The sequence below is a fragment of the Ooceraea biroi genome, chromosome 3 (assembly GCF_003672135.1).
Source record: "Ooceraea biroi isolate clonal line C1 chromosome 3, Obir_v5.4, whole genome shotgun sequence".
Classification (NCBI taxonomy): Eukaryota; Metazoa; Arthropoda; class Insecta; order Hymenoptera; family Formicidae; genus Ooceraea; species Ooceraea biroi.
The window spans coordinates 12241056-12453562 of NC_039508.1; the positions used below are offsets into that span (position 1 = coordinate 12241056).

Sequence of the window (212507 nt, forward strand, 5' to 3'; positions counted from 1 at the left end):
TATCTTTATTTCACGTTACCTCACAAACATCAAATAATTTATCACAGACTAGCTGGCGCTTGTTCCTCGCGCGCTTCGCGTGCTCGGTATATTTGGAAAATATAAAGCATAAAGAACGTATTTTTTTACGACGCACACATTTTTAGAAGTTGCAAGACGATTGCACATAGCCTCTGTTACTCAGGAAGATCTAAGCTATCCACCAGTGAAAGATTTTTTCAAATCGGTTTAGTAGTTTCTGAGATTACCCCGGACAATGGAACAAACTTTACCTCTTTATATATTAAGTGTAGATTACTGAAAAGCTGCAAGCTGATTATGGAAGAAAAATAATAAGTAAATTAATTATGCAACTGATTTTATTTTATGTGGCATTTACTACATTTACTACACGTCGAAAGAATCTGTAAATGTCTAATGCGGGGTTGTTGTCCGGAAGACTGATAAAAATAATCGATATTAGACACGCGTAAAAGAGAGAGATAGAAAGAGGGGCGACAACATAACAATGTCATTACTAGCGCTAGGCAATATGTTCATTATGTTATCGTTGATTACGTGACGTTAATCATGTAGGGAATAAATAATTCGTAGTTGTCAAGGGATCCATTTACTAGTCGATCAAAATTTCGCAGCACGTGGACGCGTACATCGATGCGATAGTCATGTGAAGCGTACACGTCACGCAATGCGATTATGGCTGATAATTATTCGATTTAATGAACCGCTAGAGATGCCAAAATGGTATTACACTGCATTCTCGATTCTGTTGTTATCGGGAGAAAAATAAATCTCTTTAAAAAATAAAGTCGTTTTTCCAAGCAAACAGAATATTTCCATGATGCTAAGCGAATTATATAAATGAATAACGGTTTATGAACTTCTGGATTAATAGTCTTTCTTTTATCCTATATCTCATCTAAGTGACACTATTATTATGTTTTCAGTAGTTGTAAAGAATAAGATGAATCTCAAATTTATGTGCAAAATGAGGTAAGTGTGCAATTAAGACCGTCGTCCTGATCATGCAATGTTCATAATAAATGATATCTGCAATAGTGACAGCACGAAATATTTTATGCCGCATTAATGGCAAATTTGAACGCAAATTGGAACTAGCATTTCATAGTATTATATATTTGACAATGTATACGAGTAATATCTCGTTAGCGGAAAAGTATAATAAATTTATACAGAATTATTAATGTATATATTTGTAGAACATGTCCTAGACGCTTGTAGCATCAAGAGTGAAAGATGCAATATGCAAAATTCTCGTTCTATTACTCGTAACATCATAATTAAATTACGATGTTGCATACATGACATTATTGATTACGAGGATGACTGCTTCTTGATTGTAGTATGCACAACCGTGTGTAGTAGAACTTTTAATTGTACAAACAATTTATGTCATAGAGATGCTAATATCAGCAGGATACGCATACTAACGCACGTCCGGCATATTCAATTGCGATCGGGATTACAATTTCGAATATGACTCTCGTAATTGCGAAGGCTAATTAATGTCTATTATGAGAATTAATTGGAACGTGACTCTGTGTCGCATATTTTAATGCGGACGATTACGCTCGTGTATCGCGGAATTTTCATACCTCTTTCATACGTATATGTCAAATAGCAAGAAACATTCGCACCAACTATGCAAATGATAAAAAAGATAATAATTTTGCAATATTCATATTATTGAGTTGCTGTGTGGATTTTTTTTAGTAGCAAAAACAAAACAGACTTTTCGCTCGACCTAGTTTATTATAATTGCATATTATAATTTGTATTATATTTTTTAAATTCCACTTTATCGTGCATCTAAACATTAACGATCTTAATAAATTTAATTTTAATTCACTATCAAAAAACTTATCAAGCGCATTACAAATCAATGTCTAAAACGGACAAAAATGAAACAGCGATACAAGAAGTCGCAATATAGAGGATATAAATAATCAAGAAATTCTCTTCTCTCATTCTCTTGATACCGGATTAAGAGTTAATGTAGTTCAAAATGAGGAGCACTAACGTAATGCGAAGCGAGCGACAGATAGTTCGCTCGTTACATCCGAGCGAGCTTTGCAGCTTAACGCGCAATGACCAAGTAAATTGCAGGTGCAGCGTACCTGCGGGCCCCCGATGATTATTCAATTTAATGAGCTATTGTAGACGCCCTCTGGAACGTGACGTTTACACCGCAACCGGTTTCCGCGCCGCGGACGATCGACCGTTCATGCTCAACGAGTTCGCGGACCGAGCTGTTCTCCACCTTCCTGTCCTCTGCTCTGCCCTTCGATGCTTCCACGAACATGCAAGATCCGCGCGCGTGTACATACGCGCGAGTACACGCGGATTTGCGACACGGCACCTCCAGCAGCTGGAATTTCGATGCCGCGACGAGCGCGCAACGCGAACCCATTGATAATTAGTAGACACTTCGAGGCGAATTAATCCGCGACGAAACGACAAGCCTCGCGCGGCCGGTCATTAATTAAGGACTCGCTCCACGGAAACGGTAAATCTAGTCGACATTCATTACCGCGGCGATGCGTGCGCGAGCGCGCGTATGCAAGATACCGGTACACTCTCTTCCATCTCCGCTGGTAAAAATGTGCGCGGAAACCTCCAATTTGTCGGAACTTTTTAGTTTGCAACTACAAGTATCCTCGATAACCAGGTCCCGAGATAAGTTACTGTTTAAGCGGGGTCCACTTCGCTTTAATTGAACAACAAAGTTTCGTTACGTACCCATGTTCACGAAGCTTAAGTCCGTGAAATCTTTTACGCTTTGATATTAAATAGCTCGCCAATTAAGTAACCCTGCGAATTCCTGCGAAGAAAATCTTTTGCCGTCATTTCGTCAGAAAATATTTTCTCGCTGCCGAGACCTCCCTCGTATCTTCAGAACATCCCTCGCGTGTTGAAGCACGTTGAGGATATTCGTCGCGAATAAACGTGCGAGTGGCTGAAAGAAAGCGCGATACCTCAAAAGCGATCTACACGGGCCATCGCTGGCGCACGTGGTCAGACATGAGCCCGACGAGCAATGAACGGAGCTGTTTTCCTCCTTCGAGGAATCCGATTGGATTCGCTGAGGATCGAGATCGCCTAGACACACAGATGCGGCCGAGGGTGAGCAAGAGCGAGCGTAGGATCTGTCTCACCCCATGTACGTGCATCCCGATCTCGTTCCAAGGCAAGTCACGCACGGGCCGGATGGGCCGTAGCCCGGGCTCCTCTCCGAGTGGTCGACAGAAAAAGGGTTGCCTCGTTAATCCAGATCAGGGCGAGAGAATGCCAGCGAGGATGACCGTGACTGCGCAAAGGGGAGCGAGAAGGTTGAGAATAGTAAGGCGAAGAAAGGAGGCGAGGAAGGGATGAGGGCTTTTCCGAACGTCGATGACGGCGAACGGGCAACGGATGAGAGGCACTAAGAGGAACGGAAGAAGGAAAGAGAGAGAGAGGAAGAAAGGCAGAGAGGAACGGAGGCGGTGGGTTCGGCAGATTAGAGAGGGTGGATGCCGTGGGAGAGTGAAGTGGCAGGCAAAGGGCGGTGGCGGCGGCGGGCTGATATTGTAAGTGGCTGCGAATCCTTTATAACCGAGAGAGAACTCTCGCGGGCTGAGCGGGGCGAGCTTGGAATTTTTGATGTAGTAGCGGGCAGATATGAATATCGGAAAGTTTCCAAAGGAATCCGGCACAGAGTCTCGGCTGGAGCGAGCGGAGAGGTTACGACGGGGTCGGGACGCGCGGGCGAGGAGAGACAGGGGCTGCGACGGAGGGATGATGCTGCACACGCTGCCGCGACCGGAACACGGGCGGCAACTTTGAGAAATTGCTGAGAAACCGATAAACTTCGCGGACAAACAACGATTCCAGCGGATACATGGATTCCGATACCAAAGCGATACTGCGCGTCCCCCTCGGACCGTCAAGGGACAGAGAGTTCTACGATTGTGAATGCGAATAAATCTTGAGAACATTCTTCCTGCAGAAAAGTATAACTATTATATTAAACATTATAATGTTAATGATTTATAAACATTCTTGTACAAGAATTTTTTTAATTCTTGAAAAAATGAGTTGCTCTATATAGAGTTAATAATTGCATGAAACGCGTAAACGTGCATGAAACAGATTGATCAACAATTATGTAAATTAGTAAGAACTTTTTAAAAAGTAATCTTTTCTGTCTTATTGTTAGTTTCATATTTATAATAATTATGTTCACATGTGCAAGTATCGTTATAAGGCAAATAAATCATGAATGACTGTCAGCGAAACTGACAGTTACTTTTATAATAATTAATATACATCCAATTTCTCTCTCGCATTTACAATATAATAAATTAAATTTACATAACGCAAATTAGCTTCGTACAAATGATACAAATGTAATCATTATCATTAGCTTTATCGGTTTCCAGGAGAAAATCATATTATTTAATCACATTATTTATATGTTTATATGTATTCGTCTACTTATGTCAGTATTTAGATTAAATTTTTCTAATAATCTTTCTATTAAAAGTATTTCATCGTTATTTTGCAAATAATTCTACGCAAAATATATTATCGTTCTCGTGCGGATGCTTTTGAAATATTGTACTTTGTTGGTATATCGAGGAAGTTTGCCCCAAGGATGTAATCAATTCTTATCGATTCTACTCATCTGTGTGCACATGAACGGAATAAAGGAAAACTTTGACGCCGTCAATTATGTGTGTAAACCGATATCGTTTCAGCAATATCTTTTCGAGTGTACGCGAAACACAATCCTTGTCAATTACTCTTAGATTTGACATTTATAGCCAGCAACAAAACTACACAAAATAAAAATATAAACAAATATCTTGTTTATTATTTTGTCGCTTCCTCAAATAAATGATTCAGTACCCCAAAGTTGAATTCCAGATCACCAGACAGGAATAATTTCAACAAAGTAGAAAAATAAAGGATATGATATGATTTATTTTTCAGGAAATACATAAATGCGATTAATATATATTAATATACAGGGTAAGGCACCTAAAACAGGCCATCTGAATATCTCGGCTGTTATTGGTGATAGAAAAAAATGTGTCAGACCAAACTTGTATGGTTTCGAGGGACACATTTGTTCTAAATAGTTGTTTATTAGATGGACGCCATATAGATATATAGGTAGAGGTCATATGAAGGTTAACTTCGTTTTTTTAATGGTATGATATGTTTTTTTACGTACCATCTAATAGAGCGTTTGAAGATGCGCACATTGATCTACGGGTCAAAATCATTCAAGGTCACTGAAGGCCAACTGCAAGGGAAAATAATTTACTTTATATTGCCTAGAGTTCTCTGCTATTAAAAATACTGTAAACTCAGAAATGAAAAAGTTCTAGCACTTAGAAATTTTAGCCTTCAGTGACCTTGAATGATTTTGACCCGTAGATCAATGTGCGCATCTTTAAACGCTCTACTAGATGGTACGTAAAAAAACATATCATACCATTTAAAACAACGAAGTTGACCTTCATATGACCTCTACGCGTCCATCTAATAAAAAACTATTTAGAACAAATTATGTGTCCCTCGAAACCATGCAAGTTTGGTCTGACACATTTTTTTCTATCACCAATAACAGCCGAGATATTCAGGTGGCCTGTTTTAGGTGCCTCACCTTGTATAATATATAATTTGTTACTATATAATGTAAACGATACGAAAAGTGGACGCATCCAAATCAATAAATTCCTCGTTCGGTAAACTATGTTGTGTAAGAAGAACCACCAATATATTCGCAAACATAGTACAATGTCCTGTATGCTTCAGGACCTAAGCAAGAGGCTATGTCCATCGATATCATTGTAAACGGATATCCATAGAGACGATCGCATCAAAGATGACCCAGGCATGAAGTAATTTTCTGGAATTCAAGCTGATGTACAGACGCGAAAAGTCAGACCGAGCCTGAACTCTTTAAACGTGTACGACCGTTTCGTGAACGCTTTGTGAATGACGTTTTTAGAACGTAACATTTATTTGCGCGTTATTTGATTGACGTTAAAGCCCATGAGAAAAAGTACACGTTATTTCTTATTGACAGTTTAAATTTTTCTACGTATGATAAGAATAGCTGTATTGAATTTATCACCGCAGATATATATACCTGGACGTCGAGAAGCGAAACTTTGATAGACGCTTCATCCATCTGCTTATCTATTTATCCGATCAGATTTTTAATTTTTATGCTCTCCATGGATACGTTCTCTATTTTGATCGAACCATATATCACCTTGTCTCGGCGTGTTGAGAAAGAAAGAGAAGTCGTCTTAAAACTAGAAGAGCAAGATACGTAATGATTTTAAGTTCGTATCTATCTTTAATTTACAATATCAGAGGCACTTGGGAAAGGAAATTCGAGATACGCGACGAACATAATCCGATCAAAAAATATCTGCATGTTTGTTTATCTTTACATAGCAGATACAACTTCTCATAGATTGTAAATTAGAATGTGCATCGAGAATTGAATAACAAATTGAATAACAAATTTTGTCACACTTTTAATATTTACGATTCTATCGTTTTGCGCTATGAAATAGACTCGCATTGCTCGTTGTTATAAACTCAGGTATCGGATATCGCACGAACTCCGATGACATGACTACGCGCATACATAATTGAATATGTGTGACGTCAATGCTTAAAACAATACAACTCTGAATCATATTTCGTGTTTCCGCTCTCCCTTTCTCTCTCTCTCTCTCTCTCTCTTACATATTTTACAGTGTAACGTTGATGAAACTTTTTCATCTAACAACCCGCAATAAGGGAAAACGTGAGATACTATAATGTATTTAACTGTACGCAGATAAAAATATCATCGCGCGCGCCATTCAGTATATTTTCCGCTTTTTAGCGACATTAAATTTATATCGAATAAATTTATTTTATAATTATTTATATATGCAACCACACACACTCACCTCACGATCGCGCTGACGTTACCCGATGCCCCCTGAGCCTTCTCCTCTCAGTGATCCATCGATGACTGCTCTTTTATAGCACTCACTCACGAATATATGTATCATTAATTCGCGCAACAAGATATGACACATGATATTTGATCACGAAGAACACGTTAATTACGATCACGCGTAATGATCACAATGATCAACAGGATACGACAATCACGAGCGGAATACGACGTTTCATTGCGTATTTGTTTCCATCGAGCCGAAGACTGCCAGCCGCGATCGCTGAAAACATGATATTAAAGAGACATAATTTTATTTGTTATTATTTTAGTTTGTATTACATAAATAAATCAGTTTCAGTTAAAATAATTTATTTTTGTTATTTATTCTGTCCTCTTGTAATCCGCAATTTGTTCTGTATGCTAAACATACGTGTCGGTATTTATCGATACCGTGTAAGATTGTTGCAGGTATTACGTGCACGGTGCACGTACTACCTAAAGACGAGCCCGGGTAAGGTAAAGAGGAGCGGAGTGAGCTTCGCGCCCTATCGCGAATCTTACCGCGCGTGTAAACTCATAAAGCGTGAAACACGGTAACCAGACCGACGTCGTGAGGTACCTTAAGACCTTAAGCGGAGCGAAGGATAATAATATTCTGTGCGGCTGGGTTTTTACACTCGGCTGTGCTTTGTATTGTCAAGCTTAAAGATATATATGTTTGTATAATACGCACGTATATTGTAAATTGCTTTCAACTCAATATTAATTCGACAATATTAATTCTTCAAGCCATGTTTGTTAAATATTTTTCACTCAGCTTCTGGCGCGAGCATCATCTATCTTGTAAGTATCCTTAATTCTTTTTTTATAATACATAGGAAGTCTCTCTCTCTCTTTCTCTTTATATATTTTCTTATTTTAATTTTAATTTACAAGAATTCGACAGTCATACTTGGATGATCATAATTTCAATCAAACGAATGATACGTACTTGCGGAACATAGGCATTGCTAAAACCAATTGAGAGCTCGATTAACTTCGCAAAAGTCTACAGTCTGACGCATGTATCCTCCCGCAGATAGCGATAATTTTCAATCAGCTAATTTCATGCTAAACGCGTCGCGTGCGTTGCGATACATCATCGATGCAGCGACGACCGATACGAAAGGCGGTGCTCGCTGATTACAGCCGCGTTTCGAATTCAGTTTGAAACGGTGACAGAAGAGGAGGAGGATGCGCAGGATGAGCAGGAGGAGGACGAGGAGGAAGCGGTTGTGCGTTAGTAGAATATATATTATGCAAATATGTTTGCACTGCCTCACATCGTAAAATAATGTCGGCGACCGCTGAACGGTGGTCAGCCCAGTGGCCGAGTGCCGATAGCGTTATTATATTATTTCGCTAATGTTATTGCTGTGTGTTATATGCGGAGCCCAATTAATATAATGCGGACGGGCGGACCGCGCTGTTTGATCGGATTTACGTGGGCCTTTGATGCGGCATCCGGCCTGAAATCGGCCACTCGACGATAAAATTGATTAACGTCGCTTGTTCCGGAGTGATGCGTTCTCCTAGGCATCATAGGCGAAGAACGCGTTATCACGATCAAACTGCGATACGTGCATTATATTACAAGCTAAAAAAATCCAATTACGGGGCTGTCATAGCTTGCTGAAAGAATAAAGCTGTAGCAGTAAAGCTCGATGTTGAATCTCGTAATAGTATTGTACTAATTTTCAATTCGTGCACGCAGCGGAACGACAAATTACAGGTCCATTAATATCCCAGGAAAACGTTAACACTCGGCTGCGGAAAATGCGAAATCGAGAAGGAGGAAATGGTTTTCGATAGTTAGCCCGGGCCGCTTGCGAACTCCAGGAACGATTCTGCAAGTAGGACGTCGTAAAACGACGTAAAAATCCGGCCCAGAAGTTCGTCTGTTTCCAAAGTGGAGCGCGGAAATGCGCCACGAGTGCGCGAGACTTCCACGACGGCGCGTTACATCGCGCGGACTTCGGAGATCGAACGCGTCGAACTTTGAATAATGAGGCCGCCGCTAATGAGCGCTCCTCATTGTGTTCGGAATGCGCTACTCGCTCTCGCGCAGATTCCCGGGTGATATTATATTTGATCGATATCCGATCGCGGCGCATTGGCCGCACCGCTTCGCCCGCGATCGGTTATCCGATTACTTTCCAATCGGTTTTATCCGCAAATGGAATCGAAGATCGCCGCGACAAGTCGACGATTAAAAGCTCGCTCGCTCGTGCGCGCGAGCGTATTAAAGCTCGCAAACCGATAAGCATGCCTCGCTCCGCCGGTTGTCTTTTAATTAACGAATTGGTGTTTTACTCGTGGAAAACCGCCAGCCGTGAGTGCGTCCCTTTTTTTGCCGACATTATGTTTGCTTTTGTTACGTTTTAATTGTTCCGCAAGCTGTTTGAAATGCAAATCGGATTAATCGTGATTCCTTAACTAACTCTAATTTCAGTTTTCCGTTTTAATTCTAAATCTTGTGCTTTCACTTCTGCCTGTAATTAAATCGTGCCTTGCCGCGGGCAGACATAGAATCTGCCTAAATCATTCCAAAGATAAAACTTAGCAATTCATAGGCTATTCGTTGGCATGCGGTATGCATCGAAAGTATGTTTGAAAACGTAAGAGTTGAAATAATCGTTTAAATATTAATAATCACTCATAACTTATGGAACGAAACTTAAGTCCCAGACGATTGTTAACACAAATCTCATCTGATCCACGTACGTGCTCCTAACGATCATAATTCAAACACATCCGCCGTGCGCGGAGACGCACCAAACGACTTTCCAACGAAAAAGAGAGAAGGAGAAAAAGGGCCCACGTTCTTTGATGATTTTAAAACAGCGCTCGTGCACGTATTCAGAGGGATAATTACAAGACGGCGTCGCGCGCCATGGAATTTCGTAGTGGAACCCTTTTGCCGTCCTCAATTTCCCCGCAGCGGTTCAGACTCGCCGCGCGACTTGCGATTAGCATTCGAGCATTCGCGGTGTCCGCTCCTGCTTTGCTTGTCGCTTATAATCCTCCTCTCTCTCATTCATGGCGAACGATGCACGTCGAGGACAACGACGGCGATTGTGACGTCGACGTTCAAAACCGGGAGCGCGACAGGTAGCCGGAAGAGAGCGAGGCGGGTATAGACGGAGACGACGCACGACGGGCGAGGAGGGTGCGGGTTTTAATTATTTCCACGAGATGAGATTTCGCCACGGCGACTAGTATTGAGCGTTAGTCCGGTGTAAATTCCGGGATCCCCGGCTAATCGGCATAATTCCACGGAATCCGTAATGGACTTTGGGAATGGGCGCTAGGTAGGACGCCGGACCGGCCAACGTCCACCCCTGCCACCGCGACCAACCCTCTCTCTGGATCGTTTTATCCATCGGGTATCTATGCATATAGTGACCAAGTAGCGGCCGAGCTTCGCATGAATTTTGAAAATCATATGCACGTAGCAGAAAGTACTGTCTTCGAATCGAATCATTCAGAAAGCAAGGATGAATCGCAAGGGAGACAGTATTAGCTGACATTTATTTAAATATGATAATACGGTTCATGTTAATTCTATCTCATTTGATTCTCTTAAATTCTTGCAAACTGCTTAATATTTTTATCAAATTTTGCAAAGTTTTAAATATAATTAGAATAAAGAGATTATGTTAGTAAGAAATGAAACGCGAGACGTGGCAAAGAAATTTTCTAAAGAAATAGGATTATCAAAGATTGACGAAAGTTTGAAAATCTAGTCTTTTGTCGTCCATGTAATATACATATGTCTGCGCGCGCGTTATACGCTATCCTCCTTTCTCTTCGCTCTGTACGGTAAATTAAATCATCCCGCTATCCGCTGACCAACTGTAAAGAGCTTAATGCAATAGATCCACCAACTGTCCAGAAAATCTGACCAAGCGCGATCTAGTCGTCCTATTATATCTTGCCGCAAACGTGCACTTCTTCGTCGTAAACCTCCAGCTGCATATTAGCGAAATGTATCGAACATTTATATTATGATATATCACGATATTATGATATGAATGTACAAAAGTATTTTAAAGAAAGTTCAAAAGATTAATCTTGCCAAGGAAATCACAATTGACACTAAATAATCTTCGATATCCTGTACGATCGAAATAATTAACAAATATAGCTATATAAAATAAATCTGTTGTATCATCTTGACTCTTTCATTGTACGACAATAATTAAAATTTGATATTTATCGAAAGAGACTGATATCATTTTGCTGAATTTATTCTTAACAAGTACATTTTGTTACATGAGCCTTCGAAAGTTTTCTATTAACAGAATAAACTGTACTTATTATACTATAGGAGTTGATCATATTCCACGAACAACTGACAAATCATTTATGCTAACCTCGTTGCCATTGATCAGTGAACACGGTGCATTATTCCGATTATAGCGCAAACGGTTAATCTGTTTATCCGCTAAGCCCATCAAATCGCTCAATCGACAATCTATCTCAACTCATTTTTTAAATCGTTACAACTCTTTATCATTCAATGTAGAACTAGAAGACACAACATTGTTCGAATCTCTTTTATCATATTTTTTTCCGTTTTTAAAAAATATATACGGTTAATTTGCACTAAAATATATTAATTTTATTCTTATCAAAACATTATTATTTCATGATCTCTGCTATTCATTCAATCATCAACGGATAAATCGTTCTCGTGAAACGGAAATTTATTTTTGTAGGGATTTTACTTCATTTATCCGCGTGCGAGCAAATGGATTTCCAAAAGATAGCAGTATTTAATCAGAAATCCTCCCGCGACAGGCCGTTAAAATTGAAATGTGAATTACGAAACTGACCGAAGTGATCAAGAACGATCTGGTAGTCCGATAGCTATATCTCGAACGTCCCATTAACTATATGTACGATTACAGGGGATTACATGTGCGATGCATAGAGAGGGAGAGGGCGATATCCCGCGAATAATTCGATGTCGCATTACTACCATTCCACCTGCGCGTCGCTCGTGGCCGGATTGTTGCAGACAGGTAACAGATGGCTCTGCCCCTAAAGTTATTAAAATTAAAAAGTATTTTTCGTACACATGTATTATATAACCATTCGCGTAACATCACCGAAAAAAATACAAATGTAATTTTAATTAAAAAATGTGTTCTGAATATGGATCTAAAATATTAAACGTAGTTTTAAATATTGTTGAAACTCCGTATTTTTCTGACAGTATCTGAATAACTAATTAAACTTTAAAGGGAATTTTTTACAAAAACCTAGTTATTACCATCGAAATTCGTGCGCATTTTTACAGGCTCGTCGTAATAAACGTGCTCTTGTATTTCAAACAAACGTGAGTCGTTTGCGAACGGATAGGCGGGCGCACCGCAGAGAAGAAGTACCGAGTATGAGAGAGACAGAGAAGGAGAGGGAAAGAGAGAGAGAGAGAAAGTCGGAGACTTGGACAAGCAGCCGACTTGGACAGTTCGACCGGTGGCGTTCGATGCTAATGAAATTCCGCCGGTCGCTTTCATAGATTGTGCAGTCGGCCGGAGTGACTGCTGGTTTGGCGTGAGCGCAGACGCCAATGAATGGCCGCACCGGGACTACCACCGGAATAAACTGTAAAACTGCCTCGAGGAAGGCACGTGCGCGAAGAAGCAGAAATTAATAGCGGGTATTTAATTTTCTCATTTAGCTTCTGCAACGTAGAAAACGTTTTCTGTACGAGCAAATATCAACACGGTTGCACATCTATTATGTCATCAGATTTTTCAATTATCTTCAACAACGACTAATCATTCATCTGTTCCTAATTTTTCTACAAGAGGGTGAAAATTGTCAAGGAAAAGGAAACAAGGGATGATGAACGGCAGCCGAACAGCGACAGAAATAGCGCGACATGATTGCCTGACCGACGTGACAAAATATGAAAAATTTCACGAGACGCCGGAAAGGATATTTCTGTAAAGTGCAGAGTGATGTAGATCCCACGGCGTTCCCAGCGGAAATACAGCTCTGATAACTCAAGTTTGCGAGAGTGTCGGGAGCTAATGAAAGCGATCGATGATATATATATATATATATATATATATATATATATGTATAATCTATATGTATAATATATATGCACGCGGAGTCAACGGAGAGAGCGACGAGAGTGCAACCGGATCGACAACCGAGCCAAACTTTTAACCGGAAGAATGAAAGGAACTGACGGAAAGAATCGTAGGATTTAATAAACATTCCCGGATGGTAATCGGCCGCCGGCAGTAGCCTGGGTCTCTCCGTCCCGCGAACGGTTTCCCCGGCAAACTCAGATTCCAGGGTAGATTAAACCCGCCGGAGATATGCCGCCGTCGTCGTCGATAAGTGGCTTTAACTTTCAGAAGCTGTTCATAGTTCAGTGCGTACGTAATGAAGATTCGCAAGAAAGTCGAGGAAGGAACGAAATCACGGAGGGCGAAGTCACGGTCGAGACGCGTCCGGGGATAATAAAAGTTCTCTCCCTCGCGACCGGTTCGATCAATTATATTATACGATCTTATTAGTTCGCGGCGCTCCCTGCCTCTCCGCTCCTCTTCCACGTGCGATCGCGCTTAGAAAAAGAATTATCTTTGATCCTTCGGTCGTCAAGCGAATGCAAGCGGATTACTCGCGAATTCGCTCGCGACGATCGTTTTTGCAGACGTAGGGAACTCCCCGTGATTTGCTGAGAATGCCCTAAATAATTTCTGACATGTTTACGTTGATCAGTTTATTGCATTTTCCCTGAACCACAGCAACTGGACATAATCAAGCCCGTAGCTGCGGGATTGATTTTATATTTGCATAATGGTGCCGCGGGAGAATGAAAGGTTTTGACGCGCATAATTATTCATGTCTCCAGATAAATTTCCACGCGGTCTTGAATTCTATTCATTACATTGCCCGCGCTGTCTGACACTCTCTCGCAGTCAAAGTGAAATGTTAACGTTCATTTTTTATGACAAATGAAATGTCACGTGGAGAGAAAATACGGTGTTGCCGCTATCTCTTGTTAATAGCATTACGCAATAAATAATTTGATGTATAAACTACAGCTGAAAATATCCGGATAATAAATTATCCGGATTATCCGAGATATATTTTATCCGACTACTGAAGTTCGGATCCTTGAACTATCCGGATAATTCGGATCCGGATCCGGACCTTAGTATCCGAATATTCGAACCTATCCGAATCTGCAAATAAATCCGGATCCAGACTATCTACAATAAATTAAACAGAAAAATAATCGTTAAAAGCGTTCTATCTTTCTTCGATATGTAATAAGCAACAATGATATAATGACGTTTTCAGCGTGTCAGCGCCCATAGCTCTATACATGGTGGACCAAAAATCTGGATACAGTCGATTATCTCGTAAACAATGCAATTTTGAAAAAAAAGTTTTAGATAAAAATTGTAGTGCTTGAAGGGGGCTAAAATTAATTTTTGGAAAAATTGAATTTTTAAGGTCATATGGTCATAACTTCATATCATCATCGCCATTTTTTTTAACGGAGTAACTAACGTTATAAACAATATATATGATTCCTTTAATTATTCTGCACATAAAAGTATTAATGTGGAACTTTTGAAAATGGTTTACGAGATATTTTACACTTTATTCTGGCATATTTCGACATAAAATATAAAATATCTGATAAACTATTTAGTTTTTCACAATTGTACCTTAATACTTTTGTGCTTAGAATAATGAAATTAATCTATTAGTGCAAAAATAATATATATGTAGTTGCTTTAAAAAGAAATATGTAATTGCATATTACATATTGCAAGTAGTTCGGATCCGGATTTATTTGCAGATTCGGATAGATTCGAATAGATTCGAATATTCGGAAACTAAGATCCGGATCTGGATCCGAATTATCCGGATAATTCAAGGATTCGAACTTCAGTAGTCGGATATTTTGATAAACGAATTATTCGGATATCCGGATATTCGAAAATCCGGATCGTATTTACAGCCCTAGTATAAACGTCAGCGTTCTGCGATTCAAAATTCGGAGAGATAATGCAAGTGCGGACACTTAAACGATTACCTGTTGCCACTCGAAATTGACGCAATGCGTCTCCTATCCATTAAATCAACCACCAGAGCGATCACGATAGGTGTTACAGCCGCTCTCGCTTTCTCTCTCTCTCTCTCTCTCTCTCTCTCTCTCTCTCTATCAAGCCACTTGACATTGCCACAGAGAGCCATTAGCCACGACATCGCGCACGATTTCGATAGTCTTGGTCCCGTCTGTCTTGCTCTCGGAAAGGCCTTTGTAGGCCAATCGCGTATCCTATGACGGGAAACTACAGGCGAGTACAGGGTGAACAAGAGAGGGAGAGAGAACGAGCGATGCGGACACGCATGTTCGTCGTGTACGCATGTGTGTACGCAGTCAAGTCAGACGTTTACACGGTCACACAGTCGGAGTGACAGCACGCGACATGTCTTTGACGTGTTCTCTGTTACAGTAAAATGTCCCCTTTGTGCGTGCGCGGATATGACCGGTGCGTACACGATCAGCGAAACGGTAATAGACCGATTGGCGGCTTTGCAAAACGAATCGATCACCGAAAGACGCGATTGTAAGCGTCACCCATTTGACACACGACAATGCTCGACCGGTCAACGCGGTGCACGTCGCTTTGATCGGCGAACTCCGAAATGGTAATTACATACCTTGATTGCCCTCCTCCCGGTGTCAGCTCTCTAATTAAACGGCATTTGTATTAAAAAGAAGAGCCGGTATCAGTTTAATTACAAAAGGCGGTCGTGAAATCATAAACGTGGAACCTAACGGGCCTGCCTACGATGCGGACTCTGCAGAAATCAGGAATACCTAAAATAATTTAACGTATGCGCGCGCGGAGCATGACGTGCAAGCTATTCGACGTATCAGTTACGGAAGTTAGGGAATGTAAAACTATTTGTTTACGCGGAGATATATTTCGCGGAGCGCATCGCCGGTAACTTCCTCGAATTCGGTTTCGTATTTGAAATTCAAATTGCACGCGTTACCGAATTTGCGTGCCGTATCTGTGCGTGCAGTTGTACGCGCGCACTTGGTGGACCTCAATTATAAAAATATTTCACCATAAATCTACGGCATAATGGCGCGGGGAGAATTTCCGTTTTATTGCGATATCTCTGAAATATCGTTCGACAAATTTTTCGAGACCGAGCAACAGCAACGAGGTACACAAATCGCACATTCCATATCGGATAAACTGAAAGCAATTTTTATCAGCCGCGTAATCGATGGTCATCCTCGCTTTGCCCGCGTTGATTACTTAATTCCTCACAAAGCGATAACGATGAGAGATAAATTTTCGCGCTCAAAGCCGAATTAACATAAAATTAAACACTCTTGTTCAACATTTAGTTTAGTATTTAACCCATATATCTCGGAACGCAATCTCTAGTAATTATTAACGCCGTTAAATATCGTTGATCGCCTTATTCAAATTCCATGTTAATCATATTTATATAAAATAATGTAATCGTATGTTTGAATAATAGGAGACTAATTACTCTCAACACATCTACTTTCTGTACAACAAATTTACCAGGAACGAATAAATTTTCTACCGTTCAAATGCCGTGGCAGATGAACGGTTCTTGATTCTCAGATATGATTTTCCTTGGTCTTTTTTTGACAACACCGAAGAGTGTAAATCACGCTTCTTACAGGCCCGAAAGTGCTACGATTTACGGAGTACATTCGCCCCATTATTCGTATACGTTATGCGCGCAATATCTATAACGCCACCAGTAGCGTAACCCAACAATCGATCAGCCCGAAATTTACTGCGATTGCAATAATCATGCGTAATTCGCCTGCCCCACGCAAAATTAACCAGTCCGTATCACAACGCCAAAAATTTCGCTCATTGTGATTATCCGATACATAGGTTTATAATTCTCGCTATGAAAGCGAGGAGCAATATCAGAGCGGTTATTATCAGCGATCAACTGTGGCATTTACCGATACTAGCAACATGTAATTAGCCGCGCGTACACTTCCGGCCCTTCGTACACGCGCTACTGCGAATTGACAGTAATTTTTCCATTACTCGCTGATGGAGATCTTTCGCAGAATCCCTCCTCGCGTCAAGAGCGATTAATCCTTTCAGTGCCATTCATACAGTCATGACGGGGCGTAATCGCATGAATGATAAACAACCGACCGGTCCGGTAATGCCGAGGCGGAATCTGCCTACGCCACTGGTACCGCGACGGTCGGTCCTCGGCGCTTTCCCACAGCACCCCATGCCTGTGTATAATTCACCACCGGCCGCGTATACCGGCGCGTCCCAGGTATATCCATATCCCATTTGTATTCGGCATTACGCGCGCATGGATCGCACGGGAAATCGCGTACCTATTTCCGGCAATATCATATCCGTCACGCGGCTGACGGCCGCGGCGGTCGGAGCGCGCGGGCGAATTCCGCGCGATCGTGCGCGCCGCCGAACGTGACGGAAAACACCTGGCCCCGGTCGCAGGGGAAACGGGAGAGGAAAAAAAAGTGACCGATAGTCGCTCCGCAGTCTTTTTGCGGTCGGAATCGATGTGTCATTTCGCGATCGACGAACTACACCCCCCCCCCCCCCGAACGTTCCCGTCAGCCCCGTAACAAACCACGTCGGTGGACGGAAGATATTTCAACTCGCTCTATGATTCTGCGTTCTGCGATTTCGAGGAAAATTCTTTGCCACAACGTGTGAAGCTTCGGCATATGAATTATGGATGAGTAGCATTAAGTATGTTAGCTTCAACAAAGTAATTCGATTGAAGTGCATTTCGGTCCAGTGTGTCAATTTGTTTTTTCAGAAATTGAATTGACTCTCTCTGGTCTGCGGGTATTTTTTAACAATTTTTATCAAATGAACTTGAGATAGGGAGACTCCTGCAGAGACAGATACGTGACATCTCTGATAAAAAACTTTGTTCATTTGATATCTCGTAGATTTGATTATTATCATATTATAAAATCTTATAGAGAAATTAGCCATTAAGGTAATTATTTAGTTTAACGGAGCAACCTCGGATGACCTTGACCTTGACATATATTATAGAGGTCACCCTCCTGAGTGACCTTCAAAAGATTTTAGCCGTCGCTCATTGTTTATTAAAAAGTTATTAACAAAAAAAGTTTAATGATTTTACACGAATTTTCACCTGTCCACGCGAAGCAAGGACTTGAGTTTGATATATATTACAAAAGTCACCTTCCCGAATAACCCGCACTAGGTTTCACCCGTCGCTCGTTGTTTGTTAAAAAGTTATTAACAAAAAAGTTTAATGAATAGAGCATAATTTTATGATATCATATACGTTTACGAAAGAGTATATTTGATGGAATTTTACCTTTAAATCAGAAATAGGTTTGGGTTAGGTTATATTTTCCGAAACTGGAGCCGCGGACACATACGCTCGTTTTCAGCCCGCTTCGCGGGAGGGCGGGGGGAGGGGCTTTGCCCTTCGCCTCGCCGGAATCGGTGTTACAGATTTCACCGTACAGATTTTGATTACCTGGTACACGGCACGGATTCTGGCGGGGGGAGGGGCGAAGCCCCTTCCCCCCGCCCTCCCGCGAAGCGGGCTGAAAAACGAGCGTATATGTGTCCGGGCTCCAGTTTCGGAAAATATAACCTAACCTAACCTAACCAGGTTAGATTAGATTAGGTTAGATTAAATCACTTTCCTTCCTTCGTTCATATTCGTCGTTTATGTCTTTCAATATTCAAAATAACTACTATATTTTCGAAACTTCTTTTGTTAATAACTTTTTAATAAACAATGAGCGACGGCTAAAACCTTTTGAAGGTCACTCAGGAGGGTGACCGTGACAACATATGTCAAGGTCAAGGTCATTCGAGGTTGCTCCGTTAATCTAAATAATTACCGCCATTAATTATTTATGATTTTCAGTCTTTACCGGAAGATGATTAAAAGCGTAGAAGAACAGGATGTTACCTATTTTTAGCGATATATTTATACCGATGGATAAGATAATACACAGAGCGTAAATTAAATTGAAGATCTGCCAATGCTAAATTAAATTTTGCATTTTGATACACATCTTTCGCCCAGAATACGCGAGCGCGGCGGATTGACTCAAACGCGACGATTTACGCAAACGAAAGACGAAATGTGGAACGATCGACGCGACACGTGGAATTTGAAACGTCAATCGTCCAAGTCGACGCAGAGAACGTTTTGGTAGACAGAACACGGTGAGTGTTTTGACTTCTATGGACCTCTAGCTACCTGGATTGTTCGCAAACGTACACGGCGTAGCTAATTTCGTCTTTCCGACTGCATAAAGCACGACATCACACGCACGTGCACGAACCTCGATCTGTCAATTGCAAAAGCATCAAAGACACGTCGATAAGTATTTGGTAGCAATCCGCGGACCATTGGATCCTGATTAGCTTTCATTAGTGTGCACGGCATTGCAGAGTGGATCGTCCGGTATCGATGTCGTCGTAATTCCATATTGTCATGCCGATCGATCTCGGATGTGGCTTAATTGCACAAGTTACGGGGATTTAGGACGGAAAAATGCCGAAAAGGTGCTCTTTTCACGGAAAGAAATAGTTGCTTATTAAATATTATCGCATGATGGAGTTAAAGGATATGGTATACGAGGGAAAAATAAGATACGGGACCCATCAAAGGGACGAAAGTTTCCCTCGTAATATCGGAATTAGCGAAAGTTGTAATTCTACGGACTTATCGAGGCAACATTATTCATGAATTATGCAGACAATCTTATAAAGATTCTAACTATGTAGCGGACGAGTAATTTTAAGTTTTAACGGGATTGCGCCACGCTACACTTAGCCCGAATAAAGAATGCATAGATTACGTTTTCAAACGGAATTTGTACTTCCGAGGACTACGATTAAATTCCCATAATGCAAAAAATAGTTGGTTAACGTTTCTTTGGTAATTTTAATTGCAACATTTTCTTTTCCCTTCCGGAAGTCGTATCCGTGTTTTAACGCATAAAACTCAACGTATGGAAATTCGTAATTTTATCTCCGTCAAATAGAGTCCGGATGTACCAACAGTTAAAGCTGTGGACTCTCGATCGTGAGGTATCGATTGCAGTTTTCTTGGACCATCTACGTACGTGGAATTTCCGCAGTAACAACTGCAATACCTTTCCCGTGTCTCGCGCAATCTTTGGACGTGCACTGCGAGGAAATAAACGCCGATAGCGAGTAACGCTGGTCGTTCGACGCTATCGAGAATTCTATCGTATGGCAGTTTCGACGGAACAACAATTTGCAGATGCAATGCCTTGACTAAGCGGATGCGCACGCACATGCACACGCGACGAAGAACGTCAGTTCCGGAGGCTGCATAACGAAGGAGTAGTCGGATATTGGTATCAATGGGCAGATATGGGGCACCTATAGGGTTTACGTGCGTGCCGCCCGCCCTCGTCCAATCTCCTTTATGTCCCCTAGGTTGCTCGAGCTGCCTCGTCTTGTCAATCGATACCAATACACGTGGACGAGCGAGCGCACGTGCACGCGTACACATCCGAGACACGTCCCGAAAGCCACGTAGCTCGTTCCCGACGTCTGATCTCTCGTGCAGAAGTTGCTTACGGCCTCGTCGACCTGACTGTTCTCAAAAGAGCGTGACATAACGTTCTCGACCCGTGCTCTGCCCCGAATCCACCATAAATACTCCAAGGGGAGACCTCTTTCTCCCCATCCTTTTATGGTGGGCTCGGAACTCTCGTTGCACTTGTCTTCGATGGTTAACCATTACGTATAAAGGTGTGTTCGTGTTGATGGACACCGCTGCGTCTTCCGGCGGTCAACGATGGTTATCTAATGCATGATACCATCATGTCTACTCATTGTTGGCACAATCGGAGAATATTTACCGAGGATATGTCTCGCAATTAAAATAATCAAGAAATCCACAAGTCATAGCAATTTTATTAATACAAAAATCTAAAATTGCAAAGGTATCACAGGATAGAAGAATCGAGCTCTGTTTGATCGTTTATCGAACATCATTTATCGCCACAACTGTGAGGAGCAGAAATAAAAGAAGCAGCAAAACGCAAAAGCAAAAATAGAAAATTTATCTGCCCCGTCGATTGTGGAATGTCTTGAACAGCTGAGCAAAATAGCTTCTTCAGAAAGCAGAGTGACAATATTTACCATTTCCTCTTGACCGCTTTCTCCGTTAACATCAACGTAATCATTTTACGTTTGGCAGCTATTTGACCGCAGTGACAATCAAATCATGCGATCAAGCCGCGATGATGGCGTATCCTGATGATGATGCGTGGGTAAAGCTTTCAGCGAACGCGGTGTAAACAAGCCTCGAACGGCTCCCCTGAAGAGCTTCACGACGGCGTAAAACCGCGACGGGCATCTCGACGCCGCCGCTGCTGCCGGAAACTCTCTTAGCCTGATCAGAAACGCGCGGTGAGCGAGCACCCCGAAGAAAAGCCCTGAGCTTCGAGCGTGACCCTGGTCTGGTCGTCTGTGAACCCTGGTGCGGTTCCAGGAGTATACGTCGGCGGAGGATACGGGCTATTCGTGTACCTTTTCCTTGCCCGGCCTTGCACGGAGCCGGGGATGTTAGAGGGTGGTGGATGGGCCAGATGCGCTCGTAAAACCATCGTCCCATAAAACCGGCTAGTTCACCGACTACCGAGACGCGCCCATCAACCATTCCTTACATGGTCTAATTCCGGAGTGGTCCCGTACTCGCGTAGCTTGCTCGTTTGTGCGCGTGTGTGAACACACAGGCGCATGTACATGTACCAAAGATGTGCATGTAGATGACTACGTGTGCACACACTGTTTCCTCCACACGCGAATCGTCATCTATAGAAGCAATTGTCCGTACCGCGATCCTACTTGCGTGCGAATTGTAATAACTCGGAAGAAGAAAGTTTCTTCTTATTTAGACCTCGCAAGCTGAACATTGTTTTAAGATCAACTAGATTGAAATCAGTGATCCATAAAAAAATACGAGCGCGTCCAATTTGCTCAATGTGCGACCTATTCTCGAACAAAGTAAGATGAGAGTGATCGTTTCTTGGACACGGTCCAAACTCGACTATACGATCTCATGCATTGCTCTTCGTGACCAATTGAAGCCAATCAAGAGTGGATATAACAACTTGCGGAACACTCGCGAGTGAGTTGCTTCATTTGATTATTAACCTGAACGCACGCTATTTCAATGACGCGGATTGTTCGGCGCTCGGTATCAATGATACTACACAAGTTTCTCTGAAAGTTCCCGCTGTACGGGTGCGCTAGTTCGCGCAGCTATCAGCTGGTAACTCGATAATGCGCCCCTCGCGCATTGGTAGAATCCCAGAGTAATTGTTCGGTCCACGCACGTCGATGCGGAATTCAATTGCGTGGCGGTGCCCACAGCCTACAGCGGTTTCAATCTACCTAAAGGTTGGCAACAGGTAAAGCGCACGCACAGCCGACCGTGTGGTAAGTAACGAAACTCCATAAAGCAGAGAATTGATGTTAGCGAACTACTTTCGCCGCGACCGAGTACAACGTCCAGGTTTTTACGCGACCGAACCAGATTTGCCAGTTTTACGTATCGATGTCAGCCTGCTGTTGCTTTCAGGTTGCTTCTACATGGACCATAAATTGTCGTATCGCGATTGTACAGCGATACCCAAAACGCTTTTTCTCTTTGATAAGAATTTTACTTGAGTTTACTAGAATATTAATTTTAACGTAAAAGAATATATTCAGAGTATTGTAACGTATTAACTTCACCGATTCTAATGCAATAACATGATATGATGATTCGTGATTGTTCGAAAAGAGAAATATTTTTGAAATCGTCTAAATACGATTTTCATAGCCAATTAATGGATATCTGATGTTCGAAAGTACATGGCAACCTGCGATTCTCGCGTATAAAATCGACCTAAGAACGTCAAGCGCACACATCCTGCTGACACGTGTATCATAGCTGTGCAATTGATGGAACTGGCCCCGCGAGTGCTCACGTTCGCGTACAAGTTGCATCAACTTTGAAAAATGTTACTTTCCCGAGTTAACTATATATTTCGAAGTAGACGGGACTCCCCCGAGTCAGGCAGCTTCGCGGTGAGCAAGGAGCGCGTATCACGTGCCGCAAAGCAGTGGAATAAAACCGTGGCTGGAAAAGTGATGCTGAAGAACAGCATTTTTCGAAGATGCCTGACGCGCACAAACTAGTTTTGCCGTTTATGCCTCACCCTTATGTGCACGTGCATACTTCAAATGTATGGTGCGTAGAGGGTCTCAAGTGGAAAGCAAACCAAACGCGTACAAAATACAAAAATAATTTCGAGCCACGTTAAATACGAATTTCATGAGTTTTAAAATGCTTCAGGCATTCAATTGTTACAATAATTACTCAAAATTACGATAATACGCAGTTTTCAATGACACTCGAATCATGTTTCGTGATCTTTCAATATTTTTTGTTCTGTTATACAGATTCATCTGAAGCTGTAAAATTTGGAAGACTATAAATCGCAAGCTTATGCGAAGATTGACTTCGAGCAATTTTGCGATGGACCGAGGACTTCCGGTTTAGGTCACAGGGTCATAAATAATCGTAATTCCGTGCGAACCCAGCTGCGGTTTTATCCAAGCGAGAGTGCACGACGACCTGCCAAGCAAAGTCCATCGAAGCTTAAGTGCCCAGCACCAGGTAAACGATCTCAGGGTATCCTGAAGCCTGAAACGTAGTGCCGGGACCACCTGAGATGCATGCATGCATTCCTTCTCGCCGCAGCAAATTGTATCGCACGAAGAAACGGCATTAGCTAATCACTGTCATTTTTAATCAATAATGTATTAATTAAACGTGCTGTACATTGCCGCATATACATCGCACTTAATAGCCATTAACGAAACTTCAGAAAATCGATGAAATCAAAGAGACTTGAATGTTACCATACTTTGATGAAGATTTTCTGGTCACGATGCATCCAGTTGCGCGAGACATCCATATGTTAAATTTAATTGACGATTAATTGCTATCTAATTACCTATGTAATAAGTAATTATGTGGGCGTTAATAGTCAATAGCACAGGTAATTAACAGGTGAATAATTATCACTGATATAATCAGTGGTGGGCGCGCGAAAAATACATATTTGTTCAACCGTCGCGAACTATCCAGGCGCGTACTTCTCGGTTCATTAGAGTACGCGCGGTCGGTTCCGGCAGCTCCGCCAATCTTCTTTTAAGACCGAGCTCATTCGTGTCGGACTATTCGCAGCCCCGCAAGCGGAATGTAACGGCTACTCATCGGCATGAAGTGCGATTCATCCGCCGTAGGAGGGCGAGGGATCAGCAGCACTTACTCGATCTTTCATTCCTCCTCGGTACTCCCGCATTTTCCCGCTCGTTTTCGCGCGGCCGCCCTCGTTCCCCCGCGCACTCTCGTCCCCGCGGAGCAATTCAATCTTATCCCGTTTTTCGTTTTCTTTTCCCGTCTCTTTCTTTCTCCCTTGCTATCCTGCGGTGGCTATCAATGTCTCTACCTTCTAGCGACACCGAGATGAAATCACTTCTGCTTCCAACCCGATGCCCGATGCTTTCAGATATATTATTGCCACTGCTGCGCTACCGAGTGGAGCCCGTGTACACGTCGGATGGATCAAAAGTTTAGTCTACAGGCCACACGGGAGATAAAACAAACACGGCATGCGCCGATCTGTTTACCCCCTCATAGCTTAAGGGTCTCGTTGATCTTTTACGAGAGACTATCTATTCGTCGCTGCTTTTCTTTTGGTCAGAGGAGAAATTGCTATTTCATGATATCAAGCAGAAGAACATTAAGACCGATCATACATGATTCAACTTGATTTGAGCGTCACGACTTCCGCTTCTGCATTATTAAACCTTAAATTATCCGTCAATTAGAAAATACGAGAAGAAAACAGAGTTGGTATACGTTTGGCAATAATTCAACATGATAATCACTGGCGAATCATCAAACATTTAACGTAAGGGTAGCTCGGCTTTAATTGGCAGCTCGTTATATCGTTGCTATTAACGTACGAGCACTTAAAGGGAAGGCGTCGAACACTTGCTCTTCCCCGCTTCCTATTAATTTCCAATATCGGATAATGAAGTATCAATAATGTCCTTGAACAGGGTAATGCACCCTCGGCCAATAGCCGAGGTCTGTTGAAGACGCACCCTGACGTAAACTGTCAACTAGTCTCAAACTATCGAACGATCACATCTAATCCAACTGTACATTTCTCTGTCCTTACTTCAGCCGTTCACTAAAATCCCTTTCAAGAGTTTGCAGTTGAATCGACTCGAAATTACTCGAGTAACAAAGCAAGAGTCAAGAAACGGAGGAGCTGGAAACGTACATGAAAGATACACATATATTAAAATTCTCAAGCAACCATGCTCGATGAAGGTAGCCGAAGAAGGATTGCATAATCGAGGGGGTTCCGAAAATGGCGCTCCGTATCGGCAGGCCGGCGAGTCTCTGCCAAAACACCTTTAACTCCTCGCTCGAAAATCGAATTACGTCGCGTCCTCGCGACGCGTTCCGCAGGTAAAGCAAATATAATCCACTTAATTCATACCATTAACTCGGATTAACGATGTAGGACGCGCGGGAGTACGACAGCTCGGCTCAGGCAGCGAAACAAGCGGAAGAAGAAAGAAGAAGCTGCGGGAGCGTTTTAGCCGTGCGCGACTCGTCGCGGAGCCGGCCGGGGCTGACGAATAAATCCGATGATAAGATTTGCATATTAGTAACGTTACTGTCTCCGCTTCTGGACCTGGAGCTTTGGCTCCGCCGCCCCTTTCATGTTGCACCCTACCTCCGCTATTCATTCGCATTCGCGCCACCGACTCTTCGCAGAGCTCCTCTCTCTCTCGCTCTCTCTCACTTTCGGCTGGATTCAACCCTGATTCTGACCACGAGTTTTCCAACCCTTTCCACCGACATGGTGAAGGGAGGCTGAATCGACACCAGAAAAGCACGGAGAGTTCTCAAGCGGGGTGGCTAAAAAGTCCCGAAAGCCATCGAAGTGCAGACAGCACGGGGAAAGCCCATTGGCCGTATCAGAAAACGGCTCGATAGAAGGACGCTTTTTATGCTTTTACTGGCGTGAATTACGACACGCGTGCTTCTCGAATATGATTTTACTTACAGACTGCATTTTCGAAGAAGAAAAGACGCGTGATATAACTCGCGGCAATCTAACAATTGATTGATATAGCAAATCTGGCAGAGAACTTGGAGGGAGATTTCTTTTTGTCAAATGTGACGATTTGTCGCGAATTGCAGATATTTCTTGCTAATATCTGACGTCGCGTCAAGTTGCTCGGTAACCTGCATGACGTAGGTACTAGGCTTTTCCAAGAAGGAAATGGACCGGAGGAGAGTAAGCGAGTGTGTTCTTGAGGAACAGCGTGATAAATGATCGCCAGAAGCGCTGACGTTGATTCAGTTTGTATAGGCGTCCATTTAACAAGGAGGGCGCCCATCCATAGATTCTTCAGCCCTTTAACGCTTATAAGGTTGCTGCCGAGAGGATAACGACGGAACGATACTCGTTAATCAACGTTACTTCGCTTTATCCTAAAATCCCGGCGATGCCTATCATAGCATTGCGACATGAAATTGATAGCAATCATTTACAACTCGCAACTATGTTTCCATACGTTACAATTCACTAGGAAAATCCGAAAATTTCTCTCTTTAAAGTGCAAGAAAATTCAGTCATTGAAATCGGACGATACAAATGTCGTACTCGTGAACAATCATTTAACGCTGTATTGACGCATTAAACATTAGGCACGAACGTACGATATATCGCTTCGCATGGCAATATGGCAGATGCAATATTACGTTCTAGAACTTCGGTAAATAGTAGAGGTAGAACGCTATTAGAGACAAACTGTGTTATACCCTCAAGTGCTGTTATAAGACGCAGCCCAAACTTGTATTATTACCTGCGTTTTGCATTCTATTACATATGTAAAATTATATGTAGTATTTGCACATATACTCTCGCTTTAACTTCGATAGAATAATTACTGTTTCATGGGAAAATATGGATTCATACATAATACAAAAAATATTTTAATTTCACAAATACATTATATTATAATATTAAGGGGGGAGCCTGCTTTAGAACGTTGAAAATAAGGTATAATTTTACGAATTGTTTTTGGAGAAACTATACAGCGGATCATTATAAAACTTTGATACATTTATTAGTACATGTTTAAAGATAAAAAAATTATTTTTTTATTTGAATATATCGCCTGTAGAGGTCGTCCTGGAGGCATCTTAGTGCAGCCGGCGTTGTAAATTCGTGAGCATTCTCCTGCCTCCAAATTTCATCCAAACTGAAAAATTGAAATATTTTCTTGTTATTTATGAATTCCCATCGTCGATGAACCTTTAATATTCATAAAAACATTAAGTTAAACAATTATTTTTGCATGAAAAAGTTCAAAAACTTTGCCTAAAAATCGTATTTTTGTGTTCTAAGCTCCACCATTTTGGCACTTTTCAACTTTTTTCTTCTCTCTTTGGTTCATCGACGATGGGCATTCATAAATAACGAGAACATATTTCAATTTTTCAGTTTAGACGAAATTTGGAGGCAGGAGAATGCTCACCAATTTGCAATGCCGGCGACGCGGCTGCACTAAGATTTCTCCAGGACGACCTCTACAAGCGATATATTCAAATCAAAAAATAATTTTTTTATCTTTAAACATGTACTAATAAATGCATAAAAGTTTTATAATGATCCGCTGTATAGTTTTTCCAAAACCAATTCGTAAAATATACCTTATTTTCAGCGTTCTAAAGCAGGCTCCCCCCTTAATCAAATTGAATTTTACTCAAAAAGGAGTTATCAAAAATTAATCGATTATCGATCCAATTCGGCAAAATCCTCTCTGTCTCGAAAAAGGTTCTCCGATAACCCGTATTATTGAGAATTTTTCTTTTCTCCGGAAATCTGTATACTTTATGGGGCTGATCTTGCGGGCAGCAATTGCTTCTTTTATTATGATGGCAGGTTTCACGCGGCTTATCGACGCCTTCAGGCTCTTATCAGCCGAAACACAATAAACAATCTCCAGGTTCGCGCACTCCTCTCCCTTCGCACCTGCTTTGTCCTCTTTCGTTCACCCTTATCCGCTTCCCATCACATGGACAAACAGATATACACGGTACTACTCTCGGTCGCGCGCCAAGACACTCACGCACGCGGCATACACGAGTTCGCTAATGGATATTGCTCTTACTCTTGCCCTTGCTTGCCTGGAGCCAGCCAACCAGCTCGGAGCCACGAGAGCTAGAGCGGCGTCGGCGTTTCGGATAAATTAGAAAAGCCCGCGACCCGTATCCATCTCTTTTTTTCTCTCGAATCACCATTCCGCTTTTCCGCGAGCGCGCCGGAAGATATTTGCATGACAAACGATGCGCGCATTTCCGGCGTCCAATTTGCACTCGACTCTCTTTCCTCCCTCTCTTTCTCTCTTTCATTCTCTGTTTCGCGGCTATGTTCGAGCAATCTCTCTGATATCACGCGGTTATATACTTTATTGGCCGCTCTACCAGACATATGTGTATATGTGCATACATATGCTACACGTTCACACGACTACCTGTGTTCTTCTTTGCGAGACTCATTATGAATAACTTTGGTCTAAATGATCGTGTCATCACGGAAAGAGTAGTTCCATCGATTTTCTGATTTCCATAAAATTTTGAACTTATTATTTCGCAGCAAATCATTATAATGAGAAGAAAATTGTGATTCATTAAATCCTAATTGATTGCATTAACACTCACGTAAATGTGATAGCCATCGAAGCGACAGATCGAGATATACCGTGAAACCTATTTTGTTATTATTGAGAGTATAGGTACACTTCTTATATTGATATTGGTTCATCGAATCTCTCGTCGCAGGAGGGCAATTGAAGCACGCTTCTTTCCATTAATTTACTTGTTCGGTCTGTTAATTTATATCCCAGGCATTGCTGCAGATACCGCGGTAAAGTTTTAATTATATTCCTGGGCGCAGATACGCATCGGCCCGTAACCAATGCGAAGAAGAAAGCCCCACGGTCCGGCAAGGTTGGTTCGCTCACGCCTTCTCGCCGTTGCTTATTTCCGAGATACAAAAATTAAATTTGCTCCGCCTTGCATATCGGTGCGCGCCCTCGAAGCCGTCAATATTAATCTCACGGCGTACGCCCGTGGAATTCCGAAGAGCAAGAGTATTCTGGAGATGCAAGTTTTCGCTGGACGAAGCCTTGTGAAGAATATTAATCGATCCTGGCGAGATATACTTTACCTCGGTGGCCTGATATTATTAAAAACCGATTGTATTCTTGAAAACATTAACTAATCATCTTGACACATAAGCCCATCTGAATTAAATCAAACGCAGTCTTAAAAGGTATTTTTTTCACGTACATAATATTTATGGAACGCAATATGTATATTCTCTATCAAATAAAAACATTTTCTGCGATATATATTATTGAAACAAATTTTAGTCTGTGAAAGGCAAGTTATTTATTTTATTATACAGGGTGAGGCACCTAAAACAGGCCACCTGAATATCTCGGCTGTTATTGGTGATTGAAAACAATGTGTCAGACCAAACTTGCATGATTTCGAGGGACACATAATTTGTTCTAAATAATTTTTTATTAGGTGGACGCGTAGAGGTCATATGAAGGTCAACTTCGTTTTTTTAAATGGTATGATGTTTTTTTACGTACCATCTAGTAGAGCGTTTGAAGATGCGCACATTGATCTACGGGTCAAAATCATTCAAGGTCACTGAAAACCAACTGCAAGGGAAAATAATTTACTTTATATTGCCTAAAGTTCTCTGCTATTGAAAATACCGTAAATTCAGAAATGAAAAAGTTCTAGCCCTTAGAAATTTTTTCTTTTCCGAGAAGTGCTGAGTTGATGATATCATTATTTTTTATATTGCCTAGAGTTCTCTGCTATTGAAAATACCGTAAACTCAGAAATGAAAAAGTTCTAGCACTTAGAAATTTTAGCCTTCAGTGACCTTGAATGATTTTGACCCGTAGATCAATGTGCGCATCTTTAAACGCTCTACTAGATGGTACGTAAAAAAACATATCATACCATTTAAAACGGCGAAGTTGACCTTCATATGACCTCTACGCGTCCATCTAATAAAAAACTATTTAGAACAAATTATGTGTCCCTCGAAACCATGCAAGTTTAGTCTGACACAGTTTTTTCTATCACCAATAACAGCCGAGATATTCAGGTGGCCTGTTGTAGGTGCCTCACCCTGTATATAATCGCAGTTCTCTCTCCAGATATCTAAAAGATGCATAGAAAAATACTGAATTAAATAACCGTGATTATTTTTAAATCTCCGATGAAAACCGAAATAATGCAGAACCCGACTCACATTCAGCAAATCGATAAAAGTTAAAGCAGAAGTAAGGAGTAAATAGAACGATATGGAATTTTTACGGGAACGTATTATTATCGTGAAAGAAAAGTTTTCGCTGCAACCTTTCCTCTGGAGACTCGCTGAAGCCGAGGGATTCCGTCTTCCCCTAGAGTATTGAGTCAAAAGTTTCGGAGTGTCCGCGTCAAAGATTAACACAAATAATAGCCGCTTATTGGTATCGTCGAGTGTATGCCCGAATACGAGTCCCTGTTGACCGCTACTTTTCGCGGCGATAGAACTTTAAGACTGACGGAAACGAAAAAGAAGTACAAAGTCCAATCGAGCAACTCGTTACCCAAGATCGAAGGCGAAGAGGTCGACCGATCGGAATTCCGGCTCGTATCTATATTGCTACTGGATGCGCACCGTATTGACCTAAATGTAAAAGCGTATTTAACGAGACTCTGCAGATATATTTTCGGCAGTTAATTTCAAGAGAATTACATACGTTTGCAATTTTTTACGATTTTGTCGCTCGCGTTAATTCAGTCCGCGCACAAGCAGATTCTCACTCATGAAGCAAAAGTACAAAGATCGATATAGCCGGTTTTATACTTGTCGAGTCTCGTTACAATGAATTTTGACGGGCTTTTAAATCGAGTTTATTATGTCGAAATTTCCATACCATCAAATTACACGTATCGCTACTGATCGGTGAATCAAATTTCCTTACGGCGCACATTTTATTCCTGATATTCGTTGTAATAAATAAAAGTTATTTTCGAAAAAATGGTAAACTTCATTTGTCGATTTAATTTGTTTTTACAAAAATAATATTATATTATATGTAATTTAAATATATTACTAAAATTGAACTTTTGAATTTTATTTTTTTCAAAAAGGAAAGTTTTATTTATCTATATAAAATTATTATTCGGACATGCAGACAGAATGTTATAACAAATACGAATCTGAACAATTTATTCCTACGAGATGGTAATAAAAATCGATAGAAATCGATAAATTTAAATCCAGATAGTATAATAACTCGCGCTACTTATTGTCCACACAGCAGCAACAGGTAGTGGACTCGGCCGAGGTCCCACCGCTTCCTTCATTTCACAAATTCCCGGCTGTCTATTTCTCACTGCAAAATGAATGCGCGTCCCGGCATACCGAAGAGGGAACAAGAGCTCGTGAAGAAAAACGGAAGCTTCCAGCACACGTCTCGACTTTCGCGCTGAAACATCCCCGATGGCCCCGGAAAGGCCGATCCAACCCTCAACGAGAGAAACTTTCAAATTCCCTCGGGAAGTCTCACTAACGAAACAGCCCCGCCGAAGAAATACTCAACTGTAACTTTCGAAAGAGGTCTCTGGCTCAAGAAATTGATCGGGTTGGTCAGGTTTAATCAGAAGTTCATCATTTGAAGCAGTCAATGACAGCTATTCGTTGTACGAAGAAAGATTAATCTACTTTCATCCCTTTAGGTCAATCCAATTCTATGTTAGGTATTTATGATACTTTTAAACTATTAAATAGAAGAACATTTTTCTACCAAATAAGAGCATTAAAAGTTCAGAAAAACTCTTAAAAATAAAAAAATGGTTAGACAGTATTTTGTACGTCATGTTGAACTGATGTTTAATTACGTTAGGCAATGTGAATACAGTTACTAAATTACTAATGCTACTGAATAATACTCCACGATTGAATGTTGCACATCAATTGTGTACATTATCAGTTAAATAGAATAGGATTTCCATCGTGTGCGTTGCCATAATAAAGACAAGGCTTCATATCGCGATGTCCCAATCCCAGTTTTGCAGGCTGCTTCAATGTTATTCACCAACAGTGTGATTATTCTAATGAGACTCGGATTCTCGCGTGCAAACTGGTGGCCAGGAGCGGATGAGGGTCGAGGCGTCGAAACTTTATAGCTAGGTCAGATTTCAAATATGATTAGCACTATGGTATGGAATTAGAGAGCCGCGAGCTCTATAATTAGCTAGCTGCTTTATCCATCAGCGTGTAATCGAATAAGATGTGTAGACATTTGCCAGTAACTCTAATGTTAGATTTGTTTTATACGATTGATGCTAAATTAATTCCGTGAGTCGCAATTATTACAACTATTCTACATTTCATAATCATGTCCACTGCCTGGCGATACAATTATCCATGAGTTACAATTGTCATTAGCACAATTGTTTGCGCGATAGCACATGTTAAACCGACGCTATTATTTCTCATTAATTATGTCACGAAGTTACTTGTATTCTAAGTCATTCTAGAAACATTTCAAAATTTTTTGTTTTCATAAAATATAACTATAACATAGTTATATATTATATTTATATAGCTTTTCTTCTATAATATAATTCTAAATATTTATTTCTATTGTACAATACAAAATGCTGAATATTATTTTTCTTTAGTCTACTGTTTACACAGTAACATTATTAATTTAACAAAGAGATTAGAAAATGTAGTGCTATATTAATTCGTTTTATTTGTCTCTGTGTTTTTAGAAATTTTAATCCTCGGAAATATTGAACCAGCCTCGCTTAGATCGACAGATCACGTTGAATCCTGAATACGAATGGACTGCCCGGAGGGCCAACATCAAACGCCATTCCCCCTCAGGGAGGACACGCCGTCCTTCTATAGGCTTTACTAATATTCCTAAGTGCATCATCAACCGCTCGGTGCAGCGCTGCACGAGTTCTGATACGATGCAACCTCTTCCCACCTTTGCCGACCATCTCTCATCTCTCTCGTCATTTGGCCTTCAATTTCTCTCTCGCGAGCATGATCCCTACTTCCCGTGATTACTTGCGATTTTATCCTAGACACAAAAATTGCGCCGCGATTGCAGTCGTGGTCCCTGAGTGAATGGCAATGTGGAGTAGGATGCGTTCTCTCTGTGAATTGTGAGCTGACGATGGTGGTGGAAGAAAAAAGGGGTCAAAAGACAGAGAGGCGACGAGAGGATAGACCAGGAACCGAACCATTAGGAATCCACCCTCTTAAACGCTTGCAGAGCGATCCACTTGCCTTTCCTCCTGAGTTCCATTCGTATTTCGTCTATGTCCTATCTCAAGACCCTCGCGGAAGTCCCATGACTCTGTCCCGGAAGGTGTCGATAATCGCCTACGCGTGACGTCAAATCAAAACGTCGAGTGGCTATCGCCATCAAGCTCGTAATACTTTCCTCAGAGATATTCAGTTATATATTTAAAACAATGATAAAATACGACGAGAATACCATAAGACTTGTAAATAATTTCTCAAATTTATTTTATGCTACATCGTCAATTATAATCTTTGTATTCGTATTTGTCTACCAAAGCCAAAGTATTGCTGGCGATTTATTCCAAAGACATCGTTCTTCGCATCATTTTCGCAGATTCATTTATCTTCCTGATCTCCGGGAATTTCCGTATATACTACCAATTATCATCGAGCAAGGACAATTTCATACAGGTGAGTCCATGAGCCCTGGGATGATGCAGAGGAACGAAGAGGGAAGAGAGAAGCGAGACAAGTAGGTTGCTCGCCGGGGTTATGCGAAACATTCAGACTCTATCCGTGGTAGCAGAGACTGAGGTGGCATTTAAGGATTACCGGAGTTTAGCATAATATCAGCAGGTAGAAGGAGGACAACAAGCGGGCGTCGTCGTCGAAGCGATGAGAGAACGGACGGATGACGAAGGAAGGTGCGGCCCGCGAGAAGGAATGCGCCCGAGAAGGGGTGCACGCGCATTATTCATGGATTACCTCACTTGTCTCGGTTACAATCCTCCCAAAGCCTCCATTAGAATAATTGCTTCTTCATCTTCGCGCTTACGCAGCTGCTACCGCCTACCATTTCTCGATCCTTCTTCTTTTCAGAGAGAAAGAGAGAGAAGATAGAAAGGAGCATCTACAGACTTCAGCATCCCTCGTTTTCATTTAGCACTCGCAATGTGTCGCCACGTATCGCTTTCGTACGTATGCATCAAGTTTTCTTTCATTGTCCATGAGGTTGTTTTTGCCTCGGCGAAAAGAACTGTGTATAGTTCGAAGATCGTCTTGGAAAAATAGATATCGAATATAAACGTTTTATCAGTCCTCTAAGCAAGTAACAATATAATCGAATAATATCGAGTTAATACAGTTTGGCTCAAACTAAATAAATTATTCTGAAGATAAAGAAATTTTGCATTCTGTCTCGGATTAATATTATCTGATAACATACATATTCTGCAATTTCTTATATTAAGGGGGGAGCCTGCTTTAGAACGTTGAAAATAAGGTATAATTTTATGAATTGTTTTTGGAGAAACTATACAGCGGATCATTATAAAACTTTGATGCATTTATTAGTACATGTTTAAAGATAAAAAAAATTACTTTTTTATTTGAATATATCGCCTGTAGAGGTCGTCCTGGAGGCATCTTAGTGCAGCCGGCATTGTAAATTCGTGAGCATTCTCCTGACTCCAAATTTCATCCAAACTGAAAAATTGAAATATTTTCTTGTTATTTATGAATTCCCATCATCGATGAACCTTTAATATTCATAAAAACATTAAGTTAAACAATTAGTTTTGCATGAAAAAGTTCAAAAACTTTGCCTAAAAATCGTACTTTTGTGTTCTAAGCTCCACCATTTTGGCACTTTTCAACTTTTTTCTTCTCTCTTTGGTTCATCGACGATGGGCATTCATAAATAACGAGAACATATTTCAATTTTTCAGTTTAGACGAAATTTGGAGGCAGGAGAATGCTCACCAATTTGCAATGCCGGCGACGCGGCTGCATTAAAATTTCTCCAGAACGATCTCTACAAGCGATATATTCAAATCAAAAAATAATTTTTTTTATCTTTAAACATGTACTAATAAATGCATCAAAGTTTTATAATGATCCGCTGTATAGTTTTTCTAAAAACAATTCGTAAAATATACCTTATTTTCAGCGTTCTAAAGCAGGCTCCCCCCTTAATATTACCACAAATTTATGCTATTTTAATATTTTATTTGTGTAACTGGAGCGGAAAATTATATTGATACAGCAAACACATATTTCTACTTGTTCTGTATTTTCTTGAAAATAAATCAAATTACGATCTGTTAGATTTTTGTACTTCGCGATGCTCGGTTGCATTTTGGTTTGCACGCAAATTCCGTGGCGGCATAAAGAAGAAACTGCAATATACATCTCACTTGCGGAAGCACAAGTGGCAGACCATTAGCCAGGGAGGAAGTCTTTTAAGAACAAGGAAGAGAGTGCCGAGCGATCCCTTGAAGTTCAAGAAGTGCGAGCGAGAAGTTGCCGCCCGACTAGTCTAGTGGAGAACTTCGCGTTCGTCGTCGAATAATCACGCCGACTATTCACGACACCGCCTTTTAACCCTTTCGCCACAAGCGACGACTATAGTCGGCGTCTGTCAAGTGCTCGGTCAACTACAACTGCGCGAGAAGTAATCGACGAGAGTTTGCTTTCAAACGGTATGAATGTCAGCATTTATTAATTCTTTCTTTTACCATCCGGAATTTTGAATTATTTTCATATCTTGGAGAAAATACGGAAGATAAATGAAGCAAGAAGTTAGAAAGTAAATTCTTTCTTATAAATTTGTTATTTGCGGGAAGATTAAGTTCCGTCCACTCTTTGAAGCACAATAATGAATATAAATTTTGTCGACTCAAGACAATATAAGTTCTTTACGATATAATTACATAAAAAAAGTACCTTAATTGTTCACATGTGCGTGCGTTTGTGCACAAAGTATCCGCGCAAGATACGCGACGATCTACTTTATATCGCCGTGACAAAAGTACTTCGCAATAACGCACAACCGCAAGTCGCGGCGAACATCTAACACCCGCGCCAACTGCGGCACGCAAGAAGGAACGATTAATGCCCCTCAAATTAATTACACTGCCGCGCGGAGGGGGACGGCAAGTAGACCCACGGCGACGAGGCGACTTCGTGCTCGTGGGGGATCGACGATCGGTGTGGAAACGGAGAGAGGACCCAGAGGCGAGTTCAAGGAATCGTCGCACGTACCTTGCACGATGCGAGATGGAACGGTAACGAACGCGGTCCGCCGCGGTAACTAAATATTCGCAGGCAGGCGCGTTGGGACAACGTCGCCGGCGCCGGGGAAAAAAAGGAGGACTCGTTGCCGGTTCCCGGACGCGAAACAGGTCGTCCGTCTCATCCATCCAGCACCCGCCACCCCTCGTCGCGCGTACAGCAGGATCGTCGCCGCTACTGGAGACAATTTATTCTCACGGTCTCGCGCGCAATTTGCTTCCGCCACTCCTCCGCCTCCACCGCTTCCGCCGGCACCGCCAGCACCCCACCGAGTTTGTAACGAGGGTAACAAGAATCATCGAATGAGAGCGCCCACCGTCGCGGCCTGAAATCGCATTTCACGCGACATTTGCCACGCGGCATCATACCCAGTGCGCCGATCTCCGGACTCGCGGATGCGACTCCGCCGGGGGCGGCGGTGGCACGAGGGATGAAATTTATTTAATTCTTCGTTCTCGCGCGTTATCCGGTACATTCGATCCGCGCGCGTGAGAGTCATGCCATCGCGCTCCTGCTCTCGGTAAACAGCCCCGCTGATGAAAATTGAGAATGGTAATACGTGGATACTGGAAACTCAATGGAATTCTGAAAGAACGCATTTGGAGTGCATTTGCGCGGGGACCCACGTCGAATCTTTAATGCAGCCTTGTCGAGGTGTCTAATGATATGAAATTACATGTACACGTGCACACTTGGACGCTATAAATTATTTATAATACATAAAATTGTTTATACAAAGTTCGGTGAGAATTAAGTTATGCGAGATACGGTACACGAATGATTTCGCAGCAACGCATAAATGCATATCTAGTATCAGTATAGACTTTTTGAAAATGTCACCCCGGGCGACCACCACCAGAAGCACTCGTCGCATTATTTGTCGCTAAGTGCACGAAAGCTTTTTTCGAGTGCTTAATACAAGCTCGCGGTTAATAGCGGCGCGTTATTATGCTCGCGGGGACACAAGTGTGTGTCGCAGTTTAAAGTGTCTCTACTTCGGTGGTGCACGAAAAACGCGCTAGCCTAACCCTTTATGGATTCTTTGTGGCGGGCGCGATTACACCGGGTGTCTCCGATTCACCGCACGCACATTTCCGCTTGCGAACAAATGCACGTCTGCGCTTTTTAGAATATGTCTTCTAGATAGCTTCTCCTTAAAGTCATTAAAACTCCATAATTTTTTCAAAATACTATAATGTTCTCAAATAACAAATCAGATTGTATATATCATAATAATGTTAATTTTCTTAATATTTGTTAAAGATTTTTAGATATATAGGCTTTCAAAATAAAACTTTTGAATTTCCACATTTATGAAACTTTGGATTTTATTAAATTCATAGTTTATACTTATATATTTATATATTATTATTACTTATTAAAATGTAGACATACTTATAGATATTTTTATACTTGTATGGTATTTATCGTACGTTGCTTCAATTGTCGAACCAACTTTTTAAAGAATTTCAATTATTTATTACGTGGAATTTATATATTGGAGAAAACGTTTGATCAGAGACACCGTGTATGCCAGTCGCCTCTATGGCCACGTACGCGTTCGTATTCATGCATCCCCATCCCCTTCTCCCGAAAACTCATGAAAAGGAGTATATGAGGTTCTATATGGAATATAGTATATATTCGGGCGTCTCATCTATGGCAGTAACCAACCAGAACCGACCGTAACTCTCACGGTGATGGTTGCATAAAACAAATTATTTCGCAACAATCGGAGATGCCATAAAGAAACCCTATCACAAGCAATCTAAAGATTTCAGTAAAATATTACTCACCGAGTCGCGCTCGCGCAATAATGTATACCCAAACTATCCTGCCTCGTTCCTTCGAAAATTCGCGTTGCACCTGAAAATCATTTGTGTTTAGTTAATTTTTTAAGTATAAATAACTTTATTTGTACGTATAAATATATTAAAGATACACTCAGAGCGCGCCGTTTTGCAAACGTACCTCGTTCACGAATGTAATCATTTTTTAACACAATTTTCTTCCTTCTTTCTCACGAAAAGTGGGAACGTAAACGAATATCGCGAAGATCTTTCTACACCGCACGCGATGTGTTAATTAACAAAGAAAAATATGAAAAAGAAGCAAAGTGCGTCGAACGCACTTTCAGTTTCGTACTTTGCGTTTGAGCAATATGGCGCCTGGAATTAAGGGGGGAGCCTGCTTTAGAACGTTGAAAATAAGGTATAATTTTACGAATTGTTTTTGGAGAAACTATACAGCGGATCATTATAAAACTTTGATGCATTTATTAGTACATGTTTAAAGATAAAAAAATTATTTTTTTATTTGAATATATCGCCTGTAGAGGTCGTCCTGGAGGCATCTTAGTGCAGCCGGCATTGCAAATTGGTGAGCATTCTCCTGCCTCCAAATTTCATCCAAACTGAAAAATTGAAATATTTTCTCGTTATTTATGAATTCCCATCGTCGATGAACCTTTAATATTCATAAAAACATTAAGTTAAACAATTATTTTTGCATGAAAAAGTTCAAAAACTTTGCCTAAAAATCGTACTTTTGTGTTCTAAGCTCCACCATTTTGGCACTTTTCAACTTTTTTCTTCTCTCTTTGGTTCATCGACGATGGGAATTCATAAATAACGAGAACATAGTTCAATTTTTCAGTTTAGACGAAATTTGGAGGCAGGAGAATGCTCACCAATTTGCAATGCCGGCGACGCGGCTGCACTTAGATTTCTCCAGGACGACCTCTACAAGCGATATATTCAAATCAAAAAATAATTTTTTTTATCTTTAAACATGTACTAATAAATGCATAAAAGTTTTATAATGATCCGCTGTATAGTTTCTCCAAAAACAATTCGTAAAATATACCTTATTTTCAGCGTTCTAAAGCAGGCTCCCCCCTTAACGTAGGTAGCCAACTTTAGTACGCCTGGCGACCTCTCGTAGGATTTGATAGCATTACCGATACCATATTGCATTACTATTAGATGCTTACGAATATCGAATTATCATGAATTACCGTATACGAATAACGATAAAGATCGATCCTGATATCGGAAATAATATTGCAATAATATACCCAGGCAGCACATGTTAGCCTAATATATGTTTCTTAGACGTATCTAATGTCTAAGAAACATAAAGTACCATTTAAGAAACGGTTTAAATAGAAACCGTTTTTAGACCTAAATTTTAAAAACGTATTTTTCACGTTTCCACAGAAACGAAAAATGTGTTTTATTAAATTGATTTGAAATTATATAATTAATATAGAAAAAATAGTAATTTCTACTTACTTTGCGAGTATTAATTATTTTTGCATCATACGTTTCAATGTACTCGATTATGGAACAAGAGACAAAAATCAACACAAGTGTGTGATTCCCACCTCTGATTCACCAAGCGACCGATAGATGGCCAGGCCAGACGTGACGTTCTCGCAAGTAACATTTGTGTTATCACCTTATAAATAACCATCCGGAAAACCGATCCAATACTCTTTTCTTCTTCTTTTCTTTTGAAACTTTTGAGATCACTGTTACTTGAAGTGATATTTCAAAAGAGTGAGATTCCACTACACGAAATTTAGAGAGTAATTCATAAAATATAAAAATCTAGTTTTTTACAAAAATGTGACTTAACTCCGTCTATCTTTGAGGCACTGATATATAGAATTGATAAATATTTTTCTGATGGTTTCTGAAACGTTTTTTTCCCGAAAAAGAAACGTTTCTCCTAACGTTTTTTCGTTAGACATTTTTCTCCTAAATAAACGTTTCAATAAAATGGTTATGAAACGTTACGGCAAAACGTTTATGAAACGGTTTTGAAACCAATGTGTGCTGCCTGGGATCAAAATATGCAGTAAATATCGAACTAAACGTAAATTCCATTTCGCGATTACATCGATGCAATATCATTCTACCTTGTTTATTAAATATCAAACAAAGATAAAATGGCGCTCACGTCGACGCAGTCATCAAATATAAAAACTCAAACCTAACTTTAATACGTACATACTTGATAATAATTATTTAATTGCATTTTCACTGTATTTCGATGAAGAAACAATAACGGAATCGATAAAGAGAATTTTTCGATCGACAATAACCGCACTACCGGCCCGTTACACACGTAATAACAATTATACGCGATGTTTACTGCGAGCCAAGCGTGTGGTGGATTATATAAGACCATTCGTACTTATTCCTCATACGCAAGATTCACTTTCAGACGATACTAATTGCACAAAATGCACAGCGATTCGAACGCAACTCTACAACCGTCGTGTCGCCAATTTACGACTACCAATTTCAAATTTATCGAAGCGCGATATTGAGTTTCTCGAAATATCGAGACGGTCGGAACCAATCGCAGCGCTCGGGTCATTCGGTTGCAAATGTCACTAGACTAAAGGCCGCCACACATAGAAAAACTTTACAATGGCTGCTTATGTTCTCGACTGTGATTGATCAATTTCTTACGGCTTGAGGACCTATTTGAGACCCGGCTATACTATACTGATCGTACGTTGCGTTACCACGTGCTCGTAAGAAAAGCGTCATGGTGTCTGCAGTCCGTGAAGTCAATGGAGCTAGAGAAAATTGTCGTCTGCCATAACATAACCTTCTCGAGTTCTTCGATACGGTAATAATCAAGTAAAACGAATATAACTTTGTTCAGTGACTGCTACACTCAGGTATTTAATTGATCCTTACGATGTATTTTATATAAATGAGAGAACTGAAATCTCATATAAATATGAGAGTATAGTTTGTGTTTATTTATCGTAATCGTAAATGCGACATGATTCGAATAACGAGTTGCTTTGCAAATCTAATTGCACTTTTTATTTCCATTTTATTCTTTATTTCTTCCTTTTATTTTATAAGAAAGATAACGGTAATAAAGGTAAAAAGGTAAATCAATTCCTGCTCTGTCTGCCTTACAGAGCGTTTCACGATGTCGGAGATTACAAGCGAAACAGCGCCAGCTGAAACGGAAACGAATGCTGAAGATCCGAACGCTGTTTCAGAAGAGGACAAAACATACTTAACACAGTATGTGCGGGAAACGGAGCAAAGACTTGCAACAAAGGAAGAGATCCGTGCGGCTAATCTGAATCCTACAAGACCGCCAGATACATCATTCAGTAAGCTCGATTCAAGCCTCAAGCGGAATACTACTTTTGTCAAGAAACTAAAGAATTTTAGCATGACTCAACTCGACACTGTGCTGAAAGACATGACGAACTTGAACCTGACCAAATACATAAGCGAAGTTGCTACGGCTCTGGTGGACGCCAAAATAAAGATGACCGACGTTGCACCCGCCATCAGAGTGTGCAGCTTCCTCCACCAGACGTACGCCGAGTTCTCTACTCATTTCTTCGAAAACTGGCAAAGAATACTGTCACTGAAGATCGGCGACAAAATTGCGAATCCCAGCAAGCTGAGAGTAGATCTTCGATTCTACGCGGAGCTAGTGAATGCTGGAATATTCACGCACAAGCAAGGTCTACCGCTGCTGGGCTCTGTGCTGACGGTATTGATCAATATGGACAAGGAGGATCACAATAATGTCAGCATAATATTGAGCTTCTGCCGGCACTGCGGCGAGGATTATGCTGGCCTAATTCCTAAGAAGGTACGAGAGCTGTCCGAGAAATTGAACGTCTCGATTCCTAGGAGCAAACTGCTATCGCCAGACAAGCAGCAAAATGTCAAACTGCTATTGCGAGATTACTACAACTCCCTGTGCAAGCATCTACTGAAGGAGCATAAGGAGCTGCAGGCGTTCGAGAAGCAGAATCGCAAGATACTGCAGACCAGAGGCGAATTGAGTTCGGAGAGGAAGGAGAAGCTGGAGGCTCTGCAAGTGTCTTACGATCGTTTGCTAACCAGCGTGCAAAGTTTCTCCGAGACGCTGGATGAACCGATGCCTGAGCTTCCAGTAGACAGCGAGATGAAGACGGAAGCAGAGGAGACGCTAAAAATGATCAACGAGGGTGAGGATAGCAGTATGCTGGAGGATATGTGGGGTGATGAGGAAACGAAACGCTTTTACGAGTCGCTGCCGAATTTGACGGTCTTCCTACCAGGATCATACCAGGTTCCCTCGAAGGAAACCTCAAAGGACACAGCGAAGGCAGACGCGCCGATAACCGAAGATGCTCTAGACGAGGAGATAGTGTTCGACGAGCTAGAGGAGACCGAGAAGCCCGAGGAGCCGCCGGAAATAGAGGTGGAGGAGCCACAAGTATCCAGTACGAGCAATAAAATACTACTCGACGCCTTCTTGGCGCATCTGCCGAATTGCGTGAATCGCGAATTGATCGACAACGCTGCGGTGAACTTCCTGCTGAATCTCAATACGAAGCACAACAAGAAGAAGCTGGTGAAGGCTCTCTTCGGAGTCTCCAGGATCCGCCAGGATCTACTGCCGTTTTATTCCCGCCTAGCGGCTATCCTCTATCCGGTGATGCCCGAAATCGGCAATGACTTGTGCCAGATGTTGAAACAAGATTTCAAATATCACGTGCGCAAGAAGGATCAGATCAACATCGAGTCGAAGATCAAGGTAGTCCGTTACATCGGCGAGCTCGTCAAATTCAAGCTCTACTCCAAGATAGAGGCGTTGTATTGCCTTAAGGTGCTGCTACACGACTTTACGCATCATCACATCGAGATGGCGTGCAACCTGCTAGAGATTTGCGGTCGATATCTCTTCTGCTCACCGGACTCGCATCAAAGAACTAAAGTTTATTTGGAACAGATGATGCGCAAAAAGGCGGTCACAGCACTTGATTCGCGCTACGTCACGATCATCGAGAACGCGTACTATTACGTAAACCCGCCCGAATCGACCGGTGGCATCACGAAGAAGGATAGACCACCCGTGCACGAATTCATAAGAAAATTGCTCTACCAGGACCTCTCCAAGACGAATACGGACAAGGTGCTCAAGTGGATGCGTAAACTAGATTGGGAGGATGAGAGCGTGTCGTCCTACGCGATAAAATGTCTCACTGCCGCCTACAACGTCAAGTACCCTAATATTCGTTGCGTCGGTAGCTTATTAGCCGGCCTGGTGGCCCATTACGAAACCATAGGGCCTCAAGTAGTCGACGGGGTGCTCGAAGATATACGTTTATGCATGGAGATTAATCTGCCCAAGTTCAATCAGCGACGCATCGCCATGGTCAAGTACCTGGGCGAACTGTACAACTACCGGATGGTCGAAAGTAGCGACATCTTTCGTACCTTGTACCTGCTCATCACCTTCGGCGTGAGCGTGGACCACTCCTCGCCGAGCATCCTAGATCCATCCGATCATCTCTTCCGCATTCGTCTGGTGTGCACACTGCTGGAGACCTGCGGACAGTACTTCAGCGGCGGTTCCAGTAAGAAAAAGCTCGACTACTTCCTCGTTTTCTTTCAGAATTACTTTTGGTTCAAGTACACGGATCCAGTCTGGACGGCAGAGAATCCGTTTCCCGTCGGCGTGGATTACATGTACCGTGATACGTTAACGATGCTGCGGCCGAAAATGCAGCTGTTCCAGAGCTACAAAGAGGCGCAGTGCGCCGTAGAGGAGCTGCGTAACACTCTCTACCCAACCCTGGGTAACCCTCCCGTTGACGATGCTCCTGCCGAAGGCGAGAACGATATGGGCGTAATCATGGAGGCCGATGAGGAATCAGCGATGGCTGGAAATGGTAGCGGCGACGCAAAGGGCATAGCCGAGTTACACTTCGAGGAATCGGAGGATTACTCGGAGGCACAATCCGAGGAGGAATGGACCGCCGATGCAGAACGAGACGGCACTCAGGAGAATACCCAAGGCGATCAGAGTTTGTCGGCGGAAGGCGGTACCGAGGGTGTGATCATGGACGTGACCGAGGAATTGAGCGCCGCTTTACCTGCTGGACCACGACGCGTGAATTGTCCGGAGGACGACGACTTTCTCTCAGCGCTGGACAAGATGGTATCGGACAATATACAGGACCGCATGCGGGATTCGGTGAAGCCACAGCAGGTTGACATCTCCGTACCGTTACATGTGAAGAGCACGAAAAAGACATACGAGCAGCTTCAGGAAAGACCGACCGACAACAGCACGGTGGACTTTGTGCTAATGCTGAGAAAGGGCAACAAGCAGCAATACAAGAATTTGGCAGTGCCGGTGTCGTCCGAGTTGGCCATGAATCTCAGGAATCGCGAACAGGAGCAAAAGGAAGAGAAGGAGCGCGTGAAGAGACTGACTCTGAACATCACTGAGAGGCAAGAAGAGGAGGATTACCAAGAAACCATGAACCAGAGTACCAGACCGGTTACTGTGAATCTAAACAGAGAAAGACGACAGAAGTATAATCATCCCAAAGGAGCGCCAGATGCCGATCTCATTTTCGGACCGAAAAAAATTCGATAAATTTATAATCGGACGGTGTTGTGTTATGTTTTATCGATGATGTATCTGTGAAGTGCGAACTTATATTGAATTATAATTATAATCAGTTAATCATAATTATAATTAGTTAGTTATCACCTTTTACTTTTTACTCTTTACATCTAGTATCTAGTTCGAGACCGAACAACATCGTGTTTTGAAGATACGTGTATTATATGTACAAATAACGTGTTGGTACGTTTATTAACGAATCAGAGGCCGTGTGGCTGGTATAAGTACTCTCATTAAGTTAGGATAACTAATTTCGAACGTATAAAATTTATTATTTCTCTGGTCGAAATATGAGAAAAATAATAATAAAAAAAAAGAAATTTATCAATACGGACAGCTGTTGCAACGCACTGCCGATTTTTAAATACGCATTAGCGCAGGATTTATTGTACCATGCAAATGCACTTGTAATGCAATTGCAAACATGCGTTGTATGTCATTTATCATATATTATGCTATACATAGTATATCATATATGATCAATGATAGTAAGTTCCGTGTGATGCGAGTGTTATTACCAGAAATTTTTATGGACTTGTAAGTTATAACTTTACGTTTTTCAACTAAAGTTATGTTGTGATAATATATATGATCGATATACTTCTATATGATACTTTTAACACTATTACTATTACTATTAGTTTGGAGACAAAAATATTCTTTTCTCTTCCCTTTAGAGGGAAGTTCACTTGCTCGCGATACAAGTAAAATTCGCAGACTGTACTGAACTTTTTATTGGGAAAACGAAGTGAATAAAATGATTCTACAATGATGTATACAATTATTTATTTTTATCTAAGAAATTATCGTCATGTACAAAATGAATATAAATAAACGTTTAGGTGCTTTAACGTTTGATACAGCTCCGCGTAATAAGTTTTGCAATAACGACGCCATGTATGTATATATACATATACATATACATACATATATATATATATATATATATATATCTACCGAAATACATATATATGAAATCGATAAACGTATAAATTAACACTAAATGCACGGCTGCGCTCAATCGTCATTTCTTACGGATCTTCTTCCGCGTCTTCAAACTGACCCGCTTCGATGTCCATTGCTTCGTCCGCGTCTACCGGTGTATGAGTGTTTCCCATTTGATCAGCTAATGAAAAACGAATCATTCATATTCAGCTTCAAGTCAAATTTATATACACGGTTTTATCTTTCACATTACATTTAATGTTGAATAAAATTCGAGCATGTAAAAGAGCTTAATATATAAATTACCTGTCGGCAGAATACAAGGAGCATCACCGGCGCCCACCTCTTCGTCATACTCGCCTTCATAGTCTTCTTCGGCATCCTCATAGATATCCTCTACCATGACAAGTTTTATTAATTAGAATTAATCAGATTAATCAGAAATAATCGCGTCTGATCACTCACCATCTGAAAAACTCTCCTGTGGATCAGGATGTAGTGCTTGACACGCGCTCATCGCCTGAAACATTAAATCTAAGTTATTCGTATTATCCGGAGCAAACTGCATTTCCGTGATTGGAGTGTCATCGTCGTCCTCATTCTCTGAACTGTTCTCAGATGACAATGGTAATGGCATATCTGTACAAAACAAAATATACAAATTTAATTGTGATTAGGCTTGTCACAAGTCGATACTTGCGACTTTATCATAACACAAAGATTGATATATATAAATGATGTACCTGGGAGATCCACTTTGGCGTCAACTATAACATATAAACATTGTCTGGGATGGACCTGTTCATCTCGTGCAATAGCATGCAATGAGATATGAGGATATTCAAGTGAAAATCCCTGTTGTGTGTCGCTGTCAACCCAAGAGAGCAAACTGCCAACGAAAAGAATTGCAATTTAGACTACACAAAGCATCAGGCGCTTATAGATCATTGTAGATTCGGCACTTAAATAACCTCGCTACCTTTCTGTGACGTAGAGCGTACCCTTCCCTACTTCTCTATCGTTGATATATACTGTAGTATTTGGTTCTTCATGGCGTATCCCTTCCTGTGGTGCCAGGAAACTGCTCAGCACTACCATTTTTCAATCTAAAAATGGAAAGCACTTGATCGCCGACTGTACCAACAATCCATCAATATCAGCATAGCTATCATCCTTGCTACAATTATGCCTACATCTACACACAGATACACGCATAGGCACTACAGATACATGCACTGCACTCAACCTCGATACGTCAAATAGAATTTGCACGTACAAAGCTTCTCATCAATATTTCCATATTACTTTATCTTATCGTTTCTCTAGAAATATCTCTGTTCAATGTAATCTAATACCATTCTAATTACACAAAAGGAGCCGAAGGCGGAATCGTTCGAGACCGTGCTCGACATGTACCAGGGAGCGATCGCCCCTTGCTTGCAAGTACCTCGTGCGGAGGCGCAACGCGCAACGTAAACAAGAGCGAAGATCCACGGAATCCGTAAACACACCGGTGCTGCACCGTCCAACGCTCTCTAACCAAAGAGGCGAGTCTATTCGGACCGAAATGCGAAGGCGGGAGACGGACACGAGCGCGATGGGATCCCACGCGATGACCAAACGTCGTGCGTCGTCCGGGAAGTCGCACTACCTGTCGCGAGATCGCAGCTTGTACGACCCCGCTCGCACAAGCACAACTCTCTCGGCTCCTCAGCTGTATCGCCTGAAGTTGCCTGCGTGACACGATGCGACCGCGACCGCGACGTGCGCGTTACGGTGGTATCCCCTCCCCCTTTGCAACCGCCCCTGCTCGTTACTGTGCGAAAAAGAAATATAGAATTTTTTAATTATATATGAAGAGGCAGCTCTTTCTCTTTCTCGTTCATGTGCGAACGTAGCTTTAAACGTTCTTGCGACGTTTACTGGGTAATATTACGCGTCATATAATTGCAGGTAATTGCGGCGCTGTCCTGAGCACAAATAACCGCGTGCTCTGCAAAAAGAAGCGAAAGCTATTTAAAACACCGGAATAGAAAAGAGAAAAGTGGGAGAGAATAGGAAGAGTCGTAGGTTTTGCTTGCGCATTATTTTCTCGACATGCAAGGGTGTTTTGTACGTGGAAAGAACCACCGCAAAAAATGCCCGTTTTTCCGTCCTCGATTTTTCAAATGAATTTTATGACAAATGATAGCTCATGATGAGACATTAATCACAGAAAAATTTTGCGATGAGCATATGATTGGTTTCAGAGATATTCAGAGGGTCAAAGTGGTTACCACCTACTGAGAAAGTATGGCACTATCGACACTGTATAGCATGAATTTTGGTTGACTTTTTTCGAAACGTAGTACCTATGTGTTCTCACCTATGTGTTCTCACATAGGTACTACGTTTCGAAAAAAGTCAACCAAAATTCATGCTATACAGTGTCGATAGTGCCATACTTTCTCAGTAGGTGGTAACCACTTTGACCCTCTGAATATCTCTGAAACCAATCATATGCTCATCGCAAAATTCAAGATGGCGGATATAAAACATAAAAAAATTAATTTCTCCAAAAATTGTTATCAAAGAATTGAGTTGCTGATTACGAATCTGATGTCAGATTTCAAAAATTCAAGATGGCGGATCCAATATGGCGGATATAAAATATAAAAAAATTAATTTCTCAAAAAATTGTTATCTAAGCGGGTTCAGGATCGCAGGCGAGTCGCACGGGAGGCGCGATCCTGAACACGCTTAGATAACAATTTTTGGAGAAATTAATTTTTTTATGTTTTATATCCGCCATCTTGAATTTTTGAAATCTGACATCAGATTCGTAATCAGCGACTCAAAGAACACACAGGTACTACGTTTCGAAAAAAGTCAACCAAAATTCATGCTATACAGTGTCGATAGTGTCATACTTTCTCAGTAGGTGGTAACCACTTTGACCCTCTGAATATCTCTGAAACCAATCATATGCTCATCGCAAAATTTTTCTGTGATTAATGTCTCATCACGAGCTATCATTTGTCATAAAATTCATTTGAAAAATCGAGGACGGAAAAACGGGCATTTTTTGCACTCCTTTTGCGGTGGTTCTTTATTTTGTGTGCATCCGTGTATATAATATTTGCGTATTGCGCAATATACCTGTACATACAGCAAGGCAGAATTTAATATAATCATGAAATTAATACACTGTTATGCAGTGTCACTTAATATTAATACAATACTGAATCATAATATTATACAATTAATATTTATTATTTACTATTAAACATTTATCTATATGTATACAACTCTTTTTGAAACAGAACTTATAAAAAAAATGTTTCCCCATTCGTTGTTAAATTATACTATCTAGAACGAAAACTTTTGTGCAATTTCCTTTTGAATCTTATTATTTAAAAATAATATTCCGATAATTTTATAATACTCTGATTCGTCGTTGAGTCGCACAAAATACTAGCAAACCTTTTTAAAACTAGTTTTCTAGGAAGTTTCAAGAGCGTGGTTTATTTGGCGCTACAAATGCTTCAAAGTATTTTCTATCCTTTTTCTTCTTTCAACTAAAAAGAAGGATAGAAAGAATTTCGAAGCATGTGGACTATATTCTATCACAGATTAATAGACAGATAGCCAAATTTCCGTACTTTGATTATCGACACACTTTGCCCCAGAGCGAGTCCGAACTAAATATATTCGATTTTATCGACAGACTGCTTCTTGAAGCGTGCGTGCTGTCGGTAAGGGGCAAATCACGTCGATAATCAAAGTACGGAAATGCTGATCTGTGATTCTACACATAATTAGTTCCAAAAAATTCCGCTATGAGCCTCCACTGTTTTGACTGCAAATGAGCACATACAAATGAACATAATACGAGTTAACCTAGTAAATTCACGTGTAGTCTTGTTAATTATTATGTATAATTATATGTAACATATCATATTGATATTATCTATTTTACGTCACATATAATTTTGTATGATATACGTACAACTTATAAAAAAATGAGTTTGTTTGTTATAAATAGGTGAGTATAAAATGTTTTTTAAACACCACGAATGTTTCTGCAATATATATTTTTATATTATTAATTCTTTTTAACACGGTATACATGCACGTGTTTGTGCGTGCGTATTTTGTACAGGTATGAAGGGGAAAAATCAGAAGAAGTCGAGAATGAAACAAATCAAATTTCGGAACTGTTGAAGAGAGTAAAAAAGAATAAAAAGCAAGTAACTGCAAGTAACAATAAATCTGAATTGAAAGATGCGGATAAGGACGATTTAAAAGAACCGAAGAAAAAGAAAAGGAAACATCTGCCTGTTGTGGAAGGAACTGATTCATATATTGAGAACAAAGGCGAAAGCAATGAGAAAATCAATGAAGAAAGTACAGAAATTGTTAAATCAAAAAAAAAGAAAAAAAGGAAGAAAGATGTTGAGAGTGGAGATCATCCCGCATTAGAGGAAAATGACGAGTCAGAGAAAAAGGACGAGACGCCAACAAATAAGAAGGAATTACCTCCTCGAGATAATTTCATGGTTTTAGGAGCAAAATCTCAAAAGAAGCAACGTAAGGTTAGAAGAGTGTTGCCCGACTGGCTGGCGAATCCTGAAATTATATCCGCTGATTTGAAGAGTGGACCTTCCGTGGAAGAATTAGATTCAATGCTGGATACTAAATTGATAGAAGCCTTAAGGGCCAACAGCATCACCAAACTATTTCCAGTACAGTTTAACGTAATAAAATGGTTGCACAAATGTAATATGGATAGGAAATTAGGATCGTGGCCGAGAGACACTTGTGTATCTGCTCCTACAGGCAGTGGTAAGTAACAGCAATTGAATGATCATGCGTAATGCTTTAAATTATTGATTTAAATTATTGGTGTTAATACTGAGAAATGTTTTTATAGGCAAGACGCTGGCCTACGTATTACCAATCGTGCAAGAATTACAGTCACGATTGGTGGTCAGAATCCGCTGTCTGGTCGTTCTACCGGTGCAGGAATTAGCTGCACAGGTTTATGACGTGATGGTGACTTACACGTCTCACACAGATTTGAAGGTGGGCTTTCTCTCGGGTGCATCTTCGTTTGAACAGGAACAAAGCAGTGTAATAAGAAAAAGTATGTACTTGTTGCAATTAACATGTTAAATAGTATTCAGGTATGTAAAGATTGAACGAAATTATTTTTAAAGCTGAAAGAGGAGAGTACTTGTCTGCAGTGGATATTGTGATCGCGACACCTGGACGCTTAGTGGATCACATATTAAAGACACCTGGGTTCTCGTTGAATTCTCTGAGGTTTCTCGTCATCGACGAAGCCGACCGGGACACAGAGTGGCTGCAGTATCTGCCTGAGCCTCATTCTCGGGCTCCTCTCTTAACGCTTGGAAATGTGCGGTCAAGGTAAATTTTCTAGCAGGAAATGAAAAGAGAGAATTTTAATAAATATTGAATAAATATTTAAATATTAAGTTTTCTGATATAGATGCAATTCTCAACTTCAGAAATACAATACCGAACTCTTTTTGTTATTTCATTTATGTAAGCTACTCTTATCAATTTATTAATAATGTATTAAATTTTAAACAGCGAAATCGTACCAGCTCAAAAGCTATTGTTCAGCGCAACCTTGTCGCAAGATCCCGAGAAGCTAAGCAGACTAAATCTCTTCCAGCCAATACTGTTCACGACCGTTATGGTGACCGACAAAGACACCGATGTGAATCTGGACGCAATCGCGGGTGGGGACTTTGTTGGACGTTACACGAGCCCGGAAGAACTGACGGAACTCGCAGTGGAATGTGCCGCCGAGTACAAACCAGTCGCTCTGTATCAGCTGTTGACGAGGCACGACATCACCAAGACTCTCGTTTTCACGAATTCCGGAGATACCACGCATAGATTGGCGCTCTTGATGCAATCGCTTTTGTCGGAACAGAATGTCGTGGTCGGTGAATTATCCGCTCAACTTGTACCGAAGCAGCGCAAAAGTGTTCTCGGCAAATTTGCAAGCGGAGAGATACACGTGTAAGTTTTGCACTTTGTCACAGTAAAATAATTTTTTTCAAAGAGACATGCATTTTGCGGAAAAAAAGGAGAGAACACTTCGTTTTAATAGTTTAATTAATCTTGGTTACCTTTTACAGGCTGATAAGCTCGGACGCGTTGGCCAGGGGCCTGGACATCCCGGATGTGCGGTTGGTCATATCGTACGACGTTCCAAAGTACATTAAGGGTTACATTCACAGGGTCGGTAGGACCGCGCGTGCTGGAAAACCGGGCACCGCGGTCTCCATCCTGACCTCGAGTCAGGTCGGGATATTCAAGCGGATGTTAAGCGGCGCGCATAAAACCGTGCCGGACATCGAGCAAACGGAGCTGAATGCCACGGCGGACGCGGTCAGCTATCAAGCGCACGTCGAAAAGTTGAAGGAGATCCTCGAGAAGGAGAAGAGCGAGAGCTTGGAACGAACGAAAGCCATCAAGCGTAAACGTGTGGCAAGTACGACCAGGCAACATAAGGATAAAAAATAATTGTTTTGTAAAGAGAGAAATAAAAAGAAAGGCTGTACATACTCACCGAGATGTGAATTACTTCCTCCAAAAATTGCGATTTTAGTACTAGTTGTACGTTAAGCCGATTTATGCTGCGTAAAGAGGTGCACAAGCGTACCAAGTACAGGAAGCAGATTATAGGGTAACATCGATAATAACATTTTATTGTCTGAAGTTAATAGTATCGTACATCATACTCATTCCCTATTGTAATTTGTTCTATGAGTAGTCGCGATATATCTTGTTTCGAACTCGATACGCTAATTATTCCTCCCATTGTTGTTTTTTTATTCCGTCTCTCGAAGGCAAGGTATTCACATTTTTAATTTACAAAAGACAAACGACGTCGTGTTCATCGAGTGACGATGCAGACACAAGTTATGTACTATATTATTGCTGTGCGTAGCCTCTTTGCTCAAAATTGATCGCGCTAAACTTTTTCCTCCGTTAGATTAAGAACAATGTCGTAAAGATGGTTGATTACAGCTTTCTTCTGGCTCGTACTTTAAAGCCAAATTGAAAGATTTATACGATCTGTCAATTTTCACAGAGGTAGCCACAGCATACAATAAGAATCGCAGTAACGCGCAGTTACAGTTCGATACTGAATTACAAGTTACAACATTCTTCATACAGACTTATATTTTTTTATTTATATTTGCGTTTATATTTTATAGTTTTCGTCACGTTAACATACGATATATAAATTTCAATTTCCGTACAAACAAATTGCACAAATACATTTTCTCTCATACACGGTGCTATTTCCATATGACATTCAGTTACACGATTCGGACTGAAGTTCGGGCACTCTCAAACTTGTAATTCAAACTTTGGGTATGTTCAAAGCCGTTGGGATTGTTAGTGTAATTTCGTTTTAGCGCGACCGCAGTCGGCGAGTTGAATTAAATCATACCGACATTGAAGTAATTGTCCACGTCAATTTCCCGAAAACAAGCTCTACTTAAATCACTCTTCAACGTGTTCACAGATTTTTCTGATTAGCATATCATTAACAATCGCGAACAATCGCGTTACATTTTGCCTTGTCGAAAATTAAGAATTACGCTAATAAATTAAACTAGTTGGCCTCAAGAATTTTCAGATTCTCTCGAGCAGACATTTATGTTACTCTTACAACCGAATCCTTTATCTTTATGTAACTATGAAAAAATAAAAAAGAAAATGTATATAGGCATTATATAATGGCGTAATTAATTTCATATTTACCAAATAACAGAAACACTATTTTTGAAATGAAAGAGTCAACATTTTACTTTTCTTGATTTTGATACCGTCATAATGCGATGTCAAAACAATATAAAAATTCAAAATTATGAACTGTCTGAATCCAAAGTGCTACGATTGAAGCAACAGTACCTGCGATCGCCATTTATTTTTAGAGATAACGAATTACCTTAATGTTTTTATTTCAGATTATGTGTATTCGTAGCCTTAGGCCTTCGCGACTCTCTGTAATACGCTATCAGCTTCGTTACAGATCGGCAATCAAATTGCCGTGATGTATATCATCAGGTATATAGATCAGCAATTTTAATTAAATTTACATTACGAAATAAGGATACATATAGCAATCCATATTTTATACAACATATTTTACACTTGTAAATATTTCGAAAACGTAAAAATAATGATTCTGTAAATCTATGAAACGTACAACTGGCCTAGAATATATGAGAATTTCGAAAAACCGAATACTCTGAAAATTTATTACTAAATAAAACTGACTAGATTCGATCCAAAATTGTTGATCTCTTCCCTGCGATGAAATAAGAGCTGCTGATGTTCACCGAAAGCTCCACAGCTTGACAAAAGCAGCTGCTTTCGTTGTTGAGTGCTAACGAACGAGCAAGAGTCACACTTACATGTAATATATGCATATGTAACTGTACGTGGATACATGTCGTGCGAATGGGGCATGGCTTATTTTTCATACTCATTATATTACACATCGCGAAACCCGGCCGAAACCCGGCCCTTCCCTGTCACATTATTACAAAATCTAGCCTCGTTCGAGGGCACACCGTATCGAACGAATCCTAATCGCTTACCTCGAAAATCCGAACGTCCACACAGCTTGCGTTATTTACACTTACGTACGTAATTTATTAACGTATATAATACGAGCGTATGTACATTAAACGTGGTCCTATGGTGATTCATATGTCTCGTTGCCGTGTATATATGTATTCTTTTCAAACTCAATGTCGATAAATTGGCCACGCGCGCGCGTTCTTGTGTCGGCGTGCTTTACGTTAAGGGAATATCCAGGGTTTCTTGCCTTGAATGGGGCTTTTCATAAATTATGTATATGAAATGTACATTATGTATATATAGCATATATATACAGAGCGTATAAAAATTGCGCGCTTTCCCTCGATTGCGCATATTAAAGAGCGACCTAAGGAAAAGAACGTTCGTTTGTTTTAAAGCAACGTTTAGGGGATAAGAGGGGCTTTTCGCAGATTAGCAGATGTAAGAAGATTTAAAAAAAGATTCATTTTTTAACAATCACGCGCCGCTTGCTTTAAAAAACATTTTGATCTCCTTGCCGAGCGCTCTGCAATTAGAACCACTCTGTAATGAGAAGATGCGCGGTTTTTTACATACCCTGTATATATTTATTACGTGGAGTGCGCCAAGCAGCCTGTGATGCGCTTAAAAACTCGCCGGATTTTCGCGAAGTGCAACCACCCTATCGCTCAGTATACTCGTAACACATTATTTACAGTACAGGATTAATTTTCTTGATATATGTATAACGAGACATCAACGCAAACGAATGAGATAAAAAAATACATTCTGTACATCTAACGGTACGAGAGGTGTGTTCTTGGATGCGTGTATATGTGTAAGTGTGAGTGTGACGTTCTTTTTTATATTAATTTGTTTAAACCTGTATATATATATATATATATATCAAACGCGTAAATATCAGTAGTTAATCGATGAACAACCGGCTGCAATAACGTCACTTATCGATGTACATATGTATATATATATATATATACCTAAATTAATATAGAGCGAGTTTCGTGAAGAGTTTCGCAGCGGGATTTCTCGCGAAAGAAATAACGGGGGAGAGGTATTAAATTACCGGCGTTTTCTAGCGAGCTTTTAAACCGAATGGATCTTCGATCTGACGGGACTTCACTATACCGTATTTATTGTCGTGCCCTCCGCTCTCTGCATACGGACTACCGTACACCGTACAGTCGGCTCATCTAATCGTAAAAGTGCACCGACCGAATTAAGCCGCGCCAATTTGCGATAGTCGAGCGCACATTTTAGCCTGCCGGTGTCCTGCTCGCGACAGATGCTCATGGAAAGATAAAAAAGTATCGTGGAAGACGAAACGGGGCCGCGTAAACGGTTTCGCTAGCGAGAGCTGAGATTACGAGCCTGAGCGAATCTCGGATCAGTCCCACCTTACGTGACCAAATTTTTTGTACTTTATCGATCCTCTATATTTTATATCAATGTTTATTAAATATCCCACGGTAACGATAGAAAATAAAAAAATAGACGATAGATAAAAAAATATATAGTAAAAAAATAAAATTTACAGTTACTACTGTAAATCGAACAATAAATTTTTAGAGGATTTTGGATTTGTTTATGATGAGTTCTTCAACTGATTTCAACGTTAACGTTATGTCGATTCCTGATATATCCAGATGTAAATAAATTCGCCGTCTATGAAAATTGACATAAAATGTAGAATAAAAAAATGTTAAAAGTGAAATTTGTTCGATATTTGCTGAAGCATCAGGTTCGCTCAGGTTCTTTTTGTATTCGTATGATTAAATTGTCAATACGGCAAAATGGACTTCACTTCTTGGCAAAAGAACGTATACCAAATGCTATTGCAAGAGAGATTATTATATATTGTAAAAATTACTTATGACAATATTCCATAGTAAACCCTCGTCGCAACTATCGTTTTGGTATGATGGGATAAAAGGAACAATTTATATCCTGAAATATTTGTCAATTACGATCCATATATTTCAACTCTAAGCGGCAAGAATACGAACATTGATTTGCAAGAACTCTTAACGTCGAAAGTTCGTCAGGAAGTTCGTGCATCGCGTAAATCTTGCATTTCGTCCCTTCTGCGCAACGTCTCTCGTAAAATAATCGATAACTGGAAAATACAATACAACTTGTGCCATTGGAGACGATTAATTCCTCTCGCAAATGACGTTGTCGAAAAAACTTACAATTAGACATGTCATCCTTCGATCTATCGATCCGTCTATTTTTTGCATATTCCCTTTTTTAGCATCAACCAACTTTTACAGTCAACTGACAGCAGTTACAATTTAATAACAACGATCTACGCGAACTCTATGAGTGTCAGCATCGAGAACTCATCTCGTAGTTCCAACTCGATGTTGTCTCCCTTTTCCTTGTTCACGATCGAAGCGCGATGCACGAACTTGTTTGACCTGTATTTTATCTACAGTCCGATTAATCGCCGGTTACGTCTAAACGAGAGACAGAGAGAGAAAAAGAGAGCATCGCGCGTGCCTCTCTTTACCTCACATGTCGACCGAATACCGCACTGACACCATGTCGCACATATTTACAGAGACTACGATTCGAAAGTTTTGCCATTGTCCTTGGTCGCGCCGCAGTGACTACATCCGATCGGATCTAAAAGTATGTCCTCGTTATATCGAATAAGGGGAAGACCTATTTCTCTTTCTCTCTCGTTTTCTTTTTTCAGCATGCAGATTTGTAACCCTCCGCTCGGTTTGACCGACTCTGCTCCCATCACGAGGCTCGAGCCCTCAAACAGTGCTATGGAAACACACTGCTTCAAAGAGGAAAATAAGATATAACAACGTCAATTTATTGTGTAAGCAGATAGTTCGAAATGTAAGAATAATATGATTTGTTAAATGCAACAATAAAATATGAAATGTAATACAACGTAACAAAATCCTTTGTTCTCGTTTTGCATAATTATATTTTCGTGCGTAATTATTGCAATAAAAAAATTCAAAATATCACATCGAGTTGATTTCCTCGTAAAATGGTGCTTTATAAGTACTGTCGCAGGGATCATTTAAATTGTGCGATTCAAATGATTTGGAAGCAGAGCCGGCTTCTCTTCTGTACATCTCATCTCTCTCTCTCTCGGAATTTACTCATCTCTCATATTCATATTTACAATAATCGCCAGAGGGACTGACCTACCCAGATAGGATTGTCGCATACGCACAGTGCGCGTCCCTTTGCGTTACTTTTACGCGAGTAATGAAGATCCACGAGGGGTCTCTAACTAACCCCTTTGTTGGCTTTCCTAAGTTCATTCACACACATACACACACACACACACACACACACACACATTAATCTCTACCCTGAATTAATAATAGCTTCATGCGTAAAAGTGTTCACAGATATCGCGAAATGTTAATTCTCACATCTGCAAACAAGAAATTAAATTTACGTCGATCCAATATAAATCACACTGATCTGAAAATTATCGTTTCTATTTAATACAGATAATATTTTTCATGTTACTATTTTTTTATAACATCAAAATTGTAACATCTAGCGATTCGTGATCTATATTCCTACAAAGATAATAGATTTTTAAAAGAAGCTCAACACGCGAATTTAATGTTTGCCCTGAGATTGTAATTAACGGATGAAAGTCAGCAGATAGAATTTATATAAATGATAGGAGATAATGAAGATAATGACCAACCAGTCGATGTCAGATTCCGTCGGAACTGGGCTTTTCTCCCCTTAAAGAGATTGGTTTTCTACTCTTCAAAGGTATTGGATTTCGCGATCGATACTTAGAACGGAGCGCGTAATTCGAGAAAGCATTTTGACATCGCAAAAAACGTTCAGTTCATCAAATAATAATTAAAGTGGAAGGATCTGCAATATTCGGAGATTTATAATGATTGGTCTCTTTAAATACATTCTGACAAGCTGTGAGGAAAAATTTTGTCCGCGCGAATATATAACGTAGAGATAATCATCTTTTACGATGCAACTCTAACATCAAATGTCAAGAAATATACCCTTTAAAAAGAGACAGATCTCATTTTCTCGATATACACCAAATATATACAATAACCGCCAGCGTACAACTTTTAAAATTAAAAAAATTCAGCAAAAGAGCTTTGATCGATGGACCGAAAAATATTTCATTAGAAAACATTAATTCGTGATATTTCAGTTTTTCTACCTGTGTCTTTCAACATGCCGAGATCTTCTGAACTTATCACGACGTTTAAGATTCTCGACCACCTCGTGGATCTTCAACGCTGTTGCTTTCGCAGCCCTTCGTCCTCGCGATGACCATCTTACAGGGTAGTCGGCAGTAGAAGGAGAAGCAGGATTGCGGACACCGAAGGATGCCTGAAGTTCGCGGTGTTCAGGATGACCCAGGGTGGCGACAAGGAAGGCACGACGAGGGGTCTGTCCGTTCTCTGGCCTTCCTGAAGAGTGCTACCGGCCATGATCTGCGTGGTACCGAGATCGTCGTCGTTGCCAGCGGAATCGGCATCGTCGCCACCCGCGTGCCCTCGCCTACCATTGATGCTGTTCTTCTTCTTGCCCTTTGGTACCAGCTTCTTCCGTGGCCTGAGGTCCGTGTTCTTCGTGAGCGTCGTTGGTGTCGTCTTCGCGGACAGGTGCAGTTCTAAGCATAAAGACATTCGCAGGAATGAAAGTAGCGTAATCATGTAATAACATTGCAATAATTAATCCAAGTATATAAACGTAGGAAAAAGCCTTTCTAATCATCTTTAAGCTTTTCTAATGGACAGAGTTTGCTAAAAATTACTTTGGTCGATTTAATGTTAGACAAGATTGCGCGCGTGGAATAAGATATCCTGGATTTATTGCAGAGTGTGCTCATTTTATTTTAGTAACAAGATGTTGGAGAGAAGAAATGAAAGTCAAGAGAAGCGATATGTTACGTGATAATATCAGAGCTCTTCGTACCTTGCAATCGCACTGTGCTGTCCATTTTTCCGAGCGCGTTGACGGACGAGCAAACGTATTCGCCGAAGTCTCGTTTCTCCAGGGATTTGACAGTGAGATTCATTTGCCAGGAGTAATCGTTCAGCGCGTATTCCGACATCGCGTATTTGTCACTAGGCAGCAGTTTCTCGCCTAAATAGGAAGCAAACGGATATTGCCACTTTTAATTGCGTGGTTCTGCTACTTGCAGCGAAAATTTCCACCTTGTCAAGGAATTTGATTTCTGTCATAAATTCAATCGAGAATACGAATATCGTATACTGATCGCGTAATTAATATGGTTCGATAAAAACCGTCCACATAAAATATAGTTAATGTAATGAACACTTCTCAACTTAACTAAAATTAAAAAAAACTTCAATTACGATTAATTGATTCATACTGTTTACTGCATCACCGTGTGTACTTGATTTATTAAGTCCAGATTACGTTTACCAACTGTTCGTTTCTGAACGTATGAATTTTTTGATACTGGACAACTGACCATATAAAATTATCGAAAGTAAACACAGAATCAATTAAAAAAACTGATTAAAAATGAAAATTAAAAAATGTATATCCGCAGTCAAGTCATTAAATCAGATTACGCAAATACATCGATAAAAAATAATCGTATCATAATTTTCAGTCACGGCAATATTGCTGACTTAAATTTTATTGACTTATATTGATCATATTTTTCAACATTGACGTATTGTAAATTGCGCCGACATAAAGTGGCGCTTCGATCATCATTCGCGAGACATCGTTAATCAGAAATTTCCACATACATCGGATTTCACTGGAGATTTATGCTTTTTTCGGAAGAATAGCGCGTTTACGAGCAATTCGCAAATTTACATATTTGATTAACGCGAACGGCTGACAGCGGAAATATCTTCTCGCGATGCGATAAAACTGTAGTACATTCGTGCTACAGGAAATGCAGATTTTCGAACTGCCACAATCCCAACTTGCAATCAATATTATTATGGTACATTGGAGTTAACGCTTTAGAAATTGATTGCACCGATTCTATGGTTAATCAAAGGTGCAAATCCATGTGACAGGGCGTGATGCAAATTACAGATTACTCGATTAGTATCGGTACAGGTTGTGAACAAAAAATTTTTCGATGTGTTTAACTGACGAAAAGTGTTAAATAAAGTGCTCATGCTTTAAGAGCTTCCTCGAAATAAGACTTTCACCTCAAATTAAAGGAATTTGCGAAAATTTAAAGGAATTTATGAAAACCCAAAATTGAATAACTGAACGCGAGGTACATTACATAAAGTACAATTCCAAGGTTTAATTCTGTCAAATGATGGAGCTGTCATTTCTCACCTGAAGGTTTGTACCAAGTATTCATGGCTTGTGGTGACGCTTCAACGTAACACTGCAACACGACGTCGCTGTCAACCGGCGCAGCCACCAATTGATTCCTCACCTTAATAACGGGTTGAACTGAAACAATCGAGCATTAAACGCAATTAGTTAATGACTAATTAACAATTCAGCAGCACGACAGCTGACACGTATCGATCGACGTCGAACAGAGCATTTGTCCAATCATCATTTTTCAGCCTCGAATAAATTCACGCGTCCACGTGACATCACTAAAGCGTTATTTAATTATAATAAAATGTAAAATAACGAAGCATATGTTTCTTCTTAGATTTTATATCTACTTGTTAATACGTTTTTTGTATTCTGTAAATTGTTTATACTTCTATACTTTTCTTAATGCAATAGTCGACTGCTTCACTATTGAACATCCAGATATGTAATATAACATGCGGAGAGGGCATTCGTTATTTATAGACAATGCAATGCAACTTGGCAGGGGATAAAAAAGATGGAATAAGGAATAGCGTAAAAAGCGTATTTGTAGTCCCAAAGGAGAGCGCGTGCTGCTCATTCAAGAATTAACTGGTTGCGCCGCACTTTGTGCCCGGACCGCCACCGTCGCGTCGGTTGGTGGGTTAATATTACATTTCGTAAGCAGCGAATTAATGTGAAACCCTTTGTGCTTAAATATTTACACGCCTCGCGACGACGTGGATAAATCGTCGAGCTCGCCGGTTAATTTTGTAGCAGCGCGCGGCCGGAAGTTCCGCGTGCGAGAAAAACGTTTCGCGCGAGCGGACTTCGGGGGTTGATAAAGTTTTCATTTGCGAATGCCGTTAGTCAAATTGCACGGTGATTTTTTAGCCTCCCGATATCCACGGCGCATGTTCGGAATGCACGTATTCCCGGTAATTCTATTGTCTCTCCGAGAAAAACATTGACACACTTTTTGCCAGGAAATGCTATTTTCCAATAATGAAAATTTGAGCTGTTTATCACCGAAATGAATGTTCTTTTCATGTTATATTGTCATATACTGTAGTATTTGCAGAGCATAATTTATAATAATATGTGAAAACAAGAAAAAAAGTATGAAAATTTCCTATTAATTATTTATGTTGTAATATCGACAAAGTTTCAAAACAATTTAACGCTATAATGTACTGGTATTATAAATACTAGTATATAAATCTAGCATATAAATATATATACTAGAAGATAATTTTTGTTGAAGACGTTCCATGTTAACGCTACGCTGGGCATACAGTGGTTTTCAGTAGAAAGTTTTTAAATGGAAAAAATTCTGCCGTAACATAGATATCGAAAAATATTTCAAAGTTCAACTAGAGCTCAGTTTCTATTTAAAGCCTACCAGGGGTATCTTTAACCGCAGCACTCTATATAAATCGGATGATAGTTTTACCGCCAATATTGAGGAAGCATTAATAATCGACACGTGGTTTTCACTCTGGTAATTAAAGTACGATATATTGAAAGAGCGCTTAATATGATCGATATAAAAATAACATTGCTTTATAATTATGCCAATTACACACGGATTTGCACAGTAAAATAAATTCATCACAAAGAGATATCGAATTATATTCCAGATTATTAAATTAAAAGCTTTCATGTTACTATGATATCTAAAATGTCCATTTACGGACATTAAGGAAATATATTGAAGCAACTTCTGAACTAAATTCAAACACGTATTGCCGATAGCATTCTAACCATTATGCACCCTGTTTAATTAAATAATTAATTAGCGCGCTCATCTATATCCGTCCACCCTGTCACACGTAAACTTGCGAGAGGCGGTTACAGGTAAGTAATTATGCGGTAGCTCACAGAAGTGGGTCCAGACAACCTTTCAATGGTGACAATATTTTCCAATTTAACGTGTGAATTAAGAAATTAATAAAACGACTTTCGCACAACATCGCAATTTTCATAAAATATTCTCAGATTCACTTAAGACTTTAGTCTTCCAATCTCTCCCCAAAATTCACCGATTCACGGCGTTACAACCAGTATCTGGTAATTTCGTGAACGTGGGGTGATCAGGGCGATATCCAGGCGCTGCCCTGCTAATGTATACCCCCCGACAACCACGAGGCAACGTCTAATTAACGGTTGCATCGCGGCAGGATACCTACAGTGAACATCGACGGAGTAACGCTTGCTGACGCTCGGCGGCACGGTGTTGCTGGCTATGCAGAGATACGTGCCCATCTCTTGCCTCTGCACCCCTGTCAATTCCAGCGTCTCGCCGACGAAGCTTTTTATAGCTGCAAATCAAGAAGAAGATTCAATTATCATTATCATTGCGCTAATTATCATTATCATTGCGTTACAAGATAACATCACAAAACAAGTCAACATCGTTTTATAGAATAAGAACTATGCCACTTTCTCTATTTCTTTTAGGTAAAGACTTCGAACTTCCTACTGTCTCGAGGAGTTACATACGTCATAAAAAGATCTCGTTTCGTTCTGCAATATCTGTAACTACATCAGTAACTAAAGAGCACATCATTAACTTTTGCGCGTTCAGTACATTTCGAGAGGTTTCCACTTTCCATTATCCAAACGGATGCAATCAATACAAAGGAGAGTCGTCCGACCCCCGCGGGATGCACTCGGCCAGGGCAGTCGTTACCCCAATGACCGTCGAATTTCAAGCATCGTTACCGGGAGACGCGTCATAAAAATTTACGGTACATCCGGTTCCGTCCGCAATCCGGAAAACGTTCGTCTGCCATTTAATCGGCGCCGGAGGGAGGAGTCGCGTCATCGTCATGGACAGATCCGCGAAGTGACGAGATCGCGCGATTGTCAACGAATGGATGGTCCCGTTCTCTTATGCATTTCATCTCTTGAGCGCGATATGCAGGGGAGTGAGCGGCACAATGGGGGTAACTTTACGATCCCTTACTCGCGCGTTATCGTTCGTTATCCTTCGTCCTTCCCGAACCCGTCGTTCCACCGGGCGATCGCGAAGTCTCTCGCGCGTTTAACGAGTGCCATCCCGGGTGTCCTCCAGGTGTCTATTTTTACGACGCTTCGGAGATCAGAGTGACACGAGCGAGCGGACGATCCGACGATAGGGGTGGCAGGGGAGTCGGGGAGAGTACGATGGCAGCCGGAGAACGGAAACGGCACGAAGCGACGATTACGATCGGAGAATTCCTTCTTTTACGTCTACCCCCGTCCCTTCCTCGTCGTTACTCGCAGTTTTCCCGTCTCCTTTTCTTTTTTTTTCCTCGCGCGAAAGCTTCTTGGCTGATCTTCCCGGTGAGAATGACGTTAAGAGGACAGGTCGTCGGGGATTCGGGGATCCTTCCAGCAGGATCGTTGCTTGTACAGGGAATGTACTCCGCGCAGCGGATCCCCGGATTACCGGAGTGACGTGGGCGGATTGCTTGTAAGAGTGGTCAATAAGTGCACTTTAACACGCGAAGGACGACAAACGGATACTGTCCGTCCTCCTCCTCGACGTCCTCGTTCTCCTCGCGTCGTCGTCATCGTCGTCGTCGTCGCGGCGCAAAGGTCGTTAACCCTTGTAAACTTTAATCCTACGGGAGGGATTAATCGTGGGGACGCGAGTTCGCTGGAAGTTTATGGGCCAGAACGATTCTTCTGCCTTGATCCGTAACACGCTAAATAAATCTTCGCGAGATACCTCCATCAACGTGACGGTCCCGTGGCGTTTTGCCTCGCCTCGGCGGAAGGGGTATGCGAAATACGCAACGCGACGTCGCGACGATAACGAGGAGGGTGGCACGAGAGGGTGCCCGGGCGCGGTGTATATATTTATCGATTTATTTATTTCACGATTTAACTTCAAGCAGAGCGCCGTAATTTATGGTTTTAGACGTGTTACCCGGTGTGCATTGCTGGGCTAAAGGAGGGAGAGGGGGGAGGACCGAGATTATATATTTGCCGCGGGGCGTAAATTACCATTCGTGCTGTAATTAATTACCGGCGTGCCCGGTAAGCGCGAGAGACGATCGATTATTCCGCGCTGATGCGCTCCGACATTTTATCGCTCTGACACTTTTCCAGCCGCGTCGGCACGATCGTCTTAATTAAGGGATCGACGGAATCATCATTGCCGTGACTCGAGCCGCCTACTCTTTTATGTGTATGCTGATTATTCTCGAGCGTAATTCCGCCTAACGGCGTGAAAAGAGTGGCTACCATTAGTGATGTTGTCAATAATGCTCATCTCACGCAACTCGCGCATCATAAAGGCAATTTTAATTTTTACGTAAAAAAAACGTTCATTTTTAGTCATAATATCATGTATCAGTTTCGTGCTTCATATACAATTCTGATTATTTTAATGGCCGCATATACGCAAAGGGACAAAAGGAAATAATTAAATAAATTTGATGAATTTTTATTTAAAACGAAATTTCAGTTTCCTGTCACAATATTGCGAAAACAGTTTTGAAGCGGAATTGTAATTCCATACGATGTATTGTATTGACATTAAATAAAACTGAAAAAATGTAAATGACATTTAGCGGCGTATTCCTGTCTGATTTCTTCACGTTAAATAAATGATCCTCGTATTCGCCGGCTGCAATAAATCACAGCGACCAGGGATGCAATTCAATAATAAAGCAAGGATGACCAACAGCGAACTAGACTCCTGTCGACGTGTGCACGCGTCTTAACTGCGACCCTGTTTCTGCAACACGTCTGCTTCACGGTTGGAGTTTGTTCAACGTATATGATACATCAGACCAGATGTCAACGCGCTTTGAACGTGCAAACCCGAAACTGAGTCCTGTCGAACTCTAAAGCAACTCTAAACTCTGACCAATTCTTATCTTCCACTTCAAATCTTCCAGTTGTTACGTCCAAGACGGTTGGACACTCACGAAGAGGGATATCTATTTCGTTATATTCGTTAAATTTTATATAACAATGATGAATATAGTAAAAGTTACGTCTGAAATGGAAGTGAATTTATAAGAACGAACGATAATTTGAAACTGAATTCAGAGGAGGCGCATGGATCCGTCAGTGGGACGAGAGGGTCGTAATTTTCAAAAAGGGAAGAGAAAACACGGCACAAACGTGTTGTGTCACTGACAAGCACGTGAACGGAATTTAATATTTATTGACTAAAGATCCTTATATGGCAGAAGCGATGTGCTGGTATTATTTTATCAATTTATAATTTAAAAGGTAAAATGGTTTCCGTGTTTAGAAAGTCCTCCCGTGAATAGAGAGAGAGCATATCGCTGCACGATAAGTTTCCAGATAGATGTCAGTGGTTTTCGAGCGGTGTAAAATGTCATTAAACCCTAACTTGCTATTTTAATTCGAATCGCTGAAGTTATTATACTATATTATATATATTATATATATATATATATATATACAGGGTGTCCCGGGTTTTAACCGACAAACTGCGGGAGCATATTCTACTAGTGGAAATAAGAAAAAATTCTTATATCGAGTTTGCTTAGAAATGCTTTATTACAAAGTTATAAACCAATATTGAAAAGAAATATGAGATAAGTAACAACGGATTTTTTCACAAAAATAAAAATTCTGTACGCAATGATTTAGTGACGCATTTCAAAATGTTGTCCTTGCACATCGATACAAGCTAGACATCGACGTAGTACAGAATTTGTTACAGTACGACATTTCTGAAAATTTTGTTGCATCTCAGTAACTGAATTAGTAATTCGTTGCTTTAAATCTTCAAGCGAGATTACTTCTGTACTGTAAACTTTATTTTTTGAAGTTCCCCATAAATAAAAATCAAGAGGCGTTAAATCGGGCGATCTTGGAGGCCAGAAAACCGGTCCTCCTCGACCAATCCACCTATGAGCATAATGTTCATCTAACCAGTTTCTAACTTGTCTAGCATAGTGCGATGGACAACCGTCTAACTGTATCCAGCTGTTTTGGCGAAGATTTAAGATTCTTTCCGAGCGTCGTCGGTGTCTTAGAGCTGAACGAACATCATCATATTCATTCATAGGTCGAAATGAACCCAAATTACGTAATTGCAAATGGGTATTACTAAACACAGAACTATCTGGTACTCTCCTGTTAGGAAATCTACGTTGATACTCTCGTACGGCAGCTCGTGCATTTCCGTCACAGAATCCGGTAAACGAAATGAATATCAGTGTATTCCTCATTTGAAAACACTTTTGGCATTCTGATAGTAATTGCTAGTTCACACGACGATTGAAATCTAACAGCTACTGTTGTGAAAGTAACAATCATACTGAATCGTTTCAACATAGTGAACATGAATACATGTGAATACACGTAACATAAACATCTTCGACCTTCCAAATTCTACACTATGTTCCGTTGTTACTTATCTCATATTCCTTTTCAATATTGGTTTATAACTTTGTAATAAAGCATTTCTAAGCAAACTCGATATAAGAATTTTTTCTTATTTCCACTAGTAGAATATGCTCCCGCAGTTTGTCGGTTAAAACCCGGGACACCCTGTATATTCGTGGCCGAGCGGAAATCGACAAGAGAATTCCTCAAAGCAGCCAAAACGTGATAAGAATGGGGGGAACTTGTAAATTAATAATTGTAAAACTTTATACTCATCACTTTCAATCACTTTCTATTTTGAACGTGCCAACGTGGACGGAACTGTTCTCATGATTCTATATGAGTTGGACGAATTTATTTATTTCTGTTTAAAGCGGACGCTCGACGAGACGGCTGAAATTCCGACAACTATTTTAATGTGACTCTGATGGAAGTTAAACACGTTGGTGTAATAATAACCCCGTGCATTGATTAGCGCGATGAAGAACTTAATTAACGCGTAATCGCGGAGTTTGTTGCTGCTTTGTATGCAGTATCACTAAACATGCAATTAATTAGGATCCGTTGGTCCGACTGATAAACTGTTATATCAAATTCCGTTTGATTAAATCGTAAATGAAAATTTGAGTCTACCATCCTGTTCTTGTATCTCGGTGCATCGCTGCACGCGCGTGCACGTATGCATGCACGCACGTGCGCGTATTATTATTATTATTATTTTACCGAAACCAATTAGTATCGAAATCGAGAATATAGAATTACTGGCGAATAATTAAAAAGAAACTAATTAGCTAAACAATATTCGGGTTACGATGAGAAACTAGCACAAAGAAGTGCAAAGAAAGTGCAAGAAATCAACATTGATAGCTCGGTACTATTTGATAATGTAATATACAACCGTAAACTTAATTTAATTGACTTCATACAATTTGATACATTGCGCACAACGTGATACGTTACAAAAGAATTTCCGAAACGTTTGAAACTTGGAACGATGCAGGAACGTCGATTCGATACCAAAATTCGCCACATAATTTGCAAGGAAGTACGCTGCCTTTGGAATATCGAATGTACTAATAAATCCGGTTTACATTGCGCCCACTCCGTAATCTCCGTGTATCGCAAAGAGGCAATTTGCACTGTTTGACTCGGATGAATCTGTTATTATTCCGGCGAAACGTACAGTCATCTTGCTAGATGCATCTGCGAAACATGCGGTTTCAAAGGAATCTCGGATAACTCGATTTTATGAGTATGCCGAGCTCTGCGAGTAACGCGATTCAAAGCGTATTCTAAAATATCAGCAATAAATGAATATAGGTTCATCAGAGCATGGGTCGCACAGTGGTGTTGCATTTTGAGTTCGATGGAATCCAGTTGTGATTCGTTAATGTGTCTATTGCCTGCATCTATAGTGATAAATGGTAATTATCGTTTAGGGTGATACAATTAAGCGTTGGTGGCTTTGAATGCAGTTTAATTCTAAACAGATTGAATGCAATTTGACCGTAGCGTTACCATTAAACTCGCGATACAATAAAGAATGATTCACACGATTCATGATACTCGATTAATCAAAATTCGATCTGAAACAAGCTTAGATTTTATAATTAAACAGCGTATTTCTTAGTTGCTTATATTATTTAATTCAAATCATCCCGAATAGACAGAAGATTGCTACAAGATTTGGGGATACATTGCTTACATTGCTTTTGTATTTCGTCTCTGAGAATGATGTTACGTCCATCCTCTCGTTTCCAAGTGACAGTAGGCTTCGGCGAGCCGGTGGCGACGCATCGCAATCTTATATTGCCTCCTTCATGGGTGACCATACCATCTGCGGACTCGTCGTCCATTATGTCGGGTGGTATCACCACTTGCATGTATCCCATCTGGAACCAAGAAATACGAGCCCCTTGTGAGTCGCCCAAGATTACGTGTACTTTATGATTGAAATTTTATCAACTTTCTCGAAATCTTTTATGTATATTATGTTATGCATGCATGCGTGTGCGGGTACCAAAGAGTTTAAGGTGGAAATTCTTTTTTCGAGATAAATCGAGATAAGGCAAAGAAACCACACTAAGGCGACTCGACGAAGACGAGGCACCAACTACTCATTGTAGAAAAAGCGCATTGTTTTATGGCCCTGAGCACGTACACGATGAGGATATCCTTGCGTACGATATAATGTGTGAGAGCACAGAATTTACTAGACGTGGAGAACGGCGCACGTATCCTATTCAATTCAATGGGACCAACATGCGACGAAATATATATGGTTTACGAGGAAATAAGATAAACGCCAGTTTAAATTTGCTCTGAATCCTTTTAACACACATACTCGCATCTCCGAGCGTTTTATTTGTTTCATTTAATACTGGCGCTTTATTCGCCATCGCGCGCGCTCATCAGGATAAGTTCGTGTCACGTTTATCACGACGGTATTTTAATATTGCAGCGAAATGTTATATAAATTCTGCAGTTAATATTGTTAGTAATAACAATAATATAGTTCAAATGGAGCGATGGTAAAATTTGCATATTTTACTTCGTGTAAATGTGTAGATAAAGAGAGAATAAAATTCCCTCTGATGGGGGATTGACGAAATCCAAGTTTCAGTCGCGTTTAATTTGAACAAAAATGTATTATTTTAAAATATTTTATTTCTGTATATACCTTCAGTCGAGAAATAATGACGTTAAAAGCAGATATTTCGATCGTAAATGTTTCGATATTTCGATAGAAATATTATTTTTCATTGGCGGGTTATGTACATTGTCTAAATAAAGATATAATAAAAGCAAATTTAATTAATTACAGAATTGTTAATTTACAATTATGAGAATTAAAACATTTTTCAATGTTAAAATTCGCAATGATTTTTGAGATTATACCTATTTAGACAGGAAAGAATATGCATCCAATAATTACACAAAAGGCAATCAATTTAGTCGCGAAATTAAATGGAACATCATACAATAATCACATAATGCTACATTCTCAAAATGTTAATAAATATCACATTCAACATTAATTTCGTTATCGCCAAGTTGAAAATCATTGCACAAGATATCAGTCGACTTAAACCCTGCTAGAGCATGTCTGGCGGTGCAAGCTGCCGTGTAAAAAGGGCGCCGTTTACAGTCCTGGGCACGTATCGTTGGGGCAAGGGCGACGGTCGCAGGTTAACATGTGTGTAGGTGAAATTTACTGGTCTTGGTGCGGCGCACATGTCCCACGGAATTCAATGCGACCGGCAGAGCGGGAAACCTTCCGATGCAATATACGGCCTTGCCGCGAGATAAAGGGCCCGAAGTGCTCGTCCTGGCGAAGCGAGATGGACGATAGGGGTGGGTGCAATAACGCATGTGTTGCGTGTGTGTATAAGAAAAGAAAAGACGCTAGAGAAGATGGAAGACAGACGGAGAGAGATCTATAGGATTAGAACTCCTGAGAGCAATCGAACATTCTGCAAGGGGACACAATTGATCACTTAAAGTAATTTAATGTAAATTTAACTTGATACATACGTCACACATGCATCATACATTATTATACATCGAATATGTATTAGGTTATACATTACAAATGTCAAGCGTCTTTGATCGATAACCGATTCAATTAGAATTGCAATCAACTTGTCTAAAAATTGATACCCTCATTTATTTTTAATTAATTATTAGTTAGTTATTAATGATACCAACGTGTTTCATAGTAGTTTAATCTATTTTCATGTTTTCTTTTTTAATCGTCAAAACTCTTCCTTGAAAACACATCCTTTTCTTATTGCATCTTCTCGCAAGTGCTACTTTGTCAGAGAATGCCAGATGATTTACCCAAACCTGCGTCCCGAATAAAAACCGCGACGCAAGTACGAGCGATAAATAATATCGCGTCGGTCGGCCGCGAGACGCTCGACTTGGGATTTAAGGCGCGCGACAGGATAACTCGAGCGGACCGAGATCTTCAGTGTCCTCGAGGTATCCTGGAAGCTGTAGGAACATGCGCACCTGCCGCACCAACATCGGCAATAATTTTCCACGCGTTTTCCCGAACGTCTCTTCCTGAAATCTGCATAATTAATGTCGCGCCGCGACTTTGTTTGTTCCTTGATGTCTTTACTGCTGAAAGAATCATATGATTTTATCCTATGATTTTGTCCTTACTTGAATATTGCAGTACGTTTATCATCGAAATGGTTTGCAGGCTGCGGAGAATGTTGATAAGATTGGCGGAATAATATAGGTATCGTGGATGAATGTTATTCCGAAATAATACATGCACCGTTTATCTCCCTTTTCACTCCATATTCTTGCGTGAAACATGTATATATTTATGGTATATTTAAAATGCACCCGGCGTTTTTGAAAACTTGATATTTACGATAATACGCTTGCCATGGCTGGTCTCGTTCGAGGAGAGTTTTTAAAATCAATGCGTGAAAAAACTTATGCAAAACAAGATCTATAGGAGACTCCCATAAGAACAGCAGTTCGCAGTACGATTTTAACGACGATTTTTTTTTACTCGAAACAGAATAAAATAATCCCCACTTTTTGTGCGTCGACTCTGAAGTGCTGCAGCTGCAGCTGCAGCTGCAGCGGTAGGCCGATATTACAATCGATATTACACCGCGAAATAATAGTCGGGGGTGAAGAAAAAGCGCGCGTTAAAAAGTTATGGCCGAGCTCGCGTATGGAATTTTAAAAATTCGGCCGCGTACGGATCCGGCGAAATTGCGCGAAACCTCTATCTTTTTAATCGAATTACGTCGCGCGACGCGACGCCGCGCTCTGTCGATGAAAATCGATAGAGCGCCGCGTGTAACGACCGGCGTTCCGCGCGATTCCAGTGCGGAAATGCCGATGAAAAATAAAGCGTCGGATGGAAGGTAAATGGAAATTAATTTAACAGAGATACGTTGTTATTGCGGATACACGTCGCAGCGCAGTGCAGCGCAGCGGATAATACCGTTTGAAGTTGCGCGTTTTGCGGTGTTTCAAAAAATGCGGGTGCCCGTGTCATTAAAACAAAAAATAAATGGCAGAGGAGAAAAGAATTATGTACACGTGTAAATACGCACGAGATATCGCGCAATTAAAAAATGTGAGCAGCATCGTCCATGATGCTGTTTAATTACACTGAAATTCAACGTTATATCGCATAACACGTTTACAGTGTGTTTGTTAATTTTTGATAAACGAATTGCCGAGATTATCCTCTTCATTAAGTGCTCACCTGACTGCGCATCGGGTCGGTATTGACTTGGCACATGTAGGTACCAGAATCGTTCTTCTGGACATTCGACACGTGCAGCTTCCACGTGTTATGTCCGTTGTGCGTGACAGATAGCCGGTTATTGTGCGCCACCATGTGCGTGTGTATCGCCAGGATCGCTCGGGAATCCGACTTTATCCAGGCTACCTGGAACACCCGAGAGGAGGAGTGGATGTTATTTCTCGGGATAATACGAGGAAATTGCGGCTAACCAGAGACATTCCCCCTCTGCTAATCGAAATATAAATTGCTCCATGAAAACTTGGAAAGGAGAACGTATCCGGTCGTACATTAGCTCTCGCGACTTGTTACTTGCGTGGAATTAAATTTGTATTAGACGTGTTCTTGTAACGTATACGGTAAACAATGACTGTGAAGAGACGCGGAACAATTTCCTGCTTTAAGAAATCTGACAGAAATAGACAATATCTTTCTTGAGGTAAATCTGATATCCAAGATAATAAAACCGAAATTCTCGCCGCGCCGATATTTATAGTAGTCGCGAACGGATGTAGCCAGACCGGGGAACATCAGCTTACGCGAGAAAAATCAAGCATAACTCGGAAAGGTATAAATTTAGATTGTGCCGCGTTAACATAGTTTTACCATTGTGGTAAAAATACACGTAACCTCGACGGAAAAAAGTTGCGCCTTATTTATTATATATTATATGCTTCGGCATTGAAACGAGACGCGTTGCCATGTTTTTTGATATTCATGAATCTCAATGTAAGTTTCACAGCAATCTCTTCAATATTTAACGTGCTACGTGCAACGAGTAATTCTTTTTTTTAACATTTCTTACGATCAGACACGAGAGAGAATGGCTTGAGAAAGGAAATTGTACCTTGTACGATTGTAGATGATTAACGACGCAGGTGAAGAAAACGTCACGACCTTGGATCACCGTGTGATTTTCCAAAGGAGCTAAGAACTCGGGCAAGACTTCCGGAGTGATTTGGCCTGAAACATCACAATAATGTGACACGTAATTTTTTCATCTTTCCGATGCAATACAATTGTCCGAGTGAGTCGGACATCGTGTGAGAATGATAAATACCAAACAAAAAGTCATTTTTAATGCATTACGCAAAATAGAAGTTAAATCTCCCATAAACATAAAAATAAAAATAAAGCAAAAGACAAGAGCTGCGTGTTTAGAGACAGTAAATAACGAAATATATGAGAAAAAGTTTATTGCATTTGTGCGATAAATCTACGAGAGAGATTCAATCCTTCGTGTTGAGCACACGATAAACGACAAACGAAACAGCGCACTTTGCGTTACGCGGCGCGTTCCGCTCTTTTCAATTTCGCCGGATATTACGACGCGGCCGATCGCATCTCGCGCATGTCGCGCGCTTCGAAAAACGCGTGATGCATCGCGGAAAAAAGAGGGATGGAAAGTAAGGGAGGAACGAATGCGGCCCGGCGTATTCTCTGACGAGTAATGTCTCGTCGAATGCACCGCTGCGATCCGCATGCACCGTCGAGACGCATGCATGAACGAGCAGCACACTGTCGATTAGATATTCGAGGCGGAGGTCGAGGTTGGATAACCTTCCTCGTCCCCCGGGTTTTCTCCGCAACCATCCAGCATGCGCTCCTCTTGCTTGTCCGCACCCTCTCGGCGCCTCTTCCGGCGACCTGGAGGAGCGGAGAACCGCCCATATTCTCGTATCGAATTCTTGTATGCGTTCATGCAAGAAGGGCGATAAATGGAGAAATTCTTGAATCTCGCAGTCGTAATCCGGGCGCCGGGTCCCGGGTCCCGGGTCGGTTTTACGACTACCCTCTCGTCGGCCGATCGCGCCCTCGCCATGCGCCCCTTCTAGATCCCCCGATCTTTTCCCTCCGTGCTTCTGCAGACTCTCGTTCCGCTCCCTTTCCCACTCGACCCTTCCCGGGAGCTTTTTATTAACTGCTTAAATTTAATTTTCGCTTCGACGGGAGAAAGCTGTGGGAGTCGCCGGGAAAACGTCGCAGGCTCATCAGAAATAATAATCCGGCGAGGAAACGATCGCGTGCGCCAGATAAAATAGGAAAATTTATACATTTTAATGTGATTTGTCATTTCCGTCTCTTGTGCTGCCATTCTGCGTTTAAACAGGAAACCAGCTACGTTTATTTTTGTCTATTGCTCCTGTTTATAATTTCTAATTAACTTGCTTCTCATTTCCCCTGTAACATGTTCCTTTATATTTTTATTCCAAGACATTCGATAATAGAAATTCTCATTAAGAGAAGGCAATAAATTTTTCAAAAGAATCGAAATCTTAGAACGTTCGAGTGTTCACAGTCTCCGAACAATTGAATGTGCCTATTCTATTTTCCTTTCGTTCCTTTCAACAGCGTTTTCTCTCTTTTCTTTTTAATAAAAGGATTCCCTAACTATAAGTGCGCTTAATTTTTCATAAAATTTTGCGGGGAATGTAGACGGAGCCTGTTTGCGTACATTTGCGTGGACGCGTGAGTACAGGACGGAGAAATAATGAGACGGGACAGAGAGCGCGAGTGTAGTATGCTGCGCTTTTATTGCGTCGGAATTTCATTTCGGGTGTAATTGTAATCAGTGAGGCGTAATTCTAGCAATTTGTCGCAGGGATATCTAATTAATTAGGTGCTTTCGCGGCCGGATAGCACCGGCGCTACGAAGCGCGTGCGTTAGAGCGCGCGGTCCGGCCGTCTCCTTATTAATTACGCCGCGCGCAGGATGGAATTTTTCATCGAAATTATCACGCACCATCCGCCCAGGAAATTAAGATCGCCGTGATGCTCGCGGCTGCGCTACGCCGGAACCAACTCCGGTTTTTCTTCTCGTTTTACGTCGTTCCGTTTACGCCGTGAGGCGGCGTGAGGTAGAATCGCATCGCGAGTCGTTTTGTGAAAAAAAAACTTGTCCCCCGATTCGATATTGCGCGCGCGACTCTGCCAGCGGTTGCACCAGGAGTTCATCGAACCGGTCGACATTTATTTGATGCAAAAATGCGAAAATATTAATGATCAATAATATACGAGTCACCGGAAACGCATACAATGTATTCGTTTTTTCTTTCCTTGAATTAAGTATTTTTATATCACGGAGCACCGGAAGATGGGGATAAAGAAAAGTTCATAAATCCGTTTCCGTGGGTCTGACGGGCAATGGTCCAAGCCGGTGAAGTCGCCAGGCGCTTTTGTCATGCAATAAGCGCTCGCAACAAGCACTAATAAAACAATTATGCTGAATCTGAAGGCAATCTTTCCCTTTTTCCTCTTTTTGACGCGTGGCATTAAAGGCGATTATAAAAGTCACCGAGGACGTCGTTTTTCCTCTAATTTAAGGGACGGCTCGGGATCCTCGAGAGCCGTTGGACGGCTCCGACGATAGACTCGGGATGAGCAGTATCCGGTGATACCCATTTTATCCCGGGAAAACGACGGTAAGCCACCCACACAATGGCAGCCGCGGAGAGCCGTCCGCCGATTCAAAGAGTTTGGATTTCGTTGGCCTCTCTCCTCCGCAGCCCGGAAAGAAATCCTATAGCGTCGAAATCGCGAATTTAAAATGTGCACCCCGCACGATAGTGCCTCGTTTTCGCCAGATAGCGGAACGTTCTTCTGTCCGAGACGATCGTCAGTGCTGGAAATTCGCGCAATAGAAACAGAATCCACCTATTGCTTGTATCACAGGTGTAAGGGTCACTCTGTAGTGTAATAGATGCGTGCAATCTATCCGATGTCGAATCTTGGAATACGTGAAAAATGATAGCTAGAAAGATTATATTTTAAATGTCTGATCGTTTTTCTTTTTAAAAACTAATTATATTATTTAGTCGAAATTGAATTTTGACGCAATTTTCGATGATTAACCGAACAATGTCTCGCAACTCCGGGCAAACGAGTAATCAAGGCTGAGGGAAGAGCACTTTTGAAGGTCCCGTTCCACGTGAAATTCAGCGCACGAGCAGCAAGAAACGCAACACGCTCGAATGCGTATGCTAATAGGCAGACGGGCAAAAGCGACAATTAGCGTGGCTTGCGACAATGAATCGATGTCATCAAAGAAACATTTGCGCGGCAGTAGTGGAATTATTATAACACGCGCCGGCAAGAATATTTTTAATTCGGGAATTGATGAAAATGACAATAAAACATAAAATGGGATCTCGAAACTAATTAGAGAGCAAAGTTCTTTCACCGCGCGGTTAAATTCTCCATAATCCGAGTATTATATCGATGCTCGAATATTGAAACAACCCTAATTCTTCTTAATTTGATTTCGAGTGTCAAAGAGTGACTGGCAGTGAATCTAGGACGCTCCGTGTATAATGTAATTCAACAAAAGTCTCTGTTTTAATTAAAAAGAGAAGGGGTCGGATGGTTGGACCGGAAGGACAATCCGGAATAGCCGGGGAGAGCGACTGTTCGAGGTGTGCGGGATGAGGGGAGGGCGGGAGACGGCGGAATTACTCCGTATTTCCGCGAGGATTAAACGTCCGGCCTTTTTGTTTTTGCTCAAGTGTTCCGGATTTTCAGATCGCGGCAGCTCGGGGAGCTAACTCGAAAAATTCCACGGATTCTTGCACGGCAGGAAGCGCGCTCGCCCGTGCACGCCTGCTCTACCTGGGAGAATTGCATAAGACAAAGTGCACGGGCGGGGCAGAGGGAAGTTACGTCACGTACCGCGCGCCGACGACGACGACGACGGAATCTTTTCGGCAAACACGGAACGCCGAAGGGATTACTCGAAAGAGTTTCGTTAAAAAGTTCCAGTAACGAAGGATTTACGACCGCGCGACGTAAGGGTGCCGTTTTTACGCCACGCTTGCAGGTGGAGGCAGTTGAGCAAAACGTAACAAAGCCCCATGTTTAAACGGAATGAGATTGCACGTGACCGTGTGTAAACTGGGGGACGCGATGTCACGCGTAGCGCCAAGTAATTTAAAATTCGAGCTGTAAACCACCCCTCGCGGGGAATCGCGCCTCTCACGCATATTTCGATACGTATCTGTGAGCGTTTCGAGTTTTGCTTGCGCCAACTGCCATTTTTGCAAACACTCGTAACTATGAATCGTCGTAGCTAGTAAAATGTATGTTTCGGATACACGTATGAAATATTCCAAATCGTACAAAACTCGTCATGTGGGACAACGCTGATCTAGGCAAAATAAATTAACATTCATATATTCGAGTGCCGAGATCAGTTTACATCGCGCAAACAATTCAGTAGTAAAAATCTGTCGGAAATTAATGAAGGGGGAGCCCGCGCTAGAGAGTTCTAGCACATTTTCCATATACCCGCATACGTGCCACACGCACGTGCGCACACAAATGGACTTAAGACCCGGGTACGTGTGTGAGCCAAGAGGATCCTCCACTCTGCGAAGAAACGAGGTAGAGCTCTCTCTTCGGGATACTTATCAGATCGAAGCACGCGCCTATTGATTTCGGCTTAAACGCGGAATCCGCCGGTAGATAGAAGTTAGAGAGAGCTGAGACGCGATCTGTTCCCGGTGATGCCACAAGTTTCCCTCGCATCGCGCGTTACAATACATCGTCGTGCCGCCGTGAAAAAGGGAACGTGCGTAATTGCGCAATTAGGAGCGAGCGATTACCGAACGCTCTCGATGGAAATACGTCGCGGTAGGAAGGAGAAAAAGAAATGAAAGCGCCTAATGCGGAGGGTGCTTCTGCGGTAAACGAGGGTGCAGACCGACTGCTCGATTCGAGCTCGAAAGCGCACCGCGCGATCGCCGTTGCGCGGAAAAAATAAAACGCGACGATACAAATAATCTTCTGAATCAAAAAATATCGGGTGTTGCAGATATTATATGCAGAAATATACGACATATTATGTACGATAAAAACTGGTGGAAAGTAATTCCAAGAATCATACGTAATTACATCATACTTGAAGCAGCGTTTCGAGCTTCGCGAAATTAAAATCACATTTTTCATGCATTTATATCCATTTATATATGCAAGGTGTCCTCTCGAGAGAGAACTCGCTTCGTTCATAACTGCTAGGCAGCAGCCCGTTTTTATTCCGATGCTCGGCCCGTCCCGTCGTCATTTTTAAGGAATCCGCTGCTCTAAAAATCGCTCGTTACCCCCACGTCGAATGGGGCTCGCCTTCGCATCTCTCTGTACACTTCCGCGATGCTTCCAGTCTCACTTCCGGGATAGGTTTAGCCAGTTCCTTTTTTCCACGCGCGCTCGGCAATCCCCCGTCCATCAGGATACATCGGCTGCCTGCGTTTCTTCGGTCTAAGAGAACAGACGGTGGCACAGGATCTCCGGTGAACGAACGGGAAAAATAAAGGAGACCCGTCAGTCGGTTGTGCACGCCTCTTGTGTACCGTGGGGATTGTCTCGTTAGCATAATCTGTCGGAGGCGCGGCAGCGACTCTCTCTCGGATGGCTTTCCCTTCGACCTACCTTTGTACTGCATTCTTTTCCTCCGTTTACGTCCACCCTCTCGTTGAATCGCCGTTATTTTTTCCGATACATCTCCGGGAAAATGCACGTGATACCGACGCGTTACACTTCGGTGTACTGAACACGGCAACCCCGTATTTCAATTCCCACACCGTATCGTTATAGCTTTACTACAAGACTATTATGTTACTCGAATGATTTTAATACTGGTTATAATGTATGAATGTTCTTTCCGGAATTCTCTTCAGTTTCAATTTAATCAAAGATTTATCGGGAAATGTGGAGTTTCCTCCTCGGAAATTCCTCGAAGCGAGGATTTTTTGACGAAAACTGTTAAATATGGCGTTTTAATTATTAATATTTACTCTTCCATATCTCGTTAGTACTATGAATGCATTTTTTCCTATTTGATGTGAATTTATATGAGCGAGATGTGAAATACGTAATTAACGTATTCTTTAGTTTATTCATTGTATTCATTACGATATTTCAATTATTCTACAAGAATTCGTTCGTTTCAGTCAGGAATATTTGTTGCAATCTCATTCCGCATTCGCATATCCGCCAATATATGGTTGCCGAATTATTTTTTACCTGCCTCGATAAATTCTACTTCACTCCACGCTTCTCCATTAGAGACATCCATTAACTGTTTTACGTCCCTTCGGCGTTAATTTCACACAAATGTTTTTCATTTCGTATCTTCCATCTCGTACGCATCGTGCATCGTATATCCTGCATTATTCCGCCGTAAAATTCGCTGTCGCGATACCGCGAGCAATCTTACATACAATTTCGCGGTCTCGCAAAAAAGATCCCGAGATGGAGAGCCAGCTAACTTCGTCATTCTCGTCGCGAAAGAGACTCGGCGAGAGATTCGCGACGTCGTCGAGGCGACGAAAAGAGTAAACTTCTCGCGTTACGACGGCGGGGAAACCCATTTGCTTAAATGTATTCGGACACTGGTTTATTTGGCCACGCGTTCGCCAGCCTTTGGCGGCCATCTCCGACGTTTCTTCGTCCTGAATGCCAAATGAATTCCCCGTGTACCGCCTTCGGGCGTCGCGAAGATGCAAGTTCCATCGCGGCGTCGTGCCGCCAGCAGCACCCCGGAAGGAAGAAAACTTTTCCGTTGCCTATACTATAGTATACCGCCACGATCGTGCGATGCACCCGTCCAACGCTGCGCTCTGCGCTTCGTTTAAAGTCGTAAAAGCGATATAAAGCCTCCTCCTCTCGAGTGGCTAACTTCCTCATCTCGCTTTTTTATGCTCGCAGGCGTGCATCCCGATTATTGACTATCGGGTGAACTTGAGGAACATGTGACGTGCCATTTAGAATCGCTTTTATATCCGTTGGATATGCAGACTGCCTCGCAGTTACTGCACATTTCTTTTAGTGCCTCTGTTTCACGACAAATGTGATAAACGCGCATCGAAAGTAGATTAATAAAATAATATCAATATCTATGTAAGTGATATGGATCGAAAACGTATGAAAATTGTAGTATTCGAAAGGACAGCTTCGAAAATACTTGACTTTATATACTTGACTAGTGTTTCAGTATGCGTTAATTCAAAATAAATGTAACGATTCTGTGCTCGTCTCACGTGAATATTTTCTATTATCTCTTCTTTTGCAAAATAGCATTAAGGCGCACCGATTCTCGCACATTGTTATGACGTTTACATGCATTTGGTTCAATTACTGCATAGCGGAACATGCGGATAATTACGAAGAAAAATATATATGTATGTGCGGAGTTCGCGAGAGGGGCGAAATACCTGTAGCATACTCGGCGCGTTTCGAACGGTTTCACCCATTAAAATCTTCCGGCAAGCATGTGAACGCGAATAATGCAGCTTCGTGACGTGAACGCAATGCAGTCTCCGCGAAGAAGCGCTCGAGCTTCGCGCACATGGATTTTTACAAGGTGTTCCAGGAGCCCCCGAAGCTTCATTTTAACGAGAAATCCTTTGATCAACATAGAATGCGTTTTTTTCTCAAAAAGAAAAAAAGAACGAGCGACGTCGAGAAAATGATTGTCGAATTGTAGGAGACCGAAGGAAGTGAATTTTTCGCGAGCGAAGCTTCTGAGCGGCAAATGAATAAGCTTGGCGCTATTTTAAATTCGGACAGTCTTTGCCTCCTCAGAATTTTCATTTCGAGATGTAAAATATTGAACGATCGGAAGCAAACGAAGTATAATGCAGTAAACTGAACAGTTTGATTAAAACTCGAGGGAGAATCGGAGACATCTTTGAAGTTCGTGACGAAGGTATCATAATGTTGCAGGCGATACAGCCGCCTGTATTAAGTTTGACAACACGATACGTCACTATCGCGCTACGCCGATACCGGCAAGGTATCAATTCTGCGACAGAATTTGAATGTATCCATTTGCATTAGTTCACAGCGGAGTTATAGCGGTATTCGCTGCAATTGTCATGACATTTTCAATTATTCTAGTGCCGGCCGATGTCGGACGGTCGCAGGCAAACTTCGTCCATATCGTACGGCGCCAGCTACGTCCGTTTTGCTTGACGGATTACACGGATTATACGCTTCCCGTGGAACCTGGACGACGTTCGACGTTGTGGAGACAAGACGCATAACGTGGGTAATATATTCTCGTAATATTCTCGTGTCTTAGTCCGTCGCAAAGTCCACGTATCAAAAAATCCGACGTCGTGTGGCTTCACTTTAGGCTTTTAATGATAACATCATGAGAGAATATATTACCTTTGCAAAATAAATAGAATACGTTTTCTACAAAAATCAGCTTCAATATTTTATATAAATTTGTGAAATGTATAGTATCAATATCCGCCATCTCTCGTAAATTATGTTTTTTTGAATATGCCGAAAAATTGGTAGCGCAGTAACGGATGGATTAAGGTTCGGTAATAAAAGCGCCGATGTTTATGAGTGTAATTTACCACGCTCTTGTTTCATGGGAATTACGGGAAATTCGAGATATTCAATAACAGGTAACATACGGTACTCCAATATACCAATGTATATGGATGTATCACTGATAAATCAAAAGTCGTGCGAAAACGAGATTTTCCACAAAATTTCAAGAAAAAGCGTTGAGTACGAACTTATCAGATATCAAAGAACAAAATTATAAAAATATTCAAAACTATGAATTATGAAAATATTGAAAAAGAATTTGGAGTTGATGTATAATAAATTTTATGCATATAGTAAATACATGTATAAAAATAATTCAGAATGAACTTTCAGCGCAATAGCCAATGTATTTTCAGCTGAATACTGATCGATTTTCATTCCTAGCTATACAGAGAATAAATTCCGATCGAAACAATATATTTTTCCTAGGAACAATATCTGACTTCGATGCAGCTTATTGCATTTCAACAGCTATATCCGTATTGAAGTCGATGCAGTAATCGACAATAACGTCGCGTGCTTTCCACACTCGCGAGATCCGCCACGAGGATCTGAAGGCGACCGTCGATATTGAAAATGGAAGCTGGCACTCTCTCTCGCGTGTCATCAGCGTCGTCGACCGCCGATGAAGATGAAGCGGAGACGCCATTCTCCTTCGCGCGACCCGAAAAGGACCCCATCGAATCCGAAAGTCGATATAAAAGATTTTTGCAAACTCAAGGAGCTCGTAAATCTTGCCGGGAGACGCGCGCGGTGAGAGTCGATCGCTGACGAGGATACGCGCGGCTGCAATTTTGTGAATGAGAAATCTCGAGAAAGACCTGGGTCCGGGCCGATTCGCATCGCGATCCGTTTTTATCTAGGAAAAGGGTTCTTATGGGTATAGAGCGATATTTGTCTTTATACAAGCGGAATATAACAGTGGACTGTGTAAAGGAAAGAAAAATATACGAAAGGATGTGAAAAAGCATGGAATATACAAATAGAAAACTGAAGAAATAAAGATGTTATTTTGCTTACTTTAAATACGTTCGCGCGTGAAAATTGTGCAGTGTAAATAACGAGAGGCTAGTAGAATTTTGCATGTTAAACTTGATACATGAAAAATTGAATATATCTCATTTCCTTGTTTGATAAATTTATGACGAAATAAACTGAGGTTCTCCAGCTAAAACGCAAATGTTCCGACGTATATCAGAAAAGTATAAAAAATATTATAAAATAATGTGCCAATTATATATTGGAATAAAAATAAAAATTGCCGTTGTACAATTAGAAAACAGGGAAGAATATAAAAAATGATAATTATATAAAAATGTTAATTTTCTTATAAGCTTTTTACTATTAAGGTTTGTGAAGAGAGAATAAAATTAGTCTCTTATTTCTGTACATAAATTTGAATGGCATATATGTGAATAAAAATTGTAGTGCTTTTTTCGGAAACTTTAACGAACTATTAACAGCACGTACCAAAATGAAGAGAGAAACACGCATTAGGATTGTATATTTTTATATATGCACATAAAAGGGTAAAAGCAGAGTTGCACAAATCACGCCATTAGGCGAGTGCATTAACGCCTCGTATTTGTAATTATTACGTTAACGCGTAATCGCGCTTACTACCGTGATGCTGTAGCATACGCCATGCATTTTCACAGAATATTCGTGCACGACGCGCCGTTAATTATCATTTCCGCAAATAAAAAGTACAAATAACTAAAAGTAAATTGCGAGCGAGATGACGTTCGCGCATCGCGCGCGAACTCACCGTCGATATTCCGCGCGCAGAAAAACGTCGTTCGCGCGTTATTTTCCCGTGTTGTGTCAAAAAAAATATTTTCCCTCGCCACGCGACGCGGAGCTTCACGAGCGAAGAACGAGAATGCGCTCCGCAAAAATCCCGTAAATTCCCACGATTCAAAGAAATACCGTAATACCATTCCGTGCGATTTTTCCCTCGGTCCTCGGAGGGCGAAACAAAGTATCGGAAGTGAAATAAAGAAAACGGCGGAGCAATAATAAGACCGCCGGTTAAAAATAAGAAGCACCGCCGAAATTAATTACACCTCCGTCTAATCCCCCTCAAGCGGCTCTCCCTTTTTAATTCCCGACGAACAAAAGAGCCAGCACTCTTTAATGCTCGCGCGGAGACCCCGTTCCGTATATACACTATTATATAATCAACTTAGGGAAGCTCAGTCGAAAGAAATGCCGCGATTCTGCTGTCGCTTTAGGAATCTGCAGCAACGGGATAGTGAGAAAGAAACGGTCAAAGGAATCGTTCAAGTTCAATTGGTAAAAGACAAGAGCACTCCGCATAAAGAAAGTACCGTTCCAACGCAAGCAACAACGGAATATTTTAAGTTCCTCCCTGAGGACGCAAACAATAAATATGACGCGTTGCGCATTTCAGGGTAACCATCGCCTGACGAATCCTCAGTGCTTTCCATCGGGACGAAAAGCCCGAGGCCCGGTTACTTATTGCGGCCACGGCTGCATCCGACTGTGCGCGCGGGATGAAGCGGGACGCGGGAGGATGGACGCGGCGTGCCCGAGTAAATCACGGTGGATTTAAGTGGATTCTACAAACTCCCTCGCGCCGGGACTACCCCCGACGATGTATCGTCCTCGTAGGGTCGTTGCGGCGCCGCACCACCGCAGCGCGGATATAACGGGGTAAGAGATTCAGAGCGAGCGGGAACGGCCGGCGCTCTCGCCGCGCGAGCGAGGTAACATCCGTTGCGTCTTACGGCCGCGGCTTACAGCGGAACTTCGTCGGTGCGGAGCAAAGCTCAAGCTCGGAGAGTGGCGGATTACTCGGTCGAAGGGCCTAAGGCCTGGCCGCATAAAAGGGCCTCAAGATAAATTATACGCGGCTTACGTAGCACGCGGCACTTCGGATCGAGAATGCAGTCTAGATGCAGTCTCTCTTGAGACGAACAAAAAAGGATTCGATTTTGTTTGATCATCCAGGTTTTATAATAAATCAATTTGTTATCGTATGCAATATCATGTCAATTCTCTCTGTAACTCTTGCGACGTGCATCAAATTTTTATAATTCGTAAACTGGAAAAATTACAGAGTCGTTTCGACGAAAAGGTATGATAACTTTACGAGTTACTTAAAGAAAGTACAAATGGCAAATATTTTTTGATAATTCGAGCAAACAACCTATAAAATATTATATACGACTCTTATATCGACCATCTAACCGTAAGTACCTTCATATTTACATCATATTCCGCAGTAAGTATACCAACGGTATTTCCGCTTCGACGTAACGGTTCGGCACACTCGCCACCGCCAGAACAAACAATATCGCAGAGGTTGTACGACATTGGAAGAATTTCCGTGGCTTCCTCATGAAAGTCATGCGGTTGGAGGCAACGCCCGCGATCGTGAACGAGTTTCCTTTACTCTTTTTTCGGGCCCTTCAATCTCGTCCTTTCTCTCGTCACGACGTCGGTGTGACGCGGCTCTCTCGCCGTCACGGTGGTCCATTTCGCTTCCTACACCCTTCCCGGTGGGTCTTCCATCGAATTATGAGAACCGCCGTGGATCTCGCCCGGGCTCGGAAATACGGTGACGTCCGGATGACATCGTGAGAGGGTCGATAAGGATAAACGCTGGAAGAGCGATCAGAAATTTCCCGCCCGAGAGGGAAAGAGAGACGAGACACTGAAATGTCGCGTCGCTAGCTTCTCCGGATATTCGACCTAACTTTTCGATATTTGAATAATTTGATCCATTCTTTAGCATAAATTGTGGCCACACGTTAAACGATGCGAAAATAGATTATTCATGATGTTAAAAAGAGTTTCGTGCGAACCTCTTATTTTTTATATTTAACGTGCTGCGTCATTGTTTCAAACAATCTAATTTTAGATATGATTTCAAACTATTTAATTTTAGATATGAGATATCTAATGCGCAAGAATAACAAGAAAAGGACTCACTCACATAAGCAAAGTTGCAGGATCGCGGCGAGAAGGGCTGCGAGTTTCCGCGCTGCCATGAGAGTCGACCAGTTTTCTGATGAGTCTTTGGGACACCAGTCGGCGATCTGGGAATAAAAAGAAAACATTGTTGCATTTATCAAGAAACGCTGTAATCCTTACCACAATTTTTTACTCAGTTTGCCTTAATGAGAAAAAGTAATCTCATAAACTTTGCGCAATTAATCATAATTGATAGACATTCCAATGATCGTTATGAACTGAAGCAGTTCGCAACAGTTTCCGTCACGAGAAATTTGTTTTTCGCTATAATCCTCACGCATCTCTTTCCCTGCTTTCTACTTCATCTTCAAGTCGCTAAAAGAGGGAGAAAGAGTCCATTTTAATTATCGTCCGTCTTAACTCTCCCGATACCCTCGATGTCCCAGAGGTGAAAGAGTTAGTAAAGAAGAAGAAGGAAGCAGTCGAGAGGATGGCACAGCGGAAATGAAGGGAGAGAGAGAGAGAGAAACAGAGAGAAACAGAGAGATCGAAAGTAGCTTCGAAGCAAACTAACCGCAACGCCAGGGGCTCGCCGACTGTAATTAATGACCATCCCGTAGTTATCCTATCACCAATTAAAGGAGTCACGTCGAGAGAGGAGGCGCCTCTCGTTATTTCGACGGCGTTGAAAATCGCGCAGGCGTCGTGCACGTGCCCGATTAACGCGCGGTTCAACTCTAATAAACGGGCGCATGAACAATGAAGCGTAAAAGCCGATTAAGCATCAGCGAAGTGCACGCGAGTTTCTATCGCACGATTCCTCAGGATTCTCCAGACTGAGGAGATAAAGAGGAAAAGAAAGTTATTGTATTAGAAAAATAAAATAGCGGTAGAAACAAAAAGAGTGCAGAAGAATAACTAGAAAACGTAAGAACGCGCTAAGTGAATGATTCCATTTTAATGATCCACATATTAAATTGATATGACGGAGATGGAAATAATTCAGAGAAATGGAAGAGAAATGTATGCATTTTATTAGTAACGAAATTGCCCAAGAGCACACAGCACAAACAACGCAAGCGGAATAATATGGCACGCTTTTAGGAAGTCACGAGTTGTCTGCAAAGATACACTTAATCCTCGTCGCATTCAAAGTAACGGAAGCTGTATTTTCCAAGGTGGATGGATGTTGAATGATACCAGCAGCACAAATCCGCAGTTTCTCTTATCAGATTACTGCTTGTCTGAACTTTCCAAACACCGTTGTGAAAGTAAATATCATCTCGAAGAACTTCAACTTTGTGAACTCACATCTTAGACATCTTCAATCTTACGACAAAGATTTTTGTTTATTAAATAATACATTCAAACATTACGCATACGCTAAAAATTACAAGATCGCGAATAAGAAAAACATACAAACACACAGTAAAACTATAATACTGATTTGATACTATTGTGATTCAGTATCTATAATGAATAAAATAAAATTAATATATTTTTCAATTTTTATGAAAAAACTGAAATATTATTATAATTCTAATGAAAGAATGAAGGAATATTCAAGGTGTCTTTTCCTCTCCGCGCAGTTCTTGCATCTTCACACCAGACAACGCATTGTTCTTTCCGCGCCGTTGCCGTAATCGCGCTTTTTTCTCGTCAGCGGAACATCCCCCGACTCATTCCATGATGTCGATAAAACCGCGGATGAGGAATTTTTATTCCCTCGCATGTCACGCGATGAAAGAAAGTGTCGACGCGCGGCCATCGATCCCGCACAAGCCGCACCTGTTCCCAACGCAAATCAATCTGCAATCCGCTATCACCCCCGCAACCTCTGCGATGCACTAATAGTACGATCAGAGTTAGGCACGTAAAAAAGGGTGTGTCAATCCGTATTTTGGCCAAATGTATCCCGCACATAATGGCTGTTAGTTTACAGGATAATCAATTCAAAAGTCAAGTTAAGCGAGAAATTTTGCACAACTTCTTTTAATATATCTTTTATTAATAGCTAGCTAACAATGACGATAAGTATGAAATATTTATTTTACAGTGTTCCACACTTATAGTATTTTCAAGAATAGGTTCATTCGTCCAATTATAAAAACATAAAAGGTGCACAGAAATCTTTCGATTCCGCGCGCGCGAAAGTCGTGACATTTCGCGACTAATGGAGAGAGAAACAAGTTTCACGCGGCAGGCCTCTAAAATTTTATTGTACACTCTCTTCGTGCACGAGCGAAATCCCCTGTCCGCGTCGAGTTTGCATGAAAACGCGAATAAGCGTCACACAGCCGTCGACGACGCGTTCGCAGCGCGGTGCGCACTCCGGGCTTCATCCCCTAAACGAACATCGCTCTCTCGTGGCCAATCCATGCTGTCCCGCACATCCATCCCGACATGCCGTCATGCCACCAACGGCCGGCGACGCGATGCCCATAAAGCATCAAAACGGCGCTTCGTTGCGGCAGCTTTATGGCGTAACAGCCGATGCACGGCGGATCGATTCGCTATTTGTCAGCAGTCATCTCGGAAGACAATCCACGCTCGGTTGGTGCATCGAGGTGAGTTTCAGACGAGGAGGAGGAGCAGGAGGAGCGTTACCATGTCGAAGAAAAATGGAAGAGAGCGGAGGGGAAAGCGGAAGGGGATGGTTATAGGGGGCACAGTCGGAAAGGCGCGATTGATTTATTGCAAAAAGAGGCCGCGGTAAGTGGACTATTTTTCAATAAATCGTTCGAGAACGAGAAAGAGAGAGGGAGAGAGAGAGAGCGAACGATGGACGCGCGAGCGGTCGGACGGGCGGGCGGTTGGGTGGTAGCCGATGGAAAAATGGAATTTCCCCGTGGGAAAATGGAATTTTGAGCGCACCGAGAGAGCCTTCGCGAGGAGTGCCAGCCGTCATACGTGCCTCAGTCACCCTCCGATGATTTCGCGGGTGTTTCGATACTCTCGCGAGCGAAGTGGGGTGGTTACGTACGGGTGAGATACGTGCGGGGCGGGCGAAAAGGGGTGAGAGTGGGCGGGAGGAAGAGAGAGGGAGAGGTGTGGGACGCACACTGTAAGTTATGACTTTCGTCTCGCTCCCGCCATCGCAGCCGCACCGACGGGCTCTATGAATGTATGCATGAGATACGAACTTTATGCTTTATGCATTGAACGCGCTGGCGATAAGAAGTCGCGCGCGCATGGCCAACGCGACGCCACGTTTCGTGTTGGCGAGTGTACCCAAAGAGAGAGGAAGAGAGAGAGAGAGAAAAAACAGCTTCTTTCAGTTGTCAATCCAGATTGACACGATCTATTGATTAGTCATGCCCGGTTTAATTTGCATGCGAGATCACAGCGGGAATAATTAGACCAAGGGCAAGACGAGTAAACTCCAATCCAGCTTTTTAATTTGATATTTGTAATTTGATGTCAAAAATTTCGATCGAAGAACAAATAGTATGTCTACTATTATTTTACTGGTTGCTGATACGCATATTGTAGAAGTCATCGTTAGTCATGTGCAACAATTACGTGCGCTATCGTTGATCGTATAATATCATACATATCGAATATCACGAGAATGATAACGAGTGATTATCTTAATACGTCGGCATGAATAACTTAATTCCTTTTTATAATTAAAAGCGACAGGAAATGAGAAGGTTTTAATTTGCGAAACAAGAGATGAATACAGAGGCAGAAATGTGTAACAAAGTCTTGCGCTTAACTTGATTTCAAGTGATTTGATTTTAATCGGATTTTAACTCCGGACTTTGCTACTGAGACATTGAATGCTGAAAATGAAGAAGTTGTGAAAAATTCTAGCTGAAAAGAGATTCAAGTTGAAAATATCCGTAATCCGAGATGAGGTACCGCGATCTCTCAGACGACTTATAGATACATCCGCGATCGATTGCGGTCTTCTCTGGAGACTAATCTCTACGACGATCACCGTATAGTCGACTGCAAATGAAATTTAGCAATTTTTCAGAGTTATCCTTCAGATATCGCATTCGAGTGATTTCGCGCGTATTAAGGAGCAATCAATCAGTTTCTTAGATAATGATGCGTCCGATAATATCTCGGATAACGAGAATACATATTCCAGTATTCGGATAACGTCCGAAAAAGCTAACTATACAGCAAACTATTATACTACATACAGATGTTTCCTATCAAAGTACACGGACGACATTTAATAGAACCGTACTAACATCGTTCGTGTGCTATCAGTACATGCAGGCACGCTTTGAAAACGGCGTCGCTTTTAATCGCGAGCTATAAAGCCCGTAAGCTTTGGCGCGCATTCGTGCGGGAGGTGCGGAGAGCGCCGGTGAGATGGGGGATGGAAGTCTACCCCCGCGGAACCGTTTATAGACAAGAACGCGCACGATCGGACGATTACTCTCGGCGCGGGGCGCCCTGCGGCGGTAATAACTGTCTCCGCTCGAAATGAAGAGACAGTTAATCTAATCTTCGCAGTAACGACAGCCCGCGCCCCGGGATTTATTCGTTCGTAACGACGTAAACCGTACAAATTGACGACCGGCACACGCCGTCCTAATTGCTTTCCGTGCCTCTCCACCGGTACGCGTGATAAATCCTTAAACATTAATTCGATTGTTAGGCGTGCACGCGGGCACCTGCGCTCGTACCGCTCGTCCACGACACATTCTTCGTCCCATGGTACCACCGCTTGTATCTATGGAATCGAGTATCCTGGCCTCGTAAACGTAGAACGCTGCTAACACGTTTTGAATTTTTAGCAGTTTCGACGTCGTAATGGATTCTCCGGGTGCGCTCCTCGAAATATCGATGTCGCTTTAGAATTATTTTATGCCCTTCTCATTGCGATATTTGTTTTGCCAAGCTACGCGAATAAATACATTTTATTGAACTGTATCATTACTGTAATTGTTGCCCCATATTAATTGCTACAGGTCTCAGAGAAAGAGGGAGAGAAAGACAGAGCGTCTCTAAATGCCGCCTGGAATTTAATTCAAACAAGCACAATGCCTTAATTCATTTTGCCGTCACGGCGCATTTTGCGCAAGCCGTTATCGTCGGGTAATCGATTTTATCAGGACAATTTCGTTGCCCCTTTCGGTATCTGTCACCTCGCGCAGATTAATATGCTCCATAATTCCGCCGCCATTAACGAAGGGGGTAGTGCACATTGCGGTAATAAAAACAACGTGATTATTAAAAAGTCGCGTGTGCTCGTGCGACAACGACGTACGTGTTTTCGCCTTCCACATGACGTGCCAATTATATTTTTAAAAGCTCCCTCGCCGGGGCATCCGCGTTTAGTGGCCATACACGCACGCACGTACGGGCAATATAAAGGGAACCGTGCTCTCTTCAAGTACCACACCGCAGGACGGCGAACGTTGTTACGCGACAAAGTACGCGCACTTTTAGCCGCAATTCCGTGTCATTTCACCACCGTTAATGAATATGGTGCAGACGGGATAGAAAAGGGAGCTGGAGGAAGAAGAGAATGTTCTCTCTCTCTCTCTCTTTCCCTTTCGCGCAGAGAAAATGCGATCGAGAAGGATCATTTCACGGCTAGCGGCGAAAGCAAGTTCAACTTCGTAACGCGAACCCGCATCACAGAAGGCCGGCTAAGCCGCGCTTAGCAACTCGCTTGTGGAAAATTTGAAGTACGCGGGGAATTCCTACGGAGGGGGAGGGAAAAGGGCCCGTGGAATTTCTACCGTGTGGCCCGAGGTACATTATGCAACAGAATCGGAACTCTTTCGCGGAGCTCCGGTTAATTTCTCTCGAGTCATATATATGTACGTAGTTCGCCCGGAAGAGACTTCGCTCGGGGGTGATACTCGGATACCCGGATACTAGAATGGAAGCTGAGTCAAGATGGCGTGAGACGAACGAGTCCGTCCGAGTTAATTCGTCGGACGACTTTCTTGTTACATGTACTCTTTTCTTATACTTTAGATGTTGTATTTAAATGTATGTGAAAGTAGTGTTCGTAATTTGGAGCGATTTGTTAACTTTGTGAGCGTACTGATGCTTGGTTGACGATTTAAAAGATCTCGAGTTTTACAATCGCACGTCAATCATATTTATTTCCGATTTTTTCACAATCCTACGCTGTTGTGGTAAAAATGGGGGCTCACCAAAAGTCGCATATAACGACCGTTCATTAATCTTGAAATCGAGGCAAGAAGTCAGATCCACGCGAACCGTTCGAAATGCAACTCGATATGCCTGATGCAGGTCTCCCCGTCGACAGCCGCCGAGGTGTGCCGCGACATATAAAACGGCATATATTTAATTCGAAATAACAATGGCGCGGCTCTGTCGCGGACACTTCGGCGGCGATTAAACGGCTCCAATTTGAAAGGTAAAACCACCAAATTTGATTTCGCGTGCGTTTCTATGCGCCGAAATCCCTCACTGTCAGCTTCGCGCTCGGCACCCACCACCGAACGGGAAATAACGCACAGCCACCAGTTCCGAGCGCGTACGAAATAATCGTGTGAGAATAATGGACGTGTGGTGGCGAAACTGGAACGTGGCCAATGAAGACGGAAAGTTTTTCCGTTATCCAAAATTTTTCAGTCATCATCAGAATAAATCGGTCCTGTCCGGTTACATGTCATGTACCGTAATCATTGCAGTATACGTAAAAAAATCATAAAAAGAGAATTTGAGAAATCAAAATTCATTTGTTGCTAAATTTTTGCCACTATTGAATCATACATCATATGTTACGATATGATGAATGATAATTTATTAAATTTGCATTGTCAAAAAATAATACAACATTCCGTCTTTATATGAGACTAAAATAACAGGATTGTAAATTAATCTGTCGTTGCTGAAGTTGTTCACATAATTAATTGATGCGGCGCTTAGAATCGCAGATGCGGTGCGGAGTGTAAAAAGGAGTATAGGTACGCCGAGAGTTAATGTTGCATGAAGACGGGCTTTTTTACGAGAAATTTCAACAAGTTCGGTCGTTTATGGAAAATCAACCGTTCTGTTTTTTTTTCCTCTCGGCATTTGATCGGGCATCCATCAATCTGCCGTACAACAGCTCTCATCTTACTGCTAATATACTCGCTGTTATGTGTGTTCGCCGGAAATCGGAGTCTGCGATTAATGTCTCGTGACATTGTCACGGTATTGTTCACCGGCATATTGCACGATGCACGCCAGGTTTACAGATGTAATTGCGATGTTTACGTCCTGCGAACGTAAACTAATGTAATGCTATCCCCGGCCTGGGAATTTCCGGAATTTCTTAGGACCCGACGTAATTCGTTCGCTGTCGCGGTCTGCGAGCACGGAGACGCGAACTGGCGTTGCCCGACGGCGCAATCTAAGAAAATAAGCGGCGATCTATCGGACGGAAAATTACACCCAGAATTGAAGATCGCGAGGGCGAAAGAGTCTCAAGAGTATGGAAAATCTCGAGTCAAGAGGTGAAAGTGCTTAGCAATCAAAAGAGAGATGTTCCGTATAAAGTAAAATGTGTGATCGCAGTTTTCGCGAGATACGAGATTGGATATTTATTGGCTCATATTGGTCACTTTTGGAGAGCACAAAATTTCAAACATAAAAAGATGATATCAGAAAAATGTATACAATTTTCATAAATTCAAAAGTATCTTTTGACATTCATATTTTGGCAACGTGTTTCCTTTATCGGATAATCCTCGAGACTGCGAATTGTCCATTGGCAAACACGACGCAGCGTTTGAAACATTTTTGTTAATTTTGCACAATTTTTGTTAACGTTAAACCTGCAATATTGAGCTGCACAGCTCAGGTGACAGTCGCCGCTGGCCGAATAAATCTTTCCATTCAATGCGCGCATTACAGGGCCGGTTCTATTTACTCTCGTCTCGACGCCGCGTCTCTTCTATTTCCGAATACACAACTAAACATCCCCGAATGTCTTTTGCATTTCGTGAGCTTTTACGAGAAATGGAACGCTCGCCTGCATTCACGGAATGAAAACCTCGTCCCGCCACTTGTAACGAAATATCGTGCGAAATGGAACATCCGACTGACAATTATTAACCGGCCAATTTTTCCGCACGGGAGACGCGACGGTGAACGCAATATCTCTTAAATATTCCAATATTTGATATTTGATACCGAACTTTAGTATTTTTATCTCAAGCTTTACATAGAAGCTATCCTTCTTCGATGGAAATTCATTGACGTCCTTGCTTTATTTAACTAGATATAAAAAACTATTTCAGAATTTTTATTAATTTTCATAATTCTAATGCTTAGACTGTAAATTCTATATTACAAGGTTCAATGCCATCATAATTTATAATGTAATAAAATAATTTATATTTTTACTGGCCCCTATGAGAAAAGAATCTGTCGACTCTCTTCCGGAATGTTACAGAAGAAAACAGCAAATACCAACTTGCGACACAATGTAAAGCTGGGGAACATTATGTCTAACTCAATCAGTCGATTATATTGCCTTCTACCATATCAGAGACCGCGACATCGCGCAACACGCCTACCTCGTTTCTTCCGAGAGCAATCTGCGCGGGCTGCGAACGACCGTGAGACGCAGCGTGTGTGTCGGTCGCACTCAGCCGCGGGTCGTTTGATAAATTTTATGGAATCGGTGAAAGAACGATATTTTGAACCAACAGCGTGCACACACCGCGTAAGTGTGTTTCCCACGAGCGTTTCCTCCTCCTACTGTTCGGCGTTTGTACCTGGTCGTGACAGGTGGATCGCAGTTATTCAGCCGGGTGATACGGCAACCGGTTACTCCCTCGTACACATGCCCCGACCCACTTCCATCCCCTGTCCTCGCACCCTGCGGATGGTGACCTCGGTTTACACGGCTCCAAAAATCGCTCACCTTTTACTACTCTATTAAATGTACACGAGAAGTATTTGTGGATATGAGAGGAATCAAATAATACGATCTGATAATTCTACTAGATAATAATAAAATATTCAAGTCGAAAAAAAACTCTCCAACAAGACTTTAAATCAGTATAACTTTAAATCAGTAAAAGATATATATATACATCAGATACCACTTTATAATGACGATAATTGACAGATATGAATCTCAGGAATCCAAATAAGGAATAATAAAATCGAAAACGGTTACAAGATTCCGCAACATTCATGTTACGAACAAATCTGAAATGGTCCGAATCTTTGGACATCGTGCATGACGTGTTAAATAAACTCTTTATTGCACTCACGTTTGCAAATCCTGCTTACAAATGCTGTTTCAGTAGTCCAATAATACAGAGGTACGAAGGCCGCGCACCCCCGTTCACGTGACAAGGACACGCGCCCACTTTTCCAGAAGTCTAATCAGAAACGTTTCTCCTTCAGGCTCGACTTCGCGATCCGTTTAACCAGCTTGGCCGAGTCGTGCAACGGCCGTCGATTCCGCTTGTTACAGAGCCCTTTTTGCGGAGAAATAAGCTACACGCGATTCCCGGCATACTATGATTCCTTTCGATCGCAGGCACTCGGACGCCGATACTGGTTGCCGCATTACCTACACCGGTTAAACCCTTATTGCACGCTGCATCGTGTGTACGTGCGCCGTATATGGCGCAAAACGTGCAAAACTTTCGGAGGCATACCCTCCTCGGTATCTCCATGCTCGAGAATTCCGAACGCAATCGAAATGTTCGCCCCGCAAAAAACTTTGGCGCGCTACGGGTTGCACTACTCACGTCTGCTTAGGGTTTTTTTTCCGGAACAAATCGGTCCGATTAAAAAACGCCTCGGGCCTCGAGAACAAAGTGTTTCCGAACTGCGTCCGCTATTGCGATTTTCGTAAAACGGTAACGGTGTAACGTGCTCCGATGGAACGCGTTTCGGAAAGTTACTTGAAGAAATTTCTCTTAAAATCTCCCCCCTGCGAGCCAGTAGTTCGCAGCGCTATAAAATCGTGCCCTCCGTCACGAGCGAAATTCTCCTGTGCCATTAACCCTTTCCGGTCGAGCGATTTTAATCAAAGTCACATAAATTATGTCCCTCTGAAACGGAAACGCGCAACCCAAGAACAGCTAATATTCTTTAACGATCGATCCTTCCGTCGATGTTCCTTGTTAATAAAAGAATAATGAAACTAAAGGAACCAATAATAACGTACACCCGATCGATACCGTAAGATCTATCGCGGCATCCAGATCAGAGTCCATGCAAAGTCGAACGTAATTTTTGGTGCATATTTCATATCGCAAATTGATGTATAGCTTCGTCGCAGCGGCACTCGCGACGTGTCTTTTATCTTCATTCATATTGACAACTTCGCGTTACGAATTCCTGCGGTTCATTCACCAGCCGATCGTTCTCACGACCGCGACGACCGCCCGCGGCGTCCGTGCCGCACGCAGGGGCGTCGCGAAAAATTCGAGAGACGCATTCCCCGTTCGATCGATCGGCCGGCAATTGAAATCGGACGTAGCACGCGCGCGCCTCCGCAGGCTGCTACCGCCGCGTAAAGAGACGCGTTTTCGCTCCAGCCACTCGGAAACGCCTCCGCAACAAGGTAGCGAGTGTTTACCCCCTTACTCTCCCTTTCCCCTTTAACCCCTTGAGTAACTTCCCCGGAATGCACACTGTGATTCCTTTGAGCACTCCACGATGGATGCGCGAACGTGAGTCTGCTCGTGTCGCGTCCGCCCTCTCAGACACCTCGTTTGCCACCCCATTTCGACCCCCTCACGCCCTCCTATTATATAAACCGGGAGGATAGAGAGGTCCGACTATACTCGCGGTTTATATAATACAGCATTGGCAACGCAGCGCACGTATGCAATTCCTCCATAATTCCTTGGTTTGCCCCATCCCTCGCGCCTCGAGCTGTGAGGCGGAGGAAACGAGGAGGGAAGAAGAGGGCGAGTCGGGGGTAGCCGATAATACGATTCCTCGTATGTCCTCGACATGAACACGCGCCGCATTTGCAGCCCAACCCTCCGCGTCCTCCTCGCGCACGCCTCTCCTCATCCCCGGAAAATCTAATCAACTCCTCCGCCCCCGCCCGTCGTCATCGCCGCCACCTCCGAGGTTTCCTTCGCCCTTTACCGTGATTCTACTCCGTCATGCCCTTACTTCATTCTGCAGCGGACGCGTCTGCCTCGGCGCGTTTTATTATGCGACCATATATCGAAGATGCCCGATAAGATTTTGTGTTATAGAAGTTTGACTAAGTGCTAAGAGCGTGGAGAAAGCTCGATCGATATAGAAATTAAGACAGAAATAAATTATTCGTAGCGTCTTAATCGGACGCGCGAAAGTCATCCAGGATAAGAACAGCCGTCTCAACTAATAAATGGGAAAAATTGCAGCGCGTTATTTAGGACTCCTATAATGACGCTACCGAGATCTCGACGTACAGCGGAGGGTTAATTTCCCGCTGCAATTACCGAGGTTCGCAGGGTAGATCGAAGCAAATTTATGCGAGCAACGAGAGCGACATTGTTTCTCTCTCGCTCTCTTCTCTTCTTCTCTCAGCCTGGTCCCTTCCGCCGCATTTTAATTCTCGTTCGCTAGCGCGCACCACGAATATCGGCGATTAAAGTGGCCTTAAAAGGCCGACGGGCCGTATGTCGCGTTATATGAAATATCCCTCGGTCGACGAAAGTCCATTCCGACGCCAGCAGTTCGCAGAGAACGACAAGGACGATGACGAGGACGGCGTCCTGATAGAGGAAACGTGTTCCGGCGCCACGCGGTGCATACAGAACGCGTTATCGTCCCGCTACTTTCCTCGCACGCGTCGAGCATTTTCCACCCCTTCTGTTCACCCTTTTAAAAGCTTGCGGCCATCCAAAGACACGTCGTTCTGTAAATCAAAGCCGCCCGCTCGTACGTGGACCTATCGCTATCGTTCGCCAAGCAGTACGAATTGCAGATTCTTAACGGGTTTCATGGAAAGAAACCATATTCGCGAATACTTACCATCGCTACCATTGTGCTCGGGCGAAGCTTTACGTAACGTTATGACGAACTACCGAAGTTGCGTATTATCGATTGCGAGGGTCTCCGAAATCGAATTTGCGAAAAAACTTTCCATCAATTGAAAATTATTCTCGAATGATGAAATTTCTCTTAAATAAACTGTACTGTGCACAAAATGTCGAGATTAAAATTAGAAGAAGAAAGAATAATTTATCGAGACTCGTTCTACGTCCAATTACCTAGTAAATATTTGTTTCTGACATTGAAGCTAGAATCAAAATTAAGATCAAGCAATTTTGACGGTAGTTAAATCATCGAACGGCAGCTACATATATTACGGAAAAGTGTCGGACGCCTCTTTTGCGTTGCAAATTCTGTCGGCGCGACGAAGTCTCGAAAGCTGTAACAAAATTATTACGTCGTTAATCCGTCGTTGCGAGCAGCTGGGGAAGATTTCACGCACCGCAACGTACGGACCGTCGACCCTTTTAAAGCCACTTTAAACGCCAATATTTGCGCCATGTGTACGTAAACAGAAATTAAAATAGGGTGCGAAGGAAAGGGCTTAGGGTGAGTGGCAAGACCAAGAGAGATGCAGCATTATTTACGTTGAGATATCATTCAACCCTTCTCCACACTACATCTGCTTTTAATCGTTATGTGCAACGATGCACTCGCTCGAACACATTTCATTCAACGTGCAAATAAATGTCCATGCATATTTATTAATACAGAGACTACTATCGTTCCGAAAAAATATTATTTTCCAAAATAAAGAATTCATTTTTAGAAATAATTAAAAATAGTATTTAAATAAAAATAATATTTCAGACAGAAATTCGTCGAAAGTTATTTCTTTTACGATTACACTAATAAGTAATTTTTGCTGACAATGCGTTAATTTCGAATCAAATTTACAGAGAGAGAGAGCTTTTTCGGAGCAGAAAATAGCAGCCGGGGAAAAACTGCATGCTCGCTTATGTCTAATACGAGCCGCATTCACGCCGCAAAAAAAATATGCGCCATAAACTTTATTCTCAAATGAGTGTTTTAAGCGCGGAAGGAGCTGGTGCGAAATGCAAGCGCATCGTACTCACACATTATAGCGCAAGCTTTACAACCCCGGTTGTAAATTTCGTCAGCGTCGAAAAAAGAAAATAAACAAGGTGCGAAAACGCAACGTCGATCCGCCAAAATTTACGATCCGTATATCCGAAACGTCGCGCTGTAAAAAAAGACGGCGGTGTTAATTTTTCCGCCCAATTTTTCACTGCCGATCATCAATTACATTTTGATATTGCACATTGTCAAAACGTTTCCAAAACGCGCGTTTCATGGACCCCTCCGATGATTTAAAAATTGCCTAAAACTCAGTTAAAATATTTTAATAAAAATACCCTGTGAGAAAATACGTACAAAAAAATAAAACGTAATTTCGCTTTTCCAATTTTCACTTTTTCTTCATTTAATTCTAATTAAATAGTTTTTATTGTAATATTTATTTATTTCTCGAGGAGTTTGTGCTTTTTCTCGGATTAAATATGAATTTCCAAAATTTACCGCGAATAAACCACCGATACCAGACTGGATATTCTTCTCTGCTAATATTCTCGATTCGCATTTCGAATGGTTACGTAGCTCTTCGAGCATGGAGAACGCGACGGATATTCTTACTCCGAGCACGCGGCTCACGCGATTCTACAGCCAGCTCCGTTAATTATTTTCCGTGGGCTCTTGTGTACCGCATAAAATGACGGGCAAACTTCGCGATGTTCGTCTCGGCGGAAGGCCACGTGCCGTGACACGGGTGGTAAACTCGATATTCCCGTCTTGATGGAAGCCGCTGCGACTGGTAGCAACAACAGCGACTCCGTGCCACTTTTAGATAGCATCGTCATCGTCGTCGTCGTTGCGTCGTCGTGGCTTTTGCGAATCTTTCATTCTTCCAGAGGCGAAAGATCTTCCGCGGAATCATTAATGAGATACCTCGGGTACATCAAAGTTGCCTGAGAATACATAAAAAATGTATTGTAATTTGTATCTGCAGGATTTTAATCTCGGAGGAAGTCTGAGAATTTGTTGCGTGTTTCATTGTTTCTCACAACTATGGTGAACACAATCTCGCAAGTCGACCAGAACATCGTGATGGTAACGTTCACCCTCGCGTTTCCGGTAGGGGAACGTTTCGAATGCCGGGAGCGAACTTGGCGAATCGTAATTTCAGGGCTTTCGAAACCGCGCTGATCCGCTCCGATGAGAGGGCTCGTCCTCCTTGAAGAAAATCCTCGCTTTTCCGAAGTGGAAAACGATACCGTGCTCAATGCGAAGACAAGGAAGTAGGCGAATACGCGAGCTTCAAAAAGCTCATTATGGAAATTCGCCGATAGACGCTGAGTACTGAAATTCTTCTTCAGTCCTCGATTTCGTTTCAAGATCTTCGAGAGATGAAGTACATTGAGCTTATCGTCGGAAAACTTCATTTTGTATAACCGTGGCAGATCGCGTAATAATAAAGAGAAATTCGCAGCTGAAAGTCTATTTTTTTATTTGCATTCTGGGTTATATAGTCTGCATTTAAAATACATTGTCGGGCAACGGAGATGGAAGAAAAAAAGAAGAAAATTAAAGCAAAATATAGAAAGCATAGTTAAGTGAACAGATTTAAATACGAAGTGCGATATAGAGTAGACTATGAACATATGTATGTAAAAATTCTCATTTTATTCGAAATATGATTACTGTCATTTTTCAGCACCGCGATATGAGGGAGAGGAGGGAGATAACTATGTATAATTCTTCCATTGTATTACGCTTGACCCAAATCCTCGTTGCACATCTCGTACCTTTCTAATTGCCGTCCGATTCACAAATTACAAATTTTGAAATTTCGCTGAATTTATTTTTAATCTTTAATTTAACGATTACTTGAAGACAAATTGCGTCTTAGAAGAGAAAGCTTCCCTTATCATCGAAATTACAAGCAAAGAGTACGGACGTGATTTTGTACAAATCTCCGAACTTATCTCCATCGAGCTGGAACCTTGTTCACCTTGACGAATCGTCGGAGATTCGGGATCATATTCGAAATCGTGGATTAGTTTGTAGATTTCATCATCGAGATCCCATACCTCTGATTTGCGAGACGGATACGGTGCGCCCCGGGAAAATGGAGTGTCTATCGAAAGAGGGGGAGTGCAATACCCCCAGCTCTGCGCCCTGCCATACGCACGCCGCGGTCTCGTCTCGGCGTATCATGCCGCTCGGCTGCCCCCGCGAATTGATTCCTCTCCTCTCCGAGAAGAGGGTGATCCGTCTCTCCTTCTCTCTCTTTCTCTCTCATGCGCGCGGGCGCGGACGCGGGCACAAGAGAAACAGGCACGTGACGCAAAAATCCTCCGGACGCGACGCCCGCTCGCCATCCTGTATTCCAGTCAGGAACAGATAAGAAGTACCTTCTCGAGAGCCGGCGTGGTAATAATTATGCAAGGAATATCACGGTGCGCGAGCGAGCGAGCGAGCGCGCGCGCGTCGCTCGCATAACAAGTGGACCACGTTTTCCTGCTAGAGCTGGACTGACCCGCAAGTTTTTCCCGGGGATGATTTATCGGGACGAAGGTGATACCCTGCCCCCGGCCGTGCCCGCTATTTTCGCATCTGCATTCGTTAGCTTTGTGATCGTCTCAAGCTGCTTCGCGTTCCAAGAGCCTCTCGCCGTGGCAGAACATGTTCGTTTGATTTAATGCGACGTGAGTTAATTAATTGTCGATTAAAACGAATTTATTCTCCATATTCCGTACGTTGGGTGTAGTATAATTATATGATATAAAAAAGGGAAAAACCCGACATATTTCATTATAGAAATAATGAGCGATTTGTCACAACGTTCCGCGTTTTCTCTTCGGCAGAGTGTTGACGACGACGTCGTTGTCGTCATCGTCGTCGTTGCGGAAGTTGGAGCCTCGAGGACCGACAACCGATCGTTCGATGTTCCTTTTTTTTTGCCTGTGGCAAAGTCATAAATTCTTGCGTCAAACTTCGACCGATAAAGAATTCCTTACGATGTTATCCGCGGAAAATTTCCTTTAACGTGGCGTTGATGCGCGCGCTCGCTCCTTTCGAGGAATTTTAAGGAGCGAGAATTATCGACGGACTTTCCTTTATACGGGCGAACTTTCCCGTAACAAATGGCGATGGACAAAATTCGATTGGTTGCAAATCGGATCTGGCGCGATTATTCGACTGTAATGAGACTGCAATGGAATACGCCCAATTTGTAAGTTCGGTGAAATTCGTTGTAACAAAAGTTTATTCCAGCTCAATTTGTTGGCCCGCTTATAACTTCGACTGAAGTATGGAGTGCTTTTAACCAATGTAGTTAATTGGAATAATTTGCCTGCCAAAGGATACATTTTTGTATGAAAATATAATAAATGCTCAAACGCTCTAAATATTAATTTTAAAACCGATGTGTTAAAATTAGCAAATAGTTTTGTTAAAACAGTAAATTAAAAATAGTTTTTTGACTTTCTGAAAAAACGTGAAAATATCGTTTTAGCAGAATATCGTTGGCATTAAATGGCAGGGTAAAAAGACACGGTTAAACGACGTGCGCTCTTCAAGCAAACGGAGGAAACTTCGCATACGTTATTTCGTGGCGTCGGCTCCTTAAAGTTATCCAAACATCTATTTCATAGGAAGTTTCACGACAGTCCCGCTGAAGTGGCAGAAATTCTCTCTTCTTCCCTCTCTCTCTCTCTCGACTAACTTTTATAATAATTTCATCGCGTTTGCATATTCGATGTCCCATCGAGAACTCTATATTCCAGCAATGAATTTCTGAGACGGATATTCAAGTCGTATATCGGATGCAAATCAATAAATATTCTTCTACACATGTTATACAGTATGGATTATTAAATAACATACATAAAATGAAGAACTTTGGAAAATGTAGTTGCGTCGTGCATGTAATATATAAATGCAATCATAAAGTTCAATATTCTACTGTATTAATCTTACATAAAAATTTACCCATTTCGAATAAATCAAATTTTCGTGACAGTTTTATTATTCCAAGGTTTCTTTTTCTCTTCCGAGATTACTCCGAGAAACGCCTAATTCTGAAGGCGTTTAGTATTAGAAATTGGATTTTCGCGATTCAAGTTTCAGGAATCCAGGTAAACGGTCCTGTTTGTCAAATAATCCTGAGTGGATTTTGTCATCGCCGGGATTTCATTTAAGGTTTAGTCGCGCGAAGATATTTAAAATTAAAATCTCCAAAGTTGGTATAAGTAATAAACTCACCCATTTTCCCATGAGGTTGAATATTTTCACGAAGGAGAAATTGACTGCATATTCATCAAAGAACTTACCATTAAAATTTCACGCAATGAAAGTGGAACCAAAGAGCTATATATCTCATTCGATGGAAAATCGAGCCGGAGCAACGCGAGAGGTGTCACGGAATTTCTCGCCTTCGTCCAGAATCAAGTTGTAAACGTTTACGCTTTCTCCAGGAGATAAGGGGAGAGTCCATGCCTTGCGTTACTAACGTGTTTCACGAAGTACTCGTGTGATCCTTTCGCGGATCGAGGTTAACGTGAAGTAAGATGACTCCCGGAGGACAATGTTCGCCGTATCGGATTTACCGAGCTGTCGCCGGTACTTACGTTACGCCTGAACATCATTCGTAGCGAGCCGTAAGGCGATTTAGTTACAGCCCCCCTACTTCATACTTTCCGGACGGATGCTTCACGATGCTTTTAGGTTCGGCACTTTGGTAAAGACATTACGTCTCCGATAATTACTGAAGTTCGTATCCGCGCAGCCCCGCAGCGGGTCGGGATATTTTCGAATGGCATCATAATCATATGTATCGCAGAATCTTATTAAATCTTCTCCGACACTTGATAAGAAATTGGATATCTGTTAGTCAGGCTCGATACAAATCGAATTTTATTCAATTCAATTACTATAAAATATTTTTGTGAGGTGAATAGAAAATATAACAAGATCGAACATGAAATGAGGTATTTAAGCAGTAAAGATATAAAAATGAAGTACCGCACATGTACATACGATAATAGATGTACTCTCTATGTAATCTGCAAATCTCTATGTAATATGCAAGCTATTTTATCGCAAATATTTTTATTAGATCACTGTAATCACTTAATTTCATTATAAGGAGGGCACGCTAATTGAAAATTTACAGAGCTTCTTAATGCAATACAATCATAATTCGCTTTATAGTACGTAATCTTCGATTTCTTAGATGAAGGGAAAGAGTCTCGATACTCAGTACCGACTTTGAATAACTTTCTAGAGAGCAAAGTTTCCATTCTTATACCGATTTCTAACTTTCCTTCAATCAGAAGTAATATGGACTCATGGAGAACTTTTCCGTTTGCATTGCGCATAACGGAAAACGGATGTGGCAATCAAAACAAATATTTCTCAGAAAGAACTTTATCGTGTATAACGCTTTGTCATAAATAAATAATATTAAAAGCATATTTAATTACTTAAAGCAGTAAATTGTTTTCTTCTATAATTAACAGGAGTAATTTTCCTTTTAATGATACAAATTTTCAGATTTTACTAGTTGATTCTTTTTTAATTGCATGTTATGTTATTCACAAGATAAACTATTAATTACACGACTTCTGAATATATGATTCACAGTTACGTCTTTTTTTCTCGTTTGGGATGAAAAATCGCCTTTTTCTTATCATATTTCACGTAAATCGTAAACGGTTCCCGTGAGATCTCCTTACTTTCGTGATCTTTTCATTTATGCAATATCATAGTTCTAATTTTTGAGAAATGCAGATAATTAGCAATTATTATTATTACATTACATTTTGCATTATATTCTATCTACTATTTAAATACATATTTAGCCATTGGTTTCTGATCAAGATACAAAAGGTTACTGAACTTACATAGTTTATTCCATTTTGCCATTTCGTTCTCGATTTAGAGAGACTCCGGTGTGCTTTCCTATATAATTTACAATACTGGAAATGATACTGTTTTGTCTGTTTATTTCAGGAATTTACGTTGCCGAATATAACCGAGTGTTATATGCATTAAAGTCTCAACAATTTCAGTGAATTATTTCGGTGTTTTAAACAATAAATATTATAATTTATATTTAAAAGCACAAACAGATTTCAGTATCAGAACGTTTCAGAGAGAAAGAAATACAAATTTTTATTCTAAAATGTTGCAAAGAATACTTCAAACATCTTGCATATTACTATCTATAATAGATAAATCAAATATACATGTTTTATTTGTATATACAACATTCTATCTTCTTCTATTCTTCTATTTTCCAACCAACGATAACAAATTTTCTAAATCAACGAAACATTTTTGATGTCAACAAATGTACATTATTTACAGAGAATATTGGAGAGAAAAAAGATTTTTTGGTCAATAAACGAAAGAATGCCATTTTTATCGAGAGCCAGACGCGATAACGAATCATTTTCAAAATAGTGCATTGAGAATACCTTCACAATACCTCGAATAAAACGGCGAGAAATCAGTTTTACGATCGGTCGGCGGATGCACCGACCGACGCGTCCCCAGGCTTTGATATTAAATTTGGATCCTGCTCGCAGGGGCTAAAGCCTCAAAATCCCGGCGTCGCCGGTAACACGGTATACCCGGTGTCCGGCCCGTGATGGGTGAGCGCGAATTAGCACGATTAAGATGCTATCGCGTCCGAGTGGACAGGGGCAGACCGGGAAGGATTCGCCGGGGTGTAAACGGGGGGGACCATACTCTCCCCCGTCAAGGGCTGGTCTATGCCGACCTCAAAGTAACTGGCAAGTGGAACGCTCGCGGTTGTAGCCTCACGCGGCTATATCTATGGAGCGATGGCGGTGGTGGCGGCCGGTGATGGTGTACGGAGAGACGAGCGTGTTGCCCCGGATTACGGGAATACAGTGGACAGGGGAGATGGAGGCCGGGACCAGGCCGGCTCTCCTGATGCTGAGTTACGTTCTATCCTATATCCCCTGGAGCTATTACACACGCCGCGCGTCCCCATAAATACGATGCTGCCGGAATCGTCCCCGATACTCTCCGTCAGCCTGTTGAGGCACGTCCGTCAAAGCGCCACCCTCTGATCCTATGCTCGATAATGGAAATCGACTCTGACCGAATGGATTGAGTCCCCCCTGTAACTTGACGGCAGTTGTGACCGTCGATGACGAGTCCCGGCGATCAGCCATCAACGGGAGACAATTTTCGAGGCTGTCAAGCGTCACGCGGCATGTGATCTCGGCGATCAGCGACGTATAACTGCAACTGCTTTTAAACTGAGCGCATCCAATTAATTGTTTTGATCGTGCAATCGTAATATCGAAGCATAAATAATGCAATAGTTGTATCAGAATTCTCTTGATAATTAGGAGATAGGATAAACGACAGAGTGGACGGTAGCGTTTTGGCTTTTTAGTAATATAAAATCTCGCAAATATGCGGCGCAAATTTCGATATGCTTTTGGTTATTACCAACGCGGATTCAATATTAAGCATCATTTTAACGTGTAATTATTGGCATAATATTTGCTGCGCACACGCGCGCCTGCGGAAGTCACGGATGGTCCGCGCAAATATCGAAATTACGGTCGCGTATAATCACTGCATTACACAGTTATCGCAATGGCATTAATCAGATGAAAATTCGAACCGGGTCATTATCTAATCTTAGAGTCAATCTAGTGCAAAATTCAAAGCACAAAAATCCCATTTCAACATCAGCAAATTACTGCCTACATATCTCCCGCTGGATATATTAAACGATTTAATTTTAATGCTAATACTACTGATATTACATTATTGTATCATTTAACATGTTCCCTGCCAAGCCGGTTTCGAGTAGTTGTCATTTTTAGGCCACGTGTACCAAAACGATACATATTATAGAGTTTGATAAATAAAGTTTTTAAAAATTATCTATTTTTTTTACTTTTTGTGTTCTAGAAATTTATTTTTTAGTAGAGTAAATAACGAAACTTGATGCAACGTAACAAACATCATCATGTAATAGTGGTACCAACAATTATTTCCTTGTACTTTATCAACGATAAAAATATCACTTGGCGTGAAAATGAGCGTGTATCGAAAATGGTATACACGACAGGGAACGTGTTAATTAAATATAAAAATATTTCTACAATCACAATATTTTATACAATTACTACAATATTTTATAAACATCATTAATTTATTTCAAATAAATAAAGTAATCTTTTAAAATTATTACAAGCGGACACATGTTCCGTTCTTGTCACATGATTTTCATATGATTTTCACATGATTTAGTCATAAGAGAAATAAATTCCATTTTTTAGTACGAGCTCGTGCTTCTGCACACATAAAGTTCCCTTGTTCGTACGACATTGTCACCTGGCTTTACACAAAAGTCTACGGAATGTATTCAGACGTATTCAGATGAAAGGGTTATCTTCAGGTCGCACTAGAGAGTATAGGTCCATCGAAGTCAAAAGGTTGGCGGTGTCCGAGCACAATGCCATTGTGGCGGCGGTGCTATCGATAGGGTTGTTAGGTTTTGTATTTGTCGTTATCGTCGCGTTCGGAAAGGGTCGTATGATAGGAACGAGTGGAAAGCACGGTTACTCGTAGCTGTCACGCGTGTTGGCGAACTTCAATTAGAACGGCGGAATTTCCGGTTGGACCACGATGAACTTACGGAAACTCCATTCTGCGGTGTTTGAGTCGCCTGACACACGCGCGCGGCAAGATCAGTACACACTGTTATAATTATAAGTTGAATATTACCTGCTAATATACGTTACAGAATTAACTTTCATCCCTCTGTCAATTTTTCTATGAATCTTTCAACGAATCCGCAGAAATCAATATTCTATTCCTACATAATATTTCTTTGCCAACATTTTACTAATTAGATATTAATATTTATTTCATTATCACAGTTTTTACTAAATGCAAGAGACATTTTTCCGTAATTCTGAAAACTGCGTGAAACGTTCGGGACTTACGATGCGCTGCAAATGAACGCATTCCGTGAAATACGAGAAAAAAATCAGCGCGTGAATTAAGACGAGTTTGAGGCGGAAGTCGGGCATCCGGACGAATTACGGTCTCGATAACGAGAAATTTCAGTAACGAGAAAATAATGTAAAAATAGATAGATTGCCGGGGCTGCGCCACCACATTACGCGCTCCACCACGTTTACGCTTTTTACTTGGCCAATGAATCGATAAGCACCTGAGAGGGAAGAAAATTTATGGAACCGTAGCAGAACGGGCGCGTATCGATGCATTCGCTCGCGCGATCAATCGGACTTGCAATATCGCTGAAACGTACGATTGTAACGCCAGCGGCTGGCTCTGCGCACATATCGCGACGATTACGTAGACACTCGTCGAAATTTAATTTTGAATAATAATCCCGCGGTCGCGCACGACGGAAAAGTGCGAGAATAATACCGATATTACATTATCGTTCAAAATTTCATTCTGGCAATAATACTGCGGTCGCTGAATGGAAAAGTGAGAATGTTACTGATATTGTATTGTCATTGGAATTTAATTTCGACAATAATCCGGCAATCACTATACATATCGCTCCGGAAATGTACGGCTGATATTAAAATGTTGACAGCGATCGCTACCGCCAGAAATTGAGCGTAATCTAGCTGGCATGTTGCATGTGCAATAATATCGTTACGACCTGCATTACGCTACAGTAAATGTGTACTTGGATATCAACATATTCCAATAGGACGCATTTATTTATTTCGATTCTACATTGTTACTCAATTTTTTGATACTTCGCGCGGAATTACGCCTTTGTAAACCGTTCTCTCTGCTGTGAATCGTTAATTAAAAATTTTTAACGCACATTACGTTATGAAGAATTAATGATCATTATTTATTTCTATTCATTTGTTGATATCATCGATGTTTTTTCAAGGATTATAACAGACGATGGTATATTTTGCTATATGATAAATTGACGAACACATTCCATCACGCTTCGCTATTACGCACCGGCGAGCAGCTCGAATATGCGCGAAATTGATGAAAATGCATAGCGCACGAAATCACGTGTCGGTTAAAACGTATCGAACCTTGCGCGTGCTGTAAATATGCGCGATGTAGGTAATTATTTCGTCCTACCGATGGCCCCTTCGTCGGCGGGAAATCCGTTGCAGTTAGTACAGACAATAAAAGCAGTCGGTTTGACTACCGCAATAATATCGGCTTGAAAACGTGTCGACCGAACTCAATTTGCTGGCAATTCATCGATCAGCGAGCGTTGTCGTCCGTTCGCGATATAAATTCGTCGTGGATATCACATAATTTTTACGAATTTCTCCGAAAATCGCAAACCGTCCGTGTGATTGTAGGCGGTAATGAATTTTGTATTGAATGTCGCGAAACATTTATTTAACTGCCAATAATAACTTTAAATACGAATAAATATATCGAAAACAGTGGTACATATTTTTGTACATGCATATAATATTGGATATGAAAATATCTTGAGTAAAGATTATAAAGTTATAGAAAACAATTTATATTAATATTTATTCTTTACTCTAATATCATTTTTCTTATAAAAAATTCAAATTTAGCTTACTTGAAGTGTATCTAAATTACAGAAGATATGCAGTACCAAGATAGAGATCGATAAATATTATTTTTGAAGAAATCAAGGAACAAACGCACATACATGTAAACAGCTGAATTGAAAGTCACTAAAATTTCGATTTCAATAATGCGTTCTCAATATCGTTGGTCATAGTATCGACAGTATTCGAACGAAATTTCATTTGATCAAGCCAGCTATTAATTTTCCATGCATATTAAATATGTGCGTATTTTAATCTTCACATTATCCATTCAGTTATTGCTGTGGTCATATCTAACTAATCTATTTAATATTGTAATAATCCCTTTTTTGTATATGTGTATATTATATAACATATTTAAAGAATAATTTTTATGCAACTAGAAAAAACACAAAGACATAAATTTTTACGTTTCCTTGCAATAGCGAAGACGAACAGACTAATAAAAAAAGTAGTAGAATATATTTCCAAATAGACAATATTTTCAGTATAAAACATTACTATATATGCATCATGCACGAATAATTATCCATCTTTCACCCTCTGACATCAGCAGAAATCTTCATATATAATAAGAATAAATTTTCACGATTCAAATAAAATTGCACAAAAACCAAGCGCGCAAGCTCCATCACGTGCGCGATTAAAAATGGATTTTCTATTTCCAATAATGAGAGCTTAATTTACTTTCTGTTTTGCTTCGGTTCAGTTATAATTCATAAATATCTATTAAAAGCCCCCGCTCGTAACAACACGTGGGCTCGCCGGAGCACGCGGCCGAACTTTCCGCGCGATTATCGAAGATATTCGCTGTTCAGCCTCCACTCGTACGGTCAAGTAGTATACCACTCGTATTCGTGCGCCTGCTGGAGTGGGCGGATTTCCGAGCAGAGCGTTTAAACTGTCTGCGAAGTTGGCCCTCGGCGCCCTTTTCCAACCCTTCGGCGCTCTTTATCGCCGACTCCGCGAGCATCGCTCTCATCCTATCTCACGTGAGGGAGGATGCGAGCCTATCGTTCGTTCGTTCGTGTGTGTGTGTGTGTGTGAATACGTGCGTGCTTCATCGTGAATGTGAATACCAACGTGCGAGTACCAATTTACCATAGGTGAAATCTACCCTGGTCCTGGCGTGTGCCGAATTGCGGTGGGGCGTTTGCGCAACGCCGTGACGCGCGGCGTGCACCCGCACGTTGCCGTTAAAACTGAATAACCCGCGAAATGTCGAGGTGAGACCGGCGTGGACGGTTATCGATGCCCCCGAAAGTGGTCTCGCGCGCAATTATTTAATTACACCAATGCACCGATATACTTGCATACTCAGCATCGCGATGCGCGACTCGATACGAGGGATCAATCGTAAACAGGCGCGGCGGACTCCCGCACTTGCGCCGTTTTATGCGCGATTCCCCGCGACGCATCTCAATTTAATGTAGACAGACGCTGCGATACTGCGTTCTAGATTATATTAGAGAACCCGGTAATGCATGAATACCCCATTAATACGAGCCCGGAACGAGGGAGCCCGAGCGAGCGGGCGGGCACGCGATAACGTGCGCGAGCGCTACGGCAAGGATCCCTTCAATATGACCAGCGGCGATACATCGATTATGCGAACTCGCAAATTGCGAGTGTGTACGTGTGCATACGTATGTGTGCGTTGTGCGTGTATTTTGAGTGCGCTCTCTCCTGCTTTATTAAACCCTTGACATTACATTCCGCAGCGGGCAGGAGCCCGTCTATAAAACGACGTCTCGTTTTTCTGGACCGAAGCAGCCATTCATTGACGAGCGCAAGAGCGCAAGAGCGATGATTCTAGTCGTTCGATAACTAATTACCCGTGACAGCGTGTCGCGAGATTCTTTTTTTTAAATCTTAACCGGCGCGGAAGGTTTCTCATTAGCGCGATAGTTATACTCGGCCGACGTTCCGAATGATATTTAAATCCCACTTCCGAGAGTTCTCTCCTCCGCAGTGCAGATATACTCGAGACGCTTACGTCCTAGACTTACCTATTATCCCCTAGAAGTGACCCGTTAGCCGCTTACCAGCAAGTTATCCGCTTTCCAGACTGATTTAGGCATGCGTTCTCAGCTTCGCGTCCCGTTTGTCGCTAAAAGTCTTTCCTGCTCATGCTGACCTGCGAGAACAAAAACAATTCTACGTTCATTCAGTGTCAAAATGATCGTAGTACTGATGGTATTTATTATATTTGGAAGTAATCATTTATCTATTACAATAACGTCAGTTATCTTGATTCGCAATAATATAAAATGCACAGGACAACGCAAGATCTTCTTATCTTATTCTTATTCTTAAATTATCAGGTTTTATAATATTCTTATGATGTGGATGTGTGTGTTTCCAATCGAGCGGACAATACTCAGGAAGCTCGCATTTTCGGAGAACCCAGAACGTTACTCTTTCACGCGACCTAAAATCCCTCTCGTCGGTAATGCGCGCAGCAGCAAAAACTACGTACGCCGTTCTTTAATAATTGCGAACGCGGAACCCCAATCCGCCGGCGAAAAATTCAATCCGGAAATTTCGGTTCTCCCCGGTATTTAGGTCGAGCTGCGCCAGTTTTACCACGCGTCCAATACTTTCGAATGCGCGCGTGCAACGTGCGTTGTGGCTGTCACGCGGAGTCGGTCGATCCGTTGAGAAAACCTCGCGTTTCGAACTGTGATACAGCTGAGATCTTTGCGATCGAAAAGTTTTGCCGCCGTAAAGGATCTGTCGATCGTAAGATTTATTAACTCCGAAAAAGCCAATGACGCGATTGGCAACGGCCGTTACCCAAAGTACCAATAAACAACGCTCTACCTGTGCTCGTGCAAATTATAAAAACTTATACGTGATATCTTTAACATATTTCTTGTATCTCTTAAATTAGCATTAACCGAGACACCTCTGCATTACTACTTTAGCGGAATTTGTAATGCACATCTCGCATTCGTTTCAGCGATATTTCTTTAAATTTTTATTCAAAAGTCTTGCGGAGCACATCCTTCGCGCGGTTGGAACGCTGTCTATTCACGGAATAAAAGTAAAATGAGATGTCGGTTCGTATCAATCAGCTTGCCGCGCGAAGATCATCGGGACCATAAATCCTCGGACTCGCGGCGAATATCCGCGCCGTTGTGCACGGCCCGACTTCCTTGGGAGTATAAGCGGCGAGCATCCGCATTTCCGGCGCAGTACGAAGACGGATCCGTTACATATTTAAAGCCGTCCCGCGGCAGCCTTCGGCGCTTTAGATGCGAATTAGGTGGCCGTCGCCCTCGCACATTCGAGGGACGTCGTATCTATAAACTCGAAGCCGTCTCGATTCGCGGAGAGCTGTCTCGTTTTATCTCTTCTGCTTTCTCTCCGCATCTCATCCCCTTTCTCGTTTGCAGGAGTGGAGAAAGAGAGAGAGAGAGAGCCGGGCTTTCCGGGGATTAACCTTACCCGCGACTCCGCGCCAGTAATTTCCAATTCGACTGCCCGACCTGATCTCCGTGTTAATTAAACCCCTCCTCGTCCGCGTTGTTGCTATCGATAGCTCCCGCGCGAGCGGTTATACAAAGCTTGGAAAGTTTGTAATCGGATATATAGTTGATTTCAAGCTGCTTGAATTGTCGCATTGACGCGGTGGCGCACGATAATCTGCATCGCGATACCGGCAATTATCGTTGCCTTTGTGAAACACTTCGACAAAATTGCGAGGTACACATATTTTCAGACCGGAAAGAATATCAAATTAAAATTAAATATTTGATGCGTCCGATGGGCAGAATGAATCTGCCGGGGAGCGTGTTCGAAACCCTGACATTTTCAATGTGTAATTAATTTGGAATTACTTATGTTTGTCGGATTAATACTCTTAAATTAATGTCGTTACTCATTCCCTTTTCGTAGTCTAATCTGCAGCATAGATTGTAATTGCAAAGAGAATGCTTAATTGTTCGTGATTGCCGTATCTAACTCTATCGCAAGCATTCATTTGGTTGCCAGAGATCTCAGATGAAAGAGACAGAGAGAGAGAGAGAGACATATGTAAAAGAAAGATTTTTAATAAGTATAATATTGGACTACTTGCAGCACCTACATCTGTAACTATTCTTTAATCGCGCTTTTAAATGTAAAGATAGAGAAAATTAAAAATTATAAAAACTTTATGCAGTTATACAATAATTTAATTAAATTTATTAATAAAGTAATAAATTAAATTTATTAATAATTCAACTATATATGTATAATAAAATTTCAATATCTGAAGGTAGTTAATCGTGCCATTATAAAATGACGTCAGCAGTTTCATTCTCAAGAGAAGGTGTATTAGAACGTACAGTCATAGGCACAGAGGTTGTGACCTCCGTGCCTATGACTGTACGTTATTATCATTAATGTCAATGTTACTCTCATCTCTCTTAAGTTCGCATTACTCGTTATAATTAAGCGTCACGTTACAAATAAATTTCTACCGTTACCGTAGCGCGTGTTACAGTAACCGTAGAAATTTCCGGCGGAAATGATCCTCATCGCGGGATACCCGTGCCGCAGCGCGGCCCCATAAAACCATTCAATTATCTCTAAGCAATTTTCCGCGTATGACTTTTGATATGGCTTTATGCTTGGTGATCATATTAAGATGTAGAGCAAACGGCATCGTGCGTGCTCTTACGAGATAAAAACGAGCATTTCACGTTTTTCCTCTCTACCTCGTATCTTTCCCTCTTTCGCTCTTGCCACATTTTTTACTTTTTACTCTTTTCTCCTCACTGCCTGCTGCCTACATTTTTATATCTCTTTCACTTACTTTGTGCGCGACGCAGTCTCCTCTTGCTTTCTTTCTGTTTCAGCGCGCGTTGTTAGAAAAAAAATCTCTAATAATTTCCACGATTTAATTTTACGCGATTAATTTTTGCACGGCTTTGTCCGGTTGGCTGTTCGCTTTATTACTCCGCGTTTTCACCCCTTCTTTGCGCGAGAGATCCGCGCCCAAGCAAGTAGATTTCCATTCTTTTATCCGTGTTACATCCCACTCTGCTTTTATCCGCGAATTTTGCTTGTTGCTTCTTTTTTCATTATTTCTGCTCGTCGCATTACTTATCCTTTATTTCGTATTCGCATCCGCATTTAGTGGATATGACCGACCGACTTAGTTTCATTCATGTAACGCAGGAATCGCGCTCAACGACGGAAAGTTAGACGGAAAGTCGCGTGAAACGTTAAATGCGCCATATAAGTTTTCATCTCCGTTTTTTATTCGCGCGGCCTTTGTCTCCCTTTTGCAGCTTTCCACATTTTTCCGGGCGCTTTGTGTTCCGCGTTTCAGTTGTGTGTTCTTCGACATCGTTCTCTCTGGATTCTTTGATATGTCATTCTCGTCTCTTCAAATTCTCGCTGCTATTTTCTTCGCTGTTGGTGCATCTTCAATTTTTCATTTCTCTGTTGAGCGCTCTTCTCTGACACTTGCGCTTTTCTCGGTTTTCTCCTTCATCTTTTATTTGCCATGTCTCTTTCGATTCGTCCATCCCTTCATCCAATTCCATAGTCCGATGGTTCACACTTTCACAATCGCATCTTTGCACGCTGGTCCAATTCTTTGTCCGTCTTTCCATCTTTTTAACAACAAATAGAGAACAATGGATAAAAAATTGGTACCACTTATTGACTAATTCGTATCATTTTTTATAGCGTACTCAATTATACATTAATTGGGATGGAAATAGTCCTCAACAAATTATTTTGTTTCATAATACTCCTCTAGTATTTCGCATTTAATATTCTGAGTCACTAAATATCATGAACAAGCATTATATTTAAATACTACCTACTCTTGTTTTAATGGCGAGGGATTTAAGACGTAACGCGACATTTGCTACGTTTATGTTCGTTTCATCATTTTATTCAGATTCTGTTTTAACCGTCGCGACTGCAATATTCTAAAATGTCTTGGAGAAGAAAAGGGCAAACGTACAAGAAACATTTTACAATAAACGAAAGTACATTTCCCTGCAAATAAAGGCGGTTGATACCGCAATGAGATTGCCTTTCTGCCCGCAGTATTATTACGCCATTCAGCCATTCAAAGCGATTCGTAATACTACAATCAAAAGATTGCACCTTTGCAATGGGAATATAACAACTGAAAATATTTATAATTGCTATTACCTGTAATTGCCACAATCGTATCATTGTAAATTTTATACGCTTTATGCACGCTATAGAAATCCACCCAAGAACTTATTATTCAAATATATTACGCAACAGAAAAATACATAAACTTGAGTCTTCTTAATACACAATTCCAATTCATAAGAGATTTAATACTTTCATATACTTACTCATTATACATGGTGAGGCACCTAAAACAGGCCACCTGAATATCTCGGCTGTTATTGGTGATAGAAAAAAATGTGTCAGACCAAACTTGCATGGTTTCGAGGGACACATAATTTGTTCTAAATAGTTTTTTATTAGGTGGACGCGTAGAGATCATATGAAGGTCAACTTCGTTTTTTTAAATGGTATATGTTTTTTTACGTACCATCTAGTAGAGCGTTTGAAGATGCGCACATTGATCTACGGGTCACAATCATTCAAGGTCACTGAAAGCCAACTGCAAGGGAAAATAATTTACTTTATATTGCCTAGAGTTTTCTGTTATTAAAAATACTGTAAACTTAGAAATGAAAAAGTTCTAGACCTTAAAAATTTTTTCTTTTTCCGCGAAGTTCTGAGTTGTTGTTGTTATCATTATTTTTTATATTGCCTAGAGTTCTCTGCTATTGAAAATACCGTAAATTCAGAAATGAAAAAGTTCTAGCCGTTAGAAATTTTTTCTTTTCCGAGAAGTTCTGAGTTGTTGATATCTATATTTTTTATATTGCCTAGAGTTCTCTGCTATTGAAAATACCGTAAACTCAGAAATGAAAAAGTTCTAGCACTTAGAAATTTTAGCCTTCAGTGACCTTGAATGAGTTTGACCCGTAGATCAATGTGCGCATCTTCAAACGCTCTACTAGATGGTACGTAAAAAAACATATCATACCATTTAAAAAAACGAAGTTGACCTTTATATGACCTCTACGCGTCCACCTAATAAAAAATTATTTAGAACAAATTATGTGTCCCTCGAAACCATGCAAGTTTGGTCTGACACATTTTTTTCTATCACCAATAACAGCCGAGATATTCAGGTGGCCTGTTTTAGGTGCCTCACCCTGTATATAAATCGCGATATCGCACTGTCATAATAATCATATCATTTCTCGATAAATAACACATAAAATCAGATTTTGGGATATTTGCATCAAGCGACAGGACCGTTTGCCTTAAATATTGTTGTTTGACGGAGATAATGCTCTCGGACAATCGCGACGAAATGCGCGTGTCAGAGCACGCTGAATTACGACGGAAGCGCAGTCGGCGCGAGAGAACGGAGGCACCGCTTTAAATTGATTTACAGTCGTACAATCAAAAATGCAAATAGGTAATCAAGCGCATATTCACCCGCATCCGCATCGAACGCCGATGATATGGAATTGTACATGATTACGGCATGATTACGCGTTATAAAATAATGTCACGCTGACTGTCCTATTATAGACCGCATCTCGATCTACAATATCTTGTACTTATTCTTGGAGTGACAGAGGAAAACAATTTGCATTACGTATTTGAACGAAAAATATTCTGCTGCGTTACAGATGGTTAAATGCAAAATTAAAATAAATAATCGATAAGAATGTATACGCGCAGCTAAACGATGCAAACTATTTTTCAAAATGGAACAAAGTTACAATAAATAACAAAAATATGCCTTTGATGTCCGTTAAAATTGGCATTCTTGAATAAATTGCTTAAATACTTCGGTTCACGAACGTTTCACTCAATCATATCTTTGTGTCAAAATTGTATTTTACGCTTTACCTCCCTCCTCACCGTAATAGCTGATATTACACAAATGCGTGCTCTTTAATATTTTACAAATAAGAATTAACTCTGCTTTACCAATCAATCGAATATCCCATAACATTAAATATTTCTTTCGATATGTTATATACAATATTTACAACAAAACGGTCGTGTGGAATAATTTACGTAAATCAACTGAAAAGCGAGGAAACCGATAAATTACCAATTAATTACCAATTAAAGAGCGCCGCAAAATCAATCAATCGTATCGTAACTCGTATTTACGTATTTTATTGGAACAGAACATATTGTTCTCTTTTTTCTCTCTTTTTCTCTCTTTCTATCTCGCGATGCAAACTCATTGCTGTAAAGGATTTTTTCCTGCGCTATTGTTTGTCGTATATGCCACGTATGGCGATTAAAAATAATATTTCCACACACACGCGGTTTTCACGCGCAAACAATGCGGCGCCGTTGTTACAGATGGCTTGCACTCCGCATAATTTCCGGTAATTTTAGATCGCCGCGATAAAGCGAGCGTGTACCAAAGGAAAAAGGGAATTTCTCCGCTACGTGGAGATCCTACGGATCTGTTTAAAATTATTACTCGCATGCGTGCGTTCCTCGTGCGGAGGCCGACATTAGTTTTATGAAACAACTACGTGCACCGAGAATATGCCTATCCGCCTATATCGCGCCAAGCACATTCCGACTACTCGAAATCTGGACGTGCATATTTCGCGGACGCCGAATTCCTAATTAGGAGAAACTATTCCAAATTATAATAGTAACGATATATATTATATCAGTGCGTGATATAACATATTATACTTTATTGCAATTTCAAGACATATTATATCAGCGCGTAATATATGTTATATCACGCGCTGATATAATATATATTATACTTTATTGCAATTTCAAGAATTTCATGAATCTATAAATCTTTTATCATTCATATGTAGCGCGCTTATCACGAATTTTATGATGAGACTGATCATCGCAGATCGATCTATTTCAGTCACATTGATATTAAATCCTTTTGCGACGAAATGCACATTTAATATCGGATATATCTTTTCGATAGCCAGATCATAGGCATCGATTCTGAGAGTGCGGGACATGGAGGAGGATAATCGGTTGAATGTGCACGAATGTATACGTGTGCAAGAGTGTGCGATAGTAGGAAACGCGGAGTGCATGGGAATTAATTCTGCAATGGCCGCGGGCGCGGCTGCCTCGAGTATCCGTCCAGAATGCGTTATACGTTTTTATTATTTCTCAGGACTCATTGTATCCCGTTATTGATTCCCCCACGGCACGACGGAACCTCGCTGCAATCGCAATAAAGGTACTCCGCCGATAACTCGCGTCTTCAAGGATACAACTTCATAATAACGCAAAACGAAATGCCTCCTCTATTATTTGCGCGAAGAATGGCCGGCCTTAATGGTCTTAGGGGACTGCTTTTTGCATTCTCGTGCATATTACCAGATCTAAATATTCGCATAATGTACGGCGTCGCATAGCTAAAGCCGATACTTAAACAAACCATTGCACGATGTTGAAAATAAACGTGCCTTATTGTCATGATAAATTAAAATACTCTTATAATAAAGGACATTATATAATTAATAATAATCGAGTAATAATAATAAAGCAAATATTACAAAGCCATTAAAATTACAAAATACTGCCATCATACCTCTAGCTATTCATGATAGCATAAAGCCAATATTACACATCATATTGGCATTTTTCTCGGACGAAAAATTTCTACTACGTCGATTTATTAGCTATAAAAAATGATTTCGATCTAAGGGCCACTTGCGCAAGCTACTCGCACGCCCGAGGGAAGTCGAAGATGGAAATCCGGGCGAAAAAGGCGAGCGACTCTTATTGAAGCGGTCCAAAAACCGCGCGAAAGCGCATCATGAGACAATAACTGCGGCAGCTGCCGATTGTCAGGGTTGGTCTCGGGTGCCTCGTACCTCGCCGAGATCCGCGTCTGAATACCGCTATAGAATCGGCGTCCCGATTCGGCGCTGCAGGAAGCTCGTTAGGCATCGCCTCGGGTTCTTTTTGGGCCTGCATCACGGAGATCCGCGTCTCGATCCATCCTCCTCTGGCCCGACTTATGTACCGGCCCCGTGTGTACATATGTAAATACATATATTGTACACCACGGCAGTCCTTCGAAAACTCGCTGAATGCGCGTCACCGGTCCTTCCGGCGCAGTCTGTGATTCCACTAATCACGGATGTTTCCCGAGTTATGTAACGCGCTAAGGGAAACCTTAGTCATGCGAGGTAACTGCGCTTCTAGGACGCCATCGCCTGGTATAAATACGACTATTTATGCTTGAATGTGAGCAAATCACATTTCTCAGTCTTTAGACGAGAGAAATTAGGATATGCTAAAAATTAGGAAAATGATCTTTTCTGTTTTCCAATACTGCACGTAACGATATGAAATTTCTAATTACGGCATGTGAACTGTTTGTCAACCTCACGCGGAGATTTCATTACGACAAACCTCGTCAGATCTCTCCAACTTAATTTTATTATAGGAATTTTGTTACGCCGGATATCGATTTTCGATCAAACTTCATTCAAGTAAAGCTTTCGCTCTAGTAGTTACAAAGAAATGCCGTTATACTAATAGGATTCCCCGCAGTTAATAAATAAGAGCGCGCAGAGATATCAAACCTTTTAGACTCTGTTTCATTTAATCTTCGCGATATCAGATAGACAATCAATTTATTTCTCATGTAAATCCACATTTTTGTTTCAGCAAACGATATTTTTTGCGCGGAATTATCAAGATAAAACTCACAGAATAAAATTTCTCAGTTAAAAATTGCCAGTATTTTAGTACAACTATAATATTGACCTACAAAATTCTGCACTGCGTTGATCTTCTCTCGAGCCAAACCTATGATCAGGAAACATTACGACAATCATCGCACGATGAGATCAGTATGTTCCGTAGTTACCGGTTGGCCCTGGCATGGTTAAGCATCTCTAATCGCACAAGTAGCTGACTTCACGTCTCGTTTCGTCGTCCTAATTTCCCGTCGCGTGCAAGTCGGCCAGCCAAGCCGTTTAGTGGGAACCGACCGGCTGGTGGCAAAGTACACGTCCCGTCTGGTTCGGGGGTATCCCAGCTGGTTCCCGGCATCGGCGTCGTCTTTCGCTTATCTAACTTCCGGGGTGCGACACGCCGCCGGCGACGACCAGCCGAATTTACATACGTTCGCCAACTACGCGGCCGTGCCCTCGCAAATAAGAGTAGCGTCGTAACTTTGTGCAGCCACCGGTGGCTGCATGCGCACCGGAAACGGAGGGATTTCGGGACAAGGGGGATCGCGCGACTCCGGTGCGGGGTTGCTGACGAGGCGGCAGGAAGTACCGATCCTCTAGAATAAATCCCTCGACCGATCGGCGACTCGAGGGATGGAAAGAGGAAGGAAAGAAAGAGGCGACAGTTCTAGAGAATCTGAAACCGGATCTCCCGATTCAGCGCGCGCTGAAGGAGGACCCTGATGACGGAAAGATTGCGAGTGTCTCTCGAACGGATTTCTCATTCATGATTTTTCATTCGGAGAGCGCGTCGAGAGCGCGGCGGAATTTCGGAGGAGCTCACGCATCTAATCTGCATTAATGCGCTCGTCCGCCGCGTCCTGATTCCGCGGCAGCGAAACGTGTTGAATGGAATAATTACCCGGTATCCGATAAGAGGTACTTATTGCGAAATTAAACATATATTACAATAACAACCTGGAGCGTTTAAATTTACAGATTTCAGGAAACAGTTATCTGAGTATTATTATCAGAACGTCCTTCTTAAAATATTATCCTTGAATAATCGTGTAGCATCGATGAAATAATAACAACGCGATCATTTGAATGCCCGGGGTCTTATTGTATAATCACGTAAGATAGGGATGGACAGCGGCAGAATTTTAATGAAATGGGATAGCAGCTCGATTGCGTTAAGATTCAGATGACAGTCGCGCCGTTACTAATAATTAGGAAAATTAAAGTGATTAATTAAGGTATCATTATTAAAGGGCGTCGCGGATGGATAGATCCTTCTTTATGAACTCGTCGCTCGTCGTCCGCCGTGTCTACTTCATTATCGTCGGCGAGGATCGCTTAACGAGAGACGGCAGTCCGTGTTATCATTCTCCCCTCTGAATTTATCGATCCAATCCCATCTCCTGGCCTCGCCAGCCCTTTGACAAGCTCAGTTCGACAGATTAAATCTTTGCCGCTTCGTCCGTATTCGAGCTCTCCGAGGAAAGTCCTTAAAACCGTCTTATAATCGCCACGGGGAAGTGCGCGCGCGCGCGCTCACTGTAAGAGACCATTAATCAAGTCCGATAATGGAGCAATATCCAAGACATTTGAGCAGTCAGCTGCGATAGGAGAATCATGTGAGATCATCGCGACATTGTGCCAGCTCATCTTAAAGAGACAAGTTTTACGTAAGTCATGAGTCTTACCTAAGTAGTAAGACTTTGTTTTTATCGGGGCGAATTCGATTTTCGCCTATTTCAATAATTTCTAGTAACAACAATCCTTTAAATAATGTCTATCATAAAATCTCTTTCCAGCTTAAAAATAATTCGGTATTTTTCTAAATAATTCTTCGCATAATATATTTTTACAAGTAATCTTGATTCAAGTCTTTCAAGATCCTGTAAATTTTCGCGCCTCCGAGTAGCTTCTCTTACCGATAGATTCCCCTCACGAATGGGACCGATGAATTGTGCACGACCTGAGTAGCCAGATGGTAAAAGAAATCCTGCTAACGAACATCCTGTCACAAAGATGCGCAGTGATGATTCCCGACGACGAAGGTACTCACGAGAAAAATTCACTAGTGGAACCAGCGAATAATGGGAGTGACAGAAACTCTACGCGCTCCCACCGAAACATCCTGGATTTCATCCCGCTCCTCTCGGTGTGACGAAGAACTCTCGGTAAAGTGCCGTTTCGTCTCACATTGCGCGGTATTATAACGGCAGCGGAACCTCTGCTGATATTCCAATGCATTGATTGTTCCTTCAACGAAATTGCCCGTCATCTCATCGCGCATGCCGGAAACGCCAATGTAACGAAGTGCTTGCGAAAATAATACGCACAATAGTGTGCGCTTTTTAGCGAATATATTTTAGCGAAATATTTAAAAAATGAATGAGAAGTATGGATTGACCAGAAGAGACAATAAAAGTAATTATGCAATTTCTCGAAGTGCAAGTACTTCAATAGTGTAAATAAAGCAATAGTGTAAATAAAGAGGATAATATAAAAATAATGTTGCAACGAGATGAGATTTTTTTTAATTAATGCACATAGCAGCTAGTGCAAATACAGCAAAGCCGGGAAATAACGGGGAACGTAATTACATTATTTTTAATATCACATCTAATAAATATCGAACCTGTTTTCCCAAGCGTCCTTTACAGTTTCATTACTTCGAAAGTCATGCAATTGGATCTTTTTCATAAATATCTTTTTCCCTAAAATAATACGAGTTTTTGCATTTATTTTATTTTTGCAGTATCCTCTAATCTGGGATACTTTGTGCATCAACAGTCTGATTCTACTGCTGGAATTATACTGACGCTTTTATTTCGCATTCTGGAGAAAAGAACGAAATCCGCATCTGTTATATTTAGTTTCCAATAGGAAGCGGGAACAAATGTACCCACCGGAGAGAAATTTAGGAAAAGCAAATGAAACTATCCTCCGTGTTGTTGATGACAGATGCGCTCTGCCATTTGCTACCGTGTGGCATTACAAAAAAAATATCCCATCGAAATCCGCTGCATTGGTCTACGCGACGATGCGTTCGATTTCTTTCTTTTCAAGCGCGAAAACACAAGGCAACACTATTGAAACATAATACCACATAAAAATCTGCACAGTCCGCACAACAAAATATTCGTTCGTTTTTTTTCTATTTTCGTAACAGATACGGATTCAAATTTAGCTTCTCCCAAACGACTGTATGTAGTGGACGTCAGTAATACGCGCAATATTAATTAATATAAGCCGATAGATTGTAATTAAAATATTTTAACACAAAATTCACGTATCACATTTTTTGATGAATAATGGATATGAAGAATATTTGATGCTCGCGCGCATTTCATTTTAATTAATATAAAATAATGTTATAGTATTATTCCACACATTGACACGATTATTTCTTGAAGTGGAAATATTTATACCTAACATGTATATTTTCAGGAAAAAAAAGATTCTCCGCGGTGATTTGCGCTAGAAGTGAACAACTTTCGTTTCTCTTTCCGAATGCGATCGCATCATTTGAAACCGGACGACTATTTCGGTCCTCTTGGAGGATTCCATTTCGATCCCGCTTGCACCCCGCTAAATTCACCTCTCTCACCCTCGAGAATTGCACGCGTCTGTATGCGAATGCCATAACGATGTCTTGCTACCAGTGTCTGCGCTACGGGGATACGTGTGCGAGTGCGTATGTTGCAACGTGTCTCGGAACCGCGACACTCCAAAGCCATTAGCGTTATGTTCTCTACGCGTCGCTGTTCGCAGCTGCACAGGTACCCCGCGAGATTCCATTGCATTATTTTTTTTACGCAGACGCACACGTGTATGTTGCGAAACATTTGCTGCAAAAAAGTTTCAGAAAGAAACTCCCATTGTATCTGGACGGAAGCGTAAAAATTGCACAGATTATGACTGATGAAATAGAAATAAATGAGATCGTGTGGCTTAAAATAATTCTGAACATTTATTTGTTGAAGCAACGTCACTAAAATATTGTCTCTTGAGGCATATAGCTCTGTAGTTTGCGTACACTAAAATCAGGAAATTGAATATCGAGATCTTTTTGTGCTCTCGCGATCAATTTTCAGTCAGAAATAAAGCGCCTTTGGTGAGATAACAGAGGAAACGAAGAGATTTGCACAGAAACCGGAAGTTAAGTGTGATTCTATATTTGCAACTCTATTCGCGGAGGAAGCCGAAGTCCTCTGACCGCAGCTCTTCCTTTAATCTGCGGGAGGATGGAAACTCACAGATAAAAGCAGAAAAATACACTAAGCTCGTGCCTTTACATAGATCCTAATTAAATCGTCATTACGTAGGGCTGCAAAGCGCGACTGGAGAACTACCACCGTAAGCCTCAATTCAATCGTCCAACGGCTATTATATTCGGGGCACTGTGGCGATCCGCGCGAAAGATGGAAGCTCGGCAAGACGATAGAGGGAACAAGGATCCGTAAGAATGACAGATTACGTGCGCATGTACGTGTACGTGCGTGCGAAGGGATTTACGATTTTAGCTACTGAAAAGCTCAGACTTCTTCGTCCTTTTCATGGTGTACGTTATAATACGAGAGAGCCGGGAATTCTTCGCGTTACCTCACATTTTTACGGATCCCATCTTTACGGATACCCGTATCCTCTGCTGGGACCAAGCAGAATAATTCTTCCACTCGCTTCTCTTTAACTTCTCTTTATCCTTTTTTAAGATAACATTCCTCAAGGTATTATTACTTTTATTTGACAGATATTGCCTTTAAATATATAGGATTTCCGAGCGCCAGGTTGAAAGTGTCAGATGATGATACGCTCGTTGCAAGAGACAGGGCAACTTATGTAATGGAACGACAGATGATTGGCAAAAGATAACGGGCTTATGCACGTACACGTGTACGCGCGGCCATGTCTGTGTGAGAGCTCTATCCACAAGTGGCTAGAGGTCCGAGGACCCTCTCTCGCCACAACCCACCCTCTAATCTGAGCTGCAGACCGGAGAGAAAGCCGTGAGCGGTTCGATGACTTCGATGGCCTCGTTAGAGCGGCGGATTGACTTCCTCGAACTAGCTGTCGAACTTTCGACGAGATACAGACTTTTGGGCCAATTCCCTCGGCTAGCTGCGGTTACTGGGTCCGCGAAATGGCGCAGTTTACCCTGCCGCCGCCGCCGCCACCGTGGATCCCGGAAGACGAGAGCTCCAAGCCCGCGAGCTGAGAACGCTCGACAATCGACGGCACCCGCTGATCCGATAAGCGGCCTCGGGCTCTACGCGTGAAGCAAATCGGTTCGCGATGATCGATCGAGTTGCGATCCAACTGCAAGATCAAGACTTTCGTTGCAATGAAACTCATATAATATTCATGTAATTCGCTATTCCGAAAACAGGTTTGCAGAAGTCAAGTTAGAATTTAATGTAACATTGATTACTGTCGCTAAGTTTGAACCTTCGTGACGGTGAAACGACAGTGAAATTTCCGACGTGGCGGCATCTCTGGCATTCCTAAACAGTGAGAAGGATTTAAAAACTTTGCAGATTTCTAGAATGATGTTCGTGAGACACATCCTCTTTTTTTCAAAAATTGTTCATGTTTTGAAAAGACGCGTATTAAACTAATACATGATTTTAATAACGTGTGTATTTCCGATATGTAGGTCGATAACACAAAGATAGCGGATTGGGAGCCAATTTGGAATAGCTACGCCGATATCACGTCTTCGATTAATTTGCACAACGAGACATCAATAACATCACGTGGCTTCATCCTATCGCGGGACGGGATCAGAGTCGTGAACAGAATTGCAGGAACGGACAGGAAGAGAGCAGTGAGGCGGGTAGGCGAGGAAACGGAACGGAGACCGAAGCTGCCGAGGACCGGACGTTAGTGTATCCCCCGGCAAAGCCTCTTCCGGAGTTTATTATTATTTGTTCGACGACCGGCACCGTATGTGGGCTACGTCCCCGAGGTGCACGTCCCCTTTGATATCAGATAATCCTCTGGGGGAGAACAAAAAAGCCCGCTATACGCGCACACATGCACAGTTACATTCAACTGGAACCTTACGTAGACTCGATATACGTGATCGCGAAACCCGAAAGATATAACCGACCATGCTCGAAGACGAAAAAGAGGAAGATGTCACGGAAGCTAGCTCCTTGACTCCCTTTTTTATTATTTTTACGGTTTCGAACGAAACGGTTTCATCTCCTGCATCAGCCACCGAGCGATGATATCCATCGTGTTCGCATTTGCGGATGACTTAAGAATCTTCACCTAGTAAGACACACAATCCTAACGAGGAAATTTTCGCACGAGGCCACACGTCAATATCACAAAATTTTGTTACATCATTTGTTCAGATCGACATTGTGCTGTACGAAATATTTTTTAATGCACTTGACACAGCGAGTCAGTGCGATCAAAATCGATATTTTTGATGCCGATCAGCAAACTTGAGTCGCGCACCGCAAAACTTGTTAATTAAATGTAGTACATACACCCTTTGTGACTCACTACAGGTTACAGTGGAATTGGATTCGGTAATGTTCGAAATTTTGTATTAGTTAAATTAGCCGTCGTAACTGCGGAGCGTCCAGTTCGGCAACAATTAATTATTCGGGTCGCGCAATCGTGACATTGCTCGCTGCATACCGATCGTTAATGCGCAAATTACGCGTCGGATATTCGCAACGTCGCACTTAACTTGCGTGATGTGTATCGATGTTCCCTTGATCGTCAAAATTCATAAGACATTTCGCGTGTCTTCGTACAATCATAAAAAAAGATTCTTCTCGAAATGAAGATAAAATAAATAAAAACTGTACAAATAGTTTTAATGTTCCTTCATTAGCGGCGACATCAATAGCGTCCTAATTTGTCGTGAATAAATATTACAACCGAGCACTAAGTAATTAATGACCAACTGGGATCGAGTACAAAAAACGGCCGCTTGATCGCTCGTATATAATAACGCTTATGTACGCTAATATCTATTCCTAAAGAAAAACGGAATGTTGATGGGCCCGATAATTGGGCTATTCAAGGTGAATGCAAAATGTATCGTGCTAAAACGACCATTTTCAAGCGTCGTTAAAGACCACGTCGATTTTATCGGACTCTCAGTGCATCACTGCACGATAATGCAGTAATTAATAATGCGTGACATCGCGCTCAATTTATCATCGAAGTCTACAGAGCAGCACAGAAATTATTCACTTTTCTTAAATTATAGTATCAAATAAAAGCAAATTTAAAGCTGACTTATTTCCACAAGAAAATATTTCAGAGCATCTGTCTTACTACTGATTGCCAATATATAACATTATATTTAATTTTGAATAAAATTTCGTTCATTGAAATTACAAAATTTCTAATTTTCGAGAAATTTATTACAATTACACTATATAATAACAGCTTATAACTTTTTAAAATTGTTATTCAAATATGTGTCGAAAAATACCAATTGTTACTTTTACTTCGGCTTTTAGCAATCCAGGAAAAGCGTTCTGCGGAAACAGTGTATTTAAACACACAATCTCTATTACACTCGAAATGTTCTTTTCGCGCGAGTAACGTAAAATGACTCGAAACGTGCGCACGAGATATTTGCGTTTCACAATTAAATCTAACAACATATCCATGCAAACGCGATATGGTTTGTTTCCAGAAAAAAGGGAAAAACGTATGCACGATCGACACCTAATACCACGTACGCTGAAGAGGTACGACGAATATTTTATACTGCCTGGTTCTAGCGCGGTTTTATTCCACATTTTATTTTTTGCTCTTGCCTCACGTTCCTTCGACATTCGTATAAATTATCCTTTCGCAGAATCGCCGCGTAACTTCATTCCGCAATGCCGTTCGTCGGCCTCGAGCGAGCGGGCATATTCCACGCGCGGAACCTGACGGAATTTCAGTGTCCCCGTAGTAAAAGCAACGGGTACCACATATTGCTAAAGAAATCTGACTCGCGACAGCGCCTGGAGTGTGCTGGAAAAGTGCAGCAATACCGCGGGGGCGGCATCTTAAAAGCAGCGGTGCGGCCCGCGAAAAAGGAACAAACAAAACGCGGTAAATTTGATTTCCCGCGATAGGTCCGCCGCGGCATCTCGCAGCGAGTATTCCGCGACATGCAAAGCAGACACGCCGTAATGTATTCGAAGATCTCTCCTCCCTCTGCTTGGACGAATCCTCGTGAACGAAAAGCGCGTAGACTATTCGTTACTTTGATGATGCATACCGAATGCAAAATTCCGATAATGATATGCTTTCCACTGCTGTAATGGCCAAATGAACAGGAATTCGTTTCGAGTGCTAATTTCGTCAGTAACAATTTCACGACTGCGATATATTGCTGGAAGAATTACATACAGGTTCAATATTATGCAACCAAAAGAGAAATAGTCTCTCGAGTAAAAATAAATGGAATGTCAGGAATAAATTTTCTTCTATAAAAGAGATTATTTTTCGAAGAAATGACTTTATTAAAAAATTAATAAACTTTTTCCTATTCTAAATGATTAGAATTTAAAAAAATAAGCAAATTTCGATCTCGTGTAACGGTCGAGAAACATGCATCACTAAAGGCGGCTCTGTTGCGGTTGAAAAATACGACGTGCTTATGAAATTGTATATCAGAAAGTTATTATTTATGAGCACCATTACTCGTGACAGCGCGCGTCTTATTATAATCCACGACGTTCTCGGTCGATTTCGCGGCGGGTCGGGCGGAGGTGTCCGCTTCCTGAAAAGTGGCGTCTGCAGTCAGTTTCCTGACCTCGAACTACCAGGTTGTCGAGCGAGAAGCGTGCACGGAGGGTGTCGGTACGGCACCTCTGGGGAAGAAATACAATCCCTACGTGAGCGTACACGGTGAACGGCGGATACCGCCGGAGTGCATATAACGTTACGCCAGAAAAATGCTCATGGCGCGACATTCATATTCCCGTATATTATCCGACACTTGCCTCTACGTCCTATAAAAATCCCTCCCTCGCGCCGCCGAAGGAGCACGTAACGGCGATCTTAATCGAAGCACGACGTAACTCCGACGGAAGTGGAGCAACGGCGCGGCTTTACCGGCGTGATTCCTCGCGATGGATCGCGATAAAAAGGGCTGCGAGTATTTCACAGCTCGGTTTCTCGAGCGAGCATCTGAAATCCGTAAACGAAGTCGGCGTCGATTATTTCAATCTGAGATTCCGCTGCGGAATCAATAAAACAGATTTTGTTTCTCACATTTACGTGCGTTGGTTTTGCGATATCTACGGGACATTCTTGATTAAATCAATACCGTATTGAGTGAAAATATACGTTTCATCGTAATAGGTATGCTTTACATGACATGTCTGACATCGAAGAAAATAAATATAGATGAACATTTCCCATGCACGGTATTTCTGTTAAGAAAGAAAGAACCGTTTCAATTTATTAGTTATCAGTGCCAAATTTGATTCCATTAGCGATTATTGGGTTGTTTTGTACCCGCAAAGAGTCGGTCGCGACGGTTTGAGCACGACGAGCATTGGAAACCCCGGTGCTACCGATTCAAAATTAGACGTATGGAACAAACTTCCGAGGGAGAATCTGGGTTTAAGCTTTTCGAGGCTTTCAAGGAAGGGGGATCGAAGATTTCTCTCGCAGAAAAGTCAAGACGAACTCGGATCATCGCCGGAAACATCGACTGAAACTTTTCCAGGAGACGAACGCTACTCTTTAATCCGACGAGCGAATAATAAAAACACATAAACCGGTGGGAACGGTTCATCGGCTTTTCGTGGAAACGCTCGAACGTGCTCCCGGTTACTCGTCAGCAACTTTCGCGATTTTGCATTACTGCCGGGAACTTTGCCCTCTCAGCACTCCGCGAGGCGACTTCGGTGTTTAATTGCATATTTGCGTCATTGGAGAAACTCGTTATTGTTTTAAGTTTAACGTGGAAATGGAAAAGCACGCACCTTCTCAACTTATGAATTATCAATAATTATCCCAAAATATTCAACTACCTTTCTTCTTTCATATGAAAACTGTTACTTTTTAGGATTTCTTGAAAAATTCCCACGGCGAATATAGCATAAATTATTATTTCTTGTAACGAATCAAGAGGAAATTATAAAGCATCGCGGCGAAACTGCGGCTTGAACTCGATTATCGAGTTCGGAGCTTTGAATCATCGGTACTACGCTTATGGTCATGCATCGTAATGACAGTCGGTAGCGGCCGTCAGAACAGGATCGTGAGTGCCTTTCAATACGCGCTGGACGCACCCCAATAATAATCTCTGTGACGTAGTAGTCGTACGCGTGTATGGACGATGCGTCGTGGGTTGATACGCGTTTATTTGCCCGAATAAACTGGCATCTGTAATACCACTGACACGGAGAAGACGGGAACCGATATCCGCAAGTTCGACCCGCCGTTTGACCAGTGAGTGCTACGCGCAAATAGGAATCCTGTCGGTTATTTCGACAGACGGAATGAGGCAGCGCCTCATGATCAATCGATGACAGTTATTAACGAAATGCAAGATGTGATTAACATTCTCGAGTGAAAAGCTCCATAATTCATTTATTATTATTAATTATCCATTCGAAAAGCCAAAGCTGCATTCGAAAAGATGTGAAATTTTCTATTCCATACGGTAAAAAATGCATAAACGAGTTCTACGGTATTCCCGCAAACATGGAGAACTTAGAAACGTAATGAATTTTATCAGAAACAAATAAACTCGCAATGAAATAATCTCGCAAGCGTTGGGTGGTCGGTACGCAACATTTTTCCGATTTTAATCAGCTCGGTCGTAAGAAACTTCTCCCATAGCCGGCTATAACGCGATTTGAAATTCTACCGTTCGACGATTCGCCCAACGGTAATCTGTAAACGAGAAGGGCTTATTATTAAACAAAAACTATCGATATATAAAACAAGCGGTAGCGACTACTGCGAGTTTCCCTAGAACGGGCGCTTCAAAAATCCGGATGCACAATAGAGAGAAAGGCAGAGAAAAAAAGAGAAAAAGAGAGAGAGAGAGAGGATAGTAATTGTGCGTATAGGTGAGTAACGCCGCTCGTAGCGAACTTTTAATACGGTCATTGAATTCCATGAGATTCGGTATGCATTTACGTGCGTGCAACTGTATGCGCTCACATCGAGGCTCACATACACACGCGTGTACACATATGCCCACGCTATCTATATATGTGTACATGTGCGAATGTCGGATAAACAGACGTCCGCAATATTACCGGCTGGAGGAATCAAATTTCCGTTCCTTCGATCCGAAGTTTCGACTGATCCTATCGTCCGAAAGAGAAAGAGAAAGAGAGAGAGAGAGAGAGAGAGAGAGAGAGAGAGCCGACGGGTTTATATAGGGTGTCCGGTGATTTTATACCCTGACTTGGAGATCCTATTCTCGAAATGACCCGAGTCAAAAATGCCGTCCCAAACCAAGTAGGTCAACACGGGTCTGACTGTAATCCGCAAGAAAGATATGACTGTTTGAATATAGTCTGGCTTCATGTTATTTTATCTGTATCATATATAAGAAAAAATAAAGATAGTGCATTTCAGTCGCAGCTGCTCAATTATTATTTAATACTTTATTCTATTCTTATTCGATTCTACGGTATTATAGGTCGCTGTCACCATGCGTGCACAATCTGATCCGACACGGTATATCACGTTTCATACGCCTTTGATATGTGGATATCTGTTTGCCTGCGATGATCTTGGAATATACGGATGAGCTTTTTCAAGATGTCCTTATGAAATATTTCATATTACATGCACGTATAACTGGCATATCTTCTCTTAAGATATCATACATTTTTCTTTTACTATTTTAACATTGTTTTCCTTAAATATTCCGAACTTTCCTTTTATTAATGATAATGTAAGACGCTGAAAACATTTATTTTGAATTTCTAGTGCTAGAATGAATAAAATCAGGCTGTTTGCGATATTCTTAATAATAACATTTCGTCAGCAAGATCCCGAAGTAGTTTCTGCCTACCATATATCAACCTGACTCGACTACAAGATGCTCATATTCAATCAGGATCAATGGCTGAAGATGATATTTACATTTTATTCGATGACATCGCGTTTCATCAATATTTTCCTGTCGCTAAGAAGCGACATGTGATGAATAATTGAAGATACGCTCGCAGAAATGGGCTAAACATAGCTTTTCGTATGCTCATTGCGTATTTCGTCGTATACTGAATAAATATCATTGTCTCTCGATTATACTGAATATCGTGCGCAATAAAGAGTATACTTTTCAAGTAAATTTGGTCAAAATAATGATATTGGTTAAAGAGTCATAACGATCTTATTAATCAATTAATTAAAGTGCATTTAGGTACATTACATAAAAAATATCGGGACGAAGTTTTTATATTGATAAATAAACATGAAGTTAATAGAGTGTAAAGTGGAAACAGAAAAAACTATTAGTGCGCTAGTCCTAAAGATATTTTTCGCGTATATCTTTCCACAGAAAGATATTAAAAACTGCTCACCGCCGCCGGGAAAAATTATTCATCCGGTTGCATACACGCGACACAACGTCACCCTCTTCGCAAACTGGCTTTGTGACCACCGGGGAAGTTTCGTTGTTGCTGCACATTGGCTTTAGCTTGTAAAACGATCCTATTTCCATAACAAAGGCGAGCCTTGCGACCATTATGAATTGCAGATTGCACTGAAAAACGAGTTTAAACTTCTGTTACTTTCCCTCTTAATGCTATTAACCCGATCGTAACAGCGACTCCGCCTGTCTCACCGTCCAATTAAAAGATAAAGCAGAGGAGTTAAGTTCTGTTTCGCTGTGTCGCTGTTTCGCATTGGTGCAACTGCACCACGCCCGATCCTCTATAGATACAACGATATTTTATCTTGATATTTATGAGAAGCAGGTTTTTAGACATGTAATGTCATTTATTGCGCGTCGTTAGATTTTTTTCAGATAATGGAGAAGAGATTAATGAATTTATTCCGCCAATTTATCCGACACGATTTCAGAACATTTAACTTTGACTCGCTAAAAGTTAAATGGTTATCCCGGCTAAACCCGCTCTTTCTTTTGACGAACGTTCATCCTCGGTCGAATGAGATTTAACATTTTCCTTAACGTCGCGTAAAATTTCTTGCTGTTAAGGTCAGTGCGAGATTAACGTAGCAGAGCGCGATCCCCCGCCGGAAGAATTTGCGTTTCACGCGGAGGAGACGTAAAGCCCTTTGCGGAATAAAAGGATGCAAGAGCGCAGAAAGCAAAGTGGCGTTACGCTATATACACGTGGACCCGCGGCCCACGGTTGCCTCATATTTAATCTTCGCATTTCTCTTTTCCACTTCGCGTTCGCGCTCGCATTACTGTGGTGCACTTGAGAATATCTTTCCGTATCTGGCCCGACTGTCTGAGCTTTTACCGCAACCAGCGTTTTAAACCTGTAACAACTGGTGCGCCGCACATGCGGAGACTCTTGAATAGAAACGCCGCGTGTACGTTAATCCGTCGATATTTTCCGAGGAAAATCCCGTCCATAATAAATGCCGGCGTCTGAGTTTCATTAACAGCCAAAATTCTCACGGTGAAGAATATAATGGTCGTTTTTGGACTTTAAATATTCTCGATCTCACGCAGAAATTTTGTATTATAAATAAATTAAAAGCTAAAATGGCTATTTTATATCTAACAAATAAACTAGTCTATTTAGTGTGATCGATATTATTATCAGCTTCGATGCAATTTTTTCTCATTTTATTAAATCTATCATATTTTCATTTTTCCATCGCGACATTTCCTCCCCGGAACATACGCCGGACGTCGTAGGGGATAGTCGATATATCTCGAGCCATGACCAGCCGACCTTTCCACCTCGAAAAGTCGACAGCAGCCCATGGGGCACGGAGATGGGGGGGGGGGGGTGCAACGGAGGGTACAGAGAAGGAAAATGTGTGCGCGAGGACGTACGCGTGGCCGTATTCGCGAAACGCTAGGACTCACCCCGCGTGTCCGCGATATATCGCGTGCACACGCGTACTCGCACGCGTGTTGGACGGTCGGAGCACGAGAAGAGGAAAGAGAGTAACCGTGTTGCCGCAGTCGAGGAATGACGCGGACAGAGTGCAGCAATTTCGCGCAATACCGCCGGAATACCGGGCGTTTCGGGAATGCGGATCAGCATTTTCCCAGCCATCCCCTATTTCTCTTTCTCGCTCTCTCGCTCTCTCTCGTTCTTTCCTTCCTCCTTTCCCCTGTCTTTCTTTCTCTCTCTGTTCCTCCGTTTCGTTGAACGCAGGCTCGATTCTCAACAATCTTCTCCCTTCGTAACGCCACCCTCTGCAACAACCGTTTTGTCGTACATTCTTTCGCGTTGCTTACGTCGCGCGAATCGCAAAATCCCACGACGCATTCCTCCCGCTACTCACTCACGACGACATCGATAATAATATCGGGAAATCCGAGATGACTGCAATTTGTACGCGTCTCGCATTCGCCAAGCTAACGAATCTCGCTTGCAATGCTCTCTACGTGCATTCTACGTTCAGACGAACCAGCGAAAGACGACGCGAGACGCTGTCTGAGCTTGCCAATCCTTCCGAATTCACGCGAACGAAAATCGGTTAACAAGAAAGTCGCGTTTGGCGAACGCGACCGAGAAACGCGACAAATCTCTCAGTCGTCGAAGTTCGACGACTGACGTCAGTTCTCTGCGTGCACAAAGGAAAGCATTGAAACCAGGCTCTTGTGTTCTTCTCGTGTTCCGTGCGTCTCTATGGACCACATTATATCTTTACGACAACGTTGAAGCGTCGTCTTCACCACTCTTGGCCTCGATTATGCACTCTCGGTATCCACTCGGAGAAGAGCAAGAACCAATTCCAAGTGTTTGCCGGAGGAAAGCAAAAGAGAAGGAGGAAGAAAGAGGGATAGAGTACTTTTGATCCGCCTTTAAATTACAACGAGGACCTGCAGGAGCTGGAGAAAGGATCGTGCCACTCACTCGAACGTATCTTTGTGCACTCTGCGATTTGTCAGGATGAAGACCGACGTGTGCACGCACATCGTGCCTTTCGGTGTCGACTTCTGATTCGTAACCAGGAAGTTCCGCGCCGTCGCTTCTTCCGACGACAACTGACTCAGCCTTTTCGAGCCGGCAACCATTTAACTATTCGCCCGCTAAGTAGTTTCCGCCAGCGACAATGACTGAGCTTTGAGAAGAGCCTCGCGCGTGCCATTACGTGCGATAATTCGCACTGAAATCACGATTGTTGGTAAGACGGTAATTTTTGCGAGAAGTCGCTTGAAGTGAGGAGTGCGAATTCTATATAATCGATATAAAAAATTATAAATCGATTCTCGCTGGTGTATAAAATCAATTCATCGTAATTTTGGCACTTCTTGTAATTTTCTATTATCAATTATCGTAAGACTTAAGGTAAAAAGCTGCTGAAAGTTCAAACGGAAATGACGGATATAATTATGGATTAAATTTGATTTAATATCAATTTCTTCTTTCATATTACACACCTGGATTTAATTACGCCCATAATCATGCGCAAAAAATATATTTCAAGACGACAGACGGTTGTTAAATTAAACTCGGGGCTAAATTAAACGCCCGTAAGGTTAATAACCGTTGTAGTCTTTTTCAAGCTGCGCTTTATCTCTCAGCACGTAAGAGCAGCGCCGAGCGCCAGTAAATTAACAGTAAATTTCTAATGAACGAGATAATAATAAAAATTCCTCGTTCTCGCACGAACTACCTCGTTAGTAACCTATGTCGTCGTGATTTTATGATCCCGCATGCAACGTGCATAAAAAAGGGGTACCGTAACAACCATACGATAACCAGATGACAGCCTCTTCCTACATGTAGCAGCTAACTTAGTTTATCTAGCAGAATTTAATTCTCGGCACCGACGCGTGCAAAAATATCTTTGAGCCTGCCGGTCGGCGAAAAATACGAAAGACTGCCGGTTTTAAGAGTATTAATACTCGCGCAGAGAATAGGTACGCGTGGAACTAATATTCGTTCGCATGAGAAATTAATGTTTGCTCTTTCGTATGCACTGCAGGAACTTTCAGTTTGACCTTCGGCACTCCGTGTACGCAGACGACGACGACTACGGTATAGTTTCGCGCCGAGGAACGTGTTGTGCGTCATTCTGTGAAGTTTGGTTTAAAGACATCGAGGCCCTCCCGGCCTACGCCGCCATTCTCCGATTCGCTCGCCAGGGCCTCCGTGCCGAACGAGTTCGGGAGGAGTTCGAGTCGAGTTTCTGTCGCGCACTCGCGGAAACTTTCATCGGAATATCGTCAGCAAACACGGCGTCGGCTTTACGAGCTCGTTCGGCGCGAAACTCCTTCCTACAAGCCTTCGAAATGATAAATAACTGCGAGTCCGCTCACGCGGAGTCCCTCTTTCTCTCAGCGAGCGAGCACGCCCGCGCGATTATAACACCGGTTTAATGGTTATCAGTTTATTCAATTTCGCGGATGTTTAATCAACTTTAGAGCAGACCACCGTAATTGACGTCTATTAGGAGCCTCTTGAATCATCTCCGTGTAAAGATGAAAGCTCGAGCTTCTTCCGGAAGAGAAAGAGAATGGACGCGTGGATGAATGGACCCTCGCGGATCCAGTAATTCGTTCTACGACTCGTTCGATCATAAAGCTGCGATACTTCGGATGTGGAACATCCAACGTGGGTCCGCATCTTCGCGCGCCCTCCTTTCCAGCTACACATCCCTTGACAAATTCGCAGATGTGCCGCCCATAATCACAAAACGAATCTCAGCCCGGTGAATCGCTTAATTCGATGAATTAAGACGCAAGACGCGAGATTAATGATAATTCCGCTCTTCAAGGACGTGCGTAGATTTTGCTAAAACCATGAGCGACGTATTGTCAGGGCTGGAATTTATAATTGCAGCGGCAACCGCGACGTGAGATTACGGCACGTCGCAAATCAAGCTTACGTTTGATGGCAAAGTCTGTGAACTGGCAGGAGAAGGGATCGATATTCCCTTATACAATACATTAAGGGGGGAGCCTGCTTTAGAACGTTGAAAATAAGATATAATTTTACGAATTGTTTTGGAGAAACTATACAGCGGATCATTATAAAACTTTGATGCATTTATTAGTACATGTTTAAAGATAAAAAAATTATTTTTTGATTTGAATATATCGCTTGTAGAGGTCGTCCTGGAGAAATCTAAGTGCAGCCGGCATTGTAAATTCGTGAGCATTCTCCTGCCTCCAAATTTCATCCAAACTGAAAAATTGAAATATTTTCTTGTTATTTATGAATTCCCATCGTCGATGAACCTTTAATATTCATAAAAACATTAAGTTAAACAATTATTTTTGCATGAAAAAGTTCAAAAACTTTGCCTAAAAATCGTACTTTTGTGTTCTAAGCTCCACCATTTTGGCACTTTTCAACTTTTTTCTTCTCTCTTTGGTTCATCGACGATGGGAATTCATAAATAACGAGAACATATTTCAATTTTTCAGTTTAGACGAAATTTGGAGGCAGGAGAATGCTCACCAATTTGCAATGCCGGCGACGCGGCTGCACTAAGATTTCTCCAGGACGACCTCTACAAGCGATATATTCAAATCAAAAAATAATTTTTTTTATCTTTAAACATGTACTAATAAATGCATCAAAGTTTTATAATGATCCGCTGTATAGTTTCTCCAAAAACAATTCGTAAAATATACCTTATTTTCAGCGTTCTAAAGCAGGCTCCCCCCTTAACTACAAGCACGGAGCCTAAGCACACATATTGAGTTGTAACATATATTTGTCCCACTTAATTAGCGTTTTTAATAGCGAATATATTGTACAACTCAATATATTTAGTCCCTCTCTTTCTCTTTCTATTTCCCTCTTCCTCTTTCTCTCAGAAACAAAGATTCCTTCGGCTGTTGTAGCTACCGTTGCAACAATATCGATCGCACGTGTCGTTATTGCCGTGCATAAAGGAAGATGTTTCGCTGAGCGACTCCGACACGTATTAGTGCTGGATTTACGAGGGCGATTGACGCGAAACTCGGCAGAAACGGGACAAAGCTTAAACTGGATCACGGCGACGCGAAACATCGAGTGCGAGACATGTCTACGTTCGATGGCGTCGCTGTTAAACAGCGTTATTTAAAGAGTCGTTCTAAAAATTGTTCAATCTTCCGATTTCCTTTAAATTCTTCATTCCTTATTCGTCGACGGAACGAATTCTACCGTTCACATGTGTGGAAAGATTCTTTTGAATGATTCAACTTATGACGTCAAAAAATGATTTAATATTGTTTGAACGATTCTTTTTTTGTTCCGTCTGAGTGCGTCTATAATCGAGAAAAATTATGTTACCAGAACGTGCTGCATTTTTCCTGCGCCATTATTCGTCTGCAGGACGATTTAATTCCAAAGTACGATAAATATCCCTTTATCTCTTTCCTCCCTCTTAATGTTGGTCGACTTCGATTATAACGAATTTGCCGCTTTACAAGCAACACGTAGATCGCATCGAAGCGAGCGAATCCCTGCCGGAAGAAGTTTATCGAGACGCCGGCCCCAATTTATGTATAAACTTGGCACGAAGGATAACGTGCAACATGCTTGTCGCAACAACAACGGCGAGGACGAATAAAAGCGGTGCACGCGGATCCCGAGCTCCAGTTGAATATCTTTAAACCTCCGCAATCCTTGTCTAACATGTCAGCGTAATCCTTCGACTGGTGGAATATTCCTACTGCAAAGCATGGCAAACGTGCATTCCTAAAATCGATTGCGTAAACGCCGATTAAAGAGTGTTTTATCTGGTTTGGTTCACTTTCAATTCTGCTGTCGATAGTTCAAGACAACGCAGGAAAAATAAAACGTACAATTGCGAACAGAACGCTCTCGACACGGACGTCCAACTTGAAAGGACGAATTCGAGGGAAAAAACGAAGAGTAATGGGCACCGTGGCATTGTTCCACGCTGGCCGATGGACAAACACCCGCTAAGCCTTCGAATCAGGCGAAATAGTCGAGATTCCGACAGAAGAAGACGATCCGCTTCTTCGAGAAAGCTCAAGGATACGATCGGCTGCGTCGTACTGCAACTTCTCTTACCTTCCCTGCGGATCGGCTTCTCAACCCCCTGCGCGGAAAAACGGGAAAATGAACGCTGACGTTACGAGGACGGATAGTGGAGCCCGACGGCGCCCGAGAAACGAGAGAAAACGGCGACTCGATTCGACGCTCGGAAACACGATATACGAGAAGGAGCAGGTTTACGAGGAACAGATTCCGCCGCTCGAGATCCACATAGCTCTCGATCAGAGATAGAGGACCTTCTCCTGGCCGAGCGATCCTGGCGAAACGCCGCGTATCTCGAAGGAGCAAGTGCTTTCACCTTGCGCTCTTCACCGTGTGATCTTCATTAAAGTCACGTCGCAAAAAGTAGCACAAAGTTATGGATAAAACGAGTTTCTTTGCGAGGAACTGACGAAATAGGAAATTAACCGATCTGATTTTCATCAGATTCTCCATGGTGGTCGCAGCTTTGCGTATTGAGCATTGCGTACAACGACGCGATTAAGGGGGGAGCCTGCTTTAGAACGTTGAAAATAAGATATAATTTTACGAATTGTTTTGGAGAAACTATACAGCGGATCATTATAAAACTTTGATGCATTTATTAGTACATGTTTAAAGATAAAAAAATTATTTTTTATTTGAATATATCGCCTGTAGAGGTCGTCCTGGAGGCATCTTAGTGCAGCCGGCATTGTAAATTCGTGAGCATTCTCCTGCCTCCAAATTTCATCCAAACTGAAAAATTGAAATATTTTCTTGTTATTTATGAATTCCCATCGTCGATGAACCTTTAATATTCATAAAAACATTAAGTTAAACAATTATTTTTGCATGAAAAAGTTCAAAAACTTTGCCTAAAAATCGTACTTTTGTGTTCTAAGCTCCACCATTTTGGCACTTTTCAACTTTTTTCTTCTCTCTTTGGTTCATCGACGATGGGAATTCATAAATAACGAGAACATATTTCAATTTTTCAGTTTAGACGAAATTTGGAGGCAGGAGAATGCTCACCAATTTGCAATGCCGGCGACGCGGCTGCACTAAGATTTCTCCAGGACGACCTCTACAAGCGATATATTCAAATCAAAAAATAATTTTTTTTATCTTTAAACATGTACTAATAAATGCATCAAAGTTTTATAATGATCCGCTGTATAGTTTCTCCAAAAACAATTCGTAAAATATACCTTATTTTCAGCGTTCTAAAGCAGGCTCCCCCCTTAATCCGCAATACGCAGCTCGGAGCACTTCACCGCATCTCTCTCGATGCGCAAACGATCGACACTGGCGTTCACGATCGCGTAATCGGCGAGTGCGTTTTACGGCGCCGATTTACCAATACGTTTCCATACGGATCCGTGAAACGCCATGCTTGCACGGAGGCATACAGAGCTTGCAGCTGCGACGCCCGACGCCGGGTGACACGCGCAATTTTACGAGCCACGGCCGGAAGCGCGAAACGCTGCGGATCGTTTCTCGCCCGCTATCGAGAATTACGGTCGCGATAGTGCGTCGCTTTCAATATCTTTCATGCGGTTTTACTCCTCTCCGTTTTACCCCGCTCGCGAGTTTCCTCTGTGTGTGTCTCTCTTTCTCTTTCCTGTTGCTTCCTCTCTCGCTCGTTCCTGCTCTCCCGAACCGTGCGTTTCGCTGTTTATCCACTTCGATCGCAAACGCTCGCGGTTGAGACGCGATGCGCGTGCAATTGCATGGCAAATAGTGACGACCATTTTGTTACTACTGATCGTTGCTTCAGCAGCATGCCTCATTCAAGGAGAAACACTCAAGTCCGTAAATTCAGAACTTCTAGAGTTAAACAATGAAAGATTATTCGACCATTGATTGGCAAGCTCACTTTATTTAATGTGACGTTTCGACCAAGGTTTCTGGTCCTTATCAAACCATGTGTAGATTACATTAATAGTTTCGTCAGCAATATTTGAAATATGGACGCATTGTGGGCGCAAAAGTCGTTAATTTCATACTGAAAACCAAACCACATATTCAATGAACTATTATAATATCTATAAACATTAAAATCCTGTACTTACAATTGCACGCCACTAATTAAAAACACAGTAAATCAATTCATTTTTAAAACACTAAGTCGATTTGTAGAGTTCACAGCAACTAAACCTCATGGGACAACGGCTCACGTAATAGAGTTAAGAATTCTCAAATTTTTTGTCTTCGGTTTCATGCTAATTAATTGAAAGGAAATAAACTTAAGTTCACATAGATTACGATACTTTATGGAGATACGATGCAACTACCCTAGATCTAGAATGAGAAATACAGGTGCGTTTTAAAAGCGACAATTAACATGATACTCTAAATGGGAAAATGTATCTGCATGTTACGATATTACATCAAGATAAAACCGCAGGTTGACGCAAACAGATCGATGTATGCGTTTCGGCAAATACGTTCGAAATATTTTCTCATAACTCCGAGTAAATATTGAGCCATACCAGTTTATTCGCAACCACGCTTAGGAAACATTTACGCCGGGAGCATCCTATCCGAAATAAACTTTTCAGCCGCGCGCTAAATTCGACTAGACCAAATGAATGCAATTTACATATCCGTATGGCATGTGCATGCGCTGTTGATTAAATGCCGAAAGACCGTTCCGTTTGATCCGCAGTTCTAACAACTCTAATTCGTGCCACTGGTAGCACACCATAATCGTTACTCATTCAATTATCGGTATCCAGACGAGTATCGAGTCGCATTTGGCACGAGAGCGATATTTTATGCGTGATCGCTCATTCGATAAAAACATTATTACAGCTGACGCTGCGCGGTCGACTCGACTGCACTTCGCCAGAAGTCGAAATTATTACTTCACGTGATTTGTCCGTCGCGGGGTTCGCCATAGCTTCCCATTGGGCGTTAAGGGGCCACGAGGCTGTATATTTTTATGGTTCCGTAAATTCCCCACGTATGCCTGTAATGTACGAGACCGTCGAGAAGCACGATACGCGGTCCTTCGTCGATATCTGCAAGAGGTATCTTTACGGTCGCGATCGGGTGCTAAAGAGGCCGAGCCATAGGACGTTCAGGATCATTTTCACGTGCCAGTTCGAAGTGTATGCGGCCAAGTGTGCGCCGGATAATCGAATCCCGCAGGATCTTACCGTGCCGAGGACCCACGTGCGACCGCGTGTACCGTCTACGTTCTCATTTTAAATATGCAAAAGAAATATCTTCTCGTCTTCTCTTCCATTCCGCAAAGTGTAAAACAAATTTCTCTCTTTGTTTAAGCAGTTCGAATCATTCGTACCAGACGAGCGGAAAAAATCGTCACGCTCGGAAAATTATTATATATTCTGATATATTCTGCATATATGCGCACGTATGTGCGAGTGTTTGCGTAAGTATAACAGATTATTACATTTACTGCGCAAATGTACTCCGCGAGTGCTCATGAAAGCGCAGTGTACCGTTGAAGGGCCACTTGTCTTCCTCAGGTAGATAGGTAGACGAGCGTAACAGAAAAATACGTCATATTTTAAACTCCATTACTTCCTGACCGTCGCGGATCTCGTCCCGGAGCGAAATGATATATACCGCGCTATTTATTCACCGGCAAACAAAACGGCGTGCCGTGAGTGGGACAGTTAACGCGGGGACCGGGCCATTTATCGCCCCACGGCTGGAATCCCGGAAGCTGTGCATGCGCAACGAAAAAAGGATGCCCGAATGAATTCACCGTAATCAGATGGCCATAACCTTATGCTCGTAATAAATGGTATTTATGCATGGCGCGGTAAGCAATTTATGCAATTACGATAGATACGTTAACGCGTCCGATTTTGCTCCCGCGCGCGCGCGTGAAGATACGTATACGTTTCGCAGGCCGCTCAAATGATCACTACGTTTGACTGGAAACAGCGTTTCATTTAATTATTAATCGATGCGAGACCACTGAAGGACCTCAGAATTTTTGCTTGAGCAACGTGAATTTTTAAAACTCTCTTTCTCTCTTTCAAATGACGCGCGTCTCTTATCGAGAAATAAATAAAATAAATAAAATAGAAAATATTTGATTAGCAATTAATGTTATTTATACGTATGTACGTATGAACAAGATAAGATTATCAATTTTGATTTAAGAATTATCATAGCACCCAATTTTCGAGTTTATCGGTACTATCGACAAAGCCGATTGTTCTTTAGAAGCCGAATAGCATTTTTCGCCGGATGTTTTTCGCCGGTTAATTACGCGCGTTGAGCGTGATGCAACTGGCTCTATAAATGGACCGTTGTGCAACTGTCTCGAGTGTTTATATTTGTCCGTATTCGAGTACACCATACCGAAATTTTCGTGCCGCCGGGTACACAAACACGCGGGTGCTCGGCTAGAGTCACCGCGTTAAACCGCTGCCATCGACATGCAATTCTATACACCGACCGTCACGCTGGCTATACGGTAACGTTAACCAATCCGGCTGATGTGCGCATCGACTAGCACTCGCGGAATAGAGCAACCGGAAATTTGAGCGTTCGATTGCGGGGTCTGACAGTAGAAAATAACAGTTTCAGACCCTTTCGAAGCCGACTAATTGTACACGGACGATCTTTTTAATAGTTCTGGACAGGTTTGAACGTTTCTAGACTAAAATCATTATTGATGTAATATACATACTTGAAAATAATATTTGGAAAAAGAACAATCTCCGTGCTTATATTCATTGTTGTTATTTCTAATAACATACTATCGTCCATCTCAGAATTTCAATCAGACAAGACACTTCATACCGTACATAACAATCTTGCCAAGACAGCGAGTTTATTTGCTAGCCGAGATCATTAGACTGATACATGCCGCCACTCTTCCCAACCGAAGCATTCTTCTCTTCAATCTTTTCAATTGCGCGAGAGAAATTCCTTCGACAAGCACGCTGAATCGCGCGTCGATTCAGCGTCCACTGCATCGATTTCTCGCCTTTTTATTAGCCTCCTCGGGAACTTGGACGAACTTTTCGTCGACTCGGCGGCGCGCCGAAATAATTATCGGCGCCGGGCGCGCCGATTATTCGCGAACTATGCAAGCAGCGGGCCCGATCAATGGCTTCCTGAACGACCATTGTCCGGGAGAATATCCGGTGTACATCCGCCGAGGGGAGCCGCCGTTGCTGCTGCCGCCGCCGCTGCAACCCCGGACACCTCCAGGAATCCCCAATAGTCTCGCCCGCTTGCTCGCACATCCCCCTGGTACTCCGCTCGTATCCCCGAGGCAAAGATGAAGCTTGCAGTCGCGAGATAAAACACGACTGTTCGCGTTTTCCGCAACGTTCCGCGCGAATTCACGAGCTCGCGCGCGTTTTGCTGCTGCACCCCCCGCAGCGGAAACGAGAGCGCGCCGCCGGGATAAAAAACAACATCGTCGTCTTCCTCCTCGTCGCAGAGGAAAGCCACCCCCGAGCGTGCGCGCGTGCGAGCGGGCGCGCGCACGCAAAAGTGGAGCGAGAAAATATGAACGGCGCCGCGCGATACAATATTTCGTCTGTCACGAAACGAATCGTTTCCACTGCTATCAGCTTCAGCACGATTTTCCGGAGGTGAGACTCACCTGCGATTGAAACGCGAGAGCGCGATGTGTTGCTGTATCTTGAATATAAGAGCGTTCGCGCGCGGAGGTATTGAAAAGGGTCGTCGTGCATCTTTTAGTTTTCCGCAATGTCTTCGGAACCGTCGCTCGCGTACAATTATCCAACTTTTATTTCCTGTTTATTGAGTTAACGAGCACGGATAACAGCTATAAGAATTATCGCTACATCGGGCATTCAATATCGCGCGATTGCACGAGAATATCGTCCGAGAATCGCCGGTGTGCGCCGTCGGCCGATTTGCACGATTAACATTTCTACGTGGCCGATACCGCAAACATTTGTGCGCGGATTTTCCCGCGACGCGTAATTTCGTAATACAAATTCGACGCGCGCGACTATGAGCGCGCGTGTGTGCACTCGCCAGATTTCGAATCGCGTTACCCGCGAAACGCGCGATAACGCGCGCGTATTATGCGCGGATAAAAGCGCAACGTTACTCTGCACTACAATGCGTGCGATAAACAGGCACGCACGATAAACCCGTAGCGCTGCAGTAAGCGCACTTGACCGCCGTTTTGTAGCCGGCGATCGAGATTAAATTTAAACGGCGTGTACCCGCGCGCCATCCACCCCGAAGCCTTGGAAATCTGATATAATTACTTTATACTCGGCAGTCAAGACTAATTTATTAACCATTTATTATATTAAGTGGTTCAAGCAGCAGTTTCTCTCCGAGAGGAGAAGGAGGACTGCTATATTTTAGCAGCGTAACATTCGCCTGCGTTTTTATGTAGTAGATTACTCCATTGCGCAGGTTTCGAGATCGGGAATAACAAGTTTAAGATATTCAATTATTACGTTTAATTATATTTTTAAAGAATATCGGGTACAGATACCGTTACAGATATCTATCGCGGTGCACGGTCTAGTAGTTTCACAATGCTCACAATAAACTGGTAATGTTGCAGCGAGTGCATTTTAGTTCCTTTCCACACGCGCGCGTGCAGTCGGCCGGCCGGCGATCAAGATGAAATTTATGAAACTACAACGACCAGCCGCACTGACCCGTTTCCCCATTTCGAAGTCTTGGACTTTATATATCTGCGCCGCCGTTTCTGCGGTCGGGATACTCGCGATGGAATGGACAGCGACACAAAGCCTGAAGCCTTATCCGAAACGTGGAGAACTTTGTGGTCAGCCATAAATACCGAGACAAAATGTCCCAAAGGAACATGAAATTATCACGTACAGACATTATGCTGAAATAGCACTCATTTGCACTACTTATTTTTTAATGATCCGATTGAAATATCATGTTAATGTTAAGAAATACGGATTTATCTTCGTTATTTCGTTATTAAATCATTTGCGCAATTTTCTAAATTCAAGTAATTATAAATAGGAATTGGTTTTCTCATCACGTTCTCATCATATCCATATTTTTGTATATGTTCAAGGTATTAATATCTTATACTATCCTATACTATACCCTCGTACTATATCTAGTACGAACGTACTTTAAGTGAATCTATCTGCGAATAACGTTCGATGTAATTACATATTAGATTTCGGTCCGAACATTTCAAAGATATGAATATTGTATCCTCATACGAAACAAATCCAAAATGGGTTTGACATACTTAATTATTGAATCTATCATGATACATTTTGAACAATTTTAATATTTAATTCACATTAAATCAAAATATGTATGTCATAGTATGTTATGCACATCATCCAATAAAAAATCTTCCATCCAAATTAACATATTAATTGCCAATTTTATCACTATTTTTATCACTGTCTTAAAAATGCATATATATATATTATAATTTCTCGTTTGCTAGAACATTTGCGAGATGAAATTACTTAATGCATTTCCTTCGATTTCTTCAAATATATATAAACGTTAAATATTTAAAATGGTTTGACTAGATTACTTTAGGTTATTAACAAAAATCTGTTTAAAACTCATGTCGATATATTTTGTAACTTCAATACATTTTACCGATACGTAAGAATCTCTCCAAACATGACATATTTATTGACATATTGATCTCTCAAAACGTGACATGACCTTTTTTTATGAAATATAAATCATTAGAAGATTCAATGTATGTATTCCATTTTCCTACCTTGGCAAGATAGATGTAGTCTTGAACTGTTAACTTGCGATGACGAATTAAATATATGAAATACGAAATAACGGGCATACGACAACGACGACAACGACGACAACGGCGACGGCGACGGCGACGGCTAGGATTTTATGTGCATGCCCGTGGAAATTGTGTCTCTCCGGGCGCGTCTCTAGGGAGGATGGTGCTAAACAGGGGTGGAAAATAGGCATGGAAAGAGAGACCGGAGAAACCGGAGACCGTACAGAGGAGTTTGGTGCATCGCGCGTACCGGTCTGCATACACGGTCGCCATAAACATTCCTCGCAGGCACCGACCGGACCGGACCGTTGCCATGTCTGCCGAGGAAAACGACGAAATCACCCGGAAGCCACCGGCGGTCCGTTATGGTCGCGTTATGCCAGAGTATCGCGTTATAACTTCCGTGAGAGGCGTCTCAGCCGTGTGCCCCGTTGCTCTGTACACGCCAGGGATAACGATCCGCTCCCTCTCCACTCTCTCTCGCTCTTTCTCTCTCTGTATCACGTTATGTCACACTTCGAGAAGCACTTGGTGGCTCGCATGCTCGAATTACAACTTCATGAAATCGGTGAAACCGTGAGCGAAACGCGTCGCACACCGTCGCCCACGAACGTTTCCATCTGCGCGTAATATCACCGGGAGTGCCGGTAGATCCGGATGGACTGGCATTCTCGCTCCTAATTGAGACGTTCGATGTAACAGTGCGGTATGTCGCGTGCGTCACATTTGCGGAAGTGCTTAGCGTGAAATGCTTCGTATTAATTAAGAAATACGTGTACTAAATTAAAGAAATTACCAACACAGATAAGTCGACGCAGTCATATATCTTCTCGGAGCTCTCTCCTTCTCTCTCTCTCTCTCTCGCTCTCTTCTCTCTCTTTTTCGTTAATCAGGATTAGCAGAAATTTATTTGGACAGAGAAATCATGATTAAATAGTATGAAACAAGCAAATTAGCGCGATGTATAAATAATAAGCAAAGTGCTCGCAGTACTTTCGAGTTTACCGACAAGGAAATCCGTGAATCGTTAATCGCCAGTGAAATTCGAAATCGTCGTCACGTCCCCGCGCGCCGATAAAACGATAAACGTACGATTTTACGGCGGAATTGATATTTTATATGACTGGCGTGAACGCGGTGCGCGCACATCCGCGCGTCGCACTTTTACGACGAATAAACTATAAACGCCGCATCCGCGCTCAGTGGCTCAAGTTATCAATTCGAATTGCCGGTTTGAGAATCAGGCGCGGAAAATCGAAAACACGAGCAATCTGTAAAATAAAACGGGATACGAAATCGACGTATCCGAGAATGTCCGTCGAATGCTCGTACATCGCCAGTTTCCGACTTCATTTATTCACGATCTCGAGTGCACTACTCGAGCAAATCATTTTCACGATTTTGCACTACGAACAAGAAATTATTAATGTAATTCTCTAAAACTCTAAAAGAGGAGAGATTTATCTATTTAAAGTAATAGTTTTATATTTATTAATCATATGAAAATAATTTAAAGGAATTTTTAATAACTTTCCCTTACTTTCCTTATACGTTATATAATTATATAACGTTACGTGCATAATTTGAGTATCATCTGTTAAAATTAATATTAATTATATTCATTTAGAGAGAATTATATTAATCCGTTTGATAAAATAGAAGCGCCCTTTCCACGACTTTGTTAGCACTGCGCCTCATATCCGACGTTGTTTGCGCAATAAACGATGGAAACGCGTTATCCTCATTCCTATTTTTACGTTATTGCAGAAAATCCGTCAAGTGAATGCAGGAATGTAAGCTCCAAGATTAGCATTACTCGTGTAAATCAAGACTTTTATTCGCTGCGTAAAAAGAGCGTTTTATGTGAAATTCCAAGAGCTTCAAATTAAGAGTCGACGTGTTTTATTACAACTTTGTTAAAACCCGTTTGAAATCGAGGAATGTAGCAAAGAGATACAGGATGAAAATATACGCATGTGTGCCAAAGACGTAAAAGGGATTAAAAATGATTACATTCCGCTCGATTAAATCTTCGCGATGGGAGCGGCGAGCGATATCGCGATATCACGCAGAAATATATTTTCACACACGCCGACAAGCGTGATCCGACTTTTACAAAGTGCGCTGCGCAACGATCTAACACTAAACGATATTCGAAATTTTACGGTCGTCGTCCGGGGCGGCAGAGAAACTTTTTAATATACTCGCTGGCGGAGTCGCGCAAATCCGCTCTACGGCGGAAGCGGATGAATATCCGGAATCCTGGGCTACATCTATCAGTCCCGGAATTGGCGACAGGTATCGCTGCGAGACGCGACTTGGGCAGATTGGGCGAGGTGACGCGGAATGATCCAGGAGCAGCGAGCGCAGCTTACCGAATTATTGTTTGGTATAAATCCGTAATACATATAGATTCTATTAAATGGGTTCACGCGCGCGCTCACCTCTCTGCCACCCCCTGCTGCCTAGTTGCCACCACGGCCGGCCGCCTCTCTTTCTCTCCTCCTCTTCCGTCCCGTTTCCATCGCGCGACAATAATGCCGGAATGATTGGCTCTCGCTGTCTGGTCTTACAGAGACGGCGAGCATTTACTGCTAACAATGCGCAACGTACTATCGGCAACCTACAACTAGTCCGGATAGTGGCACCCTCGTGCGAGCTTTCGAACTGCGACCCCTAATAGTTACGTCGGTTGGTGCGCGGGCACCCCGTTCATCCGCGCATATATCATGCATGAAGACGACGGAGGCGGATCCCGGAGAGCGTATTAGGCGGCCGCAGCTCGAAAACCTACCGAACACGGCAATCTCGAGTTCCAGGAGCGACGGCTTCTTGGGAGGGAGCTCATTTAGCGACTTGAACGGGTATTACGATAAGTACACACGAACACTGCACATCAGAAAGGATTGATGACTGACTGAAACAGACTCGGAATAGAAACGACAAGCTGAAACGACGTTGACTCCGGCGGGAGAAAAATGCAAATATGCAAGAGTATTTTAAGTTAAGCGCGATTTAGATGTTCTAATTTCCGATCGAATTATTGCATCGATTGGATTTTATAATATAATAGAAGAGTAATTACTCTTGTTATAACTAGAATATACAGGGTGTCCCGGGTTTAAACCGACAAACTGCGGGAGCATATTCTACTAGTGGAAATAAGAAAAAATTCTTATATCGAGTTTGCTTAGAAATGCTTTATTACAAAGTTATAAACCAATATTGAAAAGGAATATGAGATAAGTAACAACGGAACATAGTGTAGAATTTGGAAGGTCGAATATGTTTATGTTACGTGTATTCACATGTATTCATGTTCACTATGTTGAAACGATTCAGTATGATTGTTACTTTCACAACAGTAGCTGTTAGATTTCAATCGTCGTGTGAACTAGCAATTACTATCAAAATGCCAAAAGTGTTTTCAAATGAGGAATACACTTGATATTCATTTCGTGTACGGATTCTGTGACGGAAATGCACGAGCTGCCGTACGAGAGTATCAACGTAGATTTCCTAACAGGAGAGTACCAGATAGATTTAAAGCAACGAATTACTAATTCAGTTACTGAGATGCAACAAAATTTTCAGGAATGTCGTACTGTAACAAATTCTGTACTACGTCGATGTCTAGCTTGTATCGATGTGCAAGGACAACATTTTGAAACGCGTCACTAAATCATTGCGTAGATAATTTTTATTTTTGTGAAAAAATCCGTTGTTACTTATCTCATATTTCTTTTCAATATTGGTTTACAACTTTGTAATAAAGCATTTCTAAGCAAACTCGATATAAGAATTTTTTCTTATTTCCACTAGTAGAATATGCTCCCACAGTTTGTCGGTTAAAACCCGGGACACCCTGTATAATAGTCATATAATAATCGGGAATATCGGGAAACATGAATCGGAGGCACATGGAATTATAGATAGCATACATCAAAATCCACTTCGCGAATAATAGATCGGCTAGACTTTAATGAAAAAAAAATATTTATTCAACATTCGTACCATAGTCATTTAATTGCATTTCTTACTGTTCCCGACACACAAAACTTTATTAAGCCGAGACCGAGTCGATTATTCCTGCGGGTCTCCCTCAAGCCGCGAGTCCATCGTGCGCGGTATTACCGCGGATTTTATCCCGCTCGGTTCTACTATAAATCTCCGTGTAACCGAGGGTGTTACACTCAAATGCTACGCGGTAGCATCAGCGGAAGAGCAGTCGCGGACACACGCGACGTACGCGAACGGAGTGCATCAAGCGCGAGGAGGAAATGAATATAACGAACTCAATTAAAAGCGGAGTGGGCACTCGGGAGCGCCGTAAAAACGGAGGACTCTTGCCGCGTCACGAATGTCGCCGGACGAATCGAGCCGGAAGGAAGGTCGAAAAAATTCGGCGCGTCTAGCGAATTATTCCAGCACGAAAAACGTTCGCAAAGCTTTCCCGCGTAATTATCATTGACCAGGATCAAGAAGATGAAAATTCCTACTGCGACGCAAAAATGATTTGAATTTGCTAAATCGCTCCTCATTAATAATTTTTTCTATTAACATTTTGAATCGTAATTATGATAAAGTTAGAAGCAAACTGATTATTACAACCGAAAATTATCGAACAGTCCGCGCGTACCAGCAAAAACTTAATAAAATAATCCTTCTGCTAATTTTCTCGATATACATTCCTGAGAGATTGAACCTACGAAAATTTCTGGGTCCATTTTCCAAGTAGGCAACCGGGATGTCCTCTCGGCGCTTCTTAGAAAACTCGGGGAAGAAACTCTTCTCTCTTCTCTGCTTTTGAAAAGAAAACGCTTTATCCTTCTCTTTCATTCCTCCCGACGTCATCGTACTGCACTTACTTAGCACGAGCGGCCAATCTACCGAGTAACTGGTCTTTCAGCCGAGTATCTTCGTGGAAAAGCTTCGGGTAGAAGCTGACCCGCCCCAGCGATCGCCGAGCTTAGGCGACCCGTTTCATTGTACAGTCCGTTTCGGTAGAGCACATACGTGTACGAATCCGTTACACGCCTGAATAGAAGCAGTTTCGCCAATATCGCTAGTCAAAATTACCTTAATAGCACGGTTCAGTTCGGTGGCTTGAAAAAGCAAATTTAGCAAGTTCGAGGGCGAAATTTTCGTTTGTACAGAACCAGTTGAATTCCCAATTGTTTCGGTAAAATTTCCGATATTCAAAGTGTACGGTCTTCATTCATAATAGTCTGAATTTATTAATAAAATTAATACTTGTTATTTTCTCGTAGTTATTTATCCTCTCAACTATAAATGTATTATCATTAATGTTACTTACAAAAATTCAAAAACAATTATTCATAAATGTTATTACATAAGGGAGTACCGAAGCCAGATTACACCAGTCGAAACCTTGGAGAAATCGGTGAGAATCATTACAAATGAAGTAGCCGTACATTACTTCGAGTCTATAGACGTTACGTGTAATGGATCTCGTTTCTTGTCGACGAGAACCAGGTTTGCCGAGACCGTGTCGGCAGCTATACTTGATTCGAAGGCCAGTTATTCGCTAGATTGGCCACTTCTGATAAGTTAGTGCCTGCGAACGATCGAGCAGAAATCGCGGGAATTCTGAGGGAAAGAAAGATGAACGTTTTCTTCTTCGAATGAGCGAGCGTGCCGATAAAATCTTCGGCAATCTTTTCAGACTTGTGCGGCAAATTCTCTTTCGACCGTAAAGAAAAATGTACTCCGCAATATGTTGCGTGATATTTATCCGCATGATGGACATTGAAGTCGCACGTATACATGAATTAAAAGGAATTAAAATGTACCATTAAATTTTATCGAATTTTTTATTTTGAGGTACGAGAAGAGATATTTTAAAACAGAACACGGACTACCAGCATAAATTGTAAATGTAACCGACGTTGCTGTCGTGTCACAGAGATCTTTATCGTGGCAATTATAGCCGTCACTGTCCGAGAATGCTTTAATTGCTCTACGTACCATGCACATTTGAGCGTTCATCGCACACGAACGGACCGTGCATCAGACCGAGTAAATTCATTTAATTCTCTATCTCTGCGTTGCGCCTATAATGATGGGGACAAGCAGAACCCTCCGCTTCGTAACGCGAAATATAGTTCTTCGGGAAAACTATTCAGACGGCTCTCCGTTCAGAAGAATCGCGTATAAAATCCCACGAAATAGAATTCATTACCAGCGTTCGGTCACCGTCCTTCATAAAACACCCTGCTAACGTAACTCAGATGTACTAATGCGCGCTACTTTCTCAAAGTGGTAATAAAACGCGCCACTGTGCACATTTACCCGCATCACTTTTACCACGTCTACGAATACATTTGAGAACACCGTGGAAAAAACCCGCCACAAACATTGCTCGAATACTTTGAGCTACGTGACCGCTATAAGCTGCAAGTCGGTGACTGCACCTGCGTGAAAAACAGGCGCACGCCCGGCGCGCCATTTTTATAGCGGACAATGCATTCTCCGGAAGTCCCGCACAAGTTTATCGGATGTAGCATTCATGAGCGTTCGAAGTTTAATCGCTTCAACTGCAATTACTTTCTCCAACTACGGCGAATTTCGCTGCTTGGTATAATTTACAGCTGGTAGATAATTCTGTAAGAATAAAAACTAGTTTTCACGACACCTAACAATTTTGCTCCGCTGGCATTTACACGATCACATTTACACGAGCAGATTTGACGGAAAATTCATCGCTTTTCTTTATCGATTAAGAATTACTTAGATATTTGGTGAGGCTACGAGAAAGTGTAAAGCTAAATTAAGCGACACGCACGCGCGCTCGGGAAATTGCGTGAGATTGCCAGAGTATGGGAGAAGTAATTCGGAGGAGAGAACATACGCGCGTTTCTGAAAAAATCTCAGAATATCATACCAGCGCGTGTGACAGCGGGCGCCGGAATACTTGGGACGTTTAATCCCGGTCTGCCATCGTGTTTCATATGGATTAAGTTGCACTCTACCTCGAGGATGCATAATTCCCATAATCCCGCGAAATTTCCGAGAGAAAAATTTTCGTATTAAGCGTTGCTAGCGCGCGCCAATTCTCTCCTTCTTTTGACGTTTCTTGCGAGAAGTAAAAGCAGAAGCGGAAAGAACAGATGAGAAAGTAAAAGCGAGATTTAAGAAACGCGCAATGGCAAAGCGATATCTAATGTTTTATGTTATTTATTAAAGCGTAAAGCTAATTGACCAAAGGCCATTCTTTAAATAGTTAATTTACATCTGTCTTACGGAGATAAAGAACTAGATATCGGTTCTTTTTTTCCTCTCTCTTCTAATACACCTCTTAAGCCAAGGAACCAATCTACTGAGCAACTGGTCCTTCAAGCAAGGATCACTGGGAAGGATCTAAGAAAAGCTAACCTCTTCCAGCAATGAGAAAGCTTAGGCACATGCCACTGATTTTTCCCTTTACTTCTCGTCCTCTTTCCGATCTTTCTGTTTCTTCCTGAAACGTTCATCTCATTTCGAATTCTTGAATCTTAGATACATCTCCAAATCTATGCAACCAGGATAGGAAAATGAAAAGCAAAAAATAGAAATGAAAGATGAAAATATATGTACAGGGTGAGGCACCTAAAACAGGCCACCTGAATATCTCGGCTGTTATTGGTGATAGAAAAAATGTGTCAGACCAACCTTGTATGGTTTCGAGGGACACATAATTTGTTCTAAATAGTTTTTTATTAGGTGGACGCGTAGAGGTCATATAAAGGTCAACTTCGTTTTTTTAAATGGTATGATATGTTTTTTTACGTACCATCTAGTAGAGCGTTTGAAGATGCGCACATTGATCTACGGGTCAAAATCATTCAAGGTCACTGAAGGCCAACTGCAAGGGAAAATAATTTACTTTATATTGCCTAGAGTTCTCTGCTATTAAAAATACTGTAAATTCAGAAATGAAAAAGTTCTAGCCGTTAGAAATTTTTTCTTTTCCGAGAAGTTCTGAGTTGTTAATATCATTATTTTTAATATTGCCTAGAGTTCTCTGCTATTGAAAGTACCGTAAATTCAGAAATGAAAAAGTTCTAGCCGTTAGAAATTTTTTCTTTTCCGAGAAGTTCTGAGTTGTTAATATCATTATTTTTAATATTGCCTAGAGCTCTCTGCTATTAAAAATACCGTAAATTCAGAAATGAAAAAGTTCTAGCCGTTAGAAATGTTTTCTTTTTCCGAGAAGTTCTGAGTTAATGATATCATTATTTTTTATATTGCCTAGAGTTCTCTGCTATTGAAAGTACCGTAAATTCAGAAATGAAAAAGTTCTAGCCGTTAGAAATTTTTTCTTTTCCGAGAAGTTCTGAGTTAATGATATCATTATTTTTTATATTACCTAGAGTTCTCTGCTATTGAAAATACCGTAAACTCAGAAATGAAAAAGTTCTAGCACTTAGAAATTTTAGCCTTCAGTGACCTTGAATAATTTTGACCCGTAGATCAATGTGCGCATCTTCAAACGCTCTACTAGATGGTACGTAAAAAACATATACCATTTAAAAAAACGAAGTTGACCTTCATATGACCTCTACGCGTCCACCTAATAAAAAACTATTTAGAACAAATTATGTGTCCCTCGAAACCATGCAAGTTTGGTGTGACACATTTTTTTCTATCACCAATAACAGCCGAGATATTCAGGTGGCCTGTTTTAGGTGCCTCACCCTGTATATTAATATTTGTCTTGCAATCTGACGAAAGCAAAATGTGCCTGTCTATTGATTAATTAAACATTTAACTTTGATTGATTAAAATTACCTTGCCAATGAAAATTTTGTTTCGCATGCCAATATCAATTAAATCGAATACATATTTAATTTAAATATATAATAGATATTTTTATTAGCAAATTAAAATTTGAATAATTGTCACCGATGACAGCTTCCTAAAATTTTAGATAAAAATTTTAATTGTAAATATATTTTGATAAAAAATAATGCTATTTATACCAAACTTATTTATACATATTTAACATTAAATTCCCAGATAGCATTTAAAATATTCGACTTAAAAACTAAAATTTATAAAATTCTTAAGTCTTCTTAAATAAACATAAGAGCCAAAGAGACAAATTTCTCTGATGCCAGATTACTTGATATTTTAGTGAACCTTTTTCATTATGTTACAAGGACTGAGCGGATACAAACTAAATTAAACGTTTAGTGACTACTTTACTTCTTAATATTAGTTTAAAGGCGAGAAGAGAGCATACGATTAAATCAGAAAGGAACACAAGAAAAGATATTAATGAGATAATTTCCTGTTTCACACTCGATTCACACTATGTCAAAAATCCGCCGAGCTCAATTCGCTAAGCTCATTGTATGATTGAATGGTATGATTGCCGTAAAGTAAGAGCTTTTATTCACAATGCAGTGTCTCCCAAGTCGAGTTTTGCTGTGGAGAAACCAGATCTGACTCGTTTACTTCCGTTGACTACTTCTCATTTCGATAAACCACCGTCGCATGTTTAATTAAACCGATCACCAAGCGAAATTATCCTCGATATTCCCGCTTACAACTTTGTCGCATTAATCCGCAAACTTTAATAAATTACAATTCCGTCGCGCCAGCGCCTTAAATCTATTTGGTCCAAGAGATCAGTACGGAGATATCGAAACGCGATAATTGACCTGACTGAAATCGATCGAAGGGTCAATGCACACGAAATGCATTTCACTAAGTCATCAATTACAACATAAGGAAGCGTAGGAAAGTTTAAACATGAAAACTTGCCTGATAATTATTTGTTACGTGGACATATAGGCTGTCATTACTTAATCATTACAATTTGTAATCCTTAATCAGATCCACTCAGCTCTATCCAGCTTGCCTGTCAACAGCGCGGAATTGCACAAAGCGAGCACGTTCCAGTATCGGCGTGCGAATAAAATCGCTGTTGCGTATCAATCGCGGCGCCACGGAGATTGCCATGCAAAACAGCGATATCGAGTGGCGTTTTCGCCATGTGCGTGTGCATCTATATATGTATACCGTATGATCTTTTATTCGCGCGTTACAGTCACGTTACGGCAATTGAATGGGATGCTTAACCGCCCGCGGGGCGTATCCGCGAAATTCGAAGTGGATGCTGCGAACGCACTTTATAGACGTGGGCCATTCAGGGAGTATTGCCTGGCATTTCTGCCGCCGGGAAGCCCACAGACACGGTAATACGCCGGAAATATCAGCGCGGGTTGTCTACGACGTATATAATCGCGGAAAGCATCTCGTCCTCGCAAGGAGATCATTCGCGTTAAACGACGGCGCTGGGCGCATACGAATCTTCACTCGAGCGATTAACTCTTCGCGAGAATAACAACGATAGGGTGGCGAAAGAGGATCGTTTCTCTCTCGCTCACGTGACTGCAAGGAGTAGGTATAAGCGCGCGATGGGACAACCTGCAAATGGAACGTGAGGCAAGTTGCAGATAATGTTAATCCATTAGGATCTTACATACACCTGCGGGGTATGTATGTGCGATGTTTCTCATGGAAATATATACGCGAATAAGATATAGGAGACTACTGAAGACTCACAAAGCATATTAGACAGTTATGATACTATAAAACAATGCGTAAGAGAAGATACATCAAATCTTCAAATTTCAACAATTTTTATTATGTATATAACTATTTTAACAAATTTGAGGTAGATTTTCTTCTAGCGAGAATGATACGTTTCTTGCGAATATACTTCAGCCATATTATCATAAAATAACTATATGATAATGTTATATGGCGGGTGAGCTCGCAGTTATGTCCCGCCGTGGACGAATAAATTCGCTAGCTACGTGATCGCCTTGCCAATGGCGCGATCGATAGCTCGTTGCGACTCCGACGTGCGGTTTTCGACTCCACTCCGTTGTAACGACGATGCCCAGCCCGGGACGAATAACGTACCACTGATTAACGTGCTCACGCCCTGTTGAGCAGAATGGCTCCGAGGGTAAATGAGAAAAGAGAAACAGAGGGCGGACAGATCTTGTTTAGAAGAGAGAAACGAATGTTCACATACGAAAACGTTTCAGGCATGCATACATCAGCGCGATATAATGTTTTAATTATCATTAAAGACACTACTTTATTCATATATGTACGCTGCAACAGTATTAATATAACATGTATTTAAACATTTAATTTTGGTATATCGTATTTATAGATATTTATTTATAGATGTTCTTATAAATGGACGATTACAGAATAATAAAATGGCATTTTTAACATTGATTATCATCAATTAATATTGATTTCTTATTAAAGTTTAACAGACTGCAGTTATTTATGTTTTTTCACGTCAGTACGTGACTATTTCGCAAAGAATTGAGCTTATAATCTCTTCATTGAGGTTCCACTCACGACTGCGGTGACTCATTCCCGTCTATGTTGCACTCGACATCCGCTTTTTCTTGGATGGTCAATAATTATTAATTTATAGCCAGATATATCAGATGTGCAATCAATACGCGATGTTAAAGCGTAATTTCTCAGGCTGCATAGAAACGTAGAGACAGACTGCTTCTGATGTATAAACGAGTTGATACAGAGGAAAAAATAACAGCATTGGAAAATGATAAAATAACAAGTGTAACTTCCCTTCTGGACACTTTTATGTATTAAATATTTTATATCGCAAAATTTTCGATCATTTATTCGCATTTGGCAATAGCTTATGTGAAGTAATGAGTACTGACACACGAATAATTGAAATTACTAAAACGAAACTTTATTTGCCTTTATATTTTCATGCCACTTTTTTAGCTGAAATATGACATGTATGTATTGCATTTTATTATCACTTTATTATCACTTCTCAAAATTATTTAATATTGAAAATCGATATTATATAGTTGTCATCGCGTTAACATCAATTTATTGTCAGATGATACTTTATAACACGAGTGTTTTATATCATGAAAGCGCACATATCATACAAAATAAAAATTTTTAGATATTATTATATAATTAAGAAATAACATAGTTGCCTTGATTTTAATACTATTGTATATGTAAGCAGGAATGTATAATTTTTAATGGACTTTGTCTCGTAGAGTCTTATCTTTCCAATGAAATTTGTTTCACATCGGTGTGATTTTTTAGTGCAAAGATATTGATAATTATATCGATTTGTAATCACGATAGCAGGAAAGCTGACTGATGACATGACCACGTGACTGCTGCTCGATCACTGCACGTGCTCGCGCCGAAAAACTACTCTCGTTACCTCTAATCAGCTGATCAGCTGATGAGCGTCACGTAATAATTGCATAATAGATCGTGTGCGCGTACACGTGTTTGTCGCTTTTGTAAACAACGTGCGTACCGGATTTTCGGAATGCCATAACTTGGTGAAAAATTGACGTATCGACATGAAACAAAAACTGATCATCTGCTTGCTACGTTCCGCGTATATCTATGTTTATTGCATATGCTGTCATAACGTATGTATGTATTAAAAAAGAGCATCAATGAAATTAAATTCGATTTAATATATCTTTTTTAAAAAGTGAATAAACTTAATTCTATAATTCTCGCGTTCTTGAGTTAGAAGTTTGAGTTAGAACTCTCTCGTTCTTCATTACCCATTTATAGTAAGTTATCCTATATTCATGCATGTAATACATAGCGTAGAGGAGCGAGATATTAACGTGTGAACTTACGTATGCTTGAACGTGTTATCACTATGAGGATGAGATCCGTGAATCGTTGATTTACCGTTTTGATCAACGAGGTGCACTGGATTGCGCCTCTTGATTATGAACTGCGCTCTGCAATATTGTAACTAGCTGCTACTTATACTGTCGCAAACTATTATTAACTATCTTACATAGTATGCATGCACAACGCTGTTTTCGACAATTTCTAAATATAAAATATTTTTTTATTCTTTTACACCTTCTCGTATCAGAAAAATTGTATTATTACATATCGTATATGTCTATGCAAATTACATTGTGATAAATGTAATGGAATTTCAGTTTCCAATAATGGGATTAAAACATTCCCTTCTTCCTTTTGTTTAACTTTTGTTTTATTCACTTTATTCAACAGGTTATTTCGAAAACACTTCCCGCTTAATTTCCAGCCAGTCGATTACTTAAGAGACCATAACTGTTTAAAACAGTGAAAATAAACCTGGCGGCGATTTATTTCGTCTATCTCGCCGGCCGATTTGCTCGCATCCACGTGGGACCATTCGGCGAGTTCAGTAGCTCCAGCAAATTGTTATTGCTACCGTTCAAGTTTTCAGAATCGCAACGGCAAAGCCCCGCAGGCGAGCACTGACGATCCTCCGCGGCCCACTAATGGTGCTACTGCGGAAACTGTGGCCAATGCGATTCCACACAATAAAATGCACACGCGGGAAACCCATGGTGAGAGACTTCGTACGCAAAATGGATCGAGTTAGAAAGACTAAGACATGGAAAAGAGCTTTTCAGCCATTCGTATCGTGTGAGGCTTATAATAAAGATAGTCGTGAAACTTTGATCAAATTCACAAATATTATTTATTTAATATTGTCCTCATACTAGTATGAGTAAGGAGATATAAGTTTATGATTATATAAATTTAATTACAAGACTTTTAAACAGCTATTAAGAAGATAAATAAAAATTTCTTTTTAACTTGCTGCGAGAGTTAATAATGAAATTATTAATAGATGTAATATAAGAATAATTACTGCATAAAAGTATATACATTATATAAATATACACAAAATATATTTTCTGTTATGAAAACATACCTCTATGTGTATTTATATTACCAATTTTAATTAATGTTTCCTTGTCGTACCGACTTTCTATCCCCATCAAGTAGCTATTCACGCAATCAATGCCTTTAACGCAAAATTAAGGTAGTGTTGGCGATGCAATTGCCTTCGCGTTTCGAAGCGCAGCATGACGTTCTCCCAATTTGATACACGTTGTATTACACGTAATCATCGCCGCGTACAACAGCGGGTTCGCATTCAAAGCCGTTAACAGCGCCATGATATCCCATTTGCATGGCACGAAGCGGCGAATGGCAAACACCAAGGAGGCCGAAAAGATTTTCATTATCTATGCGCGCGTTAGCATCTCACTAAGAAGCTGTTCGTTTACCGATTATAAAATGTGTTTAAATTACATTGTATGTGTTTAAATTATATTGTAATGTCAAATCTCAGTTGTACATAAAATAAATAAAAAAAACCTTTTAAAAGATTGAAACTTTTAAGATGCGGTGATTAAGGCATTATGATGCCTTGTACAAGTTTACGGTATTCAAGCGGTTATTGCTTATATTAATTTTGATATCAAGCGTCTCCCTCAGATTGCGCCTGTGTTTCTTCCCCAAAATTGTGCAGTTCGGGCATAACGCGCGTCACGGTTCCATAGCGGACAAATGCGCCGTAAATTATGGTCGTTCGACAAACTTACTTGAGCCTGTTAGGATGGCACTTTGCGGCCCGCTAATAGCACTTTTAGGGAAACCGCAGCAACGATTTTACGCGATAAAATATGCTCGCGTAGCGGAACGATCGACCACCCATTCAGCATCGCAACAGACATTCCAGACAGAAAGCTTGCTATACGCTCTCGTAGATTTCAGCAACTCCATGAATGTATGCGATTTGCTCAAAGATGGACTTATTGTATTACTCAGGCTAATGTGTCCACGACGAGCCGAAAATTAATTAATCAAGATACATCGTAAAGATATAAAATTAATTAATCAAGATATATATATCGTAAAGATACTGGATTTAAGAAGAAGAAAATTTTTGTCTTGTATCTTTTTTCTTCAGACAATTCTTAAAATAACCACTCAATGTTATCAATTTTGACATTTCGGATTCACTCCAGCTGAAGGAAATTTGATTATCATCGCTTATTAGAAGGCAAGCGATGTTTATGCGCGCACACACACACACACGCGCGCGCGCGCGCGCGCGTGTTACCGGCATTCCGACAGGAACCGATAGTACTGTAGGCATTCGATCGGCACAAACGATTGCATGGTATACATTAGATCCTGGATATTCACTTCCGCTCGCATTTTGATGCCATCCGCCGACGAGAACGGCCGTAGTACAGCTCCATTAAATCCTATTGACGCGGTAGCGCTCGCATTTTCATCCGACTACTGGACGGCCGGACTCGATACGCAAAATTAGCCACATTACGCGGGTCAATCACACCGCTATTTTGATAGTCACTGGATTAACGAAACTCAAACACCGTCGATGGTATTATGATGCGCCGCGAACTGCACGAAATATTGCGTTCGGTTGCTGATGTGGCGATCTCGAATTGATAACCATGTACGTCTCACAAGCACAGCGTGTAGATCACCGTTATGATATTGTTTAAATATAATGCACGATACTTTTGACGATATTTTCCGCATAATAAGACTGTTCTATAGTAATGTAATCAATAATTATTACAGCAATGTAATCAATAATTACATTCCTGTAAGTAACATAATTGCGGTAAGATAACACCGAAGCTTAAATAACCGTACATCATCTACGGATTTAATGGGTAATGAAACATTTCATATGTGAATTCTCTGATTAATATATATGACACTGACTAACTGAGGAATCTTCGTTGTGGGACCGAGTTATCCCAGCTATCATAATCTAATCCCAGTTTTATGCTACATTGAAAGGAAAATAAGACAGATCGTATTGCCGTCTGCGAAAGCAAGGAGAACACTCATAAGGGTGAACACAGAACATAGAAGAGAGAGTGGGAAGAGAGAAACGGAGAGAGAAAGAGCGGATCCGTTCATTTCAAGGGGCTAACACACAGAGACGACATAGTAACCTAGCGCTAGCCGATTATGCGGGAACGTTAGACACTGTGCGTTGCGAAAGGAGATACCGGAAGGCAGAGTCGACGGAAGATAGATAGGTCGAAGGGCAGAGAGACGGAGAACGTCAATAGAGCGCGAAGGACAGACCCATTGGTCGGTACCAGGGCACCGTATTTCCTTTGCCGCAGGAAGCTTCGCGCCCTCAGAGTGTGTGTGTGTGTGTGTGTGTGTGTGTGTGTGTGTGTGTGTGTGTGTGCACGCAGGGGAGAAGGGAGGAGACGAGTCGGTCAGGTAATTAGAATTTCCCTAATGTACGCGATACGTCAAAATCCACGAATATACGAGCGACCGACGTATACATTCCCATAAATCCGTATGCTGGCAGCCAGTGAACTGGCATCAATGGTGCTTCGACGATGGCCAAGTGGAGGAGAGGAACGGCGTGAGGGAGAGAAGGTGACAGGGCGGGAGGGAGGAAAGGGATGAAGGGATGAGTTTGCACGCGCGTGACCACGTGTTTGTACAGGAGTTGATATTTGACGATGTGTGTCTGTATGTGAGGGAATATGCATATAAATCTGTGCGCTGCACAGAAACGGCTCGGCTCTCTTTGATGGTCGGTATTTCAATCATCGTCAGGTACAAAAATGATGTCTTGTGTAATTACGGCTCTGTAATAGCGTAAGTTCATTTGCATGTCGATTTGCATGGAACGCAAAAATTCTAAATTGTTTAGGAAAAGCGAGAAGAGGAGGTAACCGATGCTAGGGATATTCGACAACTGAACTGTGTTTCTGAAAACGTGAGGAAAGTGACTCGGAATTCCTTTAACTTTTTCAAGATTTGTTTTAACTTCGACACAGTCAAAGATTGGAGTTTCAGGAATTTCCATTCGAGTGCTGCGCGCGCGTACGCGCATTTACGTACATGTGGACGTGTCGGAGTCGAGGGTGAAGGTATTCAAAGGCAGTTTCGGAGAATAAGCAAGGAAAGCAGGTTGCCTCGGAATGCATTATCCAATGGATTACAAACGGCTTCGAATCTCACATGAATAATAAAATCCTAAAGCATTATAAGGCCTAAAACAGATTACGTGATTTCTTCACCACTTCTCAACGTACTACGTGCAAATATTTATTTACCATGTATAAATATATTAAAATAACATAAATTTGTAGTTTCTATACACGAATAATTAATTAAATAATTATTTAATACAAATAATTAAATATTGTTATAACTATGAATATTAATCGCGCCAGGACCATACTCGTCACGAAATGCCTCCGCAGCAACTATTAAAATTAAAAAATCATCATTGTTGCAGACCCGATATACAAGAAATGCAAGCAATTGGAAGCGCGTAAGCTCCCAGGTTCGAGCATTGCCTGGTGTCCTATACCATCGAATATATGCATATTCAGGACTTGTTATGTAGCCCGGCGATATGACCGGTCGCGGCGGGCCACGCCGGAGATACCGGGGGATAGCTGGTGACGGACTGCCGGACATCCGACCTGTTACCCCTCGAACCCCGCTGCAACCCCTCCGGAGAGGCTGTCTGCGCATTCTCTCTTCGTTCTCTCCCTGTCTCTCTTATCCTGTCTCTGTCTAGCTTCGAGTCCGCAACTTCCTACCTCTCGCGCGGCCAAAATCCACCGTAACGTTACACGACAGGACGGCTCCTCTCATCCCCTTTGCCACCGATTCGGCTGCGATCAGCTCGAGCGAATCCACTGGATCCATCTGCCAACCATCACGTTTTCCCCCCTTTCCCGAGGGCACCGAAAGTCAGAAGGGGGATGATAGGTATCGATACCGTTGTAAGTATACGCTGCGGGTATAAGGGTGCGCTTGACGCGATAGGGTTGCCCGAGTAATGCGGACGCTGCGATGCAGCCAATGCTCGATTCGCGGGACTAATGCATTCTCGAGAGGTATAAAACATTCTCGAGTGGAACATCAATTTAAAAGTATTGTTCTGCCGATTCATTCAACAGCTCTTTTTGATCGAAATTTAAAAAAACGTTTAATAAAGTTACTCTATTAAAAAGAGTTTTTCTATTTTTCGTGAAATACTTAAAAGAATTCATATAATTTTATTGTTAATATTTTTACAAAATTCTATTTATTATATCTAGATTTTTTGATAGTCTGATAGTGTATTACATGTTTAATAATTATTAATAATTATGTTTTTTATATCTCTTAAATTGTTAAAATATGCATCAAGGTAATGTGGAAATTATGAAACTAATATTCGTTTCTCGTACGAGTACGAAAGGAAGTGAAAATGTAATATTGGAAGATAACAAAGCGAGAAGTCATCTCTGTAATAAAACAATATTTGCAGATGCAATCGTGGGAGTCGGGAAACAGCAATTCCACCATTTTCCCAGTACATAGTAGTAAAATTCTGACACGATTGGATCAATAGTCTCATTATTATTTTGTTCCTGTGGTTCGATTCCTATAGGTAATACCCAGCAAGCCTCGAATAACGAGATAAATTCAATCAATTCGCTGCATTCGCCTCGAGCAATGCGATCTCTCTCATACTTCTTCCTCTTCATCTTTCAAAAGAAATATCTCCTAATTAGCGCGCTTCAATATCACGTTCACTAAAATTCTGTATTACTAAATATTACAAATGTAGATACGTTTCATGTTTCAAAATGCTTTGCGAATGTATCTAAAATTCGTATCAGAATGGAATATGAACTGCTCGATCGATTCTATAAGCGGCTAGAAGAGAAATCCTATCACGAAATTATTTGTGTGTGGTGTACATATATATAAACATATATATATATGTTTTTTCACATCCCCATTTAAGTCATTTATTTAATGCTGAAAATATCGTTATTTAAATCCCAATTGGACTTCTGCAGCGTCCGATATTAACACTAAATGAAAATCGGAGAATCATGTTTAGTACAAAATATGGCATGGAAAATACAAAATATAAAATATTGGCGCTATTAATACTGACTCGGTGATTGTTGAGCATTATCGTACGGACTGTTTTGTGACGGGAATGGCAACGATGTGCCTCGAAATATGTCGGTCATTACATCTAATATAACTGAAATATGTAGATGGATCAATAGGCATATGATCCGATTATTCATCCAGACTTCAGCATGTGCAAATCGAGCTTTATTGCCGTTCGAATTTTCACTCGGCGGCGGCAACGCGGCGATCGCCTACATGGCGCGCTGAATTAACTGCGAATACGCAGACATTAATCATAAAGCCGAAGTCAATCAGTAACGGTGGCGTATTATAATTTACATGGAGGAATGAAGCACACATCACTCGTTATACTCGGCGAACGCGTATTGTCGGACACGTAGAATGAAAATTCCACTCACAGACAAATGGAATAGCCAATCCTACAAATTGTAAATTAATTTCTAATAATCCATCCGTCGCGCCGTAAAGCGCAAACAGCGATATACAGAATATTGCAAAACTATCCGAGATAATAAAGAATGAATTAATCACTAAACGAGTAGTAGTAGTTACAACCAAATTGTAAAATCAAGATTCATAATCCACATAAAAACATTTTCAATCATCTTCTGTTACAAAAGGGAACAGATTTATTCTTCACTCGATTTGTTTAATCGAAGATAGACATCACAGCGAGAGCCGCGATCGTGCCATTGAAGCGTATCGGTGGTGCGTCTTAGATCGTCTCACGTTCGCGCGAGTGCACGCGCGAGAAAGCTTGCCAAAATAAATTCCACGCGCCACGGGAATTGACTCTGTACGAGGTGAGAAGGGTCGGGACGGGAGGGTAAAGGGTTGAAACTCCCATCTGAGGCGCGTGAAATCCTCCGGAATCTCTGGGAAGCGTTGAAGATGTCGAGCACGTAGCTCGCTTCCTGATCATCGCCCCGAGGATGGAGCGAGCGCTCACGGTCGCGCGAAGCGCGGCAGGCACGATGGGGTGTTCGTGATATACGAGGAATGGCACAGCGGGATCGCGTTATGGTTATCAAGAAAGTATTCCTTCGTGTTTGTGGAGCGTAATAACTCAGTGCGCACGATAAAAGCCACTTGACTTCCTGCGACTCGAATTTACCTTCCGCCTTTTAGGACTGACTTTACGACAACGCGCAATCTTCCGTCGCAACAAACGCAATAATTATCCGAAATTGAAGCTTGAAAGACGCATCGTGCTGCATGCGTGACGCTTACAAGTCTGTAGAGATATTACAAAGGGCGTCGTGATCGCATCAGCAAGACTGGAATCATGCTGTTGAAGGAAGATACAAATGCGCTCGAAAAAATTTCTAATTTCGCCGGTAAGCTTCCCGTTTGAGCTTCCTTTTTATCGAACAAAGTGGGAAACGCTAGTTAATAAAAACCTGGTGAGTGCAGACGCATTCGAGATTCGTTGCTCGGTTGTGAGTACCGATGTTAATCGTTTTTGCTTGCATTCTCTTACGAGGTGGCGTATTCGTGCTTGCACGCCGTGGCAAAAATCCAATTTACACAGACTGTCGGACGCACAAAGGATCCGCTTTTGGAAAGGCTCGTAAGATCACGCCGTGGCATGCTGTCCTAATTTTTCAAAACAGATGAGGAACAGCGGAGTTGTAACGCCGTTTTAAAAGCTGCAGAATGTGAAACAAAGAGGAAAAGAGCAAAGGCAGAAAAGGAGAGAGAAAGAGGGATAAACCGGTACGGAAATAGAGATCCGCAAACTATGCAACCACTACAGGAGAAGGAGGGGAAGAAAAGAGGGAGAGAGAGGGGAGGGAAGCATATCGATTGTTCTACAGCATTGCGTTCCGACTGCGGGCCAGAGAGTAACGTTTCAATGAATAAAGTTAACCAATAAAGCATCGAATGCCGTTTCGCGAGAACAGAACGCTTAGGGGTTGCTGCACCGATCCCTCTCTTTCTCTTTCTGCTCTCCTCAGTTCGTTACTCCCGGCGAAAATTAATCTGCGCGACCGGCGCTTTTGAAGGGCTGCCGAATCAGCTGAGAAAATCGCGGATAAAGAACAGCTGAGAGACCTATGGCAAACTTCCGTTCGAGAAACGGGACACGAAGGACAGTTTGCAAATCTTTGTGACACTCGCGTGGTTATTTCCTTTTCTTACTTAGATCTGATCAGAATGAGTTCTTTGGCATCTTAAGCACTTGCTTCACAAAATTGTGAGGTATATCGTATCTTTTAAAATATCTATTTAGATGCCGATTGCAATTATTATTATTATTATTACAATTTCTTATAATTTTGTAATCATATATATCTATATTATTTTAGCAGATTCCTCTCTCGATCGGAACATTGAACGAGTTAAGGATGAATTCACGCGCCGCACTTTCATTCTAACAATTTGATGGACGAATATTCCTTTTTCACAAAATGCTCAACGTTCTCCTCCTCTCGATCTCGCTCCACTTCCGCTTCGGGACGCGAAAACTGCTGGACAATGGAAGATCGCGTGGACAAAATGATCGACGCGAGCAAGAGCGAAGTGAATTGCGTCGGATTGATGGACTCGGAACGGTCGGATCGAATCGAAACTGTCCGTGTGAGTGATACGCGAAACAAACGTAATAATAAACGCGAGCGCGCACAAAAGATCGCGTTCGCGACCGAACAAATTAGCCCGAAATTCGATTATACCCGTCGATGCAGACGTCCGGCATGGGCGAATTCAGCCGAATCGCTTTTCGCGCGGTATCCTTGCCGGCGGAACCGAATTGCCACAAATTGTTCTGTCGTCGTCGTGATTAAAACCCACCGGTTGACACGCGCGATACCTCGGCTCGATTTCCTGAACGCAGTGATAAAAGCACGTAACGCGTCGCACGATATTTTTAAGCGATTCGATGCGTCCTCTTTAACACTAGTTCTCCATATCAGATATTATGCATCAAGAAATATTAATTATTGAAGAATCGTTACTCACTCCCTGATGATTTAAATATTCACATAATGTTAAATACAATACTTGAATACTTGGCAGTGTAGTAGTGCATTCAGCGTCGAGCACGATTGCTTCACATAAATTTCACCGGTATGGTGCGTTGTACATATTTAACGCAAATAAATGGTTAGAATTATAGTCGGCCGTGTCCAGCACTAAACGTGCGGCGACACTACGACCATAATGTCCCTCCATCTGGTTATTTAAAGCGCATTTGTGCGTGACAATAAATAACACTCCAATGTGGCAACGATAATATGATGCCAGTTCCAGCAAATAAAAAGGAATACGCAATCGACGGTGCTTGATTCTTGCCAAATTCTAGGCATACCCGTAAGGCATGCGCGTAACCGTCGGTCACCCGAAGCGTATCACGATCTTCGAATCGTTATTCATTCACGGATAACGCCCAGGAAGGGCGCAAATCCGCGCGGCCGGTTATCTCGACGACGGAAAAGCGGCGCATACGAGATTCGCTTCACGGACGTGTTCTACGCATCAGCGATTTTTCCGGCGGCCGAGATTCGCGGAACAATTTCACGTTTAGCACGAGTACAGACGGGACGCTCGTCGCCCTCCCTTCCGAACGGAACGCCGGATACGCGTATTCGTATGCCGAACCCTGAAAGGATCCTCGTCCCTGTGACCGACGTGTTCGCCCCGCCGTGAAATAAAATGATTCATTCTACGGGACTTCGTTTGAAACGCCCGCCACATCCCATCTCGAGAATTCGAAGGGCGCATCGACGGTTCACCCTCGCCCTTTCCGTCTTACCGTCTTTCGTCGTGCAATTATCGTCAGTACTTTTTCGAATACGCTGCATCTCGAACTCGTCGCGCTTAATTCGTTCTTGTTGTGAGAGTAGGTAATCAATAACCTAATAATTGTAACATTAATTATAGTAACTTACTTTAAAGTATGTACTATGTAAATATCGCATACCTAAAGTATTTCGATTTAAGTTGCCTTATTTTTTTGTTACATTTTATTTGTCACATTAATGTAACTTATTTTTCGTATTTCTCGTTTGATTTATTAAAGATGTTTTTTTACCTTTTTTCCGTTTATCTAAAAAATAAATTAAATTTACAGAATGACAGTTTGATTGTACACTTGAAGTCTTCTCCGTATCATGTTTTTCGAACTGTCTATTGCTTTTTTTCCCGCCGTCTTCTTCGCGCTCCTCATTTGCACCCTTAGCGAGCAACACAATTTTCAACTCGCGCCTACGCGACTAAACTGATTTTCGCCAGAGCCTGGAGCGTGTCTTTTATCGAATTAGTATATCGCGAAAGGCAAGAAAACACAATCACCCCACCTTCCTTAACTCACCGACTGGGGTTCGTGCGCGCACAGTGTGCGTCCTCTCTTTTGGCGTGCTTTCATTTTCATGCCCATAATGTCGTTGATTTTGGCTGCGCGTCATTTAACACCTTAAATATAGCGCAAAAAGCGCCCGACGCAGCACCGTTCTTTTGAATCATGTCTCTTTAGGTTTAGACCCAACCAGAGTTTTCTGTGTTTATTTAAACCAGCAATTCCTGGTCGCAAATTTTTTCTGTTTTTCGCAACGAACGTAAATTCACGCAGGTACTTTCTCACAGGTATATAATCTTTGTAATGTCAAAAGGGGATACGGCCGAATATTGCGAAATTTTATCTATCATTTATATTTTTCATGAGGGTTCGCTGACGTGTAAAATGAGTGCGAATTGATCGTTTATAAACATGACGCAATGTTTGCAGAGTAAAATTTAAATTTATCCCGAAGAATAGCCAAAGTTTAAGATAACCATTTAAACTTGGCTAAAAGCCGGAAAATTTTTTATGGCAGTCTGTGCTAGGCACCCAATTGTAATAACTCGCGTGCAAATAACGTATCGGAATCGATAACAGAAAAGGTAAAATATCTCATTTTTATGATAGACGCCGTTATATTTGCCTTCTCGAGCGATTTCACATCCGTTCGAAAATCTTTCAGTTTGCCCAGTTCTTCTGCGATGGATCGTTATTGTAGGCTTGATAAAGTGCAATTTCAGAATAAACATCCTCTCAAACATCCTCCACTCCGATCGTATCGCTTTCGCGTTTACATTGGCCCGGTAACTGATTTAATATCGCACGGTTATCTCGATACAAACGTGGCTTCGGCTCTCTTGACAAGACGAGATAATAATAGCGAGATAATCCTTCTGTATGAGCCATTGACGAACATATACGCGAGATTACAGTTTATAGAAATTATTTAGTGACAGTTACATGTGAATTACTGTGTAACTAGAGAATCATTAGAGAAGCAAAAATATCAGCATTTAAAAAGAAAGAAATAATTATGTTAATTGCTTTCAACTAGACATTCAAATTTCATAATTACTGAAATTTCTCATTTCAAGGCTACGATATTTTTAAACTTCCTATCTGCACCAAACGTTCTCCACTCACCGTATGCTTGCCGCACATAAGATATTTGTGCAACTTTCTTTCGCAAACATGTCGGGACGCCGAAATAACTTCATCAACTATAAGCGAGGAATGCAAATCGTTTAATGATGACCCCCGTTCGCTTTCCGCGGGCAAGTCTCTTAAAACCGAGAGAATCAAGTCCGTGAAATTCGGCGACCCATGAGCCGCAAAATGAAGTCGGGCTATGAGAGGAAAAGGACCTGCGCGGGGGGACGTCGAGGGGAGTTGAAGGAGCTGGAGAACAGGCACCCCGGATAACGGCATCGAGGAAAAGTTTTAAATTGTGCTAGGAAAAGCGGGCGATTAGTGGATTATAAACACACTGGAAACTTCTGATGGGATCAGCCTGCCTGGGTAAAGCTGGCAGAGGTACGGCCAGCTGCTGAATAGATCGTATAACCTCGGGGAAATGCTGCCAACGTCCTTTTCGTGCCTTCGGGCGCGATAACGAGGACACCTAATTGAGCTTTTACGAGAGAGGCTCCCCTGAAATTATTCCTAAACAAAAATCAATGGCGAATTCGTCGACAACCTCATGACATTAAATAATTAATTAAATAATTAAAATTGTGACGACATTCGAGAGACACGCGCGTGAAACGTGGAATTCTATAGCAGATGATCGATTAAAAAAAAGTCCGATTCATGCGACTTGGAAATTGTATTAATAATACAAACATTGCGAATCGTCACGATTGGTAATTAGAAGTGCCGATTGCAATTTTGCTTTGACGTGACAGGCGTTCCGTTCGAAACTAGTGCAAATGACGTTTTGACAAGTTATCGATGATTTGGATGCAATTCAACATGTACACATCAATAACAACGAATATACTTGAGATCACAGTGTAATTATTAATATCTAAATTACGTTAATACGCGCACACCCAAGTGTACTACCGAGTTGCACCAAGTAAACATCGGTATAACGATGCAACGGGATACGCGTTCGTTAGCCGATGCGAAACTTCTGTATCGGCACGGGGTACTCATCTTTTGTTGATCAAATGAGCAGCAGTTACACATGCCAGTGGCCTGCCAAATGAATTATTTAACTACGTGCGGATAAATGAATATCAGTATGCGCACACGCGGTTCGCGATTTAATATTATGCCGTCGCGCGAGCAATTTTAAACGCGAGCAGCTTTAATGATCATTGAAACATTTAACAGCGGTATTAATAAAATGCTATCACACATATTATACACAAACATCATAAACATCAATTCACTTGTAAGAGACTTTAGATAATAATGTAGAAAATTATGCTTTTTAAAGAATATAACGTAGCAATGTTTAATGAAGGTACATAATAATTATTTACTGTGTAACAAAGTACTTAATTAATGTAACAAAGTATTTAATTAAATATTACTTAATTAAAATTCATATTTTTTCAGCTTGAAAGAACGTGCAACATAATTAATTTTTCATCGAATCGCTGACTTGGATCTCGATTATTTCGGAGGAACCATTCACTACGAAAGCGGATCAAGGCAAAACGATGTTTTTTGAGTTAAAAAGAAAAAAGTCTCTCTGGCGTTACGTCGTATCGCCAGCTTGTACGTTCCTGACTGGAGGGAACATATTCCCAAAGTAGGATCGTTGCGCGCAATGGGAGTGTCTCGCTCGTAAACGAGCAAACGCAGGAAGAAAATATCCGAGCCGCTAGATTCCGTGATCCGAGAGAACCTTCGGCTTCAAACGGTGAAATCTCTTGCCGAATTATCCGCGTCATCAACCGCGGCGAGAGAATTTTTCTGCGATGTTAAACCGTGCCAAGCCTGCACGTGAATCGACCTTTGAAATCCGGAGAGAAATATTATTTCAAAAGTGCGATTCGAAGTACTCGCATGGCCAATTATGCTCCACATTTTAATCCTTGTCTTCAACTTATCAAAGCTGAGTGGAAAAAATGTTATACACATATTTCAATTATATATCTCGGTGCTATATCTAGCGTCATTTGCAACTTAAGTAATGAAAGAATTATTTCAGTGAAGTATTATTTAACGCAGAACTGCAGGATACAAATCGAGATAAAAATTGATAAAGAGATCTTTACGTTTCTTTCAATCTCAAACAACGTTACGTCAAAAAAGCAATCCTCGCACGTATCTGTTCGTTTCCTCGTATGTTCCCTCCGTAAAGCGGACCGATTTCGTTCCGCACAATAGGAATGTCCCGCTCGTAGACGACCAGATGCGGGATGAAAATGTACCCTGCATGCGCGCAAGCCCTACTCTTCGCTTGGCCTTTCTACTGCCGGAAAAGGAACGGTGCTCGAAACGAAATCCATTGTTTCCAGTCGTGGAGTACTGAGAGAGACGCCCGCTTCCGTTGAGTGTACTCGAACGTTCGACCCGGCGATTAAGTCGGGAAGTGTCTCGAACGGCACTTGAACGCGACGCGAATGACGAATCGGGGCCTGTACCCCGATGATTCTTAACCGCGTCTTTAATGTAGCGCCGCGCTTGCTATCGCAGAATTAGATCAGTCGGAGTAATCATGCAGGAGTACCTCGAAAGAGTAAAAAGTTCGAAGGGTGCTCTTACAGACGTCACTTGAACGGCAAAAACTTTCGAAATTGAGACTGAATGCGATAATGTTACGTATAATGGAAAATTATTCTATGAATAATTTTATGCGAACAGTATTCAGAGAAGAACTAGCATCTTATTTTATGTCATGTATAGATAGAAAAAAATCGATTTTAATGTTAGAAATTTTACAAATTGGAGAATCAGCTTCCTCTCTAATCTCCGTCTTCGCTTTCAGGGGATAAATCCGACGTATGATCGGACACGGACCGCAGGGAATCAGGACGGCACAGCAGGTGGGATGCACGCGGTTGTTTCGCCTTTCGGATCTTAATAAATTATTGGCCGGCCTCGCGCGTTGACCACGAGCCTGGCCGCTCGCTCGCTCGCTCGCTCGCGCCTATCGGCACGCGCATTAATCACTCGGCATACACACATAACGCGGGAGGACCATCAAAATGCAGGCGGCGATTCGTCGCCACCGATAATCGGTCGTGCCATCGTCCACCGGGGAATTCGAATTTCGAATACGGCCACTCGAATATCATCATGGTATCGATTCCCTCATCGTCCGTCCGCGAAGCAGCCCGGCAAAAAGAGATTTCATCTCGGCCCAGTAACGGGCACATTAGAGCCTCATCTCGCGGCGCGTGCAAATGGCCCGGCCTAGCGCCGAGATTGATCGAGCTAATTAACCGCTCCAGACTGAAGAGAATGCGTACAAAGTTCTCCGTATACGTTAATCTGAGAACGAGGCTTTCAGAGGTAGTAGTCTGTTCAAGGAAGTTCAATGGGACTGTTGAATTTGCGGCATTAGCGTTTAAATTTCTAGAATTAGTATTTGTATAGTATGTAAGTAGCATGTAATGTAGCATGTAGCAAACGTGAATATAATTTTATAAAAATATAATTGTACTTCTCTAAATACTAGTTACATATATGCAGGAGTTTGCATATCGCGAGAGATATGCAACTACGAGAGAAGCAGAATTATGATTATAGTTACAGACACTCTGGTGCTTGGAGCTTGTAATTAAATTAAATTCAGGTTTTATCATCAACGTGAAAAAATTTTTAAAACATGGTAACAAGAAAATATTGGAGAATAATTTCACGGAATTATATAATTCTCATAGTAATAGCGTTCTCATCTGTATCGAAACAAGACGTTTCTTCCGAGAATGGAAGTAGTCTCGCGAGTCTCTGCTTCAACCGGCTCGGGTTGTGTCCAGGGAAAAGCGGTGGAGAAAGATATATAAAATCGAGCATCCTGAAAGCATTTTACCCGTTAAAAGCACCGAAGAGAAAACTCGTTCCATTTTCCATGGAAAAAGAATGCGCTTTCGTAAGGCGTGTCCAGCCGTACTCATCAGACATAATCATCGCGAAAAGAGTAGTGCACGCCTTGATAACGAGATTGAAATTCGAGGAAAACATATATTTTTAATTGTCATATTACTGTGCAATCGTCGCTTGTGCCGTCTTCCGAGAAAAGTCGTTACGCGCTACATTTAACATGCCAAGAGGAATTTTCTAATTTCATACTGGACAAAATTGCTTTCTCTAAAATATTTCTTTGGCATAATATCCAACTTAACATCACATTACATTTAGTTTATGGCACATCAGGTAATACCAATTGTAATTGTATTATATCACAAGTAATATGAATCAGTAATATGAATAATTATATCGATTAATTATACCGATTTCAAGTCCTTGTACATATTATATTAGCAAGTCACGTATAATATTTAAGTCAAAATGAAATGATCGCTACAATTTTCTAAAATTTACTATTATATCCGATGAAAAAACATTTTCTGTGGAAGAGCGACTCAGAGCCAACAATCATTGCTGATTACTTGATTAGCCAATGATGCGAGCGACGCTCGTTTCTATTCCATAAATTTGACATTTCCATTCGAAGTAATTGCCCTACGGCTTTCGGCAGCTTTATTGCCACCCACTTCAGGTATCTCTATAGCGTAACTGTACTTGGGTTCCGTCGTTGTTTACTGTTGTTTAAAAATATAGAGAGAGTGTTTGTATTTTTATTGTCTTTTTGTATAACTTTGTAACTTTTTAATGTAATTTTTTGTACGTATTATAAGTTTTAGAACAAAACGATTTTGTAACCGATAAGAAGAGGAATAGAAAATTCCTTAATGTGTTGTGTTCGTTTTCAGATATAATTATATTTTCGTCGGATCAACATAAATTTATATTAATCTGATTTACATTGACTTATTTAATCATAATTTTTATTAAATTTCGTTACTGCATTTATTTAATGGATTCGAGTGATTTTATACATTGTTTAAGCTTTTATTTATCATACGGCATTCATTTCAGTGTTTAATAATGTTAAATATTTAACAATACAAAACAATCCGATTATTTTGGAGCTGAATCAGATGTTACGAAAGAATCATAGTTGTTAACGTTTTGCACGAGTGGTGCGTCCGATAGCACACACATCTCTCAAAACTCGCGGCACGAACGATTGGATATAATTGTTCGTGAAAAGCGAATGGAACATTCGGTGGAAATTACTAACGAGCCCATCGTGAGAATAACAAAATTAACAACAACGAGTACAACAATATTCACACGTACAAAGAAGCGTTTTTCTCTTTTATGTATGTATGATTTATAAATATTCCTTAAAAATAGAAAAACAATTTACAGCAATTAAACAGAGTATGAATTGTAATTTAAAAAATGTCTTTTTTAAATACAGCAAAGAAAAAGTTTTATTCTGTGAATGTTGAATATATAAAGAGTGAAATGCCAAACGTTTTAAAAACTATTTTCCACGAAGAGTTTAAATATTTTGTAAAGTTTAAATATACTGAAATAGAAGTATTATATCTGTATATCACACATGTACATAATTTTGTTTAAAATATAAATGCACTACAAACACACGTTTCTCTGTGTTTAAAAAATAATTTTCCTGTCAGAATAAAATCAAGATTTTTGTGCACTTGGATAGTTCGACAAGCGGTGACGCACTGCGTAAGGAAAGAGCGACAGAGAGAAGTGGAATAAATCCACATGTGCGTGCACGTCCACCGTGAAGGTGCGAAAAAACAGGGAGGGTTAAAAAAACGAGGGCACGAGTGACGACGGGGGCGGGAGTGAGAGAGGCAGGGTGGTACGCGGAAGTGGTTTTTGTGCGCACGACGATAAATTCGGCGGGCAGCGTTTTGCCCCCGAAAACCTATCGCAATAAATACGCGGTACGTCCGGTGCGCGGTTGAGCCGCCGCGTTATACTCTAATGCAGTGCATATGGAGCAATTTATAACGCTTCAGCATGGAGAGAGAAAGAGGAAGAGCCCACTGCGTTTTTCTATGGCAATACGCGCCGCGTGTGCGTCTCTCTACCTCCTGCCATTGTTCCCGTATTGTTGAATTATTATTTCGTAATTTGCGTTTTGTATCTGGCGACGACCCCGTGTCTTGGTGCACACGCGACCGTCCATGGTGGTATCTCTCGGATAAAACTGCGGCTGAACAATGAGACGAGTGCAGAAGAACAAGGCGAAAGCCTCGCTATATATCGTAGTCTTTTTTCTAATCCTACGATTAAAAAGATTTTAACAGCGCGAATTTTACTGAATTATACGTATTTCGAATTTGTTAAAGAGAGATAGAGAAAAGATATTAATCCTTACATGCAAAAACTTCGATTCAACTTTGGAGAAATTTAATTTGAACGTATAATGGATTAAACGCGTGAAAATATCTGACATTTAATTATCTCACTCAGTTTTGCATTGACAGATAGCTGCTATGGAGAAAATAAAATGTACATGGCCGGTTATTGCATCATCTGCTATGGAAGTAGTTTAGTGATATTGCATTCTTTGAAACTTTACGAGTTTCGAGTGTTGAATAATTCCGTAGCCGTCACAATGTTTAATCAACTTTTCGTTGCCTGAGAAAAAGTCATATTTGTATGAAAATGTTTACTTGACAATATTTGATAAACATTTGAAAATTTGATTCTCTATGGTTGACTTTTAGCGCGATCCCGAATGCACTTCGCTCGAGACGTTGCGAGAATTTGGCGCAAAACAAGATAATTAAAAATATTTTCAATATATCACGTCTTCTTGACAAACAAAGGAGTACTTATGGAGGTAGTTTTAATAACGATAAGAAATTATAGAACGATGTCTGTCGTCATCCGGGAGAGCGCATCTCCAAGATGACAGCTCCGGCTTTAAGAGGCGGAACGAAGGTAAACCCGTAAAGCATTCTGCGAACGAGCTCCAATATCTCCTTAACGGTCTTAATTAGAGAACAAATTTGTCGCTTGGCTTGGCAGCAAGAAACCGCGTCTGAATCAATGACGAGCTGCGAAATGCAAGAGCGTGCGCGAAAAAAGCACGACAGAAAGAAAAACGAGAGAAATTCGAGAGTGAGGCAAAAAATCGAGAAATCGTCCGAAAAGAGCATCTGGCTATTCATCGCGTTCTCGACCGCGCACTTTCGGCGAGAGATTTATAACGCCGAAAACGGGAAGAGAGGGAGAGAGAGAATACCAAGATTTCCACTCGCGTCGGCATTTTCGGCATCACACATTCGTCCTCTCAAGTCTAGACCAAAATTTTTCCGGATCGGTTCTTTCTAAATTCCGATGTTTTTTTCCTTCGTTTTCTCAGTCCCGTCGGATCTCGAGCGAATTCCGTCTACTCGTGATTCGAAAATGGCAAGCTCCTATCTGCAAAGCGCGCAAAGAATCTCTGTTTCCCATTACGCTCGATTCTGTCTCTGTTTTTCTCTTTTTCTTTGAAAACGTTCGAAATATTTTTGTCCGGGAAAAATTTCAGAACGATAGGAAATCTATCTCTTCCTAATATTTTATAATTAAATCAAGAAATTACATCTGGAAAACAGTCCGACTTGGAAAAGTACATTGTATTGTGTAAATAATCTCGACGTGACATCGTTCACAATCAGGTAAGTAAACATTGGAATTTTGCAATATCAATTTATAACAGCATTACGAAAATACATTAAACTGAAAATTTCATGTGTGTTAAAATCGCTGACTATAAAGTCCTAAAGATCTAACGGCCTGTTCTACTTCATTTTATACAATTTTACAACGTTGCAACTCCCAGAGAGAGATACGTGCCCAGTAATATCGTAAAATAGAACAATATTACCAATACAGCAGAAATGATTCTACGAAATAACGATAACGACACCCCTTATTGTAACGCGAGACGCGATTCAGCGGTGTAATCGCTGTTTTACAAGAACGTGATCGACGTTACCGCGCTGCATCGGTATTATCCCATCTCACGTTCAGCTCGATCGTGAACACTCTCGTGGCGAAGAGGCATTTTCGAAAGACGACCTTTAACGTGCGCTCTGCCGTCTAATAGAATCGTATGAAACGGTGAAATGTTCGCGATTGTGACGTATCCGCGATCGCAAATGCATCCACGAGCTCGTTGCTCGACCGATATGACGTTCCGACGATTTTAATGCATCGCCGATTGCCGCATCGAGCTGCTGCTGGGATATCCAACTCGGTTATCGCGATTCTGAGAGATATCCGGATGTGTTCCTTCTTTCCCCGTCTCTGTTCCGTCGCTAGTCTTTCCAGTCCGTTACGAGCAAAATAATGTCCGACAAAACGGCATGCTCACGTCAATACCATTACTATACCGTTGCGACGCGGATGCGTTCCTACGCGCTTCAAGCGCTATCGAATTCAATCAAAAAAGCTGATCGATTTAATTCTGTCATTCGTCAGCGATTTTCCCCGTCACGTTCGTCCTTTTTTTTGCGAAGGGCCTCTTTTTGGACCCGATTTCCCCGATAGCTGCGCGCTCGCGAGCAAACGGTTAATTTTTCCCGAAAATGGCTATCGGGCGATGCTCGCGAAAAAAAGAACGAAGAGGCAGCGCAGACGACTATTGTTAGCGCCTTAAAAGGCAGCGAGGGGAATTCGCGCACCAGTAGAGCTTCTTTCTCTCTCATTCTCTCTTTCTCTTTCTCTCTTTTCCTCGACGGTATAATAAATCTACGTTGATTATCCTTCTCCGACGAGCGCCCAAAGGCGCTCCTCGCGAAAAAGAACTTCAATAAGCTGTTTGACAAGTTGCTCGGTAAGAAGAGGTGGAGTGGCGCTAATTATTCTTTGCTCGCTTCGTGATGAAACGCTCATTCTCTAGTCAAGGAAATATGAAATTATTCTACGTATTATGTGGGAAATATTATAAAAAATAGCGATTTGTTTTATTCTTTCATATTATGATATATTATGATATATTATGATATTGCAAATAGAAGCTATTTTATATTTAGTAACAGCGATATAGAATGAAGCATAAAATGAAATATGGGCAGAATTATTCTATAAAATTATTCAGAATATAAACAGAAACTTGCAGCGGAACGCTAAGAATGTTGAACACTGCAATGAGAATAGCGTCTTGTGTATTCAAGAAAGGTATTTTATTTCCTACCCATCGCTACCGCGTAAATTACAATGCCTCAGAAATTTAATATTAAAATAGAGATCTTCGAACAGTAGAATCTCGTTATTACGAGCTTCTGTAGTTGAGTTTCTTATATTGTAATTTCATTTTAATCGAATTGCCTACATGTTTCTCTGAAATTAGAAATTTATGTAACGGTGGAAATATCAAGAAAGAGATTTGATACACTCTTCTATTTTCTAAAAATAAGAATTCCTGAAAATACATTATAGAGAAGATTCTACTATTTTACTTACATTATTAAAATTTTTCAATATCAGAAATCTAAAATTTACAACAATTTGAATTCGTAATGTAATATTAGCTGAAATGTCCATTTGGATTTAGATATTTATTTTAATACCACCATTTTTAATACCATTTTTTATTGCCACGCAATTTTATATATTTTATATTTTCGAAGACATACACATTGAGAGTTTATACTTCTACAGAATTTTATATTTTTCGTACAATGTAGAAGATTGAAAAGATTTATGTTGCAAAAAATTACGTATTTATGACAAAACCCTCATGCATTTTTCAAACTACCGCGACATTGAGCGAAATTACTACAGTGTAAAGCCAAGCGACATTTTATTTAAAAAAAAATAATAAACGAGGAAAGAGAAAACGCTAATTCCGGAGAAGAATACCGCAGTTGATTACAGCGTCATTCATGTTCGTGAACGTTTATGAATTTCCGTGATCATCGCCCGGCCCGTAAATTACCACACTCGCACAGTTTCCAGTTTCTCTTCTCTTTTTTTCCGCGGCCGCACGTCGCTGCGCCGTTAAAACGGAAATAATGCCCGCGAGGGACATACGCTGTCGGACAGCCACGCAAAAGGGAGTGAATGAGGGTGAGTATCGCTTTACGCCAGTTCGCCACCTCCGTGACCACCAGCCCCGCTGTCTGCTGCAGGGTGTCTTTTATTGAAATGCTCGGCACGCCCGCCTACGGTATCCTTCGGGTATCGGAGACACCGGGGTTGGACGAGGGAGGGTTGGGAGATGCTTGAGGTGGCGGAATAGCACGGAATCGGGACAAGAAGTGTCGGGAACGGATGTAAAGTTCAGCGATTCGGTGTCTCGTAACCTCCGAAGATCGTCGAAGAAGAGCAAAACCGACCGTTCGAACCTGCGACAATATGTCGGTCGACTGGCGATATCATCGTAGAAATGAATTTCAAGCATGGCGCTTACAGTCGGTTTGAACAAGAACATGAAGCTCATTTAAAGATCAAAGAGAATCATTTCGTGTATGCAATACGCTCAATTAGCAAACGTGTCGTGAAATGAGACGAGAATTAAAGCAAGAAAGATCACGTAGGTAATTAAACTGATTCTGTATGTGTTTGTAGAACTTCCGTATTGCTTAATAATAACAAAGTAATAAATAAAGAAAATGAATTAAATAATAGAAAAGCATAAATTTTCTATGTAATGTCGATTTTGAACAACAAAACTTTGCGAAAATAATTCTTTACTTTCAAATCTGCACGGTTGTATTATTTAGAGTTCAGACACAAAAGAATTATATTTGCATTGGACTTCAGTTTTCATTTTTCTGCTCTATGTTTCAAGCAAATGTGTAAATTCGTAAAAGTGACGCGAAGCAGTAGTTACCAGACTGTCACAGACAGACTGGCACAAAGTTTAACGATTTGTTGTCGCGCAACAATTTACAGAAAACGATAGAAGATATTCAAAACGAATTGAAATAAAACTTGCTTTGATGCTTTCATGCAACAAACATGCAAACTTACTTGCAATTTTATGTTTTCCATCGCATGTACGCTAATAATGTTAATTACATTCTTATAGTTCATTCCATCCGCGTGAATTTCCACATCAATAAAAAATCCATAAAGCACAACGGTTACAAAACGATTGCACAAAATCATTCTTAACAGATCAATTACATCAAACGAGCAGCGTGTTCTCGTTTACGTTTGCTGTCGAATTCCCGTGTGATTCAATAACGGTATTTAATAGCTGGTATGAAAATTACGGTCGATTATTCGAATGCGGGCGACAATAACCGCGGCGTTCCCGTTCGCAAGTTTGTTCGCGCGGATATGAATACAGTAACTTGGACTTTGAAAGGTCGACGAAAACTCCACGTTATAATACGTCGATATAGTACGTCTATACTCAGCTGTGTATCGATGAGCGTTTATTTCGAAGTTTATCCATTAAGTGCATTGACTAAGGGGCGAAGCGCATGGCGCCGGTGGCGTCGACGTCGCCGGCTTTAATCCGGAATTTTCCCAAGAGCGACGCGTCGCCGCTCGGCGTTCAATTTACTATCACTTGAAAAGCGAAAACGGCTGTTTGATATTGAATTAACAAATGTGAATCTGGAGTTTCAGAAAACCCTCGATTAACTCGCGAACTGATCGCTCGCTTGTACATGTTATGCTCCGATTAATGATTAATGATCTTTCTCCTTTCTTCTAAGATCATGTAAACTGTCATTTTAATATTAATAAAACTTGTTTTAATTTAAAGCGATTTATTAACGAGATGAATACTAATGGTAAATAATATTTTAATGGTAAGTAATATTTTAATACACTTAAAAATATTTCCCACATATCATCCTCGTATCAATTATGACGCGTAAGAAAATTACGACGCGCAGAGAAAATGATTTCCTGTAAATTTACTCTATCGTAATATCTCGTAGATTTTTTTCAACTTTCTGTCCACATCGCTGTGCATTTGCTCGATAGTACAGAATTCCGTTTTTCCTTCCTTCTGTCAGCGTGCGGTGAATCCGTGCCTTATTTTCACCGCTCTTCGCCAGAAATCCGTTTCGCTGAACGAAACTGCGGGTCGAACGAATACGTTACGACACACGAGAGGACACGAGAACAAAAAAAAGCTGCGCTCGTGACATCTGCCGGCCATCGGACCGGGCGGAACCTTTTTTGTAATAAAGCGTTCGGAAATCCCAGAAAAAGCGTCATCGCGGATTAAGCGGACGGCCGATATTAAAGCGCAATCTGAAATTCGACTGCTGCGGAAAAAAAAGAGACGAACGTCAGAAGCGTCGGTTATTATTTGCACGCAAATGGACGTTTAATGGCCAACGTTACAGATGCGTTGCGGAAACGTACACCCGTTCTCCAATCACCCCTTTCGAGAACTCCCGCATATGAAGATCTCGTATTCATGTATTTATACAGAAAAAGATCCCTCGCGATTTAAATGCTCTCTAATGATCGAGTTTTCGATTAAGATAGACAAACAAATCTTAAACTGCATCCAACGTCAACTATACTATATGGGTGCCGCAGCAGGGTGCAACTAAGAAGTGCAAGAAATTTATTAACAATGTCTTTTCACGAAAAAAAAAGGCGAACTCGCTTGTCGCGCGATACTTTTCCCAGCATACGTCATAAATCTCATAATATGTCGGCGAGAATGAATCACGCGCTCGTACGGAAACGAATAAAAATCGCGGGAGACCGTGTCGAGATCGAGGAGGAGGCGGGAGTGGCGAAAGGGGTGAAACCGTGAAAGTCGAAGGTAGAAGCGAGTCGAATCGAGCATTATATCACGCCATTATCAACAGGTTCTTTCCGTTTAAGCATTCATTGGCAATCATCCAGCGGCCGCCTACCTCGAAGAAACGACGGAGGGACACGCGCTCCTTGCCGAGACCCTTTTCTTCCTTCCCGCGGGGATCTCACCCTTTCGTTTCGGCGCGGGAATCGCGCATCTGTGTCGCGTCCTTACGGACCGATTGCGCGGAACTTTTAATTAACCCGCGCCAGTTTTCGTCTCTGCATGACTTGTTAATCCCGAAACTCCCCGAAACCGAAGCAGCGAACTTAAAGTTATATGAAAAATATAAGAAAATTATACGAGAGAGAATTCGTTAAAATACCACAAGAACTTCAAAACAAATTTGTTTAAAGTTACTATTTCAAAATGCAACGTTTACACAAAAGAGAGAGAAGAACATTCTTTCTTTTGTTTCTTATTATTTACACAAAACCGTCGCTTCAAGACTTCTCTTCCAGTTTTCTCTAAACGTCGTCGATGTCTTGGCTTAAAATATTAACAACCGCTTATAACGCGCACATCATGAAATTTCAACTGTGTTAACTCACGGCAACTGGAGAAGAATCGATTTGTCGGATCTTGTAATTCGCACGTCGATTTCTATGCGGCGAGGGAAGAGGGCTCAGCTGCTGCATCACTCGAATGAATCTCCCCCGAGGATCGCGGAGCACCGACCAAGTCGGCCACGGAAAATACGGGAAATGCGAAGGGCATTAGCACGCAAGCACGGAAGACCGGTGTGCAACACGTACGTACGCGCGAGTGTGTGACGTATACACGGAGCGGAGAGAACGAGAAGTTTTTCCATCCGTTCTGGCGAAAATTGCGTCGGAATGGTTAATGGTCGTCACGGACGGACGGGGCCCATCAGCCACGCCGGAAGAACGCATCGCGAGAACAGCGACGAGAAATGCCAGAGAAAAAGAAGGGCAAAGGGTATCAGCGCTGCGTTTACCGCCACTGAGACCACTTCCTGACCTGGCGTCCGCGCGCGAAACGCTCACTCGTTTGCGAACGGGGTGAATAACGTTGTAACGATATTCTCATCTCGCTAAGGGCTGATAGAGTTAAATTCCGAGAGTTAATGGGTAGAATAGAATTTCCTCCCTCGAGTTCGAACCCGCTACATCTACACTAATAATATTTTTAAACGTTGTACGGCATCCAATAATTAATTTCGCTTCAGCGTGTGTGTGTACGTGTGTGTGCGAGTTTCATTCCACTGCAAGAGATCTATTACAAGCTCGGCACAAATAATTTATTTACAAACTTGAAGATAATTGGCCGTTGATAGACCTTTCCTGATACGAAATCGATACCGAACCCGGTATATTTAAGGATTAACGCGAGCATCATTCATTGATAGTTACGCTGAAGAAAGCAAAAATAAACGATACAATCGAAGAGCTGTAACAGTTGAAGCCATATAAACAACAGTTACACAATGGTTTGTATTCGTGCCGAGCAGTCACGCAGCAAGAACGTAACTCGTGGGATTACATTCAGAATGGATGCAGCCAGCAAGGACCGAGAGATAGATGAAAAGGGTGCAGCGAGAAAAACCATTTCTCGCGCGTCGGTGGATCCGCGCGCGGCGTATGAGAAATAATTAAGAAGCTCGCCGACTCTTTGCGCTTGGAACTCTAAAACTGGCCCAGAAATGAAACAGGGAAAAGATGGGCCGGAACGTGGGCTTGATTATCGCCGGCGACCAGCGGCGACAACGGTGGCGAGTCTTTTAAGAAAAGTGCTTGAAATTTCAGGGAATCCGTCTTGCGGTCGCAAAGTGCCGCAACCGCGCGCGCGAAACAATGAATTTGCACTCCAGAATGTAAATGTTTCTGCTCGCGCGGATTAAGTGCGCCGTACACGAGCATCTCATTAGAATGCTGCGGTAGAACCGGGCCGAATTTCATTAAGCAAGGCCGAAAAACGTCGCGCGGATAAAGATCATCCGCGTGGGACGCACAAAACGGAACGCAAGGCGAGAAGTTACGCTCGTAACTTTGCTTTAGCCACGAACGCGTGTTTAATGAACGCTTTAAATTTCCAGATTGCAGCTTCAGTCGAGTTACGTTTTGCAAACTTTATAAAAATCATGCGCGTTTTTGACTTCACCGCTTCCCGCTTGATTAATAGACGAAACATAGATAACACTTGGTCGGACGAAACTCTTGTATTATATTTTTCTTTTAGTGCACATAGTTTCAACTTTTCGCGCGGTGCAAACGTTTAACTACCAGATAACGAAACACTGTGTTATTACGATCGAAAATAATGTACCATGGGCGCTTACACCTGCGCTTGAAAACGGTACGTAATTTGCCCGTAATTATGCTCTCTCCTGAGAAATTAAACACAGCCGCAATAATCGGTCCGCAGAGACCCAGAGAACGACGCTTCTGCGTCCATTCGAAAAATATTTCCCCGACAGATTGGCGAGGATTGTGTCGTCACGTACTATTTGTAACGATTGGGCAGCGGTGCGCTAAAATCGAGAAACCGATGTTCCGCGACGGTAGGGAAAAGTTATAGCCGCACGAAATTGGCACGCAGCGCAGATCGCGCACACGAAAAATTGGGAAAGCGGCAAACAACGAAAAGATAGAACCGAGAACGTCTCGCGAGCCCTCCGATCCTATTAGACCTGAAAATATTGCGGACATGCACTGAATAAGAAACATGGACTCGTCGGGATTTCTCGAAAAAAGAAAAGTATAAAGAAAAAAGATTCGGACACGAGTCGAATGAAATGTAAATGTGCTTCTCTTGTGCAATCAAAGCAGAGCCTGATGAGTCGATAAAAAAGTCGCGTCGCGTTGCGTTGATGAAAATGTTTGCATTTCTAACTTCGTTTGATTTGTGCTGTAATTATTTCTTTTTCTGTAATTTGCGTATTATTGAATAGTGGTGTACGCGCGTAGTTTCGCAACTGTCTCTCAACAGTATTTTTCAGTTTTCCAATATAAGAATTTTTTAAAATGTTCCGCTGAAAAAGCGAGAAATAACTCGTTTATGCCATGAGTACGGTAATGAAGAGAACCTCGCAAGCGTCAGCGATAAAAAATATATACGATTGAACATGCAGAATGCGCGAATTGCAGTCATCAACAGGTCCTACCAGTCAGCCAAAAGTCATTGGCAACACTCCAAAAGCGAGTCCACGAGAGACGAGGGACGGTACACAGATGTTCGAAACGGGGCTGAAAAGGAGTTCCTTATGTATATCCATACATGGGAGAAATCGGAAAAGCGATTGAAAGGAACCCGCGCGTCGATAGAGTTGCATCCATTTAGAGTAATTTGAGCTTTATCTGAACTCACACGCATACAAATGTGATTTCTCACGAACACGTGAAACTAAATGTGATAAACATGAGACTATTTTGTTCTAACATTTATCTCTCATTAGTGTTTATAAGTAGATTTGTTCGTTTTGTATCTTTGAGATTAAGAAGTATAGTAGCATAAATGACAAAGATAGATATTTTTATTTTAATATATATTTTTAAATCAGCGGATTTCATTGCGCTTCGAATGCCAATTCTGTTATCAATACTTGCAAGTGCGAATCGATAAATACCATTCGAGCTTAAGAGGAGCGAATCATGACGCCTTAATATTCAATATAACTGAAATGAAAAACTCGCGAGAGCAGGTTTTGAACGTTGAATGATGAGAGCGAGACACGAATGAACAAGTTATTGCTTCTCGCGAATATTATTTTTGTGATCGCGTCTCATTGCGTATTGGCCGGAGTTAATGAAACTTTCGCAACAATTCAGCTCGATTCTGTCAAAGAAGCGACTTCGGCGACCGTTGTGATCAATATTAGCAATCGGACATGCGATTCCATATCGGCCAAGATGCCGTATCTTCAACAGGTTTCTATCGAATTCGCCCAAACAGCCCAAAGAGATTACACCGGAGCAGAAGATGTGACTGAATAGGCAAATAGATGAAGAGGACACGTCGCATATTACATATGCTAATTCTGTTCGTGAAACAATGATTCTGTGTTAAATACCTTTCTAATTTGTTAACTTAAGTGATCTGTAAGATTACTGTATTTATTTACTGTATGTATTTTATGAAAAGCATTATTTGATATTGTGAAAAGTACATTCTTTTTCTGTCGATTATCTTTTTTATTCATTTATATCTATAATATTCTTTTATATCTACAATATCGAGATTCGTGACCATCGGGCTTTCTGTATACGGCACTTGCAAGGGTTAAACGTGCGCGTAATTCCCGAGAGTGTTTCTTGAAACGCACCGAGCCGGGAAGAAAGATCATCAACAGGTCGCCGTTGAATCGCGCAAAGGTCCGCATACTTTTCTTTGCACCTTAATGATATTTCTACAAATCAATCTTGAGGAATAATTCTTCCATCGGCCGTCATCGAAAAATACAAACATTCTTCTGCTTCGATACAATACTCAATTTGGTGTGGCGAACGTGTGTAATTACTTGGGTAAGTCTCCGCGAAATTAATTTTGTCCCAAGAAAGCGATGCGAAAATCACGTTAATACTATTCGGTTAATATCGCATGAATTCTTCTCTTCCAGAAAAATTTAATAAATTAGTAAGTTATCAATAGGGGCTGATATATTTGGTAATTTAACTTTTGATTGCAGTACTTAAAAATACAGCTAGCCAAGATGAAAACTCTGATATTAAAAGAAGAAAAAAAGAGGACACTGTATACTATATTATTTTAAAGTTTCATTCCTCTATATCTTCGAATTCACACTCCAATGAATTAAATTAAATTTTGTATAAATCCAATATATATTTATTGAATTTTCGTTTCGAAAAAGAATTTAATTTCGTTGATTAAAATTTATCTTTAGTGTATCCAAAATGTTAGATAACAATAATATTTGAAAACACCGGGACATTGGATATATTAAACTCATTCAATTAAGTTATATAAATCGAACAAAAAGTTTATTAAGCTACAAAAAATAAAATATAGAATCGAAACATATCTCGAGCAATGTATAATAAAAAGATAAATTTTAATTTTCATTATTTTTATGCACAAAGTTTTTAGCATAGTTTTGCTATCACTATAAAAAAGAATAGAAATGAAGAATTAGTTTTCTTCGAACGTTATTTCCAAACACACTATGTTGACATCTGTATATGGGATGCAGCAATGTATTCTCAACTGTAAGTGTTACTAAGTGTGTGTCTAATTTAATCTTTTCTTTCTTAGACATCTATTATTAATTCACGTCAAAATTTATAAAGACGATAACTTATATTTATAATTAAAATGGGATAAGTAATAATGCAATTAATTAATTAAAAACCTAGAATCGCATATCGTTTCTGATGATTCTAAGAAAGTTTATTAAATTAATTCTGAATATATCCTACTAAAATCTGAATAAATTATTGTAAAAGACGCACCGCATTTTGAGCAGTAATTTGAAGAACATGAAATCGACTTAACAAATATTTGACATCGTCGCGCTATTCCAACTTTTCAACTTTCAGTATCTAACAAGTCGATCGTCGGGAACAATTCTACTTAAAAAATTTAAGTTTGACTAAAGATTCAGATGTTAATTTACATTTTTATCTTATCAAGGCAATCGAGTATATAAACCGTTTATAATTTAAAAATTCGACATTTTTACTTGTACTTATAGAACAGTCAAAAACAGAGACAAACATGCAAACTGCAAGATCTTGCACAAACAAAAAACTCACTCCAGTAGAAATGCTGCGCTACGTTGCTCCTTTACGGACTTTGCTGATGCTCCCACCTGAAGAAAAACGACGAGGGTAAGATCAACGATGACGAAAACGGAGGACACCTGTCCAATCGCGGTCTCAAAAGCATAGCACTGTTCGCGGACCCTATTTTGCAATACACGTACACGGCTCTATACACGAGAGTACGGGTTGCCGCGCGCGGTTTCGCTCGTGGGGGTGTCGCGGTGCGACTGTAGCACAATCGCTAGCCTCTCACGCTCTCACGGTCTCCATCCCTCCGGACCGTCTCTCCACCCTCTCGCCCGCAACCCTCTCTATCTACCTGACTCCCCTCTCTCTCTTTCTCTGTTCCGCTCGCTCTGTCTGCTTATCTCACCCCCTCGCTGCTCTCTCCTTCTCGCCCCTCTCGGCTCCTCTCTCGCTATAATATCCCCACCAACGATGCGTCTAGCCACTCCTGGAGCGGCAAAGTGCCTTTTCGAAACGCACCCCTCGCGGCGGCACTTTCCCGCTAACAGAATCGACGCCTTCGGCCCCGAGAAAGGGTCCGCGGGAATCACCGGCTGCATTGACTGCGCTGACTGCACTGACTGCTCTCTTACAACCGGGCCGCCGATCTCCGGCCGGCCGGAAGTTCGAAAAGCTCGCGCATGATCGACCGATCGGCCCGCGCATCCTGTTCCCGTTGAGAAATCGCGATGTGACTCGTCGGCATGGCTCGTCCTTATGCATCGCACGCATGCGGGTTTTTGATGCAACGGGATACAAGGAAAAGACCTCAGAATATCACGTGTTGCTGGCAACACGAGAATTCACCGGATACGCGAATCACGGTCGGCGTCGAGGAGAGAGGAAACGACGAGAACGAATCGTTACCGCGAGCATCTGTACTGTCGATTACCGGTGGCTTTTTAGTTCATTTTTATTAGCCTCTTACTTTCCACGACTATGTTTCATAGAATTTTAGCCTCCACAATTAAGTCCTTGAGGGACTTGTATTGTGAGTTGCATTATAAGGTCTTTTGTAGTCTCAGCCATTCTAGAAGATTGCCATGCAAAAGCAGGATATAAAATATTTTTTATTTCTCAACATTCTCCAATTAGTGGATTGTTTGAGTTTGTATCTGCAAAGCTACGTCGTATAAAATAAATTATAATAAGTATAAAATGATTATATAACACGCTATTTCGTGTAATAAATATTTTATCCAATATTTTCTGTCAAATATAAGTGTCTGCAGAAAGAGGAGTGGAGTTTGCAGTATTTTCACGAAAAACTCTTCATTTATATTTCTGTTTTTACAACACGGTTCGTATTCGGCACGCAAGCTCGATGCACGGTGCACACATTAAATAATATTATTCGCACGTCGAAAGAAAACGCAAATTTATGTGAAATTATTATTATTTCGAAAACGATGCCACTACTAACAACTGTTCGCGCACGCACACGGAATATCCTACTATGGCAGGTGTTGGAGGCCATCGTAACTTTCCCCTTCAAATTCCATTAACTTTGCACGAAAATTCCGGAAACGTTTCAGGAAAATTCTTCCAACGAAATAATTGCCATTCTCGCGATATCGCGGGGGAATCTCGGCCACGTGCCGGAAGCTTCCAAGAGCGACTAGAGAAAAGAAAGAGAAAGAGGAAGAGAGAGAACAGAATACATATTATTTTTCGTTATGCTCGCCATCCAATTATAATGCGTAGTGCATACCACGTGGGTTTTGTACACGTTATCATAAATACGAAAGTGCTTTCTAGACTACGGTGTATTTCGTGATAAGAGATATTTATGACATGACTGTAATTCGGATAAAGAGTGATACGTTAAGTAATTGCGCGTGAACGCAACCGGAACGTAATCAATAAACGAGATAAAATCTTGGCCAATAGAATCAATTATTCGACTTCATTATTCACCTATTAAGGGGGAGCCTGCTTTAGAACGCTGAAAATAAGGTATATTTTACGAATTGTTTTTGGAGAAACTATACAGCGGATCATTATAAAACTTTGATGCATTTATTAGTACATGTTTAAAGATAAAAAAAATTATTTTTTGATTTGAATATATCGCCTGTAGAGGTCGTCCTGGAGGCATCTTAGTGCAGCCGGCATTGTAAATTGGTGAGCATTCTCCTGCCTCCAAATTTCATCCAAAAATAATAAACGCATCAAAGTTTTATAATGATCCGCTGTATAGTTTCTCCAAAACAATTCGTAAAATTATACCTTATTTTCAGCGTTCTAAAGCAGGCTCCCCCCTTAAACGGGACGCGTAATACATCACTTTGAGAGGTATCCCATCGTCACAGATATATTATATACTTTTGATTATCACGCGCATGTGTCTCCTGTACTCAATGAATTTATAGACTGGCCCGATGGCTACCGCATTACAGGTGTCAGGTGTAAACGAGAAACGTGCCACAACCGCTTTTAATTTTGGACAGCGAAACGTAAACGCAAACGTCCGTCGCGGGCGCGCCGGCTTTTCCCGTCCGAGCGATTTTGACCAGCGCATTCACCGTGCAGATAAATCACGCGCCACTTCGCCGAGAAGCTTCGTGTACCGTGATGGATGGACGGCCGCGGATAAATGCAGACCTGTGTCATCGCAGAACGATAGGAGGAAGTTCGGCATTCGTCGCGACGGGAAACACGATGAAACAGAAACGCGAGAGGACTTGCGCCGTTCTCGGGGAACTTTAAGAGGACTGAGAGGAGGAAGGAAGAAAGCTCGTTAAAAGTTTAACTCATTCCTTCCCCCGTCCCCTGTGCACCAATCTCGCTCGAGAAGACGTCGAGTATCGCCGTGACAGGAGCCCACATCGCAGAGTAAACAAATGTTCTTAAATCTTAAATTGTTCATTATATTTATCGTTCACTAAGTTCAATGAAGTGTCTTACACGAATGTGCATTGCGGGTTGTTGTAAAAGTAATGTTGCTTTTCAGGATTTTTCTATGTTAATATTATATTATTAATGTAAAGAAAAAATCGGAGAACTGCCAATTATTTTATATACAGATATATTCTATATATAATTATGTTATATACATATATATAAAATATATGCAGTTACTCACCTCGCGATCGCTCAGCCATTACGTGATGCCTCCTAGGCCTCTTTCTCTTCTCGGCGATACATCGATGGTTGCTCCTTCATGGCACTCACTCGCTCGTGAAAACACGGTTAATTCGCCCGACAAGATACGGCACTTCTGACACGACACTCGCGAAAACACGGTTGGTTACGGTCACGAAAACTGTTTGCGAAAATACGGAAAACGCGGAACAGAATAAACGGCACTCGCGATGCGCACTTTTCTCCGGCTACCGATCCATTCGTTGCCACTCCTGAAAATATACATAACAGGTATTTTATTCCTTTAATATTTAATTACAAAAAACAAAAGATAAATTATACTAAAAAATAAAAGTATTTTAAACATTTTTGTACGTATGTAATAACGTGGTGTGTAGTATTTATTAATGTTATATAATTATGATGTGACAAATCGGTCTTAGACATAAACAAGATTCGCAATTAAGGTCGATGGTCTCAGCTCTTCTTCCTCTTTTATCGCACGAAGACGACTGACCTTTACGCGATCATTAATTTATTTAAGATTTGTTCAATCTTGACTACGTTGTTGACTCGCACAATATTTTATTTTTTTATGTACGTTTCAGGTTTTACAAATTTACGGAAGGGCGGTTCGCTCGCTACTGCTAGGCGCTCGCGCGGGATATCGCGTTACAGATCTATCGGCAACGTTGACATCGCTATCGATAAAACGGATCGATAATCCGTTACCTTATAATAACCAGTCGGTAATACCATAAAATGATAGATATAGAATAACACATACACAGATACCATTGACTCGACAATTATATATATAAACAGTATACGTTTGGCCAATCTTGATGTAGAATTAAATATCCTATAGTAAATCTCATCTAACTTTTAATAATCAACAATCTCACATTTTCGAAAAACGTCATTTTCTACTTCTCGATTAAAACTTTCATTTTATCGCGGCACCGATTGCCGTCGCCAGCATCGAGTTTCAGTGCGACAAGTTTCCGTGTTATGTGGCAAACAAATATTTGCATTAAAATCTTCGTTACGTTTATCCACCGTGCATTATCGCGCACGGGGACGCGTGTACGGGGTGTGCCTAATGCACCGCGTCTATCGCGAATAAAGCAGCTCGTTGCGCAGAATTATATTTGTGCCATAACGCGTATGCATTTAAAGTTTCGCAGGTAAACGGGATCGATCGGCGAACTTCCGACGATAACTATTGTAGATGGAGAATTTAATTAAATCGATTATTGCGAGAACGCGGTGCAATATGAGAACGCAGAGTGAAACGTATCGCAAAGAGATATTTAACTCGTACCTGATAAACGTATAAGCGTTCGTAATGTTTATTCAAACGGGAACAACCTGTTTATCTTTCTACGTTAAATATCAAGCTAGATTGTTCATGCGTGTTTAATTTATGTTTAATGTATGTTTAATTACATATATTTATATTAATATATTTAATGTATATATATCGGATATTTAATATACAATATCAAATTACGGTGTAACAGCTTAGTGCAGTGTACTCACTTTATTACTGCTATTGTATTTGTTTTCGTAACTAAATTATGAAGCGTTTTTTAATGAATTTTCCTTTCGTATCATGTTCACATTAATCTAAATGTCGCACGTGCGCACGTCGTTTTCCATGCTTACGCAATCAATTTCAGAGTTTATCAAATAGTCAGCAGACAAGTTCGAAGGATAAGAGTTTCCGTCACCCTTCTCGTCTCGCAAGCGTTCCACATTTCTTTCGTCTTTTTAATCTCGCCCGAGGTTCGCTTCTGCCAGCGAACAACACCCCGGTATTTTTATATTAATATTTTATTATTGCACTCCGCTGTCTCGCGACGGATAGCGTATTGTTTCACCTGCTTATCACTAGAAAAGCGCGACGAAAGGTAGACTGCTTGCATTGTCCCAGGAGGAATATACGTATACCAGATTTATCGTGGACGAGCAAACGTCTCGCGCTGGTTTAACAAACAACATAAGCTTACTACAGCCGTCGTACCGGAAGTTGGTATGTCCGATTTTAGCGGAGGATTCTTACGGGTTCATTTGCCATTGAAAAATATTTCTCAAGAGAAATCTTAATCTATGTGTTCAATTGGTGTACACGACAATCCCCATGTTATTCTAGATGTTACAGTTTTGGGGTACGTTCGCTCATTCACTCGGAGTGAAATTAGGAGAATGAAAGTAAATTAAGGCAATTACGAGGCAACGTAGGGAAGTACCTCGTAGAGCTAACTCTTCGGGTTACAATAATTTACAGCAATTTGGTGCTCTCCTACGCTTAGCTCGTAATTACTCCTATTTGGTGTATTCTTATTTGCTTACATTTGCGTAACATGTTCTTTACCTCTTCAGGTAAAGAATTCATCCACAGAATCAAAATAAAATAAACTCACGCTCAAGACGGACACGTGCCACTTCCTCGCTACTTTTGTCCGATTGACTTCGATGATCGCTCGCGCATGCAAAAACGATTCGAATCATGACGCGACCGACATCTCGTAAAAAATGCGCACTTTATAAACGCCAGCGGTACGATTTTCTTAATCGAAAAAGTGCGGGAAAGAAATAAAAGAGTTTTCCCCTTCTTTCCCTCGATCCTTTGTTTCGGTGGGATTTTCGGGAGTAAAAGCATACCCCGGCTACGCGTCCTCTTTTTTTCTCTCTTTCTCTCTCTTTCTCCCTTTTTCTGTAATGTCACACCGACATTCTTTTCCAAGGGACGCGCGTTCGATATTAGGAAATACCTTCTGCCAATTCCCCATGTTATATAAGGTGAGCCTGTTCCCATACGAAGACCGAAGGCCTCCCTGACACACTCTCACCGCACGCGGATCGATTTTATTCGAGATTTTTTTTATACACTCAGGTAAGTGCGAAAAAGGTGATAATTCGGAAAAGAAACATTATTTTCATGTAATATAACGCAGCGATCTTGACCGTCATCAGATCGATCAATTAATACCGTCAACAAAATAAAATAAACATGACAAATACATAAAAAGATGTGACGAACGACGTGTGAGAATAATCTTTACGCCTTATGGAAATTCAGATGGAGTTAAATTGTTGGATCAGTTCTCGTTTCGACACGCGCGGTGCGGCAACGACTCGCTTCATAATGTATTTGACCTATGCAAATGTTGCAAATAGTATCGGCCGAATTATGTGAGTTACTGGGAGAACGCGGACGTTAGATCGCAGAAATAGTTGGGGAATTTGAGTTCAGTTGTAAACGCTTGTGCGGGATAATATATTGCAAATGCGCGCGGGCGTGAACACGACAACGGAACAGATTATTATAGTCGTTTTCATATTCGTACATACATGCCTCTACGAGTTACCGGTAACTCATAGTCAGGAGACGCGTTTCGCACGAATATACAATTGTTTACTGGCGAACGCCTACCCTCATTAAATTATTATAAAAGCGAGCGAACCTATCAAGCAACCTGTGCGGTTGCTCTTATCCTTCGATATATCGTTTCTCAGTTACTGTTACGTGGGATAATACTCTATTGATAACTGTAACACAATCATAACGAGATCGACAGATGTAATATTACGTAGCTTATTAGCTCGTTGCGTAACTACGCGAACGTACTAGAATTACACATGTTTTACTGGATGAACATCGCATTAACAACAGTGTCCAATTTTACAATGGTAAAAGTCCATCAACCCCGATATGGTTAAACGTGTGCAGTTTACGGGATACCAAGACACAACCAGTGTAAGGTGACATAGCCGTGGGATACGTGGCTCGGTATAAAATAAAAGATCACCCCGGGCGCTGCCTTGTCTATCGGCCGGCAATATCAGCGGGAATTGAAATAGTCGTGATATTTCTTTGAGTGGCGAGAGAGCGGCAAAAGGGTGGCAAGAGGGTGGCGGCGGCGGCGACAGTGACGAGGGTGACGCGGGGAAATAATAAAAGACGACGAATGGGGTTTGCGGTGCACGGCCGACGATGACGACGCCGCGGGAAAAATGGAGGCGTGTTAGGTCGCCCTCTCATCGTCGCTCTACAATCAGATTTCTTAGCGCGCGGCTCCATCAGAAGCGCCGATACTCGAACTCTTTTGTCGCGATTGGGGTAAAGACGGGCGCTATTGGACGACAATGACGATGCGGAGACAAAGGAAACGAGCGGCTTTCCGCGATGAGAAACGGACGTCGTTCCTCCATCGAGATCGAATGAAGGGAATATCCGCGGGTGCAGCTATTTTCGGTGGACGGATTCGGTCGTACGGATTGGCCCTAATAAATTGTGATTGTGAACTATAATAGATCACTTCTCATCAATTAACAAACAAGTTTCTCGAATGACGTATTAATAATTGCATTTCGCGGCTGGGTACGGCCATGTATAAATGCCTTGAAAATTTTAAAGTATGTGATCATTTATTTATCAAAAAACGTAATTAATTAATTATCATGTCTGATAACGTTCTAAAGCAGTATACATTCATGTAAGGTTTATCATCTCTTTTATTATTATGGAGATATAAATAATTTATGAATATCGATTATTCTTTAATCTAGTATGTATCTAAAATCGACCTTTAGGGTTTCTTACACCTGCTCTATTAAAAGACTTAATGATTATATTATTATATTACAATTGTACATATGATTGTAGGTATTTATATGTGTATGTGTGTGCATGCCCTCAATTTGTTGATTTTTGTCTCGAATGTTTTAAATGTCTTGAACGTTTTGAATGGTTATTAATAATAATTTAATGTTAATGATTTATCGAGGGCAAACCTTTCGAGAGAAAACATCGGGATAACATTGTGGTACACAATAATAGAGTTGGAGCGAAGTGACCAATTAACGCGTAATACCTATTTGAAAATCTTTACGACCTCCTGTAAACTACGGGCGTATCTTAGCAACAAGATGAAAACTGTAAAGACTAGGGAGAGATGCTCTGGCAACCGGCCGTCTTCTCGAAATATGAAACGGAGTAACCGAGCCTGGCGGTACGTATTCCGCGCATTTGCAATTACATTGAGCTCTGCATATTCATCGCACGTGAATTTGAATTCAAGAATATGTACGGCGAAAATATTTTTGCCCCCAAGTAAACCTGCATCAGCGCTTAAAACAGCCCGGAACCTGAAATGGAACATATTAAACAACACACGCACGAAAACGCCGGGAATAACGCGAAACCAAAATCCACGTTTATAACGAAATTCAACCGCTTCCGGTATCCGGTAACCAATGAACAAGATATTAATCTTCCAAATTATTAAATTTTACTTTAGCAACTTCGCGTTTGCGAGTATTCGCTACGTCGCTAACCCCTTTTTGATGAAACTCGACAGGTTCGCGTTGTGTGGGTGTGTATGTATGTATGTATGTGTAAGGCTAGTATATATTACTAATGAATTTAATTAATACTTAATCATTCATGAAACAGTACGTCGAAATCGCTCATGCTGCTTTCCGCCAATTTTATATACACCGGCATTATTTATCGAATAGGGAAAGAGAGAGAACGGGAAAAAGAGAGAGAAAGAGAGAGATAAATAAGCTCCTTTGTAAAATGCATGCTTATCGAGGCCGCACAATAGTGCATGGAAGAGTCTGTAAACCAGACCGCCCAGGGCTATCGGGAGACCGGGGAAGTTTAATATTACCAGAACATCGTCTACAAGTCCTGTGGGGCAAGTTGCGGTCTGACGCTCGACACAGGAAACTCTTGTCACAGGATTCAACTTCCGCGGGTCGGTCCGACGATGTAAACGCGCGTGCGCCCGAGGGAGATGAAAAAAGGGCGGCGCGGGCGGGAGGGGGAGGAAAGGGACAAAGCGCGGTGGCACACACGTGTATGAAAATGCGAACGATATTCACGGGGCCGAGGTAACATGCGCCGAAAGAGAGAAGCCGCTTCTTTCCACCGCGCAGCATCCTCTCTGGACGCGGAAACTCGCGGGGATGGCTGTGTTTGCATAGTTGTCCTGTTTGCATTCACCACTGGCGGGATTCCGCCCTGTGGGATTACGTGCGGGTGGCGCGAATGCCCCCCCCCCCCTCAGGCTGGGAAAAGGGCGTCGATGCTCCAGGGGACTGTTCAGCGTCTCACCTCGAGGGAATCGTGAGAAGCATTCGACTCGTTAATTCCTTCATTGCTTCACGCGAGTGATCTGCTTTGATCCTCATGGCAAGAATTCGAGTTTTATTAACTTTTTGTGGCCAATGTGATTTCATCCCAAGAAGAATGCAAGTAAACAGAACAAATTTAATTCTTTTCAAGTAAATTTTTATCAGAGCTTTAAAGCTTGATTATAAAGGCATCCAAAACTTTTAGCTAGCATTATGTTTTGTTGTAAATATAATAGAAAGTTTGGAGAGAGCATAAAAACAGAATACAAGATAAAAATTATGAACTTAACGATCTCTGAAGAATGTATTCTATGCTTTGGATATTTTTGATTAATTTAGTTTACTGGTACATGGAAAATACGTGGACGCTGCAAGCAGCCAGTCTGATTAAAACGTAAATAGCTATCATCTCAAGAAACATGTTTTTACTGAAAGTTTAATTAAAAAGAAAAAAAAACGTCTCAGTGGCGAAAGGATTAAAGGAAGGTTGTTGCAAGCGGGAATACTTTGCGGCCAGAAGCGGGCGAGCTTGTTAGGTTTTGCGACATTTTCAGATTAAGTATGTCGTCACCTTATCAAGCAACGGCGAGATGGAGATCGCGCTAGTAACTACAGTTCTGATTTATTAGTGAAATCGAAATACGAGAAATACTTTATTAGTTTTATTATACGTTGATTGAACGAAGTCATAAAACTTTTATCATACTTTAATTCAAATAAACAGGAAATTTCATTAAATAGTTTTACATTTGCTTATATACATAACATAAGTATAGCAATAGCAATATTTCATGTCATTGAAAAGTTAAATTTAGCAAATTAAATTAATTAAATTAAAAATTAATTAAATTAAATTAAATTAATTAAAGCAAATTAAATTGACTACTAAATTGTTAAATTATATAATACCTGATATAATTAATTATAATACCTTTTATAAAAGAGACAGTACTCCTAAAAGAACAAATCTTACGATCTTCTTCAGATACTTTTTAAAATATCTATACTCTAGTAAAATTTAAACGTTGCAGAGTTGAAGGACGAAATTCACGTTAATCTTTCTCGTGCTTCGCTCTTTATTCACGATAACATGGATCTAGGTGAAGCACCTAGCGTAAAAGACGAATTTTCATGCATGTTACTCGAAGTGGACGTCACGCACTACGAACTCAAGTCCCGTTTGCAAAATAGGAGGACCGTGCTCAAGAATTAATGCGTATCGTTGCGTCGTTTACGCAGAAGAGCGTCATGCATTTTTCATCTCGTCGCGGAGATTTTCCTTATACGAGATTACTCCGTTTCACTCTCTTTACCGAACTTTCCGCAGCGCAACAGCCCCGCCTAGAGCACGTTAATTCAGTTCTCTCTGCACTTTATACGATAAAAGCTCCAAGCTACAAGGCAAGACGTGGGCCAGACCGGCCTTTTCCCCAGCGATCGTACGTGTTGCACAAGCACGCATGCACGTAAGTTCACACAAAAGTTCTGTACGCAATATGTACTTTCATATATTTTTCATAAATTGCACATATTTGATGGCAGTCGACAAAATGCCTATTACTTCATAGTTCTTTATACAAACAAGTAAAAATTAAGGATTTATATTATTAACTTCAGACGTGGTTGAACAACGTCGTATTTTAATGCATTTTATTTTTTCAATTTTAGCTATTGAAATATGGAAGACAGTAAAATTTATATAACTTGAAATTTAAAAAGATGAAATTTAATAAGACTAAATTTGAAAAGATACATTATTTGTGGTACATCCCGTGTACGTTATATCTTTGTATGAATTTGTAACCATTCTGTAGTCTGCTTAAAGCGCTGAATCCATAGCGATAAATTATGAACGGATTATCGTACCACCGATGCGAATGAAACGAACATTTTAGATCGCAGAGGTTTTAACTGTCAAATTGGTGATTAATTTTTATTGATGGAATTTTTTCTCCATGCAGAACTTCTCTCTCAGAATGGTGAGGATACCGCTTAATGTGATTATGCAAAACTTCCTTTCGTTTTTCAAATCGAAAAACTTAATTATTAAATGAGAAAGGGAACACGTCAAGAAAAAAGTGAATTATCACGATTTATATTTAAGAGATAATGTTACAATATTTAAAAGTTACTGATTCTTATTTGTTCAGACGCAAAAAGTGGAAATGGAATTCATGTAACGTACATGGAATTTTCTACGCGGCGTTACTATATTTGCTCACGTATAGCAGTATAGTGCAAAAGTGCATGAGTACATGCTCACGGAGAAAACGATCCATCATGGTTGGCCGTACTATGATTAATGGAGAATATGAGAACGCAATGTAAATGGGATTCAACACTCGCTATTCTGCAGCGCGAAGAATATTTTGATTTAACATAATTTATAACTAACGGGTATTATATTTTCCTAATGCGTGGAATCATAAACAAAAGACGTTGATCTACAAACAATGTACGAACAGCGCAACGCAGTTAATATATATCCCACTAAAAAACCTCACAAAGGTAAAAAAAATGTGCCAAGTACATAAAAAATCCCTTGTACGCAACAAAAAGTTTTGAAAACTATTTATAAAAGCAAAACTAAATATGAAATCAATAGTTAACTAACCATGTACTTCGAAGCAATTCAGTTTGAGTATTTTACCCAAACGTTTTCCATGCATACTCTTTTATCGCATGACGACATTGAAGTACTTGGCGTGCCCGAATCGCATTAAAACGTACTGTTCTACCTATAAGAGACATAAAATCATTCGCGAGTCATTGAAAATTATCAAGATACAAAATACAGTATCTTATCAAGATACTGTACAAATTAACAAGAATACATGACCACCCTGGCACGCCAAGTACTTCAATGTCGTCATGCGATAAGAGAGTATGCATGGAAAACGTTTGGGTAAAATACTCAAACTGAATTGCTTCGAGATACATGGTTAGTTAACTATTGATTTCATATTTAGTTTTGATTTTTATAAATAGTTTTTAAAATTTTTTGTTGCGTACAAGGTGGGATTTTTTATGTACTTGGCGTACTTTTTTTTACCTTTGTGAGGTTTTTTTAGTGGGATTCAATATTCATCAAAACCCAAATTAACGCTGTCTAAACTAAAGTGAATTACAATGTCCGATAAATCGATGAATCAGTATATTTTCAGTGTAATTTATCAGATTAAAAATTAAAGATTGATGTATAACTGCGCTGCTTGAAATGTAAATCTCAAGATGTTCGACCGTGACTGTTATCTCCGTGACTACTCTGCTCGAAGGGAGAAAGAGAGATCCCCGGATGGGATTGCAGAAGGGTGAACGGCAGTGCCGAGAGAAACAAGATGCATACACGCGTGTATACATTTGCACCGACCTGTTCACGGTGAACGAAGGCACGGACACAGGGAGCGGTATCGCGGAACCTATGGCTGTAACGTAAAAGAAACATCTCCGCGTGTGCATTTTGCAGCATCTGCACGGAGATGCCTTATCCTTCGCCAGGCCATACGCCCAGCCGGGCATTCAAACGGCAGAATTCTCGCTTCACCATCCACGAAGGTGCAATAATAGCCGGAGAGATTCTGAAGAAACTCCCATGCGAAAGCTACATACAGCACAACAAATTGCATTTTTACGCTTTCACAAAATCGCCCCGGCTTTGTAATCTCTCCGCGCTACGATCGATTGAAGCCACTAGAAATTAAGGCAATCTCGAATTTGATATTCGTGACTGAGAAGATTATGACAATCGCCTGATGCTGAAGTTGAGGGATGCATCTGCTACCTTGAAAGGCTGCCGGAGTTAATACCGAAGAAAATCAACGGTATCCAGAGCGTGGCCAGGTTTTTGCCAACTTTGGTGCATTTAGTCGTCGATACAAGGAAAGGGAAAGATTTCTCCCGGGAGTTTCTCCCCCGTATTTCTCTCTCGCGAGCGCGCGAATGCACCCGCGACCGTATTGTTTCACCCGCACAAGTCCCGCGAGCCGAAGCATGCTCTCGTGCGCTTTTTGATCCGCGCTCGACGAAACTATCCAACTAAATTCAAAACTAGGGTGCGAACTTTATTGGGCGGAATAGTAGAAACGGCCGGAAGATTACTTCCGCGGGCGCGCGCGAGGCCGTTGAAACTTCCAAGAGAGGCGGTTAACTAAGTTTCCGAGAAATGGACTTCGGATAGTTTTACGCCCTCTGCTTCACTTGCCTACATCTGGACATAATGGCGATCGCCCCCACGTCTCCTATTTTCGACGATCGCACGGTCATAACCGCGACGATCCGGATCGAAAAGGATAATCGGCAGGAACAAGCGGAGAAAAGCATTGGCGAGAGGGCAACGCGTTAACTCGTAAATGTTACTAGTAATTTCCTAGAATTCGACTTTCATAAGAGTAGGTATCAGCAAAAAATTGTATGATCTCTTTTAATAGTTATTACAGATATTTTAATATTTATTACAGATTATAGAATATGCTTTAAAAATAGCAACAGAGATATAACGGATTATCAATGATCAGGATTAATAGTAATAGTAAGTATGTTACAAAGTATTGAAGTACCTTCTTCTTCTTCTTCTTAATGTTCCATGGCACCCGATCCCTTTCAGGTTCGATATGGCCAACAGCAAAATTGCGCAGTGACTCGGACCCAGTCAGGTTGTCCAACGTACAGTTGTTGAATTGATTGCGCGCGGAATAAGAAGGGGAAGGATTAAGGAAACAGTTGGACAGATTTGAAAAATGCAACTAAAAGCCGGCATAACTTGGCAGGTGGATCATGCAGCAAAGGAGTTATGTCATTAAAAAGACGATGATACTGAGACTGAATAAAAGTAATCAAAAACAAAGCTCTATCTCGATACAACGGACAATACAAAATCACATGGTTCATATCCTGACGTGGATTACCGCACTTGCAGCCCCCAGACGAAACTATATTTTTACGAAATAAACTATAATTTAAATTATAATGGTTGCTACGCAGCCTGTTTAATAATACAATAATTTGTCTATTCAATTGTTTATGATAATACCATGGGTAACGTCTCGCTAAATGATAATGAGTAAAATAATGCAAACCTGTGAGAGCCGCTTTACCTTGCAAATAAGTCTCAAACCGTAAAAAATGCGAATCTTTAATCTCGGCAAATAAATCCGTATAGGGAACTTTAAAATAAGGTCTAAGGCCGTCCCCAGCGGCCTCTTTTGCAAAACGATCCGCCGTCTCGTTTCCCAAAATTCCCTTGTGCGAGGGCACCCAAATAAACACAATCTCCAAATCAAGGCGCGCGGCCTGTCCCAATTTGGACTTAATTGTAGCAATTATATAATTAGGATGATTTAATGCCGGAGAGGAAAGGATATCGAGAACACTTTGAGAATCTGTAAAAATAACCGATTTATAACAATTAAATTGTAAAATAATCGATATAGCCTCAGAAATGGCCCATGCTTCAGCGGAAAATATAGATGTAACTGGCGGCAACTTATGTTTAATAATGAATTTTAATTCTGGTGAAAAAACACTAGAACCGACCGGGACATCAGCTGAATTGACTTTTGAGCCATCTGTATAAAATGATACATATCCCACATAATGTGACTGACAAAATTCATTGAATTTCGCGTTGACCTCCAACACAGAATCGCGGATTGAAGTACCGTTGACAATATTCAATGTTCGTATGTTATTAAGTTCTTTCTTCAATTTTTATGTAACTCTCATCCATCTCTCGATATTTTCAGGTCTCGTTTTACTCCAGGCGTTCGAAAACGAAGTAAAAGCTATTTCGATCCTCGCGGAAGGGTCAAGACAGAGATTTCGGAGGACAGGGAGATATCCGGTCCTCGTTGCTTCACGGAAGGAACGACTCGAGATTGATCGGCAGTATTGAAGTTTCCCTCGTTTGATCTTCCTTCGCAACTTCGTCGGAATCAATCGCCGTATGTCTCGCGCCCCCTTCGAAATTTCCTTTACCATGACCCGCCGTTTCCGACTAAAACCTCGGCTTTGCCCGCTTCTCCTCCTTTCTCCTTCCCTTTCCGTAACGCGCGAGCGCGTCTTGATTTCGCGCTTTATCCGAATATGCCTCGGAATTGATCGACCGAGCGCGATGCACTCGCCACTGCCATGGAACGTTCCCTCCGGGGAAATTTCTGTATTCCTCATTGCGCGCGAAAAGAGCCGCACGGAGACCTTCCAAAAGCTTTATTGAAAGCTGCGAGCCCATCCTACTTGCCTTCCTTGCTCCGATTGCCGACACACTTTTCAACTCGCAGATCGATGCGCGAAATGTCGAACCGAACCTGTCCAACAGCAAATTTCTGCCAAGACATCTATCGTGGGATTCTGTTCTGAATTCTCAGTGGATTCTCAATAGAAAGTACATATCTTATGATTAACTTCGTAGTTATGACGCAAAATAAAGAGAAACTATGTATAAAAATATGAGGTTGTAATATAATTAAATTTTAAATGAAATGTGTAATAAAAATTAAGATAAATTTAACTTCGCATAAGTATATAATTAATAAAATACAAAACGTATGTTAAAATGAATGTAGTTCAATAAACTTAAGAGTGGAAAAATTTTAAAGAAATACTTTAAAAGCTTCAGTTCATTTAGGTGACGGTGGAAGTAACTTGCAGTAATTTAGAAGTAACTATCGATTTTGTCTAAGCTTGTAAATTAAACACAGAAACTTGCAGATCAAATTAAACGTCCCGAGACCGATAATTAAAAGGAGACATTTCAGAGAATTCATTAATGTTAATTGACGAATATCCTATTTATGAATTAAACAGTAATTAATAATATACGAAAAAATTGCAACTGTTCTCTTCACAGAGACTTTCGGGCTGTTTCTATAAAGCTGCCAGATAGATAGCGCATGCCGTCCAAATAATCATAAAACGATTTAAGGGGGGAGCCTGCTTTAGAACGCTGAAAATAAGGTATATTTTACGAATTGTTTTTGGAGAAACTATACAGCGGATCATTATAAAACTTTTATGCATTTATTAGTACATGTTTAAAGATAAAAAAAATTATTTTTTTATTTGAATATATCGCTTGTAGAGATCGTCCTGGAGAAATCTTAGTGCAGCCGCGTCGCCGGCATTGCAAATTGGTGAGCATTCTCCTGCCTCCAAATTTCGTCTAAACTGAAAAATTGAAATATGTTCTCGTTATTTATGAATTCCCATCGTCGATGAACCAAAGAGAGAAGAAAAAAGTTGAAAAGTGTCAAAATGGTGAAGCTTAGAACACAAAAGTACGATTTTTAGGCAAAGTTTTTGAACTTTTTCATGCAAAAATAATTGTTTAACTTAATGTTTTTATGAATATTAAAGGTTCATCGACGATGGGAATTCATAAATAACAAGAAAATATTTCAATTTTTCAGTTTGGATGAAATTTGGAGGCAGGAGAATGCTCACCAATTTACAATGCCAGCTGCACTAAGATGCCTCCAGGACGACCTCTACAGGCGATATATTCAAATCAAAAAATAATTTTTTTATCTTTAAACATGTACTAATAAATGCATCAAAGTTTTATAATGATCCGCTGTATAGTTTCTCCAAAAACAATTCGTAAAATTATACCTTATTTTCAACGTTCTAAAGCAGGCTCCCCCCTTAACCATAAATTGGCGAACGAGTGTCCGTCAGGGGACACACCAATTCAGGAGAGATCCGCAAGAACGAAAAGAACCGGAGGAACGTGGAAAAGGAGAGGGTAAAAATAAGCTCAAGAAAAAGAACACGATGCAGGCGAGAGAGAAGAAAGCGCGTCAAAGAAGAAATAAAGAGACGAACCTATGAGAGGGATAATAGGAGATTGCAGAGTCTCTCCTCTCTTTATCTGTTTCTGCTCAGGAAATTAAAAAGGACCACCGATACCGCACTGATTTCGTTGCCAACAAATCGTGTGCGCATCACAGAGTGAAGAGATAGATCGATAGATAAATGAGAGAGACAGACAGAGAAAGAGGAGGGAGCGGAAGGAAGAAAGGAAGAGAGAGAGGTATGCCGGGAAATATATCTCCGCAATCCGCGGGCGCTATTTGTAGCTCCGTTGTCAAAGGACGAAGCGTTGGAAGCGTTTGCGCAAACAGCTGCGAGCTAACTGCTTATATTGGCCTTCCTTTCTGCTTCGTCCTCGCTTCGCTTCGCCCCGCTTGCACTATCGCCATCGTGTGTCTTTATCCGTCTATATGCACGTCCACGCTCTCCTCCGCAACCCCTGGGATTGTCGAGGGTTGCGATACCGAGGATTTAAACCAGCACGAAAAAAACGCGGAATATACACGTCAGACGGCGCGCACGTGTACGTTTGTACATCGCAGGAATTTGATTAGTTCAGTGATTTTAATTTCGGGCTGCTCGATGAAACGTAAGACCGATAGAGATGCGCTTTGTGGTTCCTCTCGCGATTGTTGCATCGCGAGGGGTGAGTAATATATGGTTAGATATACTTCTGGAAACGGGATTGCTAACGCGATTCGCACGATTGCATTTTCAGAGGATGCAGGAATTGAGATAGAACCCTCCAGTTCTCCCTATAATAGTCGTTAAAACCGGATCGGGTATCGCTGCCGCGTAGTCTCGCCATGTGAACATTTAAGCGTCAAGTTCGAAACTTGGCGGAAAATGTATATAGCCTCGTAAAATATTTGCGAGAAACTTTATACGTTTTCTAGTGAAAATGAGGTAAAGATAAAATGTGTTTCGCACAGCGCCTGAAAGATTTTCCAGATACACGTAAGCAAATTAAATTACGGGCTTTTTCTTACAGGTATACCGTAAATTGGGATACCCGCGGTAGGTTCTCTTTATTCATAGCTACTAATGCCTCTAACCGCGCGGTATATTTTATTTGCGCAGGAAAAGTGTGTCCGTAAGCCAGTGGTAAGCGGTAACAAACATATGGTAATCATATGAGATGGCAGCCGGCGCAAATCCGCATTCTCTGGGTGGCGCGATAAACTTGCCGTAGGAAAACTCGCGGAACAACCGAGGAGAATACTTCCCGTGCCCTCGCACCGTGGCGCACACCGACGTGGATTGCATTTCCCGAGAATGCATCGCCTCTCGCACGACAAGCGCCCTTCTATGCACTCGCGAATATAGCTACACGATTTTCTCGAGTTTATTCCGGACCACCCGCCGCGAGTTCTGATCGACTTCGTTTTAAGTGACTTTCCGGACGCGTCCGGACGAAACGCGCGCGATCCACGAAATACGCGCGTGTCATTCTCGTGAAATGATGTGCGATACAATGCCTCCCCTTTGCATGCCGATGAAGAAGTCCTACAATATGCGATAAATTCGATGGGAAAGATGTGCTTCCACCGTTCAGAGCACAAATTCTGGACGTTCGCTCTATACTATGTTACTTTTTATTTTAACTGCTCTCCTACGGACGAAAACGCATTCTCGTTTCGATCGTTCGACAGCATGCATGATAGGAGCAACGCACGAAACCAGTTCGCTTTCGTCGGACAATTGTGGCCGGCGTGACGCTGCGAACGTGGCTCTGGACACTCGATAGCCCGACCGGGGGATGAATTAGACCCAACGGCGGGCAGAGATTGAATTACCAGCGCGTGTTTGCGCGATATTGTGTGTCACCCCCGCGGTTGCAATCAATATGCCGGCATTGAACTTTCAATTAGTGTCACTTAACTCGGCAAACACAGCCGCTCCCGTTCCGGCGACGCGGGACGCATCTCCTTCCGTTTTCTCGCGCGCGACGCCACCCCGTCTGTCGTGTGTTTAGCTTTCGATATCACACAAACACCTCGAAAAGAGAGAAAATGAGAGGAAGAGAGGGAGAAAACAAGATAGTTAAGGGCTTCCCGAGTGTTTCTGCCGGGCTCGACAGTGATCACGGGCAACATCGACCGGGCTAAATCGCTCTCGATTTCGTTCCACGCTAAAGTTACAAAAGACATGTTGAATTTATCGTACTAGACAATAAATAGTTTCATAGTTTCACAGAAAAAAAGGAAAATACCAACGGAACTCGGGTAAGAATAATGTATCCTTTTTATAATTTTATATTGTCTGGTTTGCCATTTCTTTTAAGGGGGGAGCCTGCTTTAGAACGTTGAAAATAAGGTATAATTTTACGAATTTTTTTGGAGAAACTATACAGCGGATCATTATAAAACTTTGATGCGTTTATTAGTACATGTTTAAAGATAAAAAAATTATTTTTTGATTTGAATATATCGCCTGTAGAGGTCGTCCTGGAGGCACCTTAGTGCAGCCGGCATTGTAAATTGGTGAGCATTCTCCTGCCTCCAAATTTCATCCAAACTGAAAAATTGAAATATTTTCTTGTTATTTATGAATTCCCATCGTCGATGAACCTTTAATATTCATAAAAACATTAAGTTAAACAATTATTTTTGCATGAAAAAGTTCAAAAACTTTGCCTAAAAATCGTACTTTTGTGTTCTAAGCTCCACCATTTTGGCACTTTTCAACTTTTTTCTTCTCTCTTTGGTTCATCGACGATGGGAATTCATAAATAACGAGAACATATTTCAATTTTTCAGTTTAGACGAAATTTGGAGGCAGGAGAATGCTCACCAATTTGCAATGCCGGCGATGCGGCTGCACTAAGATTTCTCCAGGACGACCTCTACAAGCGATATATTCAAATCAAAAAATAATTTTTTTTATCTTTAAACATGTACTAATAAATGCATAAAAGTTTTATAATGATCCGCTGTATAGTTTCTCCAAAAACAATTCGTAAAATATACCTTATTTTCAGCGTTCTAAAGCAGGCTCCCCCCTTAATATGTACATATGTCTTTATAAAGCAGTAGGATAGATACATTCTTCCATCAAGATATGAAAGCAAGTATTCTGTAAGTATATGTGAAAGCAGTACAATCATTATCGTACAAAATGTATATAATATGTAAAAGTACATCTATCCTACTATTTTCTTCTAATTACTCATTGTATCAAATACGTATATCTGTTTTACGTCTTAATTGAAGAACTGATAAATTGATTCATAAATGGATCTCGTTTCAATGATGTTACAATATTGTTTCTCCAATGCGACGGTTTTACAGTCTCGGCATTACTAAATCTGTCATTTGATACAATGCGTTTCAGGATAAAGCCATAGCCAATATCGCCACGTGGTACAGTCGGCGTGCGAACTATTTGCTCGGATACGGTGCGGTATCCGGAACACAGAAGCTCTATTCAATTACGGGCAGCATAGCAGACGACCGATAAGCATCGATTTCGCGAGTAAGGGCGCCTCCGCGTGCCAAGGAAAGCTGACGCAACTCTCTAATCTCCCGCACGACTTGCGACCCTCTCGATGAGGGCTATCCAGCTACCCCCTACGAGGATCACGATCTTAAGCGTCCCACCGGCGCACCGAAATCTTACCGCAAAGGTCTGAGCGGTCCGAACGACGTTCGGAAGTAATCACGAGCCACGTGGTCCCATTTAGAGATGTTTCGACGTAATGCCTCTTATAATTCACGCGGCAAGCGGGGTGTAACTTTATCACCACGGAGATTATCCTTCGTCGTGCTGTGTAAATCGAAACCTGACAGCAACGACATCAAGTTTCGTGATACTTTCACGATGCTTCACGATACCTCAAATTGTACATGTATATCAGATGTAAATGCAAGTGCAAATGTTACTTATATAAAATATTTCACTGAAATGTTATTTCCAGTGCAGAATATTTTATGAAGAAAAAATTTCAAAAAGAGGTTTTAATTGGACTGATTATGAATTAGGTCTATCATGGCACACCTCCGCTCTTCTTGTCAGAATAGGCTCCAACCTCATAGCTCGAACACGCGGACAAGCACTTTGATTGGCGAGTGAGTTGGCTCTTGCGTGCACGTATGTTTGTGCAGATCTCCGTAGCCGGATTCTCGACGGAGGCGATCGTGGCCCCGGCATCGACGCCTTTCGCGATGCATGTTAACCAGGTTTATTCAAGCAATATATTTGATAAACATCCGCTATGATGTTGCCATTCGACGTTGCTAATACGATTGCTGGCACGGTTGCTCGGCTGATCGTGTAAAAGCAAGACGTATGTATCAGTTTGCCTGAAGCTTGTCAATTTAAGAACTGTGAAGTTTATGAATGTGTTTCTTCTTGATATTACGAAGTTCCAGGATTCACAATTTGTACATTTTTCATTTTGAAGAATTTGTTACGTTAATTTGGCATTTTAGGATTCTGATCAATTTGCATTTCAGAAATCTGAGAACCGTTGAATCTCTCCGGAGTTGCTTCCCGGAACACTTGAATAGATTCCTGTCTATTCGCTGCTCCACGAGGGTGTAGCTGCTTACGTATACGCGTTATTCCACAGCGAACGAACTCGGAGGGGTTACCGAAGCCGAGAAAGCTAGACGGGTTATCGAGAGACGTCCTAATCATGGCGTTGGATAGTTTACATAGTTAAGAAGTTGCTCCGGAGAGGGTTTAGGATTTAAAGCGAAACTACTTAATTAGAGAACCAGTTGTGCTCCTCCAAGTATCCTCCCCAAATATCATTAATAAAAAGGATGTTCCAAATACGTGCTATTCTCGGTACACCGACATGCATTTTTTATCCTTACGAGACTTTATCCGCCCTAATTTTGTGCAACCAAATGGAATTTTTAATGCTTCGTGTTCTTTTTTTTTATTTTCATCTAGCCAATATAGGTACGTGTTATAAACAAGGTTAGTAATAAATAAAATAATGCTTCTGCACTCTCTCTCTCTCTCTCTCGCGGATTAAAGTTCGAAAATTGCATAGTGAAAAATGTGAAAATTATTACTTTTTTACTTGAGTTGATCCAATAGCTTTTAATAAACGAAACGCGGTTTGGACTATTTTGGATAGGGTACTCGTTAGGGAAACTCGTTAGAGGAACTTCGGAAAAACTGCAACATGTTTATTTTTACGTACGTAACAAGGCAGTCCTGCACAGAGGAAGCTCTTAGGCAGAAAGACCTGTATTTCTTTCATTTTTAAATTTCTCGAGAGCTGAGGTAAAATTCGGATTTTCGTTCTTCCCATCAAGTTCTTCCTCTTATTTTACACCCAAGCAGGAAATCTACCAATTCGAGCGCACTAATGAATACATTAACACGCTATTAGAGAGTCCTAATGAGAGGATGCGATTAGGTCAGCCGGCGGCCATTAACCGTAACACACGCACTCGTGTCCGATAATCTTCGAGCTGCCCGGTTATATGCGAAACCGTCAGGATCCGCGCCGTCAGAAGTGCCAGCCGCAGCGGGTCCTGTCGCCTTGGTAATTAGCGGAATAGCATTCGAGTGCAAGTTACGACTCGCGGAGAGTGTTGTGGACTGACCGTGGGGTTCGGCCTAATCGATATCCGATCACTGGAGCAATACGTCAAGTACATCCCGCGCGCGCGTTTGTCCCCCTCCCCCCCCCCTCCGCCGATTGTACACAGGGCTCCCCCGCACACGTCTATGTACGCACGTATATAATATGCATTCCGCTCACCGTATTTATGCATAAGCGCTAATGTGCATCTGGTGTAAGTGCGTGCATTGGGTGGCTCGGAAACATCCGGAGTCGTATCATCCCCTCATAGTCGTCTACGCGAGTTCTCTGACTGTGGATCGAATTTAATTCAAGTACGTGAAGGATACGTGTACGCGCAACAAGTTTCGGATTTTACAATCATTTTTCATTGTCATTTCTAATTTTCTAGTCAAAAC

At 41.4% G+C, this 212507-nt stretch overlaps 4 protein-coding genes across 6 annotated transcripts; 2 read left to right on the forward strand and 2 right to left on the reverse strand.

Moving 5' to 3' along the window:
• Positions 1-41015: 41015 nt before the first annotated feature.
• On the forward strand, positions 41016-45823 carry LOC105277044 (regulator of nonsense transcripts 2). Of its 2 annotated transcripts, none has more exons than XM_011335179.3 (2): positions 41016-41292; positions 41545-45823. In XM_011335179.3, the coding sequence occupies exon 2, from the start codon at positions 41556-41558 to the stop codon at positions 45021-45023; it is 3468 nt and encodes a 1155-aa protein (XP_011333481.2). In that variant the 5' UTR covers positions 41016-41292; positions 41545-41555; the 3' UTR covers positions 45024-45823. The 2 variants fall into 2 exon arrangements, with proteins under 2 accessions (XP_011333481.2, XP_011333482.2); XM_011335180.3 differs by having other exon boundaries at positions 41016-41240.
• Position 45824: 1 nt separating this feature from the next.
• On the reverse strand, positions 45825-47770 carry LOC105277045 (methylosome subunit pICln). The gene is made up of 6 exons (XM_020030916.2): positions 47446-47770; positions 46978-47104; positions 46742-46887; positions 46464-46637; positions 46305-46394; positions 45825-46179 (listed from the first exon to the last, which is right to left on the reverse strand). The coding sequence occupies exons 2-6, from the start codon at positions 47094-47096 to the stop codon at positions 46085-46087; spliced, it is 624 nt and encodes a 207-aa protein (XP_019886475.1). The 5' UTR covers positions 47097-47104; positions 47446-47770; the 3' UTR covers positions 45825-46084.
• A 1966-nt stretch (positions 47771-49736) lies between these two features.
• Positions 49737-52583, forward strand: LOC105277048 (probable ATP-dependent RNA helicase Dbp73D). The gene is made up of 6 exons (XM_011335184.3): positions 49737-50022; positions 50140-50822; positions 50911-51123; positions 51197-51407; positions 51594-52031; positions 52151-52583. The coding sequence occupies exons 1-6, from the start codon at positions 50000-50002 to the stop codon at positions 52536-52538; spliced, it is 1956 nt and encodes a 651-aa protein (XP_011333486.3). The 5' UTR covers positions 49737-49999; the 3' UTR covers positions 52539-52583.
• A 269-nt stretch (positions 52584-52852) lies between these two features.
• On the reverse strand, positions 52853-190081 carry LOC105277046 (lachesin). 2 transcript variants are annotated; one of them, XM_026968704.1, is made up of 11 exons: positions 189516-190081; positions 114178-114982; positions 111386-111513; positions 85829-85931; positions 73379-73494; positions 72493-72678; positions 68956-69142; positions 63080-63211; positions 60918-61037; positions 59556-59726; positions 52853-59250 (listed from the first exon to the last, which is right to left on the reverse strand). In XM_026968704.1, exons 4-11 carry the CDS (start codon positions 85881-85883, stop codon positions 58913-58915), a joined length of 1305 nt encoding a protein of 434 aa, XP_026824505.1. In that variant the 5' UTR covers positions 85884-85931; positions 111386-111513; positions 114178-114982; positions 189516-190081; the 3' UTR covers positions 52853-58912. The 2 variants fall into 2 exon arrangements, with proteins under 2 accessions (XP_026824505.1, XP_011333485.1); XM_011335183.3 differs by lacking the exon at positions 114178-114982.
• Positions 190082-212507: the final 22426 nt, after the last annotated feature.

Coding starts and splice junctions, on each gene's coding strand:
- LOC105277045 (XM_020030916.2), bottom strand. CDS start 47,096: ATGGTAGTGCTGAGCAGTTTCCTGGCACCACAGGAAGGGATACGCCAT. Junction 46,888..46,977: donor ACGCTCTACGTCACAGAAAG/GTAGCGAGGTTA, acceptor TTTCGTTGGCAG/TTTGCTCTCTTGGGTTGACA. Junction 46,638..46,741: donor CGCCAAAGTGGATCTCCCAG/GTACATCATTTA, acceptor TGTTTTGTACAG/ATATGCCATTACCATTGTCA.
- LOC105277046 (XM_011335183.3), bottom strand. CDS start 85,883: ATGGCAGCGCGGAAACTCGCAGCCCTTCTCGCCGCGATCCTGCAACTT. Junction 63,212..68,955: donor AGACGAAATACAAAAGCAAT/GTAAGCAATGTA, acceptor CTTGATTTGCAG/CTATAAAAAGCTTCGTCGGC. Junction 59,251..59,555: donor CAGCACAGTGCGATTGCAAG/GTACGAAGAGCT, acceptor CTTTATGCTTAG/AACTGCACCTGTCCGCGAAG.
- LOC105277048 (XM_011335184.3), top strand. CDS start 50,000: ATGAGTTTGTTTGTTATAAATAG. Junction 51,124..51,196: donor AAGCAGTGTAATAAGAAAAA/GTATGTACTTGT, acceptor TTATTTTTAAAG/CTGAAAGAGGAGAGTACTTG. Junction 51,408..51,593: donor CTTGGAAATGTGCGGTCAAG/GTAAATTTTCTA, acceptor AATTTTAAACAG/CGAAATCGTACCAGCTCAAA.
- LOC105277044 (XM_011335179.3), top strand. CDS start 41,556: ATGTCGGAGATTACAAGCGAAACAGCGCCAGCTGAAACGGAAACGAAT.